At 40.3% G+C, this 288,358-nt stretch overlaps 2 protein-coding genes across 2 annotated transcripts; one reads left to right on the forward strand and one right to left on the reverse strand.

Moving 5' to 3' along the window:
• Positions 1 to 8,779: 8,779 nt before the first annotated feature.
• Positions 8,780 to 187,019, forward strand: LOC127617290 (catenin alpha-1-like). The gene is made up of 18 exons (XM_052089243.1): positions 8,780 to 8,981; positions 10,832 to 10,950; positions 11,060 to 11,255; positions 30,044 to 30,210; positions 42,787 to 42,906; positions 45,884 to 46,153; positions 72,878 to 73,081; positions 129,982 to 130,062; positions 130,392 to 130,544; positions 145,168 to 145,260; positions 145,585 to 145,741; positions 147,318 to 147,518; positions 149,292 to 149,443; positions 159,616 to 159,726; positions 164,019 to 164,200; positions 167,672 to 167,777; positions 184,357 to 184,491; positions 185,043 to 187,019. The coding sequence occupies exons 2-18, from the start codon at positions 10,846 to 10,848 to the stop codon at positions 185,331 to 185,333; spliced, it is 2,724 nt and encodes a 907-aa protein (XP_051945203.1). The 5' UTR covers positions 8,780 to 8,981; positions 10,832 to 10,845; the 3' UTR covers positions 185,334 to 187,019.
• Positions 122,335 to 125,516, reverse strand: LOC127617301 (leucine-rich repeat transmembrane neuronal protein 2-like). The gene is made up of 2 exons (XM_052089262.1): positions 124,922 to 125,516; positions 122,335 to 124,355 (listed from the first exon to the last, which is right to left on the reverse strand). Exons 1-2 carry the CDS (start codon positions 124,923 to 124,925, stop codon positions 122,731 to 122,733), a joined length of 1,629 nt encoding a protein of 542 aa, XP_051945222.1. The 5' UTR covers positions 124,926 to 125,516; the 3' UTR covers positions 122,335 to 122,730.
• Positions 187,020 to 288,358: the final 101,339 nt, after the last annotated feature.

Consider the following 288,358-nt stretch of genomic DNA (forward strand, 5'->3'; position numbering starts at 1 on the left):
CACATACTGCTTTCCAGGGGCTGGCTGGTGCATCACTTCGGTCTTTGTTGTATTGATGGTAAGACCGAAGTTAGTGCAGGCTTCAGAGAACTTGTCCATGCTATGTTGAATGTCAGCTTCTGATGCAGCATTGTGGACACAGTCATCAGCAACAATAGTCTTGGTTTGTGCTTGCAGCCTCCTCAGGTTCAACACTTTCCCACCTGTGGGGTACTGGAAACCGATTCCTATGTCGCCGTCCCTGAAGGCATCAGTCAGCATGGCTGAAAACATGAAGCTAAAAAGTGCCGGTGCAAGGAAACATCCTTGCTTGACGCCGTTTGTGACAGGGAATTGCTCAGACATCTCATTATTGTCCTGAACTCGTATTTGTTGTTTGTAATTGTCCTGAGCTTGCATACCATCGTGGAATTGTTGCACCATGAAAATGAACTTTGCAGGACACCCATGCTTTGCCATGATCTTCCAGAGGCCATCTCTGCTGACAGTGTCAAAGGCCTTGGTTAGGTCCACGTAGATGGAGAACAGGTAGGTGTTCTGTTCCTGGCATTTTTCCTGCAGCTCTCTGGTAGCAAACACCATATCAATAGTACCTCGCTCTTTGCGGAATCTGCATTGACCCTCTGGAAGCAGTCCTTGGTCCAAGTGTTTAGTGAGGTGGTTGAGAAGCAGTCTGGTGAGGATCTCACCTGCGATGGACAGTAGGGAGGTGCCCAGATAATTATTACAGACATTTTGGTTGCCTTTGCACTTGTACAGGTGGATGATGGAAGTGTCCTTGAAATCCTGGGGGATCTTCATTTGCTGCCACATGACCAGGTAGAGCTGATAAAGTTTCTCAATCAGGGCAGTGCCACTTTCCTTGTAGACCTCAGCTGGAATGGCATCCAAACCAGGTGCTTCACCACTGGAGAGAAGATGGATTGCCTTTTGCAGTTCTTCAAAGGTAGGAGGGTCATCAACGGCTGTGATGACTGGTACCTGCGGCAGCCAACCTATGGCCTCAATGTTCACTGCTGATAGATGATTTAGAATGCTGTTGAAATGTTCCACCCATCTCTCCAGTATTTTCTCCTTATCAGTGATCAGCGCTGTTTCATCTGAACTGAGGAGAGAGGATGATCCGAGAAGGTGGGTTCATAAACCTCTTTCAGTGCTTTGTACAAGTTCTTCATGTTGCGTCTGTCTGCGTATCCTTGAATCTCATCTGCCTTTACACACAGCCAAGAGTCCTGCATCTGTCGCATGAGGCCTACTGTATTATCCAACCCCTAATAACTGCCTTAAGTGCCTCCCAAGCCATGCCTACAGAGGATACTGAGGACCAGTTGATCTCCATAAAGACATTGATTTCAGTCTTTATCATTTGTTGGAAATCAGGATTTTGCAAAAGGGATAATTTAAAGCAGCAGCTGTATGATTTCTTTTTCTCTATATTTGGCACCACCTCTAAACTCACCAGGGCGTGATCTGAGACTAAGATGTTTCCAATTGAGCAATTGACAACGGATGGAATGAAAAAATCTATTCTTGAATAAATCTTATGGACTGATGAAAAGAATGTATAGTCTCTACCAGATGGGTTCAAAAGTTGCCAAATATCTGCAAGACAAAGATTTCTACAAATCAAGTGAAGCATCAACGTTGCTCTATCAAAAGGTCCATGTATGTCTACAAGAGCCCCCACGACAACTTTGCTGTCAGATTGCTCAAGTCTGGTGCTTCTGCACAACTATTGTGAGACTAAATTACATTACAGAAAATACTTTGTAAAACAAACCTCAGCCAATAGGTAGAATAAAAACAAAGAACGTGTAGATTCATTCACAGAATGGGAATGAAGGGAATGAAGGGAAAAGATGTACAAATAATTAGGGATGCACCGAATATTCAGCCACCGAAAGACTTTTATCACCGAAAACAATACGGCCGAAATGTTGTGATGACGCAAACAGAAACTGCGACCTGCACGTGCTTGTCTGAAGCAAACATGTCTGCGGTGTGGACGTATTTCAGTATATCTGAGAAAGACCCACGGACAGCGATTTGCAAAACATGTAATGCCGAAATTTCAAGAGGGGGTGCATCTGCAAAGACTTTCTCCACGTCGGGTTTAATTTATCACCTGAAATCCAAACATTCCGATCGCTACGCTGAATATGAGAGGAACGCGGCACAGAAAAGGAAAACGCCTCCGAGCACGCCCACTCCGTCTGTGGCGGACGTTTTTGAAAAGGCAAGGAAGTTTCCCAGTGATGGTGTCAAGGCAAAGGGCATTACACAAAAGATTATGGAATGCATTGCCTTAGATGATCAGCCATTCTCTGTCGTAGAAGATGTGGGATTTCGTAGGCTGATCGAGCACATTGAGCCCCGTTATGTCATGCCGAGCAGACGACATTTCTCAGAGGTGTGTTTACCTGAGCTGTTTAATGTTGAAAAGTACACTCTTAGAGTCTGTCAGCACACGTTTCACTGAGATCTATTCGGATCCTCTGCACTTCATCGCGACTGTACTTGATCCGTGTTATAAAGACCATTACTTGGATGCGGAAATAAAGCAGCACGCACAAGAAATGATCCAGGCCGCAATGGATGCGGAGAACCCGCGTGGAGACAGAGACGGTGCAGCGCCCAGCGCAGGAGGAGGAGATCAGAGCGCAAAAAAAAAGACTCGTCTCTCTGCACCTGATGAGGGGCATGCACCCTCGTTGTCTGATATGTTCACTGAAATCCTGCAAGAAAGTGCCTCAAATAATAATAATAGGTAGGCTATTCTGTTCTTAGGCTACTATATATGTGACTATATATCAGATTGTAGCCATATTTCTACTAGATATTTTTTTAATTTGATAAAAACATTTTATTTATGCACTGGCCCTATTTAAATACACTCTCTCAAATCTTTCTCAAATGTCAGGCAGATGACAAGCTCAACAGCTCAACAGCTAGATGGTTATCTGTCTGAAGTCCCCATCCCCAGAAGTGATAACCCTCTTGCCTACTGTGTGACCTGGCAAAGATGGCACACAAGTACTTGTCTGCTCTGTGCACAAGCACTGACAGCGAGAGACTGTTCAGTGCAGCAGCTCATGTTCTCGATGAGAAGAGGAACAGACTTCACTGTGATAAAGCAGAGAAGCTACTCTTCATGAAGAAAAACCTGCCACTTTACCTCAAGAAGTAGAATGGGCTTGTCTAGTGCTTAAATATTTATTATCCACTTTGCACATCCGCAATTCTTGGTGCATTTGTTCTACAGTTAACATATGGGCTATGGCAGTCTTTGTTTTGATACACTATTATGTTGAAGGCCTACAGATAAAATATTGTTGTATCTTTAAGCAGTTGCACTTGTTCTGAATGCACTTTCTTGTAGTCCTACAGAGAAAAATGTAAAATGCACTTGACCTAAATGCACTTTGTTTTATGAGAGAACATTTCATTTTAAAACCTTTCTGCAGGCCAGTAGGCCTGTACATTATTATTTAATGTACACATGAGTGGGGTCAAGTTAAACATTTTAGTTTGAATTTTATTTTATACTGTGCATTGTTGCAATGTGCTAAATAAATATTTGCATAATTTGTAATTGATTTATTCTTTGAATATATTAATAAAATATTAACATATAAAATATTAATTTATGCAATTGCAATGCCTTTATTTTAGTAAATTAGTACACAGTCATAGCCATAAATGCAATGGTACTAATAGGCATAATTTATTTCGGTGTTTCGGTTTTCGGCCTTGGTTTCCTCTTTTTCGGTTTCGGCCAAGAATTTTAATTTCGGTGCATCCCTACAAATAATAATATATTTAATTATATAACATATGATATATATATATAATATTAATCATAAAATATTAAGGCTGTCAATCGTTTAAAATTTTTTATCAAATTAATTACATGGTGTCCCGATTAATTAATCGCGATTAATCGCATATACAAATATTTGCTGAGAAAGCCCCTCATATAACAATAATTCAATATATAATGATGAAATAATTATACATAGTTATCTTTAAATATAAAAAAATATTATTATTATTATTTATATGTATATAAAATTAAAACAAATATTCTGATAATTAAAATGCATTACAATCTTGTGGCAGAAGAGATAATCACTGATAAGACAAAAAGTGGCTTAAGAATACAATGTATTGTTTACTACCATATTATTGAACATAAGTCAATCATTGGCATACAGTTCACAGCAATCCATTTCACAAGTGAATTTGTCAATCAGTTGGAGATTTAATATGTGGGCTTATTTAAGTTCCCGTCAATGTACACCTGCGTCAGACATTTTTGTTGAAGGTACAAAGAGTATTTAAATAATATTTCAAGTCTTTACAAAAACATGCAAATAAGGGCTTTATTAGACATAAATTTACACTTATGTATAAAAAAACTTGGCAAGAAAAATAAACACATCAATCAGAAAATTGTCACTTTTTAAATGATCAAAACTGTGGAAACCAAATAAAACGTCTTTATAAAGCAAAGAAAAACTAGTTAAAATAGAGGTACGTACAAACAAACAAAAATTTCTCCAAAATACCAGCGTGGACACATTCCCAAAAAAGGTGAGGGGCAGATTCATCTACAGCATTACAGAAGTAGCAAAGTGGATCTATTTCAGGGAGCATGTTTCTTAAATAAAGATTGACTGTGTAAAAACAGTGTAACAGTTTAAAGGACAGCTCCTTATCCTTGTTGGTAATTAAATATTTGTGAGGTAAAGACCATACGACCTGCGTCAGACATGCTTGTGTCGCGTCTCGGGTGTGTTGCGTCATAAAAATAAAATGTTTAGGTCACTGTGTCAAGTTAAATATAGTTTAATACTCAATCTTTAAACATATCTTGCGATCCCTTAGTTCGCATTTGCGCTCCTTCAAGAGTTTTGAACGCAAGAACGTAACATATGCTTGTGTTGTTGTCTGCTAAAGTGTTTTCTTCACTGTATAATGCTCATACAGCTGAAATTTCACTTACTGCCCTCTGGAGTAAGCAGGTGGTACTACAAGCTTGCATTACTCAGGTATTTCTCAGGAAAGCATTGCGATTAATTGCATACATTTTTTTAACGCGTTATTTTTGGTCAAATGAATTGCATGTTATTAACGCGTTAAATCGACAGCCCTATAAAATATATATCGCCGTTCAGTATCCTCGGACTCTCGATGAATGTTCAGTGAGCTGGCTGTTAATGAGTGCATCAGATGAGGTAATCCTCCCAATGTCCTACAAAAATACTCCACAAAACAAACTCCATCTGACAGGAGGCATAAGCCCAAGGAACGAGCAGATTCATCCGCAACTGTCCTGAAGGAGCATTATTCTACTAAACAACTCCAGCCGTTAGGCAGAGCCAGCACAAAAGGAAAAAAAACAGGCGTACCATTACCTTGGACGGTCAAGAGTGCATTGAGAAAACTTGAAAAAACACACCATGAAAACTTGAAAAAACACACCATGACTTCCTCAGTCCATCAACTTTATAAAAGACATTGTTGTGAACATATAGATATTTTATCCTTAGTATCCATTCTCAATCTGACAAGGAACTTCAGTGTAAAATTGATCTTCCATTGATGTAAGAGTTTCTTGAAAGAGTGTTATTACACAAAACAATCTTCATCCCAAAGATATTGCCCCAAGTGAGGAGTTCAAGTACCTCAGGTCTTGTTCATGAGTGAGGGGACAATGGAGCGGGAGGTTGGCCAGAGAATCGGGGCAGCATTGCACTTGCTCTATCGCACCATTGTCAAGAAAAGAGAGCTGAGCCGGAAGGCAAAGCTCTTGATCTACCGGTCAGTTTTTGTTCCTACCCTCACATATGAACATGAAGGCTGGGTGATGACTGAAAGTCTAGGTCACGAGTACAAGTGGCCGAAATGGGTTTCTTCAGTAGGGTGGCGGTCTTCTCCCTTAGAGATAGGGTGAGGAGCTCAGTCATCCGTGAGGAGCGGTCTCCCTCAGCGGATCTGTGGGCCTGGTCTCTGTGAGTTCGCTCGATTTCCTGCTTGTGGCCTGTTATGTCGAGCAGACTCGTCCAGGAATTTCACCATATCTCTGCCCTCCTCATGTTCAGGAATTACAACAATTTGCACGTTATTCCACCTAGCGTGATTCTCAAGGTCTTCCAACTTTTCAAAAACATGTTGTAAATCTGCCTTGGTTGCCAACGGATTAGCAGCCAATTCCCTCTCCAAAAACTCCAGATAATTGATCCGTTTCTCAAAGTCCACGATTCTTGTAACCAACTCAGATTCCAATTCCAACGCCGTAACCGATCGACATATTAAAACGAGATCCTCCAAGACTGCAACAACTTTCGTCAGCATCACAGACATGTTTGCCAGTTGATGTAGAATTTCTCCCGCTGCGCCATCCAAGTCCCTGGTCTGCGGGCCTGTCAGAGGTTTCAGCTTGGGAACATAAGTGTCTTTTAATATCACCAGAGCCCGAGGACTTTGAATTTTTTGCCATGTTGACTTCAAAGAACAAATATGTTGAAGGATGTGTCGAATCTCACCGATTTATATCACAAAAATAGTTAATAACTAGCAAATCGCACAGAGTTTGTGGTTTACATGTCTGCTCCTCGCATGGCGTAACGTGACCGGTGGTGGAAGTTCTTCATTAATGTCTAGTTTAGCAATCTAATTAAGAGGGCTTTTTCTTTCTCCAGTGCCTGTAGAACGAGAAGTCAATGTTGTTAAAGTACTCGCCCTGCCTTAGCTGCTAATTTTAGATTATTGTCCTCTACAACTAAAGCAATTTCCTCTGTATCTAATTGGTATTACAACCTCTTGGCTTCTCCTGATTTGTCAGATATATTTATTCATTTATTTCAATTGCAGGGAGCTGCAATGCTTTTTCAATGGACAACAACTGTGATTTGCATAACCTGCGGAAAATCTGAATTTCTAAGTGCTAAATTAACAGAGCTGACAATTACCTCAATGGTTATTTTATGTTCCCATAAAAAGGAAACAGAAAGACTAGTAGCAAAAACAACATATTGAAGAGAATAAAACATGCGCCTTCATGCACTGTCATCTTTTTTGTATGGCCATTACGGGCGAGATGCACATGTTTATTTTTTAGTACATCTGGCCTCGTCCAATAACCTGTTTATTGCTCCTCCACTTCATTAAGCTCCAGGAAAAACACTTGGCAGATTTGCTCATTATATTTCCCATTGGCATTCAGGCTTGTGAAGACAAAGTACTTGTCAGCTACATTGCAGTTCCCTCTGCTACCAAAATTGCTTAGCAGTGCATATAGTCTATGTCATATTCTCACAGATCAGTTCACCTACTCTCCACCAAAATAAATATAGACACATAAACTGTAGCCTTTTATGACACATAGTCAGTATGACTATATAATGCATAGATGTAATGGTGTAATCATTTCCATTTGAGGATAAGGTGTGAGTTTCACCAGAGTGGCCTCTCTCTTTCTGCTTGTCTGTGTATCGACTCATTGAGAGGAAAATTTTAGAACACCATTTAAACAGAATAAGTGTTGAATTCGGCGCCAAAGATGAATATGACAAACTTACATAGTGTAACTTCATTATGATTCAAGCTAAAATATAAATGTTTCAAGGAGTCATGGCAGAATCCCATTATAAATTCTCAGAAAATACAAAATGTATCAAATGACAATCATCCACTTGCCTCTATTGTAGAGTACTATGCCCTCTCCATGTAAACTGCTGAAAATTTAAGAATATTGCTATTCATACTACAACTCACCAGGGACTCAGATCTCAATAACTTCCAATATGAGTCAGACACACTTGCTTTGCACACAGTTCTGAGGAAAAAAAAAATACATCTCATACCAGCTGCTCATATCTCACTGCATCCCCTGCCTCCCTATAGAGTTAATGAAGTGGATGAATAGGTCCATGAGATTAACTATAATAGGTAATATAAACACAAGAAAAGAATAGCATAGAAAGAAAGAAAGAAGGACGGACAGTCGGACAGACAGACAGACAAATGATAGATAGACAGACAGACATATGATAAACAGATGGACGGACGGACGGATAGTCGGACAGACAGACAGTTGATAGATAAACAGACATATGATAAAAAGAAGAATGGACAGACAGACAGACAGACAGACAGACAAATGTTAAACAGACAGACAGACGGTTGGACAGAGAGACAAATGATAGATAGACAGACATATGATAAACAGATGGATGGACAGACAGACAAAAAGACATATAATAAACAAATAGACAGATGGATGGACAGACAGACAAATTATAGATATACAGACAGACATATGATAAACAGACAGACGGATAGGCAAATGATAGATAAACAGACAGACAGACACATGATAAAACAGAAGGACGGATAGACAGGGAGATAGAAGGACGGATGGAAAGACAGACAAACATATAGATATTTAGACATACAGACAGATATTTAGACACAGTGAGACAGACAGAATGATAGATACAATTCTGATTAGAATTGTTCTGTATGTTGTCTTGTGTTACCTCCCTTCATATTTTGCACTCTTTTATCTGAACGCAGCTAATCCGAAACTAGATAGAGAGTGAGTGCAGAGTGTGTGAAGAGAAAAGGTTAATTTCGCCAAAACTCCTTTTCACAACTTTCAGTCTGACACCTTCAAATCTGATCCCTGTGCACTGTTTTTTTAAACACCCCCAGCACATAAACTGAACTTCAAATGTTCTAATCTAGAGCCACTCCCTAAAAACACACCTGATGACTCTGACCGCTGGGATCCGCCATCCTTACTCAAGCGACACTCAGCCTAAACACCATACAAACTCTTCCACTTATTACTCTTTCTGTCAAATTTAAGTGGATTATACCTTTTTGGTCGCTGGAAGGAATTAGAAAACATTTACCACAGTGTTTTTGAAGTCTCATCCCTCCATTTTGAGTCTGACGGGAATTTCGAGAGTTTGGTGTGTATGTTTCACTTTTATTTGGCTAATTTAACGGCATTATTTTAATTAATTACGAATATATGCAGCTGTATTTTTGTCAAAATGTGTTAATTTAGTAATACCCCCCGTATATATTGAATATAATTTTAATAGAAAAGCGAAGTTTGTGTTTAAGTTTGTTAGCTCGTTCCTAACTTCACGGGATGTTTGGAATATTTCTGTCTGCCGTTTCATATTTCATTAAGAAAACAAAACTTGTTTGGCTTTATACTTAATGTTTAATGTTTACTTAGAACGCTATTAAAGCGCAGAAGAGCCTATTAATAACTTTTTGTTGCATTAAACGGAAGCTATCCTGGAAACTTTAGTATGGAATGCTACTAGCCGTTAGCCGCACTTCTATATTGGGATAAATGTGTTCGCGTTTAATTCACCGAGAGGTTTATTTCACCACAATAGACAAGGTTGTTGTTCTAGATGTTTGGAAATATTTTCATTTATTTTGTCTGGGAGTATAAAACGCATAAATGGAGTTTATGGAGCATCTGCCTAAAGCACAAACCAGGAATGAAGATCAGTTCAGGCCTTACGTGTGAGCTCATGCCTCTATATAAACACAGGACACAGACTTCACTACCAGCTAGAAGATTGGAAACATTGTTCACATTCTATATAGTATTACATTATCCAATAAAAACAAACAAACAGTGAAGTCATTAACACTATGAACAGACTCAAACAGAAATATGGGTATTTTTTAGTGACCAAAAATGTAAACAAATCTGTCATATTTTTTAATCTTCACAGCTCCGCACACGCAACAAATTTGAGGTGCTATCTGGTATGCTTGGAGTTGTCTTGAAGTACTTCCCATTTACGCTGAACACTTGTTAACCTAGTTGGTTATTAAAGAAACTCAGACGTGAGCACAATGTACATGTTTTCTGCAAAACTAATATAAAGCACTTAAGCATAAGACCTGAGATCAAAAGGTTGTTAAGATCGTGAGAAACATAAATTCAGTCAAGTGTGTCTGAACTTTGTGTGTGTGATGATTGGTACTGTATTCCAATTCTACAACAATGATGATACGATAAAACAATAACTTTATTATTAATATTCCCCCTCCAGCTAAGCCTGTTGATATATGAAAATAAGGTGTATTTACTTTTTAAATACTCATAGCAAGCAGTTGTGTTGGATGTTGGGTCCTTGCTTTGACCTACCTTTTTAAATAGTAATATTTATATATATTTACAGTTAACATTATATATATGTGTGTAGTGTAATATATATATATAAATTATACTACACACATATACACATTCTATATTTTTCCATTATACAATACTCGTCATGCATCTTTCAGTAATGCTGGGCCAAAGTTGAATGCTTTAAGTTTTTCTAGAAACTTTGTGAAGTTAAAAGATTTTATTCCCAATGTGTCGGACATGGAACACTGGCCTCGCACACTTTTATCCATTTAGTCCAGCAGTCTAGTGCTGACAGGCCCCTGCAACAACAGCAGAACCCTGGCAGTAGCCTGATCCTTGTCCTTCAGTGCTAGATGGCTGATCGATAAAGCTGAGGCCACTGTTTGAATGGAAAATAGCAGAGTGGGCCACGGTGCTTCTCTAACAGCATTACTATCAGTTAGTTTTGGTTGGAAGTGTGAGATGTTTACATCTTTGTCAACTATGAATTGCCTACAGGGAATGTAAATACTGTCCATCTTGTGGCCGTCGAATTTAATCTTAATGTGTCATCACCTGTGACATTTTATTGAGACTATATGACAGCCCCAGGCCTCTTATTTGGCTCTTTCTCCCCACCCCTCTTATTTCATTAAATGCTTTTTTTCTCCTCAGAAACTCTGAGAAACATGACAAACATTAACACCGCCAACATCAACTTCAAATGGGATCCCAAGAGCCTGGAGATCCGCACACTGGCTGTGGAAAGACTGCTGGAGCCCCTGGTCACCCAGGTCAGCAAATTATTGTAAACTGCTTGGCTGCTTCAGTTTTTATTTTTCACCAGTGCCACACTTGAGGACAGTTAATAACCAACCGTGACTATTCTTGTGTCTTTTGTAGGTAACCACACTTGTGAACTCCAGCAACAAAGGACCATCCAACAAGAAAAAGGGGCGCTCCAAGAAAGCTCATATTCTGGCAGCTTCTGTGGAGACAGCCACTCAGAACTTTTTGGAGAAAGGTGAGAAGATAGCTAAAGAGAGCCAGTTCTTAAAGGATGAGCTGACTGCAGCGGTGGAGGATGTTCGCAAGCAAGGTAAATGAACAGAAGGGTATTAATGTTACAAAAAGATTTCAAAGTATCTAAGCTATTGAAACCATCACAAGAAACCATGGATTATCATAATTCACATTATGCCTTATTAATCGATGGCTTATTCTCCTGTTTTCATTATTTGTCTGTGCTTTATCTGCATATTTGGATGGATTTTTGAATTAAGAGGGCTTTGCATGATCGGAGTTGCCACTATCGTGCAGTAGAATGTGTACTTCGCACAAGACTGTTTATACCCTTGCTCAATCTCATGTTCATTACAGAACATCACTGGTATCTTTGCCATGGAGAGAGGATAGAGGAGGCAGGTTAATAGAAGGTTTTAACCCTGTCAAGTTGCACCTCTCATTTCTCTGTCTTGTTTGCCATGCAATTATTATTATTTTTTTTCCTTAATTTTTAAGCCTGCTGATATTGATGCACAGTTACAGAGACACTTTAGTTAAAACACATTTTCTTTGACTCTTATTTAAATGAGACACAATTGCCACGAAATCAGAATGAGCTAAGAGGCCATCAGTTAATGGGGCTGGCATTGCTTTTCCAGCAGTTTGCACTTATTTGTTGGGAAAGGTACATTTGCATGGCATTCTTGAAAGATTGTCACCCATTGATAACTAATCCACGGTATATGTTCATGCTCCCTCTGCTAAAGAGGGATTTTAACATTCATTAACAAACAGCTTGACTTGACTCGCTGCGTTGTTCCATCAAGATATTTTTTATTTATGTTCAGTTGCCAAGAGTATGGGAAAACAACCTGTGTGTATTTATTTATTTATATATATATATATATATATGAGTCTGCCAGTTGTCAAGGGTGATGTCAGATATGAAGGCAACACTTTCTTTTATAAGACATCAGACCATTTCTGTTCACGTGTGACGGAAATAACTTCTAACCATACGTTCTTGTCTGAAGTGAGCGGCTGACGTGAGTTTCCTGACTAGGAGTGCCCCCCCTCCTCTGGAGATATTTCACACTTCAGAGATGCAGAATGCAGACTCTACCCACTTATCACTTGTTGGAATAACATCTTTGTCAGTTTCAGACTCACCACTTAGTGTTTATTGGCTTGGTTTGGGCTGTAAAATTTGTCAGGGGCTGGCCAGTAGTCTGCTGTGATGCCAGGGGTTTGTCACATTGATTTTAGTATGCTGTCATTGGCGGTGGAATCCAGAAGCTGTTGCTCGCTCGTGTCCGAGACTGTCAGCTATGCAGTTTTGTTCATCCATGCATGGTTTGACAGATAATACCGCCATTGTTAAAGGGTTAAATCTTTTCTAAATTGATAAGAGATTCCTGTACCCAGCTGTGGCTTACCAGCTGTTCCGTGAGCAGAAGAAGAGCCTGACTAATGTAATCATTGCATAATGTGCGTTTTAAAAACCACACAATCCTTTTAAACAATTTTCTGCTTACAGATTTGTCGGCTGTTTGTGTATTCTCAACTATAGCATGTCTCTTGGGTCAAATGTTTCTTTTTTTATGTAGCAATCGAAATCAGTTTCTTCACACCTTTCATCGGGATGGACGAAGGCTGCTGGGAATGATAATTCTATCTGCCTTCCCACCGAGAGGATCTGGTTGCTCAATTCTACCTTCATCAGACATCCACTGTAAACATTTCATCATGAGCTTCTGAGGTCCTCTTGTGAGCGGTATTTTAGTAGTGATAGATGTGATTTTATTATGGGTGCACAGATCACTATCAGACCTGTGAAAATGACCTTATTGATTGCACCCTCAGGAGGGAATGACAGTCCCAAGGTTTTTAGTGAGGGGCTGAATCTGGATTTAAGTGATGGGTAAAAATTGGTAGGGTCTTGGAACTACCTTTCGGTGGGAGCTACTCAGTCCCCGCAGGTATCTGTGGCAACCAATGCTTGCACAGTAACCGAGAAAATCCTGTTTTTAGATTGCCATCATTCTCTGGGCCTGACTTCCTGTTACCAGGGAACACAGTGTGCATTATTACAAACATCAACAAAGGAAAGAATGAGACCCCCAAGCACAATGCTTTCACTCACTGCCCCCTCAAATAGATTTTTCTATTCTTTGAGTCAATTTCAGTTTACACTTGTTGTGAACTTGGCCATTACTTGCAGTCTTCATTATCTGCTTTTTTTTTGCATGGCTTGAGTGGTATGCAGAGATCTGCAAGATTGCGTTCAGTTCATTTGGCAATGCAATTGACACTGCAACCCAAGACTCCATCAAATGTGATGTTTGAGGTTGTTTGGCTCGGCTTGTTAAGTTTGATATTTTACAGATGACCATGCATGTCCCTGTTAAAACATTCTACTGTGTTGCATTGAAGTTGTTTAAAGAGCAGTGTTTCCCCCAGGATTTGTTTTTCAGCAGCGGTGCTGTTATGCCGCATCCACAAGCCTGCAACACCGGACCTGTATTAACGTGTGTTGATCAAAGAGTAGATTAAGGGGGCTTTCACACTAGCACTTTTGGTGCGCACCCCGGTTCGAATGACGTCAGAGTTCGGTTCGTTTGGATGATGTGAACGCTGTCTTCCGGACTCTGGTGCGCACCCGCGAACCGTACTCTGGTCCGCTTAAAAAGGTGGTCTGGGGTACGGTTCATGTGAACTCCAGTACGGTTCGCTGCTGATATGAATGCAGTCGAACCAAACCGCAGAAATGAACCGCTATTGATGACGTATAATGTGGTCGTCAGTCTCACACGCGTCACTTTCAAAATGAGCGGAAAGAGTTTACTTTCGTGCGTGCGTGCGTGTGTGTGTGTGTATACACTTACCTTGACGAAAAGCGGGATTGACGCATACGCACTGCAAGCAGAGAGATGATTTCTGCTTGCCTTCGCAAAAATTGTCTTCGGCGGACAGCCCGCTGTCTTTTGAACGATTTCAGTATTTTTGCGGCAGACAGACGCAAGTGTGTTTCTGTACCTTGATGTTGAAAACAAAACCAAAGGTTAAAAAAAAAGAACAAATGTGAACCGAGCAAGTCTATTCATTTTGACGCCTTTTCATTTCGCGGTTATCAAGCAACACGATTACGCACCAGCTGCAGCTTGATGACGCAAGCGTACCGCGGTTCGGAGACAAATATATAATGTGAACACAGTCCATCGGGGGCAGGGGGGAGGGGGGAGCAATCGAACTCGGGTTCGGAACAGGCAATCGAACCAAGTGTGAAAGCCCCCTAAAACAGAAGTGTCAAACTCCATTTCAGCCAGGGCCACATCAGGGTTTATTTGTTCCTTCAAAGGGAACCCCGAAACACCTTGGTTTGTTATTTATTTTAAAGTCCAATAAAGTTTAACACTGCAAGTGTCGCTGGATTCCTCTGCTCCATAATAGTTCATGGTAACCATAGGTAAAACCATGCATGGCTCCTCACTACCATGGTTAGCAACTATGGTTTCTATATAAAGAACTATGATATTTTTGTAATGAAAATACATTTGGAAAGTTTTTCTGCCACAATTATGGTGGGTGGTACAGTTAGTGTTACTGCAGTAAATTCATGGTGAAGTTTTGTAAGCGTTGTGATCTGACAATTGATAAGCCTCCTAATTTGTTTTCTTCTGTTTGCTTTGTCAGTGCCATTTTGGCCTAGTCCATACTAATACATTTTCGTTTGAAAAGCATATTTTTCTCTCCTTTTTGGCCTTCTGTCCACTGAGACAGCGTTTTTGTCTGCAAAAATTTAGCTTTTTGAAAACGCACTCCAAAGTGGATAAATTTGAAAACGCTGTTTTCGCATTGTAGTGTGGAGACTGAAAACAGATGCTTTGGAAAACGGTTACTTTGTTTTGGTTGGAAAAAAATAAATAAAACAAAATAAAGATGGTTGCCTGTGTTATAGCGGCACTTTTGTGCCTGATTCTCACTTTGATTTGTTATAAAACTCAATGTCACTTTGTACAACCTTCACATTGCATTTCTTCAAAGGCGAAAGAAAGTTTACTCAGAATTGGTGTCCGGCGAAGGAACACAAGGACAATTAAGTTTCAGACCGTACACGCAATGGGGATTTTCCGCATGCGCAGTGACACGATTTAAGCATTTTCATACGTTTCAGTGTGGACGAGCAACTTTTGGAAAACGCTTGAAAACGTTTTTGAAACAAATGCCGTTTTCAAATGTATCGAATGTGGGGGCTGTTTGTTTTAAGCTAGTTTTATAACCGATATATAAGAGTTTTGCAACAGACAATTCTGTACCGCATTCAAACAGACTTTACAATCCCCGCTGCGCATTTCACTATTTTTCAAACACATTTAAAATAGTCTGTTGTTCGATTGAGAACAGTCCACAAAGTTATCCATGATTAAGTGGTGTTAATAATTGATCCGTGTAACGTTCCGAGCCCCTGCTATCCTACGTTTCAGAAATAAACTCGATGGCAACTGGAAATGAAGCAAGTTTGACACGTGTTGTTATGCGGCGACGTCACAAGTGGGGTCTCTTTCGCAGTGTAGAAAGCATACAGCTGACTGGGGCTGGCAAGTGTTATGTTGCATCAAGAATATTAAATGAACCATGTAAAATCCCAACAGCGGCAATGCATAGAGGGGAAACACTGAAGAGGGGAAAAAAAGACTGCCGCACGAGCCCACTGCAATGTGAAAGCAGTGATGACACACTTTTTCAGCCACATCAGATAAGATGTCAATGTTATCCAGGGACTCGACCTTCACTGAAAGAACTCTCTTTGTGTGCTAGCATGTGTCAGCATGTGAGCTCTGGCTGTAAGTAGATATGAAGTACGGTTAGAGGCCCTTTGCATTCACTTTCGCCGCCCCTGACTTTCCTCTCCATCTTGCATTTCAGAAAATGACATCCATAATGCAATTAACCCGTCACACCCCTAACTACTAGCATTTATCTTTGAACATGAACACTCACTGCCCAGTTGATTAGCTCTGTATTTCACCTTGTGGTGGTTTATATGAGTTGTTGTCTATGCTCTTGTGATTGACCAACTTAATTGTTGGTTTAAGTTTCATAGCTCACTCTTTAGCTCTTTGTAATGGAATTATTTTTGTTTTTCCCCTGTCGGTCTAATTTTTATTTTGCCCTGTGTGCTCAGACTATCGTCATAGAACTTTTGAGACCTCCTGAGTTTGGGGGACAAAGAAAGTTATAATTCTGGAACTCCCTCACAACAGGTAATTAATGTGTAGCCGCTTCCATGTGTGCTGATTTAATGCTCCTTTGTCTGTTTGTGTCGTCACGTAAGCAACCTTGGATGGTATTATCATTGTCATTTAGCAGAATTTAATTGCATATCATACAATAATTATGTCCCAGTCTTTAGCATTTCAGAGGACTGCTTTGAAAGTAATTGCATCTTCAGATGTTTAGTTATCAGTGATGTCGACATATGCATTGGGAAATTGTAATTTTCCCTTTAAGAGACAACCTTCCATCATAAATTCTTAGAAAGGACAAATAATAACTATTAATGGGTTTTTGCATATCATATGGTTGGGTGATGACATTTTAAGCGGTGTCCTGGAGTATGACATGCTCTTTTTCATCTAAAAAAATGTGTATAGTTGCTTTTGTAATTATTTTCCATTCATTTTTATGATCACATTATTTTAGAGACTATGGTATATTTGTTCTCTTTATTCTAAATTCACTTATCACACTGCAGGTCTATTTTAATGAACTGCCAAAAAGTGTGCTAAAAGTTTGAAAAACGTACAGAATGGTAACTATTTAGCCTACAACGTTAAAATATTGGCTGAATGCTCAAAAATGCTTAAAGTTTGTCAAAATACCCATCTGGTGACTTATCATTGTATGAATGTAAACACAGAGTTATTTCTAAAGTAAACATGAACAGTGGGGAAAAAAGGCTGTGTTTTATCAAAATATTTAAAATATAAATGTGTAATTCCAGGTCTTTTATTTAACCCTTATTTAACCAGGGAAATCCTTTGAGAACAAGTCTCTTTTACGAAGGAGCCCTGGCCAACAAGGCCGCAATAAAAGTTTCACATAAAATACAAAATATACAATAAACATGCAAAACATAATACATTAACAATACAATTAAACAGCCATGCTTAAAATATTTTTTAAATACAATGGCCTTACAACAGTTTTTTTTACTGTTTTTACAAACCTTACAATACAATAGACTTATCCTAATAGAGGTTTCCGATGTAATTGTGTGTGTATATATATATATAGATATATATGAGTGGTGGTTGGCACAGGGCTGTTAATCAGAAGGTCACTGGTTCTAACCCCATGGCCACCACCATTTTGTCCTTGAGCAAGGCACTTAACTCCAGGTTGTTCCGGGGGAATTGTCCCTGTAATAATTGCACTGTAAGTCGCTTTGGATAAAAGCATCTGCCAAATGCATAAATGTAAAATATATATATATATATATATATATCTCTCTCCCCATGAAGGAGGGAACAAAACAAATGTATTCACACATGATATATTTTCCTGGATAACAAAATACCCGACTGGTAGTGAATGCACGGATGAAGCTTCTTTGCCAGAGAGCTGTTCAACTGTTGTAAAGCCATCTTTCAAAAAGTTGAACAACACATTTTAAATGCACTTATTTTTTTTTCCCAGTTTCATTTGAAAGTTTATTTTTTTTTCTCCCCCCGACCAAAGTATCGAAAATGTATCAATGTTTTGAACGAAACCCAGGTGAAGGCTAACCTCTCAATTTTTTTCACTGCTATCCATTTTTAACTCACAAAAAACAAACTCTCTTCTTAATAAAGCTGCATATTGCCTATTTTCTTCACAATAAGATACACAGCACAATGCATATGTATTGATTCAATACATCGCAAGCCATCACATTGTAATCCAATTCCTGCAAGTGTGCACAAGGGATGAATATCTCCACGCGAGTGTGTTTGTCAGCTGGGTGCAGTTTCAATCTCTTTCCCCTTAGTCAAGTTTAGCGCCTTTCACAACACACATCGTTTCAAAGCAAGCTGAAGGTGACTGTGGCAAGAAACACACAACTCTTTAAGTTGTTGATTAATGGAGAAAAATAACCTTGGGAGAAACCAGACTCACTGTGGGGGCCAGTTCCCCTCTGGCTAACATTAATATAATGCCAATATTACATATATATATATATATATATATATATATAGTGCAAGTCATGGTTAAAAATGATTAAAATAAGTGTTAACGGTCAGTGTTTAAACAATGATTTGTTGTTCGCTGATGACTGGTTTTGTTGGCAGTTTATTGATGGTCTATGTATTCCATTTCATGAGTGTAGTCCATCATTAGACTGAGGAGATGCAGGCAGAGATCAGTGAGGTGCATCACAGTTCAACCTGGCTGGTAATTTCTTTTAGGTCTTTCCTAAAGTCCAAGGTTCAGGCAATGGCATATGAAGTATCGCATGTCTTATGGTTTGAGTTGGCCTCAGTTCATCCTCCTGAAGTCCATCGTAATAGACTGAAGTGATGTTTGGCTGGCACCGGCTGCTATTAGTCATAACGCAGCGACACGAAGCAGGAATGGAGCTGGATCCAGCTGGTTCTGGTGACTTCAGGATAGTAGTCACGAGGTTGAGACAGGGAAAAAAATTAAATAATATTAGCATAGATGCCATTCTATTTATTGCACAGTTATAGATCATAATCATATGAAATGATTAGTCGACGTTATAGACAGTGTCAACAATAAAAAAAGAAATTAAACAAAAATGTTAATTGTCGAATAGTCGTTTGATCTTATTTTACGTAACACGAGATCACATTAAACTCTGATGACTCGTGAGTGCAGCACTGCAGCTTGCTCCTGACTGAGGACAGGAAGAATTACACAGATCACAGTCCTGATGCTCTCTAAACCTTCCAAACAGCTTCATCTTGTGTAGATTGCAAAGCACAAGGGTATTCTACATTTACATTTATTCATTTGGCAGACGCTTTTATCCAAAGCGACTTACAGAGCACTTATTACAGGCACAATCCCCCCGGAGCAACCTGGAGTTAAGTGCCTTGCTCAAGGACACAATGGCGGTGGCTGTGGGGTTCGAACCAGTGTCCTTCTGATTACCAGATTACCAGTTATGTGCTTACACCAGCACCACTCCGTCATTTAAATTTACAAAAATAACCAATTAGTAAATACAGAAGCACATTCGTTGTGCTTCTGAAGGAAACACCCCGGTGTTAAATCTTAAATGCAGTTATATTTAATGCGTTGTAGTTTTATTAAAGTTCAAATAATACGGAAGCATGACCTGTAATTTACTACAAACTCCAAAACTGGCATTTCTCTGTGCGGTCAGCGCCTCTTCTATGAGTTGCACGAATGTCCTGATCTAAGGGGAGCTATTTAAACTGCACCTGGCTGATGCACACACTGATGCACACTAGGGCTGGGATAAACGATTATTTTTTAAACGATTAATCTAGCGATAATTTTTTCGATGCATCGATTAATGTAACGATTCGTTTTTTCAGTCCGATTCGATTTCGATTCGATTAATCGACTTGTGACAATACCGGTTTCATCGGGGGTGGGGGTGTATAAAATGTAAAAAAAAAAACATTTGCCGGGAGTTTGATTGACTGGCGATCTGATCAATCAATCATAATACTCCATTTTTGTCCGACAAAGTAGTCAGGAGAGAGAAGATTAACGTCGGTGGATTTGATTTTGAATAATGGATTGTAGGCTACTGTACTGACATCTTTCCGCGGTTAAAACAACAGTCCTTCTGATGTAGGCTACATTCATGTTTAGCCTATTTGATGCTATAAATTAACCAAGGAAAAGATGATCGGTTCACGAGCAGCTTTAACTGAGGCAATCTGTCACGACACATTAAAGAGCCACAAAATAGTAGGCCTATTTATGGTTTAATTTTCTTTGAATGACCAAATTTGAAAGTTGAGACTTTATTAAATGTTACCTGCTTGGTCCTGTCTGTCAGCGTTGTCAGTGTCCTCTATGTATTTTTCACGACATTCATAGCTATAAGCGCATTATTAATAGCTATAAGCGAAAACTTTAGGTGTCGACAACGTATTATAGCCTACTCCAACATCGAGTGCAAAGTGGAGTGTTGAAAAAAAAACTTACGGTGCTCTGTCATCTGCAGCTGCTCCCGGGTGGCGCCTCTTAAGGCGCTGGTGCATTGCCGTGGTGCTAGAATGGAAGGCCATCTCCATTTTGCAAAGACGCCATATCACGGAATTGTTTCCTTTTAAAGAATTCCCATACTTTAGAGGAACGAGTGCATGCCGCTTTGCACTTCTGATAGTCTGAGGAGCCACTCGTGTTGCTACTACTTGCCGGTTCCGCCATCTTTGTTTTGGGTCCGACGAATCGACGCGCATATTTTGCGTCGACGTATTTTTTCCGTCGACGTCATCGACGCGTTGTCCCAGCCCTAATGCACACAACGTCCCTCAAGCTCACACGCTTATTGCAGCTAGATTATAAAGTCATGGCTCATGACTTATTGAATCATAAAATGTCACTGCATTTCTTATCGTGAAGAAAATTGGTAATATGCAGCTTTATTAATACGAGAGAGTTTGTTTTTTAGTGAGTTAAAGATGGATTGAAGTGAACAGAAAGGTGAGAGTGGAAGTCTTCGCCCTATTATACACTGCAACAAAATATGTTTGATTTGTTTTGGCTTGTTTTCCAATATATATATGTAAAACTCTTAAAACAACGTTTTAGCAGCTATACTGCAGAAATTTGTTTTTATCTGAGAATGTTGAATTTAATATTAAAAATACAAATATTTAAAAATATCTAAAAATCATTTAAAGATGCATTCACCTGAGAAGCTGCATATAAGACATTCAGACTTGCTTTTAGAGAATAGATCTTGAATATAAGTATATTTTGTCTTTTCTGCAAGTAAAAAATACACTTGTATACAAAATACACTTATATTTAAGATACATTCTCTTAAAGCACATCTAAATATCTTATATGTTGCTTCTCAATTTTAAATGGAAAACAAGACAAAAAACACTTTAACATTAGTTTTTTTTTTTGCAGTGAATTTACTTTCACTGAATTAAAGGGAAAAATACTTTTTATTAAGTTTAATTCAGTAATGTCATTTAGAGGTATTTTTAAAAGATGTTTTGTCTATTGTTAGTAAGCGCGTTTAATACAACCTTTTAAGTCTGGGCACAAGCTGAATAATCGGTTAAGAGCTAATGATTAATCGTTGCAACTAACGATTATTTTGATAATCGATTAACGATTATTTGAACGATTATTTGGCGATTATTGCAATGACTAATGAGAGTTCTTCTGCATTTACTTAGTAGTTTTGTATAATTCCCTCATACGTTGTGATGGTGTTGTCACGGTACCAAAATTTCAGTAGTCTGTACCAATACCAGTGAAATTTCACGGTACCCTATACCATTTTCTGTACCAAAGCAAAACACAAAAACAGGTTACTAAACAACACTTTTAATAACAAAGTTAACAAAACATTAGCAGCAGAACTAAGAACAGAAATATGCCATTGAGCAACACTTTAATTTAAATATATTATTTTTTAATTATAACAAAACTGAACAATGTATGCTTAAAGTATTTTTGAACACTTATATAAGATTTGCTTCAACTTTTGCAACTTTTTACATTTTTACCAAGTAATAAAAAAACTAAACCTAAATAAACAAGCTTACAATAGAATGAATAAAAAACAATTTCCAAACTAATGTGCAAAGTGCTCTCTTATTAATAAAGCTGCATTTTGCCATTTTTCTTCATGATAAGAAATGCATATGGACATATATATATTAGATATAGATATTATGATTAAATCAATCGCGTTCTAATTGAGCTGCATTAAGCGCTGGAGGGATGAGCGTCCCCGAGGCAGAGTCTCTCTCAGCCTGGTGCAGTTTCTCCCCCTTATATTGGGACATTCACGCAACTTATAGAAGAGACACCGACCACACAGAGAAATGCCAGTTTCTGAGTTTATAGTTATTAACATGATCTGCTTCTGTATTATTTGAACTTTAATAAAGCTGAAACACATTAAATATAACTGCATTTAAGATGTAACGCTGGGATGTTTCCTTTAAAGAGCTCCGGCTCCGCTTATTCCACAATGGTACATGCTTCTGAATGTCTTTTTTTTTTTTTTTTTTTTTTTTATTTATTTTTTTTTTATCATTCCCTAATACTTTGGGATCTACATAAAATGAAGCTGTGGCTGGGCTGATCTGTGTAATTCTTCCTCCATCAGGCGTGAACTGCTGCTCTCACGCGTCGTCGTTACAGTTTATTGTGATTTCATGTTACGTTAAATGAGATGAAACGACTATTCATCAACTAACATTTTTCTCGTCAATTTAGCATTTTCGACAGTGTCGATAATGTTGACTAAACATTTCAGCCCTAATGATAATATGCTTTTAAACTCACCTGCTTTAGTTGCTTGAATAAATCCGGGTGTCTGTCTTTTCAGGTGCTTTATTAAGTTTGATGTGTTTCCTCCTTTTGTCAGAAATTTGCGAAAGCAGTGTTTACAAATTTTGCTGATCGTCTCAGTTACACACGTAACCTCGGTTCCCTGAGACGAAGGGAACGAGACATTGCGTTACTAACGCATATGGGGAGTGCCTTCATACACGACCTATTTGAAACCTCTCTACAATAACTCCAATATTCTAATATTGGCTATGGTGTTTGAGCCAGCCTGTTTTGGCGCGAAACTGACCGCTGCTGCAAAACATATGTCTTGTAAGGACACACCATTTGCCTATGCCCATGAGGAGGCCATGCCTCTATTTGAGTGTGCTTAACACCAATTGGACAAGTCTGAACCTGTGATTCATAAGCCAGGGTAAGAAAGTCTTTGCTTGGAGAAGGACATCCCTTTTGCACATCCTCCATAGCATACAAAGATCTGATCAGACAGTCTGCACTGGCAAGTATGCTCAACATATGTAGCGACCGCACAGGGCATAACACATGCAATGATTTTTCCTCATCTGAATTAAATGGAGGAGGGGAGAAGGCCTGAAGATGAACCACCTGCGCTTTGAAGGGTGTGGTCAGGACCTTGGGTAAATAGCCTTTCCTGGGTTTGACAGTGGCTCTTAACCCTTTCCCCGCCAAACACGGAATTTTCCGTGTTTTATGAAAAAACGCTTCCCCGCCAAACACGGAATGTTCCGTGTTTTAGGTGTTATACGGTAAGGAAGACCCCTGCGCATGTTTTGAAAGAGTACGCAACTGTTTGATCAAAGAAACAGACTGCGATCGTCTCAAACATGAAGAAGTGGAGTATGAGAAGCTCAAAATATCAGACATAAACATGCCTTTTTCTCAGCTTTTTGTCTGAAATGTTGTTTTTGACAAAACCTACCTCTGTTCAAGTCGCAATAAAAAAAGAACAAATGAAGATAAAATAAAATCGTTTTTTTTGCCTAAAAGCAGAGGCCCAGATCTTTATTTTGATATATAGCATCTTCATATATTCATGGAAAAAAATATTCTGCGGGCCATTAAAATTTAGCGAAAATCGTCCAAAACCCTGGCGGTGGCTGGCAACTTTTTTTTAAAAACGCTGGCGGGGAAAGAGTTAAAAGACCAGGCCAAACTCCAGACAATGAATTGTCGACTGAATGCATGTCCAGAGCCAGCAGTAGTGTGGTCTTAATAGAGAGCATACGCAAATCAAAAGAGTCCAAGCATTTAGGACTAAAGTTAAATCCCAAGTCGGGACTGTAGCCTGCCAAGATGGGTTTAATCGTCTTGCTCCTTTAAGGAACTTTATGATTAAATCATACTTGCCTATAGAGGCGCCGGTTTCATGTGCGTGATACGCAGATCTAGTTGCCACATACACTTTTAGCTTTGACGGGGTCCTACGTCTAATCGCTCTTGAAGAAATATTACAATTTCATGTATGGGGCAGTTTACCGGGTCCTTGCTGTGTGAGAGACACCAATCAGCGAACACCTTCCATTTTAGTGCATAGAGGCATCTAGTGGACGGTGCTTTGGCTTGTAAAATGGTGTTTATGACTGAACACATCAGTTCTGGTGCATTTAGTATGCTCCATTCAGGAGCCACACATGCAGGTTCCACAGCTGGGGCTGGGGATGCCAAATTGTGTGCCTGAGAGAGGAGATCCCTCCTCAGTGGTATTTCCTATGGTGAGCTGTACAGCATCTCCATCATTTCCAGAAACCATGGCTGGTTGGCCATTTCGGTGCAACTAATAGAACGTTTCCTTGTCCTCTCAGACTTTGCATATGGCAGAGTGGATCAGGTATACTGGAGGAAACTCATATTTCACCGGCCATTTGTGTGCCATTGCATCCCTTCCCAGCGGGGCTTGGGACTTCGAAGAACAGAGGGGATAGTGGGCATTCTCCACTAAGGCAAATAGATTGATTTCTGCTTTGCTGAATATTTCCCAAATCCTCAGTATAGTTTGAGGATGAAGTCTCCATTCGCCCGGTATCGCCCCTTAGCATAACAGTAGACGTGCACAGTAATTCAGGCAGCCTGGGACATATGTCACTCTCAGGGAGAGATGATGCTCGCTCCATAGGAGGGGGTGACACGTCATTCTCGACAGTGGCGGTGAATGAATTCCGCCTTGGCTGTTTGTATATACCACAACTGTCATGTTGACTGAGCAAACCAGGACATGACAGCTCACTATTTCAGACTGAAAGCCTTTAAGGCTAGAATTACAGCCAATAGCTCCAAGCGGTTGATGTGCCACGCCCTCCTCACACCTGTCCAGGTGCCAAAAGTTGGGTGTCCATTGCACACCGCCCCCCAACCTGTGTTGGAAGCATCCGTGGTCACCTCTTTTCGCCTGACAACTTGGGACTTCGAGTACCAGAGGGGACAGTGAGTATTCTCCACTGAGGCAAATAGATAGATTTCTGCTTTGCCAGATATTTCCCAAATCCTCAATACAGTTTGAGGGTGAAGTCTCCTGAATTCTGCCTTGGCGGTTTATATATGCCACAACTGTCATGTTGTCTGAGCTAACCAGGACATGACAGTTTGATATTTCTGACTGAAAGCCTTTAAGGCTAGGAATACAGCTGATGGCTTTAGGCACCGCGTGACACTTGCCCCAGTGCGACACCTCGCGGTAAAATGCTAGAGGATCTGTCCGTGGTGCTGAACAGAGGCTGGATATAGTGATGCGTATGCGTCATCGTCGCTAAGCACGTCGCGCCACAGCCAGCACTCAAGAGGTCTCATGTGTAAGAGAACTAATGGATGCCGCCGCCACAAATCCCAGTGCTTTCTGAAACAAGTTTCAGTGGAAATGTTCTCCCCAGCTTTAACTGAGATGGACGCTGTAAAATGGCTGAAGCAGTAAAACTGTGCTGGCATAAAAAAACCTCTGATTGTGGCAGTAACAGCCAATTGTCGAGGTAGTTTAGGATGCATGCCGCTCAGTCTCAGAGGGGCGACAACCACATCAATGCACTTTTGAATGTGCGAGGAGCCAAAGACTGTCCGAAGGACAGGACTATGACCAAAAACATCCTGTGATGTCGTACAATTTGGATATGATAGTACGCATCCTTCAGATCTATCAACGCAAACCAATCATGTGGGCGTACATGCGATAAGATCCTTTTCTGAATAATCATTTTGAATAGGCGCTTACAAATGCGCGATTAAAATGTCTCAGATGCAGGATTGGCCGAAGCCCGCCGTCTTTCTTTGGAACAAGAAAATAACAGCTGTAAAACCATTTTGTGCTTGACAATTTGGCACAATCTCGATCGCATTTTTCACGATGAGAGGTGTATTTCGGCTCATAACACTGGCGCGTCATCGGACGAAACCGTGGAAGACAGAACGCCGTTGAAACGGGGTGGCCAGTGTGCAAATAAGGATCGTATATCCTTGTTCGATCGTTTTTGCACCCATTCTGAAATACCCGTTAGGGATCGCCACGCATCCGCATAGTGGGACAGAGGGCAGTTTGGTTTGCTCACTGTATGATATGATGCGACGCTCGTGTGTGCTTTGAAGAGGAAAAGGGGGCTCTTTATTGAGAATGTGAGCATCTCGTGCATTTGCAACGAATGCAGTATTCTTTTCTGCACTTATTGCATTTTTATTTTTGCATTTTTTTGAGTGCAAGACACAGAAACAACATTTTGAATAACAATATCCCTTTCCCGACCAACAAAAGTGGGGAGATGGGGAACAGTGTTTTGTGTCTCTCCAATCGAGCCTTTTTTGGAGCAGACCCGGAGGGAATCGCGGGCTCTGCTTTCTGCTTCAAATGCTATTGCCCGTCAGGAGCGCTTTGATGCGCGTAATGACACGCAGGTGCCTGTGAGGCTTTTAGTCGCGCGCTGACTCGAAACAGAGCGAGGGCGAACCGGCTGTGATATACTCCATGTGGGCATAAAGTGTCTCATAGCCTGTAACTGCTGCTGAATCGCGACATAACGCTCAGCAAACTTATTCATAGAGCCGCCAAAAAGGCCGGCTGGAGACACAAGAGCATCTAAAAGAGTGGCTTTTTCTTTATCACTCATTTCTGCCCTGGAGCGCCTTCATTGTGTGGAGTGCTGATCCAGCTTGTTCTGCTGTCCGCCAGTGCGGACGTTTGTCGACACTGTTTGGAAGAATGTACATGTTACTAGCTGGGCAGAGGTGTGCCGCTACCGCCTCCTCCACAGGGTGTAATTGGGCATATAACCGTTTTCTTTCCCAAAGAAATTATCCACATTAAAGAGGATGGCGTCACTGCGCGAGCGCGCCATATAAGGTCGCGCGCCAGGACTTGAATAGTTTTCATTATGAACTTCGGGGAAGAAATGTGCGGGATGCTGCTGTTTAACGGCGCCCGCACTGCTGGAACCATTCATCGAGGCGAGACGGTTCCTCTGGGGAGACCAGTCAGGGTGAAGCTCTTCGACTGCCCTTGTAAGGACGCGGAGCATCTCCCTGTCAGTGGCGCGTGCACGTTCCTCGCCCTCGCTGGGGGATGGGCGGCAGCATTATCCACTGACCATTTGCCTGATGTGGCGAGAGACATGACATCGTCATCATCCCCAGCGTCAGATCTACCAAACGAGACGAGGCTGCATGCTCATCAGAGGGCTGGAGCTCGTCTCGCACATAGCGTATGAGGATATATGCACTTCATGGAGATTGAGGGGCTCGTGGGGCGTGTGCCGGCACGAAATCCACCTCAAGTTCGTCCTGCTCTGCCTCGCGGCCCCGCCGTGCCTCCTCGTGTGAACCCTCGGGAATCACAGAAGGGGCTGGTGGGAGGGCGCGAGAGGCTGAATCGTCCCTCAGAACGAGGGCGATTCGTGAGCGAAGCGACTTGAGACTCACCCCTCCGCGTCCAGGCTGCAAATGAATCGCGCATGGCCGCCGCCGTTCTCGCCCTGGCTTACAGAGCGGGGTATAAATATAAATGTTCACTCACTCTCACACAAAAATAAATCACTGCATTTAAATTGACTCACGACATAGCTTTCCATCCACTCTAGTCTAGTCTCTTGCCAAGTTCGCTTGTGCCAGCTCTCGCTAGTCTTATCAATCTCGATTTACATAGGCCTTTACTACAAAACCCCAACAATCTTTTTAAAGACTAAACCCACAAACATTCTTTTTAAAGATTAGATCAAATCTTAGCCCTAGCCAGTATTTTTTTTTTTAACTGCTATGCAGTAGCTACACTTAGCTAAAACTACCCACACGACTAAGACACACACACACACACTGACGAGGACTACAATCGTTAAGTATTAATATAAAATCTGAATTGTCTGCAAAATAATTATTTTGTTAGTTTAATTAAAGATTGTGCCTAAGTCCCGACTGATTAGCCCCTGATACGTCTCTCAACATACACCACACACACAGTTACATATTGCCTAAACTTTATTGAAAACACATCAAATTGGAGAAATTTCTTGTGAGGACCAACAAGCCAACCGACGCACCACCAAAGCTTCGAAGGTACGATGAAGCATACCTGCAATTTGGGTTTACAGTCACGGCTGATCTGAGACCTCAGTGTGTCGTGTGTGCCGAGGTGCTGGCAAACGACAGTATGAAGCCCTGCAAATTAAAAAGGCACCTCGAAACAAAGCATGCTGGCATTAAAAATAAACCAGCTGAATATTTTAAAAGAAAGCTTGATGGCCTCCATCAGCAACAGGCAACCATTTCAGTGCACAGCACTGTGTCTAAACAGTGTCTAAACAGTATTTGGAGGCATCGTATGTAGTGGCCAAAAGGATCGATAAACTGGGTAAACCGCATTCAATCGCCGAGACTCTCATTTTGCCGGCAGCGCAAGACATGTGCAGAATAATGGTGCAGTACCACTGTCCAATGACACAGTCGCTAGGAGAATTGTAGACATGTCCAATGATATCAGAGAGCAACTGATAGAGTTCGTAAAAAAGAGTCCTTACTACGTGCTGCAGCTGGACGAATCCACTGATATTGCTGGGCAGGCACAGCTCCTCACCTATGTCAGGTATCTGCGGGACAAGGCGATTGAGGAGGATGTCCTGTTTTGCCGGCCTCTTCAGTCGCAGACTACAGGAGAAGCCATTCTCAATGTCCTTGATATTTTTATCCATGAAAATGGTTTGGCTTGGGACCGATGCATTGGCCTATGCACGGATGTTTTAAAAAAACGAAATACCGCAATTGTGCACAAATCGAGGATGATTTGAGGCTATGTTTATCAAACATTGAGCCAAGAATTGAGGATCTTTGCAAGGCAAAGCAGGCTCAGGTCTCACATTAACATCACCTACCACCAAGCTTCTGTAAAAAATGCAGATGATGCCTGCTATTAGGCCTAGTAATAATAACAATAATAAAGCATAAATTAATATCAGAGGTCTGGTGCCAATTCCCAATTATAGCAATAGCCTAGTAATGATAATAGGCCTACTGATGATGATGATAATAATAATAATAACAACAATAAAGCATGTAACCTCATATATTTATATAGCAATAGCCTAGTAATAATGATAGGCCTACTACTACTCATAATAATAGTAATAATAATGCCTGCAAGCTCACATTAGAAGTCTGGTGCTACTGCCAATTATTATTATTATTATTATTATTATAATAATAATAATAATAACAACAACAACAATAAAGCATGGGGCGGGGGGCACTGGGGCCCCAACTGCAATGAACCAGCTTTGGGGGGGCCCAGCTTGCAAAAGGTTGAGAACCCCTGCCCTAAACTATGAATTTCCAAACCTGGCTTTTTCCACTTTGCTTGTCGTCATCTTTTGCTTGTTGTGAGCATTCGAAACTTCCCGAATCTGCATGGGTACCGGGTAGACTCTGTACCCCGGTACCTCCAGAAATTCTGGTGTCGTAAATCATTTTTTGTTTGAGTACTGACTTTGGTACCGGAGTACCGGTATTTTTGACAACACTACTTTGTGATCCACATCACCTGAAGGTGTTTGGAAAGTTTGAAGTGTCTCCGGACTTTGAGCTGTCTCTTCTTCCTCTCCTCAATCAGACGCGAGCTGTAGTGCTCCTCTCGCGCGTCATCATTGGCTTCATATGATCCCAAGTTGCGTTAAATGAGATCAAATGACTATTCGACAATTTGTCAACAATTCTTTTGTTGTCAACTAATCGTTTCATCCCTAATCTGATTAATTAATCAGTACATCATGTGATTTTAATTGTGTTAATATTTCAATCAATTTACAGCTCTAATTGTAATCTTAAATCTTGGTGTTGAAAATGTCCATGTAATTTGTGAACATTCATTTTCTCCAGGAGAATCCATGAAGTTGGCCTCAGGAGAGTTTGCAGAGGATCCCTGTTCTTCAGTGAAAAGAGGCAACATGGTCCGTGCTGCACGTGCCCTTCTGTCTGCTGTCACTCATCTGCTTGTACTGGCGGACATGGCTGATGTATACCAACTCCTGCTTCAGCTCAAACTGGTGAGACACACGTGCTCTCACTCAAAATACTTTTACACATTTTGAATGTTCAATGAAGATGTGACCTGGAGGGGTTTTGAAAATGTGGAGCGAATGTACCCAACAATTTCTTGATGGCTGCTCCCCATCTCTTTTCAGAGCTCACCTCATACCAACTAGCTGAAGTTTTTTCTGGCATAATATCAGGCATAATATCATCTTTAATACACACAACACTTGTTGGAACTAAAGATAAATCTGGAAAGTAGATGAACTTTTGTTTGAGTTCAGTGAAGTTAATGCCTAGATTTGGAGTGGATTGATATCAAGGTTATTTCGAACCTTCATATCTTGCTCCAGCACTTAGACTTAAGTCCACCGCTGATTTTGGAGTGCGCTTTCATTATCTCTAATCCTCGTCAGTCTCTGGATTTGAGCAACAGCTAAAGCTGATGGGAGTGCCACTGGGAACTGGTTTTGGTCCAGAAGGCTTTTATGCTGCTGGTAATGCATACAAAAAAGGCCTGAGTCTAGACCTATTTACCCACTCGTGGTCTGCGCAGGTGTCAGGGCGTCTATTGCCCCCTGGCTTGAATTGCCCAACTCTGCTTGAACTTCCTCCAACAGTGATTCTGTGCATTGCAGACCCATGGTCTGTGTGTGTGTGTGTGTGTGTGTGTGTGTGTGTGTGTGTGTGTGTGTGTATATATATATATATCCACTAATTGTGACCACAAGGAGGTTACCCCATGTGACTCTACCCTCTCTAGCAACTGAGCCAATTTGGTTGCTTAGGAGACCTGGCTCAAGTCCCTCAGCACACCCTGGATTCGAACTAGCGACTCCATGGGAGGTTATCAGTGTCAATACTCGCTGAGCTACCCATGCCCCAACAAAATGACTTTCTAAAGGAATAGTTCAGCACAAAATGATAGTGTCTCACCATTTTCTTACCCTAATGCTGTCTCAAACTTGCATTACTTTATTTCTGCAGAACACAAACAAAGATATTTTGATGGATATATGATGTGAATATATTCATACAAAGTAGGTCAGAGGCCAACACTTTCAAGCACCAAAAAGGCAAAGACAGAATAAATGTAACCCTTATGGTTGTGTGGTTTAATCAATGTCTTCTGTGATATAAGTTTTGAGTGAGAACAGACTGAAATGTATCTCCTTTACCAAGTACTTCTTATTGAATGAGAGTTGGCAGTGACACTGTCCATGGTTGATTACCGCTAGCACATTTGGCAGAAACGAGCGGATGGCAGAGGGCTCTGTTGGGTCTTAAAGCTGTCTTTTTATGCGGCCAGCTATAACTTTTCGTACAATGGCCGAAACTTGTGTGAGTGGGGTGATGGATAAAACATTTTATGAATAAAAATAGGCAATAGAGTGATGGCAAAAGATTTCTTTGTGTTGTGGAAAATTAATTTGTATTATTTCTCATTATGCTTATTTTCTTTTGTATTCTTTCTTATGAATGAAAATAGCTTTCTGTAAATGAACCAAACATGTTCAAATGCTTAGATAAATAGTTTCCCTTTGTGTAGCTAAGTCAGCTGAAGTTTCTTTATTTGGCCATCTCTGCTAGGGCCAGAGAGGAAAAGGGAGGCAGAGGACACAGCCGAAGAGTGAAAAACATCATATTATTATGGAATGTGCTGAGGAAGACTAGTGTGGATGAAGGATAGATCATTTTAGGACTGGAACCTGTCCTTGTTAGGTGAAGATAGGAGGTTCTATGGTAATTACTTTTTATATTTAGCCAATCATTTAGTTGGTTATTTGCCTTTTGAAAAATGAATATACATGATTGTGTTGGATAAATGTTCTGTAATTTGGAACTAACCTTTTGTAGCTCTCTGAGGTATACTTTGGTAGTAGGAGGGCTACCTGGGCTCGTGAGTAAGAGTAAGGATTTTCTTTGATTACATTTTTACCACTGGAGTGGCCTGATTAATTTTACAGGTGACTTTCCACCACAGTGTCAAAAATGTAACTTTTCCCAAATGGGTTAATAGTTGTATTTGCATTTTTATGGCACATTTGAGCACAACTGTTGCACTGTGTAGCACTGCTGCTGTGAGTCATTCATTATTGTTTACGCTTTGTGCAACAGGTAGGCCTGATTTCATATTTGATTTGTTCAGATTTGGTCGATAGGCTGGTACAAACTAAATTACAGCCACCTTCTCTTTCTGAAAGCAGCAAGCTATTGAATCACAGCTTGTGTACTCCTTGATGCAGCTTAGATAGGTCTTATCACGTTTGTGCACAAAATAATTTCACAATGTTGGCAGGCCTGTGAACGCACTGCTTTCCTCTGAGAGATTCCATTGTAAATGTATGATACTAAGGTGAGTGGATTATTTTTTCAGTGTTGCGATTTTAGATTTTGATGCCAGTTTTTTCAGTTGAAATAATTTATGATGGATGTTTGTCCAAGTGGGAGCAGAAGCCTTCTTGTGGAAGGGTAGGTGCTTTTTTTTTTTTTCTCATTTAATTGTTCTGGGAGCTCAGCTTGAATGATTAAATGAGATTTTAAGTATGGTTGTGTGATCATGAAACACTTTCTTATCTGATTTTGACTAATGTACTAATAATTTGAAATGTATTTGTATATCTAATGAGAATAAACATATATGTAAGGGAAATAATCATAAAGTTGCTCAATATAATTTGAATTTAATTTTATATTGTTTTACTGTTGTGGTTGAATGATGTGCATCCGTTACAATCGAACATAGGTGGATAACTTTCTAGCTCACTAGTTAAACTGCACTAATCTTCTCTCAGCACAATGATTTTATATTGATTCACACCTGGTATCTCTGCTTTTCAATTGTACTGCTGTACAGCCATGGCCAAAAGTATTCTGCGTCAGTTGTTATGGTGTTGATTCACATTGTTTCTAGATTATTGTACAGAGTGATCAGACGCATTTTAAATAATTGCAAAAAGCTTCATTGGCCAAAAAAATTATCTTTATCACAAAAACCCAAATTTAACTTTTTTGGTCCTGGCACAAAATGACCAGCTAACATAATTTCGATAATCATATCAGCAAAACCTGGGAAAGTGTGAACGAGTATTAGTCAGGCGTAATCACTATCATTCTGATTGGATTATAAGAGCAGACTGATTGCTATAAAAGGAGGGAAGTGTTTCCAATCATTGGGTTCCTATTTAGCAATGGTTACCTCTAAAATACTTGCAGCCATCATCGCGTTGCATCAAAATGGCCACATGCAAGGAAGTTGCTGCAAAGAATATTGCACTTGAAAGAACCATTTACCGGATCAGCAAGAACTTCAAGGAGAGAGGTTCAACTGCAGTGAAGAAGGCTTCTGAATGTCCAGCAAGCGCCAGGATCACCACCTCCTGAGGAGTCAGCTACGGAATTGTGTCACCACCAGTGCAGAGCTTGCTCAGTATTGGCAGCAGGTTGGTGTGAGTGCATCTGCATGCACAGTGAGGCAAAGCCTTTTGGACAATGGCCTGGTTTCAGGAAGGGCAGCAAAGAAGCCACTTCTCCAAGAAAAACATCAAGGACAGACTGAAATTCTGCTGGAAGGATTTGACAGCAGAAGACTGGTGCAAAGTTATTTTCTCTGAAGCCCCCTTCTGACTGTTAGGGACATCTGGAAAATTGATAGTCCGGAGAAGAAAAGGTGAATGCTACCATGAGTCCTGTGATGTGCCAACAGTGAAGCATCCTGAGACCATCCATGTGTGGGGTTGCTTTTCATCCAAGGGGGAGTGGGCTCTCTCACAATTCTGCCCAAAAACACTGCCATGAATAAAGAATGCTATCAAACCGTCCTGCAAGAGCAACTTCTCCTAACAATCCAGGAGCAAATTGGTGATGATCAGTGCATTTTCCAGCATGATGAATCACCATGTCACAAGGCAAGAGTGATTGATGAAGTGGCTTTGAAATCATTACATTGAAATGTTGGATCCGTGGCCAGGAAACTCCCCGGATCTTAATACCATTGAGAACCTGTGGTCAATCCTCAAAAGACCGGTGGACAAGCAGAAGCCCACAACTGCAAATTTTGTGACTGTAGGTGGGGCCTACAGAAAGACTGTTCCATATTGTAGAGCACATCCAAACGCGGTTAGCGGGAGACGTGATTGTAAACATGGATGCCGTGTGCAACCGCAAAAGCCGGCAAGTTGCACACGTTCACGTTGATGCAATAACTGTCCTGTTTCATCGAGAGGTTGCTTGAATGCTGTGGCGAGATTAACTTGCACAGACTGTTTATGCTTTGCTCGAGACACATGTGGTTGATGTCGCCGCAAATGAGATATGTTAGTTATCAACTTCAGTGAAACAGAGCCGAGGCACAGCCTTCATCCTGTTCACTTCTCGTTGCACAGGATTTCTGTAGTTTACTGTGAAACAATAATGCTCCAAACAACAGATTTTAGAGACTGTGGTGGGTCTTCAATCTCTGGCCTATTTAAGTCTGACATTTTTATAATTTGTTTAGTTCGATCACAGCTGGGAAAAATAGCGAGCTAGCTAGCATAAAATTTGCATGAATTTATCTGATCCGCAGTTTCTAGTGTACCATCTGGCACTCTGTTTTGTTAAGTTTTGGTCTCGTGTTTAGAGGTCGACCGATATTGTTTTTTTTCAGGCCGATGCCGATCTTTTGAAATCCGGGTCGGCTGATGGCCGATTAATGCTGCCGATTTATTTTGGCCGCTATGTGCTTGTTTTTAACCTCTTATTTGAACCTTTTATTTGAAAGATGTAAATGTAAAAACATATTGTATAAATAATGTATAACAAATATATTAAATAAACAAAGCAGGTGTTACGAACTGCTCTATGACACGAAGGTTGAGACCCAAATGCAGCTTTAATTAAGGGGCAATCCAGACACATAATCCAATATTCAGAGAATCCAAGAGAAGCACAGGCATATCTAGGGATGGGTATCGTTAAGGTTTTAATGGTATTACTATCTTACCGATACTGCTTATCGATCCGGTACTTTAACGGTATTCTTAACGGTTCTTTTTATATATATATATATATATATTTTATTTCAGGAAGGTCTACTAACATTACTGTTCAGGTGTGGTCTAAAGAAATCTAATAAAGTAATCAATTGTAAAATAACACTGCATAGTTTATCATAGATTAATGCTTATTAATGCAGAAGTTATTCATTCAAGAGCTGTAAGTGATGTTCTCTTTGCCTTTTGTTGTTTGATTCGCAGTAATGGCTCAATCGTCACGCTTAATAGACAGCTTCCCTTTAAGACCGAAGTTCAGATCTAATAGGCTCCTGATGCAGCATATTTTCTCCCCAACTATTTCCATAACTACGTCCATTTAAGACATAAACTGTGTTTAAGTGAATTTCCAAGCCGGTCGTTTTGACATATTTTTGTGTATAGTTGATCGTTTAGACGCATGAAACCCAAAGTAGCCTATAGTTTGCTTGTCTCTTTGCGTGTGTGTTTCGAGCTGGGCCGCTTTGGGACCGTATCTCTTGCGCTCTTTTTATTATTAAACGCGTCCCGCAATTTAGCAACAGTAGCATTTTACAACAATCACCGATCGTGCTGATTCTGACGTTAAGTTTGAGTTTTAGGGAGAAATGTCAGTGCACCGCTGTGAAGGGAAGGAAGTTGTGCTAGACAGAATGCGACTTATGTATAAATATTCTTTTTATAATCTTTGGAAGGCAAAATCTAAAATAAAATCAGACTAATAATCACAGATCTAAACCAGGCTACGTTTGAATGTTTAGTTCTGTCACTCATTAAGCTGGGCTCGTGTTGGGCTCGTTTTGTGCTCGCTGTGGCATCGCGTGAGCTGAGTTCTCTCTCTCTCTCTCTCTCTCTCTCTCTCTGACTGCGAATAGCTAAATTGCATCACAGACAAATGGTTTCATATTATTATACATAGAAATGGCTGGCGAGATAAATTTACTTTCTCTTTATAGCAATAAAGAATGTATTTTCTTAATTTCTCCAGTACCGACAGCAGAACCAATAACGTCCGAGCTTACCAAAGCCTATAGCGCGTTGGTATCTTTTTTTATTACTTATTTCTCTGCATTGAGTGACAACCCTCTCAAATATAAGACACACAAACAGAACAAATAAAAGTCTCAGATTCACTGTCTGTAATTGCAAAATTCTTGCTTATTGTGACATGATAGCAACCCTTCTGCTGTGATAATGCAAATTCAACTACGCTATCAATATCCAAAGTAGCCGAACGTCATGTCAACTATCGCGTTTGTCACGTTTTTTCTTGAAGTTGGCAGTAACATATCAAAAGTTTTTAATTAAATCTAAAGAAGTTATACAAATGTAATCCTTACTGTTTTCTCCAAGGAATTTAGCTCACTCCTTAGGCACTGGATGAGGTCTGCTCACTCTGCTGGAAAATGACTCTAGGGGCAGCGTGCGTCGAACACGTGTTCCACAACAACACTAGGCTGCCCACAGATGCGCCTGCCTAATAATCGGCTTGATATGCGTGGATATTGGCCGATGCCGATTATGTAAAAAATGCAAAAAATCGGCCTGTATCTGAATCGGCCGGCCGATTAATCGGTCGACCTCTACTCGTGTTGTTCCACAATTGTTCTATGCAGTTTGTGTTTGTTGTTTTAAATTTGGTTTCATGCATGCTAAGATATGTAATCATTCTTGTCACTGCATGTACCATACTGAAGGCCCTGTATCCATTCCATTCAGATACATGTACCATTGCAGCCCTAGTGCAGATGCTCTAGATATGTTTGGCTCATGTGGGAGATACAGGTTTCCAACCTGTGAGGTTTTCTAATCCCGTTCTCTCTCTTCTTAATAAAAAGGGGAAATGGCCCAGAAAGTAGTGTGCAAGCCTATATTAATGTCTGCTTTGGGCCCGTAGCACAAAAATCTGAGATTTATGCCAGACCAACCAACACAAAATCTAAGCCTACAGGATAAACTTACAAATGATTGTTTCAAATGTCACAGACAAAATGGTATTTCAGTGAGATGTTAAGATTGATATATATATATATATATATATATATATATATATATATATATATATATATATATATATATATATATATATATATATATATATATATTTTTTTTTTTAAAAGGTGCTCTCACTAATGTTTTACACTGGCTGATAGACAGTGCATTCAGAAAGTAGCCTATTTCGACCCCTTCATTTATTTTCACATTTGTTTGTTTCAGCCTTATGCTAAAATGCTTTTTTCCCCACATCAATCTACTCTTAACACCCCATAATGACAAGGCAAAAACAAGATTTTTGGTAACTTTGAAAATGTATTAAAAGTAAAAAAAATTAAATATCACATTGACATAAATATTCAGACCCTTAACTCTGTTTTTGGCTGAAGCACCTTTGGCAGGTATTACAGCCTCAAGTCTATTTTGTATGATGTGACAAGCTGCGCACACCTGGATTTGGGTGTTTTCTGCCATTTCTTATCTGCAGATCCTTTCAACCTCTGACAGGTTGGAAAGGGACCGTCGGTGGACAGCCATTTTCAGGTCTCTCCAGTGATGTTCGATTGGGTTCAATCTGGGCTCTGGCTGGGCCACTCAAGGACATTGACAGAGTGTTCCCTGAGCCACACCTGCATTGTCTTGGATGTGTGGTTAAGGTGTTTGTCCTGTTGGAAGGTGAAACTTTGGCCCAGTCTTAGGTCCTGAGTGCTCTGGACCTTTTTTTCATTAAGGAAATCTATGTATTTTGCTGCTTTCAGCAGTGCTCAACGTTAAGTATTTTTTCACTGGCCCCAACACAAAAATGACACCACCATGGCTTTAAAAAATATGTCAGAAGATAAATATTTATTACATATGTATATAATAAATGTCCCTCAAGGGCCTGTGTAGCTTGCCACCACATCTGGAGTCACAAGTTCGAATTAAAGGTGTGCTTTGTGACTCCAGCCAGGTCTCCTAAGCAACCAAATTGGCCTGGTTGCTAGTGAGGGGAGAGTCACATGGGGTAACTTCCTTTTGGTCACTATTATGTGGTTCGCTCTCGGTGGGGTGTGGTTGTGCGTGGATGCTGCGGAGAATAGCGTGAAACCTCCACATGCACTATGTCTCCGTGGTAACGCACTCAAGCCAGGTGATAAGATGCACGGATTCAGTGACTGTCTCAGACGCGGAGGCAACTGAGATTCGTCGTCCACCACCCAGATTGAGGTGAGTCACTACGCCACCATGAGGACTCAGAGTGCATTGGGAATTGGGCATTCCATATTGGAGAGAAAAAAGTGTGAGTAAAAAATATGTCCCCCAAAATTTAATCACATTTATAATTTGTAAGATCTGCCCTATGCAATCCCAAATATGCGCTTTACATGTATAAATTCATAAATGCATCATATTAACCTCAGCCGTCCTGCCATTTACACGTGCTTTTAAACCAATTGTTCTGTGGAGGAGATAATGTGTTTTTTGTCACCCGTTTAGTCATGCTGTCGTGCATCTTTTGCCCATGTGTATTGTTTTCACAAGAAGGATCAAAGATTTAGTCACTGAGTTAAAGATTTGGTTATTGGCTGAGAGAACAGACTTACTACAAAATTGGTTGTGATGTGTAATATACAGTAGGTAGATATTAGGCCTAATCTGTGAATTAACAATGTGTAAATAACATGAAATCAGACAACACAAACATGACCAACACTGACTGATATACAAAGAACAAAAACAAAAATACCTGTATGGTCCAGAAATGAGACATGTAACCGGTGTTTTATGAGGGTGATGGAGTAGATGGTTTCAAATATTCATCTTCACCCTGCAACTGAACAGCTCTGAAAATAATAGCCTAATAGCCATAGTGATCTTGCTGATTTTCGTATCAAATGCCATTCTCATGTCAAATTAATTAATAAGAAAATGTTTACCTTTTAAAACATTACCTAATTAAATGTATACTTTTTGGATATTGAGCAGCTCGTGATTTCCAGACACGTGTATAACTGGGTTTACAAAGTTTATTACGTCTCATTCGGCACTTCATCTCTAAAGGCGAATTTATGAGAGAAAAAGTGTCTGGTTTTTTTCAGTGGGAATAAAACTAGCGCTCTGTCCCTTTACGAGAGCGTATGCATGTTAAACAATCTTACGCTGCATGGAGAGAGATGATGATGAGACATATGCATGGAGAGACATGGATTTTCAGTCCTATAGAAGGAAACTGTTGATTTCTTGTGTGGATTACTACTTTTCACCAACATGTAAAAACAAAAAATGTGGGGTTTTCACACACTGTGAACACTGAATGTGTGGGAAAACTTAAAATGTTACAAAACACGTTAAATCCCTCTACGAAATTCATTAAAATTGGAAGTACATTATTACTGATGTAATTTTAAATCCCGGAACCGGGATCGTGGATTTTAAGATGTTAAGTGGGGTTTTTTTCCTGCTATTTTCTACACATTGGTAATAGCTGCTGCTAAGACACTTGGAAAAGAGCGAGGACAGTGCTAGGAGAGTGCGCACGGTAACTGACTTGTGCGTGTAAGCGACTGTGTGCATATGTTATATATTTGCTCATCTTTGCAAGATAAATATACTCGCACTCTCTCCTTTGTTAGAAGACTTGTTTCACTCCGTGTCATTTTTGTGCTTTGTTGCTTGTGGTTTGCTTGCATGTTATAAATGCAGCACTGGCCTGATCGGGCAAGTGACAGTTCTAGCAACTGGCCCGAATCTTTCTCACACTGGCCCCCGGGCCATCGGACAGTCCTTATTGTCCTTGTTTACTTTAAACCTGACAAGTTCCCCAGTTCCCGCTGCTGAAGAATACCCCCACAGGATGATGCTACCACCACCATGCTTCACCGGTGGGATGGTATTGCGTAGTTGATGAGCGGTGCCTTGTTTCCTCCAGACATGATGCCTGGAATTGAGGCCAAACAGTTCAATCTTCCTTTCGTCAGAACTTTTTTTTTTTTTTTGCTAATTCCAAGTAGGCTTTCATGTGTTTTGCACTGAGAAGAGGACTCTGTCTGACCACTTTGCCATAAAGCCCAGTTCAGTGGAGTGTTGCAGTAATTGTTGTCCTTCTGCAAGTTTCTCGCATCTCCACACATGATCTCTATAGTAGAGCTCAACCAGAGTGACAATTGGGTTCTTAGTCACATCTATTACAAAGGCCCTCTCCCCTAATTGCTCAGTTTGGTAGATATGGCAGTCAGCTGCAGGAAGAGTCCTGTTTGGTCCAACCTTCCATTTTAAGAATTATGGAGGCCACTGTGCTCTTGGGAACCTTCAGTGCAGCCAACATGTTTTTGTAGCCTTCCCCAGATCTGTGCCTCGACACAATCCTGTCTCTGAGCTTTGCAGACAGTTCCTTTGTCCTCATGGCTTGGTTTTTGCTCTAATATGCATTTTCAGCGGTGAGACCTTATATAGACAGGTGTGTGTGCCTTTCCAAATTATATCCAATCAATTGAATTTTCCACAGATGGATTCCAATTAAAGTTGTAGAAACATCTCAAAGATGATCGAGAGAAATGTGATGCAGCTGAGCTAAATTTTAAGTGTCATAGCAAAGGGTCTAAATACATATGTCAATGTGACATTTGAGTTTTACAGAGATAAAATTAGAAGCTTTTGGCTGGCCATGTGTTCTCAACACAGCTCCATTTCAAATAAGTATTTATTAGACTACTGATATGATTGCATTCATCTCATGTGAATGTACTTGATTTAAAAAAAATTCAAAAGTTTGACAGAGCCTGATATTCGGCGCAGGATTGCGTGCATTGCACACAATTTTAACCATTTCCGCATGTTTCACATCCATAATACGGAAATCCCTGACACATTTATTCTCTGTAACCTGTTGTTAAGAATTAGTACTGTATTTTCCGGACTATAAGCCGCAACTTTTTTCCCACGCTTTGAACCTCGCGGCTTAAACAACGACGCGGCTAATATATGGATTTTTCCCGCTTTCAAATTTTATTTAAAAAAAAAAAATAAACATTCTGTGACGTGCTCAGTTTTTTGGCGGCATGAAGCTTTCATTAGACCAATGAAATTGCCGAACGGGTTAAGGTCAAACAACTTTTTTGTTTACTGTTTAGATTAAATCGAGCGCGCTCAAACTTCCCATCATTCTGATTACGGTAGTCATTTTGTCACCCTCAAGACACGGAGAAATGCATATGATGCAGCTTTCATATGCATATGAAGGCGATTGATCTGGCTGTTGGAAAAGGAAATAGAGCTGCTGCCCGGGAGCTTGTCTTAATGAGTCGATGATAAGACGTTGGAAACAGCAGCGTGAGGAATTGACTCTAAAAGACAACTAAAGCTGAGGCTATTCAACTCCAACACCGAAGGAGATGACTTCAGTGGTTTCATGTGCACAAGAGGAGGAAGATAGTGACCAATGACTTTCTTGCTAGGCTACTGTTTACTGCTAATTTTGTATTTTTTGTTACAAGCCGTGTGTGGCAGCGGGGGCGTGGTCAAGCGCCCCTCCGGGAGAGAAAAGCGGTAAGGGCGCTTACACCTGAGCTAATGTCTAACACCTTTGTCTAATTTCAGTAAGCATGGGGAGAGCGGCATAAAAAGGCAGCTGTGAGAGAGTGAGTGAGTGAGTGACAGACAGACAGACACACGTCAGTCTAGTGTTGGCGCATAGAAGTCCAAGAATTGAGAAACTTTATAAAATTGATTGTAAACATTGCTGTGGCCATTAAAAGCCTTACCTGGAACGTCAAATGCCCTGCTTCACGTGTCCTTCTTGGGAAAAGAAGTTTTCAGCACTTGATGTAAGCGCCCTTACCGCTTTTCTCTCCCGGACGGGCGCTTGACCATGCCCCCGCTGCCACACCGTGTTTCGTTAAAGCCTATTAATTTTGTTACATGCCGTGTTTCGTTTAAGTCTATTAATTTTGTTACAAGTCGTTAAAGCCTGTGTAAAGTTCATTTGTTTCAATGTACCGGTAGGCACCTGCGGCTTATAGACAGGTGCGGCTTATTTATGTTCAAAATAATATTTTTTTTTAAATTCAGTGGGTGCGGCTTATATTCAGGTGTGCTCAATAGTCCGGAAATTACGGTAAATGGAACATTTGCAGATGAACAAATAAAAATAAAAATTCTATGGAGTCATTCTATTGTCTTAAACTGTAATTCTAGCATTAAGTTGCAGTCACAGTGAAATTCCACAGGTAAAGATGGCTTGTGTGGACATAGAGCACGTGTGAAACCAGCAAAAATAAAATTGTTAAACAGCATTTTTTAATGCTGCACTTTATACTTATGAGACTTAAGTTATAAAGAGTTCAGTTTACTCATATATTATATTTGTTCATTGGGAATATTAGATACAAAAAAAACTAGAGGTAAGAATTAATAAAATAACTACCCCATTAGTTTTACGTGTGATTTGTAAAAAATGTCCGTTTTAGTATCTCCCCCTTGTGAGGCATTGTATTGGGAATTCCCCTCTCCCCATTTTCAAAAATGATTTTCAGGCCCTGATTGATTTTGTGTAAAACCTTTTTAATGAGTGCACTTCAACCATTTTTATTGCTTAACCCACAGGTGGAGGAGAGCCTGGTGAAGGTGCGTAATGCATGCACGGAGCAAGATTTGGGCATCCAGTACAAAGCTCTAAAGCCGGAGGTGGACAAACTGAACAAGATGGCAGCCAAGAGGCAGCAGGTATAGTTCAGCCGCTCCTCAGTACCTACCGTTTTCTTTACCTGAAGAGATGTTATATCTAGGGGTGTGACGAGATCTTGTGCCACAAGATATTTTATCGTCGAGGTGAAAAGCTGTCTTGCGATATCAGCATGACTGAATTTGAGGGTAAAATTAGGATAGAAGATGCCCCCACCACATTTAAATCATTTGTGTGGCAGCATTTTGGGTACCCGATGGAAACACTAAACGGCAGAGAATGTGACTAGAAATAACAAGAAAATAGTGCTGTACACCGCTGCTAACATAAGCACTATGCAAAGACACCTACAGAACCACCACACTTTAAAATCCACCAGGTCTGAAGAGACTCATGCAGTACCACCGCTCCCTATAAGCAGTCTGCGCAGGGCACCAACTCACTAGGTGGGCACCATTTTACCCTAGGAGGGCAGCAGAAAGTACTTTGTCCTTACTCGCACTTTATACGTTATTCAAGGACTCGAAAGCAGTTGCGGAACACAGATGATCGCTTCACGCTCATATCTGCGTAGGGCATCAATTTGGCCAACGCCAGCCCCTGATTCATGTGAAATCATACAGGAGAGAAGCCAGTCAGTTGAGTTTGTGGCAGAACCTTTTACAGTGCTAGCATATTGTTCTGTCTTTGATAATTCAAACTCCGAAAGTAGAACTGAAGTGACATTCATTACAAGATAATTAGTTAAAACATTTCAAAATGCACCTGCATTTTTTTGCATTTTGTGACTTTCAGTTGAATTAGGGATGGGCAGATCGATACTAAAGTATCCATACTTCTGATACTGATGTGGTATCAAGAATAGTGATATTATTTAGATAACATGAATATTAATGTATCTCAGAAGTTTCAAAGTGGAAAAGAACAATTATGTGAGCAAATTGTTGCATTTGTTCATATCATTGAACTATTATTTCTTTGGCTCGATGCTCAGAAATACTAAAATACACCAGCAGACAGACAGGGATCACACTTTAAGTCACAGCGCTCATTCAAAGAGAGAGCAGTGCTTTCCTGAGGTAATGAACAGATAGATAGATATAGGTATATAAACAGCATCTGGAGTTATTCACACTATAATGACAAGTAATGACAAACCTAGACATGACATGTGTCATAATGGGCTTGTGTGACCACTTTTACAGGTTTATTTAAATTCAGAGGTGTTAAAACATCGATAATGATTTTTAATCCTCAATAAATGATACCCTCATGACAACTACCCATGGATTTAATGTAGTAATATTGTATTAACCATGATTATAAACCACGACTGTAGTGACTGTTTTTAATTAATACATTTTGGCAGTAACCAAGGTTTTGATACAATTAACTATAGTTTTGCTACAGCATTACTGTAGTATCCATATTGTAACTTGCTTTTGGTAATAGTAGCCATATAATAATATCTATGGTTAATTTTGAGGTTTTATATGTGGCTTATACTCATTTTAAAAAGGAAAACAAAGTAGCCTAATAATTTTCTGCTTAAGCCTATAAATATATAACAAATTGAAGTGATAATTTGTTAGAAATTTTATCCAAAGAATTCGTTAAAATACTGGCCAAGTACTTGGTATCGGATCGCCCATCCCCAAGTCGAATAAAAGACCAGTCGTGCGTGCGCACGCGCGGGTGTGTGTGATATCGTCTCTTTCTCGTGAACCCAGTATCGTCTCGTGAAATGGGTGTATCGTCTCGTGAGATGGGTGTATCGTCACACCCCTAGTTATATCATTCAGTTATGCACTGACATCAAATGCCATTACATCTTCCACCCACATGTGCAGTGAAGAGCTTTGTACCTCTGGTTGATTTTATGAGTATAAGCATGAACAAACTTCTTAATACTGGTCGGGGAGTGGAAAACAAGAATGGGTTGGAGCAGCTTGAGTGACAAAATCCATTAAAATGATATGAGAATTCAGTCTTAGGGATTTTTTGGGCATATCGAGTTAAACCGTTGTCAACAGTGATGGATTTCTGGATGAATTTTCCAGGTGAACTCACTGACTAATTGTTTTGCTATTGAGAAGAGATTATAGTATTTTGATGATGCTAATTATTTATGTGTGCATATAGAGTGAAGCTGTTCATTTGATATTTATTCAGTGTGATTTCCCCCTCTGCTTAGGTGGGTTCTTCTAAGTTTATAATTTGAATCAGTCAGCAGACACTCCTTCCAAGGAGCAAATTGCTCCTATTCATTTTGTTCTTTTTTTTTTCTTCAACATTCTATATGAAAAAAGTTTTAGCTCCTTAACTCTTTCCCCGCCAGTGTTTTTAAAAAAAAGTTGCCAGCCACCGCCAGGGTTTTTGACGATTTTCGCTAAACTTTAATGGCCCGCAGAATATTTTCTTCCATGAATATATGAAGATGCTATATATCAAAATAAAGATCTGGGCCTCTGCTTTTAGGCAAAAAAAACCGATTTTATTTTATCTTCATTTGTTCTTTTTTATTGCGACTTGAACAGAGGTAGGTTTTGTCAAAAACAACATTTCAGACAAAAAGCTGAGAAAAAGGCATGTTTATGTCTGATATTTTGAGCTTCTCATACTCCACTTCTTCATGTTTGAGACGATCGCAGTCTGTTTCTTTGATGAAAGAGTTGCGTACTCTTTCAAAACGTGCAGGGGTCTTCCTTACCGTATAACACCTAAAACACGGAAACCCGAAAAATTCTGTGTTTGGCGGGGAAGCGTTTTTTCATAAAACATGGAAAATTCCGTGTTTGGCGGGGAAAGAGTTAAAGAGGTCATTTTTGTTTGGAAAACGCATTGATCGTGTGAAACTATGCTGCAGATTGCCAGGCTGTGCTTTAATGATCTGATTATGAACATGTGTAGACCCTTGGGGGTGAAGAGGATTTGCTCTATCAAAATGCTTCAATGTTCTTACTATGACAGGTCTTTAACATCACCCCTGAACCCTCCCTATTTCCCTCTATATGACAGGAGCTCAAGGACGTCCATCACAAAGACCAAATGGCAGCGGCCCGCGGCGTCCTGCAGAGGAACGTTCCAATGCTGTATACAGCCTCGCATGCCTGCCTGCAGCATCCAGACGTGGCCGCATACAAGGCCAACCGCGACCTCATCTACAAGCAGCTGCAGCATGCTGTCTCTGGCATATCTAATGCAGCTCAGGCTACCAGCAGTGAGGACTCCAGTTTCTCCCACCCTGCAGGTGGAGGAGAGCTGGCCTACGCCCTTAACAACTTTGATGTAAGTAGTGTTTCCTACAGGATTTCTTTTTTTTTTTACCATGCTAAACCATAATCAATGCTATTTTTTCCATCATATCTGTTTTAATTGCAATTATTAGAACTCAAACTTAAATGTTACAAATCAAATAGTTTTTTTTTACCATGTTATCATATGAACAACCAGTTCATGTTTTTCAAATTTGCATTTTTAAAGGAGTAGTTCACCCAAGTTTCTGTTGTCATTTACTCACCTTCATGTCATAACACATATGACTTTGTTTTTCATGGAACACAAAAGGAGATCTTGAGCAAAATGCTGGCCTCAGTCACTATTCACTTTAATTGCTTAGAGAAAAGTTAGGGTAAAATTAGACTTACAATACCATAATTTTCACACCGGTGCAGTGTTCATGTTCAAACCAACTAACACTGGTATTACCGCTGGCTGGACACTAAGTGGTACTATGGGGTAATTTTCATTAAACAATAGCCTGCACAATAACATAAGGCAGGGGGCCTGGGTAGCTCAGCGAATATTGAGGCTGACTACCACCCCTGCAGTCACAAGTTTGAATCCAGGGTGTGCTGAGTGACTCCAGCCAGGTCTCCTAAGCAACTAAATCAGGGCTCTACAGTGTGAGAATTTAACTCTCATTTGCCCTTAAAATAGATATGTGTGAAGTGGAAAAATTATTTATTTGCACACTGTGTGATTTAAAGATTACAACCGTAATCTATTCCCCATTGCTTTTGCTTTAAAAATTTAATTTGTTTAAACATGAAAAACTTAAAATACAATTCTAAATTCAAATTGCACTCTAAACGAAATGAAAAAAGAAATAAAAAATAACAGTGATTAAAAATCTTATAACCACCTCCCAAAATCCAAACATTTACCGTTTCCAACGGCCCATTTGCCATCACGCAAGCATCAGTCAACAACGCCAGGTGAAAAATTACTAACTGCATACAAATTAAGAACTAAAGACAATTATAACGGTAAAGATAATTATAATAATCATTACAATAAATAAGCCTATTAAATTCCCTCGTGTTCCCAAAAAATGCTGCCAAATGTGTTCTTATCAAATTTGTGTTTGTATTGCGTTTGTTACAGTTATTGCTGCCTAAAGAAAAGAAAATAGAACTCAATTTTAGGTTCAAAGTCTTGTATTACTTTATGATTTAATCATTTTCATCTTTGTTTCTTTAATACAAAGATACCTGTAAATATTAGTGAACCTGCAGAGTTGCGTTCACAATGTGTATGAGTGTACTGCTCCGTCACAGTACCTTACGAGATGAATGGAGATCATTTGCAGCATTCTCATAGATAACATTATTCTTGCAAGCAGTTTTCAGTTGAATGAAACGGATAAAGGATTGATAAGTCTTTACATGCGCTTGTTTCACGAGACATGGTCCCGTTGTATGCCTCTGAAAAAACAGTCAATCCAACATGAGCATTGATGGCTTTTCTTTTGTCTGTCCTTAAAAATATTATAAAGTGTTTCTTCAAGCGCATCTTTTTGACTAACAGCATTTCTTGTCATGTGTCTCTCGAGATGTCTTACAGGTCACCCACCTGTTGCGGGTCAATTAACAAAATTACTCTCGCATGAAATACATTTGAACGAGGAGCTTGTGAACTGGATTGAGTCTCATTTTGCGGGTGCTATATCACATCCTGGGTGCACTTAAAGAATATTCATAAAATCACTTGTAGAAAATGCTCTTAAGAGCTAAGATCAATAGTTATTGGGAAGGGAGGCCCAGAACTCTATGAATGTGCATGTCTTGGAGAAGCGCTTTCATTGCACTCGTGAACAGCATAGCTCACTGCGCACATATATTAAATCAGATGTGTATCTGCAGCTGTCAACTGTTCAAAATATAATCACGTTTCGTCACGTCCTTCTTTGTGTTTAATGCCTTGTAATAAATCACTCTGAGAAGTCTTACAGGTCACCTTCCACAGTAGCTGGTACATCAGCAAAATGTCGCTGTCCTTTTCTGCATATTGCAGCGCCGTTTTGTTATCCATTCTGCATAACGCGGCGGCACATTACAGCTTATCGCGGCCCGTTTGTGGCTGGCCCGCTCGGTTCTCCCGATGGCCAGTCCGCCCCTGCACAATGAGCCATGTGATAAAATGGGCGGATTTACTCTCAGAAGCGGAGGCAACTGAGACTTGTCCTCCCCCACCCGGATTGAGGGAAGTAACCACAAAACCATGAGGATCTACTAAGTAGTGGAAATTGGGCATTCCAAATTAGGAGAAAGGGGGATAAAAAAAATTACACAAAGCAGCTTGCTTTCCAACTTTTAACTTTTTTTTTACATTTATGTTTACTAAAAATCCATATGAAACTGGTAAAAAAATGCAATTAAAATGTGTGTTCAACTTTTTGAAAGATGGCTTTTCAACAGTTATGAAGGGCAACATCTCTTTGGCAACAAACCTATTTCATCTGTGCATTCTCTCCATCATGGGCTACCAGTCGGATATTTTGTTGTCCGGGCAAATATATCACTTACTCTGGGTTGTTACATTTATAATTTATAAAAATGCATTTCTGGGTTAACACAATGTGCACCCAACAAATTTAATCTGAATGTATAAAAATGTCCTCTGAAGCACAGCAACTATTGAACGGTCATGAGATTTGTGATTGAAACTGTTTACTCGCAGGTCTTGACATTTTTAACTGCCCCATCCTTCAATAACTGTTTCTTTCCAAACCTTGAATCATATTGTGACTGGTTAAAGCAATCCACGCTTATATGAGCTGTGAACGCATACAATGCATGCTGAAATGTTTTGAATACGCAAGCGTAATAGAGTCTATGGTGATGTTGGTTGCTTCAACGGGCCAAAGAAGAGACACTGGTCTTTACATCTCAGATCTTCCGTGTTTGTTTGCATGTGTTTCTCCCAGTGGTAGCAGCAGAATGAAATTAGTTTTTTAAAAGTTGCGCTTGTACCATTCTTAAAACGTGCTGGAAATGCATTAAAACAATTAAAGATGTCCATATAGTGCATGTGTACAAAAGTCTAACCACTAAAAAATAGCACAGATGGGTGCAAACGCCTTCAAAACAGCACAGCTGTGGTGACGTCACTCTTCTTACATTTAATATATAATTTACTGGTTTTAAATTTATAATTTGAAAAAATAAATTACATCTTTTCAAAGGTCAAAGGGTTCAACATTGATATCCGATCTCTATTTCACGATAGCAATGCTCCAGAAACAGCAATTTAGTTATTTGTTCCAGGAGTTCAAATGAAAACATGCAAAACGGGACTTCATACATTTGTTATGAAAACACGATCGCCAGATGAATCCAGTTCGCCACACTTGGGTCAATTGTCCATGACAAGTGTTCATTGAAAAACATCCTATAGCAATTTTTGTCCATAAGTGATAAATCTGAGAAATATTTGTAGGATATTTGGTACTGATGAATTTACAGTTAACTTGCCCGTCTTCTAACACCAACATATGTAAGGGAATTTAGGGTCTTGAAATATGTGAGCTATGAACTAAATTAAACTGCCCTTATTGTACATTATTAGGTAATGAAATGTATAATGGAATTAGTCGCGTTCGACAACCGTCATAAATTAGATAAATGACAAATAACTAGATTAATTCTGAATAAATTCTCCACCATTAGAATCGTAATACAACATCTCGTTGTATCCACTCACAATTTCTACTGTAATTCGCTTTAATAAGTGAATTATGATTAATTCACTTATCGGAGTGATCTTATTCTCATGGTTTATTGAAAATAATATCACACATATTTAGGTACAGCGTTGAAGCGAAGTCTTTTAGAAACAGTGATGAGATTATTTATCAAAGTATACTTTAAAGTATACAAAGTATACATTACTAGATCTAAGTGTAGTCATTCATTTTGAATACAGGCAAACTTTATTGTTATTTTAAACATAAATCTAATCTAACACATATATACATAAGACAGGTTAGTGAGAAGAGTGACAGCATGTGAAATAAATGATCAATACAGTGAAAATGAACTTTATGGAGTGTTGACAATGTCTTAAGAACCATTTAACCATATTTGAGTCTCAGATTAATAACATTGATTTGCTATCAGATTACCCAAGTATTTAACAAATACACCAGCACTTTGAGCACAATATTGGAGATGTACTTGTGTGTAGTGGTGTTTTCTTGCGTTCTTTGTGTTGCTTGGTTCTTGGCTCTTGGTCAAGTTTGTTCCGTCGATGTTTTGGACCTCTGTAAGATCGGATGGTTATTGTCTGTATGAGTGGTGAGGTTGGCTTTGAAGCAAGGCCTCTCATGGGTGTGTGAACCGTAGAGAGTGACGAGCTTCCTCGGGACTTCGAGTCTGAACTGAAATTGTCCGCATCCAGAATTGACTTTTCAGAGTCGCATGGTCAACTGGGCTGTCTTTTCCTTTTTGTTTCAGATTCTTTTACAAAATTCCCAACCAAAATAGTGCATTTTTAATCATTAACTTTATATCTTGCAAATGGTACAATGAGACATGATATTCGTTGTCATCAGCTTCTCTATGTAACCAAGCAAACCGTTGCATACCAAGCATGACATTCTTTCATGGATATTGTATTTGTAGGTAACAAAACATGAAAATCTCTGGTTACAAATCATACTGGTTAATTAATTGGTTATACAACATGGATAAAACTTTACACACATTTTAAAGAGATATATCAGGCTATAATCATTCATTTGTCAGTTATACAAGTTACCACAGTTCAAAGCAATTGTCAGAATTGCCTAGTAAGCTAATAGACTAATAAGTAGTATTTAAGGCTGTAACGATATGCAATATGAAATCGAAATCGCGATACGCAGGTCCACGATCCTGTATCGCGATGTGAGAAGGCAGAATCGCGATCGACACACCCCTTCCAACTCCCAGATTTATCCTTCCTGTCCAGATCCAATGCTACCACATCTTTAAATTACTATTAGTATTATTTGAAGTTAACGTTATAAAATACGTAGACCTACACCACAAAAATAGTTGAGGATAAATTAAAATAAATAAATGTAATTTTATCTGTAAGCGTCCTCCAATTGCATGTGCTACCTTAACCTTTTTCATGTGACGCGTCACGCGAGCTAGTTGAAGACCGTGAGGAAACATGGCAACAAACCCAGACATCGCGGACCCTCCTAATACTTTTAAGTCAGCAGTATGGCAACATTTCGGCTACCCGGTGGAGAACAAGGATGGCAATCGTGTTGTCGACAAGACCCACACAATTTGCCGTAAGTGTTTCAAGAAGCTTCCCCAACCGGCCGGCAACACAACCAACATGCAGATGCATATCTTAAGGCACCATCCCGACATCAGTTTAGCTCGTCCACAGAAAAAAACCCAACAGCAGCAGCCTACACTGCCTAGTTTATTCCAAGCGAAGTTTCCAGCCAATTCAGATCGAGCACAAAAAATTACTGATGCAATTGGAATTTTGATGTCACTGGATATGCGCCCCTTTTCGGTAGTTGAAAACGAGGGATTCAAGTATTTACTTAGTGTGCTCGAGCCCCGTTATGCATTACCAAGCCGGGCGCATTTCTCTCAAAATGTGCTACCAAAACTTCTGGAGAAAACAAACGCTAAGGTGGAGGAAGGGTTGAGTACTGCTGAATCCATCGCAATCACCACCGATGGATGGACGTCCCGTCCAACAGACAGCTATATGACCATAACCGCACACTATATTACGGCTGATTGGCAAATAGCAAACCCCGTCCTCCAAACACGCCCTGTGTATGAGAGCCATACAAGCGACCATTTATCGGAAATACTTAAGAGGCTGTGATAGATTGGAAAATCAGCAGAAAAAACGTTCCCGTGACAACAGACAACGCCAGAAATATTGCCAATGCTGTCGAAGCGGCCGGATTTTCACCGCATATACGATGCTTTGCTCACACTGTTAATCTGGCTGCGCAGAGAGGGATAGGCATTCACCACATGTCCCGACTCCTCGGCAGAGTGAGGAAAGTGGTCACGTTTTTCCACCGCAGCACAACAGCTGCAGCTGTGTTGAAGGAGAAACAGGTGATGCTACAGCTGCCCTTACACAAGCTGGTCCAGGATGTGGCTACTAGGTGGAACTCAAGCCACGACATGCTCGAACGCTACCTTGAGCAGCAGGCTGCTGTTTTCTCTACATTAACAGACAAGAGTGTCAAGAAGAACATTAAAGACATCGTCACTCTGTCTGATGATGATGTGAAACTAGCTGAGGACGTGGTGCAGGTTCTTAAACCTTTGAAAACTGTGACTACCCTCATGAGCACTGAGCAGATGCCAACTATTTCAATGATCGTGCCATTGAAACACAGAATCCTGGCCTCCATGAAGCACAGTGTCTCTGACTCAACAGTAGTGAAAGACATCAAAGCTGCTATTGCACATGACTTTGAGGACAGATACCCTGATTCGGATAGGGCACTAATTCAGTTTCTTCATATGAGCACTGTACTTGACCCCGTTTCAAATCTCTACCTTTCCTTGATGAGACCACCCATGACACAATCTTCAAGAGTCTGACTGAGAGAATTCTGGAAGATTGTTCACAGACTGTTCAGGTATTTGATTGTTTAAATATTAGTATATTAAATAAAGTGCTGTGTAAATCAGTTAGGCCTATTTAATTAAAGTCAGTATTTATTTTAAAGTCAGTATTTAAATATAGTCAGATAAAAAATACTTTATTAAACTAACTTTATTCATGTAATTGTCCTGGATTTCATATCCTCCATTGTATCTAACATTATGTTGCAATTGTTCACAGACTGTTCAGGTATTTGATTGTTTTAATATTAATATATTAAAAAAAAGTGCTGTGTAAATCAGTTAGGCTTATTTAATTAAAGTCAGTATTTAAATATAGTCAGATAATAAATACTTAACTTTATTAAACTAACTTTATTTGTGTAATTGTCCTGGATTTCATATCCTCCATTGTATCTAACATTATGTTGCAATTGTGTAATGGATTTTGTCTGTTAGGCCCAGACTTCAACGGAAGAGCAATCAGAGACAGCCTCAAACTGCAGTAACTGTCCTCCTCCAGCCAAAAGAGCACCAATGATGGCTGAACTGTTTGGAGACTTCTTTCCAATGGAACAGGCATCGTCATCATCCAAGCCTTTGTCTGCAGTGGTGGATGAGGAGGTGCAGCATTACAGAGCAGTGCAGAGCCTCTCATTGGAGTCAAATCCACTTATGTGGTGGAAGGACAACCAGAACCAGTTCCCCCATTTAGCCAAGTTGGCTAAAATGTACCTTGGAATCCCAGCCACATCTGTCCCTAGTGAGAGAGTGTTTTCCACTGCAGGGGACATTGTCACAGCACAGAGAGCAAGCCTCTCACCAGACAATGTGGACATGATGGTGTTTCTGAAGAAGAATTTTCAACTCCCTTAAATCAAATCCACAACGAGTTTGGTTTTCTTAAGAGAAAGTTGTTTATTTGTTTAATGTTTGTTTACTTGATTTGTGGTTTACAGCACAGACAGTAAGCCTCAGTTACCTCAGTGTGAAAAAACAGAAACCATTTAATTTTCTTTGTAAATGTAAGATTGATTGAAGAAGACTTTTCAACATGCTTGAATCATCTCCTCTATGGACTTTAGTTCTGTTTGTTTTTCAACAGTATTTTGTTACAAAGAAAACAGAAGTGTTATAGCTTTGGCTATATAATTTAATTTACTTAGGTATATTGTTAATAATTTGCATAGTTAATATTGTTATTTGGTGTTCAGTTTATACAGGTTTTTCAAATGTTATTTAATAAAAATATATATTTTTCCTCAAAATATCTTTTGAACTGTTTTGTCCCCACCCCTCTGCCGCCCCGCCCCGCCATCCCATATCGAGGTTTGTATCGTATCGTGGGTCAAAAATCGTGATACGAACCGAATCGTGGGTTTGGTGTATCGTTACAGCCCTAGTAGTATTGTATAAATTGTGGAATTGAATGCATTATGTACATTTTAGAAGGTTAAATCGGTAAAGTACTGTGACTGTGTAGAATGTTCCTGGATTAAGATGAAATGTGTTGGTAAATTTGAGTCTTGCAAATCTGATGGTCTTTTGGAAACCTTTCAAAGAGAAGTCTGCTTTAATTCTGTGTGGAAGTTCAGAAGGTCATGCTGAGGGGCCTTTCTGACCAGTGACCCTTTTTGCTTTAAATTAAGTTGTTAAATTAAGAGTGTCTTGACCATTTTATTGTCCAAAGACGGGCCATCATTAGGAAGTTGAAACTTGGTCTGTTAATTTATGATGCTGAGGAATTCAAGGATTAAAAAGGTTGGGTTTTTCCTAGATTTAAATCATGTCATTTCAATTCTTCTGCATGTATAATCCAGCATATTGATATATTTTCCATTGTTTACGTGATATCTCGCCTCGATCTTCAACAATCTATTCAATCTGAGCAGCATTCATGTTGTAAAACTGTATATTATCTTATATATTAGAGTGTCATAAACAAAATGAGTGTCTCCAAAGTCTATTTTTAAAAATGGGGTGTAGTTTTATTCATAATTGCCAAGCCATGCAATCAGAATTTGTGCCGTCTTGAAAGGTGGAGCCTTAATTTTACTCTGTATGGTTCCAGCGATTTTACAGAGAAAAAAGTTTGCTGGAACCTAATTTTTTGTTAGATCATCTTCAAATTTGAAACATAACTTCTTTAGACGTGTGGCTTTGAGAACATTGTATTTCTGGGTTGTCTTGGTACTTTTATTATTTATTTTTTTAGACTTCTCTAACTTAAAAAAATAACAACATATATTAATTCTTAATCTTGGGAAATAATGCCCAAAGTGTCTCAAAAGATACTACAACCGTGTCCAGTAAATAAAACCATTTAAGTTCAGGTATGTTATTTTCATTGTGTACAAAAAGGGGGTTTATATCAACAGGTTAAATAAAGGCACTTTTTCTTTTAAGGAAGACATTTTCAGTTCTAATTCTTACAGTATGTTTTTAACATTTGATTCCACAAGTCATAAGAGTTCTTCTCAAGCATATATGGTTGTATTGTTTTCATCATATCTGATTTATATGTTGAATATCTTGAAATGGCGGTGAGTGTGTAATGACCGTGTTGTAAAGCGAAGTGCTGCAAAAGCATGTGAACCAAGCATTGCACCATTGTGGTACTCAAAATATTTTCCTAAGGTTGGCAGGTCTGAAGTTGTGTGAGGGGTTTTATTACATCTGTTTAAAATGGATATGTGCATATTAGCAGATGGTATGTATGATATTTGTTTTATTAATATTTGCCTTTTTATTTTTTGACAAGAGAGTTCAAAGTTACAGGGAACTGTTGAGTAGACTGAGGAAGAATGAAACATTAGGAGCTCAAACGCATCTGCTCCATGGTTTGGAAATTTTCCGATATTAGAATTCTTTATTTTGGTCACACATTATACACACAGTTCTCTTACGAGAGGTTCTCTCGTATTGCGTAAGCTAGCTTACGCTACGGGAAAGATTAATCTTTTCTGAGATATTGAAGCCAAAAAATTATCCTTAATTTTGTATCCATTGTCAACGCAGTGCAGCAACTGCATACCTTGAGCGGGCTAGCTAGCGAGCTCATAGGTTGCTCTGCGGCAACTGCTGCAGCCTATAGACGAACTTGAGTGAACTTGCGCCCAATAACAGGCGCCACGCTGTCACTGCATCAAAGCCCGCCAAAATGGCCGTGGCTAGAGTGCATATAAGCGTAAGTTCAGTAGGCTGGAACCCTGATTTTCATCTATTCAGCGAAGCTCTTCGCATCTCTGAACTGCAGAAGCCGCGTGCCGCTCGAGGGGCATCTAGCAAGCTTGGACAGCGTCGAAGAAGCCGGCCGTCTTCGCCACCTTCAGCCGTCCTGCGAGCTACGCCATCCGGCGACGTATCCTTTTAGAGCAAGCAAGTTCCTCAGCTGAACTTCACAAAAAGAGCAACGAGCGTCTTTTTAAGATGCCTCGCACCACCTGCGCCTCATGCGGCGCCCCTCTCAGCGCCGGAGACCGCCACCTCATCTGCGCTCTCTGCCTGGGACTGGAACATGCAGAGCTCGCCCTCACTGACGGCGGATGCGACCTCTGCGAGGAGCTTCCGATGTCGACCCTGTGGGCTCGACTCGAAGCACTCAAAACCGAAGCCGCCGTGCCGCCTTTCGTTTCGCAGCGCAGAAAGAAGCGCCGCTCCCAAAGGCTGCCGGAGCCGGTGTTAGAAGCGACTACCTCGCCGGAGCCTCTCCCTCGAGCCTCGCTTTCACCCTCCCCGCCCTCCCGGGACACGCAGTTGCCGCCGAGTGGCCGCACTGTTGCCATCTTGGATGACGAGGCGGAGGATAAGGGCTGCTGTTCCATCATGGCTTCTGACAGCTGATGAGTGGTCAGGCTCCCAAGCCTCCTCCTCGGCCCAGGAATCCAGCAGGACCCGCGCCGGAGTCGAAGAAGAACTAACGCGCCTCCTTACACAGGCCGTTGACAGCCTCGGGCTCGAGTGGTCACCGCCCTCTGAGCAGGCTCCCAACAGACGCGACGGCTGCTTTCTTCAGAGCCGTCGCCACGCCGCCCTTCCTGCCGGAACTCCACGCCGAGCTCTCTAAATCGTGGAACGCGCCTCTCTCGGCCAGGAACCGATCCCACGTCTCCACCTCTCTTGCTCTGGTGGACGGCGCCACCGAGAGGGGCTACTCTTCAATCCCCCCGGTCGAGGATTCGGTAGCAGCACACCTTTGCCCGCCCTCTGCGAGATGGCGGTCTAAGCCAGTGCTCCCGTCTAAGGCCAGCAGAACTACTTACGCCTGTGTTGGCCGCGCCTATGCCGCCGCCAGCCAAGCCGCATCTGCTCTGCATTCCATGGCTGTTTTACAGATCTTCCAAGCGGACCTTCTTCGAGAATGGGATGAGAAAGGCAGGCACCCAGAGGCTGTTTCAGATCTAAGGAGCGCGACGGATCTCGCCCTTCGCGCCACCAAAGCTGCAGCTCAAGCCCTAGGGAAGTGCATGGCCGCGCCGACTGTGACCGAGAGACACCTATGGCTAACACTAGCCGATATGGGAGAAGCTGAACGCTCCACGTTCCTCAACGCACCGCTCTCTCCGTCCGGTCTCTTCGGTTCCGCAGTGAGTGGCATTGTTGACCGTTTTTTGAAGTCCAGAAAGCCATCCAAGCCATGAATCACTTCCTGCCTCGTCGCGCTAGCTCCTCTTTAGGCCGCCCACGTGACCAGCCTCCTGCACGAGCCTCTTCACAGCGCCCAGCTCAGCAAAGCCAGACTTCTCAGCGTCGACAGGGCGGCCGCCCTACAATGCGCTCAGACAGCGGCCACAGACCGCCGCCCCCCCGCGGGCCTCGGCCTAAGATTGCGTTGAAACCTGAGCAGCCGAAGTCCTCCTAGCTTTAAGGAAACGACGGCTCAGTCCCGCTGCGGCCGGACCACCGTCAAAGCTTCGCCCCCGTCAGTCCCCTTCTCTCAGGCTACTGCAGTGGTGGATTCAGCAGCCAACAAGCCGGTGATACTGCCCACTTGCCTGCACTCAAATGCCGTTTTCACGGCGACCCAAAGAAATCTTGTAAAAAGCAAACATGCCTTATGTGTAGAAAATGTGCCCACAATCCAGTGTTCACCCCTACACACAAGCATTACACTTCCGTGTCCCTATCAGAGCCCACTCACATAAAGCAGGCACAGCCAGCTCGAGTGTTAGTCAATAAACGCCCCACCTAATCCGTGCGCGCGCCCCTTCTCTGCCCGCTCTGTCACACGGCCAGCAAACACCTCTGTATGTAAGTCCCATGCCCGTGACTATGCTCGCGCATCACTTCACAGATGCGACTCTTTCCCCATTCACTTCAATCGGGAAGTCACTCACAGAACAGCCTGTCCCTGCTGTCTGCGAGCAGTCATGCATAAGCACAGTAAGCGGCCACACATTCTGTTCAGCTCGCTGTGTGCGGCAATCAGGGCGACTTGGCCATTCACCCTCTAGCGTTACGCTTCAAAGCGTGGAAAGCTATCCCAGGGATATCCAAATGGTGTTAAGCACAATAAAACAGGGTTATTTGCTACAGTTCGTTCGCCGCCCTCCCCGCTTCGGAGCGTGGCTCGAAACTACTGTGAACACGGAAGCAGCCTGCATGCTTCGTTCAGAAATAGCAAACCTTCTGTGCAAAAGGGCCATAGAGAGTGTGCCACCTTCTCTGAGCGAGTCGGGGTTTTACAGCCGTTATTTTCTTGTCCCCAAGAAAGACGGCGGCCTCAGACCAATATTAGATCTCAGGGTTTTGAACAAGGTGCTCGCAAAAAGACCGCTCAAAATGCTTACAATCAGGAAACTCCTCGCGCATGTGCGCCAGGGGACTGGTTTATTTCTCTCGATCTGAAAGATGCCTACTTTCAGATTCAGATAAATCCCCGTCACAGGCCATTCTTGAGATTTGCCTTCGACGGCCAGGTTTATCAATACACCGTCCTTCCGTTCGGCCTGTCTTTAGCACCCCGTACTTTCACGAAGTGCATGGATGCGGCACTCGCACCCCTGCGGAGTCAGGGCTTGCGAATTCTGAACTATTTGGACTATTGGCTGATTTTGGCACAGTCACATACGGAGCTTCTGTCTCACAGGACAGTTCTCCACAGTCATCTGAACAGTTTCGGTCTTGCAGTCAATTGGACCAAGAGCTCACTACAGCCCAGTCAGGCAATTTCCTTCCTTGGAATAGAACTAGACTCCATGGCGAAGACGGCTCGCTTATCTACACGCAGCGCCGTGTTCAGCTGACTAGCCAGCGTCCTTTCAGATGAACAGCCTCACGCCTCTGAAAAAATTTCAGAGAATGCTAGGTTACATGGCCTCAGCCGCAGCAGTACTTCAGCTGGGCTTACTGTGCATGCGCCCGCTTCAGCATTGGCTAAACACCCGCGCGTCTCGCCGGGCTTGGGCCACGGGCCACGGGCCGCCAGCCGATCAGAGTGACTCAGACCTGTATCTCAGCTCTGCAGCCCTGGGCAGTGGCCGAATGGTATCAGCGGGGAGTGACGATGGGAGCTGTATCTCGCCGAAAATTTATCTCGACAGACGCGTCCAACAGGGGTTGGGGCACGGTCCACGAGGGCTCTCCGGTTTTTGGCCTATGGTCAGTTCAGGAAAAGCTCCTTCACATAAATTGTCTGGAAATGATAGTGGTCGAGTACGCGCTCGTGCGCTTCCTCCCGGTCATTCAGGGTCACCATGTCCTGGTCCGTTCGGACAACAGATCTGTGGTATACTATCTAAACCGTCAGGGCGGTGTCAGATCCAGGAACCTCTTCCATCTGACAAAGCGCATACTGAGTTGGTCCCAGTGCCACCTGCGCTCGCTGAGGCGACGCACGTGCCAGGCCACCTGAACGACGGCCCAGACAACTGTCCAGAGACAATATTTCCCCAGGGGAATGGTCCCTGCACGCTCAAACAGTCCAGAAGTTATGGAGCATATTCGGCAGAGCAGAGATAGACCTCTTTGCATCAGAAGAGAACTCTCACTGCCCAGTATTTTTCTCGAAAAGCGAGGACGCGCTGGCCCAGGACTGGCCCAACCGCCCGCTTTACACCTCCCGTCTCGCTATTGCCACAGGTAATACAGAGGATCAGGGAAACGCGTCACTCCGGTGCTCCTCATAGCCCCGCGCTGGGAGAATCAGACATGGTTCCCGGAGCTTACGCAGCTGTCACTGACAGCCCTGTGGCCCATTCCAGTGAGAGCAGATCTCCTCTCTCAAGCTCGCGGCACGATCTGGCATCCCCACCCAGAGCGCTGGGCGCTGCACGCGTGGGTGATCAACGACTACCCGTCGCTTTGCCAGAAGGAGTAATAAACACTATCATACACACTAGAGCCCCTTCCACGAGAAGACTATGCGTCCAAATGGTCTGTGTTTTCAAAATGGTGCACCGACAGAGACCTGGACCCATGGACATGTGGGGTGTCGTCGCTGCTCGTGTTTTTACAAGAGTTGCTGGATAAGGGCAGATCCCCATCCACACTCAAAGTGTACGTGGCGGCCATCACAGCGTTCACTGAACCCCTGTACGGCCAGTCACTGGGAAAAAAACGAGCTGGTCATCCGCTTCCTCAGGGGAGCTAGAAGGATGAACCCCCCGCGCCCCCCTTCGGTTCCTATCTGGGATCTTTCCGTAGTTCTCGAAGCTATGAAAGCCTCCCCTTTCGAACCGCTTCAATCCGTGGATTTGAAATACCTTTCACTCAAAACTGTTTTTCTGACTGCCCTGTCATCAGTTAAACGTGTGGGAGACCTTCTTGCGCTGTCTGTCAGCGCTGCGTGTCTTGAGTTTGGACCAAGTGACTCCAAGGTCATTGTAAAGCCTAGACACGGCTATGTCCCCAAGGTGATCGGTACTCCTTTCAGAGCACAAATCATTTCCCTATCGGCGCTGCCAGCATCCGATAGCGAACGCGACACCAATCTCCTTTGCCCAGTCAGAGCACTGAGATTGTATACTGCGCGCTCTGCCTCTTTCAGACGCTCTGAGCAGCTTTTCGTTTCGTTCGGAGGGCACACCAAAGGTTTCGCCGCCTCGAAACAGACACTGTCTAGATGGATAGTGGACACTATTGCTGCCGCGTACGCGTCAAAAGACCTGCCATGCCCGTTAGGCATTAGGGCTCACTCCACTAGAGGCATGGCCTCCTCGTGGGCATGGTCCAGCGGGATTTCCATTCACGACATATGTGTGGCAGCGGGCTGGCTTCCCCCTCCACCTTTGTCAGATTTTACAATCTGGAAGTGCCCGCCCTGCAGGCGAAACTACTAGCAGTTTAATACGCTACAGCTCCCCTGGTGAGCTGCAATGATGGGACACATTCCACACAGACCGGCACCGCCGCTCTGTCTTTTCCTTCCCACTATGTGCTTATGTATTACACACACACTGGCCCGCACTCTTGCCGGCCAAATGTTATTTCCCCACTCACAAGGGCTCCCCCGGGTCCCCCCCACCCCCGGGGCTCATGCAGTGGATGCTTGACGCGCACAGCGTTGACAATGGGATCCTGTAGCGTAAGCTAGCTTACGCAATACGAGAGAACCTCTCGTAAGAGAACTAATCGGTTACCTTACGTAACCTCGGTTCTCTCTAGAAGAGGGAACGAGTGTTGCGTAGCCGGCCGTGCTCGCGCCACGAGCGATTTTCGCTTCATTCAATGAAAACCAGGGTTCCAGCCTACGAACTTACGCTTATATGCACTCTAGCCATGCCCATTTTGGCGGGCTTTGATGCAGTGACGGCGCGGGCGCCTGTCATTGGACGCAAGTTCACTCAAGTTCATCTATAGGCTGCATCAGTTGCCGCAGAGCAACCTATGAGCTCGCTAGCTAGCCCGCTCAAGGTATGCAGTTGCTGCACTGCGTTGACAATGGATACAAAATTAAGGATAATTTTTTGGCTTCAATATCTCAGAAAAGATGAATCTTTCCCGTAGCGTAAGCTAGCATACGCAATACTCGTTCCCTCTTCTAGAGAGAACAGAGGTTACGTAAGGTAACCGATTCATTTTTTTTGCATTTATACAGTGAAATGTATTAGTTTTTTCACATATCCCAGCTAAGCTGGGGTCAGAGTGCAGGGTCATCCACGATACGGCACCCCTGGAGCAGATGGGGCGCCAATAATGGCATCTTGGTGGTGCTGGGGCTTGAACCCCTGACCTTCTGGTCATTAACCCTGAGCCTCAACCACTGAGCCACCACTGCCTATTGTTGATCATTGTCTGTCAATGAGTGTTGCAATCTGGATATTTGTCATATCATGGATTATCTGATTACATCATCTTATTGCCCAGCCCTATTGACTAAATATATTGTAAATATATTATTTTGTAGCGCTCCATATTTTTTTCCTCATTACTAGATCTAAAACATGCACCGTGACACTGTAGAAAAAGCAGATCCACTCCTGAATGGTGGTACAGGATACACTTTGCAATTCCTTGGGCTGTCGTTGGAGGTCACATTTTGGACCAGTTTTTCTGATCCAGACCAAAATAGCAAACTAATAAGTGGTGTCAGTGGAGAATTGTCATTCAGCGTCAAGACCAAGACTAAATTGAGAAACTGCCTCTAATTGAAGGAACGTGCTCCGTGTGCGTTGTCATTGATTTGAGCAGTTTTGGGTACTATGCATATTGGATTGGGTCAAACCTTACTGCAACCTACTGTGAAGTGCCAATCTCAAGGGCACAATGGGCATATAATAGAATTGTGACCTGAAGATTTCAATCCATTGAAAGTTTATGGATAGTTGGCATGAAATACATCTGGAAAGTTCACATGTACTGTGGTATACTGTGCTTTACAACCATCTAAATCTATCTTAAACTGCATTTTGCTAATTATTTATAATTTGTATGAATACATGGTAGGCTTGTCGATAATCAGAAAATGTTCCTGATGATTATGGGGCTATATTGGTATTTTTTCATATAAATTGTGCTACTCATCCCACAATAGTTTCTTCACACACATATTTCTCCACACAATTTTGGAAAAGTGTGAGCAGCAGGGTTACTTAACCTGTTAACCTGCACCAGTGCGCAGTCGCACCGAAGAGTCCCTCCCCCCCCCCAGTTTAATGTTTATGAATAGATTTAACGTGAAAGAACATCATTAATCTTGGCAAACTATATATCATTTTAAAGGTGTAAGCCTCAAGCATCGATGATAGAGCTCTGTTTTTCGATGAAAAGCTTATAACGAATGTATTTCTTGCATTTATGTAAGCAATACAGATCAAACAAACGTAATCAAAAACGGAGTACTTACCAGTAGTGTCGTAATAACGAGCCACACACGCATCCACTGCTAAAAGTTCCAGATTGGATGGAAAGGTGAGGGTCCACTGAATAACATCCCATAGAGCATTTTTAGTCCAAAGAAACAATAACGTTGTAACATTGATGGTTATTCCTTTGTTTACATCGAGTTTCTTCAGGGTGAAGTATCATACTTGTCGGTTATGCAATAAAATTATGCATAAAAACAGACTCCGGTAGCCGAACGTTATATGGGTGTGTTGCTTAGAGTGTAATGAACAAATTAAGACCGCACACACACACACAAATACAAAGATAGGCAATATATAGGTCGAAATATCCAAACACTGCCGTCAGTTTTTTGACGTCATGATATGCTGATCCTATTGTTTTGTCTTTACAAACGAAAGCCAATGAAAGAATTGAAATGATATGACTGATAGAAAATGTAGCCAAGCAGTGCACGATTCCAACGATATCCGGGAAGTTTAAATTCCTCGCGAACAAGATGTTTTTTATTTATTTGAATCAGCCACTCTAACCTGCGAATTAGGCTGTGACCACACCCCGTCATTTGACAACAAACGAGCCATAGTAAAAAGACGGTTCCCCAGTCAACATCTGTTTTCGCGTCTTACTTACTGGACGGATTATCTCATCAAATGGATCGTCAAAAGAAGTTTTTTTTCTGCTGAAGATGTTTTATTTGAGATCACTCGAAGCAGCGATGACGAAATTGAGGAGTGAATACAGCGACGACGGTGATATACTTGAGGACGGAAAAGATGGTCCAATTTTACATCGGTGAGTTGCTATGTAACATGCACACATTATACGTGTGTGTGTGTGAGAGAGAGAGAGAGAGAGAGAGAGAGAGAGAGAGTGTGTGTGTGTGTGTGTGTGTGTGTGTGTGTGTGTGTTTGTTTGTTTTCCCATTTGATTTATATGGTAAATGCATTGTGGTCTGAAAAGACCAAATATAAAACAAATGGCTTGTCTGATGGCTGGCTATCAGTGTGATTGTTTGTTGGTTCTATGTCTGACCATCCATATGAATGCTGTCTGTATCACTGGCCATCACCAGCCATTGAATGTTGAATGGGCGACTATCGGTATGAATAGTGTATATGACTAAAATAGCTTGCAGTACCCTTCATAACATTTGATCATTAGGTTGCTTTTTGAGGTATCCAAGGAGGCTTCTTGGTACCTGGACATAGTCTCGGAAAAAATATTGCAGAAATCTCATTTTTCATAATATCTTCCTCAAATGTGAAATATAAACTGATGAGACTTGTGGCTTTCAATCAATTGCCTAACTGGATTCATCCAGGTTTGTTTTCATTGATTTTTCCATAAAATAATGAAATGTTACTTGCAGTACAAATTATCTTCAAGACACTTTAAATTCTATAAATTTTTGTCTGTGTAAGTTTTTTCAACTTTTACATTTGGGTAATAAACTCCAAAGTGTCTTCTTTTTAAATATGTCTAAATTGTGCATGTAGAGCAAATTGTTCAGTAACTACAATTATTTTAGTTTGGGGATGTCATTTCTGGGGATGTGCCTCAGGCAGGGGAGGTAGAAAGGGAACCGACATAGTCTTGGAAAAAAGCTTGCAGGAACCCCATTTTTCATTATATCTTCCTCAAATTTGAAATATAAACTGATGAGACTTGTGGCTTTCAATCCTTTACGTAATTGGATTCCTCCAGGTCTATTTTTATATATTTGTACATGAAATAATAAAACATTTTTTGAAGTTCACATTATTTATGAGGCACTTCAACTTTTATAACTTTTTATTTGTTTGAGCATTATCAACTCTGATTTGTTGTTAGTAGAGTGCCAAGTGTCTTCTTTCCAAAGAGACCTTAATTGTGCCTGTGGTACACTGTTCTCAGGAGCTATATTTATTTTAATTCAGGTATGTCATTTTCAGCTGCGAGCCCCTGAGTGGGGGTGCAGGTTAACAGGTTAAAGGGGGTTGCACACCGGATATGGCTGGTGGATGACATGGCAAATATTAAATGTGTTATATTGTTTTTATTTAGAATATAATTTTTTATGAAGGCGCACACACCGCTGCTTCTATGACACTGGAGGCTGCTCAGAATTCTGCAGCACCACGTAGAACAACTCTGGGTAGTTTTCCAAGAAATTTGACCCAAATTATATGAAAATTCTGCCATTTGTATGCACAGAGTTTTGTAGCCAGTTATGAAGATCAGAATACTGTCAGTGGTATTGAACAGCAGGAACTTCATCACCCTCTGAAACTGATCCACACAAGAGGCAAAGAGCGCAAGAGCAGCTCTGACAAATCCGGTGTGATTGAAGTGTGTCAAGAAGACTGTAATCCAGGATTGAATCAGATTAAATTTGTATGTTTAAACAAAGCCGATCTACTGACCTTTATGGAGTCTTTCACAAGATTGAATGTCTACTGCAGAGTTGAACCAGGTCACTACTTTGGCAGTTCTACACAAACACCAAAAGCTTAGGATGTAGGGCATAGATTTTACTGTATAGGGAATGTATTAATTAAATAGTATTGTGACTGAGGCTGTCACTCTGACTCGTCTCATTTTTTATTCCATGACAGAATTTCCGCTTTTGGGTGAACTATCCCGTAAAAGAATTAAGATCAATTAAGGTTAATCGTAGCATGTAATCATTATCCATCCATCATTTATTTTGCATTCTAAACTCTTTAATTTCTTACCGGAATAGGGTGCAAACCAATAGCCTAGCTGTTTTTGGTCTGTTGCACTCTCAACGTTTTAAACAATCGGTTAGTGTAAAATATTCAAATGATGTGCATGAACTGAAATGTTGCCATAGAGATCATATAGAAGTAAAGTAGATTATAACAACACCAGTTGTGTTATTTTGCACTGGGTGTCCAGATGTGTTAATTTTGAATGTGTTTGTGTTTAATGTAAAAGGTACTTTGTTATTGTACCCAATGGAAAACTCTTGGTATCTTAATCTCTTGAGATTTTCAGTCCAATTTGTCTGAATCTAGATTTTGCTCTGACTGAACCAGGTGCATCTAATGAATGCTTGATAATGTCACAGCAGTGTATTTAAACAGCACTTATTAAAATATGATGTTCAAAATATGCTGTTTTTATATGCTTTGATATGGATGCTTTTGTCATGAAATAATGATGAGACAAGGATTGTGGAGACTAGCACAGCACTTGAACGTTCCTAATTAGAGCCTGTCTATTGGTCCAGCTCATATCAACACCATTCTGTTTAACGCGGATGTGTGGGAAAACGTACAACCAAGCAAAAAACTCTTTAAATTATAAATGTAAAACAAAGTCAATTTAGGTGATGTGCTCGGCTTCAGCCGATTTTGCCGGGGCTTCAGCCCCGAATGTTTTGAGTGTAGCCACGAATGTATTTTGAAAAGTTGACTGACAAATATGAAACCGGACAATAGCCTATGTAAACCTCCGAAATCATAAGTTGCCTTATTTCATTGTGCTTTGGCTTTGCACATACTGCATACAGCCTGTAAAAATAGACTTTGGTCTTAAAAATAATCTAGCCTATAGAATAAGTTTCTTTGCTGTCGGTAGCCTATGGGCTACTCTGTTTCTTCCTCTCTGTTGAATATGCAGCAGGTAGGGGAGGAGCTTGCACAGTTGTTGACATCAACTAACGTTACTTAGAGGCAAGTTAAAAGCAGTTAGCAGGAAAGACCGCAAAAATGAGGCTTTGGGGATTTTTCTGAAAGAAGTCAGTGGGTAAGAATTCAAATTTTTTTTGGTCCTTAAAGTCTGAAGATCGTCGTCTGGCTGGCTTTCACCCACAGTAGGCTAAACCTCACTCTCCTAACCTCAAGAGGTGGACTAGCGACTGCATTAAAGGTTGTAGCCTATAGCTTCGTTGTTAGCGCACCCTCCTCCCACTCCGGAGACGTTGGTTTGAGTCCCGTGCGGAGCGTACTTTCCTTATTTATCAGGTGTTGTTTTCTCTAAGGATAACCAATGAGCATTAACATAAAATGTATGTGTGACTTGTTTTGTGATATTAGTTTGTATTAAATATACACTGATTTGATTCAATGGTTTTGTAGAGGGTAGGAAAGATGAGCTACTGACTGAGGAGCCAGCAGCAGCAGCTGTGCCAGAATCAGGCATGGAAACTGCTAACAATTAATCAGTCACTTTACTTTAGAGAAAGTTAAAAGTGAAACATTGTTTATCCCAATGCTCCTAATGAAAGGATTTTGACAGATGAACATTGAGAATTATCTACAGTTCGATGCCATGTTGTGTCAATAAACGTAGACTTAAGTCATTCATGTATTGCTTTAACTTAGTCAAAATGATGTATAAGATCCTATGTCAAAAAATATAAATGATTTATATTAAATATTTTGTCTTTTTACTTCACTTTACTGACTATAATATAACTCTTTTGTGATGACTTTATGTTAATGTACATGAAAATTCAAGAATCATGATAGCTATTAGGGCAATCCCACTGATCTGCTCTTCCCAATACATTTTCTTCAATTGTATTGATCTACAATTTGAAATATGTAGCACTTGATGAATTAGTTGTTTGAAGCTGATTTGCAATAAGTTATGTGCTGTATCTGTTCTTTTGCATCACAGATGATTCGGGGAGGAGAGAGGATGTGTTAGTCGAGGATAGTACTAGAGTAAAAGATTTAGGAACTGTAGAAACAGGCCCAGCCAGAGCAAAACTCAAAGAATACCCTCTCACCAGCTTTGGACTACAGAGAAGTGGTTGCTAGTGTGAAAATAAAATTGTCTGGGCTAAGCCCCGGATGTCCTTCAATGCTGGAAACGCCTCTGGCATCAACCTGCTTGCAACAAATCATTCTCTGCAGGTACCCGTCTCTGTCTCTTGTGGCAGAAGTGTTTGCTCATCAATTTGCTTCGGTCTTGATTATCTCTTGAAAGATTTCACATGCAATGGTGTCAGGAGCATTGTCATGCTGTTAAAGAGAGCACTATCAAATCGAACCCTGTCACTCTGTTCTCTCGCCATTGATGTTTTCTTTTTGGAAGGGTGAGTTTTCATCCTCCATGCTGGGGCCAATTCATTATTGAAGTAATGGGTTATTGCTGTGTTTTGGGTGCTTTTTTTGGGTCACCTTTGTTTCTCCAAACTGTCTCTTGGGTTGTTTGGCTCTGAGCTCAGAGACTCCTTTAGAAAGCTCTGATCTTCAAAATCTGCTCCGTCTCTGGGGCTCTCATGCACTTGTTACATGACGAGGCTTTTATTTTCTGTCTCGTCTCTTTTTTTTGCTTTCTCACTCTTGGGGATGAAACCACCCAGCTTTATTCATCTTCCCACTTGACTGCGAATACATAGATTAATGCAGAATTAATTAGTCATCAACAGAGCTGTAGGTGTAGTAGCATAAGACAGTCTCTCTCAATTCTTGCATTTTTGCTCCCCTCCACATCTCGTTTCCTTTTCCCATTTAATTGCTGCAATTATCCCCTGTCACTCTTCAACAATAAACTGACATCTTCTGTAGGCCAGAGTGCATTGTTTGTCTCATTTGTCAATGGGCAAATCAACTGTATTTTTCCTCTTTATTTTATACCCAGGGTTTCAATCCACAGCATTATGCCTTTATAGTAGTTTGTTGTTCTTTGTCCTTTCCTTTGAGCTTAAAACCATTAGGAAGTGACAATTTAGAAAATTTCAAGTCACTGAAATAAGGTCATATAACACACACTAAACATTTGTCCACAAGTCTTTTGAGAACTGGATCTTGTAACCTAGAGCTTTTGCTACAAAATGATGTGAAAACCATCCTGATCACTCAATATGCGATTGAGTGATCTAATATGCGAGGTGGCGTGAACTATCATGAATATGGATGTATTTCACACCTGAGAGACAAAGACCCCTCCCCTGGGCCTATCAATCAGGGATAGAGAATGAATGTGAGGAGACTTAATGATCCAAATCAAGTTAAGTTAAAAGTAGTAATCTGATTATATATTTTCTTTACATAAAGACTTTACTTAATTTTAGACCTACACTACCGTTAAAAGAAGTCTCTTCTGCTCACCAAGACTGGATTTATTTGAGCCAAAATACAGAAACAACATTGATATTGTGAACTCTTTTTACAATTTAAAATAACAGCTTTCTATTTAAATATAGTGTAAAATGAAATTTGTGATCAAAGCTGAATTTTCATAATAAAATATAATCTAAACATTCATATTATTTTTATATCATATTACATATAATATTTATATCATACAGCATACAAATTAAATACCTGCTTTAGCCTAAACAGCATTTAAATGTAACTGAAACTTGCTTATTAGGATATATTTTTATTAGGACATAGGACAAATGTCAATACCCTGAATCCTGTCTGGCAAGTCTGGAAACAGTCCCACTAGTAAAATATGTACATGTTTATATAAAATAGCATGTCAACTAATGAAAACTAAATTACTTACTCGTCTGAAATTGTATCATCGGCTGGATCAAGTCTCTCTTAAAAATACAAATGTTCATCGGATTCCCACTCTTCTTCTGAGGAAAATGTTAACTCTTCCATACTATCCTGGAGCTCTCTCACCTGTGTCAAATTCATACACATAGTGTATGAATGGCGCGCTCTGCTGGTGGGTGGGATCACATTACAGATAATGAGATGGAGCAGTAAAAATTGCACATCGCTTAGTTTCAAACAGATTGCATTGCAGGAGAATATTTGTTTTAAATTTGAATTGTTTTATTTAAAAGTAGACATTTTAAGCTTTCTTTAGACATATGTTTCATGCTTATGTGATAAGTATTCGCGGAGCTTCGGTTCATTTTAGTGACGTGTTTCTGAAATCTGCTCGTGAACACAGACAGTGTTCTCACCCTTTTTATTTATTTTACAAAAGCACAAGATTTTGTTGTTATTGTGAGTGTACACAAATAAAAGTAGACCCTTTATAGTCTCTAATTATGTCCTACACTTATCTGTATACCCAAAAATGGAGTATTTTAAGTGGTTTCTGCTGTAATGAAAATATCCAGCAGGACTCGCCGGCGCATCCGTCGACCCCAGAGGGTTAATCTTGAAGCCAGACTGCAGGATGCATCGCGAGTGTGTGAGGGGAATGGACTTTTAAAGCTGGCAACAAAATTTATTTCATAGATTTATTTTTCTCATTGTGTATAGTTTTGCCCTCCTACTTGGTTTCGGTTTCTTCTTGGTTTGAAAGGGGCAATAAATATGAGCTGATTTAAATGAATTTGGAGGTTTCAAAACGATGCATCGTGGTGACCGAAGTCTAATGATATAGCATAATGGTTAATTGTAAGTGAAGCAAATGTCCTGAATTTTTTTCTTACTCAACCAATCAATACTCTGTTCAAAGCATGCCAAGATTTCTCAGAGCCATAGGCAGCCCACAGCTCTATCTGTACCTGTGCCTGGTTGAATTATCGGTACCCTCAGACCTTCATTATATTGATTGTGCTGTACTTTGTGATTGGCCCAGTTTTTACTCTTGACCTTGCATTCTACTTTTCGGGGGGGATTTTGAAAGTATATAGAGCTCATCTCACCAGATCGATCTGTGCACAGCTGAATTATTATTACTCTATCACCTTCTCTCATAATGATATCCAGTGATAATAAAAGCCACTGTAGGCTAGTTTTTTATGTTTTTGAATGGGTGAACATGAACTTAACCCTATATAGGCATTGCCTTAAGTCACTGGGTGACACTTGTGAATATAATTTTTTTTGACTCTAGTCTTCTAAATGCTCTCACTATCAAGGATAAGGTCTTGAGGAAAGGGGGTATTCATACAGGACATGTAATTGCATCTGGCCCATGTTTTTTTGTTTTGTTTCTTTGGGTATATTTGCTTTTACATTTTAGTCATTTATCAGATGCGTTTATCCAATGCGACTTACAAATCAGATATATAAGCCATACTATTTTATATATTTGTCATACTAAATCGAAAATTCCTGCAGTATCGTATTGCCAAGTTCCATGAGTATCTAGAGTAGTGTACAAGCAAATGCATGCATTTTCTGTCAGATTAGCACTTTTGGTTTTATTACTTCTCTTTTTTTTTAGCTTCTTGCTCCATGAGCATTTCGTTTTTCTTTTAAGTAAAAAATATTTAATTATTATTTTTAAAAAAAGATTTTGTTAACTTTATTTTAAACTGATTGAAACTTTTTAAAGACTCATTTTGAGACTTTCTATTCCAATCTTTTGCGCTCCATCTTGCTGTTTTTAAACATAAGAATGCTTCCGTGTGAATGGCCTCCAAGTCTTTGAGCCAATTTCCCTTGTGGGTAACATAATGAAAATGTTACCAAGCATCTAGAACTATCAACACTTGTTTCTCATAATTATGTAACGCCTGCATTGCTTCCCTGCTCATGCACCCATAATCTGAGTTTATGGGATCTATATCACACTTGTTGTGCAAGACAAAGTCTAAATAATGGTGGCACTTGTGTGCAGTTTGGGTGATGCTATGTGTAATGTTGCTTTGTACTGACTTTTTTTTTTTTATTTGCTCTGCACCGATAGGACTTCATCAGCTGTTTGTATTGCAAACACTTGTATATTCTAACTGTGCATGGGTTAAGCCAATTGGATATGTAACTGATTTATTATTAGAAGCAGTTTTAGGAGGCCTTACACCCACACAAAGGAGAGGCAGTCCTGTGCCCAGACAGATGGCATAAATGAGTGTGTGTGTGTGTGAGCGAGAGAGAGCGCGATAGGGAATGCTTGGTACCTCGCAAGTCTTTAATTTCCTGGTGACTGTGCAGAAACATCAGCACACATGCAAATTTTTTCCGCATCACTTCTTGCTGCTTAGTTGAAGCTGAAGCAACTTTGTAGTGAGTCAGAGAGAGCGAGAGGGGCTTGTTGCCATGCCAATGTGACACGCAAGCAAAGAATGTCCGATGAGATGAGGCTAATAAACTCATTCTAACAACTGAATTGTTGAATATGTCACTGCCTATATGCCATCAGATGGAGGGGCTCATGTTTTTGGAAGAATGATTCCATCTGCCGCTGACTGTGCCGCCCATTTCCTATTTCTTCCTAGGGAGCTATTGCTTTTCTGGCACAGCAGTGACTCTTATCTGTTTTAATTGCACCTGACGTTGACAAGTTTATTCTTCTAAACGACAAGTGCGTTGTCCCTAAATGAATGTACCTAGCAGAAATGGCAACTAGGGACATTTTAAACGTCTCCCTGGGCCAAATAGGAAAAATAGCAATGGTTTATATGCACAACTGCTTTCTAATGGCTCTGCAGTATAGGGATAGTAGCCACAAATATGCTCTTGTACTAACTGCAGTGTTTACTAAAACAGTTCTCTGAGCAATGCTGAAACACCCCTTAAGGATGTACAACCTAGTCTGATAATCTGCAGATAAGCCTGAGTTTTGTCCTGCTTGTTTTAACTTCTAAGAAGCTGCATGTTACATTCTGATTTTAAAAGCCAATTGAAGCGCGCAGGGACGCTAATGCAGCCTCTGAGCAAGCTCGTTGGCCTCAAATTGCATCAGGGCCTCAGACCATCATCTCAGATCTTGTGAAATATTTATTCCTCCAGTTAATGAATATCTCAGCTTGTTCCTCAGTGTTAGGGGAGACAGATTCCAAAATGCTGCTCCTCTGCTTGTCACTGGCTGTGCAGCTAATGATGACCATTTAACTCTTGTGAAAGTAGGACATTTGGTGTGTAAAAGCATAAATCACACTTTTTTTTGCCTTTTGCAAATAAATACTGACTGGCCTCTTCCTGTCTCACTCCCCCTACTGTATCTTTTTATCTCATGTTCATGCACAATTTTCTTCTTTCCTCTTCAGAAGCAGATCATCGTAGACCCACTGAGTTTCAGCGAGGAGAGGTTCCGCCCTTCTCTGGAGGAACGTCTGGAGAGCATCATCAGTGGCGCTGCCCTTATGGCCGACTCGTCATGCACACGTGATGATCGCCGGGAGCGCATTGTGGCCGAATGCAATTCTGTTCGCCAGGCGCTGCAGGATCTTCTCTCTGAGTACATGGGGAATGTAGGTGCACTTCAAATTCTGATTTTCCTTCTCATTTGCTGCTTTTCCCCATCTTTAGTAATTGCCCCTTTGACTGCCTTATCTCTGAATGACAGCAAGAACCCACCTGCTACCTGAGACTGATGCACTCCTGCAGGGAGTGAGAGGGGAGTTTAATTCCAGCGACAATGCACACATCACATTCTCTTGTTGGTGTTGTATAAAGTCCTCCAGTCTGATCACAATTTGTCCTGTGCCATCTGGCTTTTAAAGTGAGGGGCTCAGTACACACAAATCTCCCTGCTGTGCTTCTGATCTGTGCGTTGAATTGTTTGACTTCTGTTGTTTTCAAATAATTCCCTTTGTTTGCTCACCAATATTGGTTTTATTCTCCCCCCCAATCCCAATCCTTCATTTAATTTATTTTCCTCTGCGGTTATCCTGTAGTCACAAATTCATTGTTTTCCACTGCTAGGCCTGTTGAATCCTGAGTAGTTAAAGAAATATCAGTTGAACAGGAACTGTTTTTCAGCCCTGGAGCATACAGCTCAACTGATGATTTAATGCTCTTTTGGTTCAGTAACTAAATGAAGAACATGTGGATTTTACATTTAAGCTTAAACAATTTGGCAGAATTTGGTATACATAGAGAAAATTGGCCACTTTCTTGGCCCAAACTAGTGGGACGATTGGTCACTTGTTCAGTCGGTCCATTTAAAATTATGGTTTCCCAGTGCCATGTGGAAAAGCACCTATAGAAGTTGCCGTGACGACATTAGGAAATATTTTAATTTTTATGAATATTTTGGGCTTGTTTACATTACTTGCTTCTTGAGTGATACGTTTTTATTAATCAATCTGATAATTGATCTAAAAATGTTAGAAGGTATCAATACAATATTATGAGAGGAAAAACTGCTTTATATTATTATATTGGCACAACACTTTATTGATATTTAAAACCACAACCTAATTTTTATGTGCACTGCAGGCTGATTTGTTCCTGCAAAAGAAACAACTTAAAGTCTTGTCTCTATCATGCTTTGTCAGTTGATCTTTCTCTCTTTTCCTTTTTCTTTGTTTGAACCTCTATTTCCCCATCTTCGTCGACATCTCATTTAGAAGCGGCATTGCCTCCGTTTCCAATAAAAGATGCAACCAATCAGACTTTTTTGGCTGCATTGATGCTTCATTCCATCGGTTTGAAGGAAATAATAACAAATCTCTCAATTTGTAGATATCTGGGAAGATTTGATGATGAACGTTACATTTATATAGCACTTTTCTGACACTACACTCAACGGGCTTTACACAGTGAACAGGGGACTCTCCTCCACCACCATCAGTGTGCAGCGTCCACCTGGATGATGCGACGGCAGCCATAGTGCACCAGAACGCCCACCACACTCCAGCTATTCGTGTAGAGGAGAGGGAATGCCCCCCAACTCTGTGGAAAATGTCCCATTTTTCAATTTTGCATTGAGAATATCCTGTTTAATGGATCTCTCCCCACCCCCCAAAAAATCTGTACCCCTAGTGCAACGAAACTTACATTTTCTGTCACACATTAATAGCAGTGTGTGGTCAGCTGATGTGTTGTCACAAACTGCTGAAGATATTCTTGGAGGTGATGTCTCACAGGTGTCATCGACTATTTATGTCAATCTTTCAAAACGTCAGGCAGCAGCAGGTCCTCAGCACTGTCTAGAATCTAAACGGTTTTCTCTGCAACTTGAGCTGACGCACTCCATATGGCGCATTGCAGACCAGGATTCTGAGCAAATGCCTCTGTCATTACAGCCCAATTTTAACTCTGCAGCACGAAAGCCTGAAAACAGCTGTCCGATAATATCTATCACAGACTTTAGTGTGGATAAAGCACAAGCATTCAATAAGTCAAATTCCAGTGCTGTTTTAAGTGATCAACATGGAGTGCTCAGGAAAGGAAAAGAAAGGAAAAAGTTATATCAAATTGATTCCAGCAGTGATGGTAATCACTAATATGCAGCTATCATTGTAATAAGCTGGTTTTGTCATCCAACATTTGCGATATTACCATCACTGCATGAGAAATGCTAATATAATTGGACAGGATCTTTATAGAGAAATGCCGGCTGGAAGAGCCTTATGTATAAAATTTCTTATGCATTCATATGGCTATGTCCAAATAAATGACACGCAGCCATATTTCTCCAAAGAGACACCCGTCCTTTTGAATACAGATGAGCGATGTCCATGAGACATACTTTTCTGTGATTACTTTATTGCCCATCCCTGGTGCTGCAGGTTTAAGGGAGCCACAGATTAATCCAAGTAGCACTTGTGTCATTTGAAACAGGTTTTCTACTCAACTAGGCCTTTGCGCCATGTCTGCCCCAACACACAAAGCGCTGCTCCCCTGCCCTAAAGCACAGTTGACATGACAAGGCTCTGGTGCTCAGACAGGAGAAACAGAGGATGATGATATGTCCATCATTCCCGGCTAGCTCGACTCTCAGGCACAGCCTTCTGAATCCTTTTTTGCACAGAGTGCCTGTTAAAGGTTACTCTACTCTGGATGTGCACGTTATGGAGGATCTGGGGATGTCCAGCCCCCTACAGTCGAGGCATTTGTTTCGAATCACCTTCACCCTGATCGATAAGCCGACAAATTGATGCGGGTGCACCGGATGCGGCGTTGTGGGTAGAAATCTGCGTTATTGTGGATCTCAACCTACGTACATCAAGAGGGGCTGTCCAGAGCTTTTGCCGTAGCATGGGTCTCGCCGTTGTGAGCGAACAAGCTATTTGGCTCGGTCTATCTGGCCTGTTTGAGAGTGAGAAGACAGATTTCCTCATTCTCCCAGTAGATTCGAAAGCCTTTTTTGGAGTACGGTGTCCACAATGTAGCTGCAGTGTGATTTTGAGGAAAAAGGATGGGCAAGCGTTCGAGACCGACCTTCCCTAAAATTCCACCGCTCACCCCCCGCAGCCGTCATGTTCCGGGTTCACCACCCAATTAAGAGGTGGACAATCTGGTTTTAGAACCATACCAGGCCGCCTCCACTGCTCCAGCAGTCAGGGCAGGGAGGGTCGCAGCCGAAACGGCACCAGCCGAGAAGCAAGGCTTCTGTCATGGTGGCGGTTGCCAAACATTGTAAGAATGATCCTCAGGGGAACAAGAAGAGATGAATGGAATCAGACAGTTTTGCCTAATCCGGGCAGTAGCATCGCAATTTCGCACTCTGTTTTAGAAGTCCTTGGAAGGCGCGTATGCTCTAACCTAGTTGTCATGGCAACTGAATAAACAAAACCTCGCCTGGTCAATATTTACTCATGATCAGAATAAGGAAAATGCCCTGGCTATTGTAATCTATTGTGCTGTAGGTGTTTTGGGTTTAGTGTTAAAACTGAATGATATCAACATTGAACATTGTTATATATTTTTTTTATTAATTAGAAGATGAATTCCATGTAGGGATACATGCAGTAGTCCCAACAAGCATTTGCTTATTTTAAATGAAACTGTGTTTTTTTTAGTTGGTAGATCTTATTGAGTTGGTCATTTAAAAGTAGATCATCGCACAAAAAAGTGTGGGCACCCCTGCTCTAGCTCATCCTTGGCCAAACAAACTATGCTTTTCATCCACCAAGTCTGATCATTCCAACTCTAAAGAGTAAGAGAATATGGTCACTCCGACATACTTATCTCCCCCGAATTGGCGGGGGAAACTGTGGCTGGTGGAGAATTGATCTTTTGTGCACTCAGCCGTAGCAGCTCCCGCTGTGCAGGAATCTCCTGTAGCATGCGCGGGGGAAATATTTCACCCCTCCCTGGACTGAGTAGCTCTTTGGGCCTGGCCCATGAGAGGCTAAATTTGAGTGTCACAGTCCCCCCCCACCCCCCAGAAACTATTTGGAGCACAAGAGCTGCTTCAACACACTCCTTAAATAGGACCGGAAATGGGCTGTGTTTGAGCAGTGGTGTGCACACAGACACACAGTTCCATTTTTATGTTCATTGACAGCTGTGTTGTGTTTTCTGCTGGAACTTTTTGATAAAGGCAGGGCCTTTTCTGCTGTCAAGGTTTATCTAGGAATATACACTCACCTAAAGGATTATTAGGAACACCATACTAATACTGTGTTTGACCCCCTTTCGCCTTCAGAACTGCCTTAATTCTACGTGGCATTGATTCAACAAGGTGCTGAAAGCATTCTTTAGAAATGTTGGCCCATATTGATAGGATAGCATCTTGCAGTTGATGGAGATTTGTGGGATGCACATCCAGGGCATGAAGCTCCCGTTCCACCACATCCCAAAGATGCTCTATTGGGTTGAGATCTGGTGACTGTGAGGGCCATTTTAGTACAGTGAACTCATTGTCATGTTCAAGAAACCAATATGAAATGATTCGAGCTTTGTGACATGGTGCATTATCCTGCTGGAAGTAGCCATCAGAGGATGGGTACATGGTGGCCATAAAGGGATGGACATGGTCAGAAACAATGCTCAGGTAGGCTGTGGCATTTAAACGATGCCCAATTGGCACTAAGGGGCCTAAAGTGTGCCAAGAAAACATCCCCCACACCATTACACCACCACCACCAGCCTGCACAGTGGTAACAAGGCATGATGGAGCCATGTTCTCATTCTGTTTACACCAAATTCTGACTCTACCATCTGAATGTCTCAACAGAAATCGAGACTCATCAGACCAGGCAACATTTTTCCAGTCTTCAACTGTCCAATTTTGGTGAGCTCTTGCAAACTGTAGCCTCTTTTTCCTATTTGTAGTGGAGATGAGTGGTACCCGGTGGGGTCTTCTGCTGTTGTAGCCCATCCGCCTCAAGGTTGTGCGTGTTGTGGCTTCACAAATGCTTTGCTGCATACCTCGTTGTAACGAGTGGTTATTTCAGGCAAAGTTGCTCTTCTATCAGCTTGAATCAGTTGGCCCATTCTCCTCTGACCTCTAGCATCAACAAGGCATTTTCGCCCACAGCACTACCGCATACTGGATGTTTTTCCCTTTTCACACCATTCTTTGTAAACCCTAGAAATGGTTGTGCGTGAAAATCCCAGTAACTGAGCAGATTGTGAAATACTCAGACCGGCCCGTCTGGCACCAACAACCATGCCACGCTCAAAATTGCTTAAATCACCTTTCTTTCCCATTCTGACATTCAGTTTGGAGTTCAGGAGATTGTCTTGACCAGGACCACACCCCTAAATGCATTGAAGCAACTGCCGTGTGATTGGTTGATTAGATAATTGCATTAATGAGAAATTGAACAGGTGTTCCTAATAATCCTTTAGGTGAGTGTACAATGGGTCAACACCCACTTGTTTGCATGTTTGTGAGGGACGCAAGACATTTGAAAAGGGTGTAAAAAAAAAAAAAAAAAACACTGGTTCCGTCATGGGATCTGTCCATGGTCCTGAATGCGCTTTCTCAGCCTCCCTTTGAGCCAGATGAAAGTATAGAATTAATGCTCCTTTCACTAAAGGCAGCTTTATTATTGTCCTTAACAACTGCAAAGCGGTTTAGTGACCTACATGCTTTGTCAGTTCATCACTGTTGTATGCACATTGTGGTGGATTTATCAAGAGTGTCTCTTGAAACCTATCTAGTCTTTGTGCCTAAGGTGAGCAACTCTGTGCTCAGCTGTAAGAAAACACATTTCTGCAAAATTTCAAACAAACTTTTCACATTGTCATTATGGGGTATTGTTTGAGGAAAATAATGAATTTAATCAATTTTTGAATAAGGCTGTAACAAAAAGTGAAGTGCTGTGAATACTTTCCAGATGTGCTGTATATAGGTAGGTGAGACTCCATCACTGCTGTGATTGGTCTGTCAATTGACAGACTGTGTGTTATTGGTGCTTCCAGGATTGGCTTTAATGTGGCGTTACCCATAGTGAGAGAACTCACTCCTGTTATCAGAGAACTGAGGTTACATGAGTAACCTAAAGTTTCATTTCACACATCTTGAATGCTATATATTTTTATTTTTCAGATGAGAAGTTTGATGGTTCACATTTTTGCATTTTTTAACATATTCGGCATCGCCCAATATCCAAGTATATCAAGCCGATTATTAGGCAGACGCATCTGTGGGCAGCCTAGTGTTGTTGTGGAACATGTGTTCGACGCACACTGCCTCTAGAGTCATTTTCCAGCAGAGTGAGCAGATCTCATCCAGTGCTAAGTTCCTTGGGGAAAACGGTAAGGATTAAATTTGTGTAACTTCTTTATATTTAATTAAAAATGTTTGATATGTTACTGCCAACTTCAAGAAAAAACGCGACATGACGTTCGGCTACTTTGGATATTGATAGCGTAGTTGAAATTGCATTATCACAGCAGAAGGGTTGCTATCATGTCACCTTAAGTAAGCAAGAATTTTGCAATTACAGACAGTGAATCTGAGACTTTTATTTGTTCTGTTTGTGTGTCTTATATTTGAGAGGGTTGTCACTCAATGCAGAGAAATAAGTAATAAAAAAGATACCAACGCGCTATAGGCTTTGGTAAGCTCGGACGTTATTGGTTCTGCTGTCGGTACTGGAGAAATTAAGAAAATACATTTATTATTGCTATAAAGAGAAAGTTATTTTATCTCGCCAGCCATTTCTATGTATAATAATATGAAACCATTTGTCTGTGATGCAATTTAGCTATTCGCAGTGAGAGAGAGAGATCTCGCTGACACAGTGCTACAGCGAGCACAACATGAGCCCTGCATAACGACCGGCTTGGAGATTCACTTAAACACAGATTATGTCTTAAATGGACGTAGTTATTGAAATAGTTGGGAGAAAATATGGTGCTTCAGGAGTCTATTAGATCTGAACTCGGTCTTAAAGGGGAAGCGGTCTAATGAACATGCTGACGATTGAGCTATTACTGCGAACAAAAGGCAAAGAGAAAATCACTTACAGCTCTTGAATGAATAACTTCTGCATTAATAAGCATTAATCTATCTATATAAACTATGCAGTGTTATTTTACAATTGATTACTTTATTAGATTTCTTTAGACCACACCTGAAGAGTAATGTTAGTAGACCTTCCTGAAATAAAATATATATATATATAAAAAAGAACTGTTAAGAATACCGTTAAAGTACCGGATCGATAAGCAGTATCGGTAAGATAGTAATACCATTAAAACCTTAACGATACCCATCCCTAGTTATGCCTGTGCTTCTCTTGGATGCTCTGAATATTGGATTACGTGTCTGGATTGCCCCTTAATTAAAGCTGCATTTGGGTCTCAACCTTCGTGTCTTGGAGCAGTTGGTAACACCTGCTTTGTTTATTTAATATATTTGTTATACATTATTTATACAATATGTTTTTACATTATACATTTTTAATTTAAGTGTACAAGTGCAGATTGGTCAAGTGTTCAATAAATGGATTTGTTGAGAAATTGTGTCTATCTTAATTATTTGTGTTACATTTTATCTTTCAAATAAAAGGTTCAAATAAAAAGTTAAAAACAAGCACATATCGGCCAAATATCGGCCAAAATAAATCGGCAGCAGTAATCGGCCATCGGCCGACCCAGATTTCAAAAGAACGGTATCGGCCTGAAAAAACCAATATCGGTCGACCTCTAGTTCACATGCATTTCGACAGTCTTCTCAAATCAGCTGGTAAACCAGACATTAATATTCTTTAGATTAAATGCAAGGTTTTAAGAGGTTAACCTGCAATACGCTTGTAACCTCAGGCAGCTGTCTGATGATGAATATATAAAATTTTTTAAATGGCATAGTGTAGACCAGCTTAGTTTCTTGTTGTTTTGACTGACCGAAGTGCTATAAAATTGCTCAGTGTCATGAACCTTTTTTTTTTCCGCATCATTTTGGTTTAATGTCCTTTGATTGACAGAACAAGGTCTTTGCTTTTAGCCTTGCCTCAGTCACATATTTAAAATTAGTTTTTGTCACAGAGCCACAAAATAATCAAACCTCAATTTATATAATCCTTAGAATGCTAACATTTTATCACTGTAATGTGACCTGGATTTTACAGGTTTGATTATCTTTGAGCAGAAATGGGAAGACATGCATTGCATGACTGCCGCAGCCTATTTTGGTTTGAGTTTATCAAAAGCATGTTTTGGGCAGTTCAAAAATAGATTGTAATTAATTGCCGATTAACACAGAAATTGATCTGGCCTTTGTTACCGGGAAAATATCAGTAATCGTTTTGGAGGACCTTAAACAGAGTGCCCGGCCTGTGCTGCAACCCGAATTCAGTCAATCAAATTTCGACTTAAAAGTCCAACCTTGACTTATTAGTGGCATGATTAACAATGCAGAGCACAGCTAAACAAACAAGGCTCTCCACTTTGCCGAGCACAAGCTCATAGTTTTAAATGTTGAGGTTCAAGCACGTATTTAGTTATTCCACCCTCTCGTGGCTACTTCATATGACATGTCTGTTCGGAGCTTTACTTCTGCATTTTATTAATAAAACATTTCAGACCTCCAGACACTTGTTGTAGAGGTGATTGTACACAAGGCGAGCTGGCAGTAATAAGGTTTGACATGTAAAGCTTTTGACATTTTAAATGCTTGAAACTTGAAGGCAAACATCTGAAGAATCTGTAAAAACACTGATGCCTGCCAACTCAAGGCATCTATGGACTGACGGAAGGGGTCTCTCTTACACACACAAAAAACCACCCATACTTACCTTTTTCTTTACCCTCTGTTGTCTACTTGACTTTTTCTTCAACAAGATTGACATCTGGTCATGTTGCATGACAACCTCTGTTTTTAGTAACATCTTAACATGAGACTTGACCCTTTTTTATAATTTCTCTGTTCTTTCCTTATAGTACAGTGCTTTGAAATAGTATTTACCACATCCTGGTTTCTTCTGTTTTTGTGTATATCACATATTAATTAAAAAAATATTATTCAAGCAGAATCTAACATAAAACAAAGGCAATCTGAGTAAACAAAAATACAGTTTTTAAATTTTTATTTTTTGAAGCAAAAAAGTTACCCGATACCAACTGGGCCTTTTATGAAAAAATATTTGCCCCCTTAGTTAATAAATCCCTTAAGCTATGAAACTGCATTCATAATGGGGTTCAGCTGGACTAGACACACCCAGGCCTGATTACTGCCAGACCTGTTTGTAACCCACACAAGGTTACTGGAGTGCAATTCTCTACTCCGCCAGAGGGTGGCGTGAATTTTCTAGCAACACTCACTTTTCCTTTCTTCCGGTGGAGATGTTGCGAGAAAGCATCAAGCACTGGTTGAAAGCTGTGAGAGAGTGAGTTGAGCCGCATGACTCTGAGCTCCTCAAGATACCTCCGATTGTTGTTTTTTTTTCTTTTTTTTTTTTTTAGAGAGAGAGAGAGATCATCTGAATCTGACCCTGGCGGTCAGTGGCAAGCCAAACGCAGAAGTCGACAGTGAACGGACCAAGAGCCTGGTGTGGCATCTTTGGAGCCATCATTATCCTGTTCTTTCATTTGAGATACAGATAAGATCACACGTAAACCTACCCGGGTAGTGAGAAGAACATACATGCTTCAAGAAACACACACACACACACACACACACACACACACACACACACACACACACACACACACACACACAAGAACTTTCATGGACTCAAAAGGAAGCAACTTTAATTTCTTTAATTTCTTTAACTCTGTTTGGAAAAATTTCACAAAGACACTTTTGTTTGGAGTAATTTATTTTGGGTCCCTTTATTGTGCGCCTGTACACTCAGGAAGCCAGCATAGGTAGGCAGGGAATGTAAATAACTGTTTTATAATTTTATATAATTTATTTCTTAAACTTACCTGTTTTGTGTTGTCTGTTCTCTGCTGACCGTTTACTACTTCAGGCGCCGTAGTCATACCTAGAGTTTCTGATATTGGCCCAGTTTTACTTCATAGCTAATCAAATTAGTTATCAGTTGCACTTACCAAGAGTCGCGGGTTACAAGTTCAATCAGTTTAACACCTAAAAGGCCTCACCCAGTAGCACACTATGCCAAGGATGAAGGAAATCCCAGAAATTATGGTGATTGAAATACACCAGTCTAGGAAGGGTTACAAAGCTATTTCTAAGGCTCTAGGACTCAAACCACAGTTTAGAACACTTTGCACAGTAGTGAACCATCCTAGAAGACGACCTTCCAAATTTTCCCCAAGAGCACAGCGACTTATCCAGGAAGTCACAAAAAAAGGCAAGGACAACATCCAAGGTACTGCAGGCCTCGCATCAATAAAGGTCACTGTTCATGACTCCACTATCAGAAAGACACTGGACAAAAATGGCAACCATGGAAGCGAGGCGAAAACCACTGCTAACCCAGAAGGCTTGTTTGAATTTTGCCAAAATGCACCTTGATGATTCTCAAGCCATTTGGGAGAGTGTTCTGTAGACTGATGAGTCAAAAGTGGAACTGTTTGGAAAACAGGGGTCCAGTTATCTCAGGTGTAAATCAAAAACAGAATTCCACAAAAAGATAATTATACCTACATTCCAGCATGGTGGTGGTAGTGTGATGGTGTGGGGATGCTTTGCTGCTTCAGGGCCAGAGTCATGGCTACCTTGTGGGTGGTGTTTAAAGGCATTTCAGTTCAGATAATTTTTGGAGTGGCCTAGGCAATGTCCTGACAGATGCTGTGGCAGGACCTTAAACAGGCAGTTCATTCTAGAAAATCCTCCAGTGTGGCTGTACTAAAGAAGTTCTGCAAAGAGCGGGCCAAAATTCCACGCAAGCTTAGTGAAAGACTTATCTCCAGTTATCAAAAGCGTTGGTTGCAGTTGTTGCTGCTAAAGGTGGCACAACCAGCTATTAAGTTTAAGGGGGCAGTTAGTTTTCACATGGTTGAAATGGGTGTTAAATGACTTTTTTGCTTAAAGAAAATATTTTTGAAACCTGCATTTTGTTTACTCTGGTTGCATTTGTTTTATTGTTATACAGGGCTTGAGGGCAAGGATTTTTTCCACTGGCCTGGTCGGGCCAGTGCTCCAGGTTTTTATTTGCCCTGCTAAAATAATAAAAAAATCCATCTCTAAAATCCCTGTTTTTACCATCATGGCTTTTAAAGAAAATTGTACAAAGCTAACATTTTATATAATATACACTCACCTAAAGGATTATTAGGAACACCTGTTCAATTTCTCATTAATGCAATTATCTAATCAACCAATCACATGGCAGTTGCTTCAATGCATTTAGGGGTGTGTTCCTGGTCAAGACAATCTCCTGAACTCCAAACTGAATGTCAGAATGGGAAAGAAAGGTGATTTAAGCAATTTTGAGCGTGGCATGGTTGTTGGTGCCAGACGGGTCGGTCTGAGTATTTCACAATCTGCTCAGTTACTGGGATTTTCACGCACAACCTTTTCTAGGGTTTACAAAGAATGGTGTGAAAAGGGAAAAACATCCAGTATGCGGCAGTCCTGTGGGCTGAAAATGCCTTGTTGATGCTAGAGGTCAGAGGAGAATGGGCCGACTGATTCAAGCTGATAGAAGAGCAACTTTGCCTGAAATAACCACTCGTTACAACCGAGGTATGCAGCAAAGCATTTGTGAAGCCACAACACGCACAACCTTGAGGCGGATGGGCTACAACAGCAGAAGACCCCACCGGGTACCACTCATCTCCACTACAAATAGGAAAAAGAGGCTACAGTTTGCAAGAGCTCACCAAAATTGGACAGTTGAAGACTGGAAAAATGTTGCCTGGTCTGATGAGTCTCGATTTCTGTTGAGACATTCAGATGGTAGAGTCAGAATTTGGCGTAAACAGAATGAGAACATGGATCCACCATGCCTTGTTACCACTGTGCAGGCTGGTGGTGGTGGTGTAAAGGTGTGGGGGATGTTTTCTTGGCACACTTTAGGCCCCTTAGTGCCAATTGGGCATCGTTTAAATGCCACGGCCTACCTGAGCATTGTTTCTGACCATGTCCATCCCTTTATGGCCACCATGTACCCATCCTCTGATGGCTACTTCCAGCAGGATAATGCACCATGTCACAAAGCTCGAATCATTTCAAATTGGTTTCTTGAACATGACAATGAGTTCACTGTACTAAAATGGCCCCCACAGTCACCAGATCTCAACCCAATAGAGCATCTTTGGGATGTGGTGAAACGGGAGCTTCATGCCCTGGATGTGCATCCCACAAATCTCCATCAACTGCAAGATGCTGTCCTATAAATTTGGGCCAACATTTCTAAAGAATGCTTTCAGCACCTTGTTGAATCAATGCCACGTAGAATTAAGGCAGTTCTGAAGGCGAAAGGGGGTCAAACACAGTATTAGTATGGTGTTCCTAATAATCCTTTAGGTGAGTGTGTGTATGTATATATATATATATATATATATATATATATATATATATATATATATATATATATATACACACACATTTTGTGCCTTATGTAATCTCATATTGGCGCTTTACAGATATAAATGCATTATATTAACCTCACACTTCCTGCCATTTACACATGTTTTTCAGTAGAGTTCGTTGGAGAAGATTATGGGCTTTTGGTCACAAGTCATGCTGTCAACTTTTGAGCCATGTGTAGTGTTTTCACAAGCAGGATCAAAGTTTTAGTCATTAAAGATTTGATTATTGACTGAATTTAATAAACATTCTTGAGAGAGGAGACCTGCAGCTAAATCGGTTTTGACGTGTAATATACAGTAGGTAGATATTAGGCCTAATTTGTGGAGATAAACATGAAATTTGACAACCCAAAAAGACCAAAACTGACTGATACACAAAGCATAATGAAAATATTTGTACAGTCCAGAAAAGAAACGTGTAACGGGTGTTATGAGAATGATATGAAGTAGACTGTTTTAAATGTAATCTTCGAGCTGAACAAATCTTCTAATAAAAATAGCCATCATGATTTTGCTGCTTTTCATAGCAAACACCATTATCATTTAGAATGAATGTTAACTCTTAAACATTATCCAGTATTTAACAAAGTTTATTGTGTTTCATTCAGCGCCTCATCTCTGAAGGTGAAATAATGAAAGCAATTATATATATATATATATATATATATATATATATATATATATATATATATATATATATGTTTACTGGGGAATAACACTTGTGCTCTGTCTATTTACGAGAGCGCATGCATGCACATTAAACGGCTTCTAATCTGCCTAGTGAGAGGGAGATATGAATGGGGAGTGATGGATTTACAGTCCAATAGAAAAAAACTGTTGATTTCTTGTGTTACAGTGTGTATTACAAATTTTTGCCAACATGTTAAAAGACAAATGTAGAAATTTCACACACTGCGAACACTGAATGTACAGGGAATGTGGGTAATTCAAATGTGCAATCTTGCTCCGAAATTCATGGTGGGATTTTTTTTTTCCTGCAATTTTCTTCACGTTGTTATTGTTGCCAAGACACTGAAAGAGTGAGGACCGTTCTAGGAGAGCACACTCCATCTGCATGCCCTTGTGCTCCTAACTGTGCCTCAGTGCGCCCATTTATATTATGCGCTAGCGAGTTTGTGAGCTAAATTTGATCAAGCTCGCACATTTCTTAGTACGTGATTGGAAGACTTAGTTTGCTCCGTGTAATTTTTTGTGCTCCCTCTTTGCTTGCACTTTGTAAAAGTAGCATTAGCCCGATTGGGCAAGTGAAGGTTCTAGCAACTGACCCAAATCTCTCACACTGACCCTGGGCCATCGGGCAGTCCTTATATTCAAGTCCTGTTATATCTCGTTTGAAAATCTAAAATAATTTAGTATTGAAAAATATACAAAAATATAAGAAATCAGGAAGGGAGCATATACTTTTCACAACACTGTAGCTTTCGAAATGTAGTTTTGTCTTATCACTGTATAGTTACCCTTGAATAAATCTCTTTTTTCATAAATGGCAATAGCATTTGAACAGTAAGTGCAGATCATTACCATCTGACCTTTTCTGCTTCAATTTTCTGTGCTACGAAATTCAGAGTAGGGACACTTGGACTTAATGAGTCGTTTGGTATTTGGGTGACTTCTGGTTTTCCCAAATATTTGCCAAATTTAATTAAGTTGTAGTCAAGAGTTCCTGCAGCATTCTGCTGTTTGGTGCTACCTTCAAAAGAAATAATTCGCTTTATGGACCCTTTTTACACTTCCGGGTTTTAGAATGCAGAAGTAAACGATTGCAGGGTAAACTTCGATAGCGGTGAATGGGAGACCATGGCAAATATAGTTTTTGCTTATCCATTTGCTCCAACATCAAAAGAAAAACACCACTTATGTTTCCACAGCTTTCCAAATTAAGTTAAAAAAATGTTATAGTGATGATAACGACCGTCATGAGAGATGGCACATTTACTGTCACATAGTAGCTGTTTTAGAAACCTCATTGCATCTGTGTTAACTTGTTTTTTTTAAAAAGTTATTATAAATTCTAAATAATAAAAACACAAATGTTAGCTATATTTACGCTGCTAAATAAGACAAACATGTCATCGCAGACTGTGTAAAAGGTCCATTCTCTATCTTTACATATCTTCCATATTTCAGAGGAACTGGCCTTTGGCCAAATTGATGGCCTTCGCAGAGCTCCACGATCGTCGGACGGGGTGGGGTGTTGGTATGAAATTTGAGAGGCGCGGTGCGAGCACGAGACGATCGTCTGTGTTCCGCAACTGCTACTGGGTCCTTGAATAACGTATAACATTTGAGGAAGGGCAGCCAGTGGGCTTTCTGGTGCCCCCCTAGGGTAAGATAGTGCCCCCCTAGGGAGTTGGTATCCCTGGTTCAGCTGTCTTTTATAACACTGCTTACTGCTTGATGCACATTTTTTTTAACCCTTCAAATTCACAGCTCGTGTTTGTCAACTTTTGCTGAAATATAGCTGTATTTTATCACTAAATCTTGCCTGATAAGTATTGGAAAGAAACAGTGTGCCGATTTGGAGTTTTCGATTGTTATTTCAGGCGAACAACTGTTGTAATTTCATTGTGTGCTTAACCAATTAAGACTTACTGTATATCCATCAATAGGGCTTTTCTCACTGTGCTCAAGAAAAGGAGGGATGAGTCAAAATACATTTTTGTGGTAATCAACATTATGCCACAAATGCTGATGATTTGATCTTAATTTGTTTTGAACCTAGAATATTCCTTTTTAAAGCGTTTAGCTACTACATAATGCAATAACTCATGTTGCATGAAAATTGGTGCCTGGGATGTTCTTGAAGCTTTAGCTGGCCTGACCTCTCATACAATGCAAATAGAAGCTGATAAAATGCATGTTCAGGGGATGGAGGTGTGGCACTCAGAGGATTTATGCCCTGCTCTCTGCAGTCTCATTGCCCATAGCGTGCTGGGAGAGGTATCGTTTGTGTGTGTGAGAGAGAGACCGAACCTCTGTAGATTCCATTATTTTCATTCATCTCTCTTATCCTTGTGGGTCTTAGTCTGTGGCTGTCTGCTGCAGCAGAGCTGCTGCACCACTCCATGACAGACCGTTTCTATTAAGGCCCCTTAAAGTCTTTGACATAAATGTTTAAATGACAGCTTATACCTGTTGAAAGTTATGTTAAGTACCATTTCACCACATTCAGGATGCTAAATGACCTTTGTTGTACCGAGTAGCCTTGTGCCTTCCTGCACCTTTTGCATATGTAAACTCTTAAATTAAATGTCATCTCACTTTTAACTGCCTTTATTTTCAGCAAACTTAACATGTGTAAATATTTTTATGAATATAAAAAGATTCAACAAATGAGACTGAACAAGTTTCACAGACATGTTACTAACAAAAATGCAATAATGATGTGTCCCTGAAAGGGGGAGGGGGGTCAAAATCAAAAGTAACAGTCAGTATCTGGTGTGGCCACCAGCTGCATTAAATTCTGCAGTGCATCTGCTCCTCATGGACTGCACCAGATGCCAGTTTTTGCTTTGAGATTTTACCCCACACTTCCACCAAGCCACTTGCAATTTCCCAGACATTTCTGGGGGGATTGACCCTAGCCCTCACCCTTCAATCTAACAGGTCCCAGACGTACTCAATTGGATTGAGATCTGGGCTCTTCGCTGGCCATAGCAAAACACTGACATTACTGTCTTGCAGGAAATCATGCACTGAATGAGCAGTATGGCTGGTGGCATTGTCATGCTGGAGTATCATATCAGGATGAGCCTGCAGGAAGGGTACTACATGAGGGAGGATGTCTTCCCTGAAACGCAGAGTGTTGAGATTGCCTGCAATGACAACAAGCTCAGTCCAAAGATGCTGTGACACCCCAGACCATGGGGTGGTCAGTTGCTAGAACCTCCACTTCCAAATCAATCCTGCTCCAGAGTACAGGCCTCAGTGTAATGCTCATTCCTTCGACAATAAACGCGAGTCCAACCATCACCCCTGGTGAGACAAATCCGCGACTTGTCAGTGAAGAGCACTTTTTGTCGGTCCTGTCGGGTCCAGCGAAAGGTGGGTTTGTGCCCATAGGCAACGTTGTTGCCGGTGATGTCTGGTTACGACCTGCCTTACAACAGGCCTACAAGCCCTCAGTCCAGCCTCTCTCAGCCTATTGCGGACAGCCTAAGCACTGATGGAGGGATTGTGTGTTCCTAGTGTGACTTGGGTAGTTGTTTTTGCCATCCTGTACCTGTCCCGCAGGTGTGATATTCGGATATACCGATCCTGTGCAGGTCTTCTTACATGTGGTTTGCCACTGCAAGGACAATCAGCTGTTCTTAATGTCTCCCTGTAGTGATGTCTTGGGCATCTTACAATTGCAATTTATTGCCCTGGCCACATCTGTAGTCCTCATGCCTCCATACAGCATGCCTAAGGCACGTTCATGCAGATGAGCAGGGACCCTGGTCATCTCTCCTTTGGTGTTTTTCAGAGTCAGTAGAAAGGTCTCTTTAGTGTCCTGAGTTTTTATAACTGTGACCTTAATTGCCTTCTGTCTGTAAGCTGTTAGTGTCTTAATGACCGTTCCATAGGTGCATGTTCATTAATTGTTTATGGTTCATTGAACAAGCCATGGAAAACATTGTTTAAACCCTTTACAATGAAGATCTGTGATGTTATTAGAATTTTTAAAAAAATATTTTTAAAATACAGTCTCCTGAAAAAGGGATGTTTCTTTAGAGTTTATGTAATGTTTTTATATACGTTTTGTCACTCATAGAATCAATTACTCTCCTATGTTGGTTCAAAAGGCAGTTTAGTGTGTGCATGCTGTGGGACAGTATATTCAGTGCTTGAGCTGCATACAGTTGAATCATACAGTATTGCAATGCAGAGGGAGAAAAATTAGCTTAATAACGATAGATGGCAATAAATTGCACTGGAAAATGGCTCTTCAGACCTGATTTTTTTTTTTCCTCTGTCTTTTCTAATGCAATTTTGACGAGCTACAGTCCAGAGGGTGAACTCTTGTTAACCTTTTTATTTTTCCCGTCGTGTAAAAAAATGTCCTCTGACATTTTGTTCCTACTCAAAAGCTGTAGTGTCTGGCAGAGCTAGTGTGATACCACACATCAGCGGTGCTTTACTCTATCCTCTCTTGCTGTGTATATATTTTGCTATTTCTTTCTGGCACCAAGAACACTTGAGTGAGCTCTATACACTTTGGATACAAGGTGGGACGGTTCTTTTCAGCTACTGTCTGTGATTGGAAAAATGTCCCCATCATACAGCTCCAGTCTTTTACACAATAATTGATTATAAACACTGTTAAATGATCATGCTGGATCATGCAATGATAATTTACTGCAGCCTCTGCTAATTTGAAGGATTCAAATTTTAGTTTTGGAGTGCTGTACTACAGTAGGGAGTACAAATCAACCTCTGTCAGAGGAGAGAAAATCACCAGCAACTTTGAAAAGTGAATTATAATTAATATTGATCGGGGTGTTTCCTGGCTCAAATTGAGGCAGAGGTGATGCCACACTGACATGAAAAACGCATAAACGTTGGCTTTGCATTGATATCCTACTAATGACCTGGAAACTGAATACTAGTGTTCATTTTTTCAGCTGTTTTTTTTTTATTTGGTCTTAATCCGGTGTCAAATGTCCTTTTTTAGTTTTTATCATGTTTAGTCAACTGTGTCTTATTTTTTAGTCAAGTTTTAGTTGACAAAGTCTGGGCTTTATGTAGTTTTAGTCAATGAAAACTGTTGACATTTTTGTCATATTTTAGTAACATTTAGTCATTGACATTTTAGTCACTGAACACTGTACATTTACATTTATGCATTTGGCAGACGCTTTTATCCAAAGCGACTTACAGTGCACTTAATACAGGCACAATCCCCCCGGAGCAACCTGGAGTTAAGTGCCTTGCTCAAGAGCCCAACAGTGGCAATTTGGTGGTGCTGGGGCTTGAACCCCAGACCTTCTGGTCAGTAACCCTGAGCCTCAACCACTGAGCCATTCACAGATTTGTCAATCTTGTCTATCCAATATATATATATATATTTGAGCCAAGCTATGCCTGTGTTTCTAACAGACACTGCAGTGCTGCAGTGCTCCTCTAGTCTCGTGTGCCCTTAAATATGACTAGATTAATAATTTTGCCCAACCCCTCATACCTAATATCTTACAAGTTCTATTTGACAAATTTCTACAAGGACTGTTGACATTCTGTGGTGATTTTGAGGGTGAGTGTAACTTTAGATTAATTTAAAATGTAATTCCAACTTTCAAATATCACTTCAGGGCCTATATTCACAAATAATCTTAATGCTTAAAGTGGCTCCTAACATGGACATTTTGGAGCATTTCTTAAAAATGAGGGATGTCACTCCTAATTTTACGACTCGTAAAATTTTCTTCTAAGAGTAATTCTTAAAGACGCTTAAAGTAGCTCCTGAACCCACAACAGCTTTGAAGTCGTGAATATGTATTTTAATAATACAACATAATATTATAAACATAATATCGTCTGAATTGCACAGGTGTTTTCATTATTGCAAAGTCATTCATTGCACAAACCCTGGATGAAGTGTTTCTTCGGCCAAAACAAAATATATATCTATTGATTGATTGATCATTAGTGCAATTTGTCAGCAAGTTCCTCATAGATAGTGGGATATATACAGTATAATGAACTATATTGATTGATCTCTATCGATTGTTATAAGGTATGTGCAAGACTAGTCGAATAATGGTTCTGATCCTGAAATTATTGGTCCTTTAATATTTTTCCCCATTTAAGCTGTTATTTTATTTATTTTTTTACAGCGGCTGCACTTCAATTGCTGTCATATTAATGTTAAACGTTTTAAATATAATTAATATTAGAGCAGATACAAAGTTTAATTTCACCTCAGGCTGTGCATGGTTGTTCCCCTCTCACTTGTGCAGGAAAATGTTCTCTTGCTAGACAAGAAACTCAAAGTTGCTATAGAAATAATTTTGGTGGTGGTGCGGGAAGCGGATTGTGTTGGAAATGTTGACTTGAAAGTTGGATGTTTTCACATTTGATTCTTAAATCTGTTCTTCCTCCAGTTATTTTGCTGCTGAGCTGGCTTTTTCAAGTGCAGGTTAGCCGCCTCAGGTGAGTCTTTCACCAGACCATGTTGTGTGTTAATTTTACTCATCCAAATATTTATGCTTTTAAGTAGCCTAGAAAATTACTGTTTTGGGTAAATGATCCCCATTTTTTTTTTATAAAATTTTTTTTATCTGCTGTTTAATGAGGCTATTATCAATGATGTGCCGACTGCTTAACAGAATAAACTATCTTTATTCTATATGCATGTCATATTTACAATAGATTAGGTTCTTTGTAGGCTAAATCACAGGCCTTTTATTTATTTTTTTTACTTCGTAACTGTTATTGGTTAACATTCTTTACAGAACAGCGGTCATATTAGATAACACGTTGTGCAACTGCACATTTTTTTCTATTTCATAGATTTGGCTTAGCCTACCTGCTAATTATTTTCAAAAATATCCTGAAAGTTTTAATATGTTAAGTAACTTTTGGTGAATTACATTTAGAACAGGCTATTAGAGTTGCACTATGTGCTGAACGACTAATTTCATTGATGTTTAAATAAAATTTTGGAATGGAATTGTCCCCAAAAGGAATGATCAGTGATTCCAGGAACTGTCGGTTTAAAACCCAAAGTATTCTTCGAGGCATATGCATATAGGATGTTTAACTCAAATATCTTTGATCCGAAGATTGCTTGAGCTCAGGACACTTGTGGCAACTGGATGCAGTAGTTTGCTTTTGGGATAATTTGCACTAAAAAGTGGGTCCACAATGTGGCAACACTCACAATTGAGCCTTTGCTGCCATGAAGAAGTGCTAGAACAAGATGTAATAGCTGGTAAACAACAGCAGATGAAGGTGGAAACGACAATAGTGAGTGTGAGGAGGTCAGGAGACCTGCATTTGTATAACTTGAGTCTGAAGGAATATAAAGACGACATTATGGGTCTAATCCCCTGAAGAGAAATAGTCGAATATCTCAAGAGTCACAACGCACATTCGCCAACTGCCTGTCTGTGTGTGCAGAGTCTTATGAAGAATACTTTTAAAGGCTAGCCTATGACTGTTGACTGTTGCAACTCTAATCGTTCATGTCAAAACCAAAGTATACTTTGAGCTTTAGTTGTAGGCCTCTATCTTGAATTTAATAAAAAAAATATATATACTAATTAGGTGTGATTACGTCATATAATTTATTTGCAATAAGTGAGACATTCTGAGCCCTCCTTGGAATTTTGATGAGCACCCCTGTTTGAGAAGCACTGGTGTAATTTAAACGAGTTGAAGAAACGAAGGTATTGAAATTCATGAACATTGCTTCCTTTGTCCTATTCCGATGAAAGATTACATGACCTGCTGAAGAATGATTGCATGTGACTGTGACCTTGAGCTACTTATTTTTTCTGCAGATTGAAAAAGTGCACAACTCCTTTAGTGCGCTCCATCAAATGTATTGTCAGCTGGATTTACAAATGATGGTTAAACCCCAAATTATATATGCAAACCCAGCAATGGTTTGCTAGAAGAAAACTAAAATAATAACTTTAAATGCATATATGTTTAATGCACTGTCTCTTGCTAGAGAAACACATTGAGTGCTCAAGCACAAAGACTTCGTTGCTTTAGATATATTTTAAATTGTTTTCTGATCCGCTGGGGACTGGAGTTGTGGTGCACAGTCTCTGCCAGATTTAGACCAACATTTAGACTTTTAATCTAGGAGAGATGGTCCAGGGAATTTGCATTACACTCTTCCTGAAATGCCTTGTAATTGCATTTAATAAGTGTCTACAGGAGCTGAATAAATTGTTTTCCAGCAGATAAATGAGGTTAGGCCATGATTAATTGCTTTGAACCCCCCAAAACAAATATTTCAATTAGTTTGACCCAAACACAAATGGTGCTACATGGTTTCAAAAACCACTAAGTCCCATGGACCAGGTTGATTTATCTTTTAGTTTAAATGCTTGGACTGTTGCACTACTTTTTCATGACTCTCTGTATGTGGGAGTCTTTTCATATTCATAATTTAAGTTATGGTGTATCATATTTTGATACTTTTATTATGTTGGCTCTTTGAAGTATAAACATTGAAGCAGCTAAGAGAAAATTACTGCCCAAATGCTGGCTTGTTCTATTGTGCATTTTACTGGATCTTGCTGTGTAAGACAAAGCTGTTTATAAAATGCACACAGACTAGCAAGGCTTTGAATGGTTCATAAACAGAAATCAATGGCTTGCTCAGGCTTCAAAAGCTAGCGTGGCTCTTTTGGCTTAGTTTTGATCAGTGAGTGTTTGCAGTTCCAGCTAGAATATTTTCTTTTGTGGGAAAACAATTTTAGAGAAGTGTCCCAGCACCCTCCCTTTAACCATCCACCCCCAAAATAAAAAGATTAAATATTTTCCTATTTTAGGAGCTGTTAAGAAGCTGTCATTGATAATGTTCCCACATTCACTTCAGGGATTTGTCATTCCTTACCCTAAACTGATGCCTGTGACTTTGCAGTTGTGATTGTCGAGGGCACCATTGCCCTTGTAGGTAATGCAGAACACATTTTATCCAACATATTGTCAAGATCCAAAGAGAAACAGTTCTTTAATAGTTGCACCATCTTTTTTCTTGCCACATTGGCTCCCTTACAGTCTCTTGTAATCTTAAAAAAGATTTAGTGTCACATGATAGAAATCAGCCTTAAAGCATGACGAAAAGGTAGGCTATACATACTTGAAAGCCATTTTATTATACGTGATTATGGATTGATGTTAACGGCATGTAGATTCGATGCTTCAAACATGAGACTTCCAGAAGTGCAAACACAGAAAACAAATGAATGGCCACTGTTTGTGATTAATTTATTCTCGGTAGCCATCCGTTTGTTTATTAAAGTTGCTTTTACACACCATTCAAAATAATAGACTGCAGTCACGGAATTAGCCCTCAATACAAAAATATAGAATTTCTGTGCACAACGATGTTTACAATTAAAAATAAATACACCGTACAAGGAGAAAAGCTTAAGTTTATTTTTGAAAAAATGCCTGCAAAATTTCCTGTATTAAATAAAATAAATTACCAAACGAAAAAAGCATTAAATTATATTTTTAGACCTATATATGCCTTTTCTTTCTTAAATGTTCCGTTAACTTCGGATCACATTTGCTGAGCTTCTTCAGAAAATGTCAATTGCATCATGATGCAATTCACAAATTAATTTTAGATGATAATCAAGTTCAGTTGGTTGTTAAAAGTTGCTGGACAAATATGCAGAACATAATGCACTTGTGATGGCGATGCTTTAGATGATTGATCAAAATTAACCTATTGAATATCAGGAATGTATAATATGTAAACCCTGATATTACACCGCATCAGTTTTTCTTTAATAGCTGTGCAAACAGCATATACACATTGTTGGATGGTCCTTATACTAAGACTGAAAGTTTCCCCGCTACTTAGTCCAGGTTGCCAGCTTTAACAGGGCCACAACGATTCACTTTCGGGTCGGAACCGGTGGCAGCCTCAGGACTAGTGTTCGACCGATTAATCGGCCGATTTTTTTGCATTTTTGAACATAATCGGCATTGGCCAATATCCAAGCATATCAAGCCGATTATTAGGCAGGCGCATCTGTGGGCAGCCTAGTGTTGTTGTGGAACACGTGTTCGAAGCACACTGCCTCGAGTCATTTTCCAGTGAGCAGACCTCATCTAGTGCCTAAGGAAGGAGCTAAGTTCCTTGGAGAAAACAGTAAGGATTAAATTTGTATAACTTCTTTATATTTAATTAAAAACTTTTGATATGTTACTGCCAACTTCAAGAAAAAACGCGACATGACGTTCGGCTACTTTGGATATTGATAGCGTAGTTGAAATTGCATTATCACAGCAGAAGGGTTGCTATCATGTCACAATAAGTAAGCAAGAATTTTGCAATTACAGACAGTGAATCTGAGACTTTTATTTGTTCTGTTTGTGTGTCTTATATTTGAGAGGGTTGTCACTCAATGCAGAGAAATAAGTAATAAAAAAAGATACCAACGCGCTATAGGCTTTGGTAAGCTCGGACGTTATCGGTTCTGCTGTCGGTACTGGAGAAATTAAGAAAATACATTTATTATTGCTATAAAGAGAAAGTTATTTTATCTCGCCAGCCATTTCTATGTATAATAATATGAAACCATTTGTCTGTGATGCAATTTAGCTATTCGCAGTGAGAGAGAGAGATCTCGCTGACGCAGTGCTACAGCGAGCACAACATGAGCCCTGCATAATGATTGACGATGGAGGACAGAACTAAACATTCAAACATAGCCTGGTTTAGATCTGTGATTATTAGTCTGATTTTATTTTAGATTTCGCCTTCCAAAGATTATAAAAAGAATATTTATACATATGCCGCATTCTGTCTAGCACAACTTCCTTCCCTTCACAGCGGTGCACTGACATTTCTCCCTAAAACTCAAACTTAACGTCAGAATCAGCACGATCGGTGATTGTTGTAAAATGCAGTCTAGCTACTGTTGCTAAATTGCAGGACGCGTTTAATAATAAAAAGAGCGCAAGAGATACCGGTCCCAAGGCGGCCCGCGCTCCGAAACACACCGCAAAGAGACAAGCAAACTATAGGCTACTTTGGGTTTCATGTGCGCGTGCGTCTAAATGATCAACTATACACAAAAGTATGTCAAAACGACCGGCTTGGAGATTCATTTAAACACAGATTGTCTTAAATGGATGTAGTTATTGAAATAGTTGGGAGAAAATATGGTGCATCAGGAGCCTATTAGATCTGAACTCTGTCTTAAAGGGGAAGCGGTCTAATGAACATGCTGACGATTGAGCTATTACTGCGAATCAAACAACAAAAGGCAAAGAGAAAATCACTTACAGCTCTTGAATGAATAACTTCTGCATTAATAAGCATTAATCTATCTATGATAAACTATGCAGTGTTATTTTACAATTGATTACTTTATTAGATTTCTTTTTAGACCACACCTGAAGAGTAATGTTAGTAGACCTTCCTGAAATTAAATCACTGTGCCTATATAACGTTTATCTTTGTGTAATATATAACAAAAAGAACCGTTAAGAATACCGTTAAAGTACCGGATCGATAAGCAGTATCGGTAAGATAGTAATACCACTAAAACCTTAACGATACCCATCCCTAGTTATGCCTGTGCTTCTCTTGGATGCTGTGAATATTGGATTACGTGTCTGGAGTGCTCCTTAATTAAAGCTGCATTTGGGTCTCAACCTTCGTGTCTTGGAGCAGTTCGTAACACCTGCTTTGTTTATTTAATATATTTGTTATACATTATTTATACAATATGTTTTTACATTATACATTTTTAATTTAAGTGTACAAGTGCAGATTGGTCAAGTGTTCAATAAATGTATTTGTTGAGAAATTGTGTCTATCTTAAGTAATTATTTGTGTTACATTTTATCTTTCAAATAAAAGGTTCAAATAAGAAGTTAAAAACAAGCATATATCGGCCAAAATAAACCGGCAACATTAATCGGCCATCGGCCGACCCGGATTTCAAAAGATCGGCATCGGCCTGAGAAAAACCAATATCGGTCGACCTCTACTCAGGATCACAACAGTAGGACCAATATTACAGTCCTATCAGAAGGGCAACTGTTCCCTTTTGATTGCAATTCATCCTCAGATTACTTTTATTTGTGAAATTATAATGACAGTAAGCTGGCTAATTTCAATGAATTGTCTCAACACTCTCCCCATTTTACCGAAAAAATTTGACATCTGTGAGGCAAATTAGCGATAAATGCACATTTCTGTATGGAAATGGCTTAAGGGCAGATTTCTTTTTACTGTGTCACACAAGTTTTCCCAAATCTTTTGTGACAGTATGTTTTACGCATTTTCACTTTGTTGATAACAAAATAGCATGAAAAGTGGATGGAAACTAGGCTATTGACTGTTTTGCAAATTGCATATTAAAAGTTAATACCCTGGTCCTTTATCGTCTTGACTTGAACACATTTGACAATGCATTCTGATGTGTGGTTCATTTTCAAGGTCAACCATTATATATTGGGTTTAAATCAAAGTCTGTGTTATCACCAAAGGCTTATATTATTGTAGTATTGGAAATGAGCCTTGCTTGGTCATAAACCAGACCTACAACGTCCATGTGTGCCTTGTGATTTTTCTATGGTTAATGCAGGTCTTTTTGCTTCATTGTAGTGTTTTTGTGATCTACTCCAGTTCTCTTGGGGAGTGGTCATGCCAAATATCCCAGGTTACAGAAATGTTTACAAATTTGCTACACTTTATTTCCCAGTTGTCATTGTTAAATTAACTCAGAATTTTTGTCAGAGTAATTTATTAGCGATAACTCAAAGACAAATCTACTGTGATGTTGTTAATCAATGGCATATGCTTTTGCTGAAGCCATCGATTTACGTTATTTAAAAACAAACGTGCTAACAAAATTCCTGCTGAAGAAATGCAGTACTCATGATCCTGAGGGAGAAACAATTGAATTGCATCAAACAAACCTTTGTCTGATTTCCAAATACGTTCTTTTTTTGCTCTAAATCAGAGTTTGTAATAGTGGTCGACCGAGATATTGCAGAGATATATTTAATTTTTGGCATCGCCGATATATTTTCACATTTAGGCATTTTGTTTAAGGCTGCGAGGGCACCAATAATCACCTGCTTGAACATAAAAGATCCGTCTGAGGCATGTGAATGACCAATCACAGTTTGTTTTGTTACATGCCATCGTGTAACTAAAACAATAAACCTGTGTGCAACGCAGTCATATTTAAATGGTCCACATATCAGAACAGTGACAGATGCATGTGAGCTCATAACATTTAAGTGCTCACCTGCTTCATTCTCCCTATCATATACTGTAATGTCTATATATATATATATATACTGTTGTTTCTGTCAAGCTCTCATATAATATCTTCCTATGAACTGAAGCATTGGTTCTGTCAGCCTGGATCAAAACTTAATTCCTCTGATTTACAAATGTTTCATGACTCTCAGTCCTTGACAATCCAAGCAGGTGATACGGGATGTTTTAACTCAGTAGATTTGCTGCTTGCTGGATCTTCATGAGCACGTGAGATCAACTTCAAAGTAAAAGTGCTTCATGTGTGTTATGAGGTAAAGTCATATTCACAATGACAAAGTTAAAGTTTTGAGTGAAATTGGAAATATTTTTATATGTTTACTATATACTGCTAAATGAAATCGAAACTAGATTTTTAGTTACTATATCAGCCACCCTGCTCTCTTTATATCAGCATTGGTCATTAAAAAAACATACATATTGGTCCACCTGTACTTTTGTAATGTTGATATTCATGGCTTGGAAAATTTTTAAAGGATTTTAAATCCCTAGGAAAACAGTCAATGGGAAGAAAAACTTCTGGAACCACGATGGCAGATATTTCAATATTTATTTATTTATTTATTTTTTTGCCTGAATGGTCTCTAAGCAACAGTCATTGCATTAATATTAATGAATTAATATTCATTAATTCATTAAATTAAAAGGGCAAGAAGTGAGCATTTTAAGTCATGCTTGTGTCTTTTCACTCAACATCATGTGGGAATTACTGATGAAGGGACCGTAGTGTCACAGACATGCTATGATAGTTTGACTTATGGGCTTGTATTCAAATTGGCCAAGGATCATTCCCAAGGTAATTCGGGTGCAGGAATGGCAGCATAAAATCATGTTGAACATGCTTAATAAATCAAAATTGTGATCTCGTCACCTTTTCTAGGAGAGATGGTTTAATTTTTATGGATCAACAAAGTCTGTGTGAATCAGAAAAAAATCCCACAGGATCAGTCCATCTCAAGTGGTCCAATGCAGGTTGCTTGACCATTTTTTTATTTTCCTGTTTTTTAAATGATTACCTCCATGTATTGATATTGCAAAACCGTCATTTTTTTTTTTTATTTGTATTTTACTTGGTTTAACTACAACGGCCATCTTTTTGTCATGGCACACGACACATTTTGGTTGTGCAGCTGTTTACGGAACCCTCAATATCTCGACTCAGGATTGTCCTAGCTCCTTCGAACTGATCTTTAGAACACATTACAATGTACATGAACCTATACAAACATTTTGCACATTCTTGTTCCTTAGACTAAGTTCTAATGTAATGCTTCAAATGTTCCACAATTAGCATCAAATTATAAATGGAAGGGGTCCAGTCTCAGTCTTAAAATTTTTTGGGGGGGTACCTAGTATAGTGTGAATGCAGAACATTTCAGGTTTGAGAATTCAATTTTTTTTTTAAATTCCGCTCACTTTCCGGTGGAATATCTCACCTCCGTGATGTTGGCACCCCATATAATTAAATCAACTCAAGCTATACCATTCGTTTGTGCCGCTAAAACGAGCGTTTGTGCTGATTTGGTGTTTGTGACGTCACTCTCCACCCTATGTTGTCCAGATCACTTGATTTGTGCTTTGTTGTGCCGTTAAAATTAACTTTGTACCTATTTCCCTTTCTTGGAAATAACGGCTTGTATTCGTGAGCAGTGGTGTCACTCTCCACCCCATGAAGTAAAAATTGCTTCAAATCGGTGCCATTAGTTTGTGCTCGATTTGTGCCATTTAAAATGAACACTGTACCTATTCCTCTTTCTTAAAAATACCAGCTTTTGTTCTCTGTAGCACCCCATTTCAAAATGGGCATGTAAGGGGGGCTCTTTAGCTCCCCCATTTTCACCTACATAACCAAAATTGGTACGTATATAGTTCTCAAGCCAAACAACTTTCATGCTCAGAAATTAGCTCCGCCCAACAGGAAGTCAGCCATTTTGGATTTTCTTTAAATAATACTCCTAAGGGATTCATTTGACTGGCTCCAAATTTGTGCAACATCATGCAAAGACATTGCAGATGCTAAATTGTGAACAGATTGTTGATATTTTGAATGTTGTCTCCATGGCGAAGCAATACATTTATGGCAAAAAATGGAAAACAGGAAGTTCCTTATCTTCTGTGTGCACTGTGATTTTGATGAAAATTCAGCCGTATGTTTGGCAAGGGCTGCTGATCATATGGATGTGGCTATTATGGGTCATGGTAGTACCAACAACTGACAGCAGAAAGTATGGCAATTAACATACTTTGTCATTGCCATGACAATGCATTAATTATTTATTTATTCCTATTTTTTTTTAAGAAAATTTGCATGCTTGGTTTCATGAAATTTTGCACACACAAGAGTTGTCGTCCATTGTGACTGGGTGGGGGTTACACTGTACCTCCTCCTTTAAAATGGGCATGTAACTGGGTCTCTCTAGCACCCCCATTTTCATCTAGAGTCACCGAACTTAGTACATGTATAGTTCTCATCAAGCTGGACAACTTTAACAATTATAGTTATTAGCTCCACTCTACAGGAAGTCAGACATTTTTGATTTTCTGAATATTGCAGTCTCTTAAATTTCAAATACTCCTCCTAGGGGATTTATGTGACTGTCACCACAATAAACATTATGCCAAGACATTGAAGATGCTAAATTTTGAACATATTTTTGATATTGAATGGTGCTGCTATGGCGAGGCATTCAATTAATGGCGAAAAATGGGAAACAGGAATCTTCTGTGTGCAAATGTGTAATTTAGATCAAAATTTACATTTAGACTTTGGGGCTAATCACATGGATGTGACCAATTTTGGGTCACAGTCATAGGCAGAAGACTTACAACAGACTTTTAAAATAGTCCTTATTAATAGTCTTATATTTACCCAAATTGCTTCACAATTGTTTAGAATAATGCCAAATGTATGTGTCCACTTTACATTGTTTTCCGAAAGCCACCGGGTGGAAATGGACCCATGGTGCTTGGACACTTCATCGCTGATTGCAGATATATTTATTATTTGTTATGCTTATTACATCTGTTCATTTCTCAAAATGCACAAATAAAGTAGGCATTTCCCCAGATTTCTACTAGCCCCTAGCTCTGTAGTTGAATAACAAACAATTTTTTTTTTTTTTACTGCAGAATGCTACTGTACAGTAGAGGACTTATTTCTGTGAAAATGTTGTTTCTATCTGGTCCCCCACCAGAGATATTAAACCTGAAAGTGAGGGGAATTTAAAATAAATTGCACTTTCTTGCCCCATAAAAAAATTAGAGAATTCTGAAACCTGAAATGTTCTGCATGCACACTATACTTACCTAGGTACCCCCTTTAAAAAAGTCTAAGGAGCAATAATGTGCAAAATGTTTATATAAGTACATATACCTTGTAATGTGCTCTAGAGATCAGTAATTGTTCCAAGGACCTAGAACCATTCCAAGGAGCAGTATAACCAAAATTTGTCGTGTTCCATGACACAAAGGTGGCCATAGTGTTTTAACAAAGTAAAATACAAAACTGGAGGTTTTGCAACACATGGAGGTAATCACAAAAAAAAGGGAAATTAAAATATAGTCAAGCAACCAACTTTACAATTATTTGACCACTTGAGATGGATTGACCCCACAGTGAACGAGCATTGGTATTCACACCCTCAAGCTTCAATAACCCACCTTGGAATTGGCCTCACAGCAAGCTTCATCCTAAAGTTTACAGTATAAAGACATTGCATGCTATGCTTATTAACCACTCCATGCGATTTGCCAGCAGTGACTGGATGCCACAACTGATTGCTCTGTGAAGACAGATTAATGTTGCCAAGCTTGGCATGCCCCTTTCTCTGCCCCTCAATCCCAAGTGAAAGGCTTGTAAGTGGATAGAGACGTGCAGATCTGGACTACTGTTTTCAGTATTATGATGTGGAATGAGTCCTGTTGCAGTTGTCTTCATTAGACCCATGAATTTTCAGTGGTTATATGGTCCCTTATGGCCGCACACTAAGTTCTGTTCCTTGTCTGTGACAAGTAGGTGTATGAAATGAAAAGGTCATGCTTGTATGGATAAGGAACCAAGCTGTTTTTATTGACACTTCACGGTTGGAAAAGTCATGTTTCTAAATATGGCGGTCAATTGCGACGCTGTCAAAGGTTCAGTTTAATTTGAAATTGTGTAATTGTCATTAAAGGGTTAGTTCACCCCAAAATTCTAATTGTCTTCCTTTTACTCAAACTCATATCATAACAAACCTGTATGACTTTAATATTTTGAGACAACATTTTGATTTTGATTTGGATGGTTAAATTAGTGTTTTAATATCACATGCAATGTTATTGTACTTTAATGGATCTTTTCTTAAAATCCTGAACTATTTAGGTTACTGAATAAAATAACTTATTTTAGGCAGAGTTTTGGCAGACAGAGGGTTTTGGCTCATCCTCCTGCTTGTGTATATCCTTGTTATGGGTTTGTGACCGAGCTTAATTGTTTGTGTCTCGTCCGTTCCAAGATGTGTTTTTGGGTCCTGGGAGGAGCAACTTAAAATGCGGAAAGCAGTAAACATTATGAAGGTATTTGCTGACGGGGATCCAGATCGATGCATCCTCCAGTGTAAGCATTTTCAAGATTAATTGGATGCTCATAATAAATGCTTGAAACATGCTGCTCTGGAGTCCTTGTGAACCCTGTTCCCAATTGCTGCATCACTCAAGTACTTCCTCAACTGGCTTTTTCATGACTTTAAACCATGTGCAGTTGGCCTAGTAGAAAAATACCTATTCTATTCCTATTCAATTCTATTCCAGGTGATATTTTGATGGGAATGGACTATATTGATGGCACATGTTTGGTCTTTAAGATCGGTTTAAAAATAATTTCAATGTATATGATTGCTTTTCAAGAGTGCCTCTCTCGAGGTAATTGCATTTCCCTAAAACAAAATGTGCACATGGTCTCTTGACTCTATTCAGCGAGTCAATGGTGAGTGTGATGTGGATGTGATGGAATCCAGATAAGATTAACTATAGCACACATGCATCACATTTGATTATGAAGACCATTTGGGTGGAAGTGTGCAGCCCATGCAAATAGATTTTTCCTTCTGCCTAACACGATTGTGAAATCTGCACAGCTTATTTTACAGATGAGTATTGTTCTTGGTATTTGTTTGAAGGAAAATAAAAAAATACTTACGTTTGTGCAACTGCTTTTGTTACTATACTGGCTAGCATCAGAAGATCACCTATGTTTACAAGTCAAAGAACCATGTCAGGTGGACCGGTGCAATTGGGGTCCTTAACCTGCTATAGTAAAATAGTACCTTAAAATCTGATATTTAGTCCTCCTAAAAATGTATCTCAAATTCCCATGATTAGGGCTACATGACGTTACTGCTGGTCAGAACAAGGATAATGAATCTCTTTGTTCGTCACACCCTAGATAGTAATGAACACAAACTCGGTTTGGCTGAACACTGTTTCCTTGGCAACCATGTGAGAGAGAAATGGAGTGTTTTATCATTTTAATCCACATCCATCTTAGCGATGGTCATCATTAACAATGTAGAATCAAACGTGACAGCTTTTTCCTTTCTCTGCTGTCTGGTGATTATACAACAGGTCGATAAAATAAAAATACTGCTTAAATGTGTACTTCTCTTGGTTATATTTCCTTTGCTGCATCCATTGCCATGAATTGCATCATGGATATTATAAACTACAGCTGTAAACTTTAACAGGGCCTCTGTCCTCCAGACCCTACACACACACATCCCCTTTACCTTTACAGCTTTTAAAAAAGCTTTTTGGTTGACTCATGAAAGACAACAAAACATTTTTATAGAATTTAATTATACATTTCATATAGAAAATTACTCCACCCCATTTCTGTTCCCATTGTTTTTAGTTATTCTCGTCACCGTATCATTGTAGTAATAAAAACAAAATACTCTTGTACCATTTTTTGGTAAAAATGAAAAACTGTACCAAAGGAGTACTGTTATTATATATAAATACTTAATTTAAATAATAAAAAAAAAAATATATATATATGAGGGCTGTCAATTGTTAAATCATTTTGCAAATTAATACATGGGTTAGGGTTAGGTTATCTACTTCATATATATATATATATATATATATATATATATATATATATATATATATATATATATATATATATATATATATATAATACACAAATATATAAAATACAAATATTCCGATAATTAAAATGCATTACATTCTTGTGGCAGAAGAGTTAATCACTGATAAGACAAAAAGCGGCTTAAGAATACAATGTATTGTTTACTACCATATTATTGATCATAAGACAATCATTGGCACACAGTTCACAGAAATCCATTTCACAAGTGAATTTGTCAATCAGTTGGAGATTTATTATGAGGGCTTGTTTAAGAACCCGTCAATTTACACCTGCGTCAGATGTAGCGTCTAACGCATGTTTGTGGTGTTCTGCTGTTCAAGGGTGTTTTTCTTCACTATAAACTGCGCATTGCCACACAGCTGAAGTTTCAATTAGTGCCCTCTGGAGTAAACGGGTGGTACTACAAGCTTGCATTTCTCAGGAATCTTCCATATTACGTTCCGGGGGCATTGCGATTAATGCACTCACAACAACGAGCAGAGTGCCGGGTGGCTAAAGCACAGCAAGTTTGCACAGTAGGGGGCACAGGAGGTGCATCAGCCAGTCATCTCAGTCAGTTGACCCGTGTCACCTGTTGGATCTGTTCCGTGACCTCTTGCCAGGGGTGTTCGAAAATTCACTTGGCCTCAACATGCACATAGCCTGGCACAAGCGTCGTGGTGACGTCACCGCCAATGGCGGTTTTTGTTGTTATATATTTGTGTGTGTGTGTGTGTGTGTGTGTGTGTGTGTGTGTGTGTATATGTGTATGTATGTATCATGTATATGTATGTATATATAAAAATAAATAAAATATTTTCCTTTTGATTTTGGATTAAAATAGAATCTGGACATGGTTTCCTGACTGGTTTCATGAAAATCACCCTTACGCCCCCTTTTGTTTTTACTGAGAAAAGTTAAAAGCTAAATTAAAAAAAATAATAATAATAATTTCTCCACTAAAAACAAGCTTGCAAATTAACGTTTAAAGTGCGTGCATTAGTACAATAGGTAAATAGTTTGTCTAAAGTATTTACCCATTTCTATCTGTCTCGATTTGCCTGTTCTCTTGTGTCTGTTCAGTGGCTTCCTGCAGGGTTAAAACAAACCTTCATAATTGGGTACTTGCCGTACAGTTTGAGTGAAAAGTTGAGACTGCAAATATCCTCTTGCCTCTTTGATCATCTAAGTGTGCTTAAATCCTAATTTAAATCACTTCTGTTTTCATTTTCTCAGAAATGGACAGACCTCTGCCACAGAGCCACAACCAAATTAAAATGTGACCTTTGGAGTTAATAGCTTCCTTTGCAGTGAGGGGAAAGGCATTAGAAAACCACTGCATTCGAAGCCTCTGCTAGCACAAAACCTCTTCTGTTACAGACTTAGTCTGGCCAAGACATTACAGTTCTCTATAAATCATGTTCTACTTCAGCCATTCTGCCTTGTCCCCCTCAACAACCCTTCTCCTCTTTCCTTGAGAAAATGCCTAAAGGCACAGCATCTTTCAACCAGTGGTCAACAGCTGCCTGGAGGGAGGGATGTTCTGAGAAAATGGTCCAATCACTTCTTACCTTCGTAACATTGTTACTTTATGCCTACAGTAAAATCATTAAAACAATTTTATCATCTAAATTAAAAGATTTTTGGACTATAACATACTTGCAAGATCAGATTTAAAGCTTCCTTTAAAAACTTTAAAGAAATATTTCTGGTTCAATACAAGTTAAGCTCAATCAACCGCATTGGAGACAAAATGTTGATTTAAATAATTGAGTAGACCGATCAGCCACCACAATTAAAACCACCGGCCTAATATTGTTTAGGTCCCCCTCGTGCTGCCAAAACAGCCTCAACCTGCTTCTCAGAACTGCATTCTGAGATGCTATTCTTCTCACCACAATTGTTCTGAGTAGTTATGAGTTACCGTAGACTTTGTCAGTTCGAACCAGTCTGGACATTTTCTGTTGACCTCTCTCATCAACAAGGCATTTCCATCCGCAGAACTGTGCTCACTGAATCTTGTTTTTTGTTTGTTTTTTAGCACCATTCGGTGTAGTCAGGACATTTAATAACGTGAAAAATAACTATTACAATTTAAAAAAATATTCTGAACTTATTAAACTACTTCAAAGATCCTCCTTGTGCAGCAATGACGGCTTTGCAGATCCTTGGAATTCTAGCTGTCGGTTTGTCCAGATACTCATGTGACATTTCACCCTACGCTTTCTGTAACACTTGCCAGAAATGTGGATGTCTTCTTGGGCACTTCTCACACACCTTACAGTCTAGCTGATCCCACAAAAGCTCAATGAGGTTAAGATCCATAACACACTTCTGATTATCTGTTGTCCAATGTCTATGTTTCTTTGCTCACTGTAACCTTTTCTTTTAGATTTCGGTTTCAAAAGTGGCTTTTTTTACAGTATGAGTCTTCTCTTTTCTGTTGTACATGAAGCTGGTGTTGAGTGGGTAGAATTCAATGAAGCTGTCAGCTGAGGAAATGTGAGGCGTCTCTTTCTCAAACTAGAGACTCTGATGTACTTATCCTCTTCTTTAGTTGCACATCTGTACTTCCACATCTCTTTCTGTCCTTGTTAGAGACAGTTGTCCGTTGTCTTTGAAGACTGTAGTGTACACCTTTGTATGAAAGCTTCCGTTTTTTGGGGGGGGGGGCAATTTCAAGCATTTTATAGCCTTCATTTCTCAAAACGATGATTGACTGAGTTTCTAGAAAGCATTTTTTTTTTTACCTAATATTGACCTCATGACATGCCAGTCTATTGCGTACTGTGTCAACTCAAAAACAAACACAAAGACAATGTTAAGCTTCATTTAACAAACCAAAAAGCTTTCAACTGTGATGATATAATGGCAAGTGATTTTCTAGTACCAAATTATCAATTTAGCATGATTACTCAAGGATAAGGTGTTTGAGTGATGGCTGCTGGAAATGGGCCTTTTTTTAATTTTTTTATATATAAATAGTGATGGTGCTGTTTTTTAAATCAGTAATGTCCTGACTAGGGCTGGGTATCTAGTTCGATACATTGTAGGCACCGACCAAAAATAATCCAGTATCGAAAAATGTCTAGTTGTTCGGTACCAAATTTTGATACCTAAGGTCAGTGATAAGCATATAGCATGCTAGATGTGCCCAAATCTATAAGTGCTGGTGATTGGCTGTGTTTAGGCATAAAAAAAAACCATTAGTATCAGAAAATGTTCCAGGGCTGAGAAAGAATGTTATCAGTAACATTGCTAACACTGTTGTACATTTAAAGAGAAATACTAAACCGTAATAATGAGCCTTTAAAATAAATTTTTTACAAGCGCACGCATGAAGCGAGCCGGAGCGACACCGGGAAAAGCGGTAATGATTCTGAATGTGTCGGAAAATCCAGCAAGAGACTGTCTGAACATTTTGTTAATTTATAGAGAGAAATGCACATTAGGGTTGTGCTGACAGATGATGATCTCGGGATCAATGATGGGTCAGAGTGATCACCAATAGCTATAATGATATTTGGCTTGTTTTCCCATTAATCTATTAAATTATTATTATTAGACTATTATTATTACAAATAATTTGCCCATAGAGACACAGACACGCGTTTGAAAAACACGCTTTATTATATTAAGTACAGAAAACAGAAAAGCTGTATATGGGCAGTCTCGTGAAACACGCGCATGTAAGGATCTCACACTTTGTTCCTCCCTTCTGGTTTTTATTTTTATGAGTGCTGCAAATGACCTCAGACATCCTTGTTCAGGAGGTGCTTTAAGTTCAGTTCACTTTATTTCCACAATACAGTTTATTGTGAACAACTCTGCAACCTGTAAAATAATACAAACTATATAAAATACAAACTATATAAAATAATACAAACACATTCACCTCGAACATGATTTATATTTCAGTGAGTTATCATCATTACCATTATTATTTTTACATTTTATAATTGTTTTTAAGTCTTCATTTGTATAAGTAAATTTCCGCCTGCTTGTTTAGACTGATTTTTGCCTGATGGTAAATGGAAAGGTTGTTACGTATATATTACATCAAATATATATATATTACATCAAATATGTATTATTTGATCACTTTATTATTTATTTTTTTGCTTTTTCGTTTAGTTTGGAGTGCAATTTGGATTTAGAAAAGTATTTGATTAAAATAAATAAATTATAAAATTTTCAATGCAAAATCACTAAAGCAAGAATATTCACTAATCTCTCAACGCCGAGGTTTCCGATGTAATTGTGTGTGTATGTGTGTGTATATATATGTCTATATCGTGAAGAAGGGAATTAAACAAATGTGTTCACATACATGATATAATTTCCTGGATAACGAAATATCCAACGGGTAGAGTACGGATGAAGCTTCTTTGCCTGAGTGATGTTCACAACTGTTGTAAAGCCATCTTTCAAAAAGTTGAACACTTTTTTTTTTTTTTTTCGACCAAAGTATCGAAAAAAGTATCGTTTAGGAACCGTTATCGAAGTCAAGGTATTGGTATCGATATAGAACATTTTTGAATGATACCCAGCCCTAGTCCTGACTATACTTTGTGATCAGTTAAATGCAACTTTGGTGAATTAAAGTACCAATTTCCTTCAGAAACAGCAAAATCTGTACATTTATTCAAATTTTTTTGGCTGCCAGTGTATATATGCAGTGCCTTCAAAAAGTATTCAGACCCTTTCATTTTTTTCACATTTACTAATGTCACAGCCTTATGCTAATATGCTTTAAATATTTGTTTTCAAATCAATCTACACTCCATACCCCTTAATGACAAAGCAAAAAATATTATTTTTGCTAACCTTTGCAAATTTATTAAAGAAAAAACTGATATCACATTGACAAGTATTCAGACCATTTGCTATGACACTTTTAATTTGTCTCAGATGCATCCCATTTCTCTGGATCATCTTTGAGATGTTTCTATAATTTTGGGGCTTTTCCACTGTGGATAGTACTTTGGTCCTACCAACAGTGTAAGTGACTTTAAGTGACCACAGAACCATCAAGGAAAAATTTTAAGTGTTTCGACCAAATGGACGCTATCTAGACCAGCGAGCAATGGGAGGGAGAGTGTCCACGGTTGGAGTTCATGATGGAAGATGGAAAGTTAACTCTATAGTCTGCTTGAAAGCTTCACTTTATTTAGTTGACCGGCTACTGGAAAGCTTGCTTCTAAAACAACCAGGCCAATTTAACGGTTACACTTGTGTAAAATCACCATGCTACAACTGCATTATGCAGCACAATGAGCTAGTAGGTAACAACTAGTGATCATGTTATTGTTTCGAGTCACGTTTAAAATGATGTCACTGCAGTAGAGGAGGTACAACTATGACGATCAGCCTATAATCCCACCCACATTGAGGTGGCACTAAACAGCAGTGGAAAAGCAAGCTCAGAAAAGTAATTAGCGATTAGAGTTGAGTCAAACCGCAATGTGCAGTGGAAGTGCCGTTTTGTCCACCTGTGGCAAATTCAATTGATTAGCCATAATTTGGAAAGGCACACACCTGTCTATATAAGTTCTCACAGCTGAAAATGCATATCAGAGCAAAAACCAAGCCATGAGGTCATTGGAACTGCCTGCAGAGCTCAGAGCAATGATTGTGTCAAGCCACAGATCTGGAGAAGGCTACAAAACAATCTAGCTCCATTGAAGGTTCCCAGGAGCACCATAGCCTCCATAATTTTAAAAATAAATTTGAAACAACCAGGACTCCTCTTGGAGCTGGCTACCCTGCAAAACTGAGCAATTGGTGAAGGGCCTTGATAAGAGATGTGAGAGGTGTCACTCTGGTTGAGCTCCAAAGATCATATGTGGAGAAAGGAGAAGCTTGCAGAAGGACTACCATTACTACAACACTCCACTGATCTGGTCTTAATGGTGGCCAGACAGAAGCCTCTCTTCAGTGCAAGACACATGAAAGCCTGCTTGGAATTTGCAAGACAGACTGTGAGAAACAAGATTCTCTGGTCTAATGAAACGAAGATTGAGCTGTTTGGCCTCAATTCCAAGTGTCAAATCTGTAGGAAACCAGGCACTGTGCAATACCAGCCCAACGGTAAAGCATGTTGGGTGGTAGCATCATGCTGTGGGGGTGTTTTTCAGTGGCAGGGACTGGTCAGGGTTGAAGGAAACCTGAACGCAGCAAAATACAGAGATATCCTTAATGAAAACCTGGTCCGGAGTGCTCAGGACCTCAAGACTAGGCTGAAGGTTCACCTTCCAATAGGACAATGACCCAAAGCACACAGCCAAGGCAAGGCAAGACTGGATTAGGGACAAATCAATGTCTTTGAGTGGCCCAGCCAGAGCCCGGACTTGAACCCAATCAAACATCTCTGGAGAGACCTGAAAATGGCTGTCCACCGACGGTCCCTTTCCAACCTGTCAGAGGTTGAGAGGATCTGCATAGAAGAATGGCAAAAAATACCCAAATCCAGGTGTGCAAACATTTTCTCATCATACCCAAAAAGACTTGAGGCTGTAATTGCTGCCAAAGGTGCTTCAACTGAGTTAAGTGTCTGAATTCTTAAAGTGATATTTAAGGTTTTTCTTTTTAATAAATTTGCAAAGTTATCAAACATATGGTTTTAATTTGTTACTATTGAAGTGTAGATTGATGTGGAAAATATATATATATACACAGTGGGTACGGAAAGTATTCAGACCCCCTTAAATTTTTCACTCTGTTATATTGCAGCCATTTGCTAAAATCATTTAAGTTCATTTTCTTTCCTCATTATTGTACACACAGCACCCCATACTGACAGAAAAACACAGAATTGTTGACATTTTTGCACATTTATTAAAAAAGAAAAACTGAAATATCACATGGTCCTAAGTATTCAGACCCTTTGTTCAGTATTTAGTAGAAGCACCCTTTTGATCTAAAACAGCCATGAGTCTTTCTGCGAAAGATGCAACAAGTTTTTCACATCTGGATTTGGGTATCCTCTGCCATTCCTCCTTGCAGATCCTCTCCAGTTCTGTCAGGTTGGATGGTAAATGTTGGTGGACAGCCATTTTCAGGTCTCTCCAGAGATGCTCAATTGGGTTTAAGTCAGGGCTCTGGCTGGGCCATTAAAGAACAGTCACGGAGTTGTTGTGAAGCCACTCCTTCGTTATTTTAGCGGTGTGCTTAGGGTCATTGTCTTGTTGGAAGGTGAACCTTCGGCCCAGTCTGAGGTCCAGAGCACTCTGGAGAAGGTTTTCATCCAGGATATCCCTGTACTTGGCCGCATTCATCTTTCCCTCGATTGCAACCAGTCGTCCTGTCCCTGCAGCTGAAAAACACCCCCACAGCATGATGCTGCCACCACCATGCTTCACTGTTGAGACTGTATTGGACAGGTGATGAGCAGTGCCTGGTTTTCTCCACACATACCGCTTAGAATTAAGGCCAAAAGTTCTATCTTGGTCTCATCAGACCAGAGAATCTTATTCATCACCATCTTGGAGTCCTTCAGGTGTTTTTTAGCAAACTCCATGCAGGCTTTCATGTGTCTTGCACTGAGGAGAGGCTTCCGTCGGGCCACTCTGCCATAAAGCCCCGACTGGTGGATGGCTGCAGTGATGGTTGACTTACTACAACTTTCTCCCATCTCCCGACTGCATCTCTGGAGCTCAGCCACAGTGATCTTTGGGTTCTTCTTTACCTCTCTCACCAAGGCTCTTCTCCCCCAATAGCTCAGTTTGGCCGGACGGCCAGCTCTAGGAAGGGTTCTGGTCGTCCCAAACGTCTTCCATTTAAGGATTATGGAGGCCACTGTGCTCTTATGAACCTTAATGGCAGCAGAATTTTTTTTTTTTTTTTTTTGCCACAATTCTGTCTCTGAGCTCTTCAGGCAGTTCCTTTGACCTCATGATTCTCATTTGCTCTGACATGCACTGTGAGCTGTAAGGTCTTATATAGACAGGTGTGTGGCTTTCCTAATCAAGTCCAATCAGTATGGACTCCAAACACAGCTGGACTCAATTGAAGGTGTAGAACCATCTCGAGGATGATCAGAAATGGACAGCACCTGAGTTAAATATATGAGTGTCACAGCAAAGGGTCTGAATACTTAGGACCATGTGATATTTCAGTTTTTCTTTTTTAATAAATGTGCAAAAATGTCAACAATTCTGTGTTTTTCTGTCAATATGGGGTGCCGTGTGTACAATAATGAGGAAACAAAATGAACTTAAATGATTTTAGCAAATGGCTGCCATTTATTACAGCGACCAAAACATTAACAACCCGTCAGCAGACAACAACACAAACGTGCGTTACGTTCTTGTGTTCAAAACACCTGAAGGAGCGCAAATGCCAATGGATCTCAATATGTGTTTGAAGATTGAGTGTTAAACTATATTTAACTTGACAAAGTTACCTAAAGATTTTATTTTTATGAAGCAACACGTCTGACGCAGGTCGTATGGTCTTTACCTCACAAATATTTAATTACCAACAAGGTTAAGGAGCTGTCCTTTAAACTGTTACACTGTTTTTACACAGTCAATCTTTATTTAAGAAACATGCTCCCTGAAATAGATCCACTTTGCTCCTGTAATGCTGTAGATGAATCTGCCCCTCACCTTTTTTGGGAATGTGTCCACGCTGTAGTATTTTGCTGAAAATTTTGTTTGCTTCTATGTTCCTCTATTTTAACTAGTTTTTCTTTGCTTTATAAAGACGTTTTATTTTGTTTTCACAGTTTTCATAACTTAAGTGTAAATTTATGTCTATAAAGCCCCTATTTGCATTTTTTTGTAAGACTTTTATTTATATTATATTATTTAAATACTCTTTGTACCTCCAACAACTCCAAAGCATTGAAAACCATTGCACTATGTAATTAATATAATGTCTTGGCATTATTGTAAAATATATCTGTAGTATTGTGTACTATGTAAACCCCTGGCGCCTAAAAAAAAAAACACCTAACGCAGGTATACATTCGTCATTGTCCTTAAACAAGCCCTCATAATAAATCTCCAACTGATTGACAAATTCACTTGTGAAATGGATTTCTGTGAACTGTATGCCAATGATTGTCTTATGATCAATAATATGGTAGTAAACAATACATTGTATTCTTAAGCCGCTTTTTGTCTTATCAGTGATTAACTCTTCTGCCAGAAGAATGTAATGCATTTTAATTATCAGAATATTTTTTTATTAAATATATATTTATTTAAAGATAACTATGTATAATTATTTCATCATTATATATTGAATTATTGTTATATGAGGGGCTTTCTCAGCAAATATTTTTATATGTGATTAATCAGGACACCATGTAATTAATTAGATTAAAAATGAATCGATTGACAGCCCTTATATATATATATATATATATATATATATATATATATATATCACACACACACACTCCGGTCAGTCACAACATTTAAACCACCTGCCTATTATTGTGTTGGTCTCCCTCATGACGCCAAAGCAGTATCAACCCGCATCTCTGAATACTGTTCAGAGATGCTATTCTTCTCAACCCAAATGTGCAGAGAGTTTATATGAGTTACTGTAGACTTTGTCACACTTTTGTGAACCAGTCTGGCCATTCTCTGTTGACATCTCTCACCAACGAGTTATTTCCATCCACAGAACGTGTGGGGCCTGGGTAGCTCAGCAAGTAAAGACGCTGACTACTACACCTGGAGTCACAAGGTCGAATCCAGGGTGTGCTGAGTGACTCCAGTCAGGCTTCCTAAGCCACCAATTGGCCCGGTTGCTAGGGTGGGTAGAGCCATGTTGGGTTAACTTCGTGGTCGCTATAATGTGGTTCTCGGTCTTGATGGCGGCTCGAGGTGAGTTGTACGTGGATGCCGCTGAGAATAGTGTGAAGACTCCACATGAGCTAGGTCTCCATGGTAATGCGCTCAGCAAGCCACGTGATAGATGCGTGGGTTGACAGTCAAAAAAAGAAAGAAAAATAGTGAGGTAATAACTGAATATCACACATAAATCATTGTTTAAATGTCTGGATAAAGCTTCCTTTTAAAATCTTTAAATGGTGAGACAGCTATTGTGGATGACAAACACAATGTTATTTTTGAATAATTAACTGTATTTATAGAGAACCATTATTCTTTCAGAATAATGCTGTTGGGATGAAAATCAGTAATGTGGTTTCAGAGTGACTAGCTTGCCTTTCATTTATTTTTGGAAAAGTATTTTGAGAGAGTCTGAGACCTCAGTAATTTCCCACTGGTGCTGTCGTGCATCAGCACTAGGGTTGCACTGTTTAGCGGTACGCAAAACGAAGTATCGCAATACCAAAAAAATGGAAACTGTACAATATCATGTTGTTGCTAATTTCTGTATGCTGTAATCAGCTAAATTACTAGAGATGTGACAGATTTAAGATGAAATCAATGATAATTTCATAATAAAAAACAAAAAATAAAAAACCTCTGGATATGGCCATGTGTAATCATTAAACAGCAGAAAGATATAATTAAATATTATACAATCACATGCGCTGCACACTAGAGAATGAACGAGGTGCTGCTCTGTTCTGTGATCTGCTTCACACACATGCATGTGCACACACTCACGCAAATGCAACGCACTACTGGTGCTTAATTTTCATGCAGTCTGTTAGAGTATAAATGGCTGCTAATACTTAAATGAACTCCTCCGGTGCAGCTCAGAGACTTCAGCTTGGGAGTCCTGATGGGATTATCCCAGCATTAATGGGAAGCTTGATATAACTAAACTGTCAAAAACCGGAAGAACTCCGGGCTTTTAATATAAAATTCCCACTTAAATGAAAGCTCTATTCAACTGATTAGGTGAAATGGAAGACAGAAAAATATAACTACTGTATAAAAATATAATATTCATAAAGTAGCAATAATACTCATAACGATTCTATAATATTAATATTGTAGTGGTTTTAATATTATTATTATTATTATTATTATTATTATTAAAGATATTATTATCTGTAAGCAATATCACAATATCACGTGTTCAATCAGCATGTTGTGATACTGCCATAGCAGCCTTGTGCCACAGGTAATCAGATTTTTTTTTCCCATTAATGTTTTCATTTATACTGCAGCTCTGTGGTGCAGTGTTTTAATTTACCAAAAATAAAATCACAATTTTGTTTTGTAAAAATAAAATAAAAAATAAACAAAACACTGATGGCCAAAAGTTTGGAATAATGTACAGATTTTGCGGTTTCGGAAGGAAATTGGTACTTTAATTCACCAAAGTGGTATTCAACAGATCACAAAGTATAGTCAGGACATTACTGATGTAAAAAAACAGCACCATCACTAGTTGAAAAGTCATTTTTGATAAAATCTAGACAGACCAATTTCCAGCAGCCATCACTCCAAAACCTTTTCCTTGAGTAATCATGCTAAATTGCTAATTTGGTACTAAAAAATCACTCGCCAGTATATCAAACACAGCTGAAAGCTATTTGGTTTGTTAAATGAAGCTTAACATTGTCTTTGTGTTAGTTTTTGAGTTGCCACAGATGCAAAATTTAAGGTCAATATTAGGTCAAAATAGAAACCGCTTGCTCTAGAAACTCGTCCGTCAATCATTGTTTTTAGGAATGAAGGCAATAAGATGCTTGAAATGGCCAGAAACTGAAGATTTCATACAAAGGTGTACACTACATTCTTCAAAGTCAAAGGACAACTGTCTCTAACAAGGACAGAATGAGATGTGGAAGACCAGATGTACAACTAAACAAGAGGATAAGTACATCAGTGTCTCTAGTTTGAGAAATAGACACCTCACATGTCCTCAGCTGACAGCTTCATTGAATTCTACCCGCTCAACATCAGTTTCATGTACAACAGTAAAGAGAAGACTCAGGGGTGCAGGCCTCATGGGAAGAATTGCAAAGACAAAGCAACTTTTGAAACACAAAAAGAAATGTTAGAGTGGGCAAAGAAACAGACATTGGACAACAGATAATTGGAAAAGAGTGTTCTGGATCTTAACACCATTGAGCTTTTTGTGGGATCAGCTAGACTGTAAGGTGTGTGAGAAGTGCCCGACAAGACATCCACATCTCTGGCAAATGCTACAGGAAGCCTGGGGTGAAATGTCACATGAGTATCTGGACAAACTGACAGCTAGAATGCCAAGGATCTGCAAAAGCTGTCATTGCTGCATGTGGAGATTTGTTTTTTTTTTTTTTAAGTATTAAGAAGTTCTAAAATTTGTTTTCAAATTGTAATAGTCATTTTTCACATTATTAATGTCTTAACTATACTTTGTGATCAGTTGAATGCCACTTTGGTGAATAAAAGTAACAATTTATTTCCATAAGAGCAAAGTCTGTACATTATTCCAAACTTTTGGCCTCCGTGTGTGTGTGTATGTGTGTATGTATGTGTATATATATATATATATATATATATATATATATATATATATATATATATATATATATATATATATTTTATATTTATTTATTTTTATTTGATTAAAGCTATATGTATCAATTAGATTAAACACCATTCGATCATAACATTTAATTAAAACATTTAACATTGAATAATCTGAGGCTTTTGTTGTTGATTATAATATTGATTTCTTCATCGTACTGAAGCCAAAATGTTGGTATCGGAGCAACCCTAATCAGCACCACTTGGTTTCTGATCGCCAAAGATTAAAGAGCCTGAAGGAATATAGATGGGAAAACCTGTCCAGATAGATATATACAGTGCATCCGGAAAGTATTCATAGCCTTTCACTTTTTCCACATTTTGTTATGTTACAGCCTTATTCCAAAATGGATTAAATTTATTTTTTTCCTCAAAATTCTACAAACAATACCCCACAAAGACAACATGAAAAACAAATTGAAATCTTTGCAAATGTATTAAAAAAAAAATTAAATAAAAATATCACATGTACATAAGTATTCACAGCCTTTGCCATGATCCACTGATCATCCTTGATGTTTCTAAAACTTGATTGGAGTCCACCTGTGGTAAATTCAGTTGATTGGACATGATTTGGAAAGGCACACACCTGTCTATATAAGGTCCCACAGTTAACAGTGCATGTCAGAGCACAAACCAATTCATGAAGTCCAAGGAAGTGTCTGTAGACCTCAGAGACAGGATTGTATCAAGGCACAGATCTGAGGAAGGGTACAGAAACATTTCTGCAGCATTGAAGGTCCCAATGAGCACAGTGGCCTTCCCTCCACAGTGGAAGAAGTTTGGAACCACCAGGACTCTTCCTAGAGCTGGCTGCCTGGAGTTTGCCAAAAAGCACCTGATTGGACTATCAGACCATGAGAAACAAAAGATTGAACTCTTTGGCCTGAATGGCAAGCAATGGAGAGATCTGAAAATGGCTGTGCACTGATGCTCCCCATCCAACCTCGTGGAGCTTGAGAGGTCCTGCAAAGAAGAATGGGAGAAACTGCCAAAAATAGGTGTGCCAAGCTTGTAGCATCATACACAAAAAGACTTGAGGCTGTAATTGGTGCCAAAGGTGCTTCAACAAAGTTTTGAGCAAAGGCTGTGAATACTTATGTACATGTGATTCTTTTCGTTTTTTATTTTTAATACATTTGCAAAGATTTCAAACAAACTTTTCACGTTGTCATTATGGGGTGTTGTTTGTAGAATTTTGAGGAAAATAATGAAGTTAATCAATTTTGGAATAAGGCTGTAACATAACAAAATGTGGAAAAAGTGAAGCGCTGTGAAAACTTTCTGGATGCACTGTATGTCCAAAGAGCTATTCAGTATATCACTTGAGCGAAGCAGTGGTCACGCGTAGTTTTCCGGCAAAAATGTGAGCTTGTTTACTGCCACACTCAACCAATCACCATCATTTAGATTTTATTTAAATCAAACACCATTGATCTAGATAATCATTTTAAACAAATATCAATCATTTGGTGTTTATAATAGTGTTTTAAGCTGATTTGCCTTGGGCTAGAGTGGAATCATGGATATGTTGTTGTTTTTGATGCAAGTCTTTCAGGCAGGTTGATATCTCTGTTTAGAGAACAGGTGAGTGCCTGAGTTATGATAATGTTAATGATATCAGGAGCCATTTACTTCAGAAGGGCACCTTGCCTGAATCCCAGACTAAAAACCTTGAGTGCACAATCCTTAAAAGCCTTTCAGACATCTCTCTATTCAGCATACTCTACATGATAACGCTTCTATAATTATTTGTGTAGAAAATATTATATATGTGTATGTATAATATGCTTTTGAGTTTGGCGAAATGTGACTTGGGCTGCTTTTCTTAAAAGCATCGCCAGCTTAAGTTGATTGTAGAGACTATTGGTGCCGGTGGTTTCTTTGATCTACCCTGGACATGTTTTTGTGACATTCACCCATGTATAAAGACCTTGTGTACCAGAAGAGAATATTAGACCAAAACATTCATAAATTGTAAAAATGTTATTAAAAAAATATACTACTTAAAAAAAAAAAAAGATCTTTTCTGTTGGCCAAATCTTTACCCACTATACAGATATGAAAAAGTACATCTTGCAAAACAAAAGGGAAAAAGCGGGGTTTGTGGAGAGGTTGGTGAGAAGCATTCATTTTTGCACCGAGTTTTTGGGGTTGTGACTTGAGGGGGGGGCTGTTTATCCTCCTGTCAGATCAGGATAGAAAGCTAATCGGGCTAATCATGTTCTGATTTGCATGTGTTTTATTCAAACATGCAAGGTGTTTTTGGAGGAAAGCAAAGGTTGGCATCACTAAATCCAAAACAAAGGAACAATGTTTGTTAAAGAGAGGGTGGATGTTCTTGGCTCATAAAATGTTAGTGTAGTTTGCTTTGTAAAGTGAACAGAATTAGAAAAATCAATTTTGGGTTGTAAATTCAAAGCTACACCCCTGGATATACTGAAAAGATCAGCTACACAGACCTACATTCCTTTTGTATTTGTCTTACCAACTGTAATTAATTGTATTTTGCATGGTTTGTGGAATAAGATGACCAAAGCTCTTAACTGTGGAGTGGTGCTGGGTTTTTGAATGAACATTTTTGGTATTTTACAGCACTCTCTGGAGGACACCTTACACTAACCAGTCTTTTCAAGCATGAATACTTTCTGTGATAGAAAATTAATCATGTCCTATTTCATGTTTGTCAAAAATTATTACTGTTGTTTTATACTGTTGGGTAGACAAAAAAGGACTTCGATATGGCTGCGAATTTCTCAGATTTGTATTTATACCACCAAAGCCAGGATTTGATGATGTTTATTTTGTAGCTGTTTTACTTTAAGTTACAGCTTGATGAATCATTATTTTCTGCAAAGAGGCAAAATACCTTATTGCAGCTCAGACAGAATGGTTTCCAGGTCTTGCCCATGATGTTGTCATTCACTGTTTTGTCATGTTTACCTGTCCTTCTAATGGCTTTGCTACCCTGATTCAGCCCCGCTACATGGCTCCTAAAATACTTGTGGACTTCCATTAGACAGTAAGCAGTGTGTGGCTCCCATGTATCCCTCCGTGCATCCCTGCCCCCAACTCCTGTGAGAGAAACAGAGCAACTGCAGCAGCAACTTCTGTAGTATAGTGCTAATGTCTGTCCTCTTAGTGCTGCTTACAAATGTGTCCTGACCTAGCCTCTAGCTTCTGCATGCTCTCCTAAGAGTTTCACAATACTTCAGTCTTACTATATGTCTATCGCTTTCTTGTGACGCTTTCATTTCCTTTTTCTGAGGTTCACCCTCTCAATATTTCTCAAACGCGCATACAATAAAAGGCTTTTATGCCGTTATGGACCAATGGAATGAGGGCTTTGAAGAAAAAGAACGTCCTTGTTTCCACGGAAGAGGAAGACCCTATGTAATTCTACTGGTCAAGAAGGCTGAATCTTGCAGCGGAAGAGGTTTTGGTGACCAGAATATAAGATTAGTTTTTCCCAGGCCTAATTGACTCAATGTTGAAGCTGTCAGGTGTGATCACACTCTTTGCTGCATTCAAGCAGTGCGATGCCAAGCTTTTCTTTTTTTTTGGAGACAAATGTCTGTGTCCTCTCCATTTTTCTCTCTTGCCTTGTCCCTAGAAAATTATTTACTCACTGGTGTTTTCATCGTCATCTAGAATACTTTGGTCTATTTTATTAATTAATGGTTCAATGTTCTAAGCAGCATTGTTTAATCACAGTGAAGGATGTCTGTGTTTTGAGCCAGGTTATGTAAGCCCATATGCACAATGATAAATAAGCAATTGTCTCTAGTTAACATTTAATAAAATCCTGAAGTCAGAGTTTAGGGAGCTTATTCAGACATTTTGTCAGAACCAGTGCAGAGTGGTATTGGACATTAACCTTTTCACAAAGTGCTAGGCTTTAAGATTTCAAGGAAGTGGACAGAGTTTATTGAATTTCACCAAATGCAGAAATGGGAAGGCTGTTAAGTGTTCTCATTAGTTCAAATTTAAACCTCAAAGTGAAACGATAATTTCTGCCACTCAAGTATGCCAACTAATCTGAGCGCCTTGAATTCTCTGTTCAATACTAAATTCCATTATGTGGCACAATTTGTAACAGCATTTGTTCTCAATTTAGAAAGGTGAGTAAAAAAATGCTTTGTATTCATCTGATTCACTATGTCCTCTTTTCACAAAAGTAAATATGTGAGTTATATCTAGTGTTGCCTAATGTGCACCATTTAAAAAAATAAAATAAATATATATATATTTCACTGCTCAGCATATGTAACTTTTTCATGGAAGAAATTATTTTTATTTTACCATTTATCAGCATGTCATTTTATAAACACTTTTTTTCCAGAGCACAAGGTTCCAAGAGGTTTGGCTATGGATTTTTATTTTTATTATCTCTGCTGCAGAATAGATAGTACACAAACTGTTGATGCAGTGACACATCTCACATCCAGCCTTCAGCTGCTGAGATTGATTTCCCCAGCTAAGAGATGAACCTTGCATTTGTATTACAAAAATAAATTTGTGAATTTCTCTATATTTCCTTTTTTCAGATTCATCCCAGTCATCTCAAGCTTTCATAGATTTCAAAGCTTACAATTTCAAAGAAAAAATGCCTGTTCGTACAAACTGAAGAGAAAAAGTTCAAAAGCAAACCCTGTATCTTTTTAAATGGATAAATGGTAAACCCATAAACAGAAGGAATAAACAGTTTTATACTTCACACTCTTTGTAAGGCAGTTGCTGACATTTGCACTGCCCATAGCCATTGATGATCACGAGTGCACCCTCCTCATGACTGGGCTCGTACTCGTTATAGGGCACCTGTGTTGCCAGGTCTGCCATCGGCTGCCTCTGCTGGGTCCTCATCTGTCGTCGGTTCTGAATGGCCGAGCAATGGCGGATCCGCCTCAGAGTAGGAGGGCAGCATTTTCGTGATATGTACACTACAAAAATTATAAGAAAGAAGGAAAACAACAGAGCCATAGTGCCAATAATGACTCTCTGGGTCAGCACTGTGTTGTCCATTGCAGAGTAGTCCTCCGTAAATTCTGCCCCCTCCACTGTCATGGTAGTAGCGAGGGCAGTGCGTGGGGATTGGGTAGTAGTGGTGGTAGAAGTGACAATTGTAAAGCTCCCAAAATCCTCTGCATAGAAGTCTTGCGTAGGGGTCTGCATATTTCCAAACAGGGAGCTTGTGATCTCAGGGAGCATGGTCTCTGTGGTAGTACTGGTCAGTACAACCGGCGCCGAGAAATTTTGGCAAAGTTGGAATCCGTAAACGGCATCCAGTATTTCCTCACCCTGTGCGTAATCAGGACTGTGGCAAAGGATAGAATGCTCCCATCGACCCTTAAAGGTACTCAGCCAAGTAGCCAAATTGCAGATCCTTTTGGTACATTCCCAAAGGTTGCTGGACAGCCCAATAGCACTTAAGGACTTCCACATATCCATGATTTGGGTATCGAGGCTGGTCAGTTTGTTGTTATCCAGCAGCAGGATCTTTAGGTTGGGCAAAGTCTCGAAGACATCAGGGGTAATTATGCGTATCTCATTCCCAGTGAGATCCAGTTTCTCCAGAGTTGTCCATTTCCATTCCATGGTGGACGTTAAATTGTTGATCTTGTTCCACTGTAGATAAAGGAACTGGAGGGTGACTAGTCGAGGGAAGTGTGCCAAGTTAATCTTGGTCAAGTGATTGTGTTCCAGATGGAGCTCCCGCAGTTTAATTAACCCAGCAAAGCCATTCCGGGCCAGGCTACGGAGGCGGTTGTTGCTCAGACCAAGGTATTCCAGACTTCGGCAGTCCCAGAAGGCCCGGACGGGTGTAGTGCGCAGGGAGTTTGATCGTAGGTGAAGGATCTGAAGCTTCCGGAGCCCATGAAAGAGCTCTGGCTCCAACGCTGTCATCTGGTTGAAGGAGAGATCCAATATCTGCAGGTTGATGAGGTGAATGAAGGTTGTGTTTGGCAGCTTGGTGATGCGGTTGGAGCTCAGGTTCAGGTCCTTGAGCTTGTACAGCCCCTGGAAGGCATCCTCATGCACTGTGATTATTTGGTTGTGATCCAGGTGGAGCCAGGTTAGCAGAGTGAAACCAAGGAACTGGTCTGAGCTGAGCTCACTGATACTGTTGTGTCTGAGCGACAGTCCAAGGGCCCCTTTATTCACGCTGTCTGGGGGTGCCAGGAGCCCCTGCGTGTCGCAGTAAAACTGCAGGTCTTCACATCGGCATTTCTGGGGGCAGGTTGTGCATGACATGGGAGGGATGCACAGCAGCATGCTGATCACACAAAGTGCCGCTGGTGCTTGTCCCACCAATGGCCACCTTGAATGGAATCCTGGGAGGGTTTAAAGAAAGAAAAATAAACCGGGGGAGGGAAAACTCATCTCTGCAGTGCATGGAATTAAATATATTTGGCTGTAATGTGCTCTCTGTATTTGTCAACATATTCAATGCAATCTGCTTGTTGATCCAAGAATATTGTTAACAACATTTTAAGGGGATGTTTAGCCTTTCAACTGTATTCAAGTGAGTTGCACTGATACTTGGAAAATGTATTAGTATATAGTCATTTAAATGCACTAATAATCAATTCATGTGTAAATGCAAGATTGGAACGTTACCGTTTATACTTGGATAAAAAATGTTTATTTTTACTTTCACTGCCTTTTCATTGATGCAGTTTATCATTTTTTTTCCTGTGCCTTGAAAGTCAGCTTTTTTCTCTGCTGCAAAAGACTGCTCGTTTAATATTACAAGTGCAAGTCATGACTTTATACAGACCAAAAAAAAAAAATGGAAAGCAGCATTTTAAGTAAATAGATGACTGCCAGTCACTGTCCCCCCTCCTATTCACTACATTGCCTATTCAGGTCCAGACTCTGAATAAAAGGGGTAACTTACCCATTCTTTTGTGTACATCGGAGGCTGCATTCAACTGTCTTTTTCCACAGACTTTTGGAGCAGCCAGTTGGAAGGGAAATCCAAAGGGAAAAAAACCTTTCGAGTAAATACAAAAGGAATCAAGCTCTTCAGAAATAAAGAAGCGCTGAGCCCCCCTAGTTGAAACAAATTCAGGAATTCCATGTCCTAGGATGCTGTTTATTTTTGGTCTGTTTCCTTTTTCTTTCCCTCTTTTCAATTCCCAGATTAAGAAAAGACCAGTATTATTTGCCTTCCAAGCTTAATTTTGAAGTTGATGATTTGCATCCAAAGCGACACTGCTGAGCAGATTCTCTGTCCCTTAGCTGCCTCTTTCCTTTTCCACCGCAATGATGTCAGCTCAATTGGTTAATTGAAGCACACACATCCCTCTTTCATTGCTTGAGGTCCTTCATCCCTAACTTGTTGATGGCAGGCAGAGGCTGCATTTGCGACGGCAGTTCCGTGTGACTACTGTATTGTGTTGAGTTCTCTGCACCGAGGAAGGGAGATGCAGTGAGGGGAGAAGCGAAGGGAGAAGAGCCGAGATGTTGTTCCGTGCTTTTGTTGCAGCCACTCACTGCTACAGAGTGGTGGCAGGCTGGCGTTGATCATCAGTGCGGTTTCTCTCTCTCCCTCTCCTGCTCGCTCCCTCTTCCACTATCTCTCCTTCTACTGCTCTCTCATGCGCTTTGGTTGGCTCCCTGGCTCGCTCACTTTCTGCCTTGTACTCTTGCACAGAGCTTTTGCGTTTGATTCAATGCACCCTCTCCTCCCTCATATTTCTTCCCTCTGATTCGTCACTGTTAGAATATTGGTAACTGCAACATGTTGCGGCAGTTCAGTTGAAATGAACAAATACGAAATCTCTTCATCTACTTCCTGTCTGGTCAGATTCTATGTCTTGTGTATGTATTGTAACGTTACAGTGCTGGAGAGTTCTTCTAATTTCCTTGTAAGCTGTTGCTTCATTTTTGTGATAAAGCTGGATGCATTGTAACAGTAAAATAAATCATTAAATCACTAAAGGAAAAATTTTATATATATATATATATATATATATATATATATATATTTATATATATATATATATATATATAATTTTCCTTTAGTGATTTATATATATATTATATATATATATATATATATATATATATATATATATATATATATATATATATATATATATATATATATATATAAAAATGATACAGGCAAGGTTTAACTTAAATTAAATGTTATATAAAAATGTGCTGTATAATTACGTTTGCACAGGAAGCAGATGCTTAATGTGGTATACAATGGCTTTCAATCTGACAACGTTTTCTCTTCTCTCCCTCTTGCTGTTTTTAGATTTTCAAAACTAAACATGTCATGAGCAAACTGACATCATAGAGATCTTTACATTCCTGTTGATATGTGGCGGTGGTTTTTGGGGGGAGGGGTTGTGGGGGTTACAGGGTCAGAATGCTGGACTTAGTAGAGCATTCACTCTTCAGAGGCCCACAGAAAATTTCACATAACACAAGATATGCACAACTAAGCTGTTGTCTGCATGTTTCTCTGCTTTTCTGTCTAATGGCTGATTTTGTTGATGCAAATTTTCTGAACTGTGTCATTCGGGTCAATGCATGTAAAACAAGTACAGTAAAATAATGTAAAACATAGCCTGACTTTTTTGATAAAAGCCTATGCGAGTCTAGAGGCTAAACTCGGATGTGAATTCATGTCCCAAAAATGCTGATGCATTATGCAAATTAGAAACATTATTTTTTGAGGATTTATTGGAAGGGTCTCTAGTATGGAGGACAAAACATGCAAAAATAATAAATAAATAAATGTAATAATAAGAAAATAAAGGAATAAATGTCTTGCTAAAACAAATATAATTAGTTTTTAATGAAAGTTATTCCTGAATTTATTTTTGTATGACTTTATTCCTTTATTATTTTCTATATTTATTTTTATTCTTTAACTTTATATTCTTTCATTTGTTTTTTTTTAATTATTATTTATGCATTCATTTATTTCTATATTTAAATATTCCCACATTTATTTATTTTTGTATTCTTACATTTCTGTCTCTTGTATGATAATTATGTGGGCTGGTCCTGCTTACCATTGGCTCATGGCATAAGAGCTTAAGTCAATCCAAGATTTATTGGTTATACTACAATCACAAAATAAATGGGGAGCTGTTTCTTCAATAAATCCACAAAATGAGCAAGTTTCATAAATTATATGATTTAACCTTATGCTTTTCTCTTTTTTTCTGTGTATATAACTTCATATTTTGATGTCCGCAAATCCATACTATTGATTTCTGTTGTTATGATTGTTCATTGTAGAAGATACAACCATGCTTCATATCCCTGATCGTTTATGTATGTATAAGTTCTGCAATAATATAAAAAAAATAAAAAAAACATAGCTGACGCTTCACATATATCTAGAGAGTTGCGCAACTTATGAATGAAGTCGATAACCACGCATCAAATGACTGTTTCATTTAGAGTAGAGAGCTGTATGCTGGTATGAATGTTGAAGCACATACTGAATTGTTAAACTCTCTGCAAAACGTTCCCAGCATATTCAAAATCTGTGTGAGTCAGAGGATGCTAAGGTGGGACGTCCATCTGCTTCCGATAAGTACTATTGAGCTCATAACCAATGATGCACTGAAGCTACGCAAGGACCGCCTCTCTCATTTCCATGTTGCACACAGAAAAGTACAAATAAATACATGTATAAATAAATAAATATATATGGGAATAAATATATGTGGGAATAAATGAATATAAAAAATGAACACATAAAAACAATATGCAAAATAAATGAATAAATAATTAAAATTTAAAAAGAATAAAAATAAATTTAAAAATAAATATAGAAAATAATAAAGGAATAAAGTCATACAATAATAAATTCAGGAATAAATTGAATTAAAAACTATTTATAATTGTTTTATCAAGACATTTATTCCTTTTATTTTTTTATTATTACATTTATTTATTTATTATTTATAAAGGTTTGGGCCTCCATATTCTAGTCGTCCAACAGCCAACTAGTTTATGGAAATATTTTTATTTTGAAATATCAAAATATTAACTTTTCCAGCTTTTAATTATTTGGCTTTAAATTTGTTTTTAAAAGCAATGCCACTACAGCCATAATAATTTGTTTAATCTGTCATTTACCTAATTGAAGGGCTGTGTTGCATTCATTCTGCCCCTCTTTTTTGTATACACACATGTAGATGGGTGTCTTTGGTTGTTACTTGAGACTGCTGGAATCTATTCCATTCAGTTAAGCTCTGTCTTTGTTTTTGAACACCAGAACACACCCCCTTAAGAAGCATGTGTGTCCCTAAACTAATGTGTAGTTTTGTACAGCCCTAGTTATTTCACTTCACCTGTGCATATGGAGGGTTGTAGGTTGTGCTAAAATTGCTTTAGTGGCATTGAACATACTGTGCTTAATTTGAATATCTGTGTTCCTTTTTTTTGGGTTGGTCACTTTCTAGAATGACCTGCACAATTTTATATGTGTGTGATTTATTTGTGTCAGTTCTATCTGTAGGTCATATTACTTTTTACAGATCCCTTTTGTCTCTGTTGTTTAAACTGTCCCTCTGGGATGTCTCTGCTGAAAACGACTGTTTTAAAATGTTTTAATCCAATCAGTGGGGAGATTTTGCATTTGCAGTGAGGCTGGCTCTACCTGTTTTATCATTATCTGTGTATGAAAACACAGTGTAAACTAGTGTGAGGAGTCAGATGACTGCCCAATTAAGTGGAGCTGCTTGGAGCAAAATCAATATTGAGCGATCAATGTCATTTTGCCCTAAGAGGAACATGTGATCAAATAATTTAGATTTGTCAAGTTTTCTTAGTTGCACTATAGATGGATGCACCATTCACACTAATCTAATCTATTTTTGTGGATGGAATTGCTTAATCACAATGAGCAACACATCTGAAAGTGAGTGATTAAGAATTGACAGTGCCTCACCATTACACTCATGTCTGCATCGGCCATTCTGAAGTGCTTTCATATGACTGGCACAAAATCAGGAGGGTATTAAGGCTGATGGCATTCACTTGCCTCCTACAGTGTACCACATATTGGTTTGGGGGGGGGGGTACTTTGAGTCCCACTGCCATATTTCATTGGCTGTCATGCTTCTGCTGCTTGTGCCCCTGTGATGGACTTTCCTCTGGCTTCCCCCTGTGCTGAGATTTACCTACCCACTGTACATGACACATTTGTCTGGGGCATGAGAGTGAGATCCACACTCCCAACACTAACTGACATAACTGGAAGTGCTGGTGAGGATACCTTGATGTTAGCCATTTGCCTCCAAAGCGAAATATTGCTCAGATTTATCGCTGACATCATAATGCTGATTGATCATCAACTGCAGATCATTGAGACAGTGAACAGGTTAACTCAATTTGACCAGGCTTAACTCCTGCTTACATTTCTCTGAACTTTAGCTTTTTTTAAGAGCTGTCTGATCCATCATTGTTTTGTTTTTTTAAAAAAGATGTAAGCTCTTTGCATACATTTTAATCCTGTAAGTTTGGGGAGGGGAGAATTGGACAACAGTTCAAAAGCTTTTGTCGCATTGTAACTAATCTTTAAGCAGCAGTTTCCCCCTCTTTGTACTCTCACTGGAGGAGAGCTATTTGTGTCGTGAATTATTTCAATTGCTACTTAAGGAAGTGACAGACAAAAACTCTTGTGTTAGCTCAAAAATGTGTCAGGGAAGGAATGTGGGTAGGTGTCTCCTGACAGTACCACAAGTTACATTAGTCAGATGCAACAATAACTGCCAAAGGGGGGAATAGAAAAAAAAAAAAACACGTGTTCAAAATTTTAATGAAATATTTGCCAGGGAGGGTAGTCCAATGATTCATGTTGTTATACTCTCTTCCTCCCCCTGTGGAAAATTTTACGTATTTATTATTTTAAGTTTGTCTTGTCCTTTTAGAGTTTCAATAAGAAAGATGAAGCTCTAAATTTATTTTTTCCCCCCACAGACTGGGCGCAAAGAGAAGAGTGATGCCCTTAATATGGCCATCGACAGGATGACTAAGAAGACCCGTGACCTACGTAGACAGGTTTGTATACCACCACATTTCTTCAGTGGAGAGGTCCATAAAACTGATCACAGAATCACATTTATTTTTATATAGATGTCAGTGTATGAATTCTTATTTTTATGTAGCTCTGCTTAATAAGGGAGAATTCAGGTAATTTGTGCCACTTGTAGCCATTCATTTCAATGACAGATTGGCCCAGTTTACCTGAATTCAACATCACAAACGGTCCATTTCTTGATGCATGCAGATTTTAATTTGCATGTTAAAAATAAATTAATCAAGCCAAGGGGAGTTCAGTGATCATATACTGGCTAAGGAACCTAATGTCTGCATATTCATATTTTCAGCTGCGAAAGGCTGTGATGGACCATGTGTCAGACTCTTTTCTGGAGACCAATGTTCCACTGCTGGTATTGATCGAGGCTGCCAAGAATGGTAATGAAAAGGAGGTTAAGGAATATGCCCAAGTTTTCCGTGAGCATGCCAACAAACTGATTGAGGTAGGCACCTGTTTCTGCTGTGTAAAGTGCCAATTACTGTCCCTGGCCTATTGCAGATTTTAAATTCTGGATTTGTTTCAAAACAAATTATGGAACATTAAAACTCATACATTAATACTAATGCAAAATGGCTATTCTTGTTTAAATATTGCATCTCAAAAAGAGCAAACATAAGCGTTGAGCAAAATGGTGATTGTAGGATGGAGTTGATTAGAACAAAATCATGTCATCTTTGGTTAAGACATCTGTTTCTCTTGATGTTTTGAGTAGGTGTTTATCAGTTAGATAAGCCTTCATCTCTGGGTCTTTAATTGCTCTCTAATTATAAGAGGTGTTTATGCAGAAATGTGGAGCTCTAATCTTGACTAGACTAGATTGAAAGCCGACATGGGTCAGGATTGATGACCAACAAGCAATGTGTTTATCTAGTTTTCTTTTTCTAAATCTATTTTTTCTTTCTTTTTGCGATTCCTCTTTAAAGTGGATCAATTTAGAAGCTTTTCAGAGAGGGTTTAGGCCTGCTGTGCTTTGACATGTTGCATCTATAAATTAATCCCTATCAGTAAGTATTTTGTTATAAATTCACCACCTTCAACAATATATTTCAAGAATATTATTGTCTGACTTCAAATTGCTTGCTGTGAGCAATGTTCCCAGCAACTAGACAATTTTGAAAATGTGCAGTTTTCATCATCCCTAATTTAAAAGTCTCTTATGCCAACCACAAAATGGGAAGAAAAGAATAGAAACTGTCTCTTTCATTAATAGTTATTTGCACTTGAATGGGGAGACATTTTGGGTTTCTGATGTGTCAACAAGCAAACTGTTGCATAAATAGAATACATTTTAATCAATATCCAGCTTCATAACTATTTATGCCGGCATGTGCCGAAAGGCTCTCTGTCATGACTACTTGATCTGAGCAAGCCATAGCCTTTTATTGTTAATGCTTCATATTTGTTTGTGACGTATCAGACAGGAGTCGACAAACGTGTATTTTATAGTGCGGGACAAATGCAGCAAGGCGCTTGTGTTTACGGTGCCAAAGTGGGGGAATCTCTGTATTTGTATGGACTGTCACAATTGTGAACCACGTTTCGAGCCCAAACAAAGAGTGAGACTCCTTTGAGTCCAAGTTTAAGTGTTGCATTGGGTGAATCATGAAATAGCTGAATGTCCTGCATCTTATTGATGGACTTCATGGAGAAATCTGTATTGTCGTGTCTGTTTGCGGCAAACTGTATTCACGACTGATAATTAGACTGCGTCTTTTGTGGCGTTTTATATTCCAGATAGATATTTTCACGCGGAATCACTGGGGTTTTTATATCTGATGCTCGTATTGGCAGGGCCAGCGACAAGCTGACAGAAATGTTAGTCGTTCTCATTAGTTTTTCAAATCTGTTCATCTTAGTCCCTGTGGTAACACGTCATACACTGACATTTCAGACTGACCTCTCCCCACAGGGGGCAGGCCTTGCCCTCTGTGTGACATGACGTGTATAGATGATGGGCTGGTGAAGGAAATCAAATTGAAGGCAAAAGGAGGGGTAATGAGTAAAAGCCTTTGGGTCCCACTGGGTGCTGAAGATAGTCAAAGCATAACATGTCTACAAAAGTCACATTTATCTCCATTTCTCCCTCTTTTCCCCCCTTGTTCCTACTCCTTTCTGCCACCCCCTTCCAGTGCCTACACTTGACACCAGCAAGTGGTAGCACCATGTGGATTCCAACCATAATCCAGACACAGATTACATGCAGAAAACATGGGCTCATCTTTTGATAATTCCGTTTTAGAGGCGTTCACAGATGATTTTGCATACTGTGTGGCAAGGTTTGTCTTCCTTGTATATATTGGAATGCAAATATTCCATTGTAACAAAATGGATTGCATAAAGCCAGTTTAAAGTTGGAAAATGCTGATATACGGTATCTCACAAAAGTGAGTACACCCCTCACATTTATGTAAATATTTGATTATATCTTTTCATGCGACAACACTGAAGAAATGACACTTTGCTACAATGCAAAGTAGTGCGTGTACAGCTTGTATAACAGTGTAAATTTGCTGTCCCCTCAAAATAACTCCACACACAGCCATTAATGTCTAAACCGCTGGCAACAAAAGTGAGTACACCCCTAAGTGAAAATGTCCAAATTGGGCCCAAAGTGTCAATATATTTTGTGTGGCCACCATTATTTTCCAGCACTGCTTTAACCCTCTTGGGCATGGAGTTCACCAGTGCTTCACAGGTTGCCACTGGAGTCCTCTTCCACTCCTCCATGACGACATCACGGAACTGGTGGTTGTCAGAGACCTTGTGCTCCTCCACCTTCCATTTGAGGATGCCCCACAGATGCTCAATAGGGTTTAGGTCTGGAGACATGCTTGGCCAGTCCATCACCTTCACCCTCAGCTTCTTTAGCAAGGCAGTGGTCATCTTGGAGGAGTGTTTGGGGTCGTAATCATGCTGGAATACTGCCCAGCGGCCCAGTCTTGAAGGGAGGGGATCATGCTCCGCTTCAGTATGTCACAGTACATGTTGGCATTCATGGTTCCCTCAATGAACTGTAGCTCCCCAGTGCTGAAAGCACTCATGCAGCCCCAGACCATGACACTCCCAACACCATGCTTCACTGTAGGCAAGACACACTTGTCTTTGTACTCCTCACCTGGTTTCCGCCACACACGCTTGACACCATCTGAACTAAATAATTTTATCTTGGTCTCATCAGACCACAGGACATGGTTTCAGTAATCCATGTCCTTAGTCTGCTTGTCTTCAGCAAACTGTTTGCAGGCTTTCTTATGCATCATCTTTAGAAGAGGCTTCCTTCTGGGACGACAGCCATGCAGACCAATTTGAAGCAGTGTGCGATGTATGGTCTGAGCACTGACAGACCTCTGCAGCAATGCTGACAGCACTCATACATCTTTTTCCCAAAGACAACCTCTGGATATGATGAGGAGCACGTGCACTCAACTTCTTTGGGCGACTATGACGAGGCCGGTTCTGAGTGGAACCTGTCCTGTTAAACCGCTGTATGGTCTTGGCCTCCATGCTGCAGCTCAGTGTCAGGGTCTTGGCAATCTTCTTATAGCCTTTTGTAGGGCAACAATTCTTTTTGTCAGATCCTCAGAGAGTTCTTTGCCATGAGGTGCCATGTTGAGCTTCCAGTGACCAAATTTAAAACATCTGCTCCTCATTCATACCTGAGAACTAGTAACACTAACGAGTCACATGACACCGGGGAGGGAAAATGGCTAATTAGGCCTAATTTGGACATTTTCACTTAGGGGTGTACTCACGTTTGTTGCCAGCGGTTTAGACATTATTGGCTGTGTTTTGAGTTTTTTTGAGGGGACAGCAAATTTACACTGTTATACAAGCTGTACACTCACTACTTTACATTGTAGCAAAGTGTCATTTCTTCAGTGTTGTCACATGAAAAGATATATTTAATATTAACAAAAATGTGAGGGGTGTACTCACTTTTGTGAGATACTGTGTGTGTGTATGTATATACACACACACATATATACACATATATATATATATATATATATATATATATATATATATATATATATATATATATATATATATATATATATATATATATATATATATGTATATTAGGGATGCTCGAAATTTTGGCCGGTGAAAATTTTCGGCCGAAAATGGCACTTTCGGTTTTTGCCCGAAAGAGAAAAAAGGCCGAAAATATGAGCCAAAAATATATACCTCCTCGCCCTGCCCCTCAGTGCTCAGATTTCACTCTGGATCGATCTAGCCCTTATCACGGCACTACCAAACAAAGGCGATCATGTCAGCGGTGTGGAAATTCTTAAAAGTTTCTGATAAGGACATCAAATTTGCAATCTGCAGTGTTTGTTCAGCAGAAATTTCAATATATATATATATATATATATATATATATATATATATATATATATACAAGAGATTCTACAGGAAAGTGCCCTGATCCACAGCAGTGCCACAAATAGCGCAGCTACACCACAACTTGAGATGTATCTAGCGGAACTACGCCAGAAGCGACAATCCCCTTGACTACGGTCGCATAAACAAAGACCGCTTTCCTTTGCTTGTGCGGATTGCGCACAGGTATTTATCTGCCCAAGCACCAGCACAGAGAGTGAGAGACTGTTCAGTGCAGCATCTCATGTTCTTGATGAGCTTTCTGACAGGAGAGACTGTCAGAAAGTTTAGCAACTTTTGTTCTTGAAGAGAAACCTGTCACTTGTACTTAAATAGAAAGCGGTCCAATTTGATGTGTATAGCAATTACATTACACTTGTTCTTCACTTGAGGATACATATGTAGTTTACAGTTGAGGTTGGATTTAGTTCAATTACTGCTGTTTTGCACTGTTGTTTTGCACAATAATTTTCACTTAAAGTGTACATACGTTTACATGAACAGAATAGAGCACTGATCTATATATATAATTATATATTATAGTTATATATAGATCAGTGGAATAGAGGCCCTCTGCCATTCTGTGTTCTGCCTTTTTGTTTTAATTAAAATTACTGTTCACATTTAAACTTTTTGAAAGATGCTAGCTAAGTTCATTACTTGACTGTTGTTTTGCATATAATATTTTTCTAAAACTTTACATTATTTGGATAATTGTTAATAAAATCTGTAAAATTAGATTTTTACAGAACTGAATGAAGAATAATATTTAATATAGTTGTAATATATTTTTTGTCCAATTTTGGTGTGTTACTTTCAATAAAACTGTGATTTATTTTATTGGTTTGTAGTTTTTCAATTCAGATTCATTAAATTCATGAAATTAATGAAAAAGTATAATATTAATAAAAAAAATGTTTTAAATAGGTACAAAAATTTGGTTTCGGTTTTCGGCCAAGTGCATCCTGGATTTTCGGTTTCGGCCCAGAATTTTAATTTCGGTGCATCCCTAATAAATAAATAAATAAATAAATAAATATATATATATACACTCACCTAAAGGATTATTAGGAACACCATACTAATACTGTGTTTGACCCCCTTTCGCCTTCAGAACTGCCTTAATTCTACGTGGCATTGATTCAACAAGGTGCTGAAAGCATTCTTTAGAAATGTTGGCCCATATTGATAGGATAGCATCTTGCAGTTGGAGATTTGTGGGATGCACATCCAGGGCACGAATCTCCTGTTCCACCACATCGAAAAGATGCTCTATTGGGTTGAGATCTGGTGACTGTGGGGGCCATTTTAGTACAGTGAACTCATTGTCATGTTCAAGAAACCAATTTGAAATGATTCGAGCTTTGTGACATGGTGCATTATCCTGCTGGAAGTAGCCATCAGAGGATGGGTACATGGTGGCCATAAAGGGATGGACATGGTCAGAAACAATGCTCAGGTAGGCCGTGCCATTTAAACGATGCCCAATTGGCACTAAGGGGCCTAAAGTGTGCCAAGAAAACATCCCCCACACCATTACACCACCACCACCAGCCTGCACAGTGGTTACAAGGCATGGTGGATCCATGTTCTCATTCTGTTTACGCCAAATTCTGACTCTACCATCTGAATGTCTCAACAGAAATTGAGACTCATCAGACCAGGCAACATTTTTACAGTCTTCAACTGTCCAATTTTGGTGAGCTCTTGCAAATTGTAGCCTCTTTTTCCTATTTGTAGTGGAGATGAGTGGTACCCGGTGGGGTCTTCTGCTGTTGTAGCCCATCCGCCTCAAGGTTGTGCGTTTTGTGGCTTAACAAATGCTTTGCTGCATACCTCGGTTGTAACGAGTGGTTATTTCAGGCAAAGTTGCTCTTCTATCAGCTTGAATCAGTCGGCCCATTCTCCTCTGACCTCTAGCATCAACAAGGCATTTTCAGCCCACAGGACTGCCGCGATACTGGATGTTTTTCCCTTTTCACACCATTCTTTGTAAACCCTAGACATAGTTGTGCGTGAAAATCCCAGTAACTGAGCAGATTGTGAAATACTCAGACCGGCCCGTCTGGCACCAACAACCATGTCACGCTCAAAATTGCTTAAATCACCTTTCTTTCCCATTCTGACATTCAGTTTGTAGTTCAGGAGATTGTCTTGACCAGGACCACACCCCTAAATGCATTGAAGCAACTGCCATGTGATTGGTTGATTAGATAATTGCATTAATGACAAATTGAACAGGTGTTCCTAATAATCCTTTAGGTGAGTGTGTGTGTATATATATATATATATATATATATATATATATATATATATATATATATATATATATATATATATATCAGAGTTTCCGCTAGAAAAAATGGTGCCGGTCAAAGTGACCGGCAGAGGTTTCGTTTTACGGACATTTTGATGATATGCCAGTCAAATATATCGCCTCTTAATTAGTCAAGTTGAGGAAAACTGGAGGCAGTCTATGTAACTTAAAAAATGACATAATCAGGCCGTATAGAATGCAACATATTATTATTAGCTTAACTTTCAAATAGACGGAAAAAAAACATGAACGTCCGATTGGCGTCAATCAGCGCCAATTGTTTTTTACTGTGGTTTCACACACATTCACTTTTTGAAACATTGAGGCACGGATGTACCTAATACAAATAAATAAAACATCTCCAGTTAACTAGCAGATCATTAATTTAGTACGTTATTAAATAAGAGATCTAGCGCTAAAATCTGTTGTTTTTTAAATCAAGCTGAGCGCTCGTGTCCGCTGCTATCAGTTGCATGGACGACGCGCTGCGCCGAAGTTGCGTAATCTTCACTAGGACGCCGCGTTTCAATCTATTGCCGTTGCGGAGACTCTCTATTAATTCGGTGAAATCACAAAATAAAATGCACACAAACGTGTGCCTGCTTGATATAGACTGTAACCATGCACTGATGAACATAGGCTATTCAGTTTTGATGATAGAGAAAAAAACTGCACGTAATGCGCGGATTAGAAGCACTGATCTATCTATAATGAGATGTTCCTGATTCACCATCGTCTGGCCTCTGAAAAAGCTTTTAAAGCTAGTCTGCCTGGGCCTGGCCATATTTGAAACGTCTCACTCAATCGTTCGTTGTTTAGGTCTATATTGCAGCCGTTTTAGGCGTGCGCTTTATTTGAAATGCAGCATGCGATGTTTCATAACTTTCAAACGATAGAGCCTGTTCCTTTATAACATAGCAAGAGATCAGTGTATTTTTGCTTTATACATTTTAGGCTTATTCTCAAATTCAGATTGTGTTAGGGTGACGGGATTATTAGGCAATTTTAATCGGACAATTTGTCCGGAGAGATTTAATTTTCTCGGACATTTAATTTTTTACCGCCAATGTCCGTAATTACCGACAACGGAAACCCTGATATATATATGTAGTGTGTGTGTGTGTGTGTGTATATATATATATATATACATATACATATATATATATATACACATATACATTTATATATATATACATACACATATACACATTTATATATATATATATATATATATATATACATATATATACACATATACACATTTATATATATACCTGTGATTGCACATTCTATAGTGATATTCCAAATTGTTGTTGCTTTTACATAAATGGCCTACAGTTAGGCTAATTAACTTGTAATACAGCAATTACTATCACTGATAAAATTAACTATTTAGTGAACATTGGTGTATTTTATCATATAACTTGCTGCTGTTTTATAAAACACTTCGTATTAAGCCTATGAATACCCCTTATCCATGGTAACATCACAAATGCATGCCGCCTTTGTGGCTTTTTTTTGTTGTTGTATAAAACAAATGAATAATGCGCTAAGCTTGTAGTCCAGCTGTGTAGAGGTTCAGATAATACATGACCCTTTTTTTGTCTGTGTTGTATCATGGATCTTAGGTAATGAGGTTTTGAATATGTAGGTTATAAAAAAAGAAATGCATTGTCCAGAATAGATGGAGTGTCTTATTCTTGGTTCGTATTCAATCTGTTGGCAAGGAAACGTATGCTTGTGCATTACAGATTTTTCTGACAATACAGCTGTGGCCAAAAGTATTGGCAGTGACATACATTTTGTGTTTTCGCGAAGTTTTCTGCTTCAGTTGTTGTGGTGTTGATTCACATTGTTTCTAGATTGTTGTGCAGAGTGATCAGATACATTTTAAATAATTACAAAAAGCTTCATTGGCCAAATAAATGAACTATCACATAAAACCAAATTTTACAGTTTTTTGGCCCTGGCACAAAATGACCAGCTAACATCATTTCAATAATCATATCAACAGCACCTGGGAAAGTGTGAACGAGTACTAGTAAGGTGAAGTCACTCTATCATTCTGATTGGATTATAAGAGCAGACTGATCGCTATAAAAGGAGGGAAGAAGTGCTTCCAATCATTGTGTTCTTGTTAGCAATGGTTATCTCTAAAGAAAGTTGTGCAGTCATCATCTCGTTGCATCAAAATTGCCTCACATGCAAGGAAATTGCTACAAAGAATATTGCACCTGAAAGAACCATTTACTGGATCATCAAGAACTTCAAGGAGAGGTTCAACTGCAGTGAAGGAGGCTTCAGGACGTCCCAGAGTGTCCAGCAAGGACATCGTGTCACCACCAGTGCAGAGCTTAATATTGGCATCTGTTTGGTGTGAGTGCATATGTACGCACAGTGAGGCAAAGACTTTTGGCACATGGCCTGGTGTCAAGAAGGGCAGCAAAGAAGCCACATCTCTGCAAGAAAAACATCAAGGACCGACTGAAATTCTGCTGGAAGTACAAGGATTGGACAGCAGAAGACTGGTGAAAAGTTATTTTCTCTGATGAAGCCCCCTTCCGACTGTTTGGGACATCTGGAAAATCGATAGTCTGGAGAAGAAAAGGTGAACGCTACCATTAGTCCTGTGTCATGTCAACAGTGAAGCATCCTGAGACCATCGATTTGTGGGGTTGCTTTTCATCCAAGGGAGTGGGCTCTCTCACAATTCTGCCCAAAAACACTGCCATGAATAAAGAATGCTATCAAAACGTCCTGCAAGAGCAACTTCTCCCAAAGATCCAGCAGCAATTTGGTGATGATCCCGTGCATTTTCCAGCATGATGGATTTTCACACCATGTCACAAGGCAAGAGTGATAAGGCTCGGAGATCATTACACTGAAATTTTGGATCCGTGGCCAGGCTAATTTTTGTATCCATGGTCCCCGGATCTTAATCCCATAGAGAACCTGTGGTCAATCCTCAAAAGGCGAGTGGACAAGCAGAAGCCCACAAATTGTGATCAACTCTGAGCACTAATAAGGCAAGAATGGATCGCCATCAGTTAGGATTTGGCCCAGAAGCTGATATCCGCATGCCAGAGTGAATTGCAGAGGTTATGAAGAACAAGGGTCAGCTCTGTAAATATTGACTTTGCATATAATGAATGTTTTTGCCAATAAAAGCCTTTAAAAATGATGAAATGCTTATCATTGTTTTCCAGTGTACTTTAGAAACATGAGAAAAAATAATCTACAAATACTGAAGCAGCAAACTTAGCAAAACAAACTTTTGGTCACGGCTGTACACTCATGAAGTTGCCTTCTGTTACAAAATAAACACAGTGGGAAAGTCCTTTGTTTAGCAATTGATTTCATCAATAAGAAAAACATTTTTGACAGGCAGTTAAGACTAGCCTTGCAGCAAGAGTTGGTAGTGGAGGGAATAATCTTAACCTTAACTCTGCTTGAATTAGTTCTCGTCCTTCAATATGGTAACAATTATCCTCAACTTTTGTAAACTTTTTTTTTTTTTGGTAAAGAAAGTTGACCTAATGACCAAGTACTTACAGTACACACAAAATGTGGTGTTCATTCTTGATCTGTAAAGTACGAAAAGCTGTGTTATATTGTGAAATATAGTCCCGACTAATGGGCATTGCTAGACACATTCAGCTGTGACTGTTCAGAATATGGAATGTTCTTGAGTGTCATATATTAAAATAATTGGTTAAATATTATTATTATTATTATTATTAATTAAATATTAAAGGGATAGTTTACCAAAACAATACATTCTCACCCTCATGTTGTTCCAAACCCGTTTTACTTTTTCTCTTCAGTGGAACATTAAAGGAGATGTTTGGCACAATGTTAGCCTCAGGCACAAATAACTTATTCCATACAATGAAAGTAATTGGTGACTGAGACTGACATAACTTTGTGTTCTATTGAGGAAACTGTATCTGGGTTTGGAACAACATGGTGTTTAAATGATGACAAAATGTTTGGTTGGGAAAAAAACAAACAGATTTTCATTAAAACAAAAGGTGCCATCATTTCGCTTGTGTATATAGTCCTTGGCATGTAAAATTAGATTAAAAGATGATCTCTTTGGGTGCTATGCAGTGACATACATTATAAATAGTTGAACAGGTATTTTACATCATAGCTATTTCTATAATGCTGTATTGATAGTCATCTGTTTAAACATTAATGCATTATTAAAAATAATAATACATAATTGAGTTAAATTGTTTTTTTTGGTACACATGATAACCTGCTAACCACATTACCCAACCAAGTGAGATGATTTATGGTGTATTGATAATTTTCCCTTGGTCAGTTTAAAGTTCAAATATTGATGTGGATATTGCTGTAGGGAAGCAGTTTAATTTGCAGTACGCTGAAGCATCCATGGGTACAGCAGGGATAGACTAGCAGCCAACTCTTCCCTCATTCTTTTTCCTTTTGCAAAAGGCATTAAGTCAACACACTCCAGGGGCTGTAAAAAGTGCTAAATTTTTAGAGGCCTTTACATCAAGTCATTACAATTGTTGGAGGCCCTCCTGGTAACCTGCAAACATCACAAGAGAACTCTGCAGTATCCAGTTTGTGAAGGTTCTATTTTTTTCAGTCCTGAATGCCAATTATGTTGACATTGAATGTTTGAGATTGCAGGAAGAGCAGCAACTTGGCTCAGAGTTTTTGCACTTAGTCATAGAAACACATGGAGGTTCAGTTTTTCTAGCGTGAATAGCCTCATTCCTGAAACAGGCTAAAAATAGAGCAAGCTTAGTTTTATTGCCTCGAGGCCTTGTTCTCAGAGGTTCATGGCTGCTCAAGGAAAGCTTACATTTTTCGGGAACTATTACTGTCGTGCGACAGAGAGTGAGGGAAAGAGTGGGACAGGGAGAAGGAAATGAGACAAAAATTTGATTGTATCGCACGTTATGTATTTTAACGCAGGGGCTGTGTGGTGTTTCGACCAGCTGCAAATGAAGAACAGTCGACTCCGATTTGCGCTTTGAATGTGTTGAAATATTTCAACATGGACGAATAAACTATGCAACCATCTGACCCAATTTGATGTATTCCATTCAAAACTATGAGCTAGAAGTGAGAAATATTGATAGTTTTTGTCCTTAACTTTCTTCTTAATGCCTGATACTCCTGCAGATTGTACGGTTATGAATGAAGTCAGAAATTATCTTTTTACATTACAATATTTCACAAAAAGCATTTGTATTTAAATGTGGTATTGTCATTTATTTCTGCTCTTGAAAAATATTTTATTATTATAACAAATATAAAAACAGTAGTAATAACACTAATAATAATAAAAAATACTTGGCCTATTCGATTCATTTGTCTGCTCCACAAAATCACACGTAGTAACTGTTAGGTTAGTGTTAGTAGCAAACCTCAGAATACAAACTCGCATAACCAACAACAATCAACTTTCTTTAACACTTTTTCTTTTTTGATCTTTCTAAATCTCAAGGGACTGCATGTTCTGATATTGCGATTTGCAAGTGTCTTCTCACGTGCAACAAACAGTCCATTGCAAGCATATATATTATACACACACACACATATATTATACACACACACACATATATATAATACACACACACACATATATATACACACACACACACACACACATATATATATACACACACACACACACACACACACACACACACACACACACACACACACACACACACACACACATATATATATATATATATATATATATGTGTGTGTGTGTATATCAGCAAAAAAAGAAACTTCCTCTCACTTTCAACTGCTTTTATTTTCAGCAAACTTGACGTGTAAATATTTGTATGACCCTAAAAAGATTAATCAACTAAAAATTAAAACAAGTTTCACAGACATGTGACTAACAGAAATTGTATATTGTGTCCCCGAACAAAGGGGGGGTCAAAATCAAAAGTAACAGTCAGTATCTGGTGTGGCCACCAGCTGCATTAAGAACTGCAGTACATCTCCTCCTCATGGACTGCACCAGATGCCAGTTCTTGCTGTGAGATGTTACCCCACTCTTCCACAAAGGCACTTGCAAGTTCCCGGATATTTCTGGGGGGAAAGCACCACTCACATTTTTGAAAATCAAGTTCAAATTCTACACAAGTTAGGGTTTTAAATAGGATGGAATCTTTTTCACATTGAGAGAATTAGATGTTTTATGTATACAGGTTGGTGGAATTTGTGTCCATAGCTTTCACGCGACATTGCCATAGAATGGCACCATGAGCTTAATACAGGGACAATCCCCCTGGAGAAACCTGGGGTTAAATGTCTTGCTCATGGCACAATGGTGATAGAACACTCCTTCTGGGGATTATTCCAGCAAACCTCCAAGTCTCAAACACATGGAGATAGAGCTGTAGTCTTCCAGATTGGCCAAAAGATATGCAGTTGAGTGGCCCTCAGGACAGCTTTCCATCAGACAGTTCAAGCCAAGCTGTGTGTATCAGGGTGACCACATTAACAAAGGTGTGCTTCAAATTCTCCCCTGGCCACTGAGGTTAGTTGCCTGAGGTGGTTTCAAGTCTTATAAAATGAGAGGAGAACAGCTAAACACTATTGTGCATACTGAAGTGCTCCTTGTTCAAACTCTTGGCATGTATACACGTTTTTAATGCTTTACTAGTGTGTTTTCTAATGGCATCCTGCTGCTCGAGATCCCCTGTATGGTGCTTGAGCGAGAAAAAGAGAGCGGAAGAGTGGTGTTGTCTCTGGTACTTCTGTAGTCAGTGGGGTGCTTTCTGCAACAACAATGATCTTGCTTAAAATATACACTCCACTGTATTCTGTATTTTTCCTCTGTAAACACCAGTTCTCACACATTATACAAAGGTGGAAGAACTCCTAGCAGTCCCACTACACCAGGGCTGTACTATTTTTTTTCGCATAAGCGAATCGTTCCTGTGTGACATAATTAATTTCTGCCTATGAGGAGCATTGCAACAAAGAACAGTACAATTAGTCTAGTGTCTGCTTTGCTATTACCATATCAAGCGTTCAGATGTTGTCAGGGTCGCTGTAATGTTCCTTCGATTGCACTCACGAGTCTTCCGTTACAGTCTGCGATCAAAAAGTAGCAGGAACTGATGCAAATATATAATGACTTGCCATGTTATTACATATTTAGTGTTATTATTAGCTCTCAAAGTCTGTGAGCATTTAGTTGCTTGATTTTCTGGGGATCAACTTAAACACACTTGTGCTTTTGACTCTGATATACTGGATTCAGCATGTTTCTGAGATTCAGAGAAACACAATAATGGGATGCGCTCAATAACCTATTCATATTAGAGCTTGATGGACATTGTTTTTTCAGCATTAAACCATTAAAATCAATGTGTTAATAAAAATTCTTAAGTATTATTATTTATTTCAGAGCAGGAAATACAAACTCTGGGGTGGTGTTGGGGGCAAATGGCCAGTAAAGATAATTACAAAGGTGTAGCACCATGATTTATCTTGTGATGAATAGTTATAATAGTGAAAATATATCATCAAATATATCATTAAAAATGACATCAAAATGTTTGTAGGCCTAAATAATAAAAATAGTAATTTAAAAAGAACCGACTATACTCTTGTGTGCTAATAATTTTTAAGTGAATGGATTTTTTTTGTACTTCACTAGCACCAGTGCTAACTCCTAAAAAAGAAATTCTTCTCAGTAAAATATAAATAAAATTACTCTTGCCCCAAGTAATTGAGGTATTTAGTACTGTGCTGTAGTTGTTTATTATGGCTTATGATTGTGCAGTCAATGCGAGGCAGCAAAACCATTGCAGTTCCAAAAAAAATTATTTCCTTAAATTGACCTCTGTAAATTGATGCTAATTATGTCTCTATTTGCTCTGAATGTTTTAGGGAATCATGGGTAAGAAGGGAGATTTGTCGGTCAGTGTGACAATTTACTCTTTAACACTGAAAAGGGCCTGCGTTTGCTTACCTCAGCACTCTGGATTTTAGCAGACTGTGAAGTTTCTGAAAGTGTCAGGCATATTTGCTTCACATTCCTGAGGTAACAGCAGCGTGGCACAGCGGTGATTTAATCATCTGTAGGAACGCTGTCAGCCATCATCCTGTGAATTAAATTAAATATATTCCCCATGTGGGGAAAAGACCAGTCCTCAATTTTAGGCCCAGTTTTTGTTTTTTGCTTAATCCGTGGGGGCCCTTCTTTCTTCAATATTATTTTACCATTTTATCAAATAATCAGATCAACAGTTGACAGCAGGTGTGTATTATATTAAAACTGATGGAAGGATAAGTAAAAAAAATCTTTTTTACTCATTTGTCATGTCACTAAAAGCTGCATTGTGTTCTATTTTAGGTAGCTAACCTTGCATGCTCCATCTCCAATAACGAGGAGGGAGTGAAACTGGTGCGGATGGCCGCTTCCCAGCTGGAAACGCTTTGCCCTCAGGTACTGTGCGCAGCATCTTCCGGATTCCCCAGTGGCACGTTTACTCCACCCTCAATCCACTGCAGCTCTAACATCTATTTAATCTGAGCTACAATTACTTTTATTCATCCTGGGTCTTTGAACTCAACACATGAAGCTCTCCAGGACAGTAAATGTGGCTTAATCTCAATCCAAATCTGCAACAATTTATCATACAGTATTTGTGGATCAGGGAGGCAGATGAAAATAAATTATCACTGATAATCAAGACACATGCTTGCAATCATGTTTTCGGTTCTCTTGCGTCTTACCGGTGGATTAATACTTTGTTTGTGGTAATTGCAGGTGATTAATGCGGCCTTGGCCCTGGCTACCAAGCCTAACAGTAAGGTGGCCCAGGATAACATGAACTTGTTTAAGGAGCAGTGGGAGAAACAGGTGCGAGTGCTTACTGACGCGGTGGATGACATCACTTCCATTGATGACTTCCTCTGTGTGTCTGGTAAGCCGACGTCACAAAACGTCAAGCGTGATATTGGCTCTGAGACATTGGCTTTTTCTGAAACCAAAAGCAGCTGCCTTGCTGCCCAGTCAGTCAAAAGCTAGGTAGCTCCAATGAAAACTGTTTTCAGGGGACTTTTCCAAGGAACATGATCTAGATCAAGGTCAGCATTACCTTTGTGAGTATACTGTTCTGACCACAACCGAATACAAACACGTTTGATGCATGCCCACTACAAATTCTTTGTGAAACTCTTTTAGTATTCAATGGCCGGTGCATACGCCGATGATGCGCACAAATCTGGCCGACACGCGGACTGGATTGACAATTTACTTCAAGCATACTGTCCCAGGGCTCCATACTGCAACTAAAATAGTCACAAATGAGACCAGAAATAATTAATTGGGACAATTTTACATCTAGTCGCCATTGCCGATATTCGGGTTGTGTGCGTTCATATGTGGTTTCGTCAGTTATCATCTTGTGAGTTATTGAATACATCTTTATAGTGTGCACCACCAGTGTGTCTCGTACTGCTTTTTACGCATTCTGCTTCTGACGAGCACTGCATGCAACAACAAACCCAGTGCGAGAAGCAGTGAACAAATGATTCTCTTGAACCAGGTCTTTTTCATGAATCACCCGAAAAGAACTGCGGGTTTGAACTCAGGTGCTTAGGTTAGCAGTTTGAATCAGATTCACTTTCTCAGCAAATCAGCCATCAGTGTCCTCACTTCTGTGAGTGCAGACATTTCAAAATAAGAGTCCCAAGTGTATTTCGGGCTTCTTTATATTTAAAAGTCCCGTATTGTTTACCACTTTTTTCACATTATTGATTAGGTTTGGAGTAGCACAATAAACACACAAGGTGCAAACATTCATTGATGCTCAAGAAGACAACACACTACTATGTGCATATTATACTTTATGTAATTATTTTTTATGTAGATTCTGAAGAGCAGTATAAAATAAAAAATCTTATATTTGTATCAATTATGAAAGGGGTGTGAACATTTGAGACAAAAGGGAATACAAACGTATCTTCTCAACAATATATTCGGTTTATTATACCTCCGATTAATGGGTTATCAGCTGTCTTCGGCTTTATATCTTGTTTCTGAACAGCAATCTAAATAAAGAGTAATTCTGTGATTTGGTGACTAAAAACAGCCATTTGGCTCCTTAATGGCTTCCAAGTCATTTTTTTGGACTGGAGCCCTGCTGTGCACTGAGCAATCAGCAACGCAGATGTGGCAAGTATGCTTTGGCCTTTAGGCTGACTGACTGCCTTTACCTCCAGTCAAGGACAGATTGTAGTTTACTGCGTTGATTTGCATTTTGTAGACACCCTTTGCTAAACTGTCTGTGTGTTTGTGTGCAATCTTTTTTTCTGCTACCCTTGTGATTTCCGTTAATGTTCTTAAGCCAGGACAATGTAAATACAGCATGAAGGATGTGGATTGCCTGTCTTTATGCATGTGGTTAGCGCTCTGAAGTCTCTCCAATGCCTTGTTCTTGTGTTACATGAGTCACTTCAAACATTGTTTTCTCTTGTTTTTCTCTCTTTTTGCTCTAGAAAACCACATTCTGGAAGATGTTAACAAGTGTGTCATCGCCCTGCAAGAGAAGGATGTCGATGGGCTTGATCGCACTGCTGGAGCCATTCGAGGAAGAGCTGCACGCGTGGTCCATGTGGTCACCTCTGAGATGGACAACTATGAACCTGGAGTCTACACAGAGAAGGTTCTTGAGGCCACCAAGCTTCTCACTGATACAGGTACAAAACAGTTAAACACTATAGGTCTGAAATTGTTTTGAGGTAAATGTCCAAAGCTGATAAACATTTTTAGATTATTCATCTAAATAAAATTAGCTCCTTATTGAAATCTGCTTTTTCAAATAATCAATGCCTGTGGGATACATTATTTTTGGAGATGGTGTGTGGGTGTGTGTGTGTGTCTCTGTGTGTCTGTCTGTCTGTCTGTCTGTCTGTCCAAAAATGGCTTTGCTGCCAACTAGGCCTGAATTTCCTCAATTATGTTTGTAGTGTTTAGGGACAAGAGTGCTGGTTTAAAATAATGTTAACAATTTCTGCCCTGCTCACCATTCTGCATAACATGGCTACACCTCTGAGGCCCGAAAATGCTGTTTAGATGGGCAAATCACAAGGTTTGGAGACACTACCCAGGACCAGCATCTGCACAATATTATGTAATATTATTTCTGCAATGTGAAATGTAATATTACTCTAATGTGTGATTACATAATAGCTTTAGGATGCCATCATGTTGGAAGCACAGAGATGGTTTATTCCACTGGGACACAGTGTAAGATCCAGTTCATTGCAGGACCTTCTCTTGGGAAATGCTATGTCACATCTTTTTTGCTCAGCAAAGCAGTGCTATAATCTTAACAGCTGGATAGTGGGCTATATGGGCACTAAAAAGTATGCGTTATGTCACTAAAGATGGCTTTAATTACTTTTAGATTTCATTTGGCCTTAAACCCTCTGTGTATGCAAAGCTCATCGTCATTCTTTTCAACTTGTATCTTACCAATGTACTCTCCAGTACAGTCCTAAATTGTGAATGAGATGGGTTATAATGTAGACGTGCTTGGTGCCTATGGGGAGGGACCATTACTTTATGGCTAGGAGGTAGTGCGAAGCTAGTGGGGGCTGGCTTTCCAAAGTGCTTGAGCAAATAGCCACAGATCATGTTAAATCATGTACCTCGTTCCACCAAATTTCACAAGGGTTTGGTCTAGGTTTGCTTGGGCTAACTACATTCCCTGTTGCTCATGCTGCCTGAATTTTAGGAGGAAATCCAGTTGCTAGACTTGCATTTTCCAGCCATAAAAGCTTTTTGTAATCATAACCCAAATAAAGTTAATTATTTAACAGGCAATCTGTTAGTTCGGTTTACTACTTAATCAGAAAAAGGAAAAAAAAAAACTTTAAGGAACCAAATTAAGCTTTCATGCTGGAAGACATTCATTTCTGTTGTGCTCACAGAGGAAGTTGAAGATTATGCCATGTTAAAAATCCTTTGGGAATAGATTAGGTATGAGCTCTGTCCCTTGCACAAAACAGGGGAAGTCCCTCCTTCCAGCAAGACTCCGGCTCCTAAAGCCTCTGAATGCAAAGAGTGTTTGTGTGCCTTTTGCAGTCTCGTTGACACCTGTCTTTTGATTGATTAATATAAGAGTGCCTCTGGATTAAGTGTACTCATCTGTCAGTCTTGGCATTAAGTAAAGCCTGATTAAAAGTTTGCCCTGAGCAGTCATTAAAATCCACCAACACATCCAGCATGAATTTCTGTGTTTGGCGCAGCTGTGTTGCAGTCGTTCCAAGTCGGACAAAAGAAAAAAATTGATTAATCAGATCTAATTTGACTTATGCATTTCTACAGGCGTACTGTCTTGATTGAATTGCACTTCAGCTGACTCCTATTTACCACGTTGAAATATAATTATTACCAGTGAAATTAATCTCTAATCTATCTTTTTGTTTCTAGATTACTGATAAATGTTTCTGACCTTGTATTTACAGTGATGCCACGTTTCACTGAGCAGGTAGAGGCAGCCGTGGAAGCCCTCAGCTCCAACCCAAGCCTGCCAGTTGACGAGAACGAGTTCATTGACGCTTCGCGACTGGTGTATGATGGCGTGAGGGACATCAGGAAGGCCGTACTCATGATCAGGGTGAGCAGTAAAAACGTTTCTCTTCCTGACATTAAAAAGCATTGGAGTAGAAAATATTTTTTGTAATTTACTTTTGTAGCTGTGTCAGCCACAAAGGTCTTAAGGGCATCCTGAAATTCATGCACTTCCATGTGCATTTTAGCCTTTTATCTTTTTTTTATCTCTCGTGAGAGCTTGTATTTATAAGGTAAACTCCAATAAAATTAATCAAAACTCATTTGGTATGAGAGGCAAGGAGAAGGCAGGGTTAATTAGTGGTTTGCTCAGTTAGCATATGATGCAGCAGATGGAAAATTACTTCAATAAATCATATCATTAGTAGAAGGAATAACACATTTTATTTGTACAGAAATTAGTCAAATGAATAAAATGTGAATAAATGAAAGTATAAAGTAAAAAAAAAAAAAAAAGAGAAGTTTGGTTCTTTAATGTGAAGTAGTATATCTTAAGGATATATCCAAGGATTAAGTCCTGGAATTAATCTAACAATACTATGTCTTGTCTAGTGAAAATTAATGAAATGAAAGAAGTCAAAGTTAAAGATGAGGCCTCAAAGTTGGAGATCAGATGCGAAGAGTGAGTGAGTTGAGTTGTTAGTCTCTCTGAGGACCAAAAATTTAGTTAATGTATTTATACCCTCTTAAGACTGTGCCAAGAAGATTCCTTATTTGGTACAGCACGTTCTGCACGGTTTGGCGTTAACTCAAGGTTTTAAGAACATTATTGTTATGACCCATTGAAGTGCAAAGCGTGCAGTTAAGTGGCCTTGAGAACCGGGATCATGATGTGTGTCTTATCCTGTGTGTGCGTATGTGCAAGGTTACCGTCTGCACATTGCTTGTAACAATAACATCTATAGTTATATCTAAGTTGGCACCAAGCTCTCTGAATTCAGCTCTGAATCCTCATCAGGACAAAAGGGCAACAAGTTTGTATACTAGGAGTCTAAAATGTATATACTTTGTCCCAAACAGTGCATTTACATGGACAGAGAACGAGCATGAAGTAATCTTCTAACACACACATATTGAACAAATAAGGCTTGTGCCTGGTAACATGTATACAACACAGGAATACTAGGAATACATAGATTCTTAATACAATGATAATGCCATTATGAAGTATATTATAGTATTATATAGTATACTAATTCAAAGGTTGTGGATACATGAATATGCTTTTATAATATCAAGCAAAAGTATAAAATATAGGAATGTCTCTAGCCACTTGCATCAGCATATAATTAACTTGGAATAATACTTTACCTAGACTGAATTGTTTGTGTGCGTGAGAGAGGATGCCAGAGACCGATAAAGTGCTTGTGGTGTCTTATTATTAACTAATGGTGAATATGTTTTGGGTAAGTGGTACCCTAACTGAACAGATTTCCCTATACATGTGCACTAATATGGGAGCTGTAGTTGTCTGAGGGTTAATGGTCTTTGCCTGAGCAGATAGTTAACATCGGACAGATGGTGGCTAGCTTGCAGTGAAGCGTTAGCTTACAGACTGACAGTGAGCAGACAACAGTCCTCTCCTGCCATGCTGGGAAACACGCAGACCCTTTAACTCCACTTGCACCAAGCAACTAGGTTAAAGGCAGTAATTCAAGCAAATATAATTTTGTAGTTGCAGACTAAGTTTAATTAATTGAAAAGATAATGTACACTGAATTTCAATAATTGTCAAATAAGGAAGTGTTTTAAAATGAATTAGAGCCTTTAGTTAAAGCAAAGAGTGCGGTCACGACCAGCATAATGAAGCCGAAGGAGCATGTGATTAAAGGAACTTTTTTAAATGGTCATAGACCATACAAACACGTGTATCTTCTATTGATGATTGTGCTCTGATTACAATGATGCTTGTATTCATCACCTCTGGCTCTCTGCATTTATTTGCAGCAATTGTGTGCGTGCACGTTGTTTGCTAAACATCAACCAACCCTGTCCTTTCAAACGTCAAATTAATGAGAATTTGTATCGACTCCAGTTGTTTGCATACAAAACCACATGTCCAAGTTGTACTGAGGTTTTCATTAATAACTGAGGGCTTGAATTGGAATAAACACCAAATAAGATGGGGGACCCATTACAATGTATTTGCATTATAATACGTAATTGGTTTTTAGAAAGGGGATTTAATTAGCATTTTTCCCTTTAATTTCACATGCTGAGAGATCTGTAGTGCCACATTTGTTTTCCACTCTACATACCCTTCTCTAGTTATGTAGATTGAATGAATAAAAAAAAAACTGTAGCAGTCACTATATACTGTTTGTTGTTGTTTTTTTTTTACATGGCCAAGCCTTTAACAAGCCTTTGCTTTGAAACATGTCATGGCTATGTTGTCTTTTATAGGTAGGCAAGCATGATCTTTGCCATCTAGTTTGTTCTGTTCAGACTGAATGTATATAGGGAATTATTTTGGAATGTTCCAGTGCCCTTGTTCTAAGACGGGCTATTTTTTTTCCAAACCGATAAACCACCCAAAGCTCTGGCAGTCGTTTTAATGGAGTTGTTAAGAGTGTCCTGTTTTATACACACTGCAGACATTCTGAGATGGCAAAAAAGAAAAATTCCTCCTCTATTGTTCTCGTTTACTGGTTATTCCCTGTACCACGTCAAGCTCACGCGTTTGGACAGAGCATGAGAACTAACCAATCGACCAACGCTAGTGCCCAGTGGGTATCAATTTAACTACCACACGAGAACTCCTCGATCGGAACAGACAAGTGTGCCACTTGGGCTACTTAAGATGGACAGACTCTTTAACCTCAGTAAGTACTGCGCTTGCAGTCCTCGCCGGCCAGCCGTCACCTTATATTTGATAGCCAGGCAGCTCTTGACTCCTATTGAGGGGATGTCACCAGTACTAATGGCCCATAGCCGCACATCCTTATAGATGCCGAGCGGCTACTGTAGCAGGTAAAGGCCCTGTCTGTACCTCACTTTGCCCACACTGCTTCAGGCAACTTCTACTGTTTATTCTAATCCCTGCTCAGTACTGCCCCAGTTTATAGACATGAGGCATTCTCTTGGATGGCAGTTCCTCTCGCCCTCACACAGTAAATCATGTACAGTGCTGTGAAAAATGTATTTGCCCCATCCTGATTTCTTCTGTTTTTGTGTATATCTCATACAAAATTGTTTCAAAAATTCTAACAAAATCTAACATAAAACAAAGGCAATCTGAGTAAACACAAAATACGTTTTTTAAATGATAATGCCATTTATTGAAGCAAAAAGTTATCCAATACCAACTGTGCCTGTGTGAAAACGTATTTGCCCCCTTAGTTACATAATGGGGTTCAGCTGGAGTAGACACACCCAGGCCTGATTAATGCCAGCCAGTTTAATCAAATAAACACCAAAATATAACTTTTTCTACAGCATGAATTTGGTTAAAAGGTCTCACCCAGTCGCACACTATGCCAAAGTCGAAAGAAATTCCAGAAATTATTAGGAAAAAGTCGATTAAAATACATCAGTCTGGGAAGGGTTACAAAGCTATTACAAAGGCTCTGGGACTCCAAAGAACCACTGTGAGAGACATTATCTCCAAATGGAGAAAACTTGGCACAGTAGTGAACCTTCCCAGAAGTGGCCGACCTTCCAAAATTTCTACAAGAGCACAGCAACAACTCATCCAGGAATTCACAAAAAAAGCCAAGGACAACATCCAAGGAACTGCAAACCTCCCTCGCATCAAGAATAGTCACTGTTCATGAGTCAACTATCAGAAAGACACTGGACAAAAATGGCATCCATGGAAGAGTAGCAAGGCAAAAATCACTGCTAACCCAGAAGAACATTAAGGCTCAACTGAATTTGGCCAACACACACCTTAATGATCCTCCAAACCTTTTGGGATAATGTTCTCTGGACTAATTAGTTGAAAGTGGAACTGTGTGTAAGACAGGGGTCCCGTTACATCTGGCATAAATCAAACACAGAATTCCACAAAAAGTACATCATACCTACAGTCAAGCTATCTATCTATAGTGTGTGTGTGTGTGTGTGTGTGTGTGTGTGTGTGTGTATATATGTATGTATGTGTGTGTGTGTGTGTGTATATATATATATATATATACACATATGCATATGGATATGAATGTTATAAGATGGTCTGTTCATTTTGAATCATAATGAAGGGTGTGTGTGTGTGTGTGTGTGTGTGTGTATGTATATATGTATATATATATATATATATATATATATATATATATACACACACACACCTTCATTATGATTCAAAATGAACAGACCATCTTATAACATTCATATGCATATATATATATATATATATATATATATATATATATATATATATATATATATATATATATATATATATACATATATATATATATACACATATGCATATGGATATGTGCAAAGAGCATCAACATGTACAGTGGTCCGTCAATAAATTTGACAGTAAAACTTTAAAAGTAGCGATTGAAACAGTGGATTCTAATTTGAGAGACTTTTGTAAAGTGTTCCAATAATTTGCAGCAGAAAATTTAAAAGAAGAGTGGCCAAGAGAGGTGCGGGCTTTAGTAGAGTCTAAACAGATATATTTACTCGAACGCAGGTTAAATACAGGCACTGATATGGTTATTAAAGTACTTAGGTAAGATGGTGTTTTGCCTAGTATGGACTTGTAAATTAATTGATACCAGTGATTTAAGCGCCGATTGTGTAACCAAGGCCATCCAACTAGTGAGTAAAGAGTGCAGTGGTGGGTATTATATGGAGCTTTAGTAATAAAACGAATAGCACTGTGGTAAACAACGTCCAATTTCTTGAGTAAAGAATTAGAAGCAGTTCTGTAGACAACATCACTGAAGTCAAGCATTGGGATGATGGTCATTTTCACAAGGGCCTGTTTTGCAGGAAGAGTAAATGAAGCTTTATTTCGAAATAGAAACCCGATCCTTGACTTGATCTTTGACTGGAGATGGTTTATGTGGGTTTGAAAGGAAAGTGAGGGGTCTAGCCAGACCCCTAGGTATTTGTATTTCTCCACATATTCCAGCTTAGACCCATTCATGGTGGTGATATTTATTGGGCACGAAGATACAGAATGTGTACGATTAAAAATCATGCATTTTGTTTTACTAGAGTTTAGAGACAATTTAAGATCACAGAAGGCTAATTGAATGTCTTCAAAACTCTTTTGAAGTTTTTCTAAAACGTTTTCCAGTGTCGAGCCTGAAGTGTACAGAACGGTGTCGTCTGCGTAAAGATGAATAAGAGAGTTGCCCACAGCACGAGCGATATCATTAGTATATACAGAGAATAACATCGGGCCGAGAATCGAGCCCTGGGGCACCCCCATAGATACAGCCAAAGGCTCAGACAACAGGCCCTCAGACTTAACACACTGAAATCTGTCAGTGAAATAATTAGAAAACCAGGAAAGGCACGTGTATTTGAGAGACCCAGGGCCTTAAGTTTTCCAATAAGAATACTGTGATTGACAGAATCTAAAGCTTTGGCCAAGTCAATAAAAACAGCAGCACAGTGTTGTTTTTGGTCAAGAGCTGTTATAACATCGTTTAGAACCTTTAGTGTTGCTGAGGTGCACCCATGACCAGCTCTGAAGCCAGATTGCATATCAGAGAGGAAATGTTGTGACTCAAGATAACCTATTATCTGTTTGTTGATTTGACTTTCAAAGACTTTTGAAAGGCAGGACAGAACGGAGATGGGTCGGTAACAGTTTGGGTCTGCAGTGTCCCCCTCTTTGAATAGGGGGATAACTGCAGTAACTTTCCAGTTTTTAGGTATCTCTGATGAAACCCGTGAGAGATTAAAAAGGCTAGTGATGGGTGAGGCAATAATTGCAGCTGACATCTTCAAAAAGAAGGGGTCCAGATTGTCAAGTCCAGCTGATTTGTATGGGTTGAGGTTTAGTAGCTCTCTCAAGACATCTTCAGTTTGAATTTCAGCAAAGGAGAATTGTAGGTGGTTAGAGCCGGATGCTAACGTAGGTGCTGTATAGTTGGGCCGGGTAGATGCTGCCAGGTGGAATGCATGGCCAGCCATAGTGAAGTGCTTATTGAATCCCTCTATTATAGTGGACTTGTCGGTGGTGACGATGTCTCCTAGCTTTAAAGCTGTGGGCAGTTGGGCGGAGGTGTTCTTGTTTTCCATTGATTTGACTGTGTCCCAGAACTTTGTAGAATTGGTACTGCAAGAAGCAAATTTATGTTTATAGATGCTAGCCTTAGCTTCCCTCACTGCCTGTGTGTACCGGTTTCTGATTTCCTTAAAAAGCTGCATATCATGAGGATTAATTGAGGCAAGTGCAGTCCGCCATAAAATGTTTTTATGCTTGCTGAGGGCGGTCAGTTCCAGAGTAAACCAAGGACTATATCTGTTTTTAGTTCTGAACTTTTTAAAAGGAGCATGCTTATTCAGTATAGAAATAAAAGCATCCTTAAAAAAGAACCAGGCATCTTCCACATATGGTATCAGGTCAATGTCCTTCCAGGGTACCTGGGCAAGATCTGTTAAAAAGGCCTGTTCGCTGAAGTGCTTTAGTGAGCGTTTGATGGTGATGAGGGGAGGTCTTTTAACTGCAGACCCATTACGAACACATGCGATAAGACAGTGATCACTTAGATCCTGACTGAAGACTGCTGGAATATATTTTGAAGGCATATTAGTCAGAGCTATATCAATTAAAGTGCATTTGTTTGTAGATTTTAAATTATATCTAGTGGGTTCATTAATCAATTGTGTAAGGTTAAGTGCATCCAGTATAGACTGTATAACGGAGTTATACAAGTTCACAGTTTAGACTGTATATTTTTTGAGACATTTAACATGTCCAAATTTAAATCTCCTAATAATAAGAACTCAGAAGATAAGTATGGGGCAATCAATTCGCATAATGTATCTATAGCACAACTGGGAGCTGAAGGAGGTCTATAACAAACAGCTACTGTAAGTGACTTGTCTTTAGAAAAATGGATTTTTAAAATTAAGATCTCAAACATTTTGGGGGCAGACCTAGATAAAACAACGGAACATAGTAGATTATCTCTGCAATAAAATCCAACTCTGCCCCCTTTTGCAGATCTGTCTTGACGGAAGATATTGTAGTTTGGGATAGATATTTCTGAATTTATGGATTTCTTAAGCCAAGATTCAGACACAGCTAAAATATCAGGATTAGCTGAGTGTGTCAGTGCAGTGACTAAGTCAATTTTAGGGAGGAGGCTTCTAATGTTAATGTGCATGAAACCAAAACTTGTACGATTACAGAAGTTATCAAATGAAAATAAATGAGGCGTTAAGTTTTCAACAGAGGTTACAGGGCCAGGATTTAACTGGACGTCACCTGAGGAAAATAGGAGAAGAAGGATAAGAGCCCGGCTGATGGCTATGAAAACTGGCCGTTTAGTGCACTTAGGAAAATAAAATAAAGGGATAGGATTATGATCATCTCTAACTTTTTTTTTTTTTTCTTGTACTGGACCCCTATGGCTTACATTATTTACTTGACGTAGCCCCTGAGATTTCATGAACACACAGGACAGAGGTAGATAAACAGTGTTAACTTTTCTCTCAAAAAGAGTTATTTCTTAAACTGAACAATGCACATCTGTAATATTCCATTTCATTTGAATCGCTTTGACATAACTGCTAGTTGTCAAATAATTAGCAAAAATAAAAACATATATAGAATGTGATTGAACCCAAATCATTAATAATTACCATATACTTTTTATTAAATAAATATTATAAAAATTATGGAATTACTTAGTCCACAAAGAGTGGTGAAGTTAAGCTTATGCTGCAGAGATATTGCTGCTTGCCTTCAGCATAGCGTCCAATGTCATCTCATTAATGTTTGTACAAATTACAATATTTCTTACTCGTTGAGCTTCGATGATAATTAAATTCCATGCAAAGACTACAAATGACATGTCTTTTGTTAAACGTCCAGTCTGGGTTGATTAATAAATGTGTCCTTAGAAGAACTTTCTCTGGTAACAAAGAATGTGTGTGTGTCTGTCTGTCTGTCTGTCTGTGCATCTAAATATTAAGATACCCATGCTGCTTTTCTAGGGTCCCAAATTTCCCAGCAAGTCTTTAGAAATCATACACAATAGAGTGAAGCCATCATAAAATCAAATTCTAAAGCGCAAAATGTAATTAGTTAATTTAGCAGGGTACAATATATTTCACTAAGCTCAAAGGGGTTGTATTTGTTTAATTAAATTTAACATGACTGCTTTTATCACAATCTTGAACCACCAATTAAAAAGAAACCCTGCTCTAGATATATCGCAAGTCTGTTTACGAAATGAAGCTGACCACTTTGTCTCTAAGAAACTTGTTCAAACTCAGCAGATCAGCTGGACGATGTTTTCATGGCATTTTCTTCAGCTGGGTTTTGGGATGCTTGAGGTGTCTATTATTAGAGCAGCTGCACCGTGAGCCAGTCAAAATCTCATAAATGGATTGTATAGACAGTCTGATAAGCACGGATTTACAGCCTTATCTTCTCACATCTCATCCTCTCCTGTATCAAGCTGAAATGCATTTTCTTGTCAGTGAGGCCCCCCCCAACACCCCTCTCCACTTTCTTCACCATTTTCCTCTGCAAACGGGTCCCTCTGCTCGCAAGTGCATACTAATAGAGCAGTAGAGTTATAAGAGGCGTGTTTGGCATTCAGTGCAGGGATTAGAGCGAAAGAGAGTTAGTTTAGTTCTGTATGGGGAAAACGCAGTGTACTTACTGCACCGTTGCAGTAGATCATTCTTTTTCCTCTCCATGAGAAAGATTAAATGTTTTACTGTAAACACTTCCAGTGTTACATTCACTCGAAAGATGCACAGGCTGCTTGATCATTTAAAAAGAAGCTTGATCATTTAACAAACAATGTGAACAGTTAAATACAGAGATAAAAAATAAATCTGATAAATGTCTGAATACGATGTATATTCCACATGCAGTTCAATAAGATAATAGTCATACTTTCCCATTGCTACATCCAATTCAACCTCTTGCATCTTCCCATCCTATGCACTTTTGTTACCTATTCATTTATTTTATCTTTTAGCATATTAGTAGCATTTTGTATTTTTGTTAGTTATTCTTGTTTATCATTTTGAAAATAAAGCTTATTTTATTACATTTACATTTATGCATTTGGCAGACGCTTTTATCCAAAGCGACTTACAGTGCACTTATTACAGGGACAATCCCCCTGGAGCAACCTGGAGTTAAGTGCCTTGCTCAAGGCCACAATGGTGGTGGCCATGGGGTTAGAACCTGTGACCTTCTGATTAACAGCCCTGTGCTTTAGCCACTACGCCACCACCACTCCAAAAATCTTTGTATCAACACAAGATTTTATTAAGAACAGAAGAACTCTAAAGGGTTAGGCTGCTCTCGAATCTTTCAGATTATTCAGATGACCAACTGCCTACAATTTACATAATTTGTATTTATTGAATTGTCCATTTGGATCACTTTTACTGTTAAGGTGAAACTCCTTAGTTGGTGCCCCGAGGATGGAGGGGCCATCTGATAATAAACACACACACACCCCTTAATTGACGTGTGATTAAAAATCACCACATACTTTGGTGTGTTGTGCGAGGCCCAGTTCATTTCAATTTGTGCCAGTGTGATTCTCACTACACCAGTAAGCAACCACATAACAATGTACTAAACATTCAGAACAGCCTAACAACTATTCCACCTTAGTAACTGCATAGCAATGCCCTGAAAACCACCTTCAGCATCAGCATTGCGGTGGATATTTGGCAAAGGCAAGCACCACTCAGATTTCCTGTAATTGCATACTTTTTGCCATTTAATAATACAGACAGTAGAGAGGACACAAAATAATGGGGACTTGAGGGGGGAATGAAATTGTCAAATTATTCACTGCTGAATTTGAACTTGCATTGCCCACATGAGCACATGGCTCAACGTGTGACAGCATGTTGTGCTAACTGCTAGGCCACTGCTCCGACAGCCAGAATATATTACATATTTTTCAGGTTCCCATGAAAGACCACTATTTGTTCCAGCCAGTGTTGACATGTGAAAAGCATCTGCCATAGATCTTCATCATGTAAAGGTATTCAAATAGCTTGCTAATGTTTCTTTATATCTTTCCCATGCTTTTGTTTCTATTCCCACAGACCCCAGAGGAGCTCGATGACTCTGACTTTGAGACGGAAGACTTTGATACACGCAGCCGGACTAGTGTGCAAACGGAAGACGATCAGCTCATCGCCGGACAGAGCGCTCGGGTAAGACATGGGGCTTTTGTAACTCACACCAGAGCTGTGGTTTCACAGCTTGCAACCTATGAATCTACTTTGTCCGGACTCCCCTTACCCCTGCCATCACTGTATTAGATGCTTTATCATTACCATTTTTGAAACATGTTAGTGTTGTCCTCAGTGGTCCCTGAAATCTGTTATGTTCAGGGACATATTTGCCATGTCATATTAGCAGTAGTTTCCAATTATTTTACAGGTTCTAACTCTCTGTGGTCATTAAAAATCCCTGGGCTTTTCTTGTAAATAGTAGGGGTGTAACCTCTGTGTTCTGGTCAAATTCCCCCCATTGGCCCTTCTCAGTCATGGCCTCCTAATAATCCCAATCCATTAATTGGCTCTGTAACTCTACTCTCTCCACTCCACCAATAGCTGGGGTGTGGTGAGCCTACTGGCACACTATGGCTGCTGTCGCATCATCCAAGTAGATGCTGCACATTGGTGGTGGTTGAGGAGAGTCCCCTATGAAGCACTTTGAGTGTAGTGTCAGAAGCGTTTTATAAATGTACCGTTCATTCTTTCATTCATTCATACATTCATTCATACATTAACACAGGAACTCTGAATCAGATTTTGTACTGATTTCAAGTCAACAGCACTCCCAATGTTTCCACCAGCGAAACCAACATCAAATCCCTCTCTCCCCCTCTCTCTCTCTCTCTCTCTCTCTCTCTCTCTCTCTCTCTCTCTCTCTCTCTCCCCCCCCCCTTCACATCTTCCCCTGTTGCCTTGGTAATGCTTATGAACATCCATCCTGACATGTCTGGAAGGAACATTGTAGATATATCTTTTTTTTGTTATTAGTTTGAATGTAGTCTCTAGTCTACAGCTGTGGTGATAGTAGGCAATGCTGGTGATTGTCGTGCTTCTTTCCTTTTTAAATTCAGTGTTGTATGATAGTGGTAAAGAGAGACAGAAGTAACAGGAACCAAGTTGTGTTTGGGGATCTTGTTAGTAAGAGTGCTAGCTTCCCTGTGAACACATCTTTCACTGCCTGATAACAATTTATGTGACAGCACATTTATGTGGAGCACAAGTGTGCCCAACTTTGAATGCATGCTCCAAATTTGAAATGTGAACACCCTTTTTTTTTTTTTCTTTTTTTTTCTTTCCAATTGTCAGAAGAGATGTTCCTGGCTGGAAAAGGTTGTCAGCTATTCGCATTTTCATCTAACTTGCAGAATGCAGATTCTGTGGTCCCCAAGCTTGAACGAATATAATTATAGACCTCTCACCCTCCTTCCTCGTACAGTGAGGCACTGCATGTTGATGAAATAAAAAAAAAAAAAAAAAAATAGTTTAAAGATTCAATCCTAATAATCTAGGGTATGACAGGGGACTTTGTTTCTTCACAAGACACTTGTTAAGAGATAAAGGCCTTGCAGAAGGCTTTCATTTTCAATTTGAGATGTGTGTTGGGAAAGTGAGTAGTGGTCGTGATAGTTGTAGAAAACAGGGCCATGGAGGTTGTGGTTGAGTGAGAATGTGATTATACAAGTCTGTAATCACTGTCCAGCCTCCTGTTCCAACCCCCCAGAGGCTTTTGATTTAGTCCTTGTCTCCAGTGGGAATCCCAGACAGTCAACTAATGTGTGAAAAACTTTACTGTAAGAGGACCGGTTAGTGAGGTAGGTCACAGTTAAGAAAGTCCATTGGCTTAGTCAGCGTGTTTACATGCATGATATAGGGAAACTATAATATCCGTGATGTGAAAAATGAGGAAGGAATTGCAAAATTATTGTGAAAAGATATCACATCTAAATTATATATATATATATATATATATATATATATATATATATATATATATATATATATATATATATATATATATATATATATATATTTTTTAAATATTATTATTGTTAATAATAATAATAGTAATTCTATATTTCAGTCTCTGGCTTTAATTTTGGCTGCGTATCATGAGCAGCGTTTGCTGTGTGTGTCAGCAGCAAAGCAGCGCTCATTCACTGATGTTGACTGTATATTTTCTTATCAGATGAATTCATTGCGCTTTACAAAACTGATGTAAGGCTTCAAAATACTTTTAATATAATGTAGGAGTCATACAGACTACTTTAATGGTGATTTAATGCTTCTTTAATGTCATATTAGAGTTTGATTGTAATGACACACAATAACACATAATTTTATTGATGTGCTAATGACCAAGAGAGCGATAAATTGTGATTTGGACCGTGGCATGATTGTTGGTGACTAGGGCTGGGTTCCGTTAAAAAATTTCGATAACGATACCTTGACTTCGATACTGGTTCCTAAATGATACTTTTTTCGATACCAATTTAATGAAATCCATTTTAACAAGATTACAGACATTACCTCAAAAATAATGTTGGTTTTATTTTTTCAGTTTGTTGGCTTTTTTTACAGACTCAAAGACTCCTCTCCTGAGCCTTCTAGTCTCCTCATGCCAGGGTCGGCACGGGCAGAGGCTATAACATTAATGTGAAGAGAAAAAAAAACAAGAAAACTGTTAACTCAGCCAACCCTAAGGATAAGCACGGTTTAACAAGATAACTAGTTTAATGTATGTTAAACTTGATCAGTTACTGTCAACCTTAAAGCATTTTTAGCATTGATTTGGCTAGCTAGCTAGCTATCTATAGCCATACATCCAAACAATATCTAATGTTACGTAGGTCCCAGTTTATAGGACTATGTCACCACGCACAGAAACATTAATTTAACGAGTACACAAGCATGTACCACTACAAGTTAACCGATTTAGTTTGTTGGTTTGTTTGCTAAACATTAACCTTACCTGTCGGTGTCCCAGTCATGGCACTGCTGCATTCATCAGTAGTTTTGAAGGAAGCTCTGTGGCAGGACGCTGAGTGGATGACTGCACCGGCTCGGTCTTCTTGCAGTTGAAGACGGAGCAAATTTCTGCTCTAAGTTTTTTCTGTGCACTGTCAAGTGCTTCATCAGATTTGTCGTTTTGCCGGTTTTGGCAGCAATTATCTTGTCGCAAATATTGCATCACGTGCTGTTGGCATCGAGCCTGGTGAAATGTAGCTACACTTTTGATCTTTTCCACATCGTTTACATCTATAGGGGTTGGAACGCATACACACTATAGTGTCACATGTGAGCTGCGTCTCTGGGCATAACCGGCATAAACTAGTGTTTTTTCTTGATGCCTAAACACAGCCAACTAACATTGACGAGATTAACCCCTTATGTATCGAACGGCAAGAAATTTTTCAATACTCTGTTGTTTAGAGGCAATTCGGTTGGTGCCTAAAATGTATCGAACTCGATACCCTGCCCTATTGGTGACCGACAATTGTTTGAGTATTTCTGTAACTGCTGATCTTCTGGGATTTTCACGCACAAAAGTCTCTAGAATTTACTCAGAATGGTGCCAAAAACAAAAAACATCCAGTGAGTGGCAGATTCTTGCATATTTTTATTATAGTTATTGGTAAACTATTTTTTAGCATGACGTCTTATCCTAAGGCGTGATACAGCAGTTTTCCAAACATAAATTGTGTCTGTCCACAAGACAAGCAATAATGTCCACAAGTACATTGTTACAAGTCAGAACATTATTTATATTTAATATACATTCTTATGGAACAGGATTTTGGCCAATGAGATTTGACTCTGGGCAGGGCTACTTTCATAACATCACAGAAATCAAAATCAGTTGATCATCAAAATGTCCTGTCGCTTTTCACGTTCGTAGCAGTGTAGGACAAAAACCCAGATTTACTTGGAAGACATTTTATTGCATTGTGCTTGGCTAGGAGAGTGTTATTTATCCATTAATAGATCCCGCTATTTTTTTACTGGTGCTTTCCGTTGATTGTTGATGTGCTGAGTGTAAGGAAAAAAAACATACGTATTGGCTTTAAAACATTTGTGCATAGAGGGAGTATTGAGACCATAGAAAGCATTGCTCTGCATTGTTATAAAAGGTTGCGAACCTTTTACAGAATTCAAGGTATGAAGTTTCACAGCCCATACCCCACCAGCCAAAGCTGTAAAATCTCTCCTACTCACACAGGCTAGGCCGGTCATGCAAGAAATGAGAGGAAGGGGGAGAGAGAAAGGACAAAGAAATGTGTTAGAAAGAAGGCAAGAAAGGAGCAGTAGGGGATATTGAACACCAATTTTCTCTTTTTAATTGCATATCCTTTGTCATCTCTTTTCCTCGTTAATAGTCAAAGATCAGTGTATAGGGAGCAGATCATTATGGGTTTTGTTACATATAAGGTTCTCTTTGGAATTGGCAGGCCATCATGGCTCAGTTGCCCCAGGAGCAGAAGGAAAAGATTGCAGAGCAGGTGGCCAGTTTCCAGGAGGAGAAGAGCAAGCTGGATGCTGAGGTGTCCAAGTGGGATGACAGTGGAAATGACATCATCGTTCTGGCCAAGCAGATGTGCATGATCATGATGGAGATGACAGATTTCACCAGGTGAGAGCAAACCTTTCTATTCAGTGCTTGACTTGCTGTCAGAGACTACACACACACACACACACACACACACACACACTCCTATTTTTCAACTCATTAGGCCTAGCTGGCCATGCATTACTGCTTCTCTTTCACAGTGTCTCGGCTCAGCAGTTCAACTTTATATTGGTTTGTATTGCAGTTTGCGTTGGTAATGAAATATGCACTAGTCTTTTTAAAGGCAGACCTTTTTTCCAATATTAAAAGACTGGCTGGTCAGTTTTTATACCTAATTTCCGCTGTAATTTGCCTAAATCACCCATCAATTAGTAAGGTCTAATATTAACTGAGACCATCTCATGACGGACTGTTCCATCTCATGTTATTTTTTTATTTCTTTTTTTAAGCATATGTGCTGTGGATTGTTTTGTGGGCTTTTTACCTGCCTCATCCCTGCCTCCTTGTCTTTTAAGACATCCTTGCATTTCCCCCTTTACCGAACACAGAGGTTGAAGGGGAAAGATTCATTTTTGCTGTCTCCACTCTATGTCTTGAGTTCATTTTAAAAACAGCACAAGACAAGCACTACTAGTGGAAGAAAAGGTCACCTGAATTCCTCCCCTGTACACTGGTGAAATCAGGGAAAAGGCCATTTTAGGTCTGACAGAGCATGCACACTCATGGACCGCAAACCTGAGAGTGACTGCCATCTGCTCTCCTAAAGGACACTCTGTGTGTGTGACAGACAGATAGAACAAAACAATTTCTATCTATTTTCCCTTCCTGTACTAACCAAGACCCCTTTTTAAGTGGATCATACTGACCATTTCCCAATTTTGCTCATATTCTATGGACTGTAGGATAGCTGTCACTCAACCTTATCTGCAGAATAGTGAAAAAACACACCTTTTGTCTGCCTCTTCCTCCTCTTTAGGAACATGTCTCCATTCCTTCCCAATGCAATGAACACCTGAATGCTATATTTATAACTGATTGACTAATATTTATCAGCCTCAACTGATTTTTGCAGATTTATCAGTGGGCTAAGTAAAATTATAAAATGGTTAGTTTGGGTCCTGGATGCCGAAAATTAAATCCCGTTTTCCTGTCTAACCACAGTGTTGCTTGAGTGTTTTCCTTTATCAGCAATGTAAAAACTTCTAAAACTAGTTATGCCAATGAAGAATAACCATTTCAAGTGTTAAGGCCCAACTTGTGCAGTTTTTGAATGTCATAATTCAAAGTAGCAAATTATATCAGCGTAACACCTCCAGCCATAGCTTTGTCATCTACTCACTCAAACTTTGCTGGGGGAGGCACTATCAAAAGATAGTCATCATGACACTGTTAAGTATCGGCACTATGTTAATCACATTCTTTTTGCCAATTTGTACAAATTCAATACGTTAAACATATTTCCAGTGCTAAGAACAGGTGCAAGTGAAAACACTGGAGAACAGAAAACGAAATGGGCTTCCGGTGTGAATACTTCACTATTCTGCAGATAAGGTTGAGTGACAGCTATCCTACAGTCCATAGAATATGAGCAAAATTGGGAAATGGACAGTATTTTAATGCATTTTTACTTGGTTACACCACTTGACATTTTTAAGGTTGTTTTCTTTAGTAATTTCTTTGTAGAAAATGCTATTTTATATATATAGATATATATATATATATTTTTTTTTTTTTTCCAAAAAAATATAGAAGCAACTTGGACACAATTACATCTATGCACTTGTTTGAACTTGGCAAGTTTTAAACTAGATTTGTATATATTTTTTCACCTCGGACAACCTTATTTGTCAACTACCTACCTAATCAATATAACATTAGTTCTATCTATTAGATGTTGCAGCCCTAAATGCAACATGTATATACAGCTGATGTACTATGTTGGAGGGATGTGCATATCATTTTTGGTTAAGCTTAAATAGTCAGTCACACCTTGTTGAAGGAAATCTTTCAGTCACTCAAATAAAAAGCATCAAGACTGGAATACATCTGTCGATGAGGTTGCACAAATTTGGTGGCGTTTGCATGAAAAATGGCAATCGGCACTGATGTGTCACCTGCAAAACTGTGCTGAGTGAAGGTCTCAGCAAGTTAATTCAGTCTACGGCCAAATTATTACCCCTCGACCTCGAGTCGGCACACAGTCCCATGAAGGTTAATGCTATAAAGAGGAAATTCATTTGAGGAGTCTTTATCCGGCCTCAAAACCTGCAGAGAAGGACTTGCCACCAGTACTGCTTATGTCCCTTTCTGCTCATGAATAAAGCATGCATCGTCGGGATTCGTGTCACATATTTTGGAGCCACCTGTCTGTGCATGCTGTGGTCCAGTGCTTGAGCGGGTTATTTGCCACACACACACACACACAATCGCACTACCCCATCTGGAACAAGTATCTGTGGCTAATTCATGGGCACTCAGTCAGAGTTGCATATCTGATGTGGGATTGTCAAGTGAGCTAGAGTCACCCTCGCTCGACAGTCACATTGTAGGAGCCTCCCTCATACAACTATCCTCCATGTCATAGCGTGTTAAGGCAATGCCACCACCGCCACCATTTGCAGAGTGCAATCAAAATGAGCCATCTTTTTTAATCTATTTTTTAATCTTAAAAGACAAAAGTTTTTGTCCATTTGCTATTCGTTGGGTTTATTCTATAAGACATGTCTCTGATGAATTCCAGTGAATGTTTTAATGGATGCAGTTCTGCATCAGCATGTGCTTCCAGGAGGATCCTGTCTGAATGGCATAGAAAAAGAGAGAAACGTAACAGGGAGGGTTGACTTCTCTAAAGAGAGGGAGATCACAAAATTCCATCTGTTGTGGGTTGGATTGTTCAGTTTAGCCTGAAGAGAGCAGCTTTGAATCCAGGTTGCGCCACTTGCCAACTGTGCCCCGCATTCCCTTGTGGGCACACAGAGCTGGCAAATGGCTGACCAGTTCATAGCCAGGGTACTCGGGGGGCGGGATGGGATGTTGGGACGGATGAGGCCAGAACTGTTAAATGAACTGAAATGGCAGTGACCCCAGGAAGCTGACCAGACATCACAGAAGTGGGTGGGAGCCGCTGTTAGCTCATGCCATCTGTCTATTTCTGTCTCACTCTTTGTCTTTCTCTCTTTCTAACCACTCTTTGTTTACAAGCTGAGAGTGAATTGACGCATGTTGAAGGGGGTTTTTCCTTTTAATGAGATTAATCAATTGAAAGGGATATTACCCAAATAGCCCTGTACAAGCTGGGCAGTGTTCCCTTGAGCGAGACTAGCCTGTTTTTTTTCTTCAGTCTTATCAAAATGACAGCAAATGCCAACCATTCTTATCTGTTGGATGTGTTGACTGCTTGTCTTGTATCAGACATAGTCCACAGTCCCACCTACTGTCAAGTACACGCCAATGCGGACTGCTCACAAAACCGTTCCAAACTACACCTTCAACACACCGTAATTGTGAATGAAACTGAATCCTTTTTTTTTTCAGGGGCAAAGGACCACTAAAAAACACCTCTGATGTCATCAGTGCAGCGAAGAAGATTGCTGAAGCCGGCTCGAGAATGGACAAACTTGGCCGTGCTATTGCAGATCAAGTAAGTTCAGCTCGCACAGTCTTGTTTTGTAAGGACATCGTTGCTCAGTGAATTATCCTTGCTCTTGTGTTTCACTTAAGGATTTTAATCCTTAAGAAACACTCCAGTGAAACACAACATTGCATAATTTATCTCCCCACCAACTCGTATCCATAGCTTTTTCCCAGAAACTTTTGAAACTGTGATGGAGCCTGTGATGGTAAATCACCACTATTGATCTGTTGTAAATGCAATCCCCACAGTCCGTCACTTATTTTTATTCTGGAAAGCTGCTCTTATTCCTGAAGCTGAGTGACAATGACACAGGCTTTGTGAAAATAATACAAGAAAATGTCCAGTTAACATCATATTGCGGTATGTGCTGCAAAGGTTCTTTCTGATTTAAATTTTCTTTCTCAATAGCGAGGTTTGAAAGGGATTTTTTGAGCTTAGGAAAGGGTTTTGCACAGCAAAATCATCACCCATCATTCATCCCGACACGAAAGCCTCTCCTCTCAGTTTGTTATTTAATTAAAACTGGATGCTACGCTAGCATCACCCTGCAGCATGAAGACTGCCAATTGACATGTCTAGAACTGTCATGGTAATGAAACCTGACTGACGATTAATTGTCAAACAAATAATTGCGATTATGACGATTAATTATCTGTTTTAGGGCTGCGACAATAAATGGTCTCATTAAGAGCTTTCACGATGAATTGTCATAAATTGTAATATTTTTAAGGTGTGCTTTTTCTAAATGTGGTCTTCATACAACTTAAGAATTATTTTTACATATTTAACTTGAAATATATAAATCAAATAATAAAATGGAGATAAACAATGATTTCCTTTTTAAGGCTTTAAAAAGTGATTAATGACATGAATATTGTTATACATATCAAAATATTTCTAAATACTTCAAATATGTCTAACTTTTTGGTCAACTTCAGGTATGGTCAATTTTACATTTCCACTTGTTTTTAATTGTAATAAATATGTTATAAATGTTTTATTATATTTGTATTATATTATGCAATAGAAAAATATTTTTTTCCTCATTTCTTCAATTGCACATGTTATTTTAATGCTCTGATTAAACACAGCTTTATTTTTCATGAAGCAAAATCATTCAGATCCTGTCTGAAAGACGGGATGTATCTTTGCGGGAGTTTGGCGTGAACCCTGCTGACAGCGCGCGTGTCAGAGCGCTTCATGCGCTCTTTCAGACAGAATCTGGAATCTTTTCAGACATGTCCCCTAAATTGGCAGTTGACGATGTTGACAGCAAAACATCACGATGGACGATGATATCGTCGGGGGGGGTGGTGGTGTTTAATATAATTTCATATAATTTTCAAAAATGATATGAAAAATTATTATTTCGTTATTTTACTAACCCAACTAATGACTCGTCGGCGCTTTATCAGTAGGTTGCACGACACGTGAAACATTTTTTTTTTCTAGCTTTCACTTAAGAAGAGTTGTGCGCTTTTTATTTTAATATATCTCTTTACATAAATACTATTTTCCACTTAAAATCAATAATTTCGTTATTTTACTCACTGATGAGCAAAAGGTCGAGGCAGAAATGACCATGTACCTGCAGGAAATGGCCATTGATGGGGAAGAGGACCCGCTGACTTGGTGGAAAACGAACGACAAAAGGTTTCCGTTCATGGCAAGATTAGCACGGAAATATCTGTGCATCCGTGCTACCAGTACTCCATCAGAGCGGGTCTTCAGCACAGCGGGTAGTGTAGTTACTCCAATCCGCAGCTTATTAAAACCAGATAAAGTGAATATGTTGGTATTTCTGGCCAGAAACATCGAAATTTAAACATGGTCTATGGTGAAAGATATTAAACTTCTTTACGTATTTTTTGCCCCTCCGTTGCGGAGCTATTCGATTTTGCATATTATTTTTTAAACGTTCATTTGTGTAGTTCATATGACCACTTTACAATATTTCAATAACAATTTATTTTGTAGCCTGTGCTGAAGTTAATTGTGCTGCTAATTATAAGTGAAATGTTAATGCCGAGTTTCGGTCTGAGTGTTGTTCCCGTTTTCTAGTTCTTTATTTGTTGTTTTAATAAATGTGTGTTATTCATATTCACCTTGTTTCTTTCATTTGATTTGACATTATGGATTTATGGCCAAGGAAATTTTTCTTTAAAAGTATTAACCAGACAAAAGTTATTTGACGTTCGCTGGTCTGGGTTTATCTTAAACTGCCGCTTCAGTGTAGTGTAGTGTTCTTTCTGAGACACTACAACTACTAATAATTAATTAATAAAGGCTATTTTCTTGTAGCCTACAACATAAAATATTTTAATCTAAATGTACAGTGTAAGACATGTAAAAAAAAGACAAGAAGCTAACAATGTCAAGATCAATATTTGTGTAGCCTGCCTGACACGGTATTTTCACAGACTAACGTCACGTCTCTGGCATATACTACAGTATTTAAAATAGCATATATGCATTAGTTATATTCTCAATTTAATTTACAGAGCAATCCCTGCAAAGTTTTTAGGTTAACTATAGAAGAGACTAGGATTAGTGAGTCACACTAGCAAGACTCGCAAAAGGGGGGCGTGGCATCACGATGGTGGCTCTACATCGTGATGTTGGTCAGCCATCACGATGGACGATGGTATCGGCACAACCCTACTGAGAACAGTGCCTGACCTTGTGAAGCCTGGGGTCATGCTATATATTAATTTCTGTCAAAATGGCATTTTTTTTACAAAGAAATTACTAAAGAAAATGACTTTAAAAATGTCAAGTGGTGTAACCAAGTAAAAATCCATTAAAATACTGTCCTTGCACCTTGAAGTGAAAACAACTTGATCATTAATCAAATTATTTTATTATTTTATTTTTTTACTAATATCGTGACATTTAATTAGCCATGCCTGCTAACATCTGCAGTGTGCTATCAAAAAGATTTCTTTAACATAATCTTCCATAATAAGCATCCTTTGTGCAAACAGCAGCTCTGTACTTTTTATATTTTATTTAGATCACACTTTGATCTGACGAGAGGCAGCTACACTTCTGTAGTAATGTTACCTGTGCTGACCCAATTGTAGAGGAATACTAAATGACCAGTTCAGAGATGGGGAAAGCTTTCATAGCAAGTCACATCCCATAAAGTCTTTGATGTTGCTTATTTATTGTGATGAACACAATGATATCCCCTACAGAAAACAGATGGGTAACTTGCAGGTGCTAGTGTGTGCGTCTGTGCGTCAAACTAGTGTATAAATGAAAATGCTTTAGTGTATTCTGAAAATGGATTCAGTTCTTCTGGATTTATTTGTGTGTAGTTAATAGAGGACTTGAAATGCCTGAAATGCTTTGTGTATTGATGAAGTGTATTGGCAGTGGGAGGAACAGGGTCTGCATGTGATTATTGACCTAGAAATAGTGCAGAAACCTAAATATTTTTTATTTTACTTAACATTTTTCATAATTTAAATTAGATTTTAAATCCAAGATATTCAGTATGAACTTGTCAGCCCCAATTTATGATTGTACTGTGCTGCCAAAAAATTTCTGGCAGGTTTAAGAATCAGTTAAATGGCTGTAACAGAGCTCGATTAAAGTTTAAAGAAATGAGTGAAGTGCTGGGATGAGGATGCAGAATTTAGGTCATTGCCACACAAAGGTCTGCACTGCAGTTTATTAAGAATTTATAAGCAGATTTTGCAGGGCACCCTCTGAGGATTTCATCGAAGCACTGTGATAAACAAATAATTCTATGTAATTGAGATTTATAATGTAAATGTGGCAGCCACAACACTGCCCATAAATATTCTCCCATGCACAGGAGGACAAGAAATTGCCACACATGGACACTATCACACAATATCAGGGTTGCATATTTAACTAATCCGGCCTGCGGGCGGCAGTACATGTGCTGTATCCTGGTGATGTATACCGACATACATAGTGTACTTTTCCAATATACATTCAATCATGCAAGATTTATGGTGATCCATAATCACCACCACAGGTTGGATTAATCCTAGCTCTGGCCCCTGGCTGCTTAACGGTGACAACCCTGTAAATTTCCCTCTACTGTATTATAAATATCAAGGAGCAACCCCACCAATTCTCAGCTCTGCACTTCAAGGGTTGGAACCTTACAAGACACCAACCAGCCTGGATCTCCTTGTGTTTGTGTTGAAATTGAGTGCAAGCTGTGTTGCATAGTATTACCATGACTTATTATGCAACGTTTCTTTTGTATTTGATCATTTATTTTTTCTTATTTTAGACATCTGAATATATAATGCAGCATGGAAGTATTCATACAAAAGTATTCATACCCTTAAACAGTGTTCTCATTATTCTGAATTACAAATGCTTCATAGAAGAGTTTCAAAAGTTAGAGATAAACAGAGATGAGTGTACAAAATGCTATCCCGGTGTCCCACTGGACACTAACTTTCAGTTTTATGAAAGTAAATGCAATAACAAACCTTCCAGACACCTTTAAGTTGTCCAAACTTTTCTCTGAGAACAAGAATTATTTTAGTCTGCTTTAAAAAAAGAGCTTAGAAGGTTTATATTTGAAGAAGTATAGTGACCCGAACATGAGGCCAAATAAACCCTGGGGGGTCCTGATCCTAGTCCATTTGAGATTCTGTGACACCTTTTAAAAATAGTTGCACAGGTTTTATCCAGCTTGAACAACATGGAACATATTTGCATGTTATTTTAAAAAATGTAATCCTACAAAATGCTCATATATAGGAATTCTTTATTTTTTTTACAAATGCAGTGGCTTTGTCTCATCCTAGTGAGCTCCCTTACTAGACAGCATGTTTGACATTTTCAGAATGTGCCTTAAAATAAAGTAGGAAGTGCATTCGGTTTTAAATTAAAGCCAGTGTTACACTCAGGTTCAGTGAAATCATATAAATATTCATAAAAATTTCACACAGCACAAAATTTCAATGTTAATTTTAAATTGAGTAAAATGAAAGAACTGTTTAATGGTTTCAATAAAAACTGTTTTAAATGGGTGCTTTTAAATCCTTTTTCTAGTAGCCAGTCCTATTAATAACTTTCTGTTTGGGAAGTGCTTTCTCTCCCTCACTTTTTTTTTTTTTTTTTGTACAGCTGATTGTGGCTTTTGCCATGTCATGATTTGGCAAGTTGCTCGCTCGATCAATGATGCCCATGAGTAAAAGCACACATTTAATATTTTATTAGACATCCTCACATACCTTGAAATTGGAGTTGCTGATTCAAGATCAGTTTTTGCTTTTGTCACTATGATTGAGTTCAGAACAACTCCTGATCCTAGATCAAGATAAACAGTGACTGAATGGAATTGGCATTGGCAAATATTGGGAGTCCTCTATTTTTTTTTTTCTTTGGGTAATTGGGTGGGATAGGAGCAAGATCATCACTCTGTTTCAAATGCCCCTTGATTGATTATCATGGTCCCTGATGGCTTTTATATTTAGCCGTTAAAAAAACCCAAAAACAAGCGCACCAGCAGACCGTTTAAATGTAATATAAAACACATTAGCCACACAAACGGACAGAATAATCTTTTATCTCTGTAAAAAATTACTTTGATATTAACAGGTGCTTTTAAATGAACCTTCAATTGCTTTGGGTACATTGCTGTTCCTAGTTTGGACGTTGAATACTGATGACTGAGTGGGCTGGATTCCCTGTCCCTCTTCGCCTCCGTAGAAGGAATTTGTGCAATGATATGAATGTTTTTGTGCTACCACCTTTGTTTTTTATGTTTTTGAATGTGTGTAGGGTATCAGTTTTTATTGCTGTTGTATCCAAGAATTTCCGCAGCTCTTGTATATATGGTGCTTGCACAGCCTGTAAATACAATCTAGAATAAGTTCATACCTGAGAGATGTACTGGAACATCACGTTTCCACCAGGTGAGGAGTATATTTGTAGTCCAAATAGTTGTCCAATTCAGGTCACAGTCAGGATGTCAAATCTCTACCTGCACTATTCTCTCTTTTTTTTTTCTTTTCCAATTGATGCATTTATGGAAGTTGAAGCTTGCTTGCTTCAGGCATTCTTCTTATTTATGAATATATTTATAATATTTGTTGCCTACACTACAATCATCCACAAGCAGCTGTCCATTCTGGCCTTTATACAATGTATTTTGGAAGGGCAGAATTAAGCTATTTAGTGGTGCCTGTGTTAAATGATTCTAAGTTTAGTCCTGAGCTGATATCAAATCAACTCCATATGTCATCTGTTCTCTGCTTATTGGAGAGAAAACTCAGCTCATACAGTCCAGTCTCGAGAGGAGTGCAGAAAGCATGGTATCAGTATCTCCTTGGGTGTTAGTGGGCATAACCAACAAAAGAATGCTTTACCCAAGAAGCTCAATTTGTAATCAGGGCTGATCTGCATTAAAATGCTGCAATGTCCGTGAATATGGGAAAGTGGCATTTCTCCTCCCTGATGTGTTGAGAAAGGTCAGAACCCTGCCCGTGCTTTTCTACTACCTCCGCCCATTTAGAATAGAATTCAGCAGGCCAGATGACATTTCCTGTGATGTGGCCTGACCTTCCTACTCACTTTTACAGCAGGATATTTTTAATGTTGAAGTGTGAAATCAGTAATTTTTTCATCATCGGCATTCTCTTCTGCTCTTCAATCCTGATATTTGATGTCCTTTTCATTGTTTTGAATGATTTTCTCTGTATAGTCTGATTTAAAAATGTGTTTGTCGTTTAATCCCCAATGCCATGTGGGACAGAAACGCACACTTATTTATGTCAGAATAAACACTTCACCTGCAGGTTAATTAATACTCTTGCCCTATTAAAACTGCTTTGCTTGCCACTAACTGAACTTTAAGTATAAGCTATTACTTTTCAACACCAAGTTCACTATTAGACAGCATATTCAAGCAATTTCTCTTTCATTAGCTCATTCCTATAAAATTAAATTACCCTCTGGGGGGAAAAAAAGGATGTTTTTGCTTATGAAGATAAACTATTTGAAAAGTTATTATATCCTCCGTCTCGGGCTGAATGAGCCTCCTTAAAATTTTCATTAAAGTCTTTATTTTTTATTTATTTATGTTTTGCAGAAAACTCCTCGTGCACAATCCAAAGGCCACTGATGATTTTAGATTGTCAACCAAGTAAAATCACATTCCTTAAGTAACTGCATTTACATAACAGGTTGAAATGAGGCAGAAGTTGAATGTAAGGTTACAGTATGTACTTGGGGGCTATATGGATTTCATAAGAAGAAACATTTCTCAGAAGTCACACATTTTTACATAGTGGCAGATAAAAGCAAAATCAGCTCTTGGGTTAACCTGATAAAGGACTTACCCGGACACAATGCCCCGCAAAAAATAAAACCGCTGTGGTAGTGCAGTTTTTTTTGCCGCTCTGTGGGTCTGGAATAGACTACATGGGCAGAACTGCTTGTGAACTGCATACAGCCCTCGCAAGTGGAGGAAGCACATGTCGAGGAAGAAAGGTGGAAATACTTTTGTTTGACATGTGGTCATGTATTCACATGTGTCTAAGTTAGAGCAGGCAGGCTGCATTTCCTGTTCAACTTGGATGAATTCAGCAGCTGAGCATGCACAAATGATGCTTTCAGAGGGGAAATTCGAGCCGTCTCTAACAGGAGAGCCTCTAATTAGTATGCTTAGCAGGTTTCATTTTAGCAGGGCTCTGTTCTGATGCACCACCGTCATCCTCTCTCTCCCTTTCTCCACCTCGTTCTGCTGTTTGTCTGACTTCCTCTGCAGTAAGATCTCTTGCTCTAGGGAAAGAAAGGAGCTCAGTGATTGATAAAAATTTGGTGCTTTATTAATGACTGCTGAAATAATGGGTGGAATAGCAAAGCAGATGAGGCGGGTTGCCTGTGCGAGCCAGATGCTTGAGTAAGGACACTCTAGTGCTGCTGCTGGCTCTTTATGATAAAGCTAGAGAGAAATTCTGCCTAGACATGTCCAGCCATACTGAGTTCCCACAGGGTAGTGCTGATGTGCCCAGCTGGATGATCTTTACTACAAATCCCACAATGCTTAGAGCCAGCTGGAGTGGCCACCGTAAACGGCAAATAACCACTGAATATTACATCTGCTCTGCTGGGGCTTACAGCGTAGCCAGACTTGTTGCTGGATCAAGAAGCCACCCCAGCCAGATGTAGGGATGAGAAACAGAACTATCTCTGATAGGCAAGAAACTCTGTGCTTTATATTGCTGCAACTGTAATCCTCCCCTCCAACTCTTGGTACAAAATGCAGTATCCTGCAGTCATAAAGTCAGTGAATGTGTAAATGCTAGAGGTGGCTTCCCTCCTGGGCCAAAAAATACAATAAAAATCCTTTTTATAGTATTTTTCTAAATGGAATATTTAGCTGCCCACGTGTTGTTGACTTCTTTCTTCCTTTGGAGACACCAGAAGAAAAGAGTGAAAGTAGCAGTTTCTGTTTAAATAATAGTTATGATCTGGGGTTGCTTCAATTGGTCAGGTCTAGGCTCAGCAATGTTATGCAGAAATAAAATATCAGCTGAGTACCTGAATGTACTGAATTAACAGGTTATCCCATCAATGGATTTTTTTCTTACCTGATGGCAGGGCCATATTCCAGGATGACAATGTCAATATTCATCAGACTCAAATTGTGAAAAAGTGGTTCAGGGAGCATGAGGAACATCACACATGAATTGGCTACCACAGAGTCCTGACCTTAACCCCATCGAAAGTCTTTGGGATGTGCTGGAGCAAGGACAACAAAAAAGAAAGAAACCCCATAAGTTTCAGAATTACTTTTCCAAGTCTTATGAAGGTTTGTGATAACATTGTGTAAAGAGTATAATAAATTTGATGTGTATAGCACCTTTCATACATAAAATGCAGTTCAAAGTGCTTCATAGTTGGAAGTATAAAAACATAGAATTCAGAGTAAACAAACCATTGAAATAAAAGTTAAACAGTACAAAAATAAAATGTATTAAATGAAATGTAGGGAGAACACAATTCTAAAGATGATGCACAAGAAAGCCTGCAAACAGTTTGCTGAAGACAAGCAGACTAAGGACATGGATTACTGGAACCATGTCCTGTGGTCTGATGAGACCAAGATAAACTTATTTGGTTCAGATGGTGTCAAGCGTGTTTGGCAGAAACCAGGTGAGGAGTACAAAGACAAGTGTGTCTTGCCTACAGTCAAGCATGGTGGTGGGAGTGTCATGGTCTGGAGCTGCATGAGTGCTGCCGGCACTGGGGAGCTACAGTTCATTGAGGGAACCATGAATGCCAACATGTACTGTGACATACTGAAGCAGAGCATGATCCCCTCCCTTCAAGACTGGGCCGCAGGGCAGTATTCCAGCATGATAACGACCCCAAACACCGCCAAGACGACCACTGCCTTGCTAAAGAAGCTGAGGGTGAAGGTGATGGACTGGCCAAGCATGTCTCCAGAACTAAACCCTATTGAGCATCTGTGGGGCATCCTCAAACGGAAGGTGGAGGAGCACAAGGTCTCTGACAACCACCAGTTCCGTGATGTCGTCATGGAGGAGTGGAAGAGGACTCCAGTGGCAACCTGTGAAGCTCTGCTGAACTCCATGCCCAAGAGGGTTAAAGCAGTGCTGGAAAATATTGGTGGCCACACAAAATATATTGACACTTTGGGCCCAATTTGGACATTTTCACTTAGGGGTTTACTCACTTTTGTTGCCAGCGGTTTAGACATTAATAGCTGTGTGTGGAGTTATTTTGAGGGGACAGAAAATTTACACTGTTATACAAGCTGTACACTCACTACTTTGCATTGTAGCAAAGTGTCATTTCTTCAGTGTTGTCACATGAAAAGATATAATCAAATATTTACATAAATGTGAGGGGTATACTCACTTTTGTGAAATAGTGTGTGTGTGTGTGTGTGTGTGTGTGTGTGTGTGTGTGTGTGTGTGTGTGTGTGATATATATATATATATATATATATATATATATATATATATATATTAGGTAAGCCAGTATAAAGAGCATTACAAAAGTCAATGTGAGAAAAAAGCATGAATCAATTTTTTTGCACCATGTGAAACAAAGTGTTGCATTTGTGCAATATTTCTAAGATGATAAAAACAGGTTTTAGTAACAATTTATTTGAGACTTAAAATTCAGATCACAATCTAGAATAACTCCAAGGTTCTTCACCTCTGTCTTTTTTTTTTTTTATTCCCTTTTCTCCCCAATTTGGAATACCCAATTCCCACTACTTGCTAGGTCCTTGTGGTGGCACGGTTACTCACCTCAATCCGGGTGGCGGAGGACGGTTACTCACCTCAATCCGGGTGGCGGAGGACAAGTCTCAGTTGCCTCCGCTTCTGAGATAGTCAATTTGCACATCTTATCATATGGCTCGCTGTGCATGACACCGCTGAGACTCGTTGCATGTGGAGGCTCATGCTACACTCTGCGATCTATGCACAACTTACCACACGCCCCATTGAGAGTGAGAACCACTTAATCGTTACCATGAGGAGGTTACCCCATGTGACTACCGTCCCTAGCAACCAGGCCAATTTGGTTGCTTAGGAGACCTGGCTGGATTCACTTTCTCCTCTGTCTTTGACTGCAAAGTGCAGTTTCAATTCTTTGAAAGAACAAAAATAATGTCCTGTTTTGTCAGATGTATGATCTGATCCAATTTAAGACTGAGAGGCCTATGAGGTTCTCAAGTCTGTTAAGCAGTGTACTGTGATCTACAGTGTTGAAGGCTGCACTTGGGTCCAGAAGGATTAGACTGATGCATTCCTCCTTATCAGTATTTAGTCTTAAGATCATTCACCACTTTTAGTAATGATGTTTCAGTACAATGACTGTTTCTGAAACTCAACTGATACTTCTCATGCAAGTTGTTTTCATTTAAAATGTATTGAGCTGTTTAATTTTTTTTTTTTAAATAAATCTCAAATCTGTAAATGTTATATAGAAATTGAAGGTGTTATTCACCACAATCATACCTATCAAATCTCATTTGCACATGCAAGTTTTCAAACGTGACTTATCAAGATGTCGCGCCAGGTTTACAATTATTAAAACAAAATGGCATTGGTTCTTGCGTGTCTCATCTAACATAGTGCACTAAGTTTGAGTAAGCACATACACATGTGATTTGAGAATCCAGCCTTTGGGAGCTTGACAGCCCCTGGTGATTCTTTAAAATATTGAAGCAATGACATGAGGATGAATAAATGACAAGTTTCATTAGTTGGACAAATATATATTCATATAGGAAGATTATTTAGAATACTTATTTGGTATGTATCATTATTGCAGTTCCCTTAGGTGCCACTATTGGCACTTATCACACACTTCACCTTTTAGTTTACAAGCAAAACTTCAAGAGGATTACAGTTGTCCAATGGCAGATCATTCTCAGTGTCATAAAAGATGAGCAATCGTTTGCCCTCTACATCAATCTTCCTCTTGTGCTCTCAGCCCTGATCTTCCTTAGTCTAACACACTCTTAGCCCACTTGTCTACCATCTCTCTCCATTTTCCTGTATTTCTCTCTCGTCTCTGTCAGTCTCTCCCTCTCTATCTCTCTTTCTCAGTGGGGTGTATAGAAGCTTATGATTATTAATAAAGCATGGTAAAGATAGCCTGACCTAGACTCAGTGTTCCAATGCATTAGCGCAAGTACCGTAACCATCATTGTTACCTTTATATCTCCCCTAGCTGCCAGTTGCATCTCCCACAGGCTCTCTGTAAACTTTACTTTTTATTCTAGTCCCATATCATGAGTTACTAGCCTCAAATATTAAAATGGATGGATGTTGAGAGCTCATTTGGCAAAATGCTTGCAGTGCCTTTTGAATGATATTATACTTGAATTTAAAGTAAAGGTTGAAGACGGTTGCCTCTTCATCCTTCAATGAATCAGCACTATGTCACTCTTGTTTAGTCATCCTCTGAAATGCATTCTTTAATCACAAGGAAGTTTTTTTGACAGGTTAGATGTAAGGTGTTGTAAACAGTCTTTTGATTATGCAGTCACTGGAAGATCTAAATTATTGTATTTAATTGCCTAGTTTTAGTTCCAATGTCCCATTGTTTACCTGCATAGTTAATTACAGTTAATTACATTGTCTAGGGTCTCGTGCCCCTTTTTTGTGCATTATGGCTAACTGTGCACAATTTTTGACTTGGCTTTATAACTAGTCTTAAAATCATTTGCAACAGAATTTTTGTTACAAATTGTAATTGGTGTATTTTGCTACACAATTAATTATTCATATGATGTCTTTGAGCGTCTTTCCTGTGGTTTAAGTATGCATGAGCAATCTAGCTGTTTAAACTGTTGAAAACATGACATTTTCCCAAATGCACACTAATCTAACTAAGGCCACCGCCATCACAAAAGCACTGTTGGGAAGCGGAGTTGGTATAATTGTGAGCAGGCCCCCTCAAGGTCTGCTTGTTCAGAGCAATTCAGTGCAAAGATTTATGGCCAGGGCTATCTGGAAATTATAACTGTGAAGGAGGTATCATTACTTTAGCAACTGTTAAAGTATGGTGAGGTATTGATATTAGAGGTCAACCGATTAATCGGCATTTTTTGCATTTTTTACATATCGGCATCGGCCAATATCCACGCATATCAAGCCGATTATTAGGCAGGCGCATCTGTGGGCAGCCTAGTGTTGTTGTGGAACACGTGTTCGAAGCACGCTGCCTCGAGTCATTTTCCAGTGAGCAGACCTCATCCAGTGCCTAAGGAAGGAGCTAAGTTCCTTGGAGAAAACAGTAAGGATTAAATTTGTATAACTTCTTTAGATTTAATTAAAAACTTTTGATATGTTACTGCCAACTTCAAGAAAAAACGTGACAAACGCGATAGTTGACATGACGTTCGGCTACTTTGGATATTGATAGCGTAGTTGAAGTTGCATTATCACAGCAGGCACATCAAGGGTTGCACATCAAGGGTTGCTATCATGTCACAATAAGCAAGAATTTTGCAATTACAGACAGTGAATCTGAGACTTTTATTTGTTCTGTTTGTGTGTCTTATATTTGAGAGGGTTGTCACTCAATGCAGATAAATAAGTAATAAAAATATACCAACGCAGTATTGAAGGACTGGCTTTGGTAAGCTCGGACGTTATCGGTTCTGCTGTCGGTACTGGAGAAATTAAGAAAATACATTCTTTATTGCTATAAAGAGAAAGTTATTTTATCTCGCCAGCCATTTCTATGTATAATAATATGAAACCATTTGTCTGTGATGCAATTTAGCTATTCGCAGTCAGAGAGAGAGAGAGAGAGAGAGAGCTCACATGCTGCCACAGCGATGCACACAGCGAGCACAACACGAGCCCAGCTTAATGAGTGACAGAACTAAACATTCAAACGTAGCCTGGTTTAGATCTGTGATTATTAGTCTGATTTTATTTTAGATTTTGCCTTCCAAAGATTATAAAAAGAATATTTATACATAAGCCGCATTCTGTCTAGCACAACTTCCTTCCCTTCACAGCGGTGCACTGACATTTCTCCCTAAAACTCAAACTTAACGTCAGAATCAGCACGATCGGTGATTGTTGTAAAATGCTACAGTTGCTAAATTGCGGGACGCGTTTAATAATAAAAAGAGCGCAAGAGATACCGTTCCCAAGGCGGCGCGCGCTCCGAAACACACCGCAAAGAGAGACACCGCAAAGAGACAAGCGAAGTATAGGCTATTTTGGGTTTCATGCGTCTAAACGATCAACTATACACAAAAATATGTCAAAACGACCGGCTTGGAGATTCACTTAAACACAGATTATGTCTTAAATGGACGTAGTTATGGAAATAGTTGGGAGAAAATTTGCTGCATCAGGAGTCTATTAGATCTGAACTCGGTCTTAAAGGGGAAGCGGTCTAATGAACATGCTGACGATTGAGCCATTACTGCGAATCAAACAACAAAAGGCAAAGAGAAAATCACTTACAGCTCTTGAATGAATAACTTCTGCATTAATAAGCATTAATCTATCTATATAAACTATGCAGTGTTATTTTACAATTGATTACTTTATTAGATTTCTTTAGACCACACCTGAAGAGTAATGTTAGTAGACCTTCCTGAATTAAATCACTGTGCCTATATAACGTTTATATTTGTGTAATATATATATATATAAACAAAAAGAACCGTTAAGAATACCGTTAAAGTACCGGATCGATAAGCAGTATCGGTAAGATAGTAATACCACTAAAACCTTAACGATACCCATCCCTAGTTATGCCTGTGCTTCTCTTGGATGCTGTGAATATTGGATTACGTGTCTGGAGTGCTCCTTAATTAAAGCTGCATTTGGGTCTCAACCTTCGTGTCTTGGAGCAGTTCAGTAACACCTGCTTTGTTTATTTAATATATTTGTTATACATTATTTATACAATATGTTTTTACATTATACATTTTTAATTTAAGTGTACAAGTGCAGATTGGTCAAGTGTTCAATAAATGTATTTGTTGAGAAATTGTGTCTATCTTAAGTAATTATTTGTGTTACATTTTATCTTTCAAATAAAAGGTTCAAATAAGAGGTTAAAAACAAGCACATATCGGCCAAATATCGGCAAAAATAAATCGGCAGCATTAATCGGCCATCGGCCGACCCGGATTTCAAAAGATCGGCATCGGCCTGAAAAAACCAATATCGGTCGACCTCTAATTGATATTGGTTGGCAACATTATTGGAAAAAAAACAAGTACTGGTGCTTCATACCGCACAAATGACTGGTACATTTAGTCAGTAATCCATTCTATCACTTGCCAGCACTGCAGGCATTTAATTTTTATTCTACACAAGTATTAGTGGGTGGGCTAAAACTGCTTAAGTTAGGATCCAAATCCCCAGATCCATTTTCTTTTTTCATTTAAAGGAATTAAGCGTTCAATACAAGTTAAACCATCAACAGCATTTGAGGCATAACGTTGATTATCACAGAACAACTTGAACTCGTCACAAAAAACGTGTGGTTACGGTAAGGCACTTTGAAATGAAGTAAATGCAGAAAGATAATAAACATTAAAATGCACTCTTTCAAAATTATAGCCATATACTTAAACATTTTGTGTTATTGTGAGACTAGTGCGATAGATGGGGATGGGCAGGTCAATCTTAAAATATCCAATACTGATGTTGTACTGAGAATATTGATCTTCACCAAAAAAAATGCTTTTAAAAGGTTTTTAAACCAACAGTCTTTCCTTCCATTCATAATGCACAGAACTGCTAAAAGACCAGCAGTCCAACACTTGAGCCCCTCAGTCACAGTGCTCGTTCAAACAAGGAGCAGCAGCAGCTTAGCTAAGGTAGCTTTTTTGTATTTTGCTTCCAGCTTTGTCATGAGGGTGAAATACACGCTGCCTCTCGTGTGACACAAGCACTTGGGAAAGATCACGCGAGTCATGATACATGAAATACGGAAGTGCAGTGTTGTTTACAACAGAGCATAGATCATCATAAATGGATGCCTCATTTGGCTGGTTTGTACACGTCAGCTGCGGCACCATAGTGGAATGGTCAACAAGGAGACCTGTTTGAATGCAAGATAATGGAGGAGATGCCTCAGACCGAGCTCCTTGCTCAGACCGCATTGTGTGGAAACAGTATTGCGGTCCAAAGGAACAGCTGCTAATATGGTATCTATGGATAAATATCTATGCAGAGGAGGCTTACACACTTACGTCACACGAGAGGCAGTTTTAACTCCACTCTGTCAACAAGCTGTTGGGAGCAAACATCCACTCTGTCAACAAGCTGGTCAGAAGCTAAAATATTTTTGTAAAAAAAATATATATATATTTTACACCTAGTGTTTCGCTACAGAAGACATTAGTTTATCCACTGGAATCATATGGATTAATTTTATGTTTGCTATATGTGTTTTTTGTTGCTTAAAAAATTTGCCACCCATTCACCTACAGAACTGAAATATTCTTCTAAAAACCTTAGTGTTCCTTTGAAAAAAAGACAATCATACAGATCTGGGATGGCATGAGGGTGAGTAAATGATGAGAACTATTCTTTTAAGAACGGTAGTGCTGTAAGCCTTACAGTGGCCCAGCTCCCCTGCCACGATGAGGATTTGAGTGAATTTGACTGCCACATGCATCTTGGTAGGTGACTGTGGAGGCATTAGGGTATACACAGGCAACAGTCAAAGATCCTCAAAACAACCAGCTTTTTTAAGTCACAATGTTTTAGGATGTTGCGGTCCTTTACTGTCCCTGTTGCGTTTTTTTTTTTTCTCATATTTCACAAAAATCCTTCCATGGAGAAAATTCAGTAAGGAAGCACATGTGTTTAAGAGGAATTCACTTGAGTTGAAAACATGTTTTACTTCAGATATCAGTTAAAGTTTTACTATATAGACACTTGTCTGACTCATTCTGCAATTATGTGCTTTTACAATCACCATTTGTCACATTCTGTCAGGTTTTTCAAAAGCTTCTGTATCATTATCTTGATGTACATTGATGTACACAATTTCTTTATTTGTTTATGTTGTACAATAAGTAACCACTTTCTGTCTCTTGGTTTTCTTCTTGTAGTGTCCAGATTCAGCATGCAAGCAAGATCTATTGGCCTATCTTCAGCGTATCGCCCTGTACTGCCACCAGCTCAATATCTGCAGTAAAGTAAAAGCAGAGGTGCAGAATCTGGGAGGAGAACTTGTGGTGTCTGGGGTAAGTCTTCATATTTACTGAGAAGAACAAAAGAGAAAGGAAACAGACTAGTTTCTCTCTGGTGAAAAACAAGAACTTAATTATCTTTTGCTCAATAAAATACATGCTATTTCCACTTGCACAGCCAAGTTCATTTATTTTCCTGTTTTTGGCGTGCAGCTCAATAGTCTTTGCTGCATGCGCATTTACAGCCCTGGTTTTTAAACAGATTTTATTTTTTAATGTTTGTCTAATTGTAGATCATTAACCTTAATTACTTGGCCTTTTATATAATGGGCATGTTTGTATTTGGACAATCCCAGCTGATATTGTCCTTATCTGAGCACTTTGAAAAAGGCAAATGTTCTCTCTGATGGTGATTTTTATTTTCCCCCTCAAAGGTTACAAACATTCATGTTTTTCCAAAGTAGCTTGTTGTAGATTAAACGGGCATACATTTAGTTTTATCTTAGTTTTAGCAATGTTATTGTGAGCATGTGGGCATGAGTCTAAATAACCTAAAGCAATATGTTTTTATGTGCTGGTCTTTACCATTTCCTCTTCATTTGCAGGTGGACAGTGCTATGTCTCTGATTCAGGCTGCCAAGAATTTGATGAATTCGGTGGTGTCCACAGTGAAGGCTTCCTATGTGGCATCCACTAAGTACCAAAAGTCTCAAGGAATGCAAAACCTCAACATGCCTGCCATCTCCTGGAGGATGAAAGCTCCAGAGAAGAAGCCGCTGGTCAAGCGTGAGAAGCAAGATGATGGTCAGACAAACAAAGTGAAGAGGTCCTCTCAAAAGAAATTTGTCAACCCTGTGCAGGCCCTGAGTGAATTCAAAGCAATGGATAGTATTTAAGCAGCCCTTATGGCATTTCACCAGATGGCAGTAGATTTTACTTCAGATGTACATTGAGCCTTACAGTTACTCCGATTTAGAAAGGAAATATTTACACACATTCCTGTACCTTAGTTACAAACCTGCCTTTTTTTTTTCATAAATGCAGTGGCTGTGCTGTGTGCACTGAGGTCCATATAGAATTTTTTGTTCTGTTCATAATTTCTATTTATATTTTTACATATGCATTCTGCTCAATCTGTAAACGCAAGATTTTCCTGGCGACAGGTAGGGGAATACATTTAATTCATGGCATTCCCTCACATTTCTATGTACCGTCTGAAAACCTATTTACATTTTTTTGAATTGTATTTTACAAGGAGGCTATGTTCCACACTTAGGGCTTTGATATTGCCCATCAATGTCATATCATTGATAATTTAGTGTCAGTCTCAATAACAAAGTCATTGTATTTGCTGTGCCTAATAAAACGTTTGATAACTTTTTAAGCCTTTCTAGTTTTAGCTGTTAACATTAACAAATTAAAAAAAAGTCCTGTGATTGTTGCTGCAAACACCTTGCATTAAAGTCTAATGAAAAGACTAAAAACTTTGGAGGTAGAACTAAAATCCATCGAACCGGTTGCTTTGCTCAGTCACTAGAGTTGCCTAAAGAGAGAACAATATTAATAATGCCTTCGTAATCTCAAGGTGCAGTAGGGCAACGCAAAATGTGAAAGGGAGACTGAGATCAAGTGAGTTCAATCTTCTAGCCCTCGATTTAAATTCAGAAGACTGGCCGTAGGCCTCTCCTCCTCCCACCCTTCCGTGACTCAGACACTGATTAAATGAATCAACACGCCTCTTATTCAGTTGAGTGCTCACTAAGAGGTGGAGAACTCTTGGGCTAAATGGTTGTGGATGGACTAGGCCAGAAGTCTGCGAGCTGCCAAGCACCGCCAACGTTAAATGGGATCAACCACCTCGAACACCCAAAACGAGCTTCCAAATCGCAGCGATCAATATTCTTCAAAAGGCCATGTTAGTTAATGAGTTTGTTATTGGCTCATCTGTTGAGTATCTCTGGCAAGCAGTGGATAAAACATAAATGTCTCTCAGCCCTCAAGCATTTATAAAGTACATGCTATATGTAACATTTCTCTCACAATAAATACATTCTTGATTGTGAAAGTGCAGGATGATGTGTGATGTGTTGTGTGAAGGGTATGACCTCAAATGGAGTTGCTCAGAGATTTGACTGGTCAACAGGGAAAAAGCGTTACACATTAGTCGGAGCAGTGGGTGGTAAAGTGTTGCTTCTTAAGCTTCATCTAGCTGTGCATACACATTGCTGTCATGCATGGATCTGTGACTGTTCTTTGAAGTCTGAAGACTGTTTGCCACTTCCAGCCTGGTCCCAGCTTAATAAAAATGCATTTATTTGTTTCTGTATGTATAAACAATGGTAAATTCGGTCATTGGAGTGACATGACGGATTGCTTGAGGGATGTTTTTGATTTGTTAGTTTTGATAACAGCTTGTCGCAGTTATCAAACACTTTCTGTATAAATGCCTGTAAATATGTCATTCTTATTGACACTACTCTGAGACATTCTGCCTCTTAGAGCAAGTGAGAAATACTTGTTTTTGTCAAAGTTGTTATTCAAATCAGACTGTTCCCTTTTTGTTTCAGGACATCAAACATTGCTGCTGCTTTTTTTCAAACCCACAAGCTTTTTTTTTTATATATATATATATATATATATATATATATATATATATATATATATGTTTTGTCATTATTGCAAGCCCTTTTATTCAGAAACGTAAAATGTATTCACATGTCGGATATCAATTACAAATTTAAATGTAATTGTTTTTTTGTTAAAATGCTACTAGATACTAGGAATTAAATTACTACTAGTGTAAGTGCAATGTTTTTATATACAGTACACAAAATTGGCCTTTTAACTAGTTTTTAATTCAACTCGATATAAGGAATACATTTTTTGTACTAGTAACAATGTAATTATTGATATCAAAAATATATATAAGTGATTTGGAAGCCCAACCATTCTGTAATTGTTTTTTTAATAATATTCTGATAGTGAAAGTGCAGTTATAAATATCAACATTTATGACTTTTACTTTATTATTAAAAATTACATAATTATTGATCTATCTATAATTCATATACTGCATGTGATTATATGTTGGCAGTACTGTCATGCCATATACATGAAATGGCTCCTTGTTTTGTTTAGCCATTAAAGGTAGTATACATGTAATTTACATTTATGACACATTTCAGACATAAATGTTATGAGCAAAGTTACTGAATGTCAACCCATACTCAACTTATGTAATGGACCTTTTCCTCTACACAAAGATTTTCAGATATAGAGTGATGTTCTCTCTCTCTGTGTTTCTCTCACACATTACTCATACTGTCTGTGGTTGACCTTTCCCTCTAGACATTACGGTTCTCAAATAGGAAATGTACTATTGTGAGAGAGGTGGGGTGGACAAGCTTGGTACAAGTTCACCGCTGAGATCAGGTGCATTTACAATTGGGTCTTGATGCTGAAACTGAAAACATGAAACCTTGAGTTGGTGAATACAATCTAGCTCAGTGTAGTCTACCTACTCAGAGATACTGTATGTTTGTCAGGAGAAACTCAACTTGTTCTGCATCGTACTGTGTGAATTAGTCATAAACAGGATTGTTAGATTTGTCGCAAGATGTTCGACAAGCACAGTGAACTTGAAGTTGACTTCCTTGTTGGCATTGCTCTGTTTATTAGGAGTTTAACACCTTCCTTTACACTTCACATTGGAGTAGTTTAACCCACGCACTCACTGAAAACATTCTGTCACGCTTCAGCTGTCAATTAATTTAGAATTGAGTTTCGTCATAATTGCAGCATCTGTCATCTGACCCGACCTCCTGATTTCTCCTTAGTCCTTCAAATAATAGGCTCCCTAAATAGTCTTTGTGCAGATGGTCATCTGGGTATTTTATGCATGCTGTTTGATACAGAAAAGCCTATCCAGTTTTACCTGGAGAGCTTCATTTGAAAGTCTAGCTAAGGTCAAAGTTACCTGCTGCTGGACAGTGGTGGTTATTTTTGACAGGTGAGTGGACTAGAGTGTTAACTGTCTGAGACTCTGATGTTTGAGGTTATTTTTTAGTCTCTTTGGGTTAACTTCTCTGTCAGACCATGGACAATGCCAAGCTCGCCTGATTGTTTAAAGAAAAAGAAAAATGCTTTTTTCCGTTTTTTAACTTGACATGTAACGGTCTCACCTGGCCTCAAACTCTTGCATTTTCTCTCTTAGGATCCGTCACCAACTCCACTCGCATCTGAAATTGGCATGACATGATTGGTTGAAATGTGATCAATCAAAAAACTTGTTTTTTGACAGTTCAATCAATTGCAAGAGTATTCTCTCGGTTTACAACCAATGATTCCGAGGCTTGATGCGTATGAAAAGAAATGTGTGAGAGGTATTGCCCATCCACTGGCCGTGAGAAGACAGGCAGCAAATTTAAATCCACACTTACACTTGAATCTCCGGGCATTAAATTGACTTGGATGGCTGAGAGGTTTTGTTAGATGGTTGTGATTGGTAACATCCATCTCTTAAACAACAATTCTACCTTTCAAACAAGCATTTTCACTCTGTGAGGGAAATACTCGACTCTTGAACATCGAAGATTGCTAAAAGTGCAAGTTGACAGAAGAAAAGCAGTAAAGGCACTCAAATGGTTATCATAGTTTTGAGATCTTTGTGTATTTTATTTTCAGTTTGTCCTTACACTTTTGTTTACTAACTTTAACTCTGTTTTAGATTATGAAGTTTTTTGAGTTTTAGATTCAGTGTTGTTAGCATATTTTTATATTACATTTTAGGGCTGCCAAAGTTAGTAAGTTAACAGATATCACATTTCATTGAGTGTAATATTGCTTTTACACAACAGTTCAATAAACAAGTAGATAATATTAAGTTACTTGCTTAGAGTAAGCCAATTTCTGACAAAAACTCGCTAGTTTGCTATTTCCTCTCCGCAAGCAAAAAGTAATTAAATCCAAAATAAGCCAAGGGATCAATAAAAACTCCACTCTTTGGGCTCCATTCATACTCTGGTTGGATCTGAACTAGTGGTGTTTCTTTGGTATACAAATCAGTTTTCTCATTAAACATTTGTGTTCACTTCCATTGGGTCTGTGCTGAATGACCGTTTTTTTTTTTTTTTTTTTTTTAACAAATCAGGTGAGTAATTGAATGACTCATAACATAAAGGATGCTCATATTTCGCCACCTACTGGCATGAATGTGAATTCTCATGGTATGATCACTGAAAAAAATCAGTTACTGAAATCAAAATCCCCACCATTATTTGGAAAGCCACAAACATGGAGAAGCAGACTGATACAAAAAGTGAAGCATCTCAGTGATGTTGGACTGCCAAATCTGCACTCGTCACTTTTCCTATTAGATTCATGGATCGGTGCAAACAGTTCATTTTTATTTAATTTAGTCACCAAATCACAAAAACCTGCTGTCTACACTACCTGAATGAGTGGAGATGTTTTATGGCTGGTGGGAGGGAACGGCTGATCTTTGAGAACTCATCTTAAATGAGTCTTAATCACCCAATTTTCTTAGTTCTTGTAATATGCTTCTCATAATTTCGAATTGGGGAAGCTTTTAAAAATAATTCTCCAGACATGACACGGTTGAAAAATAAGGTTTCATGTGCAGCTAGATTTGCATTTCTTAAAGTAAATACCAGTGCTTGAAAGGCAGCAAAAGAATATTGCTAGTTTTATGTACTATGAATTGATAGAAAAGTTGAGAGATTGATTTCAATACGCAAATTAGATCCTTAAAGTAGATGAAGGGAAGAAAAGTCTATCACAATTCAGTATGCAAATATGTCATTGTTATCAGAAATGCAATTCTTGTGTCCATCCCCCATCTAAACATGCACTAAACTTCTATTTTTGACTATTGTGATGTCTTGTCTCACTCATATACATTGCATTTTTAAAACATTAAGTTAAAAATGGTTAGACTTATAAGAAACATATTCCGTGCTGCCTTGAAAGCACTGCAATTAATATGAATATATTTTCTGCTTAGGTGTGAAAATTCTCTCTGTAATTAAAAATGTATATACTGTTTACAAGAATGTATTCTGACACCTTGAGCTGAGGTGCTTAGGTGGGCGATGGCAGTTCAAAACTTTACTGGTGGCCAAAAGTTTGGAATAATGTATACATTTAGCAGTTTTGGAAGGAAATTGGTAATTTAATTCACCAAAGTGGCATTCAGCTGATTACAAAATACAGTCAGGACATTAGTAATGTAAAAAACAGCACCATCACTATTTGAAAAAAGTCATTTTTTATCAAATCTAGACAGGCCCCATTTCCAGCAGCCATCACTCCAACACCTTATCCTTGAGTAATCATGATAAATTGCTAATTTGGTACTAGAAAATCACTTGCCATTATATCAAACACAGTTGAAAACTATTCGGTTTGTTAAATGAAGCTTAACATGGTCTTTGTGTTTGTTTTTAAGTTGACACCGATGCAATAGACTAGCATGTCTTAAGGTCAATAATAGGTCAAAAATGGCAAAAAAATAAACAGTTTTCTCTAGAAACTCGTCAGTCAATCATTGTTTTGAGGAATGAAGGCTACGCAATGCTTGAAATTGCCAAAAAAAAAAAAAAACTAAAAAGGACAACTGGCTCTAACAAGGACAGAAAGAGATGTGGAAGTACAGATGTACAACTAAAGAAGAGGATAAGTACATCAGAGTCTCTAGTTTGAGAAATAGATGACTCGCATGTCCTCTGCTGACAGCTTCATTGAAAACAGATAATTGGAAAAGAGTGTTATGGATCTTAACCCCATTTATCTTTTGTGGGATTAACTAGACCAGGGGTGACCAACCCTGCTCCTGCAGAGTTTAGATCAATAAAACACACCTGAACCAGCTTATCAAGGTCTTTAGGATTACTTGAAAATGACAGGCAGGTGTGTTGGAGCTAAACTGTACAGGAAGGTAGCTCTCCAGGAGCAGGGTTGGTCACCCCTGAACTAGACAGTAAGGTGTGTGAGAAGTGCCAGACAAGACAGTCACATCTATGGCAAGTGCTACAGGAAGTGTGGTGTGAAATGTCATCTGAGTATCTGGACAAACAGACAGCTAGAATGTAAAGGATCTGCAAAGCTGTCATTGCTGCACGTGGAGGAATTTTTGATAACACTTTGAAGTAGTTTTAAAAAAATAAAAATCACATTGTAATAGTCTTTTTTCATGTTATTTATGTCCAGATTATACATTGTGATCAGTTGAATGCCATGTTGGTGAATAAAAGTACCAATATCATTCCATAGGGGTAAAATCTGTACATTATTCCCAAACCTTTGGCCACATGTGTAGCTCGCAACATTTTCTACCCCCACCCCCTATGTTATTTCATTAAATGATAATACAAATGTTTACGAAGTCTTTCGGGTTATTCTTTGAGACCATTTTGAAAACTGTCTACATCTGACTCATACATGCCGTCTTCATGTACAGTGAAGCAGTTCAAACACTCCACCAAGCAATATTATTTCATGCTTGTTTTGTGGATGAGCCTCTAACACCCACACTCTCTAATGCCTAACATAAATTTCCTTCAAAACCCCACTGGGTGAAAAATGCACATTTCCAAAGTACTTTTTATACATTTATTTCTTTTCTGTATAAAAAACTAATTCAAGGGTCTTGCTGAGATCATTTCTTAAAGGAATTGGTGGTAAATTGTCTGCTAAAGCCTGGGAATATATATATTATTTTAAAGCAGTGGTTCTGAAATAATAATAATAATAATAATAATAACAATAAAGTCTTATCTCATGTTTTTGAAAAGTTGATAAGCCTATTATTTTGCTATCCTATCTATGCACCATTATTTGTGAAGTTGCATTTTTGTAATTGCATTTAGCATAGTTTTTTTCCCCTAACTGTATGTTCCCTATCAAGACAGATTCACCAGTTTAGTAACACTGTTTTAAAGATCCTTTTTTGAGATGAGAGGCATCTACATCATCTACTAGACGTTGTAAAACTGCAGCCAGTGAAAATTTGACACATTAGTTTTCGCATGTGGCCCTGTATGCACCCCCTTGTCCGAGTCGATTTGCTGTAATTACAGCTAAAACGCTTTTCAGCTGACTCTTTAATTGCTTTCCTGGAGTGATTGGTGGTGATCGAGTTCTTCATTGTGGAATGCTTTTGTCTTCATTCAAGGCTTCCGGATTATTTTTGGTGGTGGCTGGGATTTGAATCCCAGGAAACGACGTGTTTGATCAGCTCAAGTACCACCAGAACACACACAAACACACAACCGATTAGTTCTTCTTATCACGCCAATTTTAATTCAGTTGCACAGTATAAACATCTTATCTTTCTGTCAGCTGTTCAAGTGCAGATAAAGGTGTTTAACGTGAAATAAACCTTCTATGCAATTCCAAGAGCTAAAAATAAACGTACATCTGGCTCCATAGAAAGTTGTGATATGGGATGAGATGACCTCATACATACTAGAGTTTCACTTGCTCTCTTTTTTAAATGTCATCCTGCCATTTCTTGATGGGTTTTGAGTGTGATTTATTTTTTTCCAGGTCATTAGTCACCATCATATTTACAGATTTGGAGACCTACATTCTCCCACTAGGTACTTTTAATCACTTTCCATTAAATTATTTTCCTGGAAGAGGATGATGATGTCTATGTGAAAATGTACGGTTCTTATATGGCTACTAGGGTTCTCCTGATACCTTAATTGCAATACAGTATGATACCAGCAAACATATCACCAAACCACTTTGCTGTTTTACATTAAATGAATGCATTTGTAATATTCAATAAAATAAAGAAAATAATGCACGAAAGTGTAGACAAATCAATAATTATTGCATAATAAATGATTATACTATATTACACAACATTTAGTTCTGGTCCTCGAATCTGTTTGGACGAGATGCATTCCAAGTGTGCTGATATACAGTCCAACAGCACTGGGACACTTTACTGTTTGTATGACTCCTTTCCAAATAGTGGTAGGGATTGTGATTCACCAATAATTTTGATTTCATTCACTACTTTGTTCAGTCACCATTTCTGGAGATTGCATATACAATAACACCAGTAGGTGGCGACAAATATCATCACTCAGCAGATTTGTTGAAAAAGTAATTCACCACCAAAATAATAAAAGTGAACGAGAACGATTTGTTAATTTAAAAGCCTCATTCAAATATGTTTAGTTTTTGGATTAAACCACTGTTTGAAATGGAGTACAAGAGCAGCACAGAGAGCGAGTTGTGTTTGATGATTTGTCTTTTGAAACTATTTTGACTGTCGGATAAGAAATGATCAAACTAACAGGTCAATTGTTGTTAAATTTAAGTTATTTAATATTATGTATTTGTTTGTTAAACTGCTGTATATTGCTGTATAACAATTTCGCAATAGTGCTGTTGTTTTGTATATCAGCACAGATTACCTGCAACCTTGTGCTTCCGACCAAATCACAGCCGTGCTGATATACAAAACAACAACACTGTTGCAAGTGTGATATTGCTTTCATATATATTTTGTCATAATTTCTTCACTTTCATGTAGCATTTTAGTGTGGTCTGTTCAATTCAGAAACATTTACATAGAAAACTGCAGGAAGACCTCTGTTTATTTCTGTGTCTAGTTGACAGTCTTTTTAATACGCTCCTCATTCAAGAGCTACAGAATTGATGTCAGCTACACTGATGCATTAGCTTTGTATGGTAACAGGCAAAAACTGCACAATTATGCAAATATCAAAATAAAGTGAAACTGGGGTGCTCTGTATTCACAATGCATGTTAATGCACATTTAAAAAACATACTGTATTGTGATGTCAGTCTTGGTGTGGAGCATATGAAAACCACACTTTTACTGTAGAAGATGCAGTCCTTATATTGTTTTATTTTTCATTGTCATGTAATGTTAAAGGGGAGACCGGGATAGTTGTCACATGGGAAAGTTGTCACAAAAGCTATTTCTTGGTAAAGACAAGCTTTTCTCAAGCAGAGACACCTGATTCAAAACCCTCAAATTAGAATAACCTTTGTAAATTCTTACTATAATGTTATTGTTTTAGCTCTTGGGTAAAGAAGTGAACTTAATCAAACCACACTGGCATACATTCAGTCAAGGCAGTTCTTAGGAGAACTCTTAGGTATTTTTCATGAAAGTCAGGTGATTCACACTTTTATCAGGGCAGGTTGTCATGTTTTTGAGATGTCATACATTATTTGTTGTTTTTTTTATATATATATATTTTGTACAGTATGTTACCATTTCTATTTTTGTTGTTTAATGAATCGTTTTGTGCTTCGTAATTGTTTTACTTTTTAAATTTAGCTGAAAAGACTATAATAACCCATTTGAGGCAGGAGTAGATTTTGTTTTGGTCACTATCGCCTATATATGTTGTCACAGAAGGTCAACGTATGTTCAATGAACTGTTTTTTCCTGGGCAAGAACAGTGAAAATGTTCACTAGCTTTTTTTGTGGTCAAGATTTCAAGGTATATGATTATGCAAAAATTCACTATCAGAAATAAACCTACCCTTAGTAATACACAGTGGAGTATGACAACTAGCCTCACTCTCACATATACTGTATATTATTGCAGACAAATTTAATTTTATTCAAATTTTGGTTGAGCAAGTAATATTAGTACCATACATACAATGTTACGGTACTGCCATGTTTACAATACTAACATTTGAAGAATTACGTGGCACTGGCAGTATTATACCAAGATACTATTGTGGTATTGGTATACTATGCAGCGCCGACACATTTCCTGGCCTAGAACCTCAATGCAGGATCTAATTTTTTTCCCTGTATTCTTTTCCCCTTTTCTAGTTCTAAATTACTCTGTGTTTATCCTGCCTTCACTATTAAATCACGTTGGCAGCGCTGAGATTAATCGAACACCTAGACATTGCCTCTCCAGGAAAGTGTGTGCATGCATCCATGTGTGTTAGTTGTCTACGAGGACTATGTGACCTGCCCCTGCACCAGTCTTTAATCTCCAACTGAACTGAATCAGGAGAGATATATTGTCAGCATGTTTGTGATTGATATTTTTGTTGCCCAGCCATGGACAGAAATTAAACAAAATCACTCAAACATATTATTTGACCCTCATAGTTAGATCACTCTTATACCCAATGAGGTCAGAAACTATCGTGATTTTCATGTTCCTCACTCAGCTCTCGGAATATATTAAGTGGTAATATATACGGAGCAGTATTAAAATTCAAAACATTCACTTTTATTAGCAGTCCTTCAAGAGACTGGAACATGAGCAAATTATCACACCCTGCTGTTCACTCTGAAGCAAAAGAGGACAGCATTAAATGTAATGTAGTTACAAGTACTGTTCCTTAAAGGGATAGTTACAATACAGTGAAAGTGAATGGTGACCAAGGGTTGTCAAGCTCAAAATATGACAAAAAGTACCACTGAAGCAGTCCAAGATTTTCAGTGGATCATGACTTAAATTTTAGGTCTGTTACTCAAACAAATCTATTGTTATATGGCTTTAAAAGTCTTAGCAATAGTTTCGACAAGTCATGCACTTTATTTCTATGGTACTTTTATGGTGCTTTGTGTAATTGTTAGTCACCATTTATTTTAATTGTATGGAACAGTGTTTTTATAACGGGAAATAAATCATACAGGATGAAGATGACTAACTTACATTGAGACAAATTGGTCATTTTTGGGTGTACTATCCCTTTAAACCTGATTTTACAGTCTTTAATAAAGTTTATTTTCATTCTCCATCTCTTTCCATATTTATCTCTCTTTTTCTTACAGCAACATCAATGGGAAATATGCTACAATCACGTAATGTACTCGCCTGCCAGCACTTTACATATGAGCCTGAAATGTTTTCCATTGAGTAAATGTTTATTTTTATTGGTGTTCTTTATGGGAAAGGCCGGTGATGATTTTCAAATGCACCTGTGTGATTTGTGGCCAGAGATTTAGATTATAGCATGTGACACTTTGTGTATGTGTGTCTCTGTGAGTGTGTGGATGGAGCTGGATCTGCCGATGGGGAGCAGGTTTTTGCAAACACCTCTTGCCCTGGCCTGTAGGTATGGAAGAGACACACCTGCAATGTCAGCATGGAGCGGTGAGAAAATGACAGCGTTTAAACCGAAGGCTACATTTCCCTTCCTGCATGTAAATCAACCTGAAAGAGTTGTCATGGGCGGCTCGCTTAGATGGTTGCCATACCAACACATGTTAAAGATCCAATAAAATCAAAATGCTTTTGGGGAAGCTACTTTGAAACTGTAGCTTTCAAAAATAGTTAGCAACAAAAGCCACTAACTAATAATAGCTAACCACCTGAACACTATTTAAGAAGTTATTTAGAAGAAATTATTTTAAGTCACATAACAATTTGATTATATTCTTAATTCTGCAATTCACCTGATAGTTATACTGTATATTTAATATATAATGTGATACTCAGTAACCATAGTTTAATCATGGTATTTGTAAAGCCACAGTAACCACAAAACTAACCATGGTTACTACAATATTATTTTAGAAAAGCCATGGTTACTGTAAGGATACTATAGTAATACTGCAGGAAGACCATAGTTGATTGTACCAAAACCATGGTTTCCACCAAAAACAAAACAGTCACGGTTACTATAATATTACTATGGCAAATCCATGGTTTTTGCAAAAAAAAAAAAAGCTTACTACAGTAATTGTGACTACATTCTTATTAGTAAATCCATGGTTTCTGCAAAAAAATTAAATATGGTTAGTACAGTCACGGTTACACCTACAATATTAATATAGTAAAACCATGGTTTCTGCCATAAAAAAAAAAAAAAAAGAAACACGGAAATTGTTAGTACATTTCCGCCATTTAAAAAACTAAACAAACAAACAAAAAAGCATTGTTACTACAGTAATGGTTACAAGAATATTACTATGGTAAATCCATTGTTTCCAGTGGCGGATTTAGGCACGGCGACATGAGCTACTGCTTCTTTTAGTTAACTACTCCCCAACACTGAAATGTACATTTTCATACTAAAAATATTGTTGACTCATACCCAGACAGCAACACATGTCGACCCAGATCCGGCCCACATCTGGGCCGTGTGGAATCCACGTGTATAAGATGTGGGCCGGATCTGGGCCGACACTATGTTGCTGTCTGGATACTCACTAATTTTGTCCAATCAAAAGCTCACTAGAATGAGAATATACCTCCCCCAAATACCACCTACATCTGACTAACAATATCAAATAGCAAATCATGTTAACAGCTGTGGCATAAACTATTGGGTGTTTAAAAAGACAAGTTGTCCTGCACAAATTTCCTGTTTCAATATGAAAAATAAAACTGCACTCGTCAAGTGATTTCATGTGGATTTTATGGCTTTTTTTGAAGATAGAGTCCTGTGCTGTTAGGAATGCATTTCAAATGTAGAATTCATTAATATGTTATTTTTCCAAGTAAACTGCTGGTCTCTTGTGGCCTGTATATGAGGACATTAAACATGTATCAAGGCCCAAGAGGTACAGCCTATAAAGAAGTCCATAAAGATTAGGTGCATTAGCATTGTAATATTCATCACAGACATCCCTTTCTCATTCGAGCAGGGAAAAATATCCCACAGTTATGCGTCACTTGCATGTGTGTACCGCAGAAAATGTTTATGCGGGATTTTTCGCTCACCACAAAAGTGATCTATTTAGTGATCTCTTTTAGTGATCTATCTTGCTGTGTGGCGCTAAATTAACTGCATCTGTGCTGTTGCTCATCTGGTTGATATTTTAGGACCAGAGGTGTCCAGTTCTGTTTCCAGACACGGGTTTTTAAAAGCTGTGTGTATTTAAATTTTTTATAAGCTGAGAGCCAGGAAAGAAGAAATGAATTGACACAATGAAGAACTAGTGCCCTTCAGAGTCACTGTATGTGTGTGGGTATATAATAGAAAAATAAAATGAAATGCACCCTCACTGCTGTGGCCAGTACACATTTTATCTGAAAGTGATTTAGCCTGGGGTGGAACCACTGTTGTGAACATTGTTATCAGTTTGTCAATGTTAAGGAGTAGGCCTGAACGATTGATTGAAATTCAATCGAAATTGCAATATGACCAAGTGCGATTATCAAACCTCGAGGGCTGCGACTGAATTAAATAAATAAATAGTATGAAAGCAATGCCCACTGTTATGTCTGCTGCGTGTAGGGTTTCCTTAGTGCATGTAAACGTGGTCAGTGTGTACAACACATACCCTGAGCAAGCATGAAGCTCATGATACTGTGTTTTCATTAGGGCTGGGAATTGTCACAGACCACCTGTTTCGTAATATCAATGATATTTATTTGCCAAATCATTATGAATTTAAATTATCAAAGGGATAGTGCACAAAAAAGGGTGATTTACTCACCCTTGTGACATCCCAGATGTGTATGACACATTCTTTTGCAGAACACAAATTAAGATTTTTAGAAGAATATTTCAGCTCTGTAGGTCCATACAATGCAAGTGAATGGGTGCCAACATTTTTAATCTGTAGAGGGCACTAAGAACCAAAGACTTCATGCTATTCTCCGCGATATCCATACACAACTCACCACACGCCCCACCCAGAGCACATTATAGAGACCACGAGGAGGTTAACCCAATGTGACTCTACCCACCCCAGCAACAGGGCCAATTGGTTGCTATGGGAGCCTGACTGGAGTCACTCAGCACGCTCTGGATTCTAACTTGCGACTCCAGGTTTGGTAGTCAGCATCTTTACCACTGAGCTGCCCAAGAAATGGTGCTCTTATAAGAATAATGCAGCAACTGGGGCAAGGTTTCAGTATCAAATCTGCTTATAAAAGGCACAATCTAATCCTATTTACATTGAATTAGCAGATAAAAACTGTTGTTATTACAAAAAGATTATATGATATGATTGTATATTTTATACAGGTATATTTTAAGTATATGAATGATATATTTTAAAAGCATTTGCCCCCTTGTATAGCTTCAATACTTTCTAGCAAAATGTATTAGTAGCTTGGCTAACTACATTTTTAAAAGAGTAGCTTTACTGTAATTTAACTACTTTAAATTAAGAGAAGCTTGCCCCTTGGGAAGCAACAGTTTCAAAGCCGCTTCCCCAATGCAGCAGAATATTAATGCTGTCATCCAGGTTAAATGTATAAGAGGGTTCATGATAAGTTTGACTGGGCTAAACAAATGGACAGTTGCATAAAAGCGAATGAGCTAAAATCTGAGTAAATCAACCTTTCATTAAAATTAGCCATTAGCTTAATTAAAAGTGCTTTAAAAATTTGGGAACATGATCGTGGTGTGAACCTGACTTGTGTTTAATGACAGTGCGGTGGATTATCCATCCTTTCCTTATCACCGGAATCTCTGTAGACAGCAAAGCTACAGCACATTGGAAAAAGCCTTTCACCCAACCAGCTTGAAATGGAGATTTTTTTTTCCAGAATTTCAGTTGTATTGATTTTGTCTGCTCTATAATAATGTCCTTCCTGGTGGCATTAAAGCACTCTGATTGTTAGACTGTATATTTTATGAAGGGCACAAAGGCCCATCAGAGCACAGGAAGGAGTGTGTGCACGTCTGAGTGGTTCCGATATTCACTATTTCCCTAAGTTATCCTGATCAAAAAGGAGTCATTGTGTGCTGTAGGTCAGTGGTTTTCAACTGGTTTTGAGTCAGGGCCAGATTTATATGGGACAACATGTGGCGAACCATGCAGTACCATTTATCGTGCATAAGTAAAACAATTCCTTAAAATCAAACTTTGAAATTATTGATGATTTGTTTTGATGTGCTCAGATCCAGTTACGTTGTTTTGAAAAGGTTAACAGGCTTGTCTTAAAGGCCAAAGTACACTTTGGTTGTCTGAGTTGCTAATTGGAACACGCACAGTATGCGTGGGGCAAATTCCGTTGTCTGCGCAGACTGTCCGAATGCAGCCATGATTTTCTTGTCACATGGACAGTCCTCTTCTATCGCTTGCGGTTGACTGTCCTAAAATATTATCACAAGGCAGTCTAAGTGCAGATGTGTCGAACACATTTGTATTTGCTCAGGTCGAAAGAGTACCCCATATTTGAAGTATGTCCGTGCCTTTATATTGAATTTGAATACTTTCATGCTCTCTGTTGCCAATAATTCCCAACAAAAAACACATTGTGGCCGGCACTAAAACAAGTTGCATATTTGCATAATTTTGATCATGGCTTTCTAGAATGACATAATGTCACATGACTTGTCCATGCTGATACCTGCCTAATTGGAAATTAGTCCGCCGGGGTTTGGAGGACTCGCGGCCGTCTGCTGGGGGAGGAGCGAGCTGGCGGCCACAAGAGGACAGAGGAGCGGTTGAGGACCGGGCAACAGCACGTCCAAGAGCCGGCGAGCAAGTTCATCTCTCTCTCTCTCTCTCTCTCTCTCTCTCTCTCTCTCTCTGTGTCTCTGCTCACCTTTTCCCTCTCCCCACACCTCCCCTCGTCACTCCCCCATATTCGCAGGAGGCGGGGTGGACCACCGGCTGACAGAAAGGCCGTAGGGTCAGCATCTCCTCTCCAGAGATGGGTGGAGTTAGTCAGACGGGTGGCGCCCCGGCCTGAATTGGGTGGGGGAGGAGTATAATGAGGAGGAGGGTGTGGCAAGGCCGTGATTGAGCATGGCCGGTGCTGAATCAGCTGATCAGCGGGAGAGCGAGATACAGTAAAGTGCAGCCGTGGCAGTGCTGCATGTTTGTCTGTTTGTTTATGTTTAAGTTTTTAAGCATTTATATCATTAAACCTTTATGTTGATTTGCCTGTCCCTATACTGTTACAGTACTTTAAAAGATACCATAAAATAAAATACATGTCAAAAACCTTGTTATCACAGACCATGTCTGAAAATAAACAAATGAACAAGTGTAATACCATGATGGTTTTTGTGAGAAATATAACAAAATAGGCTATTATTTGTGAAAAAGGAAAAATTAAAAAAAGGATGTACATTATATATATATATATATATATATATATATAAGAAAATTGTTAAATACTCAAAAAGCAAAGAAATTAGTTAAGTATATATAATTACTACTCATTAAAAAAAATTATCCTTCCTCCTCTGTCCCTGCTAATGTCTGTGCACATCACTGATTCCGAACCAAGCACTATCTACTGTAAACTCAAAGAATCGTGAGCACAAATGTTTTTAACACTTAAATCCAACGAGCTGAGATTTGTAAACAAAATTAATATGCGTCATACAAGTTGAAGGGTGCGTGTGCAAGTGATGTGTAAAATATTGTGCTCAACTTCCAGAAAAAGTGCAAAGTTTAATGAAGTAGAAGATGCTTTTAAATTTGCAAAGCAGCTGTTTGAATTTTCTTGCTGCTTAGCAGATAATTGTGTTTATGGGTGGATAGCAGGGGGCAGGTATACCCCAGGCTGCAATAGAATAGATAGACATACACTCACCTAAAGGATTATTAGGAACGCCATACTAATACTGTGTTTGACCCCCTTTGGCCTTCAGAACTGCCTTAATTCTACGTGGCATTGATTCAACAAGGTGCTGAAAGCATTCTTTAGAAATGTTGGCCCATATTGATAGGATAGCATCTTGCAGTTGATGGAGATTTGTGGGATGCACATCCAGGGCACGAAGCTCCCGTTCCACCACATCCCAAAGATGCTCTATTGGGTTGAGATCTGGTGACTGTGGGGGCCATTTTAGTACAGTGAACTCATTGTCATGTTCAAGAAACCAATTTGAAATGATTCGAGCTTTGTGCCATGGTGCATTATCCTGCTGGAAGTAGCCATCAGAGGATGGGTACATGGTGGCCATAAAGGGATGGACATGGTCAGAAACAATGCTCAGGTAGGCCGTGGCATTTAAACGATGCTCAATTGGCACTTAGGGGCCTAAAGTGTGCCAAGAAAACATCCCCCACACCATTACACCACCACCACCAGCCTGCACAGTGGTAACAAGGCATGGTGGAGCCATGTTCTCATTCTGTTTAGCCAAATTCTGACTCTACCATCTGAATGTCTCAACAGAAATCGAGACTCATCAGACCAGGCAACATTTTTCCAGTCTTCAACGGTCCAATTTTGGTGAGCTCTTGCAAATTGTAGCCTCTTTTTCCTATTTGTAGTGGAGATGAGTGGTACCCGGTGGGGTCTTCTGCTGTTGTAGCCCACCCGCCTCAAGGTTGTGCGTGTTGTGGCTTCACAAATGCTTTGCTGCATACCTCGGTTGTAACGAGTGGTTATTTCAGGCAAAGTTGCTCTTCTATCAGCTTGAATCAGTTGGCCCATTCTCCTCTGACCTCTAGCATCAACAAGGCATTTTCGCCCACAGGACTGCCACATGCTGGATGTTTTTCCCTTTTCACACCATTCTTTGTAAACCCTAGAAATGGTTGTGCGTGAAAATCCCAGTAACTGAGCAGATTGTGAAATACTCAGACCGGCCCGTCTGGCACCAACAACCATGCCACACTCAAAATTGCTTAAATCACCTTTCTTTCCCATTCTGACATTCAGTTTGGAGTTCAGGAGATTGTCTTGACCAGGAACACACCCCTAAATGCATTGAAGCAACTGCCATGTGATTGGTTGATTAGATAATTGCATTAATGAGAAGTTGAACAGGTGTTCCTAATAATCCTTTAGGTGAGTGTATACACGCACTGTATTAGTTTAAAATGGCCAAATTATATACAAAAGTATTACATTTTAGTGCTAATATTACAGTAGGACAATATAGAATTGTATATAAGTCATCCCAGCTCAAGCTTCTGTTCTATTTGCTTTTCATAATTTGTGAACTTGTGTTCTCTGACATTCATATGGTATTTGTTTTTTAGACTGATCTCCAGAACTTTATTGGGGATTTTTATGGTTTAAATTGGTTAAATTTCATATCACAATTAAAGCAGCATTTCATCTGAAGAAAATGCTTTTTAAAAAGTTGCCTGCAGTTGTAAAGAATGTTCTTAATGTTGGGTTGAGTAAAATGGCGGTTGGTTTGATCCTGTTCCTTTAAACTATTTTACTTTTCTTGACAAAAATTGACTGGGCAAGTAAGCTACTAAAACTCAAGCAATCATTCATTCAATGCATTGCCAGTCAACCTGCCTGACAGCAGTAAATAACTTCAGATAAGGCAAGAAATTGCCCGACCCGTATCAGTTCTGCGCTCTGAGAAAATGAGTCTTTTCAGTACTGGGAGGCCTGTGCACTAATCAGTCATCTTTGCAATGTTTTGACATAAAAGTGTGCCGTAAATCATTCACCCTACAGAGTTAACAATTATCATAATAACAGTATCATTTATTATAAAATATGGTGTATAGTGCAAATGCAATTGGCATATTGGTACCTTAATGAATGAGTCTGTAGGTTCTAACTTGTATTCAGTGCTGGGATGACTATTTTTGAATTGTAATCTGGTACTTATTACACATTGCATGACAGAAATTGTTGTCAGTAACATAATCTCTTGGATTACATAAAGTTAAACAATTTGGACTTAATGTTGCTTAAATGCATTAAGTAAAGCTAGCTAAATATATAAACATATGAGAACTGATGTGATTGTCCTTGTGAGCATCTGCAGTATCTTATTTGACTGGCTTCTACCAAGTGGCAGAATTTGATGTCAAAAACATGTATAGTGTTTTGTCCCCCTTTTTAAAGGTAACATTTATTATAACAATGCATAATTTTAGGGTTAGTTTCATTATATTATTTGCATTTAGTCTTTCAGATCAGACTGGAAGAAAAATGAAAGGAATGTTAAAGGACCGTTCAAGTATTAATCGAGATTGATAACAATGAGTTGCTTGTGTTACATCATGTTGTCCACTTTGCAGATGTATGTTTTCATCTGAAAATCTGAAACTGGATTTGTATACATAGTATAAAAAGTATAGATGGGACCATGATGAATATTGATAATACTGCTTATTGATTCCCCGTGATTGATTGGTTCCCATTACGTACCAGAGGAAGACTATGAGGTGGACGTCCAGGTTACTTTCGTAACCTCTATTCCCTGATGGAGAGAATGAGATGTTGTGTCAATGTAGTGACACTAGGGGTCCCCCTTGGGAGCCCCAAACACCTCTGATCTTTGAGAAAAGGCCAATGAGAATTGGTGAGTGGACATACGGGTATAAAAGGAGCTGGCTTGCAACCACTCATACAGGTTTTGTGCTGAGGAGCCGAGACAAAGTCCTTTTTTATTTTATTTCAGAGGGTAGTTCAGTGTTGTGGCAGGAGGGACACAATGTCTCATTCCCGCCATCAGGGAACAGAGGTTACGAAAGTAACCAGGACGTTCCCTATCTGTCACTCACTTGATGTTGTGTTGATGTAGTGACACAAGGGGTCCCTACACAAAACCCCAAGACTAACTGTACAAACTGAACATGGACTGGGGGTGCGAGACGGGCAGACATTTGTGTGCCTCATAGCTAGCGCACCTGGCATCTTGGTGAAGAGGCGGCTTGTCCAGCAGCACTGTAAGCCTATGTCGCCAGTGACGACGTAAACCTACGGGCCTTGGACGGGAGTCTCGGATGGTTCCGCCAGGTTGTGGTGCTCTGCAGGCTCAGGTGCACCTCATCGGCCTTATCCACCTGGGGGATCGCTGAGTACCCCCTGGCAGCCCCACCATTGAGGGAAATGAGAGAAAGGGACTGGGCTCATGCACCTCCTGGAAGAAAGTGGCTAGGGCGGGGCCATGAGAGGCGCTCCAGGCCCAGGAACCAATCTCAAGCCACAAGGGTTCAGGGGAAGCATGGCCATCATCTGCGCATGGTGTCAGACTGAACCAGCCCGCTCTCTGATGCTGTAATGGAAAGCTCATCTTCGAGATGAGCTGGTGGTCCCATTGCAGAACTCGCTGGGGCAAACGAGCATGCTGGGGAATGGGAGGTCCGTGGGGGTCTACCCATCGGAGCAGCACCCATTGAAATCCCCAAATCCCTCCCAGTGCTAACAGACCCGTAGGTAGAAGGACCTCTGCGGGGAGCCGCTGTGGTGGCTTTCCCTCTAGGGTCTAGGGGACCCTCGCAGTGAGAACATGACCCATCCACGAATGCTGTCCCGTGTGGGCAGCGCCCAGCACATGAGCGATCATGGCTGTGGGAAGCGGAGAGGTAACGATCACATCCAGGAATATACACAAACGGAAAAGCATCTTTAAAAAGACGCTCTCCATGAGTGTCACTCTGTGACAGGGCGGAGGCCGGGGCCGTGTTGTGATTATGCACACCCGGTCCCTTATCAGTAAATAAGCCTCCGAGAGGGATAAAGGCAGATGGCAGATGGTGGTGCGACGAGAGAGAGAGAGCATTTACGGACATGTCCGTCGTGTGTGTTTGTCTTTTGTTTCAGTTTTATATTAAACTATTATTTATATTATCAAGCTGGTTCTCAATTCCTCCTTCCCATTGAACTATGTTACACTGGTGCCAAAGCCCGGGCAGGGCGGAGGGCGTGGCCGGGTTGTGATTATACACACCTGGTCCCTTTTCAGGCTAATTAAGCCTCCGAGAGGGATAAAGGCCGATGGTGATGCGACGAGAGAGAGCTTTTACGGACATGTCCGTCGTGTGTGTTTGTCTTTTGTTTCAGTTTTATTTTAAACCATTATTAATATTATCAAGCCGGTTCTCGCCTCCTCATTCCCATTGAACTATGTTACACACTCTTTTAGAAGGGAAATATACTCTTTTAGAGGAAGAATATACTCTTTTAAGCTGCTGAAGCACCCAGGGGCATTCTCTGCACTCAAACAGTGCAAGAGAGGGAGAAGCCGCTGTAATGCACCATAAATCCTACAGCTTTTGTAGAGGTGAATGGATCGGCAGGGGAATGGATTCCGCTTGTCCATAGCTGTCAACCCTCCCGTTTTTTCCGGGTTTCTCACGTATTTTAGCTCTTTTCCCGCTGTCTTCCCATTTTAGTATTTTCCCGTAAAATATCCCGTATTTTTACGCTCTGATTGTGTTAACTCAGAACCAGAACACGCAACTATCTGTGTCTGTGAAGTGGCTTGCACTTGGGTTGCTAGACCTCCAGTAAAGCAGGTGGCAGTATACAGACAGTAGCTTAAGCTACTGTCGAAGAAGAAGAAGACAGTTGCAGCAGCGGCGGGCGGGAGGAAGAGGGAAAAAGTAGTCAAGGAGAGTAGAGAACGTTAGATGAGTGTGATGATGGATCAGGACGCTGACGGCCAAAATCACCGTGACCTAATTAACCACCAACCAAAACTGAGGACATTATGCAGATATTTAAGTAAATGGGAGACCACCTTCCACTACCTGACAAGTAGCCATGTAGGTCCAAATTATGCCCGCTGCAAAATGTGTCGCTGTAATATCAGTGTTGGTCATGGGGGGAAAAACGACGTTTCGCAGCACGACAAGTCACAGAAACACAAGCGCGCGAGTGAGTCAGCTAGGCACACAACATCATTACCATCATTTGTGGTGAACCGTGCCTCGTCTGAAGCTGACCAAATTTTGAAAGCTGAGGTGAAAATGTCTATGCTAATTGCCAAAAATAACATCGTGTTCAGTTTTTTGGATGACTTCAACCGTAGTATCAGCCACATATGTATACAATAGGGCTCATGCTTCACACCAGGAAGGGTGGCAAGGTTATCTTTACTGTCTCTATCCATTTGTTCAACTGCCTCTTAGACACATTCTGTCTATCTCTTTCTCTCTGTTTCTTTCTCACTCTGTCTCCCAACATTAAGCTACAACACGTTGTAGCAAATTAAAATGTGTAAGTAATGTTTACTTCGTTCATAAATAAAGCACTTTAAACATATCCATTGGTCTGTCATTCTTTAATATATATTGTGTAGTTTTAAACTCTTTAGACTGTTAATGATTAGTCCTTTCTTTTAAAAAGTTTGTGGGTAAGAATGGCTGAAAAAAAATCCCTTATTTTGGGGATGGATTCCGGGAAATCTCCCTTATTTTCAATGTTCAATGTTGACAGCTATGCGCTTGTCTCTGAAGAAAACATCTGAATGAGTGGTTGCATGCCAGCTCATTATATGCACCTTTAATACCCGTATGTCAGGGGGAGTGGCATACAAATTCCACTCGTTAATTCCCATTGGCCTTTTCTCAAAGATCAGAGATGTTTGGGGCTCTTAAGGGCAACCCCTAGTGTCACTACATGGACACATTATCATGTGAGTGAAAGATATGGAACCATGGTTACTTTGATACACTTAGGGAGTTCCTCATGCTACTGTCACCTTGTGCTTGCTCCATGGACCACTCTAGGCTTCATGATAACTATTAATTAAAAATGTTCACATATTCTGACAGTCTTTCAATTGGGATGTCACATTAAAGTTTTGTTTGGGTAGTCACCTGCTGTGGGATTGGATAAGTATTCCATATATTCTGAGGCTACAATGCTAAAGCTAAAGATTTGAGTGAAGTTTTGTGTTAAAGGTGCTGTAAGCAATTTTGTTTTTGGAGACCACGCATAAAAATAAACCTGACAGATATCACTGAAATAGTTGTCCTGAGAAATCACACCTGTCAGTCAGCGCAAAAAAAAAAAAAAAAGATGGCCAGTTTATTTTAGCAAACAATCTCTGGCTGTGAATCATTTTGCTCTTTTAGGGTTGCTTTTGTAGCATGTCTTTGGAGAGAGGGCGTGTGGCTGAAGTTAGCAAAATATCTAAAATCGCTTACAAAAATGTATAATAAATAAAAATATATATTTTAAATTTTCACTATTTTATTTTATTTTTTTTTTGCTGGAAATGAACTTTTCATTGTTACATAGGTCTTGGACTCAGCATCACACTAAAGAAAGTTATACCAGTTTTTACCAGTCCCACTGCAGAAATAACCTACTCATTGTCACTCATGATCGATTTATCTTTCAACCGAACGTTTTTGATAATGGGGAGTTTACGGAAATAAGGTGAGTAGAATTTGAGTAGTCAGGCTGATTGGTTTGTGAATGTGTGTGTGTGAATGGGTGATTGGGACACAGTGTAAAGCGCTTTGGTAACCTCTAAGGTTAAAAAAGGAGCTATATAAGTGCAGACCATTTAAGTGCAGACCATGGCTGCTACCACGAGGGGGGCCCCACAAAATAGCCACCATTATGACTGTAGACTTCCTCTCATCTGCGTTTAATCTTGGGCTATTTGTCAAAAGTACTTAGTGCACTGTCATTCTGACAATTTTGCTAGTAACCTCAATTTTCACGTGTTATCATTAAAAAGAAGTGAAAAAAAAAACAGATCCATCCAAGGCTGGATATCTGTGTGACACCCTACATCTAAATGACTCTCTGAATTTTGGTAAAAAACTTATTTTTGGACACTTTTTGGTTTATTATTGATTTTCTCAGCTTTCAAATTATGTTAGTGTTGTCATGAAATTCAAACCACAAATGTAGTTTTTTTTTTGCTTCTCAATGCCATTGGCTGAATTGGCAAATCAATATTTGTATAGTTTGTTAGCTTGATAAAAGAACTGTAGAGAAGATTGTTAAAACTTTAAATACCATCACTATCAGAGATGTGACAACAAATATGGAGTGGATGCAACTGATTTCAGAGAATTTAACTGCTTTGGCGCTTAACCCTTGTATTGTCTTCACTTTTGGGACCCTCCGGTATCCCTCGGGTCAAATTGACCCAGAACATATTTTGGGTTTTATTTCAGCACAATTCTGAAATAAAAATGTACTTCATAAACCATTAACATATATTGTCTTCATCTCAATTTCAAACAATTGAGATAACATATATGTTTAAGGATTGCAATCATTCTCTACTAGAACACAATTAATAATGGAAGTGTGATTTGTTTTTTTGTCATAAGGTTATAATTGATCCACTATACTCAATACTTGGGTGTCATAAATCACGCTTATCTTGGAAAAAATGAAGAGAGACAATGTTTTCATTAACATTTCTTATTTTTAATGCAAACTTTCAATACATCAACTGGAACTTCAACAATCAATCACTTTTATCTTATGTAATGCAGATGAACAACTGAGGCATAGTCCTTGCAACAGGGGGTGGTGCTTGGGAAAAAAGACAGGCATGCCTGTTTACAAAATACATGCATTACAAAATTGAGGCCTTGTGACATATCTAGCACCACTCGTGTCCCCTGGTTTCTTTCAGCAGCTCCTCCTTCTGGCTTCCCTATATAAATGTGCATGTTCCATGCATAAGATGAAACAGCATCACAGGCTGCCCAGATTTTGATGCCATACCTTGCTGGTTTTGAGGGCATATACTGCTTGAAAGGGCAGCGGCCTCTAAACCTCACAAGCCGTTCATCCACAGTTACATTGGGCCTAGGGTTGTAAAGATGGGGAAGCCGGTCCACCCACTGGTCCCACACAGTGCGGATTGCTGCCAACTTGTCCCCTCGCCATCTAACAGGTCTTGATTCCCGGTCGTCAAATCTGATGATACTTGAGAATACATGGAAGCTCTTCAGAGACATTGTGGCTCTAAAGTTGCTCTCACTGTCTCAGCATCCCACAGACTTTCAGTCGATTCCCTTCTTGACCTGTAGACACCAGCAAGAATGAGGATGCAAAAGTAGCCATGCAGATGCATGATGTCCATCTCTTTCCACTGGTCACCAAAAACACATCTCCCCTCAAGATTGCTCATGGGGATGAGTGGCTGGCTCTTCCAGTGGCTGGCTGTGGGGCTCTTTCAGTGGCTGGCTGTGGGGCTCTTCCAGTGGCTGGCTATGGGGCTCTTTCAGTGGTTGGCTCTTGGGCTGCTCCAGCGGCCACCTGTGGTGCTCCTTGTGGTGCATCCGCATAGAGTGAAGGCCATCTTCAAATTCACTTTCAGAATCAGAATACTCTGAATATTTATCTAAATCATATTCAGAGACATCTTCCATTTCAACATCGCTGAGTGCCTGAATCTCTTCAAAAATGAGCACTAAAGCCCTCTGACAGCTAAATCTTCTGGTCATACTGAGGGTGGAAGATTGTGTACTGTGATGTAGAGGTATTTATCCCTTTTGTCCCACCCCCTTGATTTGCAGGTTCGAGGCGCATAGTGCGAGAAAATGTTTGATATTTCGAATGTTATGGAATAAGATTCTAAAAAAGGGGTTTGCTGGTGGACACATGAAAGAGGGTAAAAAGTGCGAGAAAGTGAGCGCAAACAGCTTCTATGTGCTTAGATTATAATAATGTATGTGTGTCTATGTCTGTGTGTGTGTTTGTGTCTGTGTATGTGTGTGTTGGCATGTTTCTGTGTGTCTCTGTGTATGTGGGTCAAACTGACCCGAAGACCATATGAAGGATGTAAATGTGTGGGGTATAGTAGCATGTGTGCTCAATAATTTTTTTTTTGTTTGTACATGTTTATCACAGAAAATAAACTAAGGCCATTGAGTTTCAGGTAGAAAAAATGTATACTTGTACCATTTTTCATCTTGTAAAAATTTGAAACGGGTCAATTTGACCCGAATACAAGGGTTAAAAATCTCAGCGTGGATACGTGAATGGAGTCTTTTAAGGCAGTTTCTCAAAAACAAGGTTTTACAACAGCCAACATTCAAATGATTATATCTCAGCAATGGTTTGGTATAGAAGCATACAAATTATATAATTAGAAATCTGAGTCATGCCTGTTTACTTTATTGCATAAAACTCAAAATGTAATTCTGGGTCAGTCCGACTCAAAATTATGGAGCAAATAGACATTTAGTGCAGAACTGTTATCTGAGAAGAGTTTTTGATATATATAGTGTTTGATATATTCAGAGGTCAGGGTCGAACAGTGTGCCCCTGTGGCCAAAATCAAGCAGCACATTAATCTATCCTCAAACACAGAGTGCCTCAACCCTGCCTGTTCCTAATTGGTGTTTTGCTCTTTGCCTCGGGCCAGCAAACTGACTAACTGACCTGCAAAAAATTGTGGCCACTGGTCTCCAGTTTTACATCCACACTGCAAAAGCAGAAAGTTTTGGAGGCCAGACATCATGTTTATATGTGTAAACAGAAGAAAACCTTAGCCTCTTTCATTCTTTACCCCCGTCAAATCTTGGGCAGATTGACAGATGAACATAAGGTTTGCTGGGTATTTATAGTGCTTGTTTATGTTTGCCTTCAGATATTTAGTTTAGGGGACACATATTATATCTCTTCAAACGGAATGTCAAAACATGCATTTTTTTGAGAGCAATTTTTATGATAATAATAATAATAATACATTTTATTTAAAGCGCCTTATCAGGATACCCAAGGACACTGTACAAAACAGATAAAAACCATTAAAACAGTAAACAATAAAATTGGCAAAACAACATTGAGGTGATATGGGTCAGGCGGAATATGATTGTCTAAACAAGTGAGTTTTGAGTTTGGATTTGAAAAGATTAAATGAGTTGATGGTACGAAGATCTGGAGGGAGGGAATTCCAAAGATGGGGAGCAGAGCGACTAAACGCCCTGTTCCCCATTGTGACAAGACGAGCAGGGGGAACAGAAAGATGGCAGGTGTGAGATGACCGGAGTGAACGAGTAGGGATGTTTAAATGGAGAAGATCTGAGATATATAGAGGAGCCATGTTATGAACTGCTTTGTAAGTAATGAGAAGTATTTTAAAGATGATCCTCTGTTTGACAGGAAGCCAGTGAAGTTGTTGCAAGACGGGAGTGATATGATGAAAAATAGGGGTCTGAGTAATCAGGCGTGCAGCAGAGTTCTGTAGGAGCTGCAGCTTCTGGAGCGACTTATTAGGGAGGCCAAACAGGAGTGAGTTGCAGTAATCTAACCGAGATGTGATAAGACTGTGAACCAGGATGGCGGTGGTTTTTGGATGTGATCTCACTGCACATTGGTTAATACATTTACCTTTCATCTCCATTTCAATGTCACGGAAGAGCTGTTTTTCCAACAATAGCCACGTGCCTCCATGTTTGGTGAGATTCACTGTTTTTTTTCCGTCTCCCAGCAATGAGTTGACATTGATACATTGGTGGTTGCCAGAGGCAGAATCTGGAAGACAAATATGCAGGAATGTGTATTTGTTGACCAAAGACTATTAATGTTGTTTTTCTTTCAGTATGTGCAGCACTTAAGTAAACAAAAGACTATGTCAGATCACACTAATAGCATTGATAATTAATGAAAGAGTACAATATTTACATTTTTGGCAGATGCTTTTATCCAAAGTGACTTACAGTGCATTCAAAGTAGACATTATATCAGTATGTGTGCTCTCCTAGGAATTAAACCATGACGTGCCCTGCCACATTCTTCCCATTTTACTTCCAGTGTGATTTTCATTATAATTTTTTGTTTTTCAGTAAAAATTTCCTTTGCAGAGATTATTTTGCATTTTATTGTCATTTGTTTAATTTAATATTTAGTCCTTTCAGATGGAAAACATTTATACATAGAAATGATGTGATCCAAAGTGCATTTGAACAGCGGTGAAACACTTTCTTATGATGTGTTACATTCATACTAGCAGACAGAGAAGTACGTTTGAAGTAAGTTTGGAGCAGAAGAAATAGAAATAAACTTTGCGTATATTGTCATTTTTAAGCTAAGCTAAAATGCTATTTAACATGCACGTTACCAGACACGATTAATTTTTTTATCAATAAAATTCACATTGGATCATAATTTATTTTTTGTTATTTTGGGAACTTTGATATTAGGGCAAAAATCTTATTCTTGATAATTATTTTTGTATTGTTTTCCTGTAAAAATATCTAAAAGTCCATAAAATAAGATCAATTTTAGAATTAAATATATTAAAACCTAAATATCATATGCAGTGTTGTTACATGTAATGGAAAATGTTTGTGGTTATTCATTCATGTTCATTTCACGCTGGAGGAGACCCCGCCTGCTTTATTCCTGTGGAGATGATAAAATGAAAAAAAAAAAAAAAAAACACATTTTCAGATACACACAGGATCTCAAATGTTTTCATAAAAGGTGAAATAAAGGTTTGTGGGTTTAATTGGAGAGCTTTAACATTACGTTTAAAAGTCAAGAATTTAGAACAGAAATATTATACTATTGCATATTGTAGTCAAATAGAATTACACTACTTATGGTGAATGTGTATTTAGCATCATTTTATCATCATAATCAAGTATATGTATAGCAATTGTTAGCCAAATTTCATAATCGTGACTGCCATGGGGCCTGAGTTCTTAAAGAGTTGTCGTGTAAATAACAAATGGTCTGAGACCACATCAATGCTGAGGACCAAAAAAGAAACTGGGTCCTCTTTTTAGTCCAATTACTGTCATGAATCTGCTACATTAGTCTTAGTTTATTCTTTTTGTGGCGGGATCATAACAGCCACCTCCACCCATTGTTGTGTTTTCAGTAGCTTTAGAGTGGGAATACATCACATGGTCTTTCCAAGTCCGGAAAGCACGTCATGTGGAAGGGTCCCTTAGTAGATCCTACCCGAAGGGGGAGGAGTTACTACAAACACGGTGACTGAGGGCAGAGAGGCCTCTGCCCAAGTAAGATGCGGTTTACCCACAGGGAAACCCTTTGTGTGGAAAATACATCACACTGGGTTACCAACGGGATAACATATGCATGTGGAGCACCTACCACAGTACAGGGCCTAATCGACACACGTACTGGGCCAGTGGCGAGTTTCTCTGAAAACAAAGGAGAAGGTCCAGGGTCCACACTTTTGTGAACTCGACTGGGGGAAGGCAAGCGTCTTCGCCTCAAGGGAGGGGTACACCCGGGTAGCTGTCCCTAGACTTACCTGTCATGGCATCAATGACCCAGTGGGCAATTCTCTGTTTGGAGAGCAGCTTGGAGTTTCTATAGCTCTGAGTGCGATCCAAATAGATGCACATGTAATTCTATCCCTGGGCAATATTTTAAGGTTTTAAACTTATGAAGGAAAACATATAGCCCTATTTTATTAAATGCTTCCAAGTTAAATAATTAAATGACTACTTATGGTGAATGTGTATTTAGCATCATTTTATCATCATAATCAAGTATATGTATAGCAATTTATTGTTAGCCAAATTTCATAATCGTGACTGCCATGGGGCCTGAGTTCTTAAAGAGTTGTCGTGTAAATAACAAATGGTCTGAGACCACATCAGAATCAGAAAAAGCTTTATTGCCAAGTAAGTTTTTTATGCATACAAGGAATTTGTTGTGGTGTTGTAGGTGCGTTCACACAGTCGCTAAAAATATGAACAAGAATAAAAATAAAGCAATATAAATATGTCCACGCAGTATCAATTAAAAGTAAGTATAAAATAAAAGAGAGCAGAGTAGTGCAGTGAAATGTAGAGCTAGAGGTGGAGTGTGGAGAGTGTCAGGGTGGGTACCGGGCATTGTTGATAAGGCAAGTGGTGGATGGGAAGAAACTGTTCTTGTGGCGTGAGGTTTTTGTCCTGATGGACCTCAGCCTTCTGCCAGAGGTAAGTGTCTCAAAGAGAGATCAGCCACAATCTTTCCAGCACGCTTCAGGGTCCTGGAGTCGTACAGGTCCTGGAGCGGCGGCAGATTGCAGCCAATCATCTTCTCTGTAGACCGGATGACACGCTGCAGTCTTCCCTTGTCCTTGGCAGTAGTAGCAGCGTACCAGATAGTGATGGAGGAAGTGAGGATGGACTTGATGATGGCTGTGTAGAAGTGCACCATCATTGACTTTTGCAGGTTGAATTTCTTCAGCTGCCGCAGGAAGTACATCCTCTGTTGTGCTTTCTTGATGAGGGCGCTGATGTTCAGCTCCCACTTGAGGTCCTGGGAGATGATAGTTCCCAGGAAGCGGAATGACTCCACAGTGTCAATTGTAGAGTCGCAGAGGGTGATGGGGCAGGTGCAGGTGAGGCACCTGCCTCACCTGAGTTCTTCCTGAAGTCCACAACCATCTTCACTGTCTTTAGAGCGTTGAGCTCTAGGTTGTTTTGGTTGCACCAGGTCACCAGGAGGTCGACCTCCCACCTGTAAGCGGACTCGTCACCATCAGAGATGAGTCCGATGAGGGAGGTGTCGTCCGCAAACTTCAGAAGCTTGACGGACTGGTGACTGGAGGTGCAACTGTTAGTGTACAGGGAGAAGAGCAGAGGAGAAAGAATGCAGCCCTGGGGGGATCCAGTGCTAATGGACTGTGAGTCGGAGACGTGTTTCCCCAGCCTCATGTGCTGATTCCTGTCAGACTGGAAGTCAGTGATCCACCTGCAGGGTGGAGGCACACTTAGCTGGGAGAGCTTCTCCTGGAGCAGAGCCGGGATGATGGTGTTAAAGGCAGAGCTGAAATCAACAAACAGAATCCTGGCGTAGGTTTCTGCGGAGTCCAGGTTCTGGAGGATGTAGTGGAGGGCCAAGTTGACTGCATCGTCTACAGATCTTTTGGCTCTGTACATCAATGCTGAGGACCAAAAAAGAAACTAGCTAGCTGTCCCTAGACTTACCTGTTTGAACCTGACAACACACGGGATGAAACCAGCTCAAACCAGAGGTTTTAGAACCTTGCAAAGGTGTTAGGTGTTTCCAAGGCCACTGCTCTACAAATGCCTGCAAGAGAGGCGCCATTGGTCAGAGCCTCTGGTCCTGGTAGAATGGGGCGCAGCCCCGCAGTGGGAGGCACATCCTGGGCATGATATGCCATAGCGATGGCATCAATGACCCAGTGGGCAATCCTCTGTTTGGAGAGCAGCTTGGAGTTTCTAAAGCTCTGAGTGCGATCCAAATAGATGCACAAAGCATGCACCGGACACAGTAACGCCAAGTCTGGGTCTGCCTCCTCCTGGGGCAGTGCTTGAGGTTCACCACCTGATCCCTGAATGGAGTTGTGGGAACCTTGGCACATCACATGAGAGTAACCCAGACCAAACTCCAGGCATGGTTTGCTGACATAGAACACCTGCATTTCCCCTATCCTCTTGATGGAGGTGAGTGCCATCAGGAGGGCAGTCTTAAAGGAGAGTGCCTTTAACTCAAATGGAGCTCCCCATAGGCCCCGAAGGACCACAGAGAGGTCCCATGAGGGAACGAGGCACGGTCTGGGGGGGTTTAACCTCTCAGGAACCTGACGATCAAGTCGTGCTTCCCTAAATACTTACCGTATATACGTATATACATATACGCATTGTGATGTGCCAATATAGTGGCTACATACACCCTCAAGGTGGAGGGGGACAGCCGCCCCTCCAGCCTCTCCTGCAGAAAGGAAAGCACTGATCTGACTGCACATCTCTGGGGTCTTCTCTTCATGAAGAACACCACTTAGCAAACAGACACCACTTCAGGTCATACAGGTGCATTGTCGAGGGAGCCCTGGCCTGAGTGATCGTGTCTACCACTTAATAGGTGTGGTCTCGGGTGCCAGATGGTGCCCCGTCCTTGAAAAGAAGGTCCTTCCTCAGGTTAATTTGTTGGGGGGGGGGGCTTTTGCGAGGAGTGTGATGTCTGAGAACCAAGTCCGGGTGGGTCAATAAGGAGCCACTAGGATGACCTGTTCCTTGACCTCCCTGACCTTGCACAACATCTGTGCAAGTAGGCTCACTGGGGGGAATGCATATTTGCGCACCCCCAGGGGCCAGCTGTGTGTCAGCATGTCTGTGCCGAGGGGAGCCTCATTCAGAGAAAAGCAGAGCAGGCAGTGGGAGGATTCCCAGGAAGCGAACAGGTCCACCTGCGCTTGACCGAATCAACTCCAAATCAGCTAGACCACTTGTGGGTGGAGTCTCCACTCTCCCCTGAGTGTGACGTGCCGCGACAGCACTCCCGCTGTGCTGTTGAGGTGGCCCAAAATGACTTGAGTCACTGGTGAATCCAGAGGAGGAGACGGCGGGCAAGTTGCGACATTCAACAAGAGCGTGGGCCGCCTTGGCGGTTGATGTACGCAATAGTCGCTGTGCTGTCCATCCGGAGCAACATGCGCTTGCCCCAGATCAATGGCAAGAGCCTCCACAGGGCAAGCAATACTGCCAGCAACTTGAGGCAGGTGATGTGCCAGTGTAGTTTTGGGCCAGTCCAAGGAATGGCGGCTGCGTGCCCATTGCACACGGCACCCCAGACATGCTTGGAGGTGTCCGTCGTCACCAGCATAACTCCTGCCCGTAGTAATGCTGGGTCAGACCAAGGGTTGAACAGACAGCGGCAGACCTGAACGAAAGAACATGCGCCATGGTGCCATGCCCATCTTGTGACTTTAGTCTTAAGCCAGTGCTGAAGCGGTCTCATATGCATCATCTGACGTTGTAGCAAACTGAATTACCTCTGCAGGGGGACGCCCTTGGCGATGAGCAGACGGGGTGCGGGGTCTTGAGCCGTGCAGGGGCAGGATGTTTGAATAGCCTCCATCTGCTTTCTCACCGGCGAAAACTATCAGGCGAAGTCTCCGACGGTGATGCCGAACAGGCCAAACTGGGAGATGGGGGCATCAAGGAATCGAACCTTGTTAGCCTCTCTCGACTCGACCAGGTTGAGCTAAAGGTGGTGTTCCTGGACCACCAGGGTGGACATCGCTTGCCCGAGAGGCCATGACATTTTTCCGAGATTGGTCGCTGAGCACAGCTCCTGCATCAATCCCGGGTCAGGACTACCCTCGTGCAGTTCTTTAAGGGCCTTGCCTTGGTGCACCTGCAGGAGAGCCATGGCATACAGGGTTGAGGTGGCACATCCTAGCAGTGCCATAGGCCTTAGCCTGTAGAGAGTGACGACGTCCAAACTGACGACCACATTTCTGAGATCTGATCATAATGCTGATGACAGTGGCGAATTCTCAGGACCAGCAAAGCCTTCTCAGCTGGCCTAACATGCCTAATAAATAAATATTTTTCATCCTTTCATTCTCAATCACCTTTTTGCCTATGCATTTTTAGTCACTTTTCACTCTTAATTAATCTACAAACAATAGAGAAAAATAAAAAGTTTAGAATTACAACTTGTAGCCTCGTGCAGAAATTCTCAACTCTGATTTTGCCAAGATGCAAATATGTAGACACTCAGGGAGATATACAAAGTAAGTGATAAACACTCACTTTATTAAGTAATATCGATAAATGAGTTAGTTTCCACATTACATGATAAGTTTGTTTAACAAATAATTGCAGAAACAGGTATATAAAACATTATATTCTCTTTTGATAATTGTACACCTGAAGCACAAGTGCTAGTGCTGCAGCATTGTTTATCAGTTGGGTTGCTAGCAGACATCTCTAATGAATGTAAAACCCCTGCTAAGCTAACGGGAGCATTGCAGTTCTGAATATCGGGAATGGCATGCATTTTTTACTTTTTAGGATGAGTAAGCAGGAAGGCTTGGTTGTTTCTCCCATAAATAACATCAAATATATGACAAAGACTGTAATCTCTTTTAGATGCACATATGCAGAAAGCAACTCAAAGGTTTGTTGGGATACAAATCTTATCCCAAACTTACCCCTTCAACTGCACAGATTTACAGAGTGCATCTTCTTCTCTGTATTTTTAAGCCACTACAGAAAACTATGAAAGCTGCCTGTTCTGGTCTTGAAAACGGCTATATTTGAAATTCATTTCTACCGGCTAGACTGAAACTGCACAGACAATGCATTTTCAGATTCTGACTGGTTACTCACTAGCTCCCACTATACACTGATAGTGCTTAGTCACACACTCATGTAGCCACGCTAATTATCCTCACCATGGCAACTGTATCTTAGTGATAACAAAACTCTTATTGAGAATTCACAAATGCACACTTTCTTTTTTTGCTTCATTCTTTCAATGCAGCATTGTAGGGGTTGATAACTGCTGTTCATGCAAAACCACAGTCCCTCAGGGTGTTGTGGGAGAAAATTGTTTTGTGTTATCCTGTCCTGTTACTTAATGAAGAGTGGGCTTGCATAACATGCATAACATGATTTTTTTTGCTTCCATGTTTGCAAATTAACTGCCACAAAACATACTGTGCTTTTGTTTAATTCTCAATTAATAATTCAGAAACATGCACTTCTATAATCCTTTCACACTGATTATGAGTTATTTCCTATAGACTCTGAGGCTTATTTCTTCCAAAATACAGTGGGGTTCAAATGTCTGAATTCACTGAAAATCTGGTATTCAAAATCTAAATTAAACCAGGAAATAGACATTAGTCTTGTCTCTTCATTTATGCATTCAAACCCTCTAAAATTCACTTTCATTGTAAATGGTTCTCTGTAACATAGATTGTTGCTATTTTAAAGAAAAGTAAAGCGTATGATTTTATATATATATATATATATATATATATATATATATATATATATATATATATATATATATATATATATATATATATATACTTTCGAACATAACTGTATGCACACAATGCAAAAACAGGGACTTCAATAAAGTTATTATTTCATTCATATAATAAAAGTTTTTACTCATGGTCATCCCCTTTGACTCAAACAATTCCAACACAGGAAAAAAAAAAAAAACTCTATGCCTGTTATCTGCTTCCAATTCACTGCAGCCTAAGGGATAACCTGTGCAGAGCAGAGTTTTAAGACATTTAAAAAAAAATATGTGGCAAAATGTTCTTCCTCTGTAATTGGGGACTTTTATCTCTCTAATGTAATGTCACTTTTACTTTGCTCACTAGAGACAACACTTGAGTGGCACTTAAACTCTCAAATAAAATAGTGCATAATCACAAATTATGCACTATTTTATGACAAAGCATTTGAAAGTAACTGTACCAGAGTGTTATAAATGTTTGTCACTAAATGGCTGTTAACGGAGTTGAAATGTTGTAATGTATTGTTCTTTTTAATTCAGAGAAGTCAAGAATGTCTATTAATTTATTTCCTTGGTTATGTTAGAAATTCAACCTGATCACATGAAAGTGACATGGCTATGGCAACGTTTTTGCAAAATGAAATTACGTGGTTCATCACATTGCAGAACTGTTGAGGTAAAATGTCCACATATTTAATTTTTTTAAAGTTTAATGTACTGTACAGTAGGAATAAAACCTTCCTCCCTAACCTAAACCTTTAACGTAACCAACAGTGTAATTAAAGACAAATGTGAGATGATAGAGCATTAACTTTAAAAACATTCCAAAAATTAAAAAAATTAAATAAAACCCAACATCCCTAAACCAAACCTTAAACCTTATCTTAACCGACAGTGTCATTAAAGCAAATATGAGATGAAAAACACAATAGCTGAAACAACCACATCATATTGTGGCATGTCATGGCTCTCGTGTTGACTCAAACCCTGGTTTTTCTGTTTTTTCACATTCAAAGTCCAATGCTCACTTGAGCTACCGCAAATCTCAGTCATGTTGCAATAAGCTTGTAATTGTTTTTGTAATATAATCATTAAAATGTATTGTCTTTAAAACCATGCGTTATAGAAAAAGTCATAAGATAGCATTGTATGATGAAACACTATGAAATGTATGTGTTTACGGACTGTTAATCTTCCATTTTACTTGTAATAGTATGAAAGTGAATAAAACTTGTTGTTTTAGCGCTTCTAAACCAGAAAAGTGTGTGCAATACTGTAGAACTAGGCACTTTAATGTGCAAAGATGTAGTTATAGTAATGTGATTCTTTGAGACCAGGTTGCTGTAAAAGAATACTAGCTTAGCTGAATAGAAATATTGCAGAATACCTTTACACTTGCAAGTGTTTTTATTTATTTATTAATTATTAATAGTACATTATGTGAAACTTACATAGCCCATTAAAGGATGGAATTCATTTTCTGGAAATGTTTTGCATTCCATTGCAGTAGTTTTGCAATACCTTTATTCATCTATTAGGAAAATTAACTATGATTTTACTACAGTATCAATACTTGAAATATGTAGGCATTTCTAGTTAAACTATAGTAACCACAAAATGTACAATGCAATGGAAGAGTCAGAAGACAGTGAAGCAGGGTCAAGGTCAGTTCTTTAATTTGGAATGCTTGGTTAAACACACACACAATGGTAACTGTCGCTGTGAACATCAAAATAATAATGTCAGACCTGCTCTCCCCTTGTAGCTTTCTGGCGTGCCTTTTATATCTCCCTCCGCATCATTATAACGAGAGACAGATGTTAGGGGTAATTATGAACCAGGTGACAAGCTTTACTGCTCTCTCTCTCTCCTGCAGACCGACACATGACCACATCCTCCGTGCCTTCGATGTTGTGTCGAGTGAAGCAACACTAGGGGACTTTCTTGAAGGCCTCGGTTACCTCTGAACTTGAGAAAAGGCCAATGAGAATTTGGCAAACAATTTGCATGTCCCTCCCCCGGACATACGGGTATAAAGGGCAGGAATCATGCCTCTGTTCATTCAGATTTCTTCTTCGGAGCCGAGCGGTTGTGCGATCAATGAGCTGTGATCACTACTGTTCCACTCACCTCTGTAGAGCATTGCTGTTGGCGCATCTACGGCGCATATCAGCGGCTTTCTCCTTCTCTAAACGGCAGTGCAGCTTTGCCCCTGGGCACTTCGACAGCATTTCCTTAAAGATTAAAAAGTATATTTTCTCTAAAAGAGTAAACACATTGGCATTGAACATATTTTTAAAGATGTCTTTCTGCCTTTGTGTAGTTCCTGGATGTGGCAGTAATCTCTCAGCTTCTGACAGTCATAAGAGCTGCCTCGTGTGCCTGAGCTGTGATCACACGCAGGCAGTGTTATATGAATGGTTCTTGTTCTCAGTGCGAGAACATAACCATGGCAACATTGCAGTCGCGGCTGTCTTTCCTCCAAGAGAAAGCCACTTCAGCCGCCATGTGCCCCCCATGCCGCACCTCCTTCCTACGGGATTGGGGCCGGCGATGAAGGTGATTTGGGGAGTGCAGCGGGTCACCTAACCGGCACCACTACACACCGTTCTCATGATGGTCTGGCGCAAAGCACCTACAGTCACGGCACCATGGACGCGACCCCCTCGCCTCCATGCCCTCGACTGTAGACTCCCAGTGGGGAGTCTAGAGGACACCTCCATAGGACCTCCTCATGGTATCCTCCAGCCGGGTACGTGGAGGTAGGTAAGTGCTTTGAGTTTTTTTCTCAGCACAATTGTTTCGGGACACAACTTTGCTCCCCGACTTATTACCTGCTCCCCCCTCTGTGAAGCCCCACTGGATACGTCATACGTGATTGTCCCCTTAATGCCCCCAGCTCGAAGCTTGGACGCATCGCTTATGCTTCCAACCCGCTATGCTTCAGAGCATCTCTTTTCTCAGCATGTAGTTAGACTCAGTCTCAATGACAGCGCACCTCACAAACGAGCGTACACAGCCGGTGCTGAACTGCCTAAGTTCGCTCAGATAAGTCACAGCGGCTCCATTGCGGCGGTTCCAGCTGCTCCTGGGGCATATGACATCCTCAGTGGTGGCCGCGCCACTCGGGTTGATGCATGTGAGAGCGCTTCAGCACTGGCTTCAGACTCGAGTCCCGAGATGCCGTGGAACGTACCGTGTATTGATCACCTCTTTCTGCCACCAGACATCCAACCCTTAGTCAGACCTCTGTTTTCTGCGGACAGGATTCCCCCTACATCATGTGTCCCGACGCGTCACCTCAGATGCCTCCAAACAGGGTTGGGGCGCCGTGTGTATTGGGCACGCAGCTGCCGGCTCCTGGATGGGGCCCCGGCTGGGTTGGCACATCAACTGCCTAGAATTGCTGTAAATTCTTGCCCTGCAGAGGTTTCTCCTGCTATTTCGAGGCAATCACATCTTGATTCGCTCAGACAACACTACCACAATAGCGTACATAAAATGCCAAGGTGGTGTGCGCTCTCATCACATGTCACAACTTGCCCGCCATCTACTCCTTTGAAGCCAGTCGCTACTCAGGTCATTACACGGCACTCATATCCCGGGCAACCTCAACATGGCAGCGGAGGTGCTGTCTTGACAGGGCTTGTTCAGCGGAGAGTCGATGCTTCACTCCCAGGCATTCCAGCTGATTTGGGAGCGGTTCGGCAAAGCACAGGTAGACCTGTTTGCTTCCCAAGAGACCTCCCATTGCCTGCTCTGGTACTCCCTAGCGGAGGCTCCCCTCGGGACAGACGTGCTGGCAAACAGCTGGCCCCAGGGGCTGCGTAAGGTCAGGGAGGACGAGGAAAAAGTCACTCTGGTGACAACATACTGGCCCACATGGACTTGGTTCTCGGCTCTCACACTCCTCGTGACAGCCCCTCCCTGGCGAATTCCCCTGAGAAAGGACCTTCTTTCACAAGGACGGGGCAGCCTCTGGCATCCGTGCCCAGACCTCTAGAACCTCCATGTCTGGCCCCTGGATGGGATTCAGAAGATCTAAGTGGCCTACCACCTGTTATTGTAGACATGGTCAACCAAGCCAGAGCTCCCTCTACCAGGCAACTTTATGCCCTAAAGTGGCACTTTTGGTTTCTTCGCAAATTGGTGTTCTTCCCAATCTGAAGACCTGCAGAGATGCGCAGTCGGGTCAGTGCTCTTGTTTCTACAAGAGAAGCTGGAGGGGAGGCTGTCCCTCTCCACCTTGAACGTTTTTGTAGCTGCCATATCGGCTCACCATGACGCAGTGGACGGTAAGTCCCTAGGGATGCACGATCTGATTATCACATTCCTTAGAGGCACCCGGAGGCTGAACCTATGCCTGTTATCCTCATGAGATCTCTCCGTGGTCCTTTCAGGCCTTCAGAGACCCCTCTTTGAGCCACTAGAATGTGTTGAGCTCAAAGTCATCCCCTTTCCATCAACAGGGTTGGGGACCTGCAAGCATTCTCTGTCAGTGATACTTACCTGGAGTTCGGTCTGGCAGACACCCATTTTGTCCTAAGAACGCGATCAGGCTACGTGCCCAAGGTTCCTATGACCCCCTTCAGGGACCAGGTAGTGAACCTGCCAGCGAAGCTGCCCCGGGAAGAGGCAGACCCAGCCTTTTCATTGCTGTGTCCGGTGCGTGTTTGCGTACCTATGTGGACCGCACACAGAGCTTTAGATGTTCTGAGCAGCTCTTTGTCTGCTTTGGTGCAAAGCGGAAAGGGAACGTTGTCTCCAAGCAGAGGCTTTCCCACTGGGTTGTTGAAGCCATCACTTTGGCCTATCACACCCAGGCCGTGCCCGCCCCCTTGCAGGTTCGAGCACACTCAATGCGAAGTGTGGCATCCTCATGGGCACTGGCCAACAGCACCTCCCTAGCAGACATCTGCAGAGCAGCGGGCTAGGCAACACTCAATACATTTACGAGATTTTACAATCTCAGGGTTGAGTTGGTCTAGTCCCGTGTTCTCTCAGGTCCGTCTGACCGGGTGTTCCACTTGCACATAGCACCTTTCCCCTCCACTGAGTTGATCATGTGTGCTCTTTTCATCCAAAAGAGTCCACTAAACTGACGCTCCCTGGATGTTCTTCCTCCCAAGCCCTCTGGTCCGCAAATTAATTGAGGAATTCCTCGATCAGACCCTTTACGGTAACTAAAATGACTCTGTACTGGAATAGGTGCTCCACAGGATTGGCCTTTTGTGGACTAATCACCCTGTGTGTATTTTCTGTGGTACGGTTCCCCTACTGGCGGGCCCTCTTCTCCCTTGGGCAGTCCCCGCTGCCCCCGGTCACCGTGTTTGAAGCAACTCCTCCCTCGCAGCAGGTAGGATCTACCACCGTGCCATTTCCCCATGTGTCCAGAAAAACCCATGTGACTTATTTCACCACACTCCATGGGGTCTTTCCCCCCTGAAAGAATAGGAGTTGGAAAAGGTTGCCTTACCTGATGCGTGTTTTGCCATTTTTGGAGACCTGAGAAAAGAATAGTCTTATTTTTCCCTTTCTGTTGCCTTTGACATCACAGCTCATGCACCGGAAAATGGCTTGAGACTGGGTGCATTCTTGCCATTCTGAATTCAGCCTTGTTTTTCTTTGCTGGTGACTATGCTTGAGAGACTGTGGGTGTGTCCTGTAAGAAATGAATGAACTGATCAGTCTGTAGTTGGTAATCTACTAATGAGAGTGATTTTCTAATTATTGCAGTCAGGTACTGGCAGCTGCATTGGTGTGGAGACAAGACTTTAAAAGGCCACAAGGAGCTTTAGATTCGGAAGAAGAAATTTAACATAACATAAAGGCTGCTTTTGATTGTTACAATTCCCTGGTAATCTAGTTCTGTTTATTTGTCACAAATTTTAATTGCTGTCCTCCTCGTCTCCTCTCACATACATACTGCGACTAGGCCTGTCACGATAACTACTTTTGTTGGATAATATGTTGTCCCAGAAATAATTGCGAAAAACTATATTTGTCATTTTAAGACCATTTTATGCCACTGATATAATGATCATATATTAGCATAATAATGCTAGTACACCCTATCAAAGAGCAATGAATTTTAAATTCTTAAGAATATTGAGACATTGGAATTGGAATGTCCATCTCCAACTGCGGTATTTGTTCCCAGCTTGGAAAACTGGATGGGATGATTGTTTTAGATGAGCTTTTAGGTTAGTTGTATTGCCACTTTGCATTGCCACTGTTTTTAAACAAAGTCAACATACCGGCTCGTTCTCTCTCATTCGGCTTTAAGCCAAAATGTTTCCACACCGGAGCTGTGGAATGCAGCTTTGAAACCAAGTCCATTTGGACTTATTATTCCAAACTTTCTTGCTGTAATTATGCAGTTGTCAGGAAAAACACCTTTTAAAACACCAATTAGCCTTGAGTAACACGTAATCTTCAACTGTCGCTGTCCATTATGTGTGTGTGGAGGAGCTGCCTGAGCCCCACCTCCGACACAGAGAGCAGACGAGAGGACAGAAGCAGCGTGACTGTTATGAACAGAAGGCAGCGAAGGCAGACGAGGAGACTGGATCTAAACGCAGGCTTACTTTATTTAACAAAATCAAAACAAACACAAAGGAAAACCCTCAATGGGGAAATAAACACAACACTGAGAATACGGGCAGGGAAAACACACCGGGCTAACAACGTTCACAGTGAACGAGGAACCGCAGGCCAGTAGAGTCTCCTCCACAAATGCGCGGAGCGTCCAGCCGCGTGTTGCCGGTGGCAACCGCTCCTTGATCGCACTGTTCAGGTTCGCACGAAAAAACACGACCAGGGAGGAGTCAGGGAAGCCAGAGACACTCGCCAGCTCGAGGAAGTCACCGACATGATCCTCCACCGGTCGGTTCTCTTGCCGCAGGCAGAGCAGGCGATAGTTGGCTTGCTGAACCGCTGGATCCATTGTGGGTCTGTCGTTGAATGTTGTTGATGTTCGCGCCCATGCCTGTGTTCCCGTGTTCCCAGCTCCAGTGTTTTCATGTTTTGTTTTCATTTTGCCCATCGTGGTAGTTTTGTTTGTTCATGTCTGTTTGTTTCCTTTCGTGTCAATAAAGAGAACTGCTTTTGGATCCGCACCCCCTCGTCTGCCTTCGTTGCCTCATTCGTAACAGTGACTGGCTAAAATGTTGGTGATATTCATTCTTATGTAAACAAACGAATGTAAACACAATGGGTAATATCGAGGTCAGCAAACATTATTGAGGTAATGTCCATATATTGTATGATCAGTCGATAAAGTAATTATCGTGACAGGCCTGTGTGCGACAATGATATGTTTTTTTTGAGTAAAGCTTTATGTTGCTCTGCAGTGTTGTTGTACTGCGACACCTTAAAGACAAAAGCTTTACTTCCTTTAAGGAGCATTTAGTCTTGTTTTTGTTCTTTTATTGCAAATGGCTAGAGAGACCATGTGCAGGTCATAATAAATCGCCATTTGATGGCGAAATACCCTGATCTTTGCAGCACAAAGGATTTAGCTTAAAAGTTTAAGTCTGGGCTATTGGCACATCTTCAAAAGCAAACTGCAAAAAAAACAAGCTTACAATATTATCAGGAAAGATTTACAGTATATTTTCCAATCTCAAACATTAGCCAGATCACATTCGAAAAATATGTCTCTGTAATGGACAGGGCACTATCGAATCCTTATTTAAGGTAATGTGTCAGACCGTTCCATGTAATACTCTCTCACAGATTTGGAGTAATTTCCACAGGATTCAATGCAGCTCTTTGTACTGTTTTACATTGGCACATGGGTTTACATGGGTTTTTTAGCTTTGAAATTTGGAATGATGTATTAAGCTGAGCTTTTATCGCTACGCTGGTGTTATTAAAGATAATAAACATTATGTGGTCCAATTTTTGTCCATAACCCCTGGTGCAAAAATCACACCAGTTAGACATAACATATTCCTTATCTATTGCTGTTGAAATTTAATAGATTGGAAACACTGTTGCAATCTCTGTATCCATTAGAGGAATAATCAAACTTTCAGAGTCATAAAACAATGCAGTCTAAGCATGTGTGAATGATGGCTAACACACTCTTTCATATGAATGTAGATGTATAAAATGCCTAGGTTTATTCCTGCCACCAGCGAAAAATGAATGGTTCTGTTTTTGTCCAACCAGGTGTGAAATTACTGTTATATTTGGCAGTGGTGTATGTGGGTTAATTTACTCTCTGCAGCTTTCAAGCTCCCATAGGTCTTCTCTTACATGCGCTCAGAGATGGAATAGGCAGAATATGGTGGAGTTGCAATTTTAATAGCCTTATTGAATGCGAGGCAACGTTGTCTGCAGCAGGCAGAGGTTGTGTTGTTGTGAAGGGAGCTGAAAGCGTCTAGTGATGAATGAATTCATTGGGTAACAGCAGTGCACCCCGGACATGCTGGCTTTGATATGAAAAGCTTAAAAATGCTGTATCGAACCATTTCTTATAGAGTGTAAGTAATCTTTTCCTTAGAGCAAGCTAGTCATTTCGAATCCTGGGACAGTGCACCTCTTCTGGGAAGTAATCTTCCCCAGTCCCTCTCTCTGTGCAACCGAAACTATTTCAAGTTTTTGTTGCGAAACCTTCAGAGTTAGCTTTGTGATGCACCATCGAGTTCTGGATCCCTTTTCATCTAGTCAACTGCAGGCTGGAGACTTGTACAAACACCAGTCTAGCATGCAAGAAAAGTAATCAGCGCTAACAGGCATGTTGCCATGGCTGTCTGTGATAATTGTTTTATGGAATGTGACACTCCCCTTTTTCTGATAGTCTCCTAAATGCCAGCGGAAAAAGAAAAGAGGAGGCTGTCTGGGTACCTGGAATCCCTCTAAGCTCTTTGATCAAACTCTGCAGTCATAACCCTCATGTTCTATGAGGTCTAAGAGACCAAGGCCCTTTTAACATGAAAAAAGGGATAGTTTACCCAAAAATGAATCATCTATCATCATTTACTTCCCCATTTGCCATTTAAAACCAATATTACCTTCTTTTAATAGGATAGCGCCACCTAGTGTCAGATGGATGTGTGTTTATGCACCTGATTAGTGGGTGGTTTGGGACCATCCCACCAAATTTGGGATCTCTATGATTTACGGTGCACCTTACCTTCTTTATTTCAAGTTCACTCCTATTTTAAGGACTCAAATAAAATTGTGCATCTAAGAGTAATTTATGGAGCATTTTAACACTAAAAGTAGCTCCTAAACCACAACAACTTAAAAGTTGCCCTGAGGACTTCTAAATCCTTAGGAGTGAATCACAAATGATCTGAAACATGGCTACTGTCATCAATCCAAGCAGCTTTCGAGTCAATGTAATAGAATATCTTTAAGACATTGACCTTTTAAAAATCTGCCTGTCTATAATGCATTTGCTAACAAATAGCAGTTCCCTGTCTTCCAATCACTTTGGGTGATTTAAGAGAGTGCGTTTGTATACTGTAACATTGATTTTTGAATAGGTATTAAACAGAAACTCTTAAAGTAGCAAGAAACTCTAGGTATAAATTAGACACACGTTAACTGAATTAACAGAAGAGCCAAATGTGTAATTTATCCTTAATACTTAATAGTGTATTTTTGATACATTTTTATGAGGCCAAACAGAGAATACCTCAGGGCTCAGTTCTTGGCCCTCTGCTCTTCTCTATAAAAATAATGAATCAGTAAATATTGATTCACATCTTTTAATTTATTGTCTTCTCAACATTCATGTTTATCTTTCTTCAGAAAAGTATTAAAAAATATATGCCAGGGAAGTTTCTGAAATGTGGTTTATTTAACATGAAATAATCATATTGTACTTGTCTACAATGTGTTTTGTTGTGGTCATATTGACTCCAAACAGAAACAATGTTATCATGTTGGATTATAATTCCAAAAAAATATCACATTAAAAAAATAACACAAGTCTACCTAGTACAATAATACAACATAAGGTTACATCTTCAACAATATATTAAATAATTACTTTTGACTAGGTCAGAGGAACATATTAGAAGAATATAAGAAAACAACAGGGTAAATTCAAAAAGATTTTTATTTTTACTCAGACATAATTTCTCACCCTCATGTTATTCAAGAACTGAAAAACTTTGATTGTATGAAAAAAAGATGAAATTACAGTCAATGTTGACTCTAGGCTGTAATTGTCTCTAACATCTTCTTTTGTGTTCCATGAAAGAAAAATGTAATTTGGGTTTGAAACAACATGAGGATGATTAAATTATGATAGGAATGTCATTTTTGGCTGAACTGTCCCTTTAAATTTAAATAAAGAGAAAGAAGTTCAGTCCAAAACTTAGTATTTCTTCCCAAACACTTGCACAAATACATACAGGGCACATCCTCCACAGCGCACTTACACAATAAATCAAACGCTACAGGTTCAAAACAATGTTCATCCGTATTCTCAAAGACTGGGGTGGAAAAAGGAGGTCTTGTCTCAGATCAGTAGTGTTGTATTTGTTTTCCTTCTGAATGTTGCCTTTGTGGTGCTTCTATTATGAATGCTTGGATGCACAAGATACCCAGCATACTGTAAATGCCTCCAATATCAGTCTGTGTGGATTGTGTATTGAGATTTCCTTTCAGTTGCTTGTTCGTACCGCCGGTATCCCTGGGGAGAGCAAGTTGATTGCAGGGGGTCCCCGGGGCATGGGCTCCAAGCCTCGGGCTGCAAGAACAGATTAAGTCCAAGATGGAATTTCTGATTTGTTTACTCAGTCTTTTTTTCACAGTTCCACAAGTGCAAAAGTCCTTACTGCTTTTCCAGTCCTCAGCATTGCTCCAGGCCATTTAATGCAGCAAAGCTAATTTCAGAACTCTTTATTGGGCATCATTTTTGTTGGTGTTTCATTTTTAGCAGTAAAAAAGAGATTGTTGGCAGTTTTACTGCTAATAGCAACATCTGCTCTATTTAATGGATGACTAAAGGTTCATTCACAGATGAGGGAAAAAGTTTTCACACAGATATTCATCTAATCTTCATATCTAGACCAAACCAGCTAAAACTGCAGTAAATATAACTTGCAGGATTCCGTTTGACTTATATTAGCTCTGTTACAAAACATATATAAATACAAATTATATATATATATATATATATATATATATATATATATATATATATATATATATACAGTACTGTGTAAAAGTCTTGTTTTTCAAAAACATTTGTTTCACAAAAACATTTGTCTTAAGATGGTTACTTATATTTGCTACTTTAGTGTGTCAATAGGAAATATACACTTTATACTCCCAAATATTCCTTTTGCAAATAGAATAGAAAAGAAGAAGCCCTGCAACAGATGGCATGGCCCTCATAGATCCCCCACTGAACATCGACTCAGTCTGAGATTACATGAAGCAATTGAGACAGCCTAAATAAATAAAAGAACTGTGGTAAATTCTCCAAAAGCTTGAAACATCCTATCTGCCAACAACCAAGAAAAACTGTGTCCAGGTGTAAGTAGGAGAAGTGGTGATGTTTTGAAGGCAAAAGTGGTCACACCAAATATTGATTTAGTGCTTTCCCTGCTTACTGGACTTTGTATGATGTTAATTGATTCATGAAAACTATTTATGTCATTATTTTTTAAAGAAATCCTCACTTTGAAGGTTTTTCACAAGTGCCTAAAACTTTTACACAGCACTGTATATATATATATATATATATATATATATATATATATATATATATATATATATATATATTCACATACATGTATTCAATGAAAAGGCAAATTTAGGCATCTTTTGATGTCAATAGTGAATCATCTTGAGTTGCTGCTGCTGTAGAACACTGTTAGGATGCTGCCTATGTATGCAGTAGACAGCAAGGCAACTTACTAGCTTTTGGAACAGATCCATTGTTGGCATATAAGATTAGCCTCATGACCAGATACACCAGTGCTGCACTTTGCATTATGGGAAGTCACCTATGTTACTTTTGGCACAGTGGCACACAGTGTTGGGGATTTACTAACTACAATTAGTGACGCTACTAACTACATTGACGCTACTGTCAAGCTACATTTTTAAATAGCTTGACAGTAGCTTAGCTGCTTTTAATATAGAGTAGCTTTTCCAGTAGTGAGCTACTTTTTCCAACAAGTAGCAGTGTAGTGTGACCAAAGGCCTCATCATGTTGGTCAGATTATAAATAACAGCATAGAGGCCAAACGTCTGGCGAACTTGAAGCATATTTTGGCTGCTGCTCAGAATTATGGAGCGTATTTCTTCTTCTTTTGTAGTGGCTAAATCTATCACAACCAAAATGCCATCTACAGGCAGCTTATTACAGCTCTCTTGGATAAGAGGAGGTTTACTGATGGTTATGTAAAGCGAAAAAACACAGTTTGTTTACCTTTACAAGAGGTACAGGGGCGGGAACATCTGAAAATGATAAAAGAACACCATTCTGTTCTATGGAACAAAGAATGTTTCAGACAGTTTGTTCCTAATATATCACACAACAGCATATTTACCTTTACTAATTTAAATTAAATAATTCAAAAACGTATTATTGCCTTTTGTGAGATTTTGTTTCTGTTCTGAATATGTATATATTCAATTCTCATCATCTGTGTGTTATTGGGAGCAGCAAGAAAATAATAATTATAATATATATTATAATATATATATGAATATATAGTAATTATTATAGTAATTCCTATCATGCATAACTATTTGATTTGATCCTCCATTTCTTAGCATTTAACTATTATTTTCATGTAAAATAAATAAAATTATTGGTAAAAGAAATAATTTCTAATGGCATTTATTATTATGCAACAGTCTAGGGTGACCATACATACTCTTTTTTTTTTTGGACCTGAACAAATCGAACAAATATTTGTAGTGCAACCTCTGTATGTGACCTGTAAAGCTGGCAATAGCAAAAAAAAAAAAAAACAGTGAGAAAGTTTGTCATTAAAATTTTATATTTTGGGAAGAAGGCTACACCTGGCCACAGCAGGACTGAGAAGTGTGAAGTATAGTATACAAATATTTTTTTTAATGGCGCCTGATCTTTTTATTTAGTATTTTATGTTGTTGTGTTCCCCTTCTGTCGCTCTCTTACGTTGTGTCAGAGAACGACACTAGGGGTCTCTCTTGAGCGCCGATATTCACCTCTGTACTATGAAAAAAGGCCAATGAGAGTTGGCAGCCAGTATTTGCATGTCCCGCCCCCGGACATACGGGTATTTAAGCGGCGCAAATACGGGAGTTCATTCAGAAAATTTCTTCGGAGCCGATGGTCGTGTTTGCAGTCTGCTGCGTTACTACACACCGAGTTCCTGCTATCCTCTGCTGCATGCTGTTGGATTCTGCGGCGCACAACAGTGGCTTTCTCCTGGTTGCACGGCTGTGCACTTCCTGCCCCTGAGCGCATCGACAGTTGCAGATAGAAAGATCTCTCACGAGTCTTTCATTCATAAAAGAGTGATTTTATTTAAAAGAGTAATTTCCTCTAAAAGAGCAAAAACACAGCGGCGTTGAACGTCCTTTTCAGGACGCGTCTTTTTAAAGATGCCTTTCCGCCCCTGTGTTGTTTCTGGATGCGGTAGAGTACTCTCCGCTTCCGACGGCCACAGGCGTTGTCTCGTGTGTCTGGGCAGCGATCACACCGAGGCTGCGTTTGTGGATGGTTCATGTTCTCATTGCGAGAACATGACCATGACAACGTTACCGGACGCGCCGCTTCCACCCTGCATGCCATGGCTCTCCTGCAGGTCCACCAAGCCAAGGCACTCCGCAACATGCACGGGGGTGGCCCTGATCCCGACACGCTGCAGGAACTGCGCTCAGTGACCGACCTCGCCCTGAGAGCGACGAAGGTCACAGCGCGGGCACTCGGGCAGGCGATGGCCACTCTGGTGGTCCAGGAACGTCAGCAATGGCTGGACTTGGTTGAGATGCGTGAAGCCGACAAGACTCGCTTCCTCAACGCCCCTGTCTCCCAGTTCGGCCTCTTCGGCGACACCGTGGAGGACTTTGCCCAGCAGTTCTCCCTGGTGAAGAAGCAGACGGAGGCCATTTCTCACATCATGCCGCGCCGCAAGCCTGCCGCCACGGCCCAGGCCCCATCTGCTTGCCGAGGGCGTCCTCCTGCGGCCAGAAGACCTTCTGCTCCGCCCCAACCTGGGCCCAGCTCTCAGCCCCTGCGTCGAGCAAACCGCAGGAAGCGTACGCCCCCTGCCTCACGGACCCCGTCGAGGACCCGGAAGGCTCCCAAACGTCCCTGAGACAGCGGACCGAGAGGACGAGAAGTTAGCTCCGGAGATGGTGAGACCGCTCCGTCCCCGGTGGAGGGCCGGAGGAGAATCTTGTGTTTTTCATTTGCCGCACCCCTGACAGGGGCTGCGGTACCCAAATTCTCAATAAAAGAGCTATTTCCTTTACCTCTGGGTCACATGGCCCGCAAATGCCGTTCTCACGGCACTTGTGTTTCAGGCCTCAACAGTCCTGGCGCCCAGGATGCGGTGCTCCCGCCCTCAGCCCCACGACTGTTCCCCGGCCGGCCGGTTCAGACGAGTCCAGAGGACGCCGACATCAGACCTCCTCCTCTGTCACTGAACCCGCCCCTGCCAGGTGCGCTGAACAAGGTAAGTGCTTTGAGCTTATTCTCAGCACCAGAGCCTCGGACGCCACAGAGCCTCCCGACGCTGCGCTACCTGTTCCGCGACCGCTGCGAAGCCCCACCGGTACGCCCAAAATACTTGTCCCCTTGGTGCCCCTAGCACAGAGCGCAGAGGCATGGCTTTCTCTGCCCAGCTCGTCACGCTGGCTGCACCGACCATTCGACTCGGTTACGCAATTCAGTTTGCCAGGTCTCCGCCCTCTTCCTGGGCGTTCGTTCCTCCGCAGTGCACGGCGTAACATGCCCTCTCCCTGCGCGAGGAAATCGCCTCCCTTCTAATCAAGGACGCGATAGAGCCTGTCCCTCCAACCTAAACGAAGAAGGGTTTCTACAGCCCTTACTTCATTGTACCCAAGAAAGGCGGTGGCATACTGACCGATCTTGGACCTGCGAAGTTTTCAATCGGACCTTGTCCAAACTCCCGCTCAAAATGCTCACCCAGAAACAAATTCTATCTGGCGCTCGGCATCTAGATTGGTTCGCAGCGGTAGACCTGAAGGACGCCGTACTTTCACGCCTCAATTCACCCTCGACACCGACCCTTTCTACAGTTCGCATTCGACGGCCAGGCGTATCAGTACAAGGTCCTCCCCTTCGCCTGTCTCTGTCCCTCGCGTCTTCACGAAGGTCGCAGAGGCGGCTCTTGCCCCGCTACGAGGAGCGGGCATACGATACTCAATTACCTCGACGATTGGCTCATTCTGGCCCCCTCGCAGGAATTACTATGCGCACACAGAGACCAGGTGCTCGAGCACCTCCGCCGCTTGGGGCTTCAGGTCAACTGGGAGAAGAGCAAGCTCACCCCAGTCCAGAGCATCTCTTTTCTCGGTTTGGAGTTAGACTCAGTCTCAATGACAGCACGCTCTCCAACTAACGTGCTCAGTCAGTGCTGGAATGCCTCGCTTCCTTCAAGCCAGGCACCGTGGTCCCGTTGAAACGTTTCCAACAGCTCCTGGGGCATATGGCATCCTCCGCGGCGGTCGCGCCACTGGGGTTGATGCATATGAGACCACTTCAGCACTGGCTCCAGACTCGAGTCCCGAGACGAGCATGGCGCCACGGCACGCACGGCGTGGAAATTACCACTGCCTGCCTCCAAACCTTCAAACCCTGGACAGACCTCTGCTTTCTTCGGGCAGGGGTACCCTTGCAGCAGGTGTCCCGTCGCGTTCTGGTTACAACCGACGCCTCAAATTGGGTTGGGGCGCCGTGTAACGGGCGCAAGCAGTCGCAGGCCGGTGGAACCAAGGCTCGCTGCGCTGGCACATCAACTGCCTAGAGCTGCTGGCCGCTCGTCTTGCCCTGAAGAAATTTCTTCCGATGATTCGTGGCAAACATGTCCTGGTCAGGACAGACAGCACCACGGTGGTGGCTTACATAAACCGCCAAGGCGGAGTACGCTCCCCACATGTCACAGCTCGCCCGCCGCCTCCTCCTTTGGAGTCAGCAGCGACTGGAGTCGCTGCGCGCCACTCACATCCCCGGCAACCTCAATGTGATAGCGGACGCGCTGTCAAGACAAACCTTGCCTGGCGGAGAGTGGAGGCTCCACCCCCAATCGGTCCAGCTGATTTGGGACAGGTTCGGCAAGGCCCAGGTAGACCTGTTTGCCTCCCAGGAAACCTCCCACTGTCCGGCTCTGGTATGCCCTCACAGAGGCTCCCCTGGGGACAGATGCTCTGGCTCACAGCTGGCCCGTGGGGCTGCGCAAGCACGCTTTTCCCCAGTGAGCCTTCTTGCACAGGTGCTATGCAAGGTCAGGGAGGACAAGGAGCAAGTCACTCTGGTGGCCCCCTACTGGCCCAACCGGACGTGGTTTTCGGATCTCACGCTCCTTATGACAGCCCCTCCCTGGCGAATTCCCCTGAGGAAGGACCTTCTTCTCAGGGACGGGCACGCTCTGGCACCCGCTCCAGACCTCTGGAATCTCCACGCCTGGTCCCTGGACGGACGCTGAGGGTCTAGCCGGCCTACCTTTAGCCGTCATAGACACTATTAACCAAGCCAGAGCCCCTTCGACCAGGCATCTTTACGCCCTGAAGTGGCGTCTGTTCGCTGAACTGGTGTTCTTCCCGAGCCGAAGACCCGCAGAAGTGCGCAGTTAGGTCAGTGCTCGTGTTTCTTCAGGAGAGGCTGGAGAGGAGGCTGTCCCCTCCACCCTCAAGGTGTATGTTGCTGCTATCGCGGCCCACCATGACACGGTAGATGGCAAGTCTCTTTGCAAGCACGACTTAATCGTCAGGTTCCTAAAAGGTGCCCGGAGGATGATTCCCTCCCGGCCTAACCTATTTCCCTCCTGGGATCTCTCGGTCGCCCTGAGGGGACTCCGAGACCCCCTTCGAGCCGCTTGACTCAGTTGGACTCAGGGCCCTCTCTCTCAAGACCGCCCTGCTGATCGCTCGCCTCCATCAAGAGGGTCGGGGACCTGCATGCGTTCTCTGTTAGCGACGCCTGTCTGGAGTTCGGTCCGGCAGACACTTTCGTGATCCTAAGACCGCGACCAGGCTACGTGCCCAAGGTTCCTACCACACCCTTCAGGGATCAGGTGGTGAACCTGCAAGCGCTGCCTCGGAGGAGGCAGACCCAGCCCTCTCACTGCTGTGTCCGGCACGTGCCTTACGTATTTACCTGGACCGCACACAGAGCACCAGATGCTCTGAGCAGCTCTTCGCCTGCTTTGGGGGACAGCAGAAAGGGAACGCTGTCTCCAAGCAGAGACTCGCCCACTGGGTTGTCGATGCCATTTCCCTGGCTTATCACACCCAGGCCGTGCCCCCCTTTGCGGGTCCCGAGCCCACTCCACCAGGAGTGTTAGCGTCCTCATGGGCACTGGCTAGGGGCACTGCCCTAGCAGACATTTGTAGAGCTGCGGGCTGGGCAACACCTAACACTTTTGCGAGATTCTACAATCTCCGAAGTTGAGTCAGTTTCGTCCCGTGTTCTCTCAGGTACCGAGCCCGTGAGAACTCGGTGACACGCCGACGATCTGACCGGGTGGATCGCTTGCACCCAGCTCCTTCCCCTAACCAGGGGAAACAGTGCGCCTTCTTCCCAGGAGATCCCAGGCTTGGGACACTGGTTGGCTCCTCCCCTAGCCCTTGCGGGTCGCAGTTCTGCGGAGGGACTCGCACGACCCAAACCACTGCGGGTACCGCTAGCTACCCTGTACTGGTATAGGGGCCCCACAGGTAAGGCCTCCTGCTCTGACTCCCCTGTGTGTAAAACCACGGTTCTATCCCCTCACGTGAGTTGACGCCGTGTTTCCCTTAGGCAGTCACAGCTGCCTCAGGTGCCGTGCTGTATGCCCCCTCTCTGAGGCTGGTGCTACCACTGCACTACTGTTCAAGATAAGGCCTAGGTATAGGCCATGCGATGTATGTGCCACTCAAATTTGCCTCCCTCCGGGTAGGTGTGGCCTCCGCAGAGGTCTTCCCCGCCCTACCAAGGGCTAAGACCCCCTTCCCTCACGCGCGTAAGGGCCCCGGCCGTAGTTGCTCTATGCGAGAAACATAGAGAGAAAAGAGGCCCAGCCAGGCTGGCCCGCTCCCATGTTGGCGGTCGTCACCTTGTTCCCTCCTCCGGGTAACGATAAGGAATCCTGATGGCTTAAATGGGGCATTGGGGAAGGGTACGCGCGGCTGATACAGTTGGTCGTTCTGCACGTAGGAATACCTGCTCGCTCCTGTATCAGCGGATCACGCATACGGCTCAGCGCATGGCGCTTTTAAGTGGACCCCTAGTGTCGCTCTCTGACACAACGTAAGAGAGCGACAGAAGGGGAACGTCTAGGTTACGTATGTAACCTCAGTTCCCCGATGGAGGGAACGAGACGTTGTGTCCCCCTTGCCACGTCGCTGAGCCGAGCCCCTGTTGTGGCCGGACCATTTCCGGCTCCTCCGAAAAATCCTGAATGAACTCCCGTATTTGCGTCGCTTAAATACCCGTATGTCCGGGGGCGGGACATGCAAATACTGGCTGCCAACTCTCATTGGCCTTTTTTCATAGTACAGAGGTGAATATCGGCGCTCAAGAGAGACCCCTAGTGTCGTTCTCTGACACAACGTCTCGTTCCCTCCATCGGGGAACTGAGGTTACATACGTAACCTAGACATTTTATTTTATGGCCATTATTAACTGTACTAATGTTACTATCCAATACATGTATTAAATAAATGTAAGATATTTAAATAAATACATGAAATGTATTTCATGAATCAAGATGCTGTCACAGAGTAGACACGTTTTTCAGGTAGCTCCGGTGACATCACTTCAAATACCAGTCACATTTATGCATTCACTCAGTGAATTAATTCTATATATTTTGGCAGTTGCTGTACAATGTCACTAGATCACTACTTTTCTAAAGGATCGAACAAAATTCCCAGATCTAAGAATATTTCGTCAAAGAGTTCTGCTAAAGGTGATGGTGAGCAAAATGATAATGTGGAAGACACAAACACAAATATTCACGAGGAAGAGACATATTTACCGAAAACATCACAAAGGTTATAGATGCAATGGTGGACACTGTTCTAACCGCTATAAGTAAGCAAACGATCAAATTTCAGGCATTGGTGTGTAAGGATTACCCTGGCAACCAGAAGGGGTTGCTATGTATATTTATTGTTCATTCTGAGTCTTTCTTTTTATTATGGGTTTTGTAGTTCTTTTCATTGGTTCTTATAATTATTAGTCCCAAGTGTTCCTTGTAGAGTTGGGGGTACTCGAGTGTGGACTCTGACTCGAGTCCAAGTAACAAGTCTAATTTTAATGGACTTGGACTTGTCAAAGACTCGGATACCTTTTTACTCTGACTTGACTCAGACTCAAGCCTTTGGGACTTTGAGTCAAGCCGAGTCCATGACATATGATAGGCAATTAAATAAATAAATAACAAAACAGAAATTAATGAACACATTTCTGTCTGCATGCAGCAGTATTAGCCTCTGAAGTCGTAGATGTGTTGTTACTGTGTTTAAGCAAGCACACATATGCACAGGTCACACTCATCAGTCAACAATATGCTTGAAGACGGGAATGTATCCAGTGTATTAGAAACTAACCAGGTAGTTTTACACGACACGGGACCTGACAACTTGTAAAATTGCATGTGGTGTGCATGCAGCCAAGATGGTGCTCGCATTGTGGTTTCATCATGGTTAAAAACTTAACATTGAGTCAGGTCACCCACATCATGTCTCTCACAGTTTACAAAAAAAAAGTACATTCATATTGCATATTAAGTCTTTTTAGGTGTAATACACATGTAGGCTTCTGTAGTCTCTTGTGGTCCACGTAGCGTTGTCAGCTTGAACTGGTCAATAATAGCTTGATGAATTATCTGTGAACATTTAAAATAGTCTGGGAAAAAGTGTTATTGCTAAAGCAGACAGCAAATATAAACAGATAAACAGCACCTGTTTATTATAGATTGACTATTTTCAAAACATTTAACAGCTGCTTAAAAATACTTTTTGTAATATATATATATATATATATATATATATATATATATATATATATATATATATATATATATATATATTTTACAGCATTTGTCCACCATTCACAACAATCAACCATGCACAATAAAATATTAGGATATTTTGTGCAGTGAAATGTAAATAAAACGTATACATCTTCTTTTAGACTATATCGCTGACACTTTTAAGGACAATTCTGTTAAATTTATGACTCAAAATTATTATTCTCCATGTTTTTGTGGTTAAAGAATAGCTCAATTATACTTTCTTTGGTTGGTTTTTAAAAATTTCAGACTGAAATTGCAGACCAACGTGGCATTATAATTGTTTTAATCTTCTGTGGCAGCTGCTGTGAGACGCACACGGACGCATCATGGATTTAGGTACACGAACAACATGCAGATCTGCCCTGCATTGTGCGGTTTCCTACAAATTAACTAGAAAATGATGTCCGTGATGACATGGCCCTAATTGGATGTAGCATTTGCAGTTAAATCGTGAGACGTAACTTCTTAGCGAGTGCTAATTACAACTGTGTTGACTCATTTGTATGTACTGTGTTTTAATAAAATCAGTCGGCAGATAGAGAAAAAATTCAGAAAGAAATCTCAGTATAAACTATTATTTCTTTAGATAGGGATAATTTTAAATAAAAATACATTCAATTGAATTGACAAATTGATAAAGTAGAAATAAAAACGAAATAAGCATTTGAAACATAACCTTGGTTCTCTTACGAGAGGTTCTCTCGTATTGCGTAAGCTAGCGTTACGGGAAAGATTCATCTTTTCTGAGATATTGAAGCCAAAAAATTATCCTTAATTTTGTATCCATTGTCAACGCAGTGCAGCAGCTGCATACCTTGAGCGGGCTAGCTAGCGAGCTCATTGGTTGCTCTGCGGCAACTGCTGCAGCCTATATATGAACTTGAGTGAACTCGCGTCCAATGAGAGGCGCCCGCGCCGTCAGTGTATCAAAGCCCGCCAGAATGGGCGTGGCTAGAGTGCATATAAGCGTAAGTTCGTAGGCTGGAACCCCGATTTTCATCTATTCAGCGAAGCTCTTCGCATCTCTGAACTGCAGAAGCCGCGTCGCCGTTCGAGGGGCATCTAGCAAGCTTGGACAGTGCTCGAAGAAGCCGGCCGTCTTCGCCACCTTCAGCCATCCTGTGAGTTACGCCATCCGGCGACGTATCCTTTTAGAGCAAGCTAGTTCCTCAGCGAACTTCACAAAAAGAGCAACGAGCGTCTTTTAAAGATGCTCAGCACCACCTGCGCCTCATGCCGCGCCCTCTCAGCCGGAGACCGCCACCTCATCTGGCGCTTTCTGCCTGGGACTGGAACGTGCAGAGCTCGCCCTCGCTGATGGCGGATGCGACCTCTGCGAGGATCTTCCGATGTCGACCTTGCGGGCTCGACTTGAAGCACTCAAGACCGAAGCCGCCGCGCCGCCTTTCGTTTCGCCGCGCAGAAAGAAGCGCCGCTCCCAAAGGCTGCCGGAACCGGTGTTAGAAGCGACTACCTCGCCGGAGCCTCTCCCTCGAGCCTCGCTTTCACCCTCCCTGCCCCCGGACGCCGCAGTTGCCGCCGAGCGCCGCGACTGCTGCCATCTCAGATGACGAGGCGGAGGATAAGGGCTGCTGTTCCATCATGGCTTCGGACAGTATGGAGTGGTCAGGCTCCCAAGCCTCCTCCTCGGCCCAGGAATCCAGCAGGACCCGCGCCGGAGTCGAAGAAGAACTAACACACCTCCTCACACAGGCCGTCGACCGCCTCGGGCTCGAGTGGTCACCGTCCTCTGAGCAGGCTCCCAACAGAATCGACAGCTGCTTTCTTCAGAGCCATCGCCGCGCGGCCCGGGCCGCTCCCTTCCTGCCGGAACTCCACGCCGAGCTCTCTAAATCGTGGAAAGCGCCTCTCTCTGCCAGGAACCGATCCCATGTCTCCACCTCTCTCGCTTCGGTGGACGGCGCCACTGAGAGGGGCTACTCTTCCATCCCCCCGGTCGAGGATTCGGTAGCAGCACACCTTTGCCCGCCCTCCGCGAGATGGCGGTCTAAGCCAGTGCTCCCGTCTAAGGCCTGCAGAACTACTTCCACCTGTGTTGGCCGCACCTATGCCGCCGCCGGCCAAGCCGCATCTGCTCTGCATTCCATGGCCATCTTACAGATCCTCCAAGCGGACCTTCTTCGAGAGTGGGATGAGAAAGGCAGGCACCCAGAGGCTGTTTCAGATCTAAGGAGCGCGACGGATCTCGCCCTTCGCGCCACCAAAGCTGCAGCGCAAGCCCTAGGGAAGTGCATGGCCACGCCGACTGTGACCGAGAGACACCTATGGCGAGACACCGACATGGGAGAAGCTGAACGCTCCACGTTCCTCAACGTGCCGCTCTCTCCGTCCGGTCTCTTCGGTTCCGCGGTGAGTGGCATTGTTGACCGTTTCTCGGAAGTCCAGAAAGCCACCCAAGCCATGAATCTCTTCCTGCCTCGTCGCGCTAGCTTCTCTGCAGGCCGCCCACGTGACCAGCCTCCTGCACGAGCCTCTTCACAGCGCCCAGCTCAGCAAAGCCAGACTTCTCAGCGTCGACAGGGCGGCCGCCCTAGATCACGCTTAGACAGCCGCCGCAGACCGCCGCCCCCCGCGGGCCTCGGCCTAAGATTGCGCTGAAACCTGAGCAACCGAAGTCCTCCTAGCTTTGTTGAGGAAACGACAGCTCAGTCCCGCCGCGGCTGGACCACCGTCAAAGCTTCGCCCCCTGTCAGTCCCCTTCTCTCAGGCTACTGCAGTGGTGGATTCAGCAGCCAACAAGCCGGTGATACTGCCCGCTTGCCTGCACTCAAATGCCGTTTTCACGGCGACTCAAAGAAATCTTGTAAAAAGCAAACATGCCTTATGTGTAGAAAATGTGCCCACAATCCAGTGTTCACCCCTACACACAAGCATTACACTTCCCGTGTCCCTATCAGAGCCCACTCACATAAAGCGGGCACAGCCAGCTCGAGTGTTAGAGTCAAGAAACCCACGAGTCCGTGCGCGCGCCCCTTCTCTGCCCGCTCTGTCACACGGCCAGCAAACACCTCTCTGTATGTAAGTCCCATGCCCGTGACTATGCTCGCGCATCACTTAACAGATGTGAGTCTTTCCCCATTCACCTCAATCGGGAAGTCACTCAGAGAACAGCCTGTCCCTGCTGTCTGCGAGCAGTCATGCATAAGCACAGTAAGCGCGCTCACACATTCTGTTCAGCTCGCTGTGTGCGGCAATCAGGGCGACTTGGCCATTCACCCTCTAGCGTTACGCTTCAAAGCGTGGAAAGCTATCCCAGGGATATCCAAATGGGTGTTAAGCACAATAAAACAGGGCTATTTGCTACAGTTCGATCGCCGCCCTCTCCGCTTCAGAGCGCGGCTTGAAACTACTGTGAACACGGAAGCAGCCTGCATGCTTCGTTCAGAAATAGCAAACCTTCTGTGCAAAAGGGCCATAGAGAGAGTGCCACCTTCTCTGAGCGAGTCGGGGTTTTATAGCCGTTATTTTCTTGTCCCCAAGAAAGACAGCGGCCTCAGACCAATATTAGATCTCAGGGTTTTGAACAAGGTGCTCGCAAAAAGACCACAATCAGGAAACTCCTCACGCATGTGCGCCAGGGGAACTGGTTTATTTCTCTCGATCTGAAAGATGCCTACTTTCAGATTCAGATAAATCCCCGTCACAGGCCATTCTTGAGATTCGCCTTCGACGGCCAGGTTTATCAATACACCGTCCTTCCGTTCGGCCTGTCTTTAGCACCCCGTACTTTCACAAAGTACACGGATGCGACGCTCGCACCCCTGCGGAGTCAGGGCTTGCGAATTCTGAACTATTTGGACGATTGGCTGATTTTGGCATAGTCACATACAGAGCTCCTGTCTGACAGGACAGTTCTCCTCAGTCATCTGAACAGTTTGGGTCTTGCAGTCAATTGGACCAAGAGCTCACTACAGCCCAGTCAGGCAATTTCCTTCCTTGGAATAGAACTAGACTCCATGGCGATGACGGCTCGCTTATCTACACAGCGCGCGCGTCCTTTCAGATGAACAGCCTCACGCCTCTGAAAAGAATTTCAGAGAATGCTAGGTTACATGGCCTCAGCCGCAGCAGTACTTCAGCTGGGTTTACTGTGCATGCGCCCGCTTCAGCATTGGCTAAACACCCGCGCATCTCGCCGGGCTTGGGCCACGGGCCGCCAGCCGATCAGAGTGACTCAGACCTGTATCTCAGCTCTGCAGCCCTGGGCAGTGGCCGAATGGTATCAGCGGGGAGTGACGATGGGAGCTGTATCTCGCCGAAAAGTCATCTGGACAGACGCGTCCAACACGGGTTGGGGCGCGGTCTACGAGGGCTCTCCGGTTTTTGGCCTATGGTCAGTTCAGGAAAAGCTCCTTCACATAAATTGTCTGGAAATGATAGTGGTCGAGTACACGCTCGTGTGCTTCCTCCCGGTCATTCAGGGTCACCACGTCCTGGTCCGTTCGGACAACAGATCTGTGGTATCCTATCTAAACCGTCAGGGCGGTGTCAGATCCAGGAACCTCTTCCATCTGACAAAACGCATACTGAGTTGGTCCCAGTGCCACCTGCGCTCGCTGAGGGCGACGCACGTGCCAGGCCACCTGAACGACGGCCCAGACAGACTGTCCAGAGACAATATTTCCCCAGGGGAATGGTCCCTGCACGCTCAAACAGTCCAGAAGTTATGGAGCATATTCGGCAGAGCAGAGATAGACCTCTTTGCATCAGAAGAGAAATCTCACTGCCCAGTATTTTCTCGAAGCGAGGACGCGCTGGCCCAGGACTGGCCCAACCGCCCGCTTTACGCCTTCCCTCCCATCTCGCTATTGCCACAGGTAATGCAGGGGATCAGTGAAACGCGTCACTCGGTGCTCCTCATAGCCCAGCGCTGGGAGAATCAGACATGGTTCCCGGAGCTTACGCAGCTGTCACTGACAGCCCCGTGGCCCATTCCAGTGAGAGCAGATCTCCTCTCTCAAGCTCGCGGCACGATCTGGCATCCCAGAGCGCTGGGCGCTGCACGCGTGGGTGATCAACGACTACCCGTCGCTTTGCCAGAAGGAGTAATAAACACTATCATACACGCTAGAGCCCCTTCCACGAGAAGACTCTATGCGTCCAAATGCTCTGTGTTTTCAAAATGGTGCACCGACAGAGACCTGGACCCACGGACATGTGGGGTGTCGTCACTGCTCGTGTTTTTACAAGAGCTGCTGGATAAGGGCAGATCCCCATCCACGCTCAAAGTGTACGTGGCGGCCGTCGCGGCATTCGCTGAACCCCTGCACGGCCAGTCACTGGGAAAAAACGAGCTGGTCATCCGCTTCCTCAGGGGAGCTAGAAGGATGAACCCCCCGTGCCCCCCATCGGTTCCTATCTGGGATTTTTCTGTAGTTATCGAAGCTATGAAAGCCCCCCCTTTCGAACCGCTTCAATCCATGGATTTGAAATACCTTTCACTCAAAACCGTTTTTCTAACTGCCCTGTCATCAGTTAAACGTGTGGGAGACCTTCACGCGCTGTCTGTCAACCTTCACAGGCTGCGTGTCTTGAGTTTGGACCAAGTGACTCCAAGGTCATTTTAAAGCCTAGACACGGCTATGTCCCCAAGGTGATCGGTACTCCTTTCAGAGCACAAATCATTTCCCTATTGGCGCTGCCAGCATCCGATAGCGAACGCGACGCCAATCTCCTTTGCCCAGTCAGAGCACTGAGATTGTATACTGCTATATACTGTATACTCTGAGCAGCTTTTCGTTTCGTTCGGAGGGCGCACCAAAGGTTTCGCCGACTCGAAACAGACACTGTCTAGATGGATAGTGGACGCTATTGCTGCTGCGTGCAGCGCCAAAAGACCTACCATGCCCGTTAGGCATTAGGGCTCACTCCACTAGAGGCATGGCCTCCTCGTGGGCATGGTCCAGCGGGATTTCCATTCACGACATATGTGTGGCAGCGGGCTGGGCTTCCCTCCACCTTTGTCAGATTTTACAATCTGGAAGTGCCCGCCCTGCAGGCAAAACTACTAGCGGTTTAATACGCTACAGCTCCCTGGTGAGCTGCACTGACGGGACACATTCCACACAGACCGGCACCGCCTCTGTCTTTCCCTTCCCACTATGTGCTTATGTACTACACACACTGGCCCGCACTCTTGCCGGCCAAATATTATTCCCCACTCACAAGGGCTCCACCGGGTCCCCACCCCCGGGCTCATGCAGTGGATGCTTGAGCGCACGGCGTTGACAATGGGTTCCCGTAGCGTAGCTAGCTACGCAATACGAGAGAACCTCTCGTGAAGAGAACGAATCGGTTACCTAACGTAACCTCGGTTCTCTCTAGATGAGGGAATGAGTATTGCGTAGCCGGCCGTGCTCGCGCCACGAGCGACTTTCGCTTCATTCAATGAAAACCAGGGTTCCAGCCTACGAACTTACGCTTATATGCACTCTAGCCACGCCCATTCTGGCGGGCTTTGATACAGTGACGGCGCGGGCGCCTCTCCTTGGACACGAGTTCACTCAAGTTCGTCTATAGGCTGCAGCAGTTGCCGCAGAGCAACCAATGAGCTCGCTAGCTAGCCCGCTCAAGGTATGCAGCTGCTGCACTGCGTTGACAATGGATACAAAATTAAGGATAATTTTTTGGCTTCAATATCTCAGAAAAGATGAATCTTTCCCGTAGCGTAAGCTAGCTTACGCAATACTCGTTCCCTCATCTAGAGAGAACCGAGGTTACGTTAGGTAACCGATTCGTTTTAATGACTACCGCAGCTTTCACTTTTTTTTTTGTATGTTGTGTGGAGGGAATATACAACAAATAATTGAAATGTCAACAGAACGCAATAAGAAGTGTGTTGAAGGACAGTTTTGTCTTCACCAAAAGCATATACTTTCATTCTGAAACCACTTTGAAGTTTGTTCAGCAGGAAACTAAACATAAAATATATATAAATGCAACAGAGGTGTTTGTGTTACATTTATATTGACAAACAGTTTTTCTTAGTTGTGAATTTTAAAATATTGATGTTGAGTTTATTTTTACAATTTTAATTCAGATTCATGAACAGATTAATTCTGACTTGACTCGTACTCGGACTGTTATGGACTCTCCTTCGGCGCCGCACCCTGAGACTCCATTCATTGAGACTCCTTTGGATCCAACCCCTGAGCCTCTTGCGACTGTGCCCTTGAGACTCATCCACCTTAATCATTTTTATTATTTTGTTATGGTTTGAGTCCACGTCAACTGATCTGATGATACACGAGTAGTATCAATAAACATTGTTCATTATCGTACAACTCGATGAGTGACCGAGTGGCATGTTGCCAGGTGCAAAGTGTGATTTGTGTTTATCCTATGTTTAGGCATGTGAGCTGAGATTGGGTAGGCAGGTGGAGGCTTGCCGAAGAAGAGAAAGTGATTGGTTTGCCCTGCATGTTTAGCAGGGTCATACCCTCATATATAGTTGTTTGTTTTTTGATACAAGCAGTTTGCTTTGTTCTTTATATTTTGTTCTATTTCTCCGATTTTTCAAACGCACACTTGCATGAACACGACTTGATGTAAATGGAAATATATTTACACTGATACTAGACATCAGGGCTGGACTGGGAAGAGAAATCGGCCAACTGGGGGTTGTTCGCTGTCCTTTTCTGCATATCGCGGTGTTAGGGGTATAATAGTTATGACCCAGACCAGATATGGAGAAAGAAAACCAGGAGTCGAGAAATTCAATTAAAGAATCAAAATTTACTGAAGAATAGTTTGCAGTGAAATTGGTAGAGCCAGCGACAAAGTCTCACGAGGAGATCGAAAGCTAACTCGTACCTTACACAAAATCTTACATCAATTATACCATTTGCAAGGACGTACATTCCATTATTTTACTCCTGATTGGCTAAAAGAACATAAAGTCACAACATATAGATAGTTAAATGGCCTATCAACATTAATCAGCGCACTTGTCGTCCGCACCCGAGATTTACGTCTGAAGTGACCTCGCAGATGGTCGTGGGCATCTTCGAGTCGGCCTGGTGTGCATCCCTGGTTCAAAACCTAGGTAGAAGGTCAAACGCACACACAAAACACCGACGAACGACAGTCCTTCTCTGGGCACAAGACAGCTAGAGCACACATTATCAGGCCATTTAAACCAAAACAGAGAGATAAAATATTCACTCCTCGGGCAGAGGAGAGGGTTGAAATAACATACATTTCTTCCCTAAAGAAATAATAAGAGAAAATCACACTTCTACTATTCAGGTATTATTACATAGGACTTTAAACCATATAATTAGTCATGGAAAGGTAACAATCAAACACAGAATACATCTGGAACACATGTTTAACGCATTCCCCTGACCCCCTCCCTGAGAGGCGGAGAGCATCACAAATAAGCTTATCCCCCAAAAGACCTTCAGCCGACATGCAGGACAGAGAGACTCTGGAATGTTCCTAAAAGAGACTAATTAACATTCAACACACATATGATTCAAAGTATATTTCAATTATGCATAAGAAAATAGAATTGATTATGTGATCATGCATATAGTTAATTCATCACTTTATTAAAGAAGTTAAGCAACAGAATACAGATAGATATTGATATAAAAGGATATATATATATATATATATATATATATATATATATATATATATATATATATATATATATATGTATTGATATATCTGAAAAGCCAAGGGATTTTGACCCTCACCCTTCAGTCCCCGTTTTAGACCAATGTGGGGTCCAATACCGCCACGTCTGGTCTACCAAGTGAGGTCACTACGGAAGGTGGAGTGGTAGCATGCTTCCCTGACGGGTCACACTTGTCTCTTCACCTCATTGCGGACATGCTGGATACTAAAAATTCCCAGTCCCCACGCGAAGGCTCTCCCACCTTCCACTCACAACAGGGCATGGATGTTATCCTTCTTAAGTTTCTCTTCCAAGCGTGTCGTCAGTTTTCTCAGTCGGTTCTCCTCCTCGGAAGGGTTCAAGTTACTGCAAGCAGACCTGAATACATAAGAAAAACAGAAACGAACACACATCCACACACACAGACAGAGGACACCCACTCCCAAAAGAGCTCCAAAAGCATATAACACATATTTAACAGCTCCCATGACCAAATCCTCTGATGCAGCCACAAACTCCTCCCAAGCTTCCTCCACATATTCCTCCACTGTTTCCGTCATGTCAGTAAATGTTGCTCCTACCGAAAAAGCCAAAACCAATGCTACTGCTATAGCAGACGGAGGTTCCGAATCAGTATACCATGGAGTGCCCTTAGATTTAAGCCATACAGAATTCAAATACTCATAACCTGCAAATGGATCATTAGTTTTTATCTGTTCCAGAAATGCAGTGATAAATTTCTGCCGAGCTGTTTGCTCCTTCAACCGAGGAAAATTATTCAGTCTTCTGCTTCAACTCTGCAACACAAAGAGACAGCTCTGCTTCGTTAGCTTTACTCTCACCTTTTCTAGATTTTAACAAATATCGATTAACCATATCCATTCATATGGAGCATGCACTCACGTTTTCACGAGCTATGTGGTCAGGGATCCAGCTCATTGAACTGAAATCTCCTTCAAACAGGTCAACGCCTCCACTCCTCATCCACCGACCTTTTTGCATAATGAGGGTAGTATCGGGATAATTTGGGGAGTGACCAAGCCAATAGGTCACTGTCTCATTTCCGTCCAGACGATAACAACGATCATTTACCTTTTGGTACATGGTCGGAATTAAATTTAGACCCTCAGTTGAATTTAGACATGGGTATTGTACCCATGATGGACGATTATCGATCTCCTCACAATCCCAATGAGTTGAAAATGCATGGAATCTCCCTGTCCAAATTGAAATTTGAATCCACATCAAAAATGATAAAGCGATCAGAATTAAAAATACCAACGAGGCGGAAGTACCAGTCGGATGAAAGCTCGTTTCACTTTCAGTCGTCTCTCACTACGCACTTCTTCTTGAAGAATTAGCAGCTTCAGTATGTCGTCAGATTCAGCCATCTGTAATGATAAACATTTGTTCTAGAATTCTAGAATTTTAACATACACGACAGACATTTAATGATCCGAGGTAGTAAGTTGTTACACTTTTCAAGTGGTTTCACCTGTGACCAATGTCTCCATACGGTACCCAAAACCCCCCTGTCCAGTAGAACAGAGGTGTTAGTGGTCAATACCACCTGATAAGGCCCATCAAATTTCGGACCTAAGGGGGAAACTATCTCCCGCTGTAACATTACATTGTCACCTATTTCAGGCAAAGCAGGCATGTCTTTTTGCTCAACATTATCTCGATCTGCTTGTCGTGTGCTAACACTAACAAGTGTGTCTCGCAGACTGTCATCCAAAGCTTTCAGATAATTTTGTAAAGCGTCTTTCAAAGGCCCGGATGGTCCCTCATGTTGCACCTGTCATTACCTCAAAAGGGCTGAGCTGTGTAGTCTTGTTAGGGCTGGCTCTCATGCTTAACAAAATCGCTGGGACAGCCGCATGCCACCCTTTCTCCCACTCCAACAATCTCTTTCTCAATGAAGTTTTAAGCGTACGATTAGTGTGTTCAATAGATCCGCTAGATTGGGGCCTAAATGGAATGTGAAAGTGTTGCCTCACCCCCATCAATTTCATGACATTTTTCATCACCTTCCCAGTAAAATGTGTACCCTGATCTGAATCAATTTGTAAACGCAAACCCCATCTTGGGAAAACTTCATTCAACATAATCTTGGCGGTTGCATCTGCGATGCAGTTTCTCAGTGGAAATGCCTCAACCCATCTGGAAAACAGATCAACAATCATTAGAATGTATGTAAAACCTCCACTAGGGGGCAGTGGACCTATGAAATCAATTTGGAGGTGTCTCCACGGCCCTTGAGGTCGAGGGACATGTCCTAAGGGAATTTTCAGCTTAGAAGAAGAATTAACCTTAAGGCATACTAGACATCTCTTACAAAAATCATTGCAAGAAGCCCTCAGTCGGGGCCACCACCAGGTTTTGGAAATCATTGCATGTAGTTTTTCAGGACCTGCATGTGCCAAACCATGATACAAAGACATTAGTTCAGTTCTAGCAGAAACAGGACAAACAAAATGCTCATTAAATTTCCACAGTCCTTCTGCATTTTTCTGAGCTCCTAATTTTGTCCATTGTTCTATCTCTTCAGGGTCATCCTCATCATAGAGTTTAAAAAGGTCTCTGGGGGTCTCACTCTCCTGAGGAGCAAGAGCCATAACACTAACGCAAGTCTCAGTCCGTGTTGCAGCCTCTCTGGCAGCTGTGTCAGCAGCTCGGTTTCCTGTGGCCTCAGGAGAATTGTCCGTTGCATGTCCAGTGACTTTGATAACTGCTCCTGTTGCAGGAAGATCACAGGCATTCATAAGTTCTTTACCTGCTGTTGATGAGAGATCGGCAGACCGGCAGTGGTTAGAAATCCTCTGCGTCTCCACACAGGGCCGAAGTCATGAACAGCACCATATGCATAATGGCTGTCAGTGTAAACATTGACTCGTTTCCCCTGGCCATACTGCAATGCTCGTGTCAATGCGACCAGCTCGGCCACTTGAGCCCCTCCTCCTGAAAGAGAACCACAGTCAACAGTTTCACCATGTTCATTTACAACAGCCCAGCCAGTGAAGCGTTTTCCCTGTTCATGAAAGCTGGAACCATCCACGAACAGCTTCATGGCATCAGAAAGTGGTTCAGATTGAAGAGGGCTCTGGCTGTCCGTCTCGATCAGTCGGGCACAGTTGTGTACAGTTCCTTCTTCTGGAAGCAAGGAGGCAGGCAGTGTTAATTTCGTTGACGAAGACTATGACGAAAATTATTCGTCAACGAACCTTTTACACGGACGAAAACTAAATAAAAGCTAAATAAAAAGTCAGATATGATGACGAAAATTGTGACGAAATATAACTGACACTTTAGTCAACGAATAAAAACGAGACGAAAATATTAGGGAGGGACGAATGGAGAAGAGATCCAATCATAACTACTCTTTTTGTGGGACAAATGGGAAGAAATCCAATCAGAGCGAATCTTTGAGGGTAGGTTGATCTATGCAGAAGAAGCAGCCATTTTAAAAAGCCGCGGCAAATGCAGGCGCCGGCGCCGCGCAACAGCTAAACAAGCGCAGCAGCAGTTTACAAGGGAGGAGAATAAAAGACGAGTTGAGTTTGCTGAACTTTGCACAGTTTCGATGACGTTTTCACAACAGTTATGGTGTTTACATTATATTTAGTAGTGTTTAGTTGCACAGTCTTGGACTTAGTTACACAGCTTTGGCTGATTTCAGTTGACTTTCCTCGTTAGCAACACGCTAACGTTTTTCATGAACAATAGAAATGTCAGAGCTAGGTCTAGGACGAAAACGAAGAATTGACGTCTGGTCACACTTCACATATGACAACAAGGACAACAAGTCCGCCTGTAAACCGTGTGGAGCAAAAATCGCTGGGAAAAACACCACCAACTTGAAGCGACATTTACAGACAACTCATCCAGAAATACATGCGAAGGTAAGCAGACACGCTAAGTTTATTTTATCAGATAATCCACCGTGTTTCCGCTAAACTTGGAATAAAATATAAGCAAAAGGAAACCACCTCTCAACTGTATTGATTAGACGATTGTCTCGCTGAATTAATATGAGTATAAATATTAAATGTCCTGAAATTAAATCAAATGTGTACTATTATAGTAACGTTAGATGTTGTGGTGTTGTAATGTATATGACTGGACAAAGGGTGTGTGTGTGTGTGTGTGTGTGTGTGAGAGAGAGGGAGAGATCTGGAGATTGGGCAAGAAAGAAAAAAAAAATCACAACTTGATTCCCCTTTTCACCCTCACAAATAAAGAAGACGTCTGATGACAAAAATGACCATAGGCCAAGTGGAAATAAAGCTAGTACTGCTAGTGCAACCCAGCAGCAGGCCATCTCTACAGCTTTCCTTAGTTCTTCAAAGTACAATACTGAATCGAAGGAACAACAGACCAAGGAGCAGGCCATAGCTAGATGGATTGGACGCACAGGTTTACCACTCACAACAATTGAAGATGAGGACTTTGTGCTAATGATGGAGATAGTGGATAGGAGACTAACAGTTCCAAAGAAAACTAAAATGAGCAATTTGATTGAAACACAGTACGAACATGAAAGACAAAAATTCAAAGAGAGACTGGCTGCTGCACGGAGAGTATCCATTGGCCTTGACTTGTGGACAAAAAAAGGACTGACAGCCTCATTCCTTGCTATAAGCACATGCTACTTTTGTGTTGAACAAAGTAAACCTGTACACATATTGTTGGCCCTTGAACAAGTAGCTCACCCACACACTGCACAGTCTATTAAGGCATGTGTGGACAAATGTATGCAAGAGTGGGCCATACCAAAGGAGAAGATCCTGACGGTAATAACGGACAATGGGAGTAACATGGTGGCAGCCTTTAAAAACACCAGAGCAGAAGAAACCAGCTCTGAGGACGACTCCCCTGGGTCCACTATGGAAAGTGACTCTGAAATTGATGAACAGCGGTGAGCCATGTTTGGTTTATTCTTTTACATGACAGTCAATTATAACATGAATGAATTTCCCCCTGCCTCACACTACATATATACAGTATATACAGACACACACCAGCCAATTTATTAAGTTTAGACTTGGTTGTCTTTTCTTCTTGTTATTAGGTACCATCATGTCGAAATGGACCGGACACCGTGCGTGGTGCATACCATACAACTTGTGGTCCACATGTTGCAGAAAGAGACAAATGTCAAAAGAGTCCTCGATAAAGCAAGGTTTGTGGTGAAGCTCTTTCGCAAGTCCTCAGTTGCAACACAGAGGTTATTGGACCAGTGTGGTGTTATTGTTGTAAATGACTGCCCCACACGCTGGTCAAGCACATTCAACATGGTCACACGACTCCTCACAGTCAAAGATGCAGTCTGTCAAATCACAAATGACATGGGATGGGACAGTTTGCTTACTAGTGAGTGGCAAAAGCTTTCATCATTGCATGACCTACTGCTGCCTTTTGCGGAACACACTAAAACCCTCCAGAGTGACACCACATCTATGTCTCTAGTGGTTCCTGCCCTCTTTGATCTGTTGAGCCACCTAACTGACTTTGCACAGAACACTCAGTACAGAGACCTCGCCACTCTTGCAGAGAAAATGAGATCAAATCTGAACCAGCGTTTTGCTTGCCTCTTAGATTCAACTGATGAAAAGTTCTCAGCACTTGCAGCAGCTGCATGCTTTGTCAACCCAACTGTCTGTGAAATCCTTGTTAATGTTGATGTGGCTGATGGAAATATCCAGGAACTGCTGAAACAGGCAGAAGACTATGTGGTCAAATGCACTTGCCAGGAGGACCAGTCTGAAGATGATGCAGAAGAAGAGGTTATTGAGGAACCAGAAGCAACGCCATCCTCAAAGCAGCCGGTGTTTAGGTTCCTCTCAAAATGCCGCACCACAAGGCCTAAACAGAAAACCTCCACAACCAGCATCAGGCAGCAGATTATCAAGTACAAGGAAGAACTTTCACATCCCATCACTGAGGACACAGGGACAGACTTCTGGCTGGAAAAGAGTGGCAGTTTTTATCACAGTTTAAAACCTTTTGCATTAGACTTGTTGGCTATGCCGGCTTCTCAAGCTTTTGCAGAGAGGGTATTCAGCATCACAGGTGACCTCACAAGAGGACGGCGCAACAGAGGAAGGGTCACATTGGAGCGAAGTGCTTTCCTTAAAATGAACAGAAACAAATAGAACTGTTGTATTCACTGCTATTTACAGCATTTCCTGTAGTAGTATATGCACAACTTGAAAGTTACTGATTTTGTTGTTCCATGCAATAATGTCATTACAGCTTAGCATGTAATTCACTTGTCTTGAGTTGAGCTCATTGATACTACTTTTAATTATTAACAGAAGAATATTTCATTTTGTGTGCAATGGCATTACATCCAATACATCTTTTATTCTACATTTGAGAATTGCACTAATCTGTTCTGTTCAACAGATCTTGTTGATTTTGCACAGAGTAGCAATGCATTGTAAGGCATTCTAAGGCATTGTAGCCTAGCAGTTATTTAACTTCTCTTGAGGTACGTGAACATTAACAGTAGTGAATTATCTGTAGATACCTTGTGCAATGGCATTACAAACAATAGTTTTATTATTTTTAAGAATTGCTCTTTATTTTTCTTAAAGTTTTTGATTTTGCACAGTCCGTAGAAGACAGTAAGTTCAGAGTTAGGTGGTTATCTATTTCAATAGTATTGTACTTCATCGTGAAAGAATGTCATATGCGGAGAATGCATATCTTTTTCAGGGAGCAAGTATATTTTTCTGGGAGAGCAGGCCGTATGCTTATTTTATGTGAGATTATCTTTTGTGAAAAAGCCACAGTGAGTGTTTTTGACATTAAGAATAAAATAAAATACATGTTTTGTATTACAGCTGTTAAATCTGTGTCTGTATTGCATATTCAAATCTTAATACCATGGGTACTTCCAATGACTGGAAATTTTGGAGAAACATTTAGTCAAGTCAACTAAGTCCACTGTAGGTTTAGTCGACTAAATTTGATCTACAAAAACTAGACTAAAACTCTTATTATATTTAGTCGACTAAAACTAGACTAAGACTAAAAGATTTCAGATGACTAAAATATGACTAAAACTAAATGGTGTGTTATTCAAAAGACTAAGACTAAGACTAAATCAGAATTTGCTGCCAAAATTAACACTGGAGGCAGGGTTGATAGCAGTTTCAATGTCAATATTTATATCCATATTTTTACTCAAGAGAGTGGCCTCCCATTTAGCTCGTCTTTGATTAGAGATAGAGCCTAAACGAGTGTTTGTTAACAATTTCAGAATCTGGTGTCTACTGTGCAGTATCACCTTCTGATGAGTCACAATGTCCTCGGTAATCTTTACAGCCCACTCTGCACAGTCGCATATCAACAGGCACGGATGCTGTCCTGCCATTGAAACAGAAATAGGGGCAGAATAATATCCTACCATCCCATAGGAGTTTCTTCCTGGAACCCTTTGACCCAGGGCCGCTGAATAGGATCGAGTTCCCACCCATGTCCATAGATGGAACGGCCTGCTGGCATCGGCATGACGTAATGCTGGGGAGGAAGCAAGAGTTTCTTTGATACTCACAAATGCCTCCTCCATCTCCTCAGTCCAGTCGATCAGCTCCGATCCAGGTTTTCCTCCTTTCAGCGCCTCTGTGAGTGGTTTAGAAAGTTTAGTGTATTCAGAAACATACTGGCGGCAATAATTCAAAAGACCCATTACTTGCCATAGACCAGTGACCGTGCTTGGTTTTGGAAGTTCAATGATAGCTTTAACTCGTTCAGGAGTGATGCGTCTGCCGTGCACACCCACAATTTGCTCCAAATAAGTCACTTCAGGCAGTGCTAGCTGTGCTTTCTTCAAGTTCACTTTGAATCCCCCGTTTTGGAGGGCATTCAAAACAGTCTGTACAGCAGTCAAATGTTTGAACTTGGTTGGACTAGCAATTAAAATGTCATCCACATATTGTAGGACAACAGATCCGTCATATTCAATTTGTTTTCTTACCGGATCGATGAAGGATGCTAGTACCTGATGAAACAGTGTGGGTAAGTTGCAGAAACCTTGTGGCAAACGACTCCATGTCCATTGGCGACCCCTGCTGGTGAAATGGTTTGCATAATTCATCTACAACAGTGTCATCCCCCTCTCGAGCATCATTTTTCAAAGGATATTGTCTTTTGGCTTCATGTAAAGGACCTGGGATGCTCAGTGTGCTAAACCACAATCATATTTATCTTTTGCCCATACATCAGGAAATTTGGAAATTATAAACTTACACTCAGAGCGAGTCTCAGCTAGACTAGCAGGTTCAGCCACTGCACATCTCTGCTCATGGTGGGAGCCACACTGAGATAAGCGAATTGTTTCATTGCAGCCAAGCACTAGCTTATCTTGAGAAAGCAAAACATCAGCTTCGAGTTCTTTCAGAATGTCAACACCGATTAGAGTCCCTACAGTATTTTCCCCTACCCAAAATTCAGTCCAATATACTTTTTCAGAGTTAGAAATGGTTAGAGGGACAGGAACAGATTTATGATATACATTTGTGCCATTTAGGCCTTCTATATACACAAAGTTTCAGAAGTGATCTCAAGATCGAGATCTGTAATTGATACAGTCGCGCCCGTGTCAATCAAAATAAGGCATTGCCGGCCTCCTAACAACGCATGTATGAATGGGCGGGTGTCTGCATAATTACATGAACCGGAGGCCGCTGACCCCTATTCGTCCCCTATCAGCTGCCTCAGCTTTTTGAGCTCAGCTGTAGTCAGAGAGTTAAGCTTCGGAGCATCACTGTTGACAGAAACATAATTTTTAGGACCTTCCTTTTTCTCATTTCTGTGATTTTTTTGTTTACCACTACGACAATGTCTAGTAATGTGGCCCTCTCTGTTACAATTTCTGCATCTGGCAACAGGCTTGGTACAATCTCTAGAGGTGTGACCTCTCTCGTCACAATTATAGCAGGTTATGTTATTGCAGGGACTCATTTCCACTTCAACTGACGCAGCAGATACTTTACCCACATTAACATCATCACGTGCTTGCAAACGGCTCCAGCTTACAGAGCACCAACGAAGCAAATCCTCCCAATATCTGATGTCAATGGCACTGTTCAACAACATGTCTCATTTTTCACAGCATTTTCTGCCTTCTCACAAACAGCCTCGAAACCCTTACTCAAACTACACAGATCACAGCCGACTTCCTGCCCAATAATTTTTGCCACTCTATCACGCTGGGCAATCAAACTAGACCATCCGTCCATCACATTTGGAATTGCCTTTTCATGGTTTAACGGTATACCACCCAGTTTACAAATCCATGAATAGGCAAACATGGATAGATATTTGGCCCTATCAGCGTCTTTTTTGTTCTGCAGCCAGTCAATCTGCTGCATGACGTTCCAATCAGAATCAAACCCCTGACTGACCATTTTCTTAATGAGTTGTGCACATTTCTTTGATTTGAGCTCGTCAGAGCAGAGCTGTTTACAGTGTGTGCCCTCCTTGTTTTGGTCAGAACTACTCAGAAAATTCCCTCTATCAGTCATTTTTCTTGGTCACAGTTGAAAATCACTACCGAAAAGATTTTAGCAGCAAATATTTTACGCGGATAAATTAACTATAGCAGCAACAATACTGGATTTCTACCAATTTCACCACAAAGTATTCTTCACAAACATCCTGGTCACATATACTGATCCATACCAATTCGGGTCATAATTTATTTATTTACTTGGGACCGCTCCTGATGCATCCCTGGCAAAACAATCCCTATTGTATTTTATTTTATTTTATACCCAATATCTGAATCCCTAACTGCTTGATTCACTAAGCTCGGGGTACTCCTATCTGAGGTGGAAGAGATTGAGCAGGTTTACGGTGCCACTGGACCTCCCATCCAGGGACGCACTCTGCCGGGGTGGTGCTACACCAATGCCCACTTGGGCACCCCACAGAGCAAGTTTCACTTGCGCTGTTTGCTGTTTTAACCCTTAACAGCTCTCTCAGCGACTTCTTATACTCTCAATAGTATAATTAAATTACTCTTCACTCGCCTCGTCGGAGTGAAGCTCTCCCGCTCCCCTTCAAAATCTCTTCCAGTCAGACAGCCCTAACAATTAATAAAAGCTTCCTACCTTGTTTGCTGATTTGCCAGAGATGTCACCACGGAGTGATTGCCCGCCCAATCCTCCACCAAACTGTTAGGGGTATAACAGTTATGACCCAGACCAGATATGGAGAAAGAAAACCAGGAGTCGAGAAATTCATTTAAAGAATCAAAATTTACTGAAGAATAGTTTGCAGTGAAATTGGTAGAGCCAGCGACAAAGTCTCACGAGGAGATCGAAAGCTAACTCGTACCTTACACAAAATCTTACATCAATTATACCATTTGCAAGGACGTACATTCCATTATTTTACTCCTGATTGGCTAAAAGAACATAAAGTCACAACATACAGATAGTTAAATGGCCTATCAACATTAATCAGCGCACTTGTCGTCCGCGCCCGAGATTTACGTCTGAAGTGACCTCGCAGATGGTCGCGGGGCATCTTCGAGTCGGCCTGGTGTGCATCCCTGGTTCAAAACCTAGGTAGAAGGTCAAACGCACACACAAAACACTGACGAACGACAGTCCTTCTCTGGGCACAAGACAGCTAGAGCACACATTATCAGGCCATTTAAACCAAAACAGAGAGATAAAATATTCACTCCTCGGGCAGAGGAGAGGGTTGAAATAACATACATTTCTTCCCTAAAGAAATAATAAGAGAAAATCACACTTCTACTATTCAGGTATTATTACATAGGACTTTAAACCATATAATTAGTCATGGAAAGGTAACAATCAAACACAGAATACATCTGGAACACATGTTTAACGCATTCCCCTGACCCCCTCCCTGAGAGGCGGAGAGCATCACAAATAAGCTTATCCCCCAAAAGACCTTCAGCCGACGTGCAGGACAGAGAGACTCTGGAATGTTCCTAAAAGAGACTAATTAACATTCAACACACATATGATTCAAAGTATATTTCAATTATGCATAAGAAAATAGAATTGATTATGTGATCATGCATATAGTTAATTCATCACTTTATTAAAGAAGTTAAGCAACAGAATACAGATAGATATTGATATAAAAGGATATATATATATGTATTGATATATCTGAAGAGCCAAGGGATTTTGACCCTCACCCTTCAGCGGTGCCATTTTGTGGTCCGTTCTGCATAACGTGGTGGCTCATTTTAGCTTATCGTGGCCCATTATGTCCGTTTCGCGGCCGACCCACTGGCCCGCTCAGCTCTCCCGATGGCCAGTCCGCCCCTGATCAGCCCCAAAGTGCATCGGCCCACCGGGAAAATGCCCGGTGTATTTAATGATGTCTGGTATGCTTAGAATTTGCACTTGGAACATACTGGGTATTCATAACCCTGTAAAACAGAGCAACTTACCTTCTTGAAAAAAGGTCATATGGGTATTGCCCTTCTGCAAGAGACTCATTTGAATGATGCAGATCATTTTAAATGACGACAGGGTATTTTTGGAAAGGTTTATTTTTCATCTCATTCATCAAGAAATATGGGTGTTGCTATCCTCATCAAACATACTTTGCTTTTTAAAGTTTCAAGCTGTGTTAAAGATAGGGATGGTTTTATGTTATAATTACGGGTATGTTACAGGGACAGGTTATTCTCATACTAAACATGTATTATCCTCCAGCTCATCCATCTGACTTTATTACTAAAGGACCTTTCTGTCGTGTTAGAAGATTTGATGATTGTGGGTGGAGATTTCAATTATGTGATGAATCCATTTACAGTATGGACAGATACCCACATAGTTCTGCACCTCTTACAACCCAGGCCAGGTCTCTTCAGGCCATTTGCAAGGATCTTGGTTTTGTTGATGTATGGATCCTTTAGATAAAGAATATATTCTTTTTTCTGCTTCCTATTGCTGTCAATCTAGATTAGATGATTTATTTTTCTTCCTAAAACTGACCTACATCTTCTAATATACAAAGTATTTTACTTTCAGATCATTCTAGTATGACCATGGAGCCCTGCGCAGTGGTCGAGACAGTGGATACTTAATACTATGACTCTTAGGGACAGTGACTTCTTATATTACTTCTCCTGAATTTAAATCCTTTCAGTCTATTAATTCATTATCTATATATAATCCGTCATTATTACCTGTAAAGTTTATGCAAGAGGGCTAATTATTTCATATTCTTCCTCTATTAAACATCAAAGAATGGCAAATCAGAGGGCTTTGGATACGGAGTTATTTGATAAAGGAAACATTTATAATAGTTCTCCTTCAGCAGACTTATTAAAGGAGTTACAGGCAATTAGATTGGCCCTAGAATGTTTCCTTACTGCAGCTGCAGAGAAAAAATAAGATACTTGAGACAAAGATTTTATGCACATGGAGATAAGTCGGGACGTATCATGGAAATCTTTCAAATCAAAGTGTAACATCCCAATTTATTGTGACTATTGTTGATTCAGACATCAATAGTTTTCATTATAATAGAAATATCAACAAGCCTTTCAATTTTAAATGAATCTTTATTCATCTGATCTAACAGGGGACCATCTTAAACAAATGGATGATATTTTCTCCCAGATTAATCTCCCACAATTTCAGAAAGATGCTCTTAATGGCCCAATTAATAGACAAGAGATAATTAACACTATTATTGGTAAAAAAAAAATGGAAATTCACCAGGACCAGATGGGTTTTGCTGTGAGTCTTTTAAAGAGTTTCAAGATTTGCTTGTTGATTTGTTGCTTGATAGGTTTAATTATTATTTTGTGGTTAAAGAAGACCCTTAAAGAAGCAAACATTTCTCTTCTCCTAAAAAAAGGTAAAAGCCCTGATTTGTGTTCTTCATATAGACCAATTGCTTTCCAAAATTTTAGCTGTGCACCTTGAAAAATGTCCTGCCAACTATTATTGCAGGTGACCAAACAGGATTTATACAGGGAAGGAACTCTTCAAACAATATTAGACGCCTCCTGAATGTTATTCAGGATTTTAAATGAAACTCCATATATTGGCTTGTACTGGAGGCTTCAGTAGTAAATGCAGGATATTGATTTATTGTAGAGTTACACACAGATTACTATTTATAGTACACACAGAGTTGGTCTCGAGAGCAACTGAACTGATGCTATGGGGCTTTATCATTTATTGTCTAGTTGCCCCTCTTTTTTATTGTAGCTTTCTTAGATTGATGTATTTCTAAAAAATGTCTGCGTCATCATATTGTTGCTTTCTTAGATTGACGTAAATCTAAAAACTGTCTGCGCCATCATAATCACAGGATTGTTTTCCCACTATCATTGATCAGCCTCTTGTATCTATTTTAATATAATGGGGGATGGTGGATGTGCGTGGGTTACTCCCCGCCTCTTATGCAGTCAACCTCCCCTATATTATTCTATCATCGTTCACTGTGAGTCACATGAGGCTATGCATGAGTTCATTGGGTTATAATGATCATGTGAATATACATTTTGGTTCAACTTTCCTCATTTGATTTTGAATCCTTTTTTTCATGATTTTCATAAAAAAGAAATTTGTTAAAAATCTCAAATGTATAAGACAGATAATGTTTATGAAAATCCTAATATAGATAATACCCTGAAAGCATGGAGATCAGTTTGTCATCTTGAAGGAAGATCTAAATGAACTTCCTCCTTTATCCCCTGTACTAAATAATTTTGACTTCGCCCCTGGGATTACGGACAAAGGTTTTAAACATTGTTGTAGCAGAAGGGTGATTAGGTTAGGAGATGAAGTTTGAAGTTTGAAGTATTACAGGTTGAAGTAATTTGAGGAATTGGTTCAGAAATACCAACTACCCAAACATAAATGTTTTGTTTTCTCCAATTAAGACACTATATTACAAATAATACAACCCTTATTAAGAACCCTGAAGTATCTTCTATTGATAACTTGTTGTTTTCAACATCTGGGAAGATGTCTCTGAGTTTCTTTTGATCTTCATCTAATAAAATTATCAATTGTCACACACATTTCTGCATATACATGGTGAAATTATTTATTTTTTACATATCCCAGCTAAGCTGGGGTCAGAGTGCAGGGTCAGCCATGATACAGCACCCCCTGGAGCAGATAGGTTCAAGGGCCTTTGGCCCAAGAGTGGTGTCTTGAACCCCTGACCTTCTGGTCAGTAACCCAGAGCCTTAACCGCTGAGCCACCACTGCCCATCTGTTGACACACAGAGGGTAAAATCTATATGGGAAGAAGAGTTATCAGTTGCTATTGATGATGAGAAATGGGATGAAATTTGGTCCCATGCTAAAAAGATGTCCATTTGTATTCGTACAAGAGCAATACAATTTAAAATGATCCATAGATTGCATATTCCCCCCCAGCCACAGACATTTTTTTGAACCCCTCCCTTTCACCCATGTGCTTAAAATGTCAAACTGAAATAGGCACTTTAACACACTGTATATGTTCATGTAGTAAATTGCAGGGGTGTTGGTCTTTGGTACTGGGTGAAATGGAAAAGATTTTTGATACTTAGTTGGAATTTGATCCTGTGTCTTTGGTGTTGGGAGTCCCAAGCGGACACATTAAAACATCTGCCAATAGGACATTACTGTATATAACATATTAACCTTTGTTGCAAGAAAAATATTCTGTTGAACAGGGTCAGTTCGATTAAAGGGTGGCATAAGGTTATTTTTTAATTAATTCCACTGGAACGTCTTCCTTTTGTAATATGTTAAAAAACACATATTTGGACTAATTAGAGCCCCATCTCAGCCCTAATATACTACAAGGAGTTTTGTAATTTTACACCCCTTGTATATTTATAGTATTTTTTATTTCTGACTCTGTACACATACCTGTCTGTAACATTTCTGTATTGATGAGCTATGTTTTCATTTCTTCTTCTTTTCACTGTTGTTGTTTTGTTGGTGTCATTTGTACTCCAGTTGTGTTAAATTGAAAAGCTCAATAAATATAATGTTTAAAAAAAAAGGTTTTTATTTAATTAATTTGTTCAACTAATACATGTTATTAGTGTAAATGTTGTTATTGGTTTGATTGAACATAGCTAGCTACTTTTTGATTGTAACTTGTGGTGTAGCTACTGTAACTACTTTTTCAAAAGAGTAGCTTGACTGTCGCTTATCTACTTTAAATTATGATTAGCTTGTAGCTTGTCAAACTACAGTTTCAAAGTAGCTTCCCCAATACTGCAGACACAGAGAGAATAAAATGTAAAGAATATAATAAAATATAAAACTAGCTTTTAGGCAAGATGTGTTTAAAACTGTAAAGTCATTTAAAATGATTGAAAGAACTAAGCATAAGTTCTGACTGTATTTATTTGTGCCTCTAGCTTTCAAGTGGGAGAGACAATGTGTAAATGGCAATGTTCCTCCTGCATAAATGCCAGTGTGAGATAGGTGTGCTAGTTAATAGAGATACATGCAGTCATGCTGCAATTGGACCTGTTCAAACTGACAGGCAATGGCTATTGTGAGATAAGTGATCATCTTATTGATAAACGTTGGGATTAAAGCACTCTAATTGTGTATTGTGCTAATGGTACAATGTGACAAAGAGGAATTGACATCGAGCAAATGCTCTATGCTCTGTTAGTTTCCCTACTTTTTTTTGTTTTTTTTTTGTCTGAGGTACATCCACAGCCCCATCAGTAAGGCTCAATCAGACTTCATCGACACCAAACCTGAAATGTGTGTCTTTTAACTCATATTAAGATGGAGTTCCTTAAAGAACGGAATCTTTTCCCTTAAGTAGACATACAAGAAGTTGTGGTAAATGAACCACTTACCACTAAATGAACCGGTTTGTTTCCCCCCCTTTGTTTTAGCGTCTTGTGAGCACAGCAGGTGCTCTTGGCTCAAGCATTCATTTATTTTCCCAGCTCAAATTGACAACCAGCAGGTGACAACCAATATGAAATTAACCCACTGTGTCATGTACTGTAGTTCAGGTTGTTAGGTGACCCAGTATTTGGTCGGGTTTGGCCACAATCTAGTCTTTTGGCTCTGATGAAATTAAAGGATCATTTTATTTGATATATTTAATCTCTGTATTGCGTGTACCGAGCAATTTCTCACAGAGAGGGACTAGAGCCAGGTGGCCATGTAAATGTACAGATTCTCTCTGCCAGCATTACAAACTGTGTGTGTGCATTGAGTATGTGGGTATTAAAACTATAAAAATATACCTATGTTAATTAAACACTAGCAGGCATTTTTAAAGCAATCAAACCATAACATCCCTATTTTAGTTGTTGTGCTCTCATTGCTGGTCCTTTTGAAATGAGATGCAAATTTCTCTCTATAAATATATGCAGTAAGTTTTATTTCATCGCTATAGTTTGATTCCTGGTCCTGAATGCTTGTTGTCCGCTGAATTGCAAATGAGTTTGAATGAAGTCACATGAGGAGGTGAAGGACTGAGGCTACTTAACCAAAGTGAGTCATAAAGGCAGTTGTATACTGGCAGCTTAGCCATGAGCTATGTTGATAGGGTTTGAACTAACAGGTTGATAGGACTGTTCACTAGATTAGGACCTTTAATTTACTTTTTAACTCTCTAAAACTCAATGTAGCAAAATTGCAACACATGTTGTTTTTAATAAGCAATTAGGCAATTCAATGTAGCCAAAATGTAGAAATGTAATTTAATTTAAATGTAATGTAATTTAACTCTAGTTATAAATGCCAGTTTTGTGACACCCACTTCCCGGCACACTCTCATGTTGGAGACGTGTGAAAATGCATTGTGCAAGATAGCTCCAGGTTTTGCTCATCGGTTGATAATTATTTGCATAAATATAAAATTGTACACAAAATTTTGTTGTTTAATTGCATTAAATATGTGTTCACAAGAGTCATATGTTAAAACTGAGTGTTTGTAATCGGTTATTTTTGAAGGACGCATATGGATTGCATATGGAGTTTGACCATGTTTGCAAGAACTGGGTATATAAATTTAGTATTAATCATATCTTATTTAATGATTTATAGCCCAGAGTGTTTTTCAATTAAGTGAGCATGTGTGATGAGAACCTTTAATACAGGTCCTTAAATCCTGTTTAGAAATGCATATAATATTGTGAGAGTTTAAGCATGTGTTAAATGCGTAAGATGCTTTGAGTGATTTGAGCAAGCACTTAAGTGCTTGAATGCACTGACGTGCACAGAATGGGGGCAGCATGGGTGCAAGCCATTAAGTAAGTTCATCAAAAGAATAATACTCGATTGCTACCACATTTCTGACATTGCACTCCTGCAGTGTAGACAGATTTATTAATTATAATGGAAGCAGCCGCGTTGCTTTCAGATATATACATTTTATTTGCCTTTTATAGAATATTGATATACACTGAAGGAGCCGTCAGGTTCAGCCAAAGTCAGATAGGCTTTGTTGAAAATAATAAGCCATTAGACTAATCTCTTTCAGAAAAATACCATTAGGCTTCCACAGTACCTCCCTATATACATATTACACAGTCTGCGTAGGGCACCAACTCCCTAGGGGGGCACCATCATACCTTAGGAGGGCACCAGAAACTCTACCAGCTGCACTTACGCGAAAGTTAAATGGTATTCAAGGACCCTGTAGCATTGGCAGAGCACAGTCTTTCTTTTCGAGTCCTCGCACCCGCACTTTCTCATCACACCTTCGCACTGTGCACCACGTTACCAGAGTAATGCCATGGTACTGAATGATTGATCATGTTCATATTTCATGATACTGTCACAGTACTCTAAGGTTTTACTTTGACACATGTCATAAACATGGGGTTATCACAGACCACAAAACAAATAAACAAGTGTAATACCATAGTGCTTTTTGTGAAAAATATAACAGAATAGGCTATTATTTGTGATAAAGGAAAAATGAAAAAATAAAATAAAATGTAAATTTTATATATATATATATTTGGGCTGTCAATCGATTACAAATTGTAATCAAATTAATTACATGGTGTCCCGATTAATTACTCGAGATTAATCGCATATACAAATATTTGCTGAAAGCCCCTCATATAACAATAATTCAATATATAATGATGGAATAATTATACATAGTTATCTTTGCGCTCCATCATGTGTTTTGAACGCAAGAACGTAACGTGTTTTCTTCACTGTATAAACTGCACGTTGCCACACAGCTGAAGTAAACTCTGGAGTAAACAGGTGGTACTACAAGCTTGCATTTCTCAGGAATCTTACTTATTATTTTAATAAGTAAAGGGCATTGCGATTAATTGCGTAAATGTTTTTAACACGTTATTTTTTATAAAATTAATCGCACTGAATTAACACGTTAAATCGACAGCCCTAATATATATATATATATATATGCCTGCTAAGGTCTGTGCATGTCACTGCTTGAATGTATAAAATACTGTGAATGTTATAATGTCATAACCATAAGTCTGTGTTGAAGTATATGGTGGTTAAGCTAATGCACTGTTTGTTTTTTCTTTTGACATTAACCTCTACCTGAAACACCTGAGAATTTTACCCTAGCGGCCACCAGAGGTCGCTAGGTGTTTAAGAGACTTTTAGTTTTAAGTTTTGTTTACCTGCTTGTGTCTCTGTTCCTATTTCCTGCCCTGATTGTTCCCAGCTGTTTCTCGTTTACCTTGTTTGCCCCAATGTATTTAATGTCCTTGTTTTTGCTTGTGTCTGTTATTGTTTCCTGTTACCCCCATGGATATGATGTTTTGTCCTGTGTTTTGGCCAATGAGCTAATGCCCACGGCTGCCACAGCCCACACCTGCCAGTCTGTTCTTGAAGTCTCGTCTGTCCCAGAGCCAGCATTCTAGACTTGTCCATCCCAGAGTCAACATTCACGCCCGCTTCAGCCCTTATGGAATTTTTGGGGGACACCCTTCGAGCCTCCCATGGCTCCACACTTCGAGCCTCCCATGGCTCTGCCTTCCTTCATCGAGCCTCCCATGGTTCCGCCTTCTGAGTCTCTCACAGCTGTGCTCACGGCCGTCTGGAAACGGAAGAGAAGAAGGGCTCCTACTTCTGATGCTTATGACCACGGAGGTCATTCCTTTGTTACTGCCCGTACTCACGAACGCAGAGGTCGTTCCACTATCACTGCCCGTGCTCACGACAACGGAGGTAAATCCACTGTCACTGCCCATGCTTATGACCATAGAGGTCGTTCCCGTCACTGCCAGTGCTCACGACCATGGAGGTTGTTCCCCTGTAACTGCCCATGCTCACGACCATGGAGGTTGTTTCCCAGTTGCTGCCAGCACTCCTGACTACAGTGACTCCAGCCTCAGCGTCTTCCACGACTCCGGCCTCAGCGTCTTCCACGACTCCGGCCTCAACGTCTTCCACGACTCCGGCCTCAGCGTCTTCCACGACTCCGGCCTCAGCGTCTTCCACGACTCCGGCCTCAGCGTCTTCCACGACTCCGGACTCAGCGTCTTCCACGACTCGGGCCTCAGCGTCTTCCACGACTCGGGCCTCAGCGTCTTCCACGACTCGGGCCTCAGCGTCTTCCACGACTCCGCCCACTCTCCCAGAGGCTCCTCCTCCAGCGGTTATGTCTGCCCTCCCTGAGACTCCTCTTACAGCAGCTCCGTCTGCTCCTCCTCCAGCGGCTCCTGTGGCTCCACTGCCTGACCCAGTCCCGGCCCTATGGCCACCTCCCAGGCCTCCTGACCCAGTACCGGCCCGGTGGCTGCTTCCCAGGCCTCCTGACAAAGTTTCAGCCCTGTGGCCTCCTGATTGTCCGCAAGCTCCTCCCATTTACTTTTTTGTTTTTTTGGTGTTATGTTTAGGAGTGCAAGGAGTTGCTTCTGGCTACCAGAGGTCACTAGGTGTTTAAGAGACTTTTATTTTGAAGTTTTGTTTACCTTCTTGTGTCTCTGTTCCTGGTTCCTGATCCCATGGATGTGACGTTTGTTCTGTTCCCAAGTTTTGTTTTGTTCCTTTGTTTTTCAAGTTTTGTATCTGGACTAGTTTTCTTATTAAAGTAAAGCTGCACTTGGATTCTGCTCTCTTGACTCTTCCTGCATTCATACACTACAGTATTTGATTATAGTGAGTTTCAGCATTGTACTGAAATTTACTGAATAAGTTTTGCTCTCCTTTGGGACATTGCTCTTTGTGAGTCACATTTACAAATTGTCAGAAAACTCCTCGATTATAATCACATTTTTCAAATAAGCACAAAGGTACAGTTTTGTATTTTATTTATTTTATTTTTTAAATACAAAACAACCCATCAATCGCTGTAATTTTTCTGAGACAGCAGTCAGAATAAAAACCCCAAAATATATTTTTGTATCTTGTGTTGATTATTTACAACCACTGGCTACATAATTAGTACTTGTATTGGTGTTACCACATGATTCGAGAAAAACAACTTCAACCCACACTCTGAAAAGTATCAAAATTTTGGCAGGAACTTATTTACAATTTAAATCTGCCTGTATGCGAAAGTCACTCAACATGATCACTGTATACTAGAGATGTAACGGTTTCACAATATACACGTATCTAGGCTTTAAACCTGGCAGTTCCACTTCTGTCACTCACTAGACGTTGTGTCAATTGTAGTGACACAAGGGGTCTCTTCAGAGAGCCTCACGTACCTCTGCACTTGAGAAAAGGCCAATGTCAAGTTGGCAGACAGAATTTGTGTGCCCCGCCCCAGGACATATGTGTATAAAGGGGAGCGGGGGAGCGAATGTCAGACAGATTTTTTCTTCGGAGCCAGGCGATTGTGAACAGCAAAGCTGAGTTCACCACTGTTCCACTCACCTCTACTGGCGATAAGCACTGCTGTTGGATCTACGCCACATTCCAGCAGCTTTCTCCTCTCTGCACGCTGTGCAGTCCACGCCCCTGGGCACTTCGACAGCACTTTCATTGCCTGAAAGAGTGTTTCTCCTCCTAAAAGAGTTTATTTCCTTTAAAAGAGTTTGAGTTTGCAGTCATAAAATAGCAATACACAGCAGGCGTTGAACGTCCTTTTCAGGACGCGTCTTTTTCAAAATACCCTTCCACTTCTGTGTACTTCCTGTATACGGTCGATTTCTCTCCACTTCTGACGGTCATAAAAAGCTGCCTCGTGTGCCTGGGCTGCGAACACACGTTGGCAGCATTTTCTGAATGGTTCCCAGTGTGAGAACATAGCCATGGCAACATTGCGGTCATGGCTTTCTTTTCTCACAAGATCTTTTCTCTGCCATCCCTCACGTCGTTGTTCCTACGGGATTGAGGACGACCCGGCTGGAATTAAAGGTGATTCGGGGATGACGACGGGCTCGGTTTTGCCAGGTAAAACCCCACAAATCATCCGGCACGCTTGCTTCGGCATTCTCGTTCGAGCCCCCGAATTGGATGGTTGATTTAGCCGCTGCATCGTAGAGCGTCAGAGCGGCGTCTGATGCTGATGACTCGTCTGGGCTGCAACCTTCGGGTCTGCTCGCCCAGTCCGAGCCTGACGCATGGATGTCCACTATGCTTTCCTGGACCGTCGCGAGCGCAAGGTGGACTGGAAACCTCCGCCCCCCCCCCTCACGGCTACTTTATTGGTTCCTCAGGCCAGTGTGTCGCTCATAGCCACGCCCACCCCGCAGTACCTTTCTTCCCGGAAGTGCATGACGATCTGACAAGTTCAGGGAGGGCACCTTTTACTGCCCTGAACTGACCTCCTCGCTCGTCCACTCACAACCCTGGACGGTGGGGTGGTCCACGGATACACGGAGGTCCCTCAGGTGGGCAAGGCGGTTGCGATCCACTTGTGTCCCAAGAATGCCGCCACCTGGCGGGACCGCCCTTTATTCTCCTCCAAGGCCTGTAGGACAACATCGTCACTGACTACAAAGCCTACAGCGCCACTGGACAGGCCGCCTCCACCCTGCATGCCGTGGCTCTCCTGCAAGTTCACCAAGCCAAGGCACTTAAAGATCTGCACCTGGGTAGTCCCAATCCCGTTGTGCTGCAGGAACTGCGCCCTGCCTCCAAACTCACTCTCAGAGCTACGAGGGTCACAGTGCAAGCACTTGGGTGGGCGATGGCCACCCTCGTGGTCCAGGAACGCACGGGGGTGTGCTGAAGCTGGTTTCGTTCAGGGCGCCAAAACAAGCTATAACCGCTACTGCAACAAATTTTGAACTGTCAACCTGGGCAGTAATCATTACAAATGACAAGTTTTGTCTGTGTGTGTGTGTTTGCTCAATTTTATTTTATAAATCTTAAAATAATAATTCAAAAATAATTGTGGATATTATGGCATACAATTAAATTGCAATAGGGAACATGTATTATTTATATATTTATATTTATATATTAATTATAACTACAGTTATTTAAGTATAACTGTAGTTATAATTAATTATGAAACTGATAATATTAGCAATGCTCAGTGATATGTAATACCATTATATTTTTTTGTGACTGTTATGATACCATGACAGTCTAAAACGCCTAATGTCAACAGACACTATTACTGACTTAAATGTATTTGACCTGTAATATTTTATGTCTAATAATTGTTTATATTATTCAGCACAATAGAACCATTTCAATTAATAATACTTTATATATATATATATATATATATATATATATATATATATATATATATATATATATATATATATATATATTCCAAATGAATTGACATAGCCAAATTAAACTTTGGGGAAGGGGGGGAGGGCAGCTCTGAGATGAACATGCTGACATTTCAGCCTTCTAGCTTGCTGGAAAGGCTTTGATAAAGGTCAATGCAACTGTGTGGTAGCTCTATAAATATGCATTTTCAGGTACTATTACAGGGGGGTCAGTGAGGTGTAGGAATATTCCCAGATCATGAAACTTTAAAGAGTGTCAGAGGACTGCTCTGAGAGGAACATGTCCATATTTCAGCATCCTAGCTTGCAAGGAATGCTGCACAAGAAAATCAAAGCATGTGTACTTGTATAATTTCACCATAAAAAGTGGTGACATTTTCCAACCTTTAAAACCCCTTGTTTTCTAAAATTAACCAGTGGCTTCCTAAAAGCTCTTTTCAGAGGAAAACTGGAAATGCATCCATATAAATGCTTAGGTCTCAGATGGATTACTTCAATTCTCTCCATCCCCACTAAGATCACTTAGCATGAAATCATATCAGCTGAAATTCGTCATGTTCTTTTTTGAGCAATGCAAGAAGTAACAGAAAGTGCAGGAGAGAACAGAAAAAAAGAAAGAAAGAAACAAGTGCAGACCCCCACGCCAAGACTGCAAAATGCTAATTTATGACCGCTCTGCCACATTCTATAGCTTTGTGACTTTACAACTAAACTGATTTGGGCTGAATCAGGGCGCAATCAGCGCAGCAGGTACAGAGTAGAGGCCTCACCAACCAGGCCTGCCATGTGAAACCTAAGCAAACCAATGGACAACTGTCATCATATATAGAGTTGGCGCCTCTTATTTTTCACAACACATCCATCATCATGAGACTGCTCCAGTTCACTGCCCGAGGGTCATATATGCCTTTCTAGTGCCCAGCACACCCTGTGACATATTGACTGTGACATTCCAACCTTTTGTGTGAAATTTTCCAGATAAACATAGCTTTACATGGAGGAAGCTGGTGATATAGGTTTGGATGGGTGGATGGGAAAAGGTAATCTGCTTAGATGCGGGAAGGAAAAGAGAAGCGTCAACTTTGATTTTCTTTCGTTCTCTGTGGGGGTGTTTGTGGCACTGAAAACAATATTAGGCCCTACACACTTTGTCAGTGAGAAGGCAGCGAATGGGGGAATACTGCAACTTTTAGCACTTCTTTCATTCTTTCTCTCATGCTATCATTTGCACAGTAAAACACATGCAGTAATAGGTTGTTGGAGAGTAACTTACTGAAACTAATCCACTTAATGCTACTCTTAAGACTATTTAACCCCTTTAGTCCTGCTGCATATTTTTGGCTGCATGCAATTTTTCACACCCAAATTTAAAAGCTCACATTAATATACACACAAGCAGTGGATTATTTGCCAAATATTGGTCTCATTAAACAAACAAGCCTAAGTAAAAATAAACAAATAAATAATAAATAATCCATAATCATAATTTTCCATAATAATTATTAAATAATCTTGTTTACAGTCTTATGATGAACATACATTTATTTTATCCTGTTTTTGAAAGTGTGTGATTCAGGTACTTTGTGCTCTGTGTCCCTTCAAAAAGGGTTAATTCATTCAGCGTCAGCCAGTTGTTGGTCCACCACAGGGTTGGGGGTAGGAGTCCTGTTATTTGTGAGTTGTTTCATGCCACTCAACACTGATGCAGGGTCATTAGCTGAAAACTTGTTTTCTAGCTTCTCAGAGTAACTTCTTTTAGCCCCTCTGATTTCCCTTTTCAGTGTGTTTCTGGGTATACAAGACTTTATCCCACCCCTGTAAGCATCCTCTTTGGCATGACTAAGCTGTCTGAGTTTTCCTGTAAACCATGGTTTATCATTAATTAATGATAAATAATCCTAGTAGGAATGCACATATCCTCACAGAAATTGATATATGATGTAACAGTATCTGTGAGCTCGTCCAGGTGTGTGGCTGCAGCTTCAAAAACACTCCAATCAATGCAGTCAAAGCAAGATTTCAGTTCCCGCTCTGCTTCATTAGTCATCTCTGTACAGTCCTAACTACTGGCTTGGTTGATTTTAGTTTCTGCCTCTAGTTTGGAAGAAAATGAACCATACAGTGATCAGAGAGTCCCAAAGCTGCTCTAGGGACAGAGCGATATGCATCCTTTATTGTTGTGTAACAGTATATTTCTGTCTCTGGTGGGGTATGTAATTTGCTGTTTGTATTTGGGCAGTTCACGTGTGAGATTTAATTTGCTAAAATCCCCAAGAATAATAATAACTGAGTCTGGGTATTGTTGTTCTGTGTCTGTGATTTGATCACACACATGTTTGGCGCGATATACACACACCAGAATGAACAAGGAAAACTCCCGTGGCGAGAAAAATGGCTTAAAGTTAATAAAAAGTGCTTCCAAATTAGGACAGCATACCTCTTTAACGTTGTTACATCTGTACACCAACTTTCATTGATGTAAAAGCATGTTCCACCGCCTCTCATTTTCCCCATTAACTCCACGATGCGATCCGCTCTGAACAGCTGAAAGCACTGCAGATGTAATGCGCTGTATGGAATGGCTTCACTCAGCTAGGTTTCTGTGAAGCACAAGGCAGCAGAGTTTGAAAAGTCCTTGTTTGTACATGTAAGGAGATGTAGTTCGTCCGTATTGTGAGGAAGAGAGCGGAGGTTCGCTAGAGGAATGCTCAGCAGTTCCGTATGAAAGCCGCGCCGATGGAGCTTCACCAGCACACCAGCTTGTCTCCCTCACCTGCGTCTCGTAGCGCATTTAAACAATACAGTTGCACCTCCGACTAGAATGTCCAGTAAAATGTCTGAATATTCAAAACTGGGAACAGGTTGACTGGTATATGCTGCTGAATGTTCAGCAGTTTGTCCCTGGCAAGTGTGCTGCACAAGCCCTCAAAAGTGAAGCCAAAACGTCTCGATCGCCCCCCGGTGACTGGTCCTAGTATAGGTCATAAACCCCGCCTCCCCATGTTATTCAACGGGATGGTAGACAAACTAAACAATTAAATTACACTTCACATATCTTTAGTTCAAGATAAGATAGTTTCTGTCATTTACTGTAGTTTCTATCACGTTGATGTAATTTCAAGGGTTTGTTTTCAAAATAAGTTTGTTTTTAATTAGTTATTTGATGCTATAAAAACGGTGCTGTGACATCATGATTGACAGCTGTGATTGACAGCGAAGTAGTCACTGAAGCACTAACAGATTTTTTTTCGGGATCTTCGGAGGACTGAGGAGATTGGAGCTTTAAATTTAATATCTAAATTTCTATAATTAATTATTTCACACCGTCATAAGTCAAAAGTCAAAAGTGCAGGGGCGTGTCCTTGCGATTGATTCAGCGAGTGAGGGCGGGGCCTTGATTTCGCGGCCTTACTTCCTGCTCACTACTGCGCAGGTCTGGTCCCAAAATCGCAACTGCGCAGACTCAAGTCCCAAGATGTCAGCGCCATATCGGGACACTGGCGGCTTCAGTTATCACCAATTGAAAACAGCGAAGGGGCGTCGTCCATCTTTTTTTACAGTCTATGGTCCCTGTTAAACCTGACTGGAAAAAGATTACTAAACACCGGACAAGCAAAAAAAAAAACTGAAGAGCTCCAAACCAAGGCAGCCATTCGAGGCGCCATCATCTCTATCTCTCTAACTATCTAAAATCATTCTAAATGTGGTGTTATGTCAACTAAATAAATGGCATAGTCTTCATTCCTGACTTGTCTATTTTAGTGCTATCTGAAAAACTTTCATATTTCTACATAATTACCACACACATTTGCAACATGGAACATTACAGATCTTAATTTTTTTTATAAATAAATAAATAAATATATGATATATTTCCTCCTTGAAACCAGTAAGTAATCACGTTTACATAATCAGTGAGGAGCACGATTCAGAAGTTAAATTGTCCTTCTTTAACATTACATTTATACACCTCTGATGGTTAAGTTTAGGCTTTGCTTTGGGTTTAGGGGGTTCAGTTTATTGAATATGCATTCCTCTTCATTATATTACAGACTGAACAGCTGAAAACAACTCGTTTACAACTCACTCTTGGTGCCACTCTGTGGAAATTACACCCCGAAAGTTGATCTCACACACATATGCCAAACAACACTTAACACTCTGGCCAATGGCGGAAGTGTTTCACATTTCAGGAAGCACAGACTGATTTGAGCTAAATAAAAGTCCCAGGATACATTAAAGGGTTCAGCAATATTCGCTGTAGGCAAAGGTTGCATGATCGTGTGTGTAATAGTGTGTAATTAAGCATACCTAAAAAAAAAGTAACTTATTTTCATTTTTAAAAATGGTAGTTTGCTCTTTTAATTGTAAGGCAGGACTACATGCATTATGACTTATGATTTCTCCTATTTGATATGTATACGAGTAGGCCATCTCATCTCCTCATAGTGTTTCTGGTTAGTGAACATGGACAAGTGGAGTAATGGAAATATTAAATTACAGCACTCTTGGAAGCCACTTGTCCTGTCAAATTAGAGTACTGGAAGCAACTGCAAATTCCACTGTTGAACAATAATTACAAAAACTAATGAACAGGCTTCAATTGTGGATTTATGCTAATAACTCATGAGTTGATGGCCTCCAACTTCTTCTGTCACATACATTTAATTTACTGGCAAAGATTTAATTTTAGATTGAAAGGTCAGATGGATCCAACCAACCTCCAGAAGCATAAGTTCTTCCAAGTCCTTTGCAAGAGGGCAAATACAGCAGAAGGGATTATGACTTCATGGGAGTTAGATACTTAAAGATCAAGGTCCCCTCAGGCATGGAGATCCCAGGGGGATTTATGTTCTTTTGGACAGGTGGCTGACTCCTAGGCCAGATTTGTTTAATTTTATACAGAGAGAACATCATGTACTCAATAGTGTTACTCCATAGTGAACGCCGAGATAGCCAATGGGTGGCCTACAGATTCCTGGACAGCAGGGAATAAGAGGGATTGTGCTGTGAGCACAGAAAGTCAATTCACCCCACTGGATTCTAAATGCCTCATCACACTCTTTAATTACACTTTGTGCTATTAGTGTGTTTTTCTATCAAAAAGTAGCTTCTAAGAGAAGCACTTAGCACTGTGTAAAGACTGAATGATAATGAAGGAAAGCTCTTATTGATGTTGGTTGTGCTTCTACGGTATGAACGTCCATGTTGCATTTGGTATTGACAATGATGAAACCAAATATTCAACAAAGTCTCAAGAGAATTCGTCACAAAACCATGAATTTGTACTAATTTAGTCTACATTTCATATGAAATATAAAACGTATTCTCCAACTAATCACACAACACGTTAATGAATGATTAACGTTAATGAATGACACGGCTTTCATCCGTATTATACATCAAGGCTTTTAACATTACTATATTATGCTTGTGATTAGGCTCTGGATAGGGTAATGTGTTACACTCTATGGTTAAATTTAGAGATGAGGTTCGGGGTTAGGTTAGGAGTTAAATTACGAAAACACAGTTTAGGCTCTGGATAGGGTAATGTGTTACACTCTATGGTTAAATTTAGAGATGAGGTTTGGGGTTAGGTTAGGAGTTAAATTACGAAAACACAGTTTAGGCTCTGGATAGGGTAATGTGCTACACTCTATGGTTAAATTTAGAGATGAGGTTCGGGGTTAGGTTAGGAGTTAAATTACGAAAACACAGTTTAGGCTCTGGATAGGGTAATGCGCTACACTCTATGGTTAAATTTAGAGATGAGGTTCGGGGTTAGGTTAGGAGTTAAATTACGAAAACACAGTTTAGGCTCTGGATAGGGTAATGTGCTACACTCTATGGTTAAATTTAGAGATGAGGTTCGGGGTTAGGTTAGGAGTTAAATTACGAAAACACAGTTTAGGCTCTGGATAGGGTAATGTGCTACACTCTATGGTTAAATTTAGAGATGAGGTTCGGGGTTAGGTTAGGAGTTAAATTACGAAAACACAGTTTAGGCTCTGGATAGGGTAATGCGCTACACTCTATGGTTAAATTTAGAGATGAGGTTCGGGGTTAGGTTAGGAGTTAAATTACGAAAACACAGTTTAGGCTCTGGATAGGGTAATGTGCTACACTCTATGGTTAAATTTAGAGATGAGGTTCGGGGTTAGGTTAGGAGTTAAATTACGAAAACACAGTTTTGGATTAACTTGGAGCAAACGCCACATTGGGAACTACAAGGACATGTGGGAAGTGTCTCACATTGGTCGGTGTAATTGGTACAAATTTGGCACTTCACACTATGTGAAGAATTATTGTGACATCAGGCTGAAAATTTTATAAAATTTGAGAATCAGTGATTGAAAACCCAAATGGATCAACTAATCATCTGGATAATGGAGGGGATGTGCCACACTCAATGTCTATGGTAGTTACAATCATGGTTATTCAAACTTCCAAAGGTTTCTTGTAAACTCAACCTCAGACAGCATGCCCACAGACCATCCACAGTCCATTTACTGACCATATGATGCATATTGCACTCAAAAATAGTGAATAGTAAATTACAGTGATATCACACAGTAGGCAACTATGCGTCCAGGTTTTTCAGAGCAGCTTTCAATGGTGGAAATGAACAGCGCTGAACTGATAATTTGTTAAGAATTACCAGAGGTGGGTATTAACAAACTACATTTACTTCGTTACATTTACTTGAGTAACTTTTTGGGGAAAGTTTTATTTTTAGAGTAAGTTTAAAGTGTGTAATTTACTCTCACTTAAGTACATTTCTAATAATTTTTTTAACTTTTAATTCTTTACAATGTGTGGCATTACTGTCATTACGTTTAATTTGAATTAATATGTAATTTATTGAGAGATTATTGAATGGGACTTTTACCTGAGTGGAAGTTCACAGCTGCGCACGATGAGACGCTCCCACTTGAGTGACGAGACTGTCACTCAAGTCATCAGTGCAGCAGCATCAAACTCTTCAAAGTGAAACACTTTCTTTACTCCACACAGTGAAAAAAAGAATAGTTTCGTCATGCAATGCCTTCTTTTAACACCAAGACAAGCTGATATTTCAAGATTAAAGTCACAGCTCCAACTTCAGGCAGCACGCTGAGTTATGTTTTGGCTCTAATTCTAACGCAGGCTTTTCTGTGTAATGAGATGGTCATTTTCAAGGTGATTCTGTAACTGGGCTCTTATGACATCAGTTTTTAAGTGTACATTTTTAAATCAGTGCAGCAATATATCAGTGTGCTTTGTCCTGCATGTCATAAGCAGTATTTATGCATTTACTCTGCGTCCTCGCGGGGGTACTGGAAACTATCACAGCTACTTCAGGCGGATTAACTGTATTAATCCATGTAAACATCCAAGTTGAGTGTAAATCACTGCCATTCGCGTGATCGACAACTGGAGCATGAACAGACAGCATTTCTATGTGTGCACAGCGAGGTGAGCGGGGCGCGCGCATGTGAGATGTGCAGGCACGAGGTGATTGTATGGTGAAGAAGAGTGGCTGTGTCCACAATCATTCATTAATTCACTATTTCCTAGCAGTTTGTGCAGTATATCTCAGCAGTAAGTGAACGAAATGAGTGAATTTGGACGAGAGTGTTGGAGCTCTGGGACTGGTGCAGAAACGTCACTTTATTAAATATTAAAATGCTTGGTCTTTATTTGTTATTCTTATTAAATAATATGTTGTATATTAATACAATAATTTTTCATTCTGTTTGTCATTTTTAATAAATACTGTGTGTTAATATAAAGAGTAAACACATTTGATCAAATAAAGAGTACATTTTAAAATGTATCTGTATGTTTTATTTCTATGTAATTATGTTATTTTAATCCAGTAATGATTTGTCAAAAAGTAATTTACTACATTTAGCATGAAATAAAACATTGCAAGAGTGAAGGAAGCAGTAAACTCCTCCCTCATACGTCTTCCCCATGGTGGATTGTGGGAAATTAACCATCATCAAGTGTTCTTGAAATGTACACTTGAAATTAGAGTGCATTGTGGGTAAGAATGAGTAAACAAAAGTAGAGAACGAGTGGCTCATTCAGAATTCAGACACTCCTACAAAATAGCATAAACTCGATATAGTGCACTATATAGTCGATAGGGGGTGGTTTCAGACACAGTGAGTGTTCTACGATCAGGGTTGGTGCCCTACGTAGGTTGTCCACTCTGCATTTAGAGACCAGCATTACTGCTTATTATCTAAATACTTACGACACTGAAAACTGTAACTACACTGAAATAAGAATCCACACAGGACTTTAAAAGCTATAAAATAGCAAATCCTCATTGCTCAGGAACAACCAACAACAACAAACAATTTGCGGTAAGTCATGGCATCCGCTCATGTTATTTCTTCCTGCATTGCATGTCACATGTTTACAATCACCCACTGAGAATCATGTTGAAAGAGCCCTTGCTATTGGTGATTCTATTGTAAGGAACGTGGAAATAGTGACTCCAGCCACTATTGTTAATTGTATTTCGGTTGCCAGAGCATCTGACATCAAATAAAATTTACAAGTGCTGGCTAATGCTAAATGTAGGTTTTCTAAAATTTTTATTCATGTCGGCACTAACGATGTACGGCTTCGCCAGTCGGTGATCACTAAAGATAATGTTAAAGAGGTGAGTGAATTTGCAAAACCTATGTCAGACACTGTTATATGCTCTGGTCCCCTCCCTGCTTGTCGTGGTTTATAGTAGATTAGTGTCACTGAATGGCTGGATGTCTGAGGGGTGTCTGAAAAATAAAATAGGAATTAAAGACAATTGGAAGAGTTTTTGGGGAAGACCTGACCTGCTAAAGAGAGACGGACTCCATCCCTCCATCTCAGGGAAGGTGCTTCACTAATAACTTCCATATTTTTCTTATACACTCAAGTAAACCCCACAACTTGATCCTGGAGAACTGGCTAATTATAGACCGATTTCAAATCTCATGTTTATGTAGAAAATACTAGAAAAGGTAGTATCCTCTCAAATATATTCATTTCTACAGCGAAATAGTATATACAAAGAATTTCAATCAGGATTTAGGCACAGTAGATCACAGTACAGAGAGTGCACTTAACAGAGTTACAAATGACTTGCTCTTATCATCTGATCGCGGCTGCATTTCTCTTCTAGGGCTTTTAGATCTTAGTGCTGCATTCACAATAGATCACGACATTCTCTTGAATAGGCAAGAGAATTATGTTGGCATTTGTGGAGTTGCATTAGCTTGGTTTAGGTCCTATTTAGCAGTCTATGTAAATGAGTAAACCAAACAAAAGTAAAGTATTGAGTGCCGCCATCAATAACCCAAATAGCAATAAGTCGGCGGTCCGCTGGCGGTGCGCCGGCGGCAGTAGAAGCGGCAGAATGGCGACATCGCAAACACGTTTGACGGCGGCCCGCTGGCAGCAGCCGCTTTTTAAAAGCGGCAGCCGCCTTCCTACCGCCTTCGATACGCGGACGGCCCGCTGGCCAGCCACCGCTCCGCCGCTGTTATATCGAAGGCGGACCGTCGGAGGCAAACGCTTTTTTCGAGCGATCTGCCGCCGCTTATTGTGTGTCTATATATATATATTTATAGCATGCAGTTTATCAAGAATAATTATTGATCAAACCAGACAAATTTCCATTTGACGTTTTAATTCCACATTTCAAAGTACAGTAACTGTCATTGAAACAAGATGTCAGATCACTGAAATATAAATAACAGAAAAATACAAACATTATATATACACACACACACAAAAGAACATGCAGGTTTCCAATTTCTTTTTTTAAAAAAACACTATTGTAACACTTACAATAATTGTTAATAATATAAAGAGGTCAGCTCTGGGATGAAAAGAATTACCAGTAAACACAAGCAATGAGGATATTTGGTACCAAAGAAAGTGCAGGATACCAAATAAATTGAGTTATAACATCATATTTACAAGTCATTTCTAACAATAGGTTAAGTGGTAATAATTTAGAGTAAAGCTCTGGAGTAGAATATACCATTATAACTGCAATGCTGACCTGTGGCACAAGGATTTACAAGCTATATGTAACAATAGAATAACAGATAAGAACTGTGATGGAATGAAAGTATAATTTTTGGTACTAGTTAATGTGCAATATCAAGTATCAGAGGTATGAAACAGGATTTACAAACTATAATAGAATTGTTAAGCACTGACGGAATGAAATAAGCCAATACTAAAGTCACGGTAAGTAGAATATTTGATACCAGATAATGTGCAAATATCAAGTATTAGATGTATAATCTAGGATTTACAAGCTATATTTAAAAATAGAATAGTTAAGCACTGTAACAATGAAATAAACAGCAAATTGTATATGAAATAATTGAGATCTTTGGTATCAAGGAATGTGCAGGATAACAGGTATAATATACATTTTGACATTCAACTTACACATGACAACAAGTGGGAATAAATATAATTAACAGCAGAAAATCTGGCTGTAGAGAACACAGCCAATCAGAATGTCTGGAGAGGTTGGGGACTGTGTGGCGTAGTGGGCTAAGAATCACCGGTTTTCCCGACCTCCAGAATGAGGCAGTGCAAATTAGCATATCTTCAGTGATTCCTCGTGCGCCTGTATAAAAGGACAAACCATCCCATATTCATCCAAGGAGCTGCCCTCAAAGCAGGGTCACGAGAAAAAAAAAAAAAAAAGAGCAATTTCCACAGTGAACAGTGTGGATTGGGTGAGTGTAGTCTGACACTTTTAGCAGGCTTTTTAGGGGTCTTGATGTTACTGACTGCAGGATAAAGAAAGGGTTCCAGTTGTCAGTGATGCTGGGGTGTCAGTAGTCAGCCTAGGTTTAAGGGGTCGGCTGTGGGTCCCTCTCAGCTGTGCTGGCCTTTTTCCACCTTCATGTTCAGATGCTCCTTTCAGGTAACGTTAACCTGGATTGCCTCATCAGCGGCATCCTGTGTTGCCGGGTTCTTCCGGATGGCTCCTGTAGAAAATAAAGATCTGTCATTCCATTTGAATGGCATAAGGTCATACACATCTACTTAAATATAAAAAAATATCCAACTTACTTTGAACAATGGTCTTCAGGAACATGTCTCTAAAACATGCTTTATCCCCTACACCAGTCCAGGTTGTATTGATGGAAAGGTGATTAGAGAAGATACTCTGAAGCATTCGCCACACGGTTGTCTTTAGGTCCCTCCCACATTTGATTGCCAAAAACCGAAGCTGAAAATACAAAAAAAAAAACATGTTACAAATTACATTTCTCTGAAGCTTCTCATAAATTTAAAATGTGACAGGCTGTGGATTCAGACTGTAGAATATGCAGTGTACGATCTTAATTGTACTTTTTAGATTACCCTATACCATTATAAACGAAATCGGCACACTTACAAATCGTTGCTGGAGCTCTTTATCCTGCCTCAAACTGTTGTCAAGCAACGCCAAATCTTCCTGGGTGTCTAGGTGGGAGTAACAGATCCCCTGGCAGGGATAACTCTCCAACAGACACATTGGCACTGAAATGTTGCAGCATAGCATTTTGTCGTCCATGTTACGCACAACATCGCCAAATTCCAAGACGTCGCAGCATTAGGGTTTGATCTGCATCTACAGGGGTTCCCAGAATAAAAGAATAAAGTAGTCAGTCCTGGTCCTTCAACTACTAAACTATGACATTTATATCTAGGTCTACTACATGTACAGGTGGCCCCAGTGGGAATTAAACCAACAACCACAGGTGTTGTTTGCAAGTTGTACCTGATTGCCCAGTGCGAGCAAATGTCTTCAACATTGTCCCAACTTGCTTCACCTGCTCTTGAAGCGAGCCGCTGTCATCTGGGTAGTAACAATATATTGATTAGCAATACACTAAATATAATAGTAATATAATATAACCACAATTATCATACCAGTAACTTTCCCTGTAATTTCTGTCCACAGTATGTTATGCATGGCATACAAGTTCATAATGAAGAACCCTTATGATAACATCAATTTCATTTTTTTCTTTGAAGCAGAATATTTGTTTGTAAAAGGGAGGAAAAAGAAAATGAAATATTGGTATACAGATTTTGGTTGATATATCATACTGTACAGTGAAATGTGCTATTGTTATATCCCTACTCACCTGAAGGACGGATAGATCAGGCAAATCTCCAGTCAGGCCTTTGTAGAGTGTGTGCTCCTGCATATCCACAGGTATTTTAATTCAAACATGCAACATATTGCAATAAATCTACAATATTCAGCCTTTACCTTACACCCTCGGTTGTTGCTCTACACTTTTATTATATTAAATACTTATTTATATAGCTTGCTCACTGTATAATCATGATAGACTAATACTTATAACACAAGATTGCATCTTAAACGAATGACTGAGTTGAAAACTTGAATAAGAACGCATTTTACACAGAGGGGACCAGCTAGGGAAACTTACCTGCCTACAATAACTGTTTTCATTTGATTTGAGTTACATTAAACATGAATAACCTTAGCCGAGTCCCCAGGAACATCGGGCTATTAAAGTAACAAGCCTATAACTGCGGTCTTATTAATTCTAGCTTTACCATACACTCAAACTGTGAGGTTTATCTGCTTTTACTTACATTGCTCTGTACATAATATACTGTTTTTTGTTCTTTATATACAGATTGTATTAGATTTGCACTACGTGTGTGTATGTGGGTATGTATGAAGGTGAGTGTATGTACGTATATGTATAATTATTTATTTTGTGTTCTTTTTTGTTTTTAATTACCTATGTCTTGCTGCTGTTTTTTGGTATTGTTTGTATTGTTGTTGACTGGTAGCTCCTGTCACCTAGACAAATTCCTTGTATGTGTAAGCATACTTGGCAATAAAGCTGATTCTGATTCTGATTTTCTCATGGACCTGTAACACAATGCCCTGACAGTGACTTCACCGGTGTCCTGATCTTTATTAGAAACTGAGAGGAGACCAAGATAATATAATTGATATCACAATTATCACAAAAATTAACAAACAGTCTGCTTTAAAACTAAGAAAAAACAAGCTTCTATACTGACGTTACATTAAAAATGAACACGTGGCGAACTAGCTTAGCCGCTATCTGCCGGCACACCACATTAGATTAAAATACTTACCCTTGTAGTTGTGCAGATAACTCGATATGTAGAGTTTAAAGCCCTTGTCCCTCTTGCTTGTCGGAGCAGGGGACCAGGCATCAACAATGCGATGAACATCGCTGATGCGTATTTTCGGAAGATTCTGGAGACATCGAGTAAAAAGACATTTTGGACGACGCGCAAGTAAACCGGAAACAGATATGGCGACAGCGGAACTTCACAGTTCAGTCTTTGTCATGTGTTTTAGCAATACATTTTTAACATTTATAATGCGTTTAGATTTTTTTATTGCCTTTACAGGGACTTTAACACTTTCTTAAACATTTGTACAGGTCATAATTGCAAAACCTGTAAAAGGTAAAATAACAAAAAAATCGAGGTTGGAAAAAATGTAGACATAAACGAAATTTCTGCGTAACTGTGAAACCAGAGGATAATTTCGCTTTTTCATTGAGTTTATCCTTCACGTCAAAACAGGGATTTTCATGTTTATGATAGATATCAGCATGGTTGCAAATTAATAAAAAATAATTAAAGTATACCCGATATTTTGGCCATGTTGCAGATGTCTTTCACTGTTCACTGATACAGGCATTGGTGAAAAGTCTAACTTCATCAATTTATTCTATAGAAATGTAAACAATTTTCACCTGTGCATAAATAATTCAATATATTTTACATATATTACTGTATAATCGCTTCAGAGTTTCAAAGTAATTTAAATGTCATTTCCTAAACCTTACCTTATCATGGAATCAAGAGTCAAGAATCTGTTATAAACCCTAATGGCTTTGGAGCAAAAAATAATAATAGCCAACATGGCTGGTCGATTTTGAGAGTCTAAGCTGTCCTTGTAGGCTATTTCAAAGCGGCTTGCCGCCGGTCAGCCGCGGTCGATTGCCGCGAGGCAACCGGCAGAGAAAATGAAGCGGGCGGCCCGCCGTCTGACCGCCAGCGGCATCTCGCAAGAAATGGGAGTGACGAATTCGGCGGCAAACGCTTCATCCCCGCCAGTGGGACGCACCTATAGCCGACAGCTTGGGGACGGCGGCAAAAAGAAGCCGTGCGGACATTTTTTGCTATCTGGGAAGCCGCTAAAATATAATTTGACTCTCGATGGCTGTACTGTTACATCATCTTCAACAGTGAATAACTTAGGTGTTATATTTGATACCAATCTGTCCCTCGAAAATCAAATTACCAAATTTTGTTAATAGCATTTTTTTCACCTAAGAAATATTGCTAAATTACGGCACATGCTCTGTTGCTGATGCCTCAAAACTAATGAATGCGCTCATGATGTCAAGACTAGATTATTGTAATGCATTACTGGTAGGATGTCCAGCAAGATCAATAAATAAACTTCAATTGGTTCAAAATGCAGCAGCCAGAGTGCTAACGAGAACCAAGAAATATGATCATATTAGCCCCATTTCATTGTTACATTGGCTACCTGTTAAATTTCATATTAATTTTTAAATTCAGTTAACTACATACAAAGCTTTGAATGGTCTAGCTCCACCCCAGATAGCAATAAGTCGGCGGTGCGCCGGCGGTAGTAGAAGCGGCAGAATGGCAATATCGCAAACACGTTTGATGGCGGTCCGCCGGCGGCAGCCTTCCTACCGCCTTCGATATGCGGACGGCCCGCTGGCCAGCCGCCGCTCCGCCGCCTTTATATCGAAGGCGGACCGTCGGAGGCAAACGCTTTTTTCGAGCGATCTGCCGCCGCTTATTGTGTATATATATATATATATATATATATATATATATTTATAGCATGCAGTTTATCAAGAATAATGATTGATCAAACCAGACAAATTTCCATTTGGCGTTTTAATTCCACATTTCAAAGTACAGTAACTGTCATTGAAACAAGATGTCAGATCACTGAAATATAAATAACAGAAAAATACAAACATTATATATATACACACACACACACACACACACACACACACAAAAGAACATGCAGGTTTCCAATTTCTTTTTTTTTTTAAAAACACTATTGTAACACTTACAATAATTGTTAATAATATAAAGAGGTCAGCTCTGGGATGAAAAGAATTACCAGTAAACACAAGCAATGAGGATATTTGGTACCAAAGAAAGTGCAGGATACCAAATAAATTGAGGTATAACATCATATTTACAAGTCATTTCTAACAATAGGTTAAGTGGTAATAATTTAGAGTAAAGCTCTGAAGTAGAATATACCATTATAACTGCAATGCTGACCTGTGGCACAAGGATTTACAAGCTATATTTAACAATAGAATAACAGTTAAGCACAGTGATGGAATGAAAGTATAATTTTTGGTACTAGTTAATGTGCAATATCAAGTATCAGAGGTATGAAATAGGATTTACAAACTATAATAGAATCGTTAAGCACTGACGGAATGAAATAAGCCAATACTAAAGTCACGGTAAGTAGAATATTTGATACCAGATAATGTGCAAATATCAAGTATTAGATGTATAATCTAGGATTTACAAGCTATATTTAAAAATAGAATAGTTAAGCACTGTAACAATGAAATAAGCAGCAAATTGTATATGAAATAATTGAGATCTTTGGTATCAAGGAATGTGCAGGATAACAGGTATAATATACATTTTGACATTCAACTTACACATGACAACAAGTGGGAATAAATATAATTAACAGCAGAAAATCTGGCTGTAGAGAACACAGCCTATCAGAATGTCTGGAGAGGTTGGGGACTGTGTGGCGTAGTGGGCTAAGAATCACCGGTTTTCCCCGACCTCCAGAATGAGGCAGTGCAAATTAGCATATCTTCAGTGATTCCTCGTGCGCCTGTATAAAAGGACAAACCATCCCATATTCATCCAAGGAGCTGCCCTCAAAGCAGGGTCACGAGAAAAAAAAAAAAAAAAAAAAAGAGCAATTTCCACAGTGAACAGTGTGGATTGGGTGAGTGTAGTCTGACACTTTTAGCAGGCTTTTTTAGGGGTCTTGATGTTACTGACTGCAGGATAAAGAAAGGGTTCCAGTTGTCAGTGATGCTGGGGTGTCAGTAGTCAGCCTAGGTTTAAGGGGTCGGCTGTGGGTCCCTCTCAGCTGTGCGGCGCCTTTTTCCACCTTCATGTTCAGATGCTCCTTTCAGGTAATGTTAACCTGGATCGCCTCATCAGTGGCATCCTGTGTTGCCGGGTTCTTCCGGATGGCTCCTGTAGAAAATAAAGATCTGTCATTCCATTTGAATGGCATAAGGTCATACACATCTACTTAAATATAAAAAAATATCCAACTTACTTTGAACAATGGTCTTCAGGAACATGTCTCTAAAACATGCTTTATCCCCTACACCAGTCCAGGTTGTATTGATGGAAAGGTGATTAGAGAAGATACTCTGAGGCATTCAGCCACACGGTTGTCTTTAGGTCCCTCCCACATTTGATTGCCAAAAACCGAAGCTGAAAATACAAAAAAAAACATGTTACAAATTACATTTCTCTGAAGCTTCTCATAAATTTAAAATGTGACAGGCTGTGGATTCAGACTGTAGAATATGCAGTGTACGATCTTAATTGTACTTTTTAGATTACCCTATACCGTTATAAATGAAATCGGCACACTTACAAATCGTTGCTGGAGCTCTTTATCCTGCCTCAAACTGTTGTCACGCTAACGCCAAATCTTCCTGGGTGTCTAGGGGAGTAACAGATCCCCTGGCAGGGATAACTCTCCAACAGACACATTGGCACTGAAACGTTGCAGCATAGCATTTTGTCGTCCATGCTACGCACAACATCGCCAAATTCCAAGACGTCGCAGCATTAGGGTTTGATCTGCACCAACAGGGGTTCCCAGAATAAAAGAATAAAGTAGTCAGTCCTGGTCCTTCAACTACTAAACTATGACATTTATATCTAGGTCTACTACATGTACAGGTGGCCCCAGTGGGAATTAAACCAACAACCACAGGTGTTGTTTGCAAGTTGTACCTGATTGCCCAGTGCGAGCAAACGTCTTCAGCATTGTCCCAACTTGCTT

The sequence above is a fragment of the Xyrauchen texanus genome, chromosome 23 (genome assembly GCF_025860055.1).
Source record: "Xyrauchen texanus isolate HMW12.3.18 chromosome 23, RBS_HiC_50CHRs, whole genome shotgun sequence".
NCBI lineage: Eukaryota > Metazoa > Chordata > Actinopteri > Cypriniformes > Catostomidae > Xyrauchen > Xyrauchen texanus.

What these genes read in the sequence shown, in the direction of transcription:
- LOC127617290 (XM_052089243.1), top strand. Translation starts at nt 10,846, where the DNA reads ATGACAAACATTAACACCGCCAACATCAACTTCAAATGGGATCCCAAG. An exon ending in TCTCTGAGTACATGGGGAAT is followed by an intron (nt 73,082 to 129,981) that starts GTAGGTGCACTT and finishes TTCCCCCCACAG; the next exon opens with ACTGGGCGCAAAGAGAAGAG. An exon ending in CCCGTGACCTACGTAGACAG is followed by an intron (nt 130,063 to 130,391) that starts GTTTGTATACCA and finishes TCATATTTTCAG; the next exon opens with CTGCGAAAGGCTGTGATGGA.